Source organism: Macaca fascicularis, chromosome 1 (genome assembly GCF_037993035.2).
Source record: "Macaca fascicularis isolate 582-1 chromosome 1, T2T-MFA8v1.1".
Taxonomy (NCBI): domain Eukaryota; kingdom Metazoa; phylum Chordata; class Mammalia; order Primates; family Cercopithecidae; genus Macaca; species Macaca fascicularis.
The window spans coordinates 95,434,185-95,722,542 of NC_088375.1; positions in this window are offsets into that span (position 1 = coordinate 95,434,185).

Consider the following 288,358-nt stretch of genomic DNA (forward strand, 5'->3'; position numbering starts at 1 on the left):
TTCTTGTGGAATTGGCAAAGTGATATTTGGAAGCCCATAGAGGGCTGTGTTGAGAAAGGAAATATCCTCAGATGAAATCTGGAAAGAAGCTTTCTGAGAAACTGCTTAGTGTTCTGTTAATTCTTCTCACAGAGTTACATCTGTATTTCGTGGATCTCTTTGCTAGCCTTATTTCTGTGGAATCTGAGAACAGATATTTCGGATCCCTTTGAAGACTATAGGGCCAAAGGAAATATCCTCCGATAACAAAGAGAAAGAAGCTTTCTGAGAAACTTCTTTGTGTTCTGTGAAATCATCTCACAGAGTTACAGCTTTCCCCTCAAGAAGCCTTTCGCTAAGACAGTTCTTGTGGAATTGGCAAAGTGATATTTGGAAGCCCATAGAGGGCTATGGTGAAAAAGGAAATATCCTCAGATGAAATCTGGAAAGAAGCTTTCTGAGAAAATGCTTAGTGTTCTGTTAATTGATCTCACAGAGTTACATCTGTATTTCGTGGATCTCTTTGCTAGCCTTATTTCTGTGGAATATGAGAACAGATATTTCGGATCCCTTTGAAGACTATAGGGCCAAAGGAAATATCCTCCGATAACAAAGAGAAAGAAGCTTTCTGAGAAACTTCTTTGTGTTCTGTGAAATCATCTCACAGAGTTACAGCTTTCCCCTCAAGAAGCCTTTCGCTAAGACAGTTCTTGTGGAATTGGCATAGTGATATTTGGAACCCCATAGAGGGCTATGGTTAAAAAGGAAATATCCTCAGATGAAATCTGGAAAGAAGCTTTCTGAGAAACTGCTTAGTGCTCTGTTAATTCATCTCACAGAGTTACATCTGTATTTCGTGGATCTCTTTGCTAGCCTTATTTCTCTGGAATCTGAGAACAGATATTTCGGATCCCTTTGAACACTATAGGGCCAAAGGAAATATCCTCCGATAACAAAGAGAAAGAAGCTTTCTGAGAAACTTCTTTGTGTTCTGTGAAATCATCTCACAGAGTTACAGCTTTCTCCTCAAGAAGCCTTTCGCTAAGACAGTTCTTGTGGAATTGGCAAAGTGATATTTGGAAGCCCATAGAGGGCTATGGTGAAAAAGGAAATATCCTCAGATGAAATCTGGAAAGAAGCTTTCTGAGAAACTGGTTAGTGTTCTGTCAATTCATCTCACAGAGTTACATCTGTATTTCGTGGATCTCTTTGCTAGCCTTATTTCTGTGGAATCTGAGAACAGATATTTCGGATCCCTTTGAAGACTATAGGGCCAAAGGAAATATCCTCCGATAACAAAGAGAAAGAAGCTTTCTGAGAAACTTCTTTGTGTTCTGTGAAATCATCTCACAGAGTTACAGCTTTCCCCTCAAGAAGCCTTTCGCTAAGACAGTTCTTGTGGAATTGGCAAAGTGATATTTGGAAGCCCATAGAGGGCTGTGGTGAGAAAGGAAATATCCTCAGATGAAATCTGGAAAGAAGCTTTCTGAGAAACTGCTTAGTGTTCTGCTAATTCATCTCACAGAGTTACATGTGTATTTCGTGGATCTCTTTGCTAGCCTTACTTCTGTGGAATCTGAGAACAGATATTTCGCATCCCTTTGAAGACTATAGGGCCAAGGAAGTATCCTCCGATAACAAAGAGAAAGAAGCTTTCTGAGAAACTTCTTTGTGTTCTATGAAATCGTCTCACAGAGTTCCAGCTTTCCCCTCAAGAAGCCTTTCGCTAAGACAGTTCTTGTGGAATTGGCAAAGTGATATTTGGAAGCCCATAGAGGGTTGTGGTGAGAAAGGAAATATCCTCAGATGAAATCTGGAAAGAAGCTTTCTGAGAAACTGCTTAGTGTTCTGTTAATTCATCTCACAGAGTTACATCTGTATTTCGTGGATCTCTTTGCTAGCCTTATTTCTGTGGAATCTGAGAACAGATATTTCGGATCCCTTTGAAGACTATAGGGCCAAAGGAAATATCCTCCGATAACAAAGAGAAAGAAGCTTTCTGAGAAACTTCTTTGTGTTCTGTGAAATCATCTCACAGAGTTACAGCTTTCCCCTCAAGAAGCCTTTCGCTAAGACAGTTCTTGTGGAATTGGCAAAGTGATATTTGGAAGCCCATAGAGGGCTGTGGTGAGAAAGGAAATATCCTCAGATGAAATCTGGAAAGAAGCTTTCTGAGAAACTGCTTAGTGTTCTGTTAATTCATCTCACAGAGTTACATGTGTATTTCGTGGATCTCTTTGCTAGCCTTACTTCTGTGGAATCTGAGAACAGATATTTCGCATCCCTTTGAAGACTATAGGGCCAAGGAAGTATCCTCCGATAACAAAGAGAAAGAAGCTTTCTGAGAAACTTCTTTGTGTTCTATGAAATCGTCTCACAGAGTTCCAGCTTTCCCCTCAAGAAGCCTTTCGCTAAGACAGTTCTTGTGGAATTGGCAAAGTGATATTTGGAAGCCCATAGAGGGTTGTGGTGAGAAAGGAAATATCCTCAGATGAAATCTGGAAAGAAGCTTTCTGAGAAACTGCTTAGTGTTCTGTTAATTCATCTCACAGTGTTACATCTGTATTTCGTGGATCTCTTTGCTAGCCTTATTTCTGTGGAATCTGAGAACAGATATTTCGGATCCCTTTGAAGACTATAGGGCCAAAGGAAATATCCTCCGATAACAAAGAGAAAGAAGCTTTCTGAGAAACTTCTTTGTGTTCTGTGAAATCATCTCACAGAGTTACAGCTTTCTCCTCAAGAAGCCTTTCGCTAAGACAGTTATTGTGGAATTGACAAAGTGATATTCGGAACCCAATAGAGGGCTATAGGTAAAAAGGAAATATCCTCAGATGAAATCTGGAAAGAAGCTTTCTGAGAAACTGCTTAGTGCTCTGTTAATTCATCTCACAGAGTTACATCTGTATTTCGTGGATCTCTTTGCTAGCCTTATTTCTGTGGAATCTGAGAACAGATATTTCGCATCCCTTTGAAGACTATAGGGCCAAGGAAGTATCCTCCGATAACAAAGAGAAAGAAGCTTTCTGAGAAACTTCTTTGTGTTCTATGAAATCGTCTCACAGAGTTCCAGCTTTCCCCTCAAGAAGCCTTTCGCTAAGACAGTTCTTGTGGAATTGGCAAAGTGATATTTGGAAGCCCATAGAGGGTTGTGGTGAGAAAGGAAATATCCTCAGATGAAATCTGGAAAGAAGCTTTCTGAGAAACTGCTTAGTGTTCTGTTAATTCATCTCACAGAGTTACATCTGTATTTCGTGGATCTCTTTGCTAGCCTTATTTCTGTGGAATCTGAGAACAGATATTTCGGATCCCTTTGAAGACTATAGGGCCAAAGGAAATATCCTCCGATAACAAAGAGAAAGAAGCTTTCTGAGAAACTTCTTTGTGTTCTGTGAAATCATCTCACAGAGTTACAGCTTTCCCCTCAAGAAGCCTTTCGCTAAGACAGTTCTTGTGGAATTGGCAAAGTGATATTTGGAAGCCCATAGAGGGCTGTGGTGAGAAAGGAAATATCCTCAGATGAAATCTGGAAAGAAGCTTTCTGAGAAACTGCTTAGTGTTCTGTTAATTCATCTCACAGAGTTACATGTGTATTTCGTGGATCTCTTTGCTAGCCTTACTTCTGTGGAATCTGAGAACAGATATTTCGCATCCCTTTGAAGACTATAGGGCCAAGGAAGTATCCTCCGATAACAAAGAGAAAGAAGCTTTCTGAGAAACTTCTTTGTGTTCTATGAAATCGTCTCACAGAGTTCCAGCTTTCCCCTCAAGAAGCCTTTCGCTAAGACAGTTCTTGTGGAATTGGCAAAGTGATATTTGGAAGCCCATAGAGGGTTGTGGTGAGGAAGGAAATATCCTCAGATGAAATCTGGAAAGAAGCTTTCTGAGAAACTGCTTAGTGTTCTGTTAATTCATCTCACAGAGTTACATCTGTATTTCGTGGATCTCTTTGCTAGCCTTATTTCTGTGGAATCTGAGAACAGATATTTCGGATCCCTTTGAAGACTATAGGGCCAAAGGAAATATCCTCCGATAACAAAGAGAAAGAAGCTTTCTGAGAAACTTCTTTGTGTTCTGTGAAATCATCTCACAGAGTTACAGCTTTCTCCTCAAGAAGCCTTTCGCTAAGACAGTTATTGTGGAATTGACAAAGTGATATTCGGAACCCAATAGAGGGCTATAGGTAAAAAGGAAATATCCTCAGATGAAATCTGGAAAGAAGCTTTCTGAGAAACTGCTTAGTGCTCTGTTAATTCATCTCACAGAGTTACATCTGTATTTCGTGGATCTCTTTGCTAGCCTTATTTCTGTGGAATCTGAGAACAGATATTTCGGATCCCTTTGAAGACTATAGGGCCAAAGGACATATCCTCCGATAACAAAGAGAAAGAAGCTTTCGGAGAAACTACTTTGTGTTCTGTGAAATAATCTCACAGAGTTACAGCTTTCCCCTCAAGAAGCCTTTCGCTAAGACAGTTCTTGTGGAATTGGCAAAGTGATATTTGGAAGCCCATAGAGGGCTATGGTGAAAACGGAAATATCCTCAGATGAAATCTGGAAAGAAGCCTTCTGAGAAACTGCTTAGTGTTCTGTCAATTCATCTCAAAGAGTTACATCTGTATTTCGTGGATCTCTTTGCTAGCCTTATTTCTGTGTAATCTGAGAACAGATATTTCGGATCCCTTTGAAGACTGTAGGGCCAAAGGAAATATCCTCCGATAACAAAGAGAAAGAAGCTTTCTGAGAAACTTCTTTGTGTTCTGTGAAATCATCTCACAGAGTTACAGCTTTCCCCTCAAGAAGCCTTTCGCTAAGACAGTTCTTGTGGAATTGGCAAAGTGATATTTGGAAGCCCATAGAGGGCTGTGTTGAGAAAGGAAATATCCTCAGATGAAATCTGGAAAGAAGCTTTCTGAGAAACTGCTTAGTGTTCTGTTAATTCTTCTCACAGAGTTACATCTGTATTTCGTGGATCTCTTTGCTAGCCTTATTTCTGTGGAATCTGAGAACAGATATTTCGGATCCCTTTGAAGACTATAGGGCCAAAGGAAATATCCTCCGATAACAAAGAGAAAGAAGCTTTCTGAGAAACTTCTTTGTGTTCTGTGAAATCATCTCACAGAGTTACAGCTTTCCCCTCAAGAAGCCTTTCGCTAAGACAGTTCTTGTGGAATTGGCAAAGTGATATTTGGAAGCCCATAGAGGGCTATGGTGAAAAAGGAAATATCCTCAGATGAAATCTGGAAAGAAGCTTTCTGAGAAAATGCTTAGTGTTCTGTTAATTCATCTCACAGAGTTACATCTGTATTTCGTGGATCTCTTTGCTAGCCTTATTTCTGTGGAATCTGAGAACAGATATTTCGGATCCCTTTGAAGACTATAGGGCCAAAGGAAATATCCTCCGATAACAAAGAGAAAGAAGCTTTCTGAGAAACTTCTTTGTGTTCTGTGAAATCATCTCACAGAGTTACAGCTTTCCCCTCAAGAAGCCTTTCGCTAAGACAGTTCTTGTGGAATTGGCATAGTGATATTTGGAACCCCATAGAGGGCTATGGTTAAAAAGGAAATATCCTCAGATGAAATCTGCAAAGAAGCTTTCTGAGAAACTGCTTAGTGCTCTGTTAATTCATCTCACAGAGTTACATCTGTATTTCATGGATCTCTTTGCTAGCCTTATTTCTCTGGAAACTGAGAACAGATATTTCGGATCCCTTTGAAGACTATAGGGCCAAAGGAAATATCCTCCGATAACAAAGAGCAAGAAGCTTTCTGAGAAACTTCTTTGTGTTCTGTGAAATCATCTCACAGAGTTACAGCTTTCCCCTCAAGAAGCCTTTCGCTAAGACAGTTCTTGTGGAATTGGCAAAGTGATATTTGGAAGCCCTTAGAGGGCTATGGTGAAAAAGGAAATATCCTCAGATGAAATCTGGAAAGAAGCTTTCTGAGAAACTGGTTAGTGTTCTGTCAATTCATCTCACAGAGTTACATCTGTATTTCGTGGATCTCTTTGCTAGCCTTATTTCTGTGGAATCTGAGAACAGATATTTCGGATCCCTTTGAAGACTATAGGGCCAAAGGAAATATCCTCCGATAACAAAGAGAAAGAAGCTTTCTGAGAAACTTCTTTGTGTTCTGTGAAATCATCTCACAGAGTTACAGCTTTCCCCTCAAGAAGCCTTTCGCTAAGACAGTTCTTGTGGAATTGGCAAAGTGTTATTTGGAAGCCCATAGAGGGCTGTGGTGAGAAAGGAAATATCCTCAGATGAAATCTGGAAAGAAGCTTTCTGAGAAACTGCTTAGTCTTCTGTTAATTCATCTCACAGAGTTACATGTGTATTTCGTGGATCTCTCTGCTAACCTTACTTCTGTGGAATCTGAGAACAGATATTTCGCATCCCTTTGAAGACTATAGGGCCAAGGAAGTATCCTCCGATAACAAAGAGAAAGAAGCTTTCTGAGAAACTTCTTTGTGTTCTATGAAATCGTCTCACAGAGTTCCAGCTTTCCCCTCAAGAAGCCTTTCGCTAAGACAGTTCTTGTGGAATTGGCAAAGTGATATTTGGAAGCCCATAGAGGGTTGTGGTGAGAAAGGAAATATCCTCAGATGAAATCTGGAAAGAAGCTTTCTGAGAAACTGCTTAGTGTTCTGTTAATTCATCTCACAGAGTTACATCTGTATTTCGTGGATCTCTTTGCTAGCCTTATTTCTGTGGAATCTGAGAACAGATATTTCGGATCCCTTTGAAGACTATAGGGCCAAAGGAAATATCCTCCGATAACAAAGAGAAAGAAGCTTTCTGAGAAACTTCTTTGTGTTCTGTGAAATCATCTCACAGAGTTACAGCTTTCCCCTCAAGAAGCCTTTCGCTAAGACAGTTATTGTGGAATTGACAAAGTGATATTTGGAACCCAATAGAGGGCTATAGGTAAAAAGGAAATATCCTCAGATGAAATCTGGAAAGAAGCTTTCTGAGAAACTGCTTAGTGCTCTGTTAATTCATCTCACAGAGTTACATCTGTATTTCGTGGATCTCTTTGCTAGCCTTATTTCTGTGGAATCTGAGAACAGATATTTCGGATCCCTTTGAAGACTATAGGGCCAAAGGACATATCCTCCGATAACAAAGAGAAAGAAACTTTCTGAGAAACTACTTTGTTTTCTGTGAAATCATCTCACAGAGTTACAGCTTTCCCCTCAAGAAGCCTTTCGCTAAGACAGTTCTTGTGGAATTGGCAAAGTGATATTTGGAAGCCCATAGAGGGCTATGGTGAAAACGGAAATATCCTCAGATGAAATCTGGAAAGAAGCCTTCTGAGAAACTGCTTAGTGTTCTGTCAATTCATCTCACAGAGTTACATCTGTATTTCGTGGATCTCTTTGCTAGCCTTATTTCTGTGGAATCTAAGAACAGATATTTCGGATCCCTTTGAAGACTGTAGGGCCAAAGGAAATATCCTCCGATAACAAAGAGAAAGAAGCTTTCTGAGAAACTTCTTTGTGTTCTGTGAAATCATCTCACAGAGTTACAGCTTTCCCCTCAAGAAGCCTTTCGCTAAGACAGTTCTTGTGGAATTGGCAAAGTGATATTTGGAAGCCCATAGAGGGCTATGGTGAAAAAGGAAATATCCTCAAATGAAATCTGGAAAGAAGCTTTCTGAGAAACTGCTTAGTGTCCTGTTAATTCATCTCACAGAGTTACATCTGTATTTCGTGCATCTCTTTGCTAGCCTTATTTCTGTGGAATCTGAGAACAGATATTTCGGATCCCTTTGAAGACTATGGGGCCAAAGGAAATATCCTCCGATAACAAAGAGAAAGAAGATTTCTGAGAAACTTCTTTGTGTTCTGTGAAATCATCTCACAGAGTTACAGCTTTCCCCTCAAGAAGCCTTTCGCTAAGACAGTTCTTGTGGAATTGGCAAAGTGATATTTGGAAGCCCATAGAGGGCTATGGTGAAAAAGGAAATATCCTCAGATGAAATCTGGAAAGAAGCTTTCTGAGAAACTGCTCTGTGATGTGCGACTTCCACTCACAGAGTTACATCTGCATTTCGTGGATCTCTTTGCTAGCCTTATTTCTGTGGAATCTGAGAACAGATATTTCGGATCCCTTTGAAGACTATAGGGCCAAAGGAAATATCCTCCAATAACAAAGAGAAAGAAACTTTCTGAGAAACTTCCTTGTGTTCTGTGAAATCATCTCACAGAGTTACAGGTTTCCCCTCAAGAAGCCATTCGCTAAGACAGTTCTTGTGGAATTGACAAAGTGATATTTGGAAGCCCATAGATGGCTATGGTGAAAAAGGAAATATCCTCAGTTTAAATCTGGAAAGAAGCTTTCTGAGAAACTACTTAGTGTTCTGTTAATTCATTTCACAGAGTTAGATCTGCATTTCGTGGATCTCTTTGCTAGCCTTATTTCTGTGGAATCTGAGAACGGATATTTCGGATCCCTTTGAAGACTATAGGGCCAAAGGAAATCACCTCCGATAACAAAGAGAAAGAAGCTTTCTGAGAAACTTCTTTGTGTTCTGTGAAATCATCTCACAGAGTTACAGCTTTCCCCTCAAGAAGCCTTTCGCTAAGACAGTTCTTGTGGAATTGGCAAAGTGTTATTTGGAAGCCCATAGAGGGCTATGGTGAAAAAGGAAATATCCTCAGATGAAATCTGGAAAGAAGCTTTCTGAGAAAATGCTCTGTGATGTGTGACTTCCACTCACAGAGTTACATCTGTATTTCATGGATCTCTTTGCTAGCCTTATTTCTGTGGAATCTGAGAACAGATATTTCGGATCCCTTTGAAGACTATAGGGCCAAAGGAAATATCCTCCGATAACAAAGAGAAAGAAGCTTTCTGAGAAACTTCTTTGTGTTCTGTGAAATCATCTCACAGAGTTACAGCTTTCCCCTCAAGAAGCCTTTCGCTAAGACAGTTCTTGTGGAATTGGCAAAGTGATATTTGGAACCCCATAGAGGGCTATGGTTAAAAAGGAAATAGCCTCAGATGAAATCTGGAAAGAAGCTTTCTGAGAAACTGCTTAGTGCTCTGTTAATTCATCTCACAGAGTTACATCTGTATTTCGTGGATCTCTTTGCTAGCCTTATTTCTGTGGAATCTGAGAACAGATATTTCGGATCCCTTTGAAGACTATAGGGCCAAAGGACATATCCTCCGATAACGAAGAGAAAGAAGCTTTCTGAGAAACTTCTTTGTGTTCTGTGAAATCATCTCACAGAGTTACAGCTTTCCCCTCAAGAAGCCTTTCGCTAGGACAGTTCTTGTGGAATTGGCAAAGTGATATTTGGAAGCCCATAGAGGGCTGTGTTGAGAAAGGAAATATCCTCAGATGAAATCTGGAAAGAAGCTTTCTGAGAAACTGCTTAGTGTTCTGTTAATTCTTCTCACAGAGTTACATCTGTATTTCGTGGATCTCTTTGCTAGCCTTATTTCTGTGGAATCTGAGAACAGATATTTCGGATCCCTTTGAAGACTATAGGGCCAAAGGAAATATCCTCCGATAACAAAGAGAAAGAAGCTTTCTGAGAAACTTCTTTGTGTTCTGTGAAATCATCTCACAGAGTTACAGCTTTCCCCTCAAGAAGCCTTTCGCTAAGACAGTTCTTGTGGAATTGGCAAAGTGATATTTGGAAGCCCATAGAGGGCTATGGTGAAAAAGGAAATATCCTCAGATGAAATCTGGAAAGAAGCTTTCTGAGAAACTGCTCTGTGATGTGTGACTTCCACTCACAGAGTTACATCTGTATTTCATGGATCTCTTTGGTAGCCTTATTTCTGTGGAATCTGAGAACAGATATTTCGGATCCCTTTGAAGACTACAGGGCCAAAGGCAATATCCTCCGATAACAAAGAGAAAGAAGCTTTCTGAGAAACTTCCTTGTGTTCTGTGAAATCATCTCACAGAGTTACAGCTTTCCCCTCAAGAAGCCTTTCGCTAAGACAGTTCTTGTGGAATTGGCAAAGTGATATTTGGAAGCCCATAGAGGGCTATGGTGAAAAAGGAAATATCCTGAAATGAAATCTGGAAAGAAGCTTTCTGAGAAACTGCTTAGTGTCCTGTTAATTCATCTCACAGAGTTACATCTGTATTTCGTGTATCTCTTTGCTAGCCTTATTTCTGTGGAATCTGAGAACAGATATTTCGGATCCCTTTGAAGACTATGGGGCCAAAGGAAATATCCTCCGATAACAAAGAGAAAGAAGATTTCTGAGAAACTTCTTTGTGTTCTGTGAAATCATCTCACAGAGTTACAGCTTTCCCCTCAAGAAGCCTTTCGCTAAGACAGTTCTTGTGGAATTGGCAAAGTGATATTTGGAAGCCCATAGAGGGCTATGGTGAAAAAGGAAATATCCTCAGATGAAATCTGGAAAGAAGCTTTCTGAGAAACTGCTCTGTGATGTGTGACTTCCACTCACAGAGTTACATCTGTATTTCGTGGATCTCTTTGCTAGCCTTATTTCTGTGGAATCTGAGAATAGATATTTCGGATCCCTTTGAAGGCTATAGGGCCAAAGGAAATATCCTCCAATAACAAAGAGAAAGAAACTTTCTGAGAAACTTCCTTGTGTTCTGTGAAATCATCTCACAGAGTTACAGCTTTCCCCTCAAGAAGCCATTCGCTAAGACAGTTCTTGTGGAATTGACAAAGTGATATTTGGAAGCCCATAGAGGGCTATGGTGAAAAAGGAAATATCCTCAGATTAAATATGGAAAGAAGATTTCTGAGAAACTGCTTAGTGTTCTGTTAATTCATTTCACAGAGTTACATCTGCATTTCGTGGATCTCTTTGCTAGCCTTATTTCTGTGGAATCTGAGAACGGATATTTCGGATCCCTTTGAAGTCTATAGGGCCAAAGGAAATATCCTCCGATAACAAAGAGAAAGAAGCTTTCTGAGAAACTTCTTTGTGTTCTGTGAAATCATCTCACAGAGTTACAGCTTTCCCCTAAAGAAGCCTTTCGCTAAGACAGTTCTTGTGGAATTGGCAAAGTGTTATTTGGAAGCCCATAGAGGGCTATGGTGAAAAAGGAAATATCCTCAGATGAAATCTGGAAAGAAGCTTTCTGAGAAAATGCTCTGTGATGTGTGACTTCCACTCACAGAGTTACATCTGTATTTCATGGATCTCTTTGCTAGCCTTATTTCTGTGGAATCTGAGAACAGATATTTTGGATCCCTTTGAAGACTACAGGTCCAAAGGAAATATCCTCCGATAACAAAGAGAAAGAAGCTTTCTGAGAAACTTCCTTGTGTTCTGTGAAATCATCTCACAGAGTTACAGCTTTCCCCTCAAGAAGCCATTCGCTAAGACAGTTCTTGTGGAATTGGCAAAGTGATATTTGGAAGCCCATAGAGGCTATGGTGAAAAAGGAAATATCCTCAGATGAAATCTGGAAAGAAGCTTTCTGAGAAACTGCTTAGTGTCCTCTTAATTCATCTCACAGAGTTACATCTGTATTTCGTGGATCTCTTTGCTAGCCTTATTTCTGTGGAATCTGAGAACAGATATTTCGCATCCCTTTGAAGGCTATAGGGCCAAGGAAGTATCCTCCGATAACAAAGAGAAAGAAGCTTTCTGAGAAACTTCTTTGTGTTCTGTGAAATCATCTCACAGAGTTACCGCTTTCCCCTCAAGAAGCCTTTCGCTAAGACAGTACTTGTGGAATTGGCAAAGTGATATTTGGAAGCCCATAGAGGGCTATGGTGAAAACGGAAATATCCTCAGATGAAATCTGGAAAGAAGCTTTCTGAGAAACTGCTGAGTGTTCTCTTAATTCAACTCACAGAGTTACATGTGTATTTCGTGGATCTCTTTGCTAGCCTTATTTCTGTGGAATCTGAGAACAGATATTTCGGATCCCTTTGAAGACTATAGGGCCAAAGGAAATATCCTCCGATAACAAAGAGAAAGAAGCTTTCTGAGAAACTTCTTTGTGTTCTGTGAAATCATCTCACAGAGTTACCGCTTTCCCCTCAAGAAGCCTTTCGCTAAGACAGTTCTTGTGGAATTGGCAAAGTGATATTTGGAAGCCCATAGAGGGCTGTGGTGAGAAAGGAAATATCCTCAGATGAAATCTGGAAAGAAGCTTTCTGAGAAACTGCTTAGTGTTCTGTTAATTCATCTCACAGAGTTACATGTGTATTTCGTGGATCTCTTTGCTAGCCTTACTTCTGTGGAATCTGAGAACAGATATTTCGCATCCCTTTGAAGACTATAGGGCCAAGGAAGTATCCTCCGATAACAAAGAGAAAGAAGCTTTCTGAGAAACTTCTTTGTGTTCTATGAAATCGTCTCACAGAGTTCCAGCTTTCCCCTCAAGAAGCCTTTCGCTAAGACAGTTCTTGTGGAATTGGCAAAGTGATATTTGGAAGCCCATAGAGGGTTGTGGTGAGAAAGGAAATATCCTCAGATGAAATCTGGAAAGAAGCTTTCTGAGAAACTGCTTAGTGTTCTGTTAATTCATCTCACAGAGTTACATCTGTATTTCGTGGATCTCTTTGCTAGCCTTATTTCTGTGGAATCTGAGAACAGATATTTCGGATCCCTTTGAAGACTATAGGGCCAAAGGAAATATCCTCCGATAACAAAGAGAAAGAAGCTTTCTGAGAAACTTCTTTGTGTTCTGTGAAATCATCTCACAGAGTTACAGCTTTCCCCTCAAGAAGCCTTTCGCTAAGACAGTTATTGTGGAATTGACAAAGTGATATTTGGAACCCAATAGAGGGCTATAGGTAAAAAGGAAATATCCTCAGATGAAATCTGGAAAGAAGCTTTCTGAGAAACTGCTTAGTGCTCTGTTAATTCATCTCACAGAGTTACATCTGTATTTCGTGGATCTCTTTGCTAGCCTTATTTCTGTGGAATCTGAGAACAGATATTTCGGATCCCTTAGAAGACTATAGGGCCAAAGGACATATCCTCCGATAACAAAGAGAAAGAAACTTTCTGAGAAACTACTTTGTTTTCTGTGAAATCATCTCACAGAGTTACAGCTTTCCCCTCAAGAAGCCTTTCGCTAAGACAGTTCTTGTGGAATTGGCAAAGTGATATTTGGAAGCCCATAGAGGGCTATGGTGAAAACGGAAATATCCTCAGATGAAATCTGGAAAGAAGCTTTCTGAGAAACTGCTCTGTGATGTGCGACTTCCACTCACAGAGTTACATCTGCATTTCGTGGATCTCTTTGCTAGCCTTATTTCTGTGGAATCTGAGAACAGATATTTCGGATCCCTTTGAAGACTATAGGGCCAAAGGAAATATCCTCCAATAACAAAGAGAAAGAAACTTTCTGAGAAACTTCCTTGTGTTCTGTGAAATCATCTCACAGAGTTACAGCTTTCCCCTCAAGAAGCCATTCGCTAAGACAGTTCTTGTGGAATTGACAAAGTGATATTTGGAAGCCCATAGATGGCTATGGTGAAAAAGGAAATATCCTCAGTTTAAATATGGAAAGAAGATTTCTGAGAAACTGCTTAGTGTTCTGTTAATTCATTTCACAGAGTTAGATCTGCATTTCGTGGATCTCTTTGCTAGCCTTATTTCTGTGGAATCTGAGAACGGATATTTCGGATCCCTTTGAAGACTATAGGGCCAAAGGAAATCACCTCCGATAACAAAGAGAAAGAAGCTTTCTGAGAAACTTCTTTGTGTACTGTGAAATCATCTCACAGAGTTACAGCTTTCCCCTCAAGAAGCCTTTCGCTAAGACAGTTCTTGTGGAATTGGCAAAGTGTTATTTGGAAGCCCATAGAGGGCTATGGTGAAAAAGGAAATATCCTCAGATGAAATCTGGAAAGAAGTTTCTGAGAAAATGCTCTGTGATGTGTGACTTCCACTCACAGAGTTACATCTGTATTTCATGGATCTCTTTGCTAGCCTTATTTCTGTGGAATCTGAGAACAGATATTTCGGATCCCTTTGAAGACTATAGGGCCAAAGGAAATATCCTCCGATAACAAAGAGAAAGAAGCTTTCTGAGAAACTTCTTTGTGTTCTGTGAAATCATCTCACAGAGTTACAGCTTTCCCCTCAAGAAGCCTTTCGCTAAGACAGTTCTTGTGGAATTGGCAAAGTGATATTTGGAACCCCATAGAGGGCTATGGTTAAAAAGGAAATAGCCTCAGATGAAATCTGGAAAGAAGCTTTCTGAGAAACTGCTTAGTGCTCTGTTAATTCATCTCACAGAGTTACATCTGTATTTCGTGGATCTCTTTGCTAGCCTTATTTCTGTGGAATCTGAGAACAGATATTTCGGATCCCTTTGAAGACTATAGGGCCAAAGGACATATCCTCCGATAACAAAGAGAAAGAAGCTTTCTGAGAAACTTCTTTGTGTTCTGTGAAATCATCTCACAGAGTTACAGCTTTCCCCTCAAGAAGCCTTTCGCTAGGACAGTTCTTGTGGAATTGGCAAAGTGATATTTGGAAGCCCATAGAGGGCTGTGTTGAGAAAGGAAATATCCTCAGATGAAATCTGGAAAGAAGCTTTCTGAGAAACTGCTTAGTGTTCTGTTAATTCTTCTCACAGAGTTACATCTGTATTTCGTGGATCTCTTTGCTAGCCTTATTTCTGTGGAATCTGAGAACAGATATTTCGGATCCCTTTGAAGACTATAGGGCCAAAGGAAATATCCTCCGATAACAAAGAGAAAGAAGCTTTCTGAGAAACTTCTTTGTGTTCTGTGAAATCATCTCACAGAGTTACAGCTTTCCCCTCAAGAAGCCTTTCGCTAAGACAGTTCTTGTGGAATTGGCAAAGTGATATTTGGAAGCCCATAGAGGGCTATGGTGAAAAAGGAAATATCCTCAGATGAAATCTGGAAAGAAGCTTTCTGAGAAACTGCTCTGTGATGTGTGACTTCCACTCACAGAGTTACATCTGTATTTCATGGATCTCTTTGGTAGCCTTATTTCTGTGGAATCTGAGAACAGATATTTCGGATCCCTTTGAAGACTACAGGGCCAAAGGCAATATCCTCCGATAACAAAGAGAAAGAAGCTTTCTGAGAAACTTCCTTGTGTTCTGTGAAATCATCTCACAGAGTTACAGCTTTCCCCTCAAGAAGCCTTTCGCTAAGACAGTTCTTGTGGAATTGGCAAAGTGATATTTGGAAGCCCATAGAGGGCTATGGTGAAAAAGGAAATATCCTGAAATGAAATCTGGAAAGAAGCTTTCTGAGAAACTGCTTAGTGTCCTGTTAATTCATCTCACAGAGTTACATCTGTATTTCGTGTATCTCTTTGCTAGCCTTATTTCTGTGGAATCTGAGAACAGATATTTCGGATCCCTTTGAAGACTATGGGGCCAAAGGAAATATCCTCCGATAACAAAGAGAAAGAAGATTTCTGAGAAACTTCTTTGTGTTCTGTGAAATCATCTCACAGAGTTACAGCTTTCCCCTCAAGAAGCCTTTCGCTAAGACAGTTCTTGTGGAATTGGCAAAGTGATATTTGGAAGCCCATAGAGGGCTATGGTGAAAAAGGAAATATCCTCAGATGAAATCTGGAAAGAAGCTTTCTGAGAAACTGCTCTGTGATGTGTGACTTCCACTCACAGAGTTACATCTGTATTTCGTGGATCTCTTTGCTAGCCTTATTTCTGTGGAATCTGAGAATAGATATTTCGGATCCCTTTGAAGGCTATAGGGCCAAAGGAAATATCCTCCAATAACAAAGAGAAAGAAACTTTCTGAGAAACTTCCTTGTGTTCTGTGAAATCATCTCACAGAGTTACAGCTTTCCCCTCAAGAAGCCATTCGCTAAGACAGTTCTTGTGGAATTGACAAAGTGATATTTGGAAGCCCATAGAGGGCTATGGTGAAAAAGGAAATATCCTCAGATTAAATATGGAAAGAAGATTTCTGAGAAACTGCTTAGTGTTCTGTTAATTCATTTCACAGAGTTACATCTGCATTTCGTGGATCTCTTTGCTAGCCTTATTTCTGTGGAATCTGAGAACGGATATTTCGGATCCCTTTGAAGTCTATAGGGCCAAAGGAAATATCCTCCGATAACAAAGAGAAAGAAGCTTTCTGAGAAACTTCTTTGTGTTCTGTGAAATCATCTCACAGAGTTACAGCTTTCCCCTAAAGAAGCCTTTCGCTAAGACAGTTCTTGTGGAATTGGCAAAGTGTTATTTGGAAGCCCATAGAGGGCTATGGTGAAAAAGGAAATATCCTCAGATGAAATCTGGAAAGAAGCTTTCTGAGAAAATGCTCTGTGATGTGTGACTTCCACTCACAGAGTTACATCTGTATTTCATGGATCTCTTTGCTAGCCTTATTTCTGTGGAATCTGAGAACAGATATTTTGGATCCCTTTGAAGACTACAGGTCCAAAGGAAATATCCTCCGATAACAAAGAGAAAGAAGCTTTCTGAGAAACTTCCTTGTGTTCTGTGAAATCATCTCACAGAGTTACAGCTTTCCCCTCAAGAAGCCATTCGCTAAGACAGTTCTTGTGGAATTGGCAAAGTGATATTTGGAAGCCCATAGAGGCTATGGTGAAAAAGGAAATATCCTCAGATGAAATCTGGAAAGAAGCTTTCTGAGAAACTGCTTAGTGTCCTCTTAATTCATCTCACAGAGTTACATCTGTATTTCGTGGATCTCTTTGCTAGCCTTATTTCTGTGGAATCTGAGAACAGATATTTCGCATCCCTTTGAAGGCTATAGGGCCAAGGAAGTATCCTCCGATAACAAAGAGAAAGAAGCTTTCTGAGAAACTTCTTTGTGTTCTGTGAAATCATCTCACAGAGTTACCGCTTTCCCCTCAAGAAGCCTTTCGCTAAGACAGTACTTGTGGAATTGGCAAAGTGATATTTGGAAGCCCATAGAGGGCTATGGTGAAAACGGAAATATCCTCAGATGAAATCTGGAAAGAAGCTTTCTGAGAAACTGCTGAGTGTTCTCTTAATTCAACTCACAGAGTTACATGTGTATTTCGTGGATCTCTTTGCTAGCCTTATTTCTGTGGAATCTGAGAACAGATATTTCGGATCCCTTTGAAGACTATAGGGCCAAAGGAAATATCCTCCGATAACAAAGAGAAAGAAGCTTTCTGAGAAACTTCTTTGTGTTCTGTGAAATCATCTCACAGAGTTACCGCTTTCCCCTCAAGAAGCCTTTCGCTAAGACAGTTCTTGTGGAATTGGCAAAGTGATATTTGGAAGCCCATAGAGGGCTGTGGTGAGAAAGGAAATATCCTCAGATGAAATCTGGAAAGAAGCTTTCTGAGAAACTGCTTAGTGTTCTGTTAATTCATCTCACAGAGTTACATGTGTATTTCGTGGATCTCTTTGCTAGCCTTACTTCTGTGGAATCTGAGAACAGATATTTCGCATCCCTTTGAAGACTATAGGGCCAAGGAAGTATCCTCCGATAACAAAGAGAAAGAAGCTTTCTGAGAAACTTCTTTGTGTTCTATGAAATCGTCTCACAGAGTTCCAGCTTTCCCCTCAAGAAGCCTTTCGCTAAGACAGTTCTTGTGGAATTGGCAAAGTGATATTTGGAAGCCCATAGAGGGTTGTGGTGAGAAAGGAAATATCCTCAGATGAAATCTGGAAAGAAGCTTTCTGAGAAACTGCTTAGTGTTCTGTTAATTCATCTCACAGAGTTACATCTGTATTTCGTGGATCTCTTTGCTAGCCTTATTTCTGTGGAATCTGAGAACAGATATTTCGGATCCCTTTGAAGACTATAGGGCCAAAGGAAATATCCTCCGATAACAAAGAGAAAGAAGCTTTCTGAGAAACTTCTTTGTGTTCTGTGAAATCATCTCACAGAGTTACAGCTTTCCCCTCAAGAAGCCTTTCGCTAAGACAGTTATTGTGGAATTGACAAAGTGATATTTGGAACCCAATAGAGGGCTATAGGTAAAAAGGAAATATCCTCAGATGAAATCTGGAAAGAAGCTTTCTGAGAAACTGCTTAGTGCTCTGTTAATTCATCTCACAGAGTTACATCTGTATTTCGTGGATCTCTTTGCTAGCCTTATTTCTGTGGAATCTGAGAACAGATATTTCGGATCCCTTTGAAGACTATAGGGCCAAAGGACATATCCTCCGATAACAAAGAGAAAGAAACTTTCTGAGAAACTACTTTGTTTTCTGTGAAATCATCTCACAGAGTTACAGCTTTCCCCTCAAGAAGCCTTTCGCTAAGACAGTTCTTGTGGAATTGGCAAAGTGATATTTGGAAGCCCATAGAGGGCGATGGTGAAAACGGAAATATCCTCAGATGAAATCTGGAAAGAAGCTTTCTGAGAAACTGCTCTGTGATGTGCGACTTCCACTCACAGAGTTACATCTGCATTTCGTGGATCTCTTTGCTAGCCTTATTTCTGTGGAATCTGAGAACAGATATTTCGGATCCCTTTGAAGACTATAGGGCCAAAGGAAATATCCTCCAATAACAAAGAGAAAGAAACTTTCTGAGAAACTTCCTTGTGTTCTGTGAAATCATCTCACAGAGTTACAGCTTTCCCCTCAAGAAGCCATTCGCTAAGACAGTTCTTGTGGAATTGACAAAGTGATATTTGGAAGCCCATAGATGGCTATGGTGAAAAAGGAAATATCCTCAGTTTAAATATGGAAAGAAGATTTCTGAGAAACTGCTTAGTGTTCTGTTAATTCATTTCACAGAGTTAGATCTGCATTTCGTGGATCTCTTTGCTAGCCTTATTTCTGTGGAATCTGAGAACGGATATTTCGGATCCCTTTGAAGACTATAGGGCCAAAGGAAATCACCTCCGATAACAAAGATAAAGAAGCTTTCTGAGAAACTTCTTTGTGTTCTGTGAAATCATCTCACAGAGTTACAGCTTTCCCCTCAAGAAGCCTTTCGCTAAGACAGTTCTTGTGGAATTGGCAAAGTGATATTTGGAAGCCCATAGAGGGCTGTGTTGAGAAAGGAAATATCCTCAGATGAAATCTGGAAAGAAGCTTTCTGAGAAACTGCTTAGTGTTCTGTTAATTCTTCTCACAGAGTTACATCTGTATTTCGTGGATCTCTTTGCTAGCCTTATTTCTGTGGAATCTGAGAACAGATATTTCGGATCCCTTTGAAGACTATAGGGCCAAAGGAAATATCCTCCGATAACAAAGAGAAAGAAGCTTTCTGAGAAACTTCTTTGTGTTCTGTGAAATCATCTCACAGAGTTACAGCTTTCCCCTCAAGAAGCCTTTCGCTAAGACAGTTCTTGTGGAATTGGCAAAGTGATATTTGGAAGCCCATAGAGGGCTATGGTGAAAAAGGAAATATCCTCAGATGAAATCTGGAAAGAAGCTTTCTGAGAAACTGCTCTGTGATGTGTGACTTCCACTCACAGAGTTACATCTGTATTTCATGGATCTCTTTGGTAGCCTTATTTCTGTGGAATCTGAGAACAGATATTTCGGATCCCTTTGAAGACTACAGGGCCAAAGGCAATATCCTCCGATAACAAAGAGAAAGAAGCTTTCTGAGAAACTTCCTTGTGTTCTGTGAAATCATCTCACAGAGTTACAGCTTTCCCCTCAAGAAGCCTTTCGCTAAGACAGTTCTTGTGGAATTGGCAAAGTGATATTTGGAAGCCCATAGAGGGCTATGGTGAAAAAGGAAATATCCTGAAATGAAATCTGGAAAGAAGCTTTCTGAGAAACTGCTTAGTGTCCTGTTAATTCATCTCACAGAGTTACATCTGTATTTCGTGTATCTCTTTGCTAGCCTTATTTCTGTGGAATCTGAGAACAGATATTTCGGATCCCTTTGAAGACTATGGGGCCAAAGGAAATATCCTCCGATAACAAAGAGAAAGAAGATTTCTGAGAAACTTCTTTGTGTTCTGTGAAATCATCTCACAGAGTTACAGCTTTCCCCTCAAGAAGCCTTTCGCTAAGACAGTTCTTGTGGAATTGGCAAAGTGATATTTGGAAGCCCATAGAGGGCTATGGTGAAAAAGGAAATATCCTCAGATGAAATCTGGAAAGAAGCTTTCTGAGAAACTGCTCTGTGATGTGTGACTTCCACTCACAGAGTTACATCTGTATTTCGTGGATCTCTTTGCTAGCCTTATTTCTGTGGAATCTGAGAATAGATATTTCGGATCCCTTTGAAGGCTATAGGGCCAAAGGAAATATCCTCCAATAACAAAGAGAAAGAAACTTTCTGAGAAACTTCCTTGTGTTCTGTGAAATCATCTCACAGAGTTACAGCTTTCCCCTCAAGAAGCCATTCGCTAAGACAGTTCTTGTGGAATTGACAAAGTGATATTTGGAAGCCCATAGAGGGCTATGGTGAAAAAGGAAATATCCTCAGATTAAATATGGAAAGAAGATTTCTGAGAAACTGCTTAGTGTTCTGTTAATTCATTTCACAGAGTTACATCTGCATTTCGTGGATCTCTTTGCTAGCCTTATTTCTGTGGAATCTGAGAACGGATATTTCGGATCCCTTTGAAGACTATAGGGCCAAAGGAAATATCCTCCGATAACAAAGAGAAAGAAGCTTTCTGAGAAACTTCTTTGTGTTCTGTGAAATCATCTCACAGAGTTACAGCTTTCCCCTAAAGAAGCCTTTCGCTAAGACAGTTCTTGTGGAATTGGCAAAGTGTTATTTGGAAGCCCATAGAGGGCTATGGTGAAAAAGGAAATATCCTCAGATGAAATCTGGAAAGAAGCTTTCTGAGAAAATGCTCTGTGATGTGTGACTTCCACTCACAGAGTTACATCTGTATTTCATGGATCTCTTTGCTAGCCTTATTTCTGTGGAATCTGAGAACAGATATTTTGGATCCCTTTGAAGACTACAGGTCCAAAGGAAATATCCTCCGATAACAAAGAGAAAGAAGCTTTCTGAGAAACTTCCTTGTGTTCTGTGAAATCATCTCACAGAGTTACAGCTTTCCCCTCAAGAAGCCATTCGCTAAGACAGTTCTTGTGGAATTGGCAAAGTGATATTTGGAAGCCCATAGAGGCTATGGTGAAAAAGGAAATATCCTCAGATGAAATCTGGAAAGAAGCTTTCTGAGAAACTGCTTAGTGTCCTCTTAATTCATCTCACAGAGTTACATCTGTATTTCGTGGATCTCTTTGCTAGCCTTATTTCTGTGGAATCTGAGAACAGATATTTCGCATCCCTTTGAAGGCTATAGGGCCAAGGAAGTATCCTCCGATAACAAAGAGAAAGAAGCTTTCTGAGAAACTTCTTTGTGTTCTGTGAAATCATCTCACAGAGTTACCGCTTTCCCCTCAAGAAGCCTTTCGCTAAGACAGTACTTGTGGAATTGGCAAAGTGATATTTGGAAGCCCATAGAGGGCTATGGTGAAAACGGAAATATCCTCAGATGAAATCTGGAAAGAAGCTTTCTGAGAAACTGCTGAGTGTTCTCTTAATTCAACTCACAGAGTTACATGTGTATTTCGTGGATCTCTTTGCTAGCCTTATTTCTGTGGAATCTGAGAACAGATATTTCGGATCCCTTTGAAGACTATAAGGCCAAAGGAAATATCCTGCGATAACAAAGAGAAAGAAGCTTTCTGAGAAACTTCTTTGTGTTCTGTGAAATCATCTCACAGAGTTACCGCTTTCCCCTCAAGAAGCCTTTCGCTAAGACAGTTCTTGTGGAATTGGCAAAGTGATATTTGGAAGCCCATAGAGGGCTATGGTGAAAAAGGAAATATCCTCAGATGAAATCTGGAAAGAAGCTTTCTGAGAAAATGCTTAGTGTTCTGTTAATTCATCTCACAGAGTTACATCTGTATTTCGTGGATCTCTTTGCTAGCCTTATTTCTGTGGAATCTGAGAACAGATATTTCGGATCCCTTTGAAGACTATAGGGCCAAAGGAAATATCCTCCGATAACAAAGAGAAAGAAGCTTTCTGAGAAACTTCTTTGTGTTCTGTGAAATCATCTCACAGAGTTACAGCTTTCCCCTCCAGAAGCCTTTCGCTAAGACAGTTCTTGTGGAATTGGCAAAGTGATATTTGGAACCCCATAGAGGGCTATGGTTAAAAAGGAAATATCCTCAGATGAAATCTGGAAAGAAGCTTTCTGAGAAACTGCTTAGTGCTCTGTTAATTCATCTCACAGAGTTACATCTGTATTTCGTGGATCTCTTTGCTAGCCTTATTTCTGTGGAATCTGAGAACAGATAATTCGGATCCCTTTGAAGACTATAGGGCCAAAGGACATATCCTCCGATAACAAAGAGAAAGAAGCTTTCTGAGAAACTTCTTTGTGTTCTGTGAAATCATCTCACAGAGTTACAGCTTTCTCCTCAAGAAGCCTTTCGCTAAGACAGTTCTTGTGGAATTGGCAAAGTGATATTTGGAAGCCCATAGAGGGCTATGGTGAAAAAGGAAATATCCTCAGATGAAATCTGGAAAGAAGCTTTCTGAGAAACTGGTTAGTGTTCTGTCAATTCATCTCACAGAGTTACATCTGTATTTCGTGGATCTCTTTGCTAGCCTTATTTCTGTGGAATCTGAGAACAGATATTTCGGATCCCTTTGAAGACTATAGGGCCAAAGGAAATATCCTCCGATAACAAAGAGAAAGAAGCTTTCTGAGAAACTTCTTTGTGTTCTGTGAAATCATCTCACAGAGTTACAGCTTTCCCCTCAAGAAGCCTTTCGCTAAGACAGTTCTTGTGGAATTGGCAAAGTGATATTTGGAAGCCCATAGAGGGCTGTGGTGAGAAAGGAAATATCCTCAGATGAAATCTGGAAAGAAGCTTTCTGAGAAACTGCTTAGTGTTCTGTTAATTCATCTCACAGAGTTACATCTGTATTTCATGGAACTCTTTGCTACCCTTATTTCTGTGGAATCTGAGAACAGATATTTCGGATCCCTTTGAAGACTATAGGGCCAAAGGAAATATCCTCCGATAACAAAGAGAAAGAAGCCTACTGAGAAACTTCTTTGTTTTCTGTGAAATCGTCTCACAGAGTTACAGCTTTCCCCTGAAGAAGTCTTTCGCTAAGACAGTTCTTGTGGAATTGGCAAAGTGATATTTGGAAGCCCATAGAGGGCTATGGTGAAAAAGGTAATATCCTCAGATGAAATCTGGAAAGAAGCTTTCTGAGAATCTGCTTAGTGTTCTGTTAATTCATCTCAATGAGTTACATCTGTATTTCGTGGATCTCTTTGCTAGCCTTATTTCTGTGGAATCTAAGAACAGATATTTCGCATCCCTTTGAAGGCTATAGGGCCAAGGAAGTATCCTCCGATAACAAAGAGAAAGAAGCTTTCTGAGAAACTTCTTTGTGTTCTATGAAATCATCTCACAGAGTTACAGCTTTCCCCTCAAGAAGCCTTTCGCTAAGACAGTTGTTGTGGAATTGGCAAAGTGATATTTGGTAGCCCACAGAGGGCTGTGGTGAGAAAGGAAATATCCTCAGATGAAATCTGGAAAGAAGCTTTCTGAGAAACTGCTTAGTGTCCTGTTAATTCATCTCAAAGAGTTACATCTGTATTTCGAGGATCTCTTTGCTAGCCTTATTTCTGTGGAATCTGAGAACAGATATTTCACATCCCTTTGAAGGCTATAGGGCCAAGGAAGTATCCTCCGATAACAAAGAGAAAGAAGCTTTCTGAGAAACTTTTTTGTGTTCTGTGAAATCATCTCACAGAGTTACAGCTTTCCCCTCAAGAAGCCTTTCGCTAAGACAGTTCTTGTGGAATTGGCAAAGTGATATTTGGAAGCCCATAGAGGGCTATGGTGAAAAAGGAAATATCCTCAGATGAAATCTGGAAAGAAGCTTTCTGAGAAAATGCTTAGTGTTCTGTTAATTCATCTCACAGAGTTACATCTGTATTTCGTGGATCTCTTTGCTAGCCTTATTTCTGTGGAATCTGAGAACAGATATTTCGGATCCCTTTGAAGACTATAGGGCCAAAGGAAATATCCTCCGATAACAAAGAGAAAGAAGCTTTCTGAGAAACTTCTTTGTGTTCTGTGAAATCATCTCACAGAGTTACAGCTTTCCCCTCAAGAAGCCTTTCGCTAAGACAGTTCTTGTGGAATTGGCAAAGTGATATTTGGAACCCCATAGAGGGCTATGGTTAAAAAGGAAATATCCTCAGATGAAATCTGGAAAGAAGCTTTCTGAGAAACTGCTTAGTGCTCTGTTAATTCATCTCACAGAGTTACATCTGTATTTCGTGGATCTCTTTGCTAGCCTTATTTCTGTGGAATCTGAGAACAGATAATTCGGATCCCTTTGAAGACTATAGGGCCAAAGGACATATCCTCCGATAACAAAGAGAAACAAGCTTTCTGAGAAACTTCTTTGTGTTCTGTGAAATCATCTCACAGAGTTACAGCTTTCTCCTCAAGAAGCCTTTCGCTAAGACAGTTCTTGTGGAATTGGCAAAGTGATATTTGGAAGCCCATAGAGGGCTATGGTGAAAAAGGAAATATCCTCAGATGAAATCTGGAAAGAAGCTTTCTGAGAAACTGGTTAGTGTTCTGTCAATTCATCTCACAGAGTTACATCTGTATTTCGTGGATCTCTTTGCTAGCCTTATTTCTGTGGAATCTGAGAACAGATATTTCGGATCCCTTTGAAGACTATAGGGCCAAAGGAAATATCCTCCGATAACAAAGAGAAAGAAGCTTTCTGAGAAACTTCTTTGTGTTCTGTGAAATCATCTCACAGAGTTACAGCTTTCCCCTCAAGAAGCCTTTCGCTAAGACAGTTCTTGTGGAATTGGCAAAGTGATATTTGGAAGCCCATAGAGGGCTGTGGTGAGAAAGGAAATATCCTCAGATGAAATCTGGAAAGAAGCTTTCTGAGAAACTGCTTAGTGTTCTGTTAATTCATCTCACAGAGTTACATCTGTATTTCATGGAACTCTTTGCTACCCTTATTTCTGTGGAATCTGAGAACAGATATTTCGGATCCCTTTGAAGACTATAGGGCCAAAGGAAATATCCTCCGATAACAAAGAGAAAGAAGCCTACTGAGAAACTTCTTTGTTTTCTGTGAAATCGTCTCACAGAGTTACAGCTTTCCCCTGAAGAAGTCTTTCGCTAAGACAGTTCTTGTGGAATTGGCAAAGTGATATTTGGAAGCCCATAGAGGGCTATGGTGAAAAAGGTAATATCCTCAGATGAAATCTGGAAAGAAGCTTTCTGAGAATCTGCTTAGTGTTCTGTTAATTCATCTCAATGAGTTACATCTGTATTTCGTGGATCTCTTTGCTAGCCTTATTTCTGTGGAATCTAAGAACAGATATTTCGCATCCCTTTGAAGGCTATAGGGCCAAGGAAGTATCCTCCGATAACAAAGAGAAAGAAGCTTTCTGAGAAACTTCTTTGTGTTCTATGAAATCATCTCACAGAGTTACAGCTTTCCCCTCAAGAAGCCTTTCGCTAAGACAGTTGTTGTGGAATTGGCAAAGTGATATTTGGTAGCCCACAGAGGGCTGTGGTGAGAAAGGAAATATCCTCAGATGAAATCTGGAAAGAAGCTTTCTGAGAAACTGCTTAGTGTCCTGTTAATTCATCTCAAAGAGTTACATCTGTATTTCGAGGATCTCTTTGCTAGCCTTATTTCTGTGGAATCTGAGAACAGATATTTCACATCCCTTTGAAGGCTATAGGGCCAAGGAAGTATCCTCCGATAACAAAGAGAAAGAAGCTTTCTGAGAAACTTTTTTGTGTTCTGTGAAATCATCTCACAGAGTTACAGCTTTCCCCTCAAGAAGCCTTTCGCTAAGACAGTACTTGTGGAATTGGCAAAGTGATATTTGGAAGCCCATAGAGGGCTATGGTGAAAAAGGAAATATCCTCAGATGAAATCTGGAAAGAAGCTTTCTGAGAAACTGCTGAGTGTTCTCTTAATTCATCTCACAGAGTTACATGTGTATTTCGTGGATCTCTTTGCTAGCCTTATTTCTGTGGAATCTGAGAACAGATATTTCGGATCCCTTTGAAGACTATAAGGCCAAAGGAAATATCCTGCGATAACAAAGAGAAAGAAGCTTTCTGAGAAACTTCTTTGTGTTCTGTGAAATCATCTCACAGAGTTACAGCTTTCCCCTCAAGAAGCCTTTCGCTAAGACAGTTCTTGTGGAATTGGCAAAGTGATATATGGAACCCCATAGAGGGCTATGGTTAAAAAGGAAATATCCTCAGATGAAATCTGGAAAGAAGCTTTCTGAGAAACTGCTTAGTGCTCTGTTAATTCATCTCACAGAGTTACATCTGTATTTCGTGGATCTCTTTGCTAGCCTTATTTCTGTGGAATCTGAGAACAGATATTTCGGATCCCTTTGAAGACTGTAGGGCCAAAGGACATATCCTCCGATAACAAAGAGAAAGAAGCTTTCTGAGAAACTTCTTTGTGTTCTGTGAAATCATCTCACAGAGTTACAGCTTTCTCCTCAAGAAGCCTTTCGCTAAGACAGTTCTTGTGGAATTGGCAAAGTGATATTTGGAAGCCCATAGAGGGCTATGGTGAAAAAGGAAATATCCTCAGATGAAATCTGGAAAGAAGCTTTCTGAGAAACTGCTTAGTGCTCTGTTAATTCATCTCACAGAGTTACATCTGTATTTCGTGGATCTCTTTGCTAGCCTTATTTCTGTGGAATCTGAGAACAGATATTTCGGATCCCTTTGAAGACTGTAGGGCCAAAGGACATATCCTCCGATAACAAAGAGAAAGAAGCTTTCTGAGAAACTTCTTTGTGTTCTGTGAAATCATCTCACAGAGTTACAGCTTTCTCCTCAAGAAGCCTTTCGCTAAGACAGTTCTTGTGGAATTGGCAAAGTGATATTTGGAAGCCCATAGAGGGCTATGGTGAAAAAGGAAATATCCTCTGATGAAATCTGGAAAGAAGCTTTCTGAGAAACTGGTTAGTGTTCTGTCAATTCATCTCACAGAGTTACATCTGTATTTCGTGGATCTCTTTGCTAGCCTTATTTCTGTGGAATCTGAGAACAGATATTTCGGATCCCTTTGAAGACTATAGGGCCAAAGGAAATATCCTCCGATAACAAAGAGAAAGAAGCTTTCTGAGAAACTTCTTTGTGTTCTGTGAAATCATCTCACAGAGTTACAGCTTTCTCCTCAAGAAGCCTTTCGCTAAGACAGTTCTTGTGGAATTGGCAAAGTGATATTTGGAAGCCCATAGAGGGCTATGGTGAAAAAGGAAACATCCTCAGATGAAATCTGGAAAGAAGTTTTCTGAGAAACTGGTTAGTGTTCTGTCAATTCATCTCACAGAGTTACATCTGTATTTCGTGGTTCTCTTTGCTAGCCTTATTTCTGTGAAATCTGAGAACAGATATTTCGGATCCCTTTGAAGACTATAGGGCCAAAGGAAATATCCTCCGATAACAAAGAGAAAGAAGCTTTCTGAGAAACTTCTTTGTGTTCTGTGAAATCATCTCACAGAGTTACAGCTTTCCCCTCAAGAAGCCTTTCGCTAAGACAGTTCTTGTGGAATTGGCAAAGTGATATTTGGAAGCCCATAGAGGGCTGTGGTGAGGAAGGAAATATCCTCAGATGAAATCTGGAAAGAAGCTTTCTGAGAAACTGCTTAGTGTTCTGTTAATTCATCTCACAGAGTTACATCTGTATTTCGTGGAACTCTTTGCTACCCTTATTTCTGTGGAATCTGAGAACAGATATTTCGGATCCCTTTGAAGACTATAGGGCCAAAGGAAATGTCCTCTGATAACAAAGAGAAAGAAGCCTACTGAGAAACTTCTTTGTGTTCTGTGAAATCATCTCACAGAGTTACAGCTTTCCCCTCAAGAAGCCTTTCGCTAAGACAGTTCTTGTGGAATTGGCAAAGTGATATTTGGAAGCCCATAGAGGGCAATGGTGAAAAAGGTAATATCCTCAGATGAAATCCGGAAAGAAGCTTTCTGAGAATCTGCTTAGTGTTCTGTTAATTCATCTGAATGAGTTACATCTGTATTTCGTGGATCTCTTTGCTAGCCTTATTTCTGTGGAATCTAAGAACAGATATTTCGCATCCCTTTGAAGGCTATAGGGCCAAGGAAGTATCCTCCGATAACAAAGAGAAAGAAGCTTTCTGAGAAACTTCTTTGTGTTCTGTGAAATCATCTCACAGAGTTACAGCTTTCCCCTCAAGAAGCCTTTCGCTAAGACAGTTGTTGTGGAATTGGCAAAGTGATATTTGGAAGCCCATAGAGGGCTGTGGTGAGAAAGGAAATATCCTCAGATGAAATCTGGAAAGAAGCTTTCTGAGAAACTGCTTAGTGTCCTGTTAATTCATCTCAAAGAGTTACATCTGTATTTCGTGGATCTCTTTGCTAGCCTTATTTCTGTGGAATCTGAGAACAGATATTTCGCATCCCTTTGAAGGCTATAGGGCCAAGGAAGTATCCTCCGATAACAAAGAGAAAGAAGCTTTCTGAGAAACTTCTTTGTGTTCTGTGAAATCATCTCACAGAGTTACAGCTTTCCCCTCAAGAAGCCTTTCGCTAAGACAGTACTTGTGGAATTAGCAAAGTGATATTTGGAAGCCCATAGAGGGCTATGGTGAAAAAGGAAATATCCTCAGATGAAATCTGGAAAGAAGCTTTCTGAGAAACTGCTGAGTGTTCTCTTAATTCATCTCACAGAGTTACATGTGTATTTCGTGGATCTCTTTGCTAGCCTTATTTCTGTGGAATCTGAGAACAGATATTTCGGATCCCTTTGAAGACTATAAGGCCAAAGGAAATATCCTGCGATAACAAAGAGAAAGAAGCTTTCTGAGAAACTTCTTTGTGTTCTGTGAAATCATCTCACAGAGTTACAGCTTTCCCCTCAAGAAGCCTTTCGCTAAGACAGTTCTTGTGGAATTGGCAAAGTGATATTTGGAAGCCCATAGAGGGCTATGGTGAAAAAGGAAATATCCTCAGATGAAATCTGGAAAGAAGCTTTCTGAGAAACTGCTTAGTGTTCTGTTAATTCATCTCACAGAGTTACATCTGTATTTCGTGGATCTCTTTGCTAGCCTTATTTCTGTGGAATCTGAGAACAGATATTTCGGATCCCTTTGAAGACTATAGGGCCAAAGGAAATATCCTCCGATAACAAAGAGAAAGAAGCTTTCTGAGAAACTTCTTTGTGTTCTGTGAAATCATCTCACAGAGTTACAGCTTTCCCCTCAAGAAGCCTTTCGCTAAGACAGTTCTTGTGGAATTGGCAAAGTGATATTTGGAACCCCATAGAGGGCTATGGTGAAAAAGGAAATATCCTCAGATGAAATCTGGAAAGAAGCTTTCTGAGAAAATGCTTAGTGTTCTGTTAATTCATCTCACAGAGTTACATCTGTATTTCTTTTATCTCCTTGCTAGCCTTATTTCTGTGGAATATGAGAACAGATATTTTGGATCTCTTTGAAGACTATAGGGCCAAAGGAAATATCCTCCGATAACAAAGAGAAAGAAGCTTTCTGAGAAACTTCTTTGTGTTCTGTGAAATCATCTCACAGAGTTTCAGCTTTCCCCTCAAGAAGCCTTTCGCTAAGACAGTTCTTGTGGAATTGGCAAAGTGATATTTGGAAGCCCTTAGAGGGCTATGGTGAAAAAGGAAATATCCTCAGATGAAATCTGGAAAGAAGCTTTCTGAGAAACTGCTTAGTGTTCTGTTAATTCTTCTCACAGAGTTACATCTGTATTTCGTGGATCTCTTTGCTAGCCTTATTTCTGTGGAATCTGAGAACAGATATTTCGGATCCCTTTGAAGACTATAGGGCCAAAGGAAATATCCTCCGATAACAAAGAGAAGGAAGCTTTCTGAGAAACTTCTTTGTGTTCTGTGAAATCATCTCACAGAGTTACAGCTTTCCCCTAAAGAAGCCTTTCGCTAAGACAGTTCTTGTGGAATTGGCAAAGTGATATTTGCAAGCCCATAGAGGGCTATGGTGAAAAAGGAAATATCCTCAGATGAAATCTGGAAAGAAGCTTTCTGAGAAACTGCTCTGTGATGTGTGACTTCCACTCACAGAGTTACATCTGTATTTCATGGATCTCTTTGCTAGCCTTATTTCTGTGGAATCTGAGAACAGATATTTCGGATCCCTTTGAAGACTATAGGGCCAAAGGAAATATCCTCCGATAACAAAGAGAAAGAAGCTTTCTGAGAAACTTCCTTGTGTTCTGTGAAATCATCTCACAGAGTTACAGCTTTCCCCTCAAGAAGCCTTTCGCTAAGACAGTTCTTGTGGAATTGGCAAAGTGATATTTGGAAGCCCATAGAGGGCTAAGGTGAAAAAGGAAATATCCTCCGATGAAATCTGGAAAGAAGCTTTCTGAGAAACTGCTTAGTGTTCTGTTAATTCATCTCACAGAGTTACATCTGTATTTCGTGGATCTCTTTGCTAGCCTTGTTTCTGTGGAATCTGAGAACAGATATTTCGGATCCCTTTGAAGACTATGGGGCCAAAGGAAATATCCTCCGATAACAAAGAGAAAGAAGCTTTCTGAGAAACTTCTTTGTGTTCTGTGAAATCATCTCACAGAGTTACAGCTTTCCCTCAAGAAGCCTTTCGCTAAGACAGTTCTTGTGGAATTGGCAAAGTGATATTTGGAAGCCCATAGAGGGCTATGGTTAAAAAGGAAATATCCTCAGATGAAATCTGGAAAGAAGCTTTCTGAGAAACTGCTTAGTGTTCTGTTAATTCATCTCAAAGAGTTACATCTGTAATTCGTGGATCTCTTTGCTAGCCTTATTTCTGTGGAATCTGAGAACAGATATTTCGGATCCCTTTGAAGACTATAGGGCCAAAGGAAATATCCTCCGATAACAAAGAGAAAGAAGCTTTCTGAGAAACTTCTTTGTGTTCTGTGAAATCATCTCACAGAGTTACAGCTTTCTCCTCAAGAAGCCTTTCGCTAAGACAGTTCTTGTGGAATTGGCAAAGTGATATTTGGAAGCCCATAGAGGGCTACGGTGAAAAAGGAAATATCCTCAGATGAAATCTGGAAAGAAGCTTTCTGAGAAACTGCTTAGTGTTCTGTTAATTCATCTCACAGAGTTACATGTGTATTTCGTGGATCTCTTTGCTAGCCTTATATCTGTGGAATCTGAGAACAGATATTTCGGATCCCTTTGAAGACTATAGGGCCAAAGGAAATATCCTCCGATAACAAAGAGAAAGAAGCTTTCTGAGAAACTGCTTAGTGTTCTGTTAATTCATCTCACAGAGTTACATCTGTATTTCCTGGATCTCTTTGCTAGCCTTATTTCTGTGGAATCTGAGAACAGATATTTCGGATCCCTTTGAAGACTATAGGGCCAAAGGAAATATCCTCCGATAACAAAGAGAAAGAAGCCTACTGAGAAACTTCTTTGTTTTCTGTGAAATCGTCTCACAGAGTTACAGCTTTCCCCTGAAGAAGTCTTTCGCTAAGACAGTTCTTGTGGAATTGGCAAAGTGATATTTGGAAGCCCATAGAGGGCTATGGTGAAAAAGGTAATATCCTCAGATGAAATCTGGAAAGAAGCTTTCTGAGAATCTGCTTAGTGTTCTGTTAATTCATCTCAATGAGTTACATCTGTATTTCGTGGATCTCTTTGCTAGCCTTATTTCTGTGGAATCTAAGAACAGATATTTCGCATCCCTTTGAAGGCTATAGGGCCAAGGAAGTATCCTCCGATAACAAAGAGAAAGAAGCTTTCTGAGAAACTTCTTTGTGTTCTATGAAATCATCTCACAGAGTTACAGCTTTCCCCTCAAGAAGCCTTTCGCTAAGACAGTTGTTGTGGAATTGGCAAAGTGATATTTGGTAGCCCACAGAGGGCTGTGGTGAGAAAGGAAATATCCTCAGATGAAATCTGGAAAGAAGCTTTCTGAGAAACTGCTTAGTGTCCTGTTAATTCATCTCAAAGAGTTACATCTGTATTTCGAGGATCTCTTTGCTAGCCTTATTTCTGTGGAATCTGAGAACAGATATTTCACATCCCTTTGAAGGCTATAGGGCCAAGGAAGTATCCTCCGATAACAAAGAGAAAGAAGCTTTCTGAGAAACTTTTTTGTGTTCTGTGAAATCATCTCACAGAGTTACAGCTTTCCCCTCAAGAAGCCTTTCGCTAAGACAGTACTTGTGGAATTGGCAAAGTGATATTTGGAAGCCCATAGAGGGCTATGGTGAAAAAGGAAATATCCTCAGATGAAATCTGGAAAGAAGCTTTCTGAGAAACTGCTGAGTGTTCTCTTAATTCATCTCACAGAGTTACATGTGTATTTCGTGGATCTCTTTGCTAGCCTTATTTCTGTGGAATCTGAGAACAGATATTTCGGATCCCTTTGAAGACTATAAGGCCAAAGGAAATATCCTGCGATAACAAAGAGAAAGAAGCTTTCTGAGAAACTTCTTTGTGTTCTGTGAAATCATCTCACAGAGTTACAGCTTTCCCCTCATGAAGCCTTTCGCTAAGACAGTTCTTGTGGAATTGGCAAAGTGATATATGGAACCCCATAGAGGGCTATGGTTAAAAAGGAAATATCCTCAGATGAAATCTGGAAAGAAGCTTTCTGAGAAACTGCTTAGTGCTCTGTTAATTCATCTCACAGAGTTACATCTGTATTTCGTGGATCTCTTTGCTAGCCTTATTTCTGTGGAATCTGAGAACAGATATTTCGGATCCCTTTGAAGACTGTAGGGCCAAAGGACATATCCTCCGATAACAAAGAGAAAGAAGCTTTCTGAGAAACTTCTTTGTGTTCTGTGAAATCATCTCACAGAGTTACAGCTTTCTCCTCAAGAAGCCTTTCGCTAAGACAGTTCTTGTGGAATTGGCAAAGTGATATTTGGAAGCCCATAGAGGGCTATGGTGAAAAAGGAAATATCCTCAGATGAAATCTGGAAAGAAGCTTTCTGAGAAACTGCTTAGTGCTCTGTTAATTCATCTCACAGAGTTACATCTGTATTTCGTGGATCTCTTTGCTAGCCTTATTTCTGTGGAATCTGAGAACAGATATTTCGGATCCCTTTGAAGACTGTAGGGCCAAAGGAAATATCCTCCGATAACAAAGAGAAAGAAGCTTTCTGAGAAACTTCTTTGTGTTCTGTGAAATCATCTCACAGAGTTACAGCTTTCTCCTCAAGAAGCCTTTCGCTAAGACAGTTCTTGTGGAATTGGCAAAGTGATATTTGGAAGCCCATAGAGGGCTATGGTGAAAAAGGAAATATCCTCTGATGAAATCTGGAAAGAAGCTTTCTGAGAAACTGGTTAGTGTTCTGTCAATTCATCTCACAGAGTTACATCTGTATTTCGTGGATCTCTTTGCTAGCCTTATTTCTGTGGAATCTGAGAACAGATATTTCGGATCCCTTTGAAGACTATAGGGCCAAAGGAAATATCCTCCGACAACAAAGAGAAAGAAGCTTTCTGAGAAACTTCTTTGTGTTCTGTGAAATCATCTCACAGAGTTACAGCTTTCTCCTCAAGAAGCCTTTCGCTAAGACAGTTCTTGTGGAATTGGCAAAGTGATATTTGGAAGCCCATAGAGGGCTATGGTGAAAAAGGAAACATCCTCAGATGAAATCTGGAAAGAAGTTTTCTGAGAAACTGGTTAGTGTTCTGTCAATTCATCTCACAGAGTTACATCTGTATTTCGTGGTTCTCTTTGCTAGCCTTATTTCTGTGAAATCTGAGAACAGATATTTCGGATCCCTTTGAAGACTATAGGGCCAAAGGAAATATCCTCCGATAACAAAGAGAAAGAAGCTTTCTGAGAAACTTCTTTGTGTTCTGTGAAATCATCTCACAGAGTTACAGCTTTCCCCTCAAGAAGCCTTTCGCTAAGACAGTTCTTGTGGAATTGGCAAAGTGATATTTGGAAGCCCATAGAGGGCTGTGGTGAGGAAGGAAATATCCTCAGATGAAATCTGGAAAGAAGCTTTCTGAGAAACTGCTTAGTGTTCTGTTAATTCATCTCACAGAGTTACATCTGTATTTCGTGGAACTCTTTGCTACCCTTATTTCTGTGGAATCTGAGAACAGATATTTCGGATCCCTTTGAAGACTATAGGGCCAAAGGAAATGTCCTCTGATAACAAAGAGAAAGAAGCCTACTGAGAAACTTCTTTGTGTTCTGTGAAATCATCTCACAGAGTTACAGCTTTCCCCTCAAGAAGCCTTTCGCTAAGACAGTTCTTGTGGAATTGGCAAAGTGATATTTGGAAGCCCATAGAGGGCTATGGTGAAAAAGGTAATATCCTCAGATGAAATCCGGAAAGAAGCTTTCTGAGAATCTGCTTAGTGTTCTGTTAATTCATCTGAATGAGTTACATCTGTATTTCGTGGATCTCTTTGCTAGCCTTATTTCTGTGGAATCTAAGAACAGATATTTCGCATCCCTTTGAAGGCTATAGGGCCAAGGAAGTATCCTCCGATAACAAAGAGAAAGAAGCTTTCTGAGAAACTTCTTTGTGTTCTGTGAAATCATCTCACAGAGTTACAGCTTTCCCCTCAAGAAGCCTTTCGCTAAGACAGTTCTTGTGGAATTGGCAAAGTGATATTTGGAAGCCCATAGAGGGCTGTGGTGAGAAAGGAAATATCCTCAGATGAAATCTGGAAAGAAGCTTTCTGAGAAACTGCTTAGTGTCCTGTTAATTCATCTCAAAGAGTTACATCTGTATTTCGTGGATCTCTTTGCTAGCCTTATTTCTGTGGAATCTGAGAACAGATATTTCGCATCCCTTTGAAGGCTATAGGGCCAAGGAAGTATCCTCCGATAACAAAGAGAAAGAAGCTTTCTGAGAAACTTCTTTGTGTTCTGTGAAATCATCTCACAGAGTTACAGCTTTCCCCTCAAGAAGCCTTTCGCTAAGACAGTACTTGTGGAATTAGCAAAGTGATATTTGGAAGCCCATAGAGGGCTATGGTGAAAAAGGAAATATCCTCAGATGAAATCTGGAAAGAAGCTTTCTGAGAAACTGCTGAGTGTTCTCTTCATTCATCTCACAGAGTTACATGTGTATTTCGTGGATCTCTTTGCTAGCCTTATTTCTGTGGAATCTGAGAACAGATATTTCGGATCCCTTTGAAGACTATAAGGCCAAAGGAAATATCCTGCGATAACAAAGAGAAAGAAGCTTTCTGAGAAACTTCTTTGTGTTCTGTGAAATCATCTCACAGAGTTACAGCTTTCCCCTCAAGAAGCCTTTCGCTAAGACAGTTCTTGTGGAATTGGCAAAGTGATATTTGGAAGCCCATAGAGGGCTATGGTGAAAAAGGAAATATCCTCAGATGAAATCTGGAAAGAAGCTTTCTGAGAAACTGCTTAGTGTTCTGTTAATTCATCTCACAGAGGTACATCTGTATTTCGTGGATCTCTTTGCTAGCCTTATTTCTGTGGAATCTGAGAACAGATATTTCGGATCCCTTTGAAGACTATAGGGCCAAAGGAAATATCCTCCGATAACAAAGAGAAAGAAGCTTTCTGAGAAACTTCTTTGTGTTCTGTGAAATCATCTCACAGAGTTACAGCTTTCCCCTCAAGAAGCCTTTCGCTAAGACAGTTCTTGTGGAATTGGCAAAGTGATATTTGGAACCCCATAGAGGGCTATGGTGAAAAAGGAAATATCCTCAGATGAAATCTGGAAAGAAGCTTTCTGAGAAAATGCTTAGTGTTCTGTTAATTCATCTCACAGAGTTACATCTGTATTTCTTTTATCTCCTTGCTAGCCTTATTTCTGTGGAATATGAGAACAGATATTTTGGATCTCTTTGAAGACTATAGGGCCAAAGGAAATATCCTCCGATAACAAAGAGAAAGAAGCTTTCTGAGAAACTTCTTTGTGTTCTGTGAAATCATCTCACAGAGTTTCAGCTTTCCCCTCAAGAAGCCTTTCGCTAAGACAGTTCTTGTGGAATTGGCAAAGTGATATTTGGAAGCCCTTAGAGGGCTATGGTGAAAAAGGAAATATCCTCAGATGAAATCTGGAAAGAAGCTTTCTGAGAAACTGCTTAGTGTTCTGTTAATTCATCTCACAGAGTTACATCTGTATTTCGTGGATCTCTTTGCTAGCCTTATTTCTGTGGAATCTGAGAACAGATATTTCGGATCCCTTTGAAGACTATAGGGCCAAAGGAAATATCCTCCGATAACAAAGAGAAGGAAGCTTTCTGAGAAACTTCTTTGTGTTCTGTGAAATCATCTCACAGAGTTACAGCTTTCCCCTAAAGAAGCCTTTCGCTAAGACAGTTCTTGTGGAATTGGCAAAGTGATATTTGCAAGCCCATAGAGGGCTATGGTGAAAAAGGAAATATCCTCAGATGAAATCTGGAAAGAAGCTTTCTGAGAAACTGCTCTGTGATGTGTGACTTCCACTCACAGAGTTACATCTGTATTTCATGGATCTCTTTGCTAGCCTTATTTCTGTGGAATCTGAGAACAGATATTTCGGATCCCTTTGAAGACTATAGGGCCAAAGGAAATATCCTCCGATAACAAAGAGAAAGAAGCTTTCTGAGAAACTTCCTTGTGTTCTGTGAAATCATCTCACAGAGTTACAGCTTTCCCCTCAAGAAGCCATTCGCGAAGACAGTTCTTGTGGAATTGGCAAAGTGATATTTGGAAGCCCATAGAGGGCTAAGGTGAAAAAGGAAATATCCTCCGATGAAATCTGGAAAGAAGCTTTCTGAGAAACTGCTTAGTGTTCTGTTAATTCATCTCACAGAGTTACATCTGTATTTCGTGGATCTCTTTGCTAGCCTTGTTTCTGTGGAATCTGAGAACAGATATTTCGGATCCCTTTGAAGACTATGGGGCCAAAGGAAATATCCTCCGATAACAAAGAGAAAGAAGCTTTCTGAGAAACTTCTTTGTGTTCTGTGAAATCATCTCACAGAGTTACAGCTTTCCCTCAAGAAGCCTTTCGCTAAGACAGTTCTTGTGGAATTGGCAAAGTGATATTTGGAAGCCCATAGAGGGCTATGGTTAAAAAGGAAATATCCTCAGATGAAATCTGGAAAGAAGCTTTCTGAGAAACTGCTTAGTGTTCTGTTAATTCATCTCAAAGAGTTACATCTGTAATTCGTGGATCTCTTTGCTAGCCTTATTTCTGTGGAATCTGAGAACAGATATTTCGGATCCCTTTGAAGACTATAGGGCCAAAGGAAATATCCTCCGATAACAAAGAGAAAGAAGCTTTCTGAGAAACTTCTTTGTGTTCTGTGAAATCATCTCACAGAGTTACAGCTTTCTCCTCAAGAAGCCTTTCGCTAAGACAGTTCTTGTGGAATTGGCAAAGTGATATTTGGAAGCCCATAGAGGGCTACGGTGAAAAAGGAAATATCCTCAGATGAAATCTGGAAAGAAGCTTTCTGAGAAACTGCTTAGTGTTCTGTTAATTCATCTCACAGAGTTACATGTGTATTTCGTGGATCTCTTTGCTAGCCTTATATCTGTGGAATCTGAGAACAGATATTTCGGATCCCTTTGAAGACTATAGGGCCAAAGGAAATATCCTCCGATAACAAAGAGAAAGAAGCTTTCTGAGAAACTGCTTAGTGTTCTGTTAATTCATCTCACAGAGTTACATCTGTATTTCCTGGATCTCTTTGCTAGCCTTATTTCTGTGGAATCTGAGAACAGATATTTCGGATCCCTTTGAAGACTATAGGGCCAAAGGAAATATCCTCCGATTACGAAGAGAAAGAAGCTTTCTGAGAAACTTCTTTGTGTTCTGTTAAATCATCTCACAGAGTTACAACTTTCTCCTCAAGAAGCCTTTCGCTAAGACAGTTCTTGTGGAATTGGCAAAGTGATATTTGCAACCCCTAGAGGGCTATGGTGAAAAAGGAAATATCCTCAGATGAAATCTGGAAAGAAGCTTTCTGAGAAACTGCTTAGTGTTCTGTTAATTCATCTCACAGAGTTACATCTGTATTTCGTGGATCTCTTTGCTAGCCTTATTTCTGTGGAATCTGAAAACAGATATTTCGGATCCCTTTGAAGACTATAGGGCCAAAGGAAATATCCTCCGATAACAAAGAGAAAGAAGCTTTCTGAGAAACTTCTTTGTGTTCTGTGAAATCATCTCACAGAGTTTCAGCTTTCCCCTCAAGAAGCCTTTCGCTAAGACAGTTCTTGTGGAATTGGCAAAGTGATATTTGGAATCCCTTAGAGGGCTATGGTGAAAAAGGAAATATCCTCAGATGAAATCTGGAAAGAAGCCTTCTGAGAAACTGCTCTGTGATGTGTGACTTGCACTCACAGAGTTACATCTGTATTTCGTGGATCTCTTTGCTAGCCTTATTTCTGTGGAATCTGAGAACAGATATTTCGGATCACTTTGAAGACTATAGGACCAAAGGAAATATCCTCCGATAACGAAGAGAAAGAAACTTTCTGAGAAACTTCCTTGTGTTCTGTGAAATCATCTCACAGAGTTACAGCTTTCCCCTCAAGAAGCTATTCGCTAAGACAGTTCTTGTGGAATTGACAAAGTGATATTTGGAAGCCCATTGAGGGCTGTGGTGAAAAAGGAAATATCCTCAGATGAAATCTGGAAAGAAGATTTCTGAGAAACTGCTTAGTGTTCTGTTAATTCATTTCACAGAGTTACATCTGTATTTCGTGGATCTCTTTGCTAGCCTTATTTCTGTGGAATCTGAGAACGGATATTTCGTATCCCTTTGAAGACTATAAGGCCAAAGGAAATATCCTCCGATAACAAAGAGAAAGAAGCTTTCTGAGAAACTTCTTTGTGTTCTGTGAAATCATCTCACAGAGTTACAGCTTTCCCCTCAAGAAGCCTTTCGCTAAGACAGTTCTTGTGGAATTGGCAAAGTGATATTTGGAACCCCTAGAGGGCTATGGTGAAAAAGGAAATATCCTCAGATGAAATCTGGAAAGAAGCTTTCTGAGAAACTGCTCTGTGATGTGTGACTTCCACTCACAGAGTTACATCTGTATTTCGTGGATCTCTTTGCTAGCCTTATTTCTGTGGAATCTGAGAACAGATATTTCGGATCCCTTTGAAGACTATAGGGCCAAAGGAAATATCCTCCGATAACAAAGAGAAAGAAGCTTTCTGAGAAACTTCCTTGTGTTCTGTGAAATCATCTCACAGAGTTTCAGCTCTCCCCTCAAGAAGCCATTCGCTAAGACAGTTCTTGTGGAATTGGCCAAGTGATATTTGGAAGCCCATAGAGGGCTATGGTGAAAAAGGAAATATCCTCAGATGAAATCTGGAAAGAAGCTTTCTGAGAAACTGCTTAGTGTCCGGTTAATTCATCTCACAGAGTTACATCTGTATTTCGTGGATCTCTTTGCTAGCCTTATTTCTGTGGAATCTGAGAACAGATATTTCGGATCCCTTTGAAGACTATAGGGCCAAAGGAAATATCCTCCGATAACAAAGAGAAAGAAGCTTTCTGAGAAACTTCTTTGTGTTCTGTGAAATCATCTCACAGAGTTACAGCTTTCCCCTCAAGAAGCCTTTCGCTAAGACAGTTCTTGTGGAATTGGCAAAGTGATATTTGGAAGCCCATAGAGGGCTATGGTGAAAAAGGAAATATCCTCAGATGAAATCTGGAAAGAAGCTTTCTGAGAAACTGCTTAGTGTTCTGTTAATTCATCTCACAGAGTTACTTCTGGATTTCGTGAATCTCTTTGCTAGCCTTATTTCTGTGGAATCTGAGAACAGATATTTCGGATCCCTTTGAAGACTATAGGGCCAAAGGAAATATCCTCCGATAACAAAGAGAAAGAAGCTTTCTGAGAAACTTCTTTGTGTTCTGTGAAATCATCTCACAGAGTTACAGCTTTCTCCTCAAGAATCCTTTCGCTAAGACAGTTCTTGTGGAATTGGCAAAGTGATATTTGGAAGCCCATAGAGGGCTATGGTGAAAAAGGAAATATCCTCAGATGAAATCTGGAAAGAATATTTCTGAGAAACTGCTTAGTGTTCTGTTAATTCATCTCACAGAGTTACATCTGTATTTCGTGGATCTCTTTGCTAGCCTTATTTCTGTGGAATCTGAGAACAGATATTTCGGATCCCTTTGAAGACTATAGGGCCAAAGGAAATATCCTCCGATAACAAAGAGAAAGAAGCTTTCTGAGAAACTTCTTTGTGTTCTGTGAAATCATCTCACAGAGTTACAGCTTTCTCCTCAAGAAGCCTTTCGCTAAGACAGTTCTTGTGGAATTGGCAAAGTGATATTTGGAAGCCCATAGAGGGCTATGGTGAAAAAGGAAATATCCTCAGATGAAATCTGGAAAGAAGCTTTCTGAGAAACTGCTTAGTGTTCTGTTAATTCATCTCACAGAGTTACATCAGTATTTCGTGGATCTCTTTGCTAGCCTTATTTCTGTGGAATCTGAGAACAGATATTTCGGATCCCATTGAAGACTATAGGGCCAAAGGAAATATCCTCCGATAACAAAGAGAAAGAAGCTTTCTGAGAAACTGCTTAGTGTTCTGTTAATTCATCTCACAGAGTTACATGTGTATTTCTTGGATCTCTTAGCTAGCCTTATTTCTGTGAATCTGAGAACAGATATTTAGGATCCCTTTGAAGACTATAGGGCCAAAGGAAATATCCTCCGATAACAAAGAGAAAGAAGCTTTCTGAGAAACTTCTTTGTGTTCTGTGAAATCATCTCACAGAGTTACAGCTTTCTCCTCAAGAAGCCTTTCGCTAAGACAGATCTTGTGGAATTGGCAAAGTGATATTTGGAAGCCCATAGAGGGCTATGGGGAAAAAGGAAATATCCTCAGATGAAATCTGGAAAGAAGCTTTCTGAGAAACTGCTTAGTGTTCTGTTAATTCATCTCACAGAGTTACATGTGTATTTCGTGGATCTCTTTGCTAGCCTTATTTCTGTGGAATCTGAGAACAGATATTTCGGATCCCTTTGAAGACTATAGGGCCAAAGGAAATATCCTCCGATAACAAAGAGAAAGAAGCTTTCTGAGAAACTTCTTTGTGTTCTGTGAAATCATCTCACAGAGTTACAGCTTTCCCCTCAAGAAGCCTTTCGCTAAGACAGTTCTTGTGGAATTGGCAAAGTGATATTTGGAAGCCCATAGAGGGCTATGGTGAAAAAGGAAATATCCTCAGATGAAATCTGGAAAGAAGCTTTCTGAGAAACTGCTCTGTGATGTGTGACTTCCACTCACAGAGTTACATCTGTATTTCGTGGATCTCTTTGCTAGCCTTATTTCTGTGGAATCTGAGAACAGATATTTCGGATCCCTTTGAAGACTATAGTGCCAAAGGAAATATCCTCCGATAACAAAGAGAAAATAGCTTTCTGAGAAACTTCCTTGTGTTCTGTGAAATCATCTCACAGAGTTGCAGCTTTCCCCTCGAGAATCCATTCGCTAAGACAGTTCTTGTGGAATTGACAAAGTGATACTTGGAAGCCCATAGAGGGCTACGGTGAAAAAGGAAATATCCTCAGATGAAATCAGGAGAGAAGCTTTCTGAGAAACTGCTTAGTGTTCTGTTAATTCATCTCTCAGAGTTACATCTGTATTTCGTGGATCTCTTTGCTAGCCTTATTTCTGTGGAATCTGAGAACAGATATTTCGGATCCCTTTGAAGACTATAGGGCCAAAGGAAATATCCTCCGATAACAAAGAGAAAGAAGCTTTCTGAGAAAATTCTTTGTGTTCTGTGAAATCATCTCACAGAGTTACAGCTTTCTCCTCAAGAAGCCTTTCGCTAAGACAGTTCTTGTGGAATTGGCAAAGTGATATTTGGAAGCCCATAGAGGGCTATGGTGAAAAAGGAAATATCCTCAGATGAAATCTGGAAAGAAGCTTTCTGAGAAACTGCTTAGTGTTCTGTTAATTCATCTCACAGAGTTACATCTGTATTTCGTGGATCTCTTTGCTAGCCTTATTTCTGTGGAATCTGAGAACAGATATTTCGGATCCCTTTGAAGACTATAGGGCCAAAGGAAATATCCTCCGATAACAAAGAGAAAGAAGCTTTCTGAGAAACTGCTTAGTGTTCTGTTAATTCATCTCACAGAGTTACATGTGTATTTCGTGGATCTCTTTGCTAGCCTTATTTCTGTGAATCTGAGAACAGATATTTAGGATCCCTTTGAAGACTATAGGGCCAAAGGAAATATCCTCCGATAACAAAGAGAAAGAAGCTTTCTGAGAAACTTCTTTGTGTTCTGTGAAATCATCTCACAGAGTTACAGCTTTCCCCTCAAGAAGCCTTTCGCTAAGACAGTTCTTGTGGAATTGGCAAAGTGATATTTGGAAGCCCTTAGAGGGCTATGGTGAAAAAGGAAATATCCTCAGATGAAATCTGGAAAGAAGCTTTCTGAGAAACTGCTTAGTGTTCTGTTAATTCATCTCACAGAGTTACATCTGTATTTCGTGGATCTCTTTGCTAGCCTTATTTCTGTGGAATCTGAGAAGAGATATTTCGGATCCCTTTGAAGACTATAGGGCCAAAGGAATTATCCTCCGATAACAAAGAGAAAGAAGCTTTCTGAGAAACTTCTTTGTGTTCTGTGAAATCATCTCACAGAGTTACAGCTTTCTCCTCAAGAAGCCTTTCGCTAAGACAGTTCTTGTGGAATTGGCAAAGTGATATTTGGAAGCCCGTAGAGGGCTATGGTGAAAAAGGAAATATCCTCAGATGAAATCTGGAAAGAAGCTTTCTGAGAAACTGCTTAGTGTTCTGTTAATTCATCTCACAGAGTTACATGTGTATTTCGTGGATCTCTTTGCTAGCCTTATTTCTGTGGAATCTGAGAACAGATATTTCGGATCCCTTGGAAGACTATGGGGCGAAAGGAAATATCCTCCGATAACAAAGAGAAAGAAGCTTTCTGAGAAACTTCTTTGTGTTCTGTGAAATCATCTCACAGAGTTACAGCTTTCTCCTCAAGAAGCCTTTCGCTAAGACAGTTCTTGTGGAATTGGCAAAGTGATATTTGGAAGCCCATAGAGGGCTATGGTGAAAAAGGAAATATCCTCAGATGAAATCTGGAAAGAAGCTTTCTGAGAAACTGCTTAGTGTTCTGTTAATTCATCTCACAGAGTTACATCTGTATTTCCTGGATCTCTTTGCTAGCCTTATTTCTGTGGAATCTGAGAACAGATATTTCGGATCCCTTTGAAGACTATAGGGCCAAAGGAAATATCCTCCGATAACAAAGAGAAAGAAGCTTTCTGAGAAACTGCTTAGTGTTCTGTTAATTCATCCCACAGAGTTACATGTGTATTTCGTGGATCTCTTTGCTAGCCTTATTTCTGTGAATCTGAGAACAGATATTTATGATCCCTTTGAAGACTATAGGGCCAAAGGAAATATCCTCCGATAACAAAGAGAAAGAAGCTTTCTGAGAAACTTCTTTGTGTTCTGTGAAATCATCTCACAGAGTTACAGCTTTCCCCTCAAGAAGCCTTTCGCTAAGACAGTTCTTGTGGAATTGGCAAAGTGATATTTGGAAGCCCATAGAGGGCTATGGTGAAAAAGGAAATATCCTCAGATGAAATCTGGAAAGAAGCTTTCTGAGAAACTGCTTAGTGTTCTGTTAATTCATCTCACAGAGTTACTTCTGGATTTCGTGAATCTCTTTGCTAGCCTTATTTCTGTGGAATCTGAGAACAGATATTTCGGATCCCTTTGAAGACTATAGGGCCAAAGGAAATATCCTCCGATAACAAAGAGAAAGAAGCTTTCTGAGAAACTTCTTTGTGTTCTGTGAAATCATCTCACAGAGTTACAGCTTTCTCCTCAAGAAGCCTTTCGCTAAGACAGTTCTTGTGGAATTGGCAAAGTGATATTTGGAAGCCCATAGAGGGCTATGGTGAAAAAGGAAATATCCTCAGATGAAATCTGGAAAGAAGATTTCTGAGAAACTGCTTAGTGTTCTGTTAATTCATCTCACAGAGTTACATCTGTATTTCGTGGATCTCTTTGCTAGCCTTATTTCTGTGGAATCTGAGAACAGATATTTCGGATCCCTTTGAAGACTATAGGGCCAAAGGAAATATCCTCCGATAACAAAGAGAAAGAAGCTTTCTGAGAAACTTCTTTGTGTTCTGTGAAATCATCTCACAGAGTTACAGCTTTCTCCTCAAGAAGCCTTTCGCTAAGACAGTTCTTGTGGAATTGGCAAAGTGATATTTGGAAGCCCATAGAGGGCTATGGTGAAAAAGGAAATATCCTCAGATGAAATCTGGAAAGAAGCTTTCTGAGAAACTGCTTAGTGTTCTGTTAATTCATCTCACAGAGTTACATCAGTATTTCGTGGATCTCTTTGCTAGCCTTATTTCTGTGGAATCTGAGAACAGATATTTCGGATCCCATTGAAGACTATAGGGCCAAAGGAAATATCCTCCGATAACAAAGAGAAAGAAGCTTTCTGAGAAACTGCTTAGTGTTCTGTTAATTCATCTCACAGAGTTACATGTGTATTTCTTGGATCTCTTTGCTAGCCTTATTTCTGTGAATCTGAGAACAGATATTTAGAATCCCTTTGAAGACTATAGGGCCAAAGGAAATATCCTCCGATAACAAAGAGAAAGAAGCTTTCTGAGAAACTTCTTTGTGTTCTGTGAAATCATCTCACAGAGTTACAGGTTTCCCCTCAAGAAGCCATTCGCTAAGACAGTTCTTGTGGAATTGGCAAAGTGATATTTGGAAGCCCTTAGAGGGCTATGGTGAAAAAGGAAATATCCTCAGATGAAATCTGGAAAGAAGCTTTCTGAGAAACTGCTTAGTGTCCTGTTAATTCATCTCACAGAGTTACATCTTTATTTCGTGGATCTATTTGCTAGCCTTATTTCTGTGGAATCTGAGAACAGATATTTCGGATCCCTTTGAAGACTATAGGGCCAAAGGAAATATCCTCCGATAACAAAGAGAAAGAAGCTTTCTGAGAAACTTCTTTGTGTTCTGTGAAATCATCTCACAGAGTTACAGCTTTCCCCTCAAGAAGCCTTTCGCTAGGACAGTTCTTGTGGAATTGGCAAAGTGATATTTGGAAGCCCTTAGAGGGCTATGGTGAAAAAGGAAATATCCTCAGATGAAATCTGGAAAGAAGCTTTCTGAGAAACTGCTTAGTGTTCTGTTAATTCATCTCACAGAGTTACATCTGTATTTCGTGGATCTCTTTGCTAGCCTTATTTCTGTGGAATCTGAGAACAGATATTTCAGATCCCTTTGAAGACTATAGGGCCAAAGGAAATATCCTCCGATAACAAAGAGAAAGAAGCTTTCTGAGAAACTTCTTTGTGTTCTGTGAAATCATCTCACAGAGTTACAGCTTTCCCCTCAAGAAGCCTTTCGCTAAGACAGTTCTTGTGGAATAGACAAAGTGATACTTGGAACCCATAGAGGGCTACGGTGAAAAAGGAAATATCCTCAGATGAAATCTGGAAAGAAGCTTTCTGAGAAACTGCTTAGTGTTCTGTTAATTCATCTCTCAGAGTTACATCTGTATTTCGTGGATCTCTTTGCTAGCCTTATTTCTGTGGAATCTGAGAACAGATATTTCGGATCCCTTTGAAGACTATAGGGCCAAAGGAAATATACACCGATAACAAAGAGAAAGAAGCTTTCTGAGAAACTTCTTTGTGTTCTGTGAAATCATCTCACAGAGTTACAGCTTTAACCTCAAGAAGCCTTTCGCTAAGACAGTTCTTGTGGAATTGGCAAAGTGATATTTGGAAGCCCCTACAGGGCTATGGTGAAAAAGGAAATATCCTCAGATGAAATCTGGAAAGAAGCTTTCTGAGAAACTGCTGAGTGTTCTGTTAATTCATCTCACAGAGTTACATCTGTATTTCATGGATCTCTTTGCTAGCCTTATTTCTGTGGAATCTGAGAACAGATAATTCGGATCCCTTTGAAGAATATAGGGCCAAAGGAAACATCCTCCGATAACAAAGAGAAAGAAGCTTTCTGAGAAACTTCTTTGTGTTCTGTGAAATCATCTCACAGAGTTACAGCTTTCCCCTCAAGAAGCCTTACGCTAAGACAGTTCTTGTGGAATTGGCAAAGTGATATTTGGAAGCCCTTAGAGGGCTATGGTGAAAAAGGAAATATCCTCAGATGAAATCTGGAAAGAAGCTTTCTGAGAAACTGCTTAGTGTTCTGTTAATTCATCTCACAGAGTTACATCTGTATTTCGTGGATCTCTTTGCTAGCCTTATTTCTGTGGAATCTGAGAACAGATATTTCGAATCCCTTTGAAGACTATAGGGCCAAAGGAAATATCCTCCGATAACAAAGAGAAAGAAGCTTTCAGAGAAACTTCTTTGTGTTCTGTGAAATCATCTCACAGAGTTACAGCTTTCCCCTCAAGAAGCCTTGCGCTAAGACAGTTCTTGTGGAATTGGCAAAGTGATATTTGGAAGCCCTTAGAGGGCTATGGTGAAAAAGGAAATATCCTCAGATGAATCTGGAAAGAAGCTTTCTGAGAAACTGCTTAGTGTCCTGTTAATTCATCTCACAGAGTTACATCTGTATGTCGTGGATCTCTTTGCTAGCCTTATTTCTGTGGAATCTGAGAACAGATATTTCGGATCCCTTGGAAGACTATAGGGCGAAAGGAAATATCCTCCGATAACAAAGAGAAAGAAGCTTTCTGAGAAACTGCTTAGTGTTCTGTTAATTCATCTCACAGAGTTATATCTGTATTTCTTGGGTCTCTTTGCTAGCCTTATTTCTGTGGAATCTGAGAACAGATATTTCGGATCCCTTTGAAGACTATAGGGCCAAAGGAAATATCCTACGATATCAAAGAGAAAGAAGCTTTCTAAGAAACTTCTTTCTGTTCTGTGAAATCATCTCACAGAGTAACAGCTTTCTCCTCAAGAAGCCTTTCGCTAAGACAGTTCTTGTGGAATTGGCAAAGTGATATTTGGAAGCCCATAGAGGGCTATGGTGAAAAAGGAAATATAATCAGATGAAATCTGGAAAGAAGCTTTCTGAGAAACTGCTCTGTGATGTGTGACTTCCACTCAGAGAGTTACATCTGTATTTCGTGGATCTCTTTGCTAGCCTTATTTCAGTGGAATCTGAGAAGAGATATTTCGGATCCCTTTGAAGACTATAGGGCCAAAGGAAATATCCTCTGATAACAAAGAGAAAGAAGCTTTCTGAGAAACTTCTTTGTGTTCTGTGAAATCATCTCACAGAGTTACAGCTTTCCCCTCAAGAAGCCTTACGCTAAGACAGTTCTTGTGTAATTGGCAAAGTGATATTTGGAAGCCCTTAGAGGGCTATGGTGAAAAAGGAAATATCCTCAGATGAAATCTGGAAAGAAGCTTTCTGAGAAACTGCTTAGTGTTCTGTTAATTCATCTCACAGAGTTACATCTGTATTTCGTGGATATCTTTGCTAGCCTTATTTCTGTGGAATCTGAGAACAGATATTTCGGATCCCTTTGAAGCCTATAGGGCCAAAGGAAATATCCTCCGATAACAAAGAGAAAGAAGCTTTCTTAGAAACTGCTTAGTGTTCTGTTAATTCATCTCACATAGTTACATGTGTATTTCGTGGATCTCTTTGCTAGCCTTATTTCTGTGGAATCTGAGAACAGATATTTCGGATCCCTTTGAAGACTATAGGGCCAAAGGAAATATCCTCCGATAACAAAGAGAAAGAAGCTTTCTGAGAAACTTCCTTGTGTTCTTTGAAATCATCTCCCAGAGTTACAGCTTTCCCCTCAAGAAGCCATTCACTAAGACAGTTCTTGTGGAATTGGCAAAGTTATATTTGGAAGCCCATAGAGGGCTATGGTGAAAAAGGAAATATCCTCAGATGAAATCTGGAAAGAAGCTTTCTGAGAAACTGCTCTGTGAATTGTGACTTCCACTCACAGAGTTACATCTGTATTTCATGGATCTCTTTGCTAGCCTTATTTCTGTGGAATCTGAGTACAGATATTTCGGATCCCTTTGAAGACTATAGGGCCAAAGGAAATATCCTCCGATAGCAAAGAGAAAGAAGCTTTCTGAGAAACTTCTTTGTGTTCTGTGAAATCATCTCACAGAGTTACCGCTTTCCCCTCAAGAAGCCTTTCGCTAAGACAGTACTTGTGGAATTGGCAGAGTGATATTTGGAAGCCCATAGAGGGCTATGGTGAAAAAGGAAATATCCTCAGAAGAAATCTGGAAAGAAGCTTTCTGAGAAACTGCTCTGTGATGTGTGACTTGCACTCACAGAGTTACATCTGTATTTCGTGGATCTCTTTGCTAGCCTTATTTCTGTGGAATCTGAGAACAGATATTTCGGATCCCTTTGAAGACTATAGGGCCAAAGGAAATATCCTCCGATAACAAAGAGAAAGAAGCTTTCTGAGAAACTTCTTTGTGTTCTGTGAAATCATCTCACAGAGTTACAACTTTCCCCTCAAGAAGCCTTTCGCTAAGACAGTTCTTGTGGAATTTGCAAAGTGATATTTGGAAGACCCTAGAGGGCTATGGTGAAAAAGGAAATATCCTCAGATGAAATCTGGAAAGAAGCTTTCTTAGAAACTGCTTAGTGTTCTGTTAATTCATCTCACAGAGTTGCATCTGTATTTCGTGGATCTCTTTGCTAGCCTTATTTCTCTGGAATCTGACAACAGATATTTCGGATCCCTTTGAAGACTATAGGGCCAAAGTAAATATCCTGCGATAACAAAGAGAAAGAAGCTTTCTGAGAAACTTCTTTGTGTTCTGTGAAATCATCTCACAGAGTTACAGCTTTCCCCTCAAGAAGCCTTTCGCTAAGACAGTTCTTGTGGAATTGGCAAAGTGATATTTGGAAGACCCTAGAGGGCTATGGTGAAAAAGGAAATATCCTCAGATGAAATCTGGAAAGAAGCTTTCTGAGAAACTGCTTAGTGTTCTGTTAATTCATCTCACAGAGTTACATCTGTATTTCGTGGATCTCTTTGCTAGCCTTATTTCTGTGGAATCTGAGAACAGATATTTCGGATCCCTTTGAAGACTATAGGGCCAAAGGAAATATCCTAAGATAACAAAGAGAAAGAATCTTTCTGAGAAACATCTTTGTGTTCTGTGAAATCATCTCACAGAGTTACAGCTTTCCCCTCAAGAAGCCTTTCGCTAAGACAGTTCTTGTGGAATTGGCAAAGTGATATTTGGAAGCCCATAGAGGGCTATGGTGAAAAAGGAAATATCCTCAGATGAAATCTGGAAAGAAGCTTTCTGAGAACCTGCTTAGTGTTCTCTTAATTCGTCTCACAGAGTAACATCTGTATTTCGTGGATCTCTTTGCTAGCCTTATTTCAGTGGAATCTGAGAAGAGATATTTCGGATCCCTTTGAAGACTATAGGGCCAAAGGAAATATCCTCTGATAACAAAGAGAAAGAAGCTTTCTGAGAAACTTCTTTGTGTTCTGTGAAATCATCTCACAGAGTTACAGCTTTCCCCTCAAGAAGCCTTACTCTAATACAGTTCTTGTGGAATTGGCAAAGTGATATTTGGAAGCCCTTAGAGGGCTATGGTGAAAAAGGAAATATCCTCAGATGAAATCTGGAAAGAAGCTTTCTGAGAAACTGCTCTGTGATGTGTGACTTCCACTCACAGAGTTACATCTGTATTTCATGGATCTCTTTGCTAGCCTTATTTCTGTGGAATCTGAGAACAGATATTTCGGATCCCTTTGAAGACTACAGGGCCAAAGGAAATATCCTCCGATAACAAAGAGAAAGAAGCTTTCTGAGAAACTTCCTCGTGTTCTGTGAAATCATCTCACAGAGTTACAGCTTTCCCCTCAAGAAGCCATTCGCTAAGACAGTTCTTGTGGAATTGGCAAAGTGATATTTGGAAGCCCTTAGAGGGCTATGGTGAAAAAGGAAATATCCTCAGATGAAATCTGGAAAGAAGCTTTCTGAGAAACTGCTTAGTGTCCTGTTAATTCATCTCACAGAGTTACATCTGTATTTCGTGGATCTCTTTGCTAGCCTTATTTCTGTGGAATCTGAGAACAGATATTTCGGATCCCTCTGAAGACTATAGGGCCAAAGAAATATCCTCCGATAACAAAGAGAAAGAAGCTTTCTGAGAAACTTCTTTGTGTTCTGTGAAATCATCTCACAGAGTTACAGCTTTCACCTCAAGAAGCCTTTCGCTAAGACAGTACTTGTGGAAATGGCAAAGTGATATTTGGAAGCCATTACAGGGCTATGGTGAAAAAGGAAATATCCTCAGATGAAATCTGGAAAGAAGCTTTCTGAGAAACTGCTGAGTGTTCTGTTAATTCATCTCACAGAGTTACATCTGTATTTCATGGATCTCTTTGCTAGCCTTATTTCTGTGGAATCTGAGAACAGATATTTCGGATCCCTTTGAAGACTATAACGCGAAAGGAAATATCCTCCGATAACAAATTCAAAGAAGCTTTCTGAGAAACTTCTTTGTGTTCAGTGAAATCATCTCACAGAGTTACAGCTTTCCCCTCAAGAAGCCTTTCGCTTAGACAGTTCTTGTGGAATTCGCAAAGTGATATTTGGAAGCCCATAGAGGGCTATGGTTAAAATGGAAATATACCCAGATGAAATCTGGAAAGAAGCTTTCTGAGAAACTGCTTAGTGTTCTGTTAATTCATTTCACAGAGTTACATCTGCATTTCGTGGATCTCTTTGCTAGCCTTATTTCTGTGGAATATGAGAACGGATATTTAGGATCCCTTTGAAGACTATAGGGCCAAAGGAAATATCCTCCGATAACAAAGAGAAAGAAGCTTTCTGAGAAACTTCTTTGTGTTCTGTGAAATCATCTCACAGAGTTACAGCTTTCCCCTCAAGAAGCCTTTCGCTAAGACAGTTCTTGTGGAATTGGCAAAGTGATATTTGGAAGCCCATAGAGGGCTATGGTGAAAAAGGAAATATCCTCAGATGAAATCTGGAAAGAAGCTTTCTGAGAAACTGCTCTGTGATGTGTGACTTCCACTCACAGAGTTACATCTGTATTTCATGGATCTCTTTTCTAGCCTTATTTCTGTGGAATCTGAGAACACATATTTCGGATCCCTTTGAAGACTATAGGGCCAAAGGAAATATCCTCCGATAACAAAGAGAAAGAAGCTTTCTGAGAAACTTCTTTGTGTACTGTGAAATCATCTCACAGAGTTACAGCTTTCTCCTCAAGAAGCCTTTCGCTAAGACAGTTCTTGTGGAATTGGCAAAGTGATATTTGGAAGCCCATAGAGGGCTATGGTGAAAAAGGAAATATCCTCAGATGAAATCTCGAAAGAAGCTTTCTGAGAAACTGCTTTGTGTTCTGTTAATTCATCTCACAGAGTTACATCTGTATTTCGTGGATCTCTTTGCTAGCCTTATTTCTGTGGAATCTGAGAACAGATATTTCGGATACCTTTGAAGACTATAGGGCCAAAGGAAATATCCTCCGATAACAAAGAGAAAGAAGCTTTCTGAGAAACTGCTTAGTGTTCTGTTAATTCATCTCACAGAGTTACATCTGTATTTCCTGGATCTCTTTGCTAGCCTTATTTCTGTGGAATCTGAGAACAGATATTTCGGATCCCTTTGAAGACTATAGGGCCAAAGGAAATATCCTCCGATAACAAACAGAAAGAAGCTTTCTGAGAAACTTCTTTGTGTTCTGTGAAATCATCTCACAGAGTTTCAGCTTTCCCCTCAAGAAGCCTTTCGCTAAGACAGTTCTTGTGGAATTGGCAAAGTGATATTTGGAAGCCCTTAGAGGGCTATGGTGAAAAAGGAAATATCCTCAGATGAAATCTGGAAAGAAGCTTTCTGAGAAACTGCTCTGTGATGTGTGACTTCCACTCACAGAGTTACATCTGTATTTCGTGGATCTCTTTGCTAGCTTATTTCTGTGGAATCTGAGAACAGATATTTCGGATCCCTTTGAAGACTATAGGGCCAAAGCAAATATCCTCCGATAACAAAGAGAAAGAAGCTTTCTGAGAAACTTCTTTGTGTTCTGTGAAATCATCTCACAGAGTTACAGCTTTAACCTCAAGAAGCCTTTCGCTAAGACAGTTCTTGTGGAATTGGCAAAGTGATATTTGGAAGCCCATAGAGGGCTATGGTGAAAAAGGAACTATCCTCCGATGAAATCTGGAAAGAAGCTTTCTGAGAAACTGCTAAGTGTTCTGTTAATTCATCTCACAGAGTTACATCTGTATTTCGTGGATCTCTTTGCTAGCCTTATTTCTGTGGAATCTGAGAACAGATATTTCGGATCCCTTTGAAGACTATAGGGCCAAAGGAAATATCCTGCGATAACAAAGAGAAAGAAGCTTTCTGAGAAACTTCTTTGTGTTCTGTGAAATCATCTCACAGAGTTACAGCTTTCCCCTCAAGAAGCCTTTCGCTAAGATAGTTCTTGTGGAATTGGCAAAGTGATATTTGGAAGCCCTTAGAGGGCTATGGTGAAAAAGGAAATATCCTCAGATGAAATCTGGAAAGAAGCTTTCTGAGAAACCGCTCTGTGATGTGTGACTTCCACTCACAGAGTTACATCTGTATTTCGTGGATCTCTTTGCTAGCCTTATTTCTGTGGAATCTGAGAACAGATATTTCGGATCCCTTTGAAGACTATAGGGCCAAAGAAAATATACTCCGATAACAAAGAGAAAGAAGCTTTCTGAGAAACTTCTTTGTGTTCTGTGAAATCATCTCACAGAGTTACAGCTTTCCCCTCAAGAAGCCTTTCGCTAAGACAGTTCTTGGGGAATTGGCAAAGTGATATTTGGAAGCCCATAGAGGGCTATGGTGAAAAAGGAAATATCCTCAGATGAAATCTGGAAAGAAGCTTTCTGAGACACTGCTTAGTGTTCTCTTATTTCATCTCACAGAGTTACATCTGTATTTCGTGGATCTCTTTGCTAGCCTTATTTCTGTGGAATCTGAGAACAGATATTTCGGATCCCTTTGAAGACTATAGGGCCAAAGTAAATATCCTGCGATAACAAAGAGAAAGAAGATTTCTGAGAAACTTCTTTGTGTTCTGTGAAATCATCTCACAGAGTTACAGCTTTCCCCTCAAGAAGCGTTTCGCTAAGACAGTTCTTGTGGAATTGGCAAAGTGATATTTGGAAGCCCATAGAGGGCTATGGTGAAAAAGGAAATATCCTCAGATGAAATCTGGAAAGAAGCTTTCTGAGAAACTGCTTAGTGTTCTCTTAATTCATCTCACAGAGTTACCTCTGTATTTCGTGGATCTCTTTGCTAGCCTTATTTCTGTGGAATCTGAGAACAGATATTTCGGATCCCTTTGAAGACTATAGGGCCAAAGGAAATATCCTCCGATTACAAAGAGAAAGAAGCTTTCTGAGAAACTTCTTTGTGTTCTGTGAAGTCATCTCACAGAGTTACAGCTTTCCCCTCAAGAAGCCTTTCGCTAAGACAGTTCTTGTGGAATTGGCAAAGTGATATTTGGAAGTCCATAGAGGGCTACGGTGAAAAGGAAATATCCTCAGATGAAATCTGTAAAGAAGCTTTCTGAGAAACTGCTTAGTGTTCTGTTAATTCATCTCACAGAGTTACATCTGTATTTTGTGGATCTCTTTGCTAGCCTTATTTCTGTGGAATCTGAGAACAGATATTTCGGATCCCTTTGAAGACTTAGGGACAAAGTAAATATCCTGCGATAACAAAGAGAAAGAAGATTTCTGAGAAACTTCTTTGTGTTCTGTGAAATCATCTCAAAGAGTTACAGCTTTCCCCTCAAGAAGCCTTTCGCTAAGACAGTTCTTGTGGAATTGGCAAACGGATATTTGGAAGCCCATAGAGGGCTATGGTGAAAAAGGAAATATCCTCAGATGAAATCTGGAAAGAAGCTTTCTGAGAAACTGCTTAGCGTTCTGTTAATACACCTCACAGAGTTACATCTGTATTTCATGGATCTCTTTGCTAGCCTTATTTCTGTGGAATCTGAGAACAGATATTTCGGATCTCTTTGAAGACTATAGGGCCAAAGCAAATATCCTCCGATAACAAAGAGAAAGAAGCTTTCTGAGAAACTTCTTTGTGTTCTCTGAAATCATCTCACAGAGTTACAGCTTTCCCCTCAAGAAGCCTTTCGCTAAGAGAGTTCTTGTGGAATTGGCAAAGTGATATTTGCAAGCCCATAGAGGGCTATGGTGAAAAAGGAAATATCCTCAGATGAAATCTGGAAAGAAGCTTTCTGAGAAACTGCTCTGTGATGTGTGACTTCCACTCACAGAGTTACATCTGTATTTCATGGATCTCTTTGCTAGCCTTATTTCTGTGGAATCGGAGTACAGATATTTCGGATCTCTTTGAAGAATATAGGGCCAAAGGAAATATCCTCCGATAACTATGAGAAAGAAGCTTTCTGAGAAACTTCTTTGTGTTCTGTGAAATCATCTCACAGAGTTACCGCTTTCCGCTCAAGAAGCCTTTTGCTAAGACAGTACTTGTGGTATTGGCAAAGTGATATTTGGAAGCCCATAGAGGCCTATGGTGAAAAAGGAATTATCCTCAGATGAAATCTGGAAAGAAGCTTTCTGAGACACTGCTTAGTGTTCTCTTATTTCATCTCACAGAGTTACATCTGTATTTCGTGGATCTCTTTGCTAGCATTATTTCTGTGGAATCTGAGAACAGATATTTCGGATCCCTTTGAAGACTATAGGGCCAAAGGAAATATCCTCCGATAACAAAGAGAAAGAAGCTTTCTGAGAAACTTCTTTGTGTTCGGTGAAATCATCTCACAGAGTTACAGCTTTCCCCTCAAGAAGCCTTTCGCTAAGACAGTTCTTGTGGAATTGGCAAAGTGATATTTGGAGCCCATAGAGGGCTACGGTGAAAAAGGAAATATCCTCAGATGAAATCTGGAAAGAAGCTTTCTGAGAAACTGCTTAGTGTTCTGTCAATTCATCTCACAGAGTTACATCTGTATTTCGTGGATCTCTTTGCTAGTCTTATTTCTGTGGAATCTGAGAACAGATATTTCGGATCCCTTTGAAGACTATAGGGACAAAGGAAATATCCTCCAATAACAAAGAGAAAGAAGCTTTCTGAGAAACTTCTTTGTGTTCTGTGAAATCATCTCACAGAGTTACAGCTTTCCCCTCAAGAAGCCTTTCGCTAAGACAGTTCTTGTGGAATTGGCAAAGTGATATTTGGAAGCCCATACAGGGCTATGGTGAAAAAGGAAATATCCTCAGATGAAATCTGGAAAGAAGCTTTCTGAGAAACTGCTTAGTGTTCTGCGAATTCATCTCACAGAGTTACATCTGTATTTCGTGGATCTCTTTGCTAGCCTTATTTCTGTGGAATCTGAGAACAGATATTTCGGATCCCTTTGAAGACTATAGGGCCAAAGGAAATATCCTCCGATAACAAAGAGAAAGAAGCTTTCTGAGAAACTTCTTTGTGTTCTGTGAAATCATCTCACAGAGTTACAGCTTTCCCCTCAAGAAGCCTTTCGCTAAGACAGTTCTTGTGGAATTGGCAAAGTGATATTTGGAAGCCCATAGAGGGCTACGGTGAAAAAGGATATATCCTGAGATGAAATCTGGAAAGAAGCTTTCTGAGAAACTGCTCTGTGATGTGTGACTTCCACTCAGAGAGTTACATGTGTATTTCACGGATCTCTTTGCTCGCCTTATTTCTGTGGAATCTGAGAACAGATATTTCGGATCCCTTTGAAGACTATAGGGCCAAAGCAAATATCCTCCGATAACAAAGAGAAAGAAGCTTTCTGAGAAACTTCTTTGTGTTCTGTGAAATCATCTCACAGAGTTACAGCTTTCCCCTCAAGAAGCCTTTCGCTAAGACAGTTCTTGTGGAATTGGCAAAGTGATATTTGGAAGCCCATAGAGGGCTATGGTGAAAAAGGAAATATCCTCAGATGAAATCTGGAAAGAAGCTTTGTGAGAAACTGCTCTGTTATGTGTGACTTCCACTCACAGAGTTACATCTGTATTTCTCGGATCTCTGTGCTAGCCTTATTTCTGTGGAATCTGAGAACAGATATTTCGGATCCCTATGAAGACTATAGGGCCAAAGGAAATATCCTCGGATAACTAAGAGAGAGAAGCTTTCTGAGAAACTTCTTTGTGTTCTGTGAAATCATCTCACAGAGTTACAGCTTTCCCCTCAAGAAGCCTTTCGCTAACACAGTTCTTGTGGAATTGGCAAAGTGATATTTGGAAGCCCATACAGGGCTATGGTGAAAAAGGAAATATCCTCAGATGAAATCTGGAAAGAAGCTTTCTGAGAAACTGCTTAGTGTTCTGTCAATTCATCTCTCAGAGTTACATCTGTATTTCGTGGATCTCTTTGCTAGTCTTATTTCTGTGGAATCTGAGAACAGATATTTCGGATCCCTTTGAAGACTATAGGGCCAAAGGAAATATCCTAAGATAACAAAGAGAAAGAATCTTTCTGAGAAACTTCTTTGTGTTCTGTGAAATCATCTCGCAGAGTTACAGCTTTCCCCTCAAGAAGCCTTTCGCTAAGACAGTTCTTGTGGAATTGGCAAAGTCATATTTGGAAGCCCATACAGGGCTATGGTGAAAAAGGAAATATCCTCAGATGAAATCTGGAAAGAAGCTTTCTGAGAAACTGCTTAGAGTTCTGGGAATTCATCTCACAGAGTTACATCTGTATTTCGTGGATCTCTTTGCTAGCCTTATTTCTGTGGAATCTGAGAACAGATATTTCGGATCCCTTTGAAGACTATAGGGCCAAAGGAAATATCCTCCGATAACAAAGAGAAAGAAGCTTTCTGAGAAACTTCTTTGTGTTCTGTGAAATCATCTCACAGAGTTACAGCTTTCCCCTCAAGAAGCCTTTCGCTAAGACAGTTCTTGTGGAATTGGCAAAGTGATATTTGGAAGCCCATAGAGGGCTATGGTGAAAAAGGATATATCCTGAGATGAAATCTGGAAAGAAGCTTTCTGAGAAACTGCTCTGTGATGTGTGACTTACACTCAGAGAGTTACATGTGTATTTCACGATTCTCTTTGCTAGCCTTATTTCTGTGGAATCTGAGAACAGATATTTCGGATCCCTTTGAAGACTATAGGGCCAAAGCAAATATCCTCCGATAACAAAGAGAAAGAAGCTTTCTGAGAAACTTCTTTGTGTTCTGTGAAATCATCTCACAGAGTTACAGCTTTCCCCTCAAGAAGCCTTTCGCTAAGACAGTTCTTGTGGAATTGGCAAAGTGATATTTGGAAGCCCATAGAGGGCTATGGTGAAAAAGGAAATATCCTCAGATGAAATCTGGAAAGAAGCTTTGTGAGAAACTGCTCTGTGATGTGTGACTTGCACTCACAGAGTTACATCTGTATTTCGTGGATCTCTTTGCTAGCCTTATTTCTGTGGAATCTGAGAACAGATATTTCGGATCCCTTTGAAGACTATAGGGCCAAAGGAAATATCCTCCGATAACAAAGAGAAAGAAGCTTTCTGAGAAACTTCTTTGTGTTCTGTGAAATCATCTCACAGAGTTACAGCTTTCCCCTCAAGCAGCCTTTCGCCAAGACAGTTCTTGTGGAATTGGCAAAGTGATATTTGGAAGTCCATAGAGGGCTACGGTGAAAAAGGAAATATCCTCAGATGAAATCTGGAAAGAAGCTTTCTGAGAAACTGCTTAGTGTTCTGTTAATTCATCTCACAGAGTTACATCTGTATTTCGTGGATCTCTTTGCTAGCCTTATTTCTCTGGAATCTGAGAACAGATATTTCGGATCCCTTTGAAGACTATAGGGCCAAAGTAAATATCCTGCGATAACAAAGAGAAAGAAGATTTCTGAGAAACTTCTTTGTGTTCTGTGAAATCATCTCACAGAGTTACCGCTTTCCCCTCAAGGAGCCTTTCGCTAAGACAGTACTTGTGGAATTGGCAGAGTGATATTTGGAAGCCCATAGAGGGCTATGGTGAAAAAGGAAATATCCTCAGAAGAAATCTGGAAAGAAGCTTTCTGAGAAACTGCTCTGTGATGTGTGACTTGCACTCACAGAGTTACATCTGTATTTCGTGGATCTCTTTGCTAGCCTTATTTCTGTGGAATCTGAGAACAGATATTTCGGATCCCTTTGAAGACTATAGGGCCAAAGGAAATATAATCCGATAACAAAGAGAAAGAAGCTTTCTGAGAAACTTGTTTGTGTTCTGTGAAATCATCTCACAGAGTTACAGCTTTCCCCTCAAGAAGCCTTTCGCTAAGACAGTTCTTGTGGAATTGGCAAAGTGATATTTGGAAGCCCATAGAGGGCTATGGTGAAAAAGGAAATATCCTCAGATGAAATCTGGAAAGAAGCTTTCTGAGAAACTGCTTAGTGTTCTGTTAATTCATCTCACAGAGTTACATCTGTATTTCGTGGATCTCTTTGCTAGCCTTATTTCTGTGGATTCTGAGAACAGATATTTCGGATCCCTTTGAAGACTATAGGGCCAAAGTAAATATCCTGCGATAACAAAGAGAAAGAAGATTTCTGAGAAACTTCTTTGTGTTCTGTGAAATCATCTCATAGAGTTACAGCTTTCCCCTCAAGAAGCGTTTCGCTAAGACAGTTCTTGTGGAATTGGCAAAGTGATATTTGGAAGCCCATAGAGGGCTATGGTGAAAAAGGAAATATCCTCAGATGAAATCTGGAAAGAAGCTTTCTGAGAAACTGCTTAGTGTTCTCTTAATTCATCTCACAGACTTACATCTGTATTTCGTGGATCTCTTTGCTAGCCTTATTTCTGTGGAATCTGAGAACAGATATTTCGGATCCCTTTGAAGACTATAGGGCCAAAGGAAATATCCTCCGATAACAAAGAGAAAGAAGCTTTCTGAGAAACTTCTTTGTGTTCTGTGAAATCATCTCACAGAGTTACAGCTTTCCCCTCAAGAATCCTTTCGCTAAGACAGTTATTGTGGAATTGGCAAAGTGATATTTGGAAGTCCATAGAGGGCTATGGTGAAAAAGGAAATATCCTCAGATGAAATCTGTAAAGAAGCTTTCTGAGAAACTGCTTAGTGTTCTGTTAATTCATCTCACAGAGTTACATCTGTATTTTGTGGATCTCTTTGCTAGCCTTATTTCTGTGGAATCTGAGAACAGATATTTCGGATCCCTTTGAAGACTTAGGGCCAAAGTAAGTATCCTGCGATAACAAAGAGAAAGAAGATTTCTGAGAAACTTCTTTGTGTTCTGTGAAATCATCTCAAAGAGTTACAGCTTTCCCCTCAAGAAGCCTTTCGCTAAGACAGTTCTTGTGGAATTGGCAAACGGATATTTGGAAGCCCATAGAGGGCTATGGTGAAAAAGGAAATATCCTCAGATGAAATCTGGAAAGAAGCTTTCTGAGAAACTGCTTAGCGTTCTGTTAATACACCTCACAGAGTTACATCTGTATTTCATGGATCTCTTTGCTAGCCTTATTTCTGTGGAATCTGAGAACAGATATTTCGGATCTCTTTGAAGACTATAGGGCCAAAGCAAATATCCTCCGATAACAAAGAGAAAGAAGCTTTCTGAGAAACTTCTTTGTGTTCTGTGAAATCATCTCACAGAGTTACAGCTTTCCCCTCAAGAAGCCTTTCGCTAAGAGAGTTCTTGTGGAATTGGCAAAGTGATATTTGCAAGCCCATAGAGGGCTATGGTGAAAAAGGAAATATCCTCAGATGAAATCTGGAAAGAAGCTTTCTGAGAAACTGCTCTGTGATGTGTGACTTCCACTCACAGAGTTACATCTGTATTTCATGGATCTCTTTGCTAGCCTTATTTCTGTGGAATCGGAGTATAGATATTTCGGATCTCTTTGAAGACTATAGGGCCAAAGGAAATATCCTCCGATAACTATGAGAAAGAAGCTTTCTGAGAAACTTCTTTGTGTTCTGTGAAATCATCTCACAGAGTTACCGCTTTCCGCTCAAGAAGCCTTTCGCTAAGACAGTACTTGTGGAATTGGCAAAGTGATATTTGGAAGCCCATAGAGGCCTATGGTGAAAAAGGAATTATCCTCAGATGAAATCTGGAAAGAAGCTTTCTGAGACACTGCTTAGTGTTCTCTTATTTCATCTCACAGAGTTACATCTGTATTTCGTGGATCTCTTTGCTAGCATTATTTCTGTGGAATCTGAGAACAGATATTTCGGATTCCTTTGAAGACTATAGGGCCAAAGGAAATATCCTCCGATTACAAAGAGAAAGAAGCTTTCTGAGAAACTTCTTTGTGTTCGGTGAAATCATCTCACAGAGTTACAGCTTTCCCCTCAAGAAGCCTTTCGCTAAGACAGTTCTTGTGGAATAGGCAAAGTGATATTTGGAAGCCCATAGAGGGCTATGGTGAAAAAGGAAATATCCTCAGATGAAATCTGGAAAGAAGCTTTCTGAGAAACTGCTTAGTGTTCTGTCAATTCATCTCACAGAGTTACATCTGCATTTCGTGGATCTCTTTGCTAGTCTTATTTCTGTGGAATCTGAGAACAGATATTTCGGATCCCTTTGAAGACTATAGGGCCAAAGGAAATATCTTCCAATAACAAAGAGAGAGAAGCTTTCTGAGAAACTTCTTTGTGTTCTGTGAAATCATCTCACAGAGTTACAGCTTTCCCCTCAAGAAGCCTTTCGCTAAGACAGTTCTTGTGGAATTGGCAAAGTGATATTTGGAAGCCCATACAGGGCTATGGTGAAAAAGGAAATATCCTCAGATGAAATCTGGAAAGAAGCTTTCTGAGAAACTGCTTAGTGTTCTGCGAATTCATCTCACAGAGTTACATCTGTATTTCGTGGATCTCTTTGCTAGCCTTATTTCTGTGGAATCTGAGAACAGATATTTCGGATCCCTTTGAAGACTATTGGGCCAAAGCAAATATCCTCCGATAACAAAGAGAAAGAAGATTTCTGAGAAACTTCTTTGTGTTCTGTGAAATCATCTCACAGAGTTACAGCTTTCCCCTCAAGAAGCCTTTCGCTAAGACAGTTCTTGTGGAATTGGCAAAGTGATATTTGGAAGCCCATAGAGGGCTATGGTGAAAAAGGAAATATCCTCAGATGAAATCTGGAAAGAAGCTTTCTGAGAAACTGCTTAGTGTTCTGTGAATTCATCTCACAGAGTTACATCTGTATTTCGTGGATCTCTTTGCTAGCCTTATTTCTGTGGAATCTGAGAACAGATATTTCGGATCCCTTTGAAGACTATAGGGCCAAAGGAAATATCCTCCGATAACAAAGAGAAAGAAGCTTTCTGAGAAACTTCTTTGTGTTCTGTGAAATCATCTCACAGAGTTACAGCTTTCCCCTCAAGGAGCCTTTCGCTAAGACAGTTCTTGTGGAATTGGCAAAGTGATATTTGGAAGCCCATAGAGGGCTATGGTGAAAAAGGATATATCCTGAGATGAAATCTGGAAAGAAGCTTTCTCAGAAACTGCTTTGTGATGTGTGACTTCCACTCAGAGAGATACATGTGTATTTCACGGATCTCTTTGCTAGCCTTATTTCTGTGGAATCTGAGAACAGATATTTCGGATCCCTTTGAAGACTATAGGGCCAAAGGAAATATCCTCCGATAAAAAAGAGAAAGAAGCTTTCTGAGAAACTTCTTTGTGTTCTGTGAAATCATCTCACAGAGTTACAGCTTTCCCCTCAAGAAGCCTTTCGCTAAGACAGTTCTTGTGGAATTGGCAAAGTGATATTTGGAAGCCCATAGAGGGCTATGGTGAAAAAGGAACTATCCTCAGATGAAATCAGGAAAGAAGCTTTCTGAGAAACTGCTATGTGTTCTGTTAATTCATCTCACAGTGTTACATCTGTATTTCGTGGATCTCTTTGCTAGCCTTATTTCTGTGGAATCTGAGAACAGATATTTCGGATCCCTTTGAAGACTATAGGGCCAAAGGAAATATCCTGCGATAACAAAGAGAAAGAAGCTTTCTGAGAAACTTCTTTGTGTTCTGTGAAATCATCTCACAGAGTTACAGCTTTCCCCTCAAGAAGCCTTTCGCTAAGACAATTCTTGTGGAATTGGCAAAGTAATATTTGGAAGCCCATAGAGGGCTATGGTTAAAAAGGAAATATCCTCAGATGAAATCTGGAAAGAAGCTTTGTGAGAAACTGCTCTGTGATGTGTGACTTCCACTCACAGAGTTACATCTGTATTTCTCGGATCTCTGTGCTAGCCTTATTTCTGTGGAATCTGAGAACAGATATTTCGGATCCCTATGAAGACTATAGGGCCAAAGGAAATATCCTCGGATAACTAAGAGAAAGAAGCTTTCTGAGAATCTTCTTTGTGTTCTGTGAAATCATCTCACAGAGTTACAGCTTTCCCCTGAAGAAGCCTTTCGCTTAGACAGTTCTTGTGGAATTGGCAAAGTGATATTTGGAAGCCCATAGAGGGCTATGGTGAAAAAGGAAATATCCTCAGATGAAATCTGGAAAGAAGCTTTCTGAGAAACTGCTCTGTGAATTGTGACTTCCACTCACAGAGTTACATCTGTATTTCATGGATCTCTTTGCTAGCCTTATTTCTGTGGAATCTGAGAACAGATATTTCGGATCCCTTTGAAGACTAAAGGGCCAAAGGAAATATCCTCCGATAACAAAGAGAAAGAAGCTTTCTGAGAAACTTCTTTGTGTTCTGTGAAATCATCTCACAGAGTTACAGCATTCCCCTCAAGAAGCCTTTCGCTAAGACATTTATTGTGGAATTGGCAAAGTGATATTTGGAAGCCCATAGATTGCTATGGTGAAAAGGGAAATATCCTCAGATGAAATCTGGAAAGAAGCTTTCTGAGAAACTGCATAGTGTTCTCTTAATTCATCTCACAGAGTTACATCTGTATTTCGTGGATCTCTTTGCTAGCCTTATTTCTGTGGAATCTGAGAACAGATATTTCGGATCCCTTTGAAGACTATAGGGCCAAAGGAAATATCCTAAGGTAACAAAGAGAAAGAATCTTTCTGAGAAACTTCTTTGTGTTCTGTGAAATCATCTCACAGAGTTACAGCTTTCCCCTCAAGAAGCCTTTCGCTAAGACAGTTCTTGTGGAATTGGCAAAGTGATATTTGGAAGCCCATAGAGGGCTATGGTGAAAAAGGAAATATCCTCAGATGAAATCTGGAAAGAAGCTTTCTGAGAAACTGCTTAGTGTTCTCTTAATTCATCTCACAGAGTTACATCTGTATTTCGTGGATCTCTTTGCTAGCCTTATTTCTGTGGAATCTGAGAACAGATATTTCGGATCCCTTTGAAGACTATAGAGCCAAAGGAAATATCCTCCGATAACAAAGAGAAAGAAGCTTTCTGAGAAACTTCTTTGTGTTCTGTGAAATCATCTCACAGAGTTACAGCTTTCCCCTCAAGAAGCCTTTCGCTAAGACAGTTCTTGTGGAATTGGCAAAGTGATATTTGGAAGCCCATAGAGGGCTATGGTGAAAAAGGAAATATCCTTAGATGAAATCTGGAAAGAAACTTTCTGAGAAACTGCTTAGTGTTCTGTCAATTAATCTCACAGAGTTACATCTGTATTTCGTGGATCTCTTTGCTAGCCTTATTTCTGTGGAATCTGAGAACAGATATTTCGGATCCCTTTGAAGACTATAGGGCCAAAGGAAATATCCTAAGATAACAAAGAGAAAGAAGCTTTCTGAGAAATTTCTTTGTGTTCTGTGAAATCATCTCACAGAGTTACAGCTTTCCTCTCAAGAAGCCTTTCGCTAAGACAGTTCTTGTGGAATTGGCAAAGTGATATTTGGAAGCCCTTTGAGGGCTATGGTGAAAAAGGAAATATCCTAGGATGAAATCTGGAAAGAAGCTTTCTGAGAAACTGCTTAGTGTTCTGTTAATTCATGTCACAGAGTTACATCTGTATTTCGTGAATCTCTTTGCTAGCCTTATTTCTGTGGAATCTGAGAACAGATATTTCGGATCCCTTTGAAGACTAAAGGGCCAAAGGAAATATCCTCCGATAACAAAGAGAAAGAAGATTTCTGAGAAACTTCTTTGTGTTCTGTGAAATCATCTCACAGAGTTACAGCTTTCCCCTCAAGAAGCCTTTCGCTAAGACAGTTCTTGTGGAATTGGCAAAGTGATATTTGGAAGCCCATAGAGGGCTATGGTGAAAAAGGAAATATCCTCAGATGAAATCTGGAAAGAAGCTTTCTGAGAAACTGCTAAGTGTTCTGTTAATTCATCTCACAGAGTTACATCTGTATTTCGTGGATCTCTTTGCTAGCCTTCTTTCTGTGGAATCTGAGAACAGACATTTCTGATCCCTTTGAAGACTATAGGGCCAAAGGAAATATCCTGCGATAACAAAGAGAAAGAAGTTTTCTGAGAAACTTCTTTGTGTTCTGTGAAATCATCTCACACAGATACAGCTTTCCCCTCAAGAAGCCTTTCGCTAAGACAGTTCTTGTGGAATTGGCAAAGTGATATTTGGAAGCCCATAGAGGGCTATGGTGAAAAAGGAAATATCCTCAGATGAAATCTGGAAAGAAGCTTTCTGAGAAACTGCTCTGTGAATTGTGACTTCCACTCACAGAGTTACATCTGTATTTCATGAATCTCTTTGCTAGCCTTATTTCTGTGGAATCTGAGAACAGATATTTCGGATCCCTTTGAAGACTATAGGGCCAAAGGAAATATCCTCCGATAACAAAGAGAAAGAAGCTTTCTGAGAAACTTCTTTGTGTCTGTGAAATCATCTCACAGAGTTACCGCTTTCCCCTCAAGAAGCCTTTCGCTAAGATAGTACTTGTGGAATTGGCAAAGTGATATTTGGAAGCCCATAGAGGGGTATGGTGAAAAAGGAAATATCCTCAGATGAAATCTGGAAAGAAGCTTTCTGAGAAACTGCTTAGTGTTCTCTTAATTCATCTCACAGAGTTACATCTGTATTTCGTGGATCTCTTTGCTAGCCTTATTTCTGTGGAATCTGAGAACAGATATTTCGGATCCCTTTGAAGACTATAGGGCCAAAGGAAATATCCTCCGATAACAAAGAGAAAGAAGCTTTCTGAGAAACTTCTTTGTGTTCTGTGAAATCATCTCACAGAGTTACAGCATTCCCCTCAAGAAGCCTTTCGCTAAGACATTTATTGTGGAATTGGCAAAGTGATATTTGGAAGCCCATAGATTGCTATGGTGAAAAGGGAAATATCCTCAGATGAAATCTGGAAAGAAGCTTTCTGAGAAACTGCATAGTGTTTTTTTAATTCATCTCACAGAGTTACATCTGTATTTCGTGGATCTCTTTGCTAGCCTTATTTCTGTGGAATCTGAGAACAGATATTTCGGATCCCTTTGAAGACTATAGGGCCAAAGGAAATATCCTAAGGTAACAAAGAGAAAGAATCTTTCTGAGAAACTTCTTTGTGTTCTGTGAAATCATCTCACAGAGTTACAGCTTTCCCCTCAAGAAGCCTTTCGCTAAGACAGTTCTTGTGGAATTGGCAAAGTGATATTTGGAAGCCCATAGAGGGCTATGGTGAAAAAGGAAATATCCTCAGATGAAATCTGGAAAGAAGCTTTCTGAGAAACTGGTTAGTGTTCTGTCAATTCATCTCACAGAGTTACATCTGTATTTCGTGGATCTCTTTGCTAGCCTTCTTTCTGTGGAATCTGAGAACAGACATTTCGGATCCCTTTGAAGACTATAGGGCCAAAGGAAATATCCTGCGATAACAAAGAGAAAGAAGTTTTCTGAGAAACTTCTTTGTGTTCTGTGAAATCATCTCACAGAGATACAGCTTTCCCCTCAAGAAGCCTTTCGCTAAGACAGTTCTTGTGGAATTGGCAAAGTGATATTTGGAAGCCCATAGAGGGCTATGGTGAAAAAGGAAATATCCTCAGATGAAATCTGGAAAGAAGCTTTCTGAGAAACTGCTCTGTGAATTGTGACTTCCACTCACAGAGTTACATGTGTATTTCGTGGATCTCTTTGCTAGCCTTATTTCTGTGGAATCTGAGAACAGATATTTCGGATCCCTTTGAAGACTATAAGGCCAAAGGAAATATCCTGCGATAACAAAGAGAAAGAAGCTTTCTGAGAAACTTCTTTGTGTTCTGTGAAATCATCTCACAGAGTTACAGCTTTCCCCTCAAGAAGCCTTTCGCTAAGACAGTTCTTGTGGAATTGGCAAAGTGATATTTGGAAGCCCATAGAGGGCTGTGTTGAGAAAGGAAATATCCTCAGATGAAATCTGGAAAGAAGCTTTCTGAGAAACTGCTTAGTGTTCTGTTAATTCTTCTCACAGAGTTACATCTGTATTTCGTGGATCTCTTTGCTAGCCTTATTTCTGTGGAATCTGAGAACAGATATTTCGGATCCCTTTGAAGACTATAGGGCCAAAGCAAATATCCTCCGATAACAAAGAGAAAGAAGCTTTCTGAGAAACTTCTTTGTTTTCTGTGAAATCATCTCACAGAGTTACAGCTTTCCCCTCAAGAAGCCTTTCGCTAAGACAGTTCTTGTGGAATTGGCAAAGTGATATTTGGAAGCCCATAGAGGGCTATGGTGAAAAAGGAAATATCCTCAGATGAAATCTGGAAAGAAGCTTTCTGAGAAAATGCTTAGTGTTCTGTTAATTCATCTCACAGAGTTACATCTGTATTTCGTGGATCTCTTTGCTAGCCTTATTTCTGTGGAATCTGAGAACAGATATTTCGGATCCCTTTGAAGACTATAGGGCCAAAGGAAATATCCTCCGATAACAAAGAGAAAGAAGCTTTCTGAGAAACTTCTTTGTGTTCTGTGAAATCATCTCACAGAGTTACAGCTTTCCCCTCAAGAAGCCTTTCGCTAAGACAGTTCTTGTGGAATTGGCATAGTGATATTTGGAACCCCATAGAGGGCTATGGTTAAAAAGGAAATATCCTCAGATGAAATCTGGAAAGAAGCTTTCTGAGAAACTGCTTAGTGCTCTGTTAATTCATCTCACAGAGTTACATCTGTATTTCGTGGATCTCTTTGCTAGCCTTATTTCTCTGGAATCTGAGAACAGATATTTCGGATCCCTTTGAACACTATAGGGCCAAAGGAAATATCCTCCGATAACAAAGAGAAAGAAGCTTTCTGAGAAACTTCTTTGTGTTCTGTGAAATCATCTCACAGAGTTACAGCTTTCTCCTCAAGAAGCCTTTCGCTAAGACAGTTCTTGTGGAATTGGCAAAGTGATATTTGGAAGCCCATAGAGGGCTATGGTGAAAAAGGAAATATCCTCAGATGAAATCTGGAAAGAAGCTTTCTGAGAAACTGGTTAGTGTTCTGTCAATTCATCTCACAGAGTTACATCTGTATTTCGTGGATCTCTTTGCTAGCCTTATTTCTGTGGAATCTGAGAACAGATATTTCGGATCCCTTTGAAGACTATAGGGCCAAAGGAAATATCCTCCGATAACAAAGAGAAAGAAGCTTTCTGAGAAACTTCTTTGTGTTCTGTGAAATCATCTCACAGAGTTACAGCTTTCCCCTCAAGAAGCCTTTCGCTAAGACAGTTCTTGTGGAATTGGCAAAGTGATATTTGGAAGCCCATAGAGGGCTGTGGTGAGAAAGGAAATATCCTCAGATGAAATCTGGAAAGAAGCTTTCTGAGAAACTGCTTAGTGTTCTGCTAATTCATCTCACAGAGTTACATGTGTATTTCGTGGATCTCTTTGCTAGCCTTACTTCTGTGGAATCTGAGAACAGATATTTCGCATCCCTTTGAAGACTATAGGGCCAAGGAAGTATCCTCCGATAACAAAGAGAAAGAAGCTTTCTGAGAAACTTCTTTGTGTTCTATGAAATCGTCTCACAGAGTTCCAGCTTTCCCCTCAAGAAGCCTTTCGCTAAGACAGTTCTTGTGGAATTGGCAAAGTGATATTTGGAAGCCCATAGAGGGTTGTGGTGAGATAGGAAATATCCTCAGATGAAATCTGGAAAGAAGCTTTCTGAGAAACTGCTTAGTGTTCTGTTAATTCATCTCACAGAGTTACATCTGTATTTCGTGGATCTCTTTGCTAGCCTTATTTCTGTGGAATCTGAGAACAGATATTTCGGATCCCTTTGAAGACTATAGGGCCAAAGGAAATATCCTCCGATAACAAAGAGAAAGAAGCTTTCTGAGAAACTTCTTTGTGTTCTGTGAAATCATCTCACAGAGTTACAGCTTTCCCCTCAAGAAGCCTTTCGCTAAGACAGTTCTTGTGGAATTGGCAAAGTGATATTTGGAAGCCCATAGAGGGCTGTGGTGAGAAAGGAAATATCCTCAGATGAAATCTGGAAAGAAGCTTTCTGAGAAACTGCTTAGTGTTCTGTTAATTCATCTCACAGAGTTACATGTGTATTTTGTGGATCTCTTTGCTAGCCTTACTTCTGTGGAATCTGAGAACAGATATTTCGCATCCCTTTGAGGACTATAGGGCCAAGGAAGTATCCTCCGATAACAAAGAGAAAGAAGCTTTCTGAGAAACTTCTTTGTGTTCTATGAAATCGTCTCACAGAGTTCCAGCTTTCCCCTCAAGAAGCCTTTCGCTAAGACAGTTCTTGTGGAATTGGCAAAGTGATATTTGGAAGCCCATAGAGGGTTGTGGTGAGAAAGGAAATATCCTCAGATGAAATCTGGAAAGAAGCTTTCTGAGAAACTGCTTAGTGTTCTGTTAATTCATCTCACAGAGTTACATCTGTATTTCGTGGATCTCTTTGCTAGCCTTATTTCTGTGGAATCTGAGAACAGATATTTCGGATCCCTTTGAAGACTATAGGGCCAAAGGAAATATCCTCCGATAACAAAGAGAAAGAAGCTTTCTGAGAAACTTCTTTGTGTTCTGTGAAATCATCTCACAGAGTTACAGCTTTCTCCTCAAGAAGCCTTTCGCTAAGACAGTTATTGTGGAATTGACAAAGTGATATTCGGAACCCAATAGAGGGCTATAGGTAAAAAGGAAATATCCTCAGATGAAATCTGGAAAGAAGCTTTCTGAGAAACTGCTTAGTGCTCTGTTAATTCATCTCACAGAGTTACATCTGTATTTCGTGGATCTCTTTGCTAGCCTTATTTCTGTGGAATCTGAGAACAGATATTTCGGATCCCTTTGAAGACTATAGGGCCAAAGGACATATCCTCCGATAACAAAGAGAAAGAAGCTTTCGGAGAAACTACTTTGTGTTCTGTGAAATAATCTCACAGAGTTACAGCTTTCCCCTCAAGAAGCCTTTCGCTAAGACAGTTCTTGTGGAATTGGCAAAGTGATATTTGGAAGCCCATAGAGGGCTATGGTGAAAACGGAAATATCCTCAGATGAAATCTGGAAAGAAGCCTTCTGAGAAACTGCTTAGTGTTCTGTCAATTCATCTCACAGAGTTACATCTGTATTTCGTGGATCTCTTTGCTAGCCTTATTTCTGTGGAATCTGAGAACAGATATTTCGGATCCCTTTGAAGACTGTAGGGCCAAAGGAAATATCCTCCGATAACAAAGAGAAAGAAGCTTTCTGAGAAACTTCTTTGTGTTCTGTGAAATCATCTCACAGAGTTACAACTTTCCCCTCAAGAAGCCTTTCGCTAAGACAGTTCTTGTGGAATTGGCAAAGTGATATTTGGAAGCCCATAGAGGGCTGTGTTGAGAAAGGAAATATCCTCAGATGAAATCTGGAAAGAAGCTTTCTGAGAAACTGCTTAGTGTTCTGTTAATTCTTCTCACAGAGTTACATCTGTATTTCGTGGATCTCTTTGCTAGCCTTATTTCTGTGGAATCTGAGAACAGATATTTCGGATCCCTTTGAAGACTATAGGGCCAAAGGAAATATCCTCCGATAACAAAGAGAAAGAAGCTTTCTGAGAAACTTCTTTGTGTTCTGTGAAATCATCTCACAGAGTTACAGCTTTCCCCTCAAGAAGCCTTTCGCTAAGACAGTTCTTGTGGAATTGGCAAAGTGATATTTGGAAGCCCATAGAGGGCTATGGTGAAAAAGGAAATATCCTCAGATGAAATCTGGAAAGAAGCTTTCTGAGAAAATGCTTAGTGTTCTGTTAATTCATCTCACAGAGTTACATCTGTATTTCGTGGATCTCTTTGCTAGCCTTATTTCTGTGGAATCTGAGAACAGATATTTCGGATCCCTTTGAAGACTATAGGGCCAAAGGAAATATCCTCCGATAACAAAGAGAAAGAAGCTTTCTGAGAAACTTCTTTGTGTTCTGTGAAATCATCTCACAGAGTTACAGCTTTCCTCTCAAGAAGCCTTTCGCTAAGACAGTTCTTGTGGAATTGGCAAAGTGATATTTGGAAGCCCTTTGAGGGCTATGGTGAAAAAGGAAATATCCTAGGATGAAATCTGGAAAGAAGCTTTCTGAGAAACTGCTTAGTGTTCTGTTAATTCATGTCACAGAGTTACATCTGTATTTCGTGAATCTCTTTGCTAGCCTTATTTCTGTGGAATCTGAGAACAGATATTTCGGATCCCTTTGAAGACTAAAGGGCCAAAGGAAATATCCTCCGATAACAAAGAGAAAGAAGATTTCTGAGAAACTTCTTTGTGTTCTGTGAAATCATCTCACAGAGTTACAGCTTTCCCCTCAAGAAGCCTTTCGCTAAGACAGTTCTTGTGGAATTGGCAAAGTGATATTTGGAAGCCCATAGAGGGCTATGGTGAAAAAGGAAATATCCTCAGATGAAATCTGGAAAGAAGCTTTCTGAGAAACTGCTAAGTGTTCTGTTAATTCATCTCACAGAGTTACATCTGTATTTCGTGGATCTCTTTGCTAGCCTTCTTTCTGTGGAATCTGAGAACAGACATTTCGGATCCCTTTGAAGACTATAGGGCCAAAGGAAATATCCTGCGATAACAAAGAGAAAGAAGTTTTCTGAGAAACTTCTTTGTGTTCTGTGAAATCATCTCACACAGATACAGCTTTCCCCTCAAGAAGCCTTTCGCTAAGACAGTTCTTGTGGAATTGGCAAAGTGATATTTGGAAGCCCATAGAGGGCTATGGTGAAAAAGGAAATATCCTCAGATGAAATCTGGAAAGAAGCTTTCTGAGAAACTGCTCTGTGAATTGTGACTTCCACTCACAGAGTTACATCTGTATTTCATGAATCTCTTTGCTAGCCTTATTTCTGTGGAATCTGAGAACAGATATTTCGGATCCCTTTGAAGACTATAGGGCCAAAGGAAATATCCTCCGATAACAAAGAGAAAGAAGCTTTCTGAGAAACTTCTTTGTGTCTGTGAAATAATCTCACAGAGTTACCGCTTTCCCCTCAAGAAGCCTTTCGCTAAGATAGTACTTGTGGAATTGGCAAAGTGATATTTGGAAGCCCATAGAGGGGTATGGTGAAAAAGGAAATATCCTCAGATGAAATCTGGAAAGAAGCTTTCTGAGAAACTGCTTAGTGTTCTGTTAATTCATCTCACAGAGTTACATGTGTATTTCGTGGATCTCTTTGCTAGCCTTATTTCTGTGGAATCTGAGAACAGATATTTCGGATCCCTTTGAAGAGTATAAGGCCAAAGGAAATATCCTGCGATAACAAAGAGAAAGAAGCTTTCTGAGAAACTTCTTTGTGTTCTGTGAAATCATCTCACAGAGTTACAGCTTTCCCCTCAAGAAGTTTTTCGCTAAGACAGTTCTTGTGGAATTGGCAAAGTGATATTTGGAAGCCCATAGAGGGCTATGGTGAAAAAGGAAATATCCTCAGATGAAATCTGGAAAGAAGCTTTCTGAGAAAATGCTTAGTGTTCTGTTAATTCATCTCACAGAGTTACATCTGTATTTCGTGGATCTCTTTGCAAGCCTTATTTCTGTGGAATCTGAGAACAGATATTTCGGATCCCTTTGAAGACTATAGGGCCAAAGGAAATATTCTCCGATAACAAAGAGAAAGAAGCTTTCTGAGAAACTTCTTTGTGTTCTGTGAAATCATCTCTCAGAGTTACAGCTTTCCCCTCAAGAAGCCTTTCGCTAAGACAGTTCTTGTGGAATTGGCATAGTGATATTTGGAAGCCCATAGAGGGCTATGGTGAAAAAGGAAATATCCTCAGATGAAATCTGGAAAGAAGCTTTCTGAGAAACTGCTTAGTGCTCTGTTAATTCATCTCACAGAGTTACATCTGTATTTCGTGGATCTCTTTGCTAGCCTTATTTCTGTGGAATCTGAGAACAGATATTTCGGATCCCTTTGAAGACTATAGGGCCAAAGGAAATATCCTCCGATAACAAAGAGAAAGAAGCTTTCTGAGAAACTTCTTTGTGTTCTGTGAAATCATCTCACAGAGTTACAGCTTTCCCCTCAAGAAGCCTTTCGCTAAGACAGTTCTTGTGGAATTGGCAAAGTGATATTTGGAAGCCCATAGAGGGCTATGGTGAAAAAGGAAATATCCTCAGATGAAATCTGGAAAGAAGCTTTCTGAGAAACTGGTTAGTGTTCTGTCAATTCATCTCACAGAGTTACATCTGTATTTCGTGGATCTCTTTGCTAGCCTTCTTTCTGTGGAATCTGAGAACAGACATTTCGGATCCCTTTGAAGACTATAGGGCCAAAGGAAATATCCTGCGATAACAAAGAGAAAGAAGTTTTCTGAGAAACTTCTTTGTGTTCTGTGAAATCATCTCACAGAGATACAGCTTTCCCCTCAAGAAGCCTTTCGCTAAGACAGTTCTTGTGGAATTGGCAAAGTGATATTTGGAAGCCCATAGAGGGCTATGGTGAAAAAGGAAATATCCTCAGATGAAATCTGGAAAGAAGCTTTCTGAGAAACTGCTCTGTGAATTGTGACTTCCACTCACAGAGTTACATGTGTATTTCGTGGATCTCTTTGCTAGCCTTATTTCTGTGGAATCTGAGAACAGATATTTCGGATCCCTTTGAAGACTATAAGGCCAAAGGAAATATCCTGCGATAACAAAGAGAAAGAAGCTTTCTGAGACACTTCTTTGTGTTCTGTGAAATCATCTCACAGAGTTACAGCTTTCCCCTCAAGAAGCCTTTCGCTAAGACAGTTCTTGTGGAATTGGCAAAGTGATATTTGGAAGCCCATAGAGGGCTGTGTTGAGAAAGGAAATATCCTCAGATGAAATCTGGAAAGAAGCTTTCTGAGAAACTGCTTAGTGTTCTGTTAATTCTTCTCACAGAGTTACATCTGTATTTCGTGGATCTCTTTGCTAGCCTTATTTCTGTGGAATCTGAGAACAGATATTTCGGATCCCTTTGAAGACTATAGGGCCAAAGGAAATATCCTCCGATAACAAAGAGAAAGAAGCTTTCTGAGAAACTTCTTTGTTTTCTGTGAAATCATCTCACAGAGTTACAGCTTTCCCCTCAAGAAGCCTTTCGCTAAGACAGTTCTTGTGGAATTGGCAAAGTGATATTTGGAAGCCCATAGAGGGCTATGGTGAAAAAGGAAATATCCTCAGATGAAATCTGGAAAGAAGCTTTCTGAGAAAATGCTTAGTGTTCTGTTAATTCATCTCACAGAGTTACATCTGTATTTCGTGGATCTCTTTGCTAGCCTTATTTCTGTGGAATCTGAGAACAGATATTTCGGATCCCTTTGAAGACTATAGGGCCAAAGGAAATATCCTCCGATAACAAAGAGAAAGAAGCTTTCTGAGAAACTTCTTTGTGTTCTGTGAAATCATCTCACAGAGTTACAGCTTTCCCCTCAAGAAGCCTTTCGCTAAGACAGTTCTTGTGGAATTGGCATAGTGATATTTGGAACCCCATAGAGGGCTATGGTTAAAAAGGAAATATCCTCAGATGAAATCTGGAAAGAAGCTTTCTGAGAAACTGCTTAGTGCTCTGTTAATTCATCTCACAGAGTTACATCTGTATTTCGTGGATCTCTTTGCTAGCCTTATTTCTCTGGAATCTGAGAACAGATATTTCGGATCCCTTTGAACACTATAGGGCCAAAGGAAATATCCTCCGATAACAAAGAGAAAGAAGCTTTCTGAGAAACTTCTTTGTGTTCTGTGAAATCATCTCACAGAGTTACAGCTTTCTCCTCAAGAAGCCTTTCGCTAAGACAGTTCTTGTGGAATTGGCAAAGTGATATTTGGAAGCCCATAGAGGGCTATGGTGAAAAAGGAAATATCCTCAGATGAAATCTGGAAAGAAGCTTTCTGAGAAACTGGTTAGTGTTCTGTCAATTCATCTCACAGAGTTACATCTGTATTTCGTGGATCTCTTTGCTAGCCTTATTTCTGTGGAATCTGAGAACAGATATTTCGGATCCCTTTGAAGACTATAGGGCCAAAGGAAATATCCTCCGATAACAAAGAGAAAGAAGCTTTCTGAGAAACTTCTTTGTGTTCTGTGAAATCATCTCACAGAGTTACAGCTTTCCCCTCAAGAAGCCTTTCGCTAAGACAGTTCTTGTGGAATTGGCAAAGTGATATTTGGAAGCCCATAGAGGGCTGTGGTGAGAAAGGAAATATCCTCAGATGAAATCTGGAAAGAAGCTTTCTGAGAAACTGCTTAGTGTTCTGCTAATTCATCTCACAGAGTTACATGTGTATTTCGTGGATCTCTTTGCTAGCCTTACTTCTGTGGAATCTGAGAACAGATATTTCGCATCCCTTTGAAGACTATAGGGCCAAGGAAGTATCCTCCGATAACAAAGAGAAAGAAGCTTTCTGAGAAACTTCTTTGTGTTCTATGAAATCGTCTCACAGAGTTCCAGCTTTCCCCTCAAGAAGCCTTTCGCTAAGACAGTTCTTGTGGAATTGGCAAAGTGATATTTGGAAGCCCATAGAGGGTTGTGGTGAGATAGGAAATATCCTCAGATGAAATCTGGAAAGAAGCTTTCTGAGAAACTGCTTAGTGTTCTGTTAATTCATCTCACAGAGTTACATCTGTATTTCGTGGATCTCTTTGCTAGCCTTATTTCTGTGGAATCTGAGAACAGATATTTCGGATCCCTTTGAAGACTATAGGGCCAAAGGAAATATCCTCCGATAACAAAGAGAAAGAAGCTTTCTGAGAAACTTCTTTGTGTTCTGTGAAATCATCTCACAGAGTTACAGCTTTCCCCTCAAGAAGCCTTTCGCTAAGACAGTTCTTGTGGAATTGGCAAAGTGATATTTGGAAGCCCATAGAGGGCTGTGGTGAGAAAGGAAATATCCTCAGATGAAATCTGGAAAGAAGCTTTCTGAGAAACTGCTTAGTGTTCTGTTAATTCATCTCACAGAGTTACATGTGTATTTTGTGGATCTCTTTGCTAGCCTTACTTCTGTGGAATCTGAGAACAGATATTTCGCATCCCTTTGAGGACTATAGGGCCAAGGAAGTATCCTCCGATAACAAAGAGAAAGAAGCTTTCTGAGAAACTTCTTTGTGTTCTATGAAATCGTCTCACAGAGTTCCAGCTTTCCCCTCAAGAAGCCTTTCGCTAAGACAGTTCTTGTGTAATTGGCAAAGTGATATTTGGAAGCCCATAGAGGGTTGTGGTGAGAAAGGAAATATCCTCAGATGAAATCTGGAAAGAAGCTTTCTGAGAAACTGCTTAGTGTTCTGTTAATTCATCTCACAGAGTTACATCTGTATTTCGTGGATCTCTTTGCTAGCCTTATTTCTGTGGAATCTGAGAACAGATATTTCGGATCCCTTTGAAGACTATAGGGCCAAAGGAAATATCCTCCGATAACAAAGAGAAAGAAGCTTTCTGAGAAACTTCTTTGTGTTCTGTGAAATCATCTCACAGAGTTACAGCTTTCTCCTCAAGAAGCCTTTCGCTAAGACAGTTATTGTGGAATTGACAAAGTGATATTCGGAACCCAATAGAGGGCTATAGGTAAAAAGGAAATATCCTCAGATGAAATCTGGAAAGAAGCTTTCTGAGAAACTGCTTAGTGCTCTGTTAATTCATCTCACAGAGTTACATCTGTATTTCGTGGATCTCTTTGCTAGCCTTATTTCTGTGGAATCTGAGAACAGATATTTCGGATCCCTTTGAAGACTATAGGGCCAAAGGACATATCCTCCGATAACAAAGAGAAAGAAGCTTTCGGAGAAACTACTTTGTGTTCTGTGAAATAATCTCACAGAGTTACAGCTTTCCCCTCAAGAAGCCTTTCGCTAAGACAGTTCTTGTGGAATTGGCAAAGTGATATTTGGAAGCCCATAGAGGGCTATGGTGAAAACGGAAATATCCTCAGATGAAATCTGGAAAGAAGCCTTCTGAGAAACTGCTTAGTGTTCTGTCAATTCATCTCACAGAGTTACATCTGTATTTCGTGGATCTCTTTGCTAGCCTTATTTCTGTGGAATCTGAGAACAGATATTTCGGATCCCTTTGAAGACTGTAGGGCCAAAGGAAATATCCTCCGATAACAAAGAGAAAGAAGCTTTCTGAGAAACTTCTTTGTGTTCTGTGAAATCATCTCACAGAGTTACAACTTTCCCCTCAAGAAGCCTTTCGCTAAGACAGTTCTTGTGGAATTGGCAAAGTGATATTTGGAAGCCCATAGAGGGCTGTGTTGAGAAAGGAAATATCCTCAGATGAAATCTGGAAAGAAGCTTTCTGAGAAACTGCTTAGTGTTCTGTTAATTCTTCTCACAGAGTTACATCTGTATTTCGTGGATCTCTTTGCTAGCCTTATTTCTGTGGAATCTGAGAACAGATATTTCGGATCCCTTTGAAGACTATAGGGCCAAAGGAAATATCCTCCGATAACAAAGAGAAAGAAGCTTTCTGAGAAACTTCTTTGTGTTCTGTGAAATCATCTCACAGAGTTACAGCTTTCCCCTCAAGAAGCCTTTCGCTAAGACAGTTCTTGTGGAATTGGCAAAGTGATATTTGGAAGCCCATAGAGGGCTATGGTGAAAAAGGAAATATCCTCAGATGAAATCTGGAAAGAAGCTTTCTGAGAAAATGCTTAGTGTTCTGTTAATTCATCTCACAGAGTTACATCTGTATTTCGTGGATCTCTTTGCTAGCCTTATTTCTGTGGAATCTGAGAACAGATATTTCGGATCCCTTTGAAGACTATAGGGCCAAAGGAAATATCCTCCGATAACAAAGAGAAAGAAGCTTTCTGAGAAACTTCTTTGTGTTCTGTGAAATCATCTCACAGAGTTACAGCTTTCCCCTCAAGAAGCCTTTCGCTAAGACAGTTCTTGTGGAATTGGCATAGTGATATTTGGAACCCCATAGAGGGCTATGGTTAAAAAGGAAATATCCTCAGATGAAATCTGGAAAGAAGCTTTCTGAGAAACTGCTTAGTGCTCTGTTAATTCATCTCACAGAGTTACATCTGTATTTCGTGGATCTCTTTGCTAGCCTTATTTCTCTGGAAACTGAGAACAGATATTTCGGATCCCTTTGAAGACTATAGGGCCAAAGGAAATATCCTCCGATAACAAAGAGCAAGAAGCTTTCTGAGAAACTTCTTTGTGTTCTGTGAAATCATCTCACAGAGTTACAGCTTTCCCCTCAAGAAGCCTTTCGCTAAGACAGTTCTTGTGGAATTGGCAAAGTGATATTTGGAAGCCCTTAGAGGGCTATGGTGAAAAAGGAAATATCCTCAGATGAAATCTGGAAAGAAGCTTTCTGAGAAACTGGTTAGTGTTCTGTCAATTCATCTCACAGAGTTACATCTGTATTTCGTGGATCTCTTTGCTAGCCTTATTTCTGTGGAATCTGAGAACAGATATTTCGGATCCCTTTGAAGACTATAGGGCCAAAGGAAATATCCTCCGATAACAAAGAGAAAGAAGCTTTCTGAGAAACTTCTTTGTGTTCTGTGAAATCATCTCACAGAGTTACAGCTTTCCCCTCAAGAAGCCTTTCGCTAAGACAGTTCTTGTGGAATTGGCAAAGTGATATTTGGAAGCCCATAGAGGGCTGTGGTGAGAAAGGAAATATCCTCAGATGAAATCTGGAAAGAAGCTTTCTGAGAAACTGCTTAGTGTTCTGTTAATTCATCTCACAGAGTTACATGTGTATTTCGTGGATCTCTTTGCTAGCCTTACTTCTGTGGAATCTGAGAACAGATATTTCGCATCCCTTTGAAGACAATAGGGCCAAGGAAGTATCCTCCGATAACAAAGAGAAAGAAGCTTTCTGAGAAACTTCTTTGTGTTCTATGAAATCGTCTCACAGAGTTCCAGCTTTCCCCTCAAGAAGCCTTTCGCTAAGACAGTTCTTGTGGAATTGGCAAAGTGATATTTGGAAGCCCATAGAGGGTTGTGGTGAGAAAGGAAATATCCTCAGATGAAATCTGGAAAGAAGCTTTCTGAGAAACTGCTTAGTGTTCTGTTAATTCATCTCACAGAGTTACATCTGTATTTCGTGGATCTCTTTGCTAGCCTTATTTCTGTGGAATCTGAGAACAGATATTTCGGATCCCTTTGAAGACTATAGGGCCAAAGGAAATATCCTCCGATAACAAAGAGAAAGAAGCTTTCTGAGAAACTTCTTTGTGTCTGTGAAATCATCTCACAGAGTTACCGCTTTCCCCTCAAGAAGCCTTTCGCTAAGATAGTACTTGTGGAATTGGCAAAGTGATATTTGGAAGCCCATAGAGGGGTATGGTGAAAAAGGAAATATCCTCAGATGAAATCTGGAAAGAAGCTTTCTGAGAAACTGCTTAGTGTTCTGTTAATTCATCTCACAGAGTTACATGTGTATTTCGTGGATCTCTTTGCTAGCCTTATTTCTGTGGAATCTGAGAACAGATATTTCGGATCCCTTTGAAGAGTATAAGGCCAAAGGAAATATCCTGCGATAACAAAGAGAAAGAAGCTTTCTGAGAAACTTCTTTGTGTTCTGTGAAATCATCTCACAGAGTTACAGCTTTCCCCTCAAGAAGTTTTTCGCTAAGACAGTTCTTGTGGAATTGGCAAAGTGATATTTGGAAGCCCATAGAGGGCTATGGTGAAAAAGGAAATATCCTCAGATGAAATCTGGAAAGAAGCTTTCTGAGAAAATGCTTAGTGTTCTGTTAATTCATCTCACAGAGTTACATCTGTATTTCGTGGATCTCTTTGCTAGCCTTATTTCTGTGGAATCTGAGAACAGATATTTCGGATCCCTTTGAAGACTATAGGGCCAAAGGAAATATTCTCCGATAACAAAGAGAAAGAAGCTTTCTGAGAAACTTCTTTGTGTTCTGTGAAATCATCTCACAGAGTTACAGCTTTCCCCTCAAGAAGCCTTTCGCTAAGACAGTTCTTGTGGAATTGGCATAGTGATATTTGGAAGCCCATAGAGGGCTATGGTGAAAAAGGAAATATCCTCAGATGAAATCTGGAAAGAAGCTTTCTGAGAAACTGCTTAGTGCTCTGTTAATTCATCTCACAGAGTTACATCTGTATTTCGTGGATCTCTTTGCTAGCCTTATTTCTGTGGAATCTGAGAACAGATATTTCGGATCCCTTTGAAGACTATAGGGCCAAAGGAAATATCCTCCGATAACAAAGAGAAAGAAGCTTTCTGAGAAACTTCTTTGTGTTCTGTGAAATCATCTCACAGAGTTACAGCTTTCCCCTCAAGAAGCCTTTCGCTAAGACAGTTCTTGTGGAATTGGCAAAGTGATATTTGGAAGCCCATAGAGGGCTATGGTGAAAAAGGAAATATCCTCAGATGAAATCTGGAAAGAAGCTTTCTGAGAAACTGGTTAGTGTTCTGTCAATTCATCTCACAGAGTTACATCTGTATTTCGTGGATCTCTTTGCTAGCCTTCTTTCTGTGGAATCTGAGAACAGACATTTCGGATCCCTTTGAAGACTATAGGGCCAAAGGAAATATCCTGCGATAACAAAGAGAAAGAAGTTTTCTGAGAAACTTCTTTGTGTTCTGTGAAATCATCTCACAGAGATACAGCTTTCCCCTCAAGAAGCCTTTCGCTAAGACAGTTCTTGTGGAATTGGCAAAGTGATATTTGGAAGCCCATAGAGGGCTATGGTGAAAAAGGAAATATCCTCAGATGAAATCTGGAAAGAAGCTTTCTGAGAAACTGCTCTGTGAATTGTGACTTCCACTCACAGAGTTACATGTGTATTTCGTGGATCTCTTTGCTAGCCTTATTTCTGTGGAATCTGAGAACAGATATTTCGGATCCCTTTGAAGACTATAAGGCCAAAGGAAATATCCTGCGATAACAAAGAGAAAGAAGCTTTCTGAGAAACTTCTTTGTGTTCTGTGAAATCATCTCACAGAGTTACAGCTTTCCCCTCAAGAAGCCTTTCGCTAAGACAGTTCTTGTGGAATTGGCAAAGTGATATTTGGAAGCCCATAGAGGGCTGTGTTGAGAAAGGAAATATCCTCAGATGAAATCTGGAAAGAAGCTTTCTGAGAAACTGCTTAGTGTTCTGTTAATTCTTCTCACAGAGTTACATCTGTATTTCGTGGATCTCTTTGCTAGCCTTATTTCTGTGGAATCTGAGAACAGATATTTCGGATCCCTTTGAAGACTATAGGGCCAAAGGAAATATCCTCCGATAACAAAGAGAAAGAAGCTTTCTGAGAAACTTCTTTGTTTTCTGTGAAATCATCTCACAGAGTTACAGCTTTCCCCTCAAGAAGCCTTTCGCTAAGACAGTTCTTGTGGAATTGGCAAAGTGATATTTGGAAGCCCATAGAGGGCTATGGTGAAAAAGGAAATATCCTCAGATGAAATCTGGAAAGAAGCTTTCTGAGAAAATGCTTAGTGTTCTGTTAATTCATCTCACAGAGTTACATCTGTATTTCGTGGATCTCTTTGCTAGCCTTATTTCTGTGGAATCTGAGAACAGATATTTCGGATCCCTTTGAAGACTATAGGGCCAAAGGAAATATCCTCCGATAACAAAGAGAAAGAAGCTTTCTGAGAAACTTCTTTGTGTTCTGTGAAATCATCTCACAGAGTTACAGCTTTCCCCTCAAGAAGCCTTTCGCTAAGACAGTTCTTGTGGAATTGGCATAGTGATATTTGGAACCCCATAGAGGGCTATGGTTAAAAAGGAAATATCCTCAGATGAAATCTGGAAAGAAGCTTTCTGAGAAACCGCTTAGTGCTCTGTTAATTCATCTCACAGAGTTACATCTGTATTTCGTGGATCTCTTTGCTAGCCTTATTTCTCTGGAATCTGAGAACAGATATTTCGGATCCCTTTGAACACTATAGGGCCAAAGGAAATATCCTCCGATAACAAAGAGAAAGAAGCTTTCTGAGAAACTTCTTTGTGTTCTGTGAAATCATCTCACAGAGTTACAGCTTTCTCCTCAAGAAGCCTTTCGCTAAGACAGTTCTTGTGGAATTGGCAAAGAGATATTTGGAAGCCCATAGAGGGCTATGGTGAAAAAGGAAATATCCTCAGATGAAATCTGGAAAGAAGCTTTCTGAGAAACTGGTTAGTGTTCTGTCAATTCATCTCACAGAGTTACATCTGTATTTCGTGGATCTCTTTGCTAGCCTTATTTCTGTGGAATCTGAGAACAGATATTTCGGATCCCTTTGAAGACTATAGGGCCAAAGGAAATATCCTCCGATAACAAAGAGAAAGAAGCTTTCTGAGAAACTTCTTTGTGTTCTGTGAAATCATCTCACAGAGTTACAGCTTTCCCCTCAAGAAGCCTTTCGCTAAGACAGTTCTTGTGGAATTGGCAAAGTGATATTTGGAAGCCCATAGAGGGCTGTGGTGAGAAAGGAAATATCCTCAGATGAAATCTGGAAAGAAGCTTTCTGAGAAACTGCTTAGTGTTCTGTTAATTCATCTCACAGAGTTACATGTGTATTTCGTGGATCTCTTTGCTAGCCTTACTTCTGTGGAATCTGAGAACAGATATTTCGCATCCCTTTGAAGACAATAGGGCCAAGGAAGTATCCTCCGATAACAAAGAGAAAGAAGCTTTCTGAGAAACTTCTTTGTGTTCTATGAAATCGTCTCACAGAGTTCCAGCTTTCCCCTCAAGAAGCCTTTCGCTAAGACAGTTCTTGTGGAATTGGCAAAGTGATATTTGGAAGCCCATAGAGGGTTGTGGTGAGAAAGGAAATATCCTCAGATGAAATCTGGAAAGAAGCTTTCTGAGAAACTGCTTAGTGTTCTGTTAATTCATCTCACAGAGTTACATCTGTATTTCGTGGATCTCTTTGCTAGCCTTATTTCTGTGGAATCTGAGAACAGATATTTCGGATCCCTTTGAAGACTATAGGGCCAAAGGAAATATCCTCCGATAACAAAGAGAAAGAAGCTTTCTGAGAAACTTCTTTGTGTCTGTGAAATCATCTCACAGAGTTACCGCTTTCCCCTCAAGAAGCCTTTCGCTAAGATAGTACTTGTGGAATTGGCAAAGTGATATTTGGAAGCCCATAGAGGGGTATGGTGAAAAAGGAAATATCCTCAGATGAAATCTGGAAAGAAGCTTTCTGAGAAACTGCTTAGTGTTCTGTTAATTCATCTCACAGAGTTACATGTGTATTTCGTGGATCTCTTTGCTAGCCTTATTTCTGTGGAATCTGAGAACAGATATTTCGGATCCCTTTGAAGAGTATAAGGCTAAAGGAAATATCCTGCGATAACAAAGAGAAAGAAGCTTTCTGAGAAACTTCTTTGTGTTCTGTGAAATCATCTCACAGAGTTACAGCTTTCCCCTCAAGAAGTTTTTCGCTAAGACAGTTCTTGTGGAATTGGCAAAGTGATATTTGGAAGCCCATAGAGGGCTATGGTGAAAAAGGAAATATCCTCAGATGAAATCTGGAAAGAAGCTTTCTGAGAAAATGCTTAGTGTTCTGTTAATTCATCTCACAGAGTTACATCTGTATTTCGTGGATCTCTTTGCTAGCCTTATTTCTGTGGAATCTGAGAACAGATATTTCGGATCCCTTTGAAGACTATAGGGCCAAAGGAAATATTCTCCGATAACAAAGAGAAAGAAGCTTTCTGAGAAACTTCTTTGTGTTCTGTGAAATCATCTCACAGAGTTACAGCTTTCCCCTCAAGAAGCCTTTCGCTAAGACAGTTCTTGTGGAATTGGCATAGTGATATTTGGAAGCCCATAGAGGGCTATGGTGAAAAAGGAAATATCCTCAGATGAAATCTGGAAAGAAGCTTTCTGAGAAACTGCTTAGTGCTCTGTTAATTCATCTCACAGAGTTACATCTGTATTTCGTGGATCTCTTTGCTAGCCTTATTTCTGTGGAATCTGAGAACAGATATTTCGGATCCCTTTGAAGACTATAGGGCCAAAGGAAATATCCTCCGATAACAAAGAGAAAGAAGCTTTCTGAGAAACTTCTTTGTGTTCTGTGAAATCATCTCACAGAGTTACAGCTTTCCCCTCAAGAAGCCTTTCGCTAAGACAGTTCTTGTGGAATTGGCAAAGTGATATTTGGAAGCCCATAGAGGGCTATGGTGAAAAAGGAAATATCCTCAGATGAAATCTGGAAAGAAGCTTTCTGAGAAACTGGTTAGTGTTCTGTCAATTCATCTCACAGAGTTACATCTGTATTTCGTGGATCTCTTTGCTAGCCTTCTTTCTGTGGAATCTGAGAACAGACATTTCGGATCCCTTTGAAGACTATAGGGCCAAAGGAAATATCCTGCGATAACAAAGAGAAAGAAGTTTTCTGAGAAACTTCTTTGTGTTCTGTGAAATCATCTCACAGAGATACAGCTTTCCCCTCAAGAAGCCTTTCGCTAAGACAGTTCTTGTGGAATTGGCAAAGTGATATTTGGAAGCCCATAGAGGGCTATGGTGAAAAAGGAAATATCCTCAGATGAAATCTGGAAAGAAGCTTTCTGAGAAACTGCTCTGTGAATTGTGACTTCCACTCACAGAGTTACATGTGTATTTCGTGGATCTCTTTGCTAGCCTTATTTCTGTGGAATCTGAGAACAGATATTTCGGATCCCTTTGAAGACTATAAGGCCAAAGGAAATATCCTGCGATAACAAAGAGAAAGAAGCTTTCTGAGAAACTTCTTTGTGTTCTGTGAAATCATCTCACAGAGTTACAGCTTTCCCCTCAAGAAGCCTTTCGCTAAGACAGTTCTTGTGGAATTGGCAAAGTGATATTTGGAAGCCCATAGAGGGCTGTGTTGAGAAAGGAAATATCCTCAGATGAAATCTGGAAAGAAGCTTTCTGAGAAACTGCTTAGTGTTCTGTTAATTCTTCTCACAGAGTTACATCTGTATTTCATGGATCTCTTTGCTAGCCTTATTTCTGTGGAATCTGAGAACAGATATTTCGGATCCCTTTGAAGACTATAGGGCCAAAGGAAATATCCTCCGATAACAAAGAGAAAGAAGCTTTCTGAGAAACTTCTTTGTTTTCTGTGAAATCATCTCACAGAGTTACAGCTTTCCCCTCAAGAAGCCTTTCGCTAAGACAGTTCTTGTGGAATTGGCAAAGTGATATTTGGAAGCCCATAGAGGGCTATGGTGAAAAAGGAAATATCCTCAGATGAAATCTGGAAAGAAGCTTTCTGAGAAACTGCTTAGTGCTCTGTTAATTCATCTCACAGAGTTACATCTGTATTTCGTGGATCTCTTTGCTAGCCTTATTTCTCTGGAATCTGAGAACAGATATTTCGGATCCCTTTGAACACTATAGGGCCAAAGGAAATATCCTCCGATAACAAAGAGAAAGAAGCTTTCTGAGAAACTTCTTTGTGTTCTGTGAAATCATCTCACAGAGTTACAGCTTTCTCCTCAAGAAGCCTTTCGCTAAGACAGTTCTTGTGGAATTGGCAAAGAGATATTTGGAAGCCCATAGAGGGCTATGGTGAAAAAGGAAATATCCTCAGATGAAATCTGGAAAGAAGCTTTCTGAGAAACTGGTTAGTGTTCTGTCAATTCATCTCACAGAGTTACATCTGTATTTCGTGGATCTCTTTGCTAGCCTTATTTCTGTGGAATCTGAGAACAGATATTTCGGATCCCTTTGAAGACTATAGGGCCAAAGGAAATATCCTCCGATAACAAAGAGAAAGAAGCTTTCTGAGAAACTTCTTTGAGTTCTGTGAAATCATCTCACAGAGTTACAGCTTTCCCCTCAAGAAGCCTTTCGCTAAGACAGTTCTTGTGGAATTGGCAAAGTGATATTTGGAAGCCCATAGAGGGCTGTGGTGAGAAAGGAAATATCCTCAGATGAAATCTGGAAAGAAGCTTTCTGAGAAACTGCTTAGTGTTCTGCTAATTCATCTCACTGAGTTACATGTGTATTTCGTGGATCTCTTTGCTAGCCTTACTTCTGTGGAATCTGAGAACAGATATTTCGCATCCCTTTGAAGACTATAGGGCCAAGGAAGTATCCTCCGATAACAAAGAGAAAGAAGCTTTCTGAGAAACTTCTTTGTGTTCTATGAAATCGTCTCACAGAGTTCCAGCTTTCCCCTCAAGAAGCCTTTCGCTAAGACAGTTCTTGTGGAATTGGCAAAGTGATATTTGGAAGCCCATAGAGGGTTGTGGTGAGAAAGGAAATATCCTCAGATGAAATCTGGAAAGAAGCTTTCTGAGAAACTGCTTAGTGTTCTGTTAATTCATCTCACAGAGTTACATCTGTATTTCGTGGATCTCTTTGCTAGCCTTATTTCTGTGGAATCTGAGAACAGATATTTCGGATCCCTTTGAAGACTATAGGGCCAAAGGAAATATCCTCCGATAACAAAGAGAAAGAAGCTTTCTGAGAAACTTCTTTGTGTTCTGTGAAATCATCTCACAGAGTTACAGCTTTCCCCTCAAGAAGCCTTTCGCTAAGACAGTTCTTGTGGAATTGGCAAAGTGATATTTGGAAGCCCATAGAGGGCTGTGGTGAGAAAGGAAATATCCTCAGATGAAATCTGGAAAGAAGCTTTCTGAGAAACTGCTTAGTGTTCTGTTAATTCATCTCACAGAGTTACATGTGTATTTTGTGGATCTCTTTGCTAGCCTTACTTCTGTGGAATCTGAGAACAGATATTTCGCATCCCTTTGAGGACTATAGGGCCAAGGAAGTATCCTCCGATAACAAAGAGAAAGAAGCTTTCTGAGAAACTTCTTTGTGTTCTATGAAATCGTCTCACAGAGTTCCAGCTTTCCCCTCAAGAAGCCTTTCGCTAAGACAGTTCTTGTGGAATTGGCAAAGTGATATTTGGAAGCCCATAGAGGGTTGTGGTGAGAAAGGAAATATCCTCAGATGAAATCTGGAAAGAAGCTTTCTGAGAAACTGCTTAGTGTTCTGTTAATTCATCTCACAGAGTTACATCTGTATTTCGTGGATCTCTTTGCTAGCCTTATTTCTGTGGAATCTGAGAACAGATATTTCGGATCCCTTTGAAGACTATAGGGCCAAAGGAAATATCCTCCGATAACAAAGAGAAAGAAGCTTTCTGAGAAACTTCTTTGTGTTCTGTGAAATCATCTCACAGAGTTACAGCTTTCTCCTCAAGAAGCCTTTCGCTAAGACAGTTATTGTGGAATTGACAAAGTGATATTCGGAACCCAATAGAGGGCTATAGGTAAAAAGGAAATATCCTCAGATGAAATCTGGAAAGAAGCTTTCTGAGAAACTGCTTAGTGTTCTGTTAATTCATCTCACAGAGTTACATCTGTATTTCGTGGATCTCTTTGCTAGCCTTATTTCTGTGGAATCTGAGAACAGATATTTCGGATCCCTTTGAAGACTATAGGGCCAAAGGACATATCCTCCGATAACAAAGAGAAAGAAGCTTTCGGAGAAACTACTTTGTGTTCTGTGAAATAATCTCACAGAGTTACAGCTTTCCCCTCAAGAAGCCTTTCGCTAAGACAGTTCTTGTGGAATTGGCAAAGTGATATTTGGAAGCCCATAGAGGGCTATGGTGAAAACGGAAATATCCTCAGATGAAATCTGGAAAGAAGCCTTCTGAGAAACTGCTTAGTGTTCTGTCAATTCATCTCACAGAGTTACATCTGTATTTCGTGGATCTCTTTGCTAGCCTTATTTCTGTGGAATCTGAGAACAGATATTTCGGATCCCTTTGAAGACTGTAGGGCCAAAGGAAATATCCTCCGATAACAAAGAGAAAGAAGCTTTCTGAGAAACTTCTTTGTGTTCTGTGAAATCATCTCACAGAGTTACAGCTTTCCCCTCAAGAAGCCTTTCGCTAAGACAGTTCTTGTGGAATTGGCAAAGTGATATTTGGAAGCCCATAGAGGGCTGTGTTGAGAAAGGAAATATCCTCAGATGAAATCTGGAAAGAAGCTTTCTGAGAAACTGCTTAGTGTTCTGTTAATTCTTCTCACAGAGTTACATCTGTATTTCGTGGATCTCTTTGCTAGCCTTATTTCTGTGGAATCTGAGAACAGATATTTCGGATCCCTTTGAAGACTATAGGGCCAAAGGAAATATCCTCCGATAACAAAGAGAAAGAAGCTTTCTGAGAAACTTCTTTGTGTTCTGTGAAATCATCTCACAGAGTTACAGCTTTCCCCTCAAGAAGCCTTTCGCTAAGACAGTTCTTGTGGAATTGGCAAAGTGATATTTGGAAGCCCATAGAGGGCTATGGTGAAAAAGGAAATATCCTCAGATGAAATCTGGAAAGAAGCTTTCTGAGAAAATGCTTAGTGTTCTGTTAATTCATCTCACAGAGTTACATCTGTATTTCGTGGATCTCTTTGCTAGCCTTATTTCTGTGGAATCTGAGAACAGATATTTCGGATCCCTTTGAAGACTATAGGGCCAAAGGAAATATCCTCCGATAACAAAGAGAAAGAAGCTTTCTGAGAAACTTCTTTGTGTTCTGTGAAATCATCTCACAGAGTTACAGCTTTCCCCTCAAGAAGCCTTTCGCTAAGACAGTTCTTGTGGAATTGGCATAGTGATATTTGGAACCCCATAGAGGGCTATGGTTAAAAAGGAAATATCCTCAGATGAAATCTGGAAAGAAGCTTTCTGAGAAACTGCTTAGTGCTCTGTTAATTCATCTCACAGAGTTACATCTGTATTTCGTGGATCTCTTTGCTAGCCTTATTTCTCTGGAAACTGAGAACAGATATTTCGGATCCCTTTGAAGACTATAGGGCCAAAGGAAATATCCTCCGATAACAAAGAGCAAGAAGCTTTCTGAGAAACTTCTTTGTGTTCTGTGAAATCATCTCACAGAGTTACAGCTTTCCCCTCAAGAAGCCTTTCGCTAAGACAGTTCTTGTGGAATTGGCAAAGTGATATTTGGAAGCCCTTAGAGGGCTATGGTGAAAAAGGAAATATCCTCAGATGAAATCTGGAAAGAAGCTTTCTGAGAAACTGGTTAGTGTTCTGTCAATTCATCTCACAGAGTTACATCTGTATTTCGTGGATCTCTTTGCTAGCCTTATTTCTGTGGAATCTGAGAACAGATATTTCGGATCCCTTTGAAGACTATAGGGCCAAAGGAAATATCCTCCGATAACAAAGAGAAAGAAGCTTTCTGAGAAACTTCTTTGTGTTCTGTGAAATCATCTCACAGAGTTACAGCTTTCCCCTCAAGAAGCCTTTCGCTAAGACAGTTCTTGTGGAATTGGCAAAGTGATATTTGGAAGCCCATAGAGGGCTGTGGTGAGAAAGGAAATATCCTCAGATGAAATCTGGAAAGAAGCTTTCTGAGAAACTGCTTAGTGTTCTGTTAATTCATCTCACAGAGTTACATGTGTATTTCGTGGATCTCTTTGCTAGCCTTACTTCTGTGGAATCTGAGAACAGATATTTCGCATCCCTTTGAAGACTATAGGGCCAAGGAAGTATCCTCCGATAACAAAGAGAAAGAAGCTTTCTGAGAAACTTCTTTGTGTTCTATGAAATCGTCTCACAGAGTTCCAGCTTTCCCCTCAAGAAGCCTTTCGCTAAGACAGTTCTTGTGGAATTGGCAAAGTGATATTTGGAAGCCCATAGAGGGTTGTGGTGAGAAAGGAAATATCCTCAGATGAAATCTGGAAAGAAGCTTTCTGAGAAACTGCTTAGTGTTCTGTTAATTCATCTCACAGAGTTACATCTGTATTTCGTGGATCTCTTTGCTAGCCTTATTTCTGTGGAATCTGAGAACAGATATTTCGGATCCCTTTGAAGACTATAGGGCCAAAGGAAATATCCTCCGATAACAAAGAGAAAGAAGGTTTCTGAGAAACTTCTTTGTGTTCTGTGAAATCATCTCACAGAGTTACAGCTTTCCCCTCAAGAAGCCTTTCGCTAAGACAGTTATTGTGGAATTGACAAAGTGATATTTGGAACCCAATAGAGGGCTACAGGTAAAAAGGAAATATCCTCAGATGAAATCTAGAAAGAAGCCTTCTGAGAAACTGCTTAGTGCTCTGTTAATTCATCTCACAGAGTTACATCTGTATTTCGTGGATCTCTTTGCTAGCCTTATTTCTGTGGAATCTGAGAACAGATATTTCGGATCCCTTTGAAGACTATAGGGCCAAAGGACATATCCTCCGATAACAAAGAGAAAGAAACTTTCTGAGAAACTACTTTGTTTTCTGTGAAATCATCTCACAGAGTTACAGCTTTCCCCTCAAGAAGCCTTTCGCTAAGACAGTTCTTGTGGAATTGGCAAAGTGATATTTGGAAGCCCATAGAGGGCTATGGTGAAAACGGAAATATCCTCAGATGAAATCTGGAAAGAAGCCTTCTGAGAAACTGCTTAGTGTTCTGTCAATTCATCTCACAGAGTTACATCTGTATTTCGTGGATCTCTTTGCTAGCCTTATTTCTGTGGAATCTAAGAACAGATATTTCGGATCCCTTTGAAGACTGTAGGGCCAAAGGAAATATCCTCCGATAACAAAGAGAAAGAAGCTTTCTGAGAAACTTCTTTGTGTTCTGTGAAATCATCTCACAGAGTTACAGCTTTCCCCTCAAGAAGCCTTTCGCTAAGACAGTTCTTGTGGAATTGGCAAAGTGATATTTGGAAGCCCATAGAGGGCTATGGTGAAAAAGGAAATATCCTCAAATGAAATCTGGAAAGAAGCTTTCTGAGAAACTGCTTAGTGTCCTGTTAATTCATCTCACAGAGTTACATCTGTATTTCGTGCATCTCTTTGCTAGCCTTATTTCTGTGGAATCTGAGAACAGATATTTCGGATCCCTTTGAAGACTACGGGGCCAAAGGAAATATCCTCCGATAACAAAGAGAAAGAAGATTTCTGAGAAACTTCTTTGTGTTCTGTGAAATCATCTCACAGAGTTACAGCTTTCCCCTCAAGAAGCCTTTCGCTAAGACAGTTCTTGTGGAATTGGCAAAGTGATATTTGGAAGCCCATAGAGGGCTATGGTGAAAAAGGAAATATCCTCAGATGAAATCTGGAAAGAAGCTTTCTGAGAAACTGCTCTGTGATGTGCGACTTCCACTCACAGAGTTACATCTGCATTTCGTGGATCTCTTTGCTAGCCTTATTTCTGTGGAATCTGAGAACAGATATTTCGGATCCCTTTGAAGACTATAGGGCCAAAGGAAATATCCTCCAATAACAAAGAGAAAGAAACTTTCTGAGAAACTTCCTTGTGTTCTGTGAAATCATCTCACAGAGTTACAGCTTTCCCCTCAAGAAGCCATTCGCTAAGACAGTTCTTGTGGAATTGACAAAGTGATATTTGGAAGCCCATAGATGGCTATGGTGAAAAAGGAAATATCCTCAGTTCAAATATGGAAAGAAGATTTCTGAGAAACTGCTTAGTGTTCTGTTAATTCATTTCACAGAGTTAGATCTGCATTTCGTGGATCTCTTTGCTAGCCTTATTTCTGTGGAATCTGAGAACGGATATTTCGGATCCCTTTGAAGACTATAGGGCCAAAGGAAATCACCTCCGATAACAAAGAGAAAGAAGCTTTCTGAGAAACTTCTTTGTGTTCTGTGAAATCATCTCACAGAGTTACAGCTTTCCCCTCAAGAAGCCTTTCGCTAAGACAGTTCTTGTGGAATTGGCAAAGTGTTATTTGGAAGCCCATAGAGGGCTATGGTGAAAAAGGAAATATCCTCAGATGAAATCTGGAAAGAAGCTTTCTGAGAAAATGCTCTGTGATGTGTGACTTCCACTCACAGAGTTACATCTGTATTTCATGGATCTCTTTGCTAGCCTTATTTCTGTGGAATCTGAGAACAGATATTTCGGATCCCTTTGAAGACTATAGGGCCAAAGGAAATATCCTCCGATAACAAAGAGAAAGAAGCTTTCTGATAAACTTCTTTGTGTTCTGTGAAATCATCTCACAGAGTTACAGCTTTCCCCTCAAGAAGCCTTTCGCTAAGACAGTTCTTGTGGAATTGGCAAAGTGATATTTGGAACCCCATAGAGGGCTATGGTTAAAAAGGAAATAGCCTCAGATGAAATCTGGAAAGAAGCTTTCTGAGAAACTGCTTAGTGCTCTGTTAATTCATCTCACAGAGCTACATCTGTATTTCGTGGATCTCTTTGCTAGCCTTATTTCTGTGGAATCTGAGAACAGATATTTCGGATCCCTTTGAAGACTATAGGGCCAAAGGACATATCCTCCGATAACAAAGAGAAAGAAGCTTTCTGAGAAACTTCTTTGTGTTCTGTGAAATCATCTCACAGAGTTACAGCTTTCCCCTCAAGAAGCCTTTCGCTAGGACAGTTCTTGTGGAATTGGCAAAGTGATATTTGGAAGCCCATAGAGGGCTGTGTTGAGAAACGAAATATCCTCAGATGAAATCTGGAAAGAAGCTTTCTGAGAAACTGCTTAGTGTTCTGTTAATTCTTCTCACAGAGTTACATCTGTATTTCGTGGATCTCTTTGCTAGCCTTATTTCTGTGGAATCTGAGAACAGATATTTCGGATCCCTTTGAAGACTATAGGGCCAAAGGAAATATCCTCCGATAACAAAGAGAAAGAAGCTTTCTGAGAAACTTCTTTGTGTTCTGTGAAATCATCTCACAGAGTTACAGCTTTCCCCTCAAGAAGCCTTTCGCTAAGACAGTTCTTGTGGAATTGGCAAAGTGATATTTGGAAGCCCATAGAGGGCTATGGTGAAAAAGGAAATATCCTCAGATGAAATCTGGAAAGAAGCTTTCTGAGATACTGCTCTGTGATGTGTGACTTCCACTCACAGAGTTACATCTGTATTTCATGGATCTCTTTGGTAGCCTTATTTCTGTGGAATCTGAGAACAGATATTTCGGATCCCTTTGAAGACTACAGGGCCAAAGGCAATATCCTCCGATAACAAAGAGAAAGAAGCTTTCTGAGAAACTTCCTTGTGTTCTGTGAAATCATCTCACAGAGTTACAGCTTTCCCCTCAAGAAGCCATTCGCTAAGACAGTTCTTGTGGAATTGGCAAAGTGATATTTGGAAGCCCATTGAGGGCTATGGTGAAAAAGGAAATATCCTCAGATGAAATATGGAAAGAAGCTTTCTGAGAAACTGCTTAGTGTTCTGTTAATTCATCTCACAGAGTTACATGTCTATTTCGTGGATCTCTTTGCTAGCCTTATTTCTGTGGAATCTGAGAACAGATATTTCGGATCTCTTTGAAGACTATAGGGCCAAAGGAAATATCCTCCGATAACAAAGAGAAAGAAGCTTTCTGAGAAACTTCTTTGTGTTCTGTGAAATCTACTCACAGAGTTACAGCTTTCCCCTCTAGTAGCTTTTCGCTAAGACAGTTCTTGTGAAATTGGGATAGTGATATTTGGAAGCCCATAGAGGGCTATGGTGAAAAAGGAAATATCCTCAGATGAAATCTGGAAAGAAGCTTTCTGAGAAACTGCTCTGTGATGTGTGACTTCCACTCACAGAGTTACATCTGTATTTCGTGGATCTCTTTGCTAGCCTTATTTCTGTGGAATCTGAGAACAGATATTTCGGATCCCTTTGAAGACTATAGGGCCAAAGGAAATATCCTCCGATAACAAAGAGAAAGAAGCTTTCTGAGAAACTTCCTTGTGTTCTGTGAAGTCATCTCCCAGAGTTACAGCTTTCCCCTCAAGAAGCCATTCACTAAGACAGTTCTTGTGGAATTGGCAAAGTGATACTTGGAAGCCCTTAGAGGGCTATGGTGAAAAAGGAAATATCCTCAGATGAAATCTGGAAAGAAGCTTTCTGAGAAACTGGTTAGTGTTCTGTGAATTCATTTCACAGACTTACATCTGTATTTCGTGGATCTCTTTGCTAGCCTTATTTCTGTGGAATCTGAGAACAGATATTTCGGATCCCTTTGAAGACTATAGGGCCAAAGGAAATATCTTCCGATAACAAAGAGAAAGAAGCTTTCTGAGAAACTTCTTTGTGTTCTGTGAAATCATCTCACAGAGTTACAGCTTTCCCCTCAAGAAGCCTTTCGCTAAGACAGTTCTTGTGGAATTGACAAAGTTTTATTTGGAAGCCCATAGAGGGCTACGGTGAAAAAGGAAATATCCTCAGATGAAATCTGGAAAGAAGCTTTCTGAGAAACTGCTTAGTGTTCTGTTAATTCATCTCTCTGAGTTACATCTGTATTTCGTGGATCTCTTTGCTAGCCTTATTTCTGTGCAATCTGAGAACAGATATTTCGGATCCCTTTGAAGACTATAGGGCCAAAGGAAATATCCACCGATAACAAAGAGAAAGAAGCTTTCTGAGAAACTTCTTTGTGTTCTGTGAAATCATCTCACAGAGTTACAGCTTTCCCCTCAGGAAGCCTTTCGCTAAGACAGTTCTTGTGGAATTGGCAAAGTGATATTTGGAAGCCCATAGAGGGCTATGGTTAAAAAGGAAATATCCTCAGATGAAATCTGGAAAGAAGCTTTCTGAGAAACTGCTTAGTGTTCTCTTAATTCATCTCACAGAGTTACATCTGTATTTCGTGGATCTCTTTGCTAGCCTTATTTCTGTGGAATCTGAGAACAGATATTTCGGATCCCTTTGAAGACTATAGGGCCAAAGGAAATATCCTCCGATAACAAAGAGAAAGAAGCTTTCTGAGAAACTGCTTAGTGTTCTGTTAATTCATCTCACAGAGTTACATCTGTATTTCTGGATCTCTTTGCTAGCCTTATTTCTGTGGAATCTGAGAACAGATATTTCGGATCCCTTTGAAGACTATAGGGCCAAAGGAAATATCCTCCGATAACAAAGAGAAAGTAGCTTTCTGAGAAACTTCTTTGTGCTCTGTGAAATCATCTCACAGAGTTTCAGCTTTCCCCTCAAGAAGCCTTTTGCTAAGACAGTTCTTGTGGAATTGGCAAAGTGATATTTGGAAGCCCTTAGAGGGCTATGGTGAAAAAGGAAACATCCTCAGAAGAAATCTGGAAAGAAGCTTTCTGAGAAACTGCTCTGTGATGTGTGACTTCCACTCACAGAGTTACATGTGTATTTCGTGGATCTCTTTGCTAGCCTTATTTCTGTGGAATCTGACAACAGATATTTCGGATCCCTTTGAAGACTATAGGGCCTAAAGAAATATCCTCCGATAACAAAGAGAAAGAAACTTTCTGAGAAACTTCCTTGTGTTCTGTGAAATCATCTCACAGAGTTACAGCTTTCCCCTCAAGAAGCCATTCGCTAAGACAGTTCTTGTGGAATTGACAAAGTGATATTTGGAAGCCCATAGAGGGCTGTGGTGAAAAAGGAAATATCCTCAGATGAAATCTGGAAAGAAGCTTTCTGAGAAACTGCTTAGTGTTCTGTTAATTCATTTCACAGAGTTAAATCTGTATTTCGTGGATCTCTTTGCTAGCCTTATTTCTGTGGCATCTTAGAACGGATATTTCGGATCCCTTTGAAGACTATAGGGCCAAAGGAAATATCCTCCGATAACAAAGAGAATGAAGCTTTCTGAGAAACTTCTTTGTGTTCTGTGAAATCATCTCACAGAGTTACAGCTTTCCCCTCAAGAAGCCTTTCGCTAAGACAGTTCTTGTGGAATTGGCAAAGTGATATTTGGAAGCCGAAAGAGGGCTACGGTGAAAAAGGAAATATCCTCAGATGAAACCTGAAAGAAGCTTTCTGAGAAACTGCTTAGTGTTCTGTTAATTCATCTCTCAGAGTTACATCTGTATTTCGTGGATCTCTTTGCTTGCCTTATTTCTGTGGAATCTGAGAACAGATATTTCGGATCCCTTTGAAGACCATAGGGCCAAAGGAAATATCCTCCGATAACAAAGAGAAAGAAGCTTTCTGAGAAACTGCTTAGTGTTCTGTTAATTCATCTCACAGAGTTCCATCTGTATTTCCTGGATCTCTTTACTAGCCTTATTTCTGTGGAATCTGAGAACAGATATTTCGGATCCCTTTGAAGAGTATAGGGCCAAAGGAAATATCCTCCGATAACAAAGAGAAAGAAGCTTTCTGAGATACTTCTTTGTGTTCTGTGAAATCGTCTCACAGAGTTACAACTTTCCCCTCAAGAAGCCTTTCTCTAAGACAGTTCTTGTGGAATTGGCAAAGTGATATTTGCAACCCCTAGAGGGCTATGGTGAAAAAGGAAATATCCTCAGATGACATCTGGAAAGAAGCTTTCTGAGAAACTGCTTAGTGTTCTGTTAATTCATCTCACAAAGTTACATCTGTATTTCGTGGATCTCTTTGCTAGCCTTATTTCTGTGGAATCTGAGAACAGATATTTCGGATCCCTTTGAAGACTATAGGGCCAAAGGAAATATCCTCTGATAACAAAGAGAAAGAAGCTTTCTGAGAAACTTCTTTGTGTTCTGTGAAATCATCTCACAGAGTTTCAGCTTTCCCCTCAAGAAGCCTTTCGCTAAGACAGTTCTTGTGGAATTGGCAAAGTGATATTTGGAAGCCCTTAGAGGGCTATGGTGAAAAAGGAAATATCCTCAGATGAAATCTGGAAAGAAGCTTTCTGAGAAACTGCTCTGTGATGTGTGACTTCCACTCACAGAGTTACATGTGTATTTCGTGGATCTCTTTGCTAGCCTTATTTCTGTGGAATCTGAGAACAGATATTTCGGATCCCTATGAAGACTATAGGGCCAAAGGAAATATCCTCCGATAACAAAGACAAAGAAACTTTCTGAGAAACTTCCTTGTGTTCTGTGAAATCATCTCACAGAGTTACAGCTTTCCCCTCAAGAAGCCATTCGCTAAGACAGTTCTTGTGGAATTGACAAAGTGATATTTGGAAGCCCATAGAGGGCTGTGGTGAAATAGGAAATATCCTCAGATGAAATCTGGAAAGAAGATTTCTGAGAAACTGCTTAGTGTTCTGTTAATTCATTTCACAGAGTTACATCTGTATTTCGTGGATCTCTTTGCTAGCCTTATTTCTGTGGAATCTGAGAACAGATATTTCGGATCCCTTTGAAGACTATAGGGCCAAAGGAAATATCCTCCGATAACAAAGAGAAAGAAGCTTTCTGAGAAACTTCTTTGTGTTCTGTGAAATCATCTCACAGAGTTACAGCTTTCCCCTCAATAAGCCTTTCGCTAAGACAGTTCTTGTGGAATTGACAAAGTGATATTTGGAAGCCCAAAGAGGGCTATGGTGAAAAAGGAAATATCCTCAGATGAAATCTGGAAAGAAGCTTTCTGAGAAACTGCTCTGTGATGTGTGACTTCCACTCACAGAGTTACATCTGTATTTCATGGATCTCTTTGCTAGCCTTATTTCTGTGGAATCTGAGAACAGATATTTCGGATCCCTTTGAAGACTACAGGGCCAAAGGAAATATCCTCCGATAACAAAGAGAAAGAAGCTTTCTGAGAAACTTCCTTGTGTTCTGTGAAATCATCTCACAGAGTTACAGCTTTCCCCTCAAGAAGCCTTTCGCTAAGACAGTTCTTGTGGAATTGGCAAAGTGATATTTGGAAGCCCATAGAGGGCTACGGTGAAAAAGGAAATATCCTCAGATGAAATCTGGAAAGAAGCTTTCTGAGAAACTGCTTAGAGTTCTGGGAATTCATCTCACAGAGTTACATCTGTATTTCGTGGATCTGTTTGCTAGCCTTATTTCTGTGGAATCTGAGAACAGATATTTCGGATCCCTTTGAAGACTATAGGGCCAAAGGAAATATCCTCCGATAACAAAGAGAAAGAAACTTTCTGAGAAACTTCTTTGTGTTCTGTGAAATCATCTCACAGAGTACAGCTTTCCCCTCAAGAAGCCTTTCGCTAAGACAGTTCTTGTGGAATTGACAAAGTGATACTTGGAAGCCCATAGAGGGCTACGGTGAAAAAGGAAATATATTCAGATGAAATCTGGAAAGAAGCTTTCTGAGAAACTGCTTAGTGGTCTGTTAATTCATCTCACAGAGTTACATCTGTATTTCGTGGATCTCTTTGCTAGCCTTATTTCTGTGGAATCTGAGAACAGATATTTCGGATCCCTTTGAAGACTATAGGGCCAAAGGAAATATCCTCCGATAACAAAGAGAAAGAAGCTTTCTGAGAAACTTCCTTGTGTTCTGTGAAATCATCTCACAGAGTTACAGCTTTCCCCTCAAGAAGCCTTTCGCTAAGACATTTCTTGTGGAATTGGCAAAGTGATATTTGGAAGCCCCTACAGGGCTATGGTGAAAAAGGAAATATCCTCAGATGAAATCTGGAAAGAAGCTTTCTGAGAAACTGCTTAGTGTTCTGTTAATTCATCTCACAGAGTTACATCTGTATTTCGTGGATCTCTTTGCTAGCCTTATTTCTGTGGAATCTGAGAACAGATATTTCGGATCCCTTTGAAGACTATAGGGCCAAAGGAAATATCCTCCGATAACAAAGAGAAAGAAGCTTTCTGAGAAACTTCTTTGTGTTCTGTGAAATCATCTCACAGAGTTACAGCTTTCCCCTCAAGAAGCCTTTCGCTAAGACAGTTCTTGTGGAATTGGCAAAGTGATATTTGGAAGCCCATAGAGGGCTATGCTGAAAAAGGAAATATCCTCAGATGAAATCTGGAAAGAAGCTTTCTGAGAAACTGCTTTGTGTTCTGTTAATTCATCTCACAGAGTTACATCTGTATTTCGTGGATCTCTTTGCTAGCCTTATTTCTGTGGAATCTGAGAAGAGATATTTCGGATCCCTTTGAAGACTATAGGGCCAAAGGAAATATCCTCCGTTAACAAAGAGAAAGAAGCTTTCTGAGAAACTTCTTTGTGTTCTGTGAAATCATCTCACAGAGTTACAGCTTTCTCCTGAAGAAGCCTTACGCTAAGACAGTTCTTGTGGAATTGGCAAAGTGATATTTGGAAGCCCTTAGAGGGCTATGGTGAAAAAGGAAATATCCTCAGATGAAATCTGGAAAGAAGCTTTCTGAGAAACTGCATAGTGTTCTGTTAATTCATCTCACAGAGTTACATCTGTATTTCGTGGATCTCTTTGCTAGGCTTATTTCTGTGGAATCTGAGAACAGATATTTCGGTTCCCTTTGAAGACTATAGGGCCAACGGAAATATCCTCCGATAACAAAGAGAAAGAAGCTTTCTGAGAAACTTCTTTGTGTTCTGTGAAATCATCTCACAGAGTTACAGCTTTCTCCTCAAGAAGCCTTTCGCTAAGACAATTCTTGTGGAATTGGCAAAGTGATATTTGGAAGCCCAAAGAGGGCTATGGTGAAAAAGGAAATATCCTCAGATGAAATCTGGAAAGAAGCTTTCTGAGAAACTGCTTAGTGTTCTGTTAATTTATCTCACAGAGTTACATGTGTATTTCGTGGATCTCTTTGCTAGCCTTATTTCTGTGGAATCTGAGAACAGATATTTCGGATCCCTTGGAAGACTACAGGGCGAAAGGAAATATCCTCCGATAACAAAGAGAAAGAAGCTTTCTGAGAAACTGCTTAGTGTTCTGTTAATTCATCTCACAGAGTTACATCTGTATTTCGTGAATCTCTTTGCTAGCCTTATTTCTGTGGAATCTGAGAACAGATATTTCGGATCCCATTGAAGACTATAGGGCCAAAGGAAATATCCTCTGATAACAAAGAGAAAGAAGCTTTCTTAGAAACTTCTTTGTGTACTGTGAAATCATCTCACAGAGTTACAGCTTTCCCCTCAAGAAGCCTTCCGCTAAGACAGTTCTTGTGGAATTGGCAAAGTGATATTTGGAAGCCCTTAGAGGGCTATGGTGAAAAAGGAAATATCCTCAGATGAAATCTGGAAAGAAGCTTTCTGAGACACTACTTAGTGTTCTGTTAATTCATCTCACAGAGTTACATCTGTATTTCGTGGATCTCTTTGCTAGCCTTATTTCTGTGGAATCTGAGAAAAGATATTTCGGATCCCTTTGAAGACCATAGGGCCAAAGGAAATATCCTCCGATAACAAAGACAAAGAAGCTTTCTGAGAAACTTCTTTGTGTTCTGTGAAATCATCTCACAGAGTTACAGCATTCCCCTCAAGAAGCCTTTCACTAAGACAGTTCTTGTGGAATTGGCAAAGTGATATTTGGAAGCCCATAGAGGGCTATGGTGAAAAAGGAAATATCCTCAGATGAAATCTGGAAAGAAGCTTTCTGAGAAACTTCTTAGTGTTCTGTTAATTCATCTCACAGTGTTACAGTTGTATTTCGTGGATCTCTTTGCTAGCCTTATTTCTGTGGAATCTGAGAACAGATATTTCGGATCCCTTTGAAGACTATAGGGCCAAAGGAAATATCCTCCGATAACAAAGAGAAAGAAGCTTTCTGAGAAACTTCTTTGTGTTCTGTGAAATCATCTCACAGAGTTACAGCTTTCCCCTCAAGAAGCCTTTCGCTAAGAGAGTTCTTGTGGAATTTGCAAAGTGATATTTGGAAGCCCATAGAGGGCTATGGTGAAAAAGGAAATATCCTCAGATGAAATCTGGAAAGAAGCTTTCTGAGAAACTGCTTAGTGTTCTGTTAATTCATCTCACAGAGTTACAGTTGTATTTCGTGGATCTCTTTGCTAGCCTTATTTCTGTGGAATCTGAGAACAGATATTTCGGATGCCTTTGAAGAATATAGGGCCAAAGGAAATATCCTCCGATAACAAAGAGAAAGAAGCTTTCTGAGAAACTTCTTTGTGTTCTGTGAAATCATCTCACAGAGTTACAGCTTTCCCCTCAAGAAGCCTTTCGCTAAGACAGTTCTTGTGGAATTGGCAAAGTGATATTTGGAAGCCCATAGAGGGCTATGGTGAAAAAGGAAATATCCTCAGATGAAATCTGGAAAGAAGCTTTCTGAGAAACTGCTCTGTGATGTGTGACTTCCACTCACAGAGTTACATCTGTATTTCGTGGATCTCTTTGCTAGCCTTATTTCTGTGGAATCTGAGAACAGATATTTCGGATCCCTTTGAAGACTATAGGGCCAAAGGAAATATCCTCCGATAACAAAGAGAAAGAAGCTTTCTGAGAAACTTCCTTGTGTTCTGTGAAATCATCTCACAGAGTTGCAGCTTTCCCCTCAAGAAGCCATTCGCTAAGACAGTTCTTGTGGAATTGGCAAAGTGATATTTGGAAGCCCATAGAGGGCTATGGTGAAAAAGGAAATATCCTCAGATGAAATCTGGAAAGAAGCTTTCTGAGAAACTGCTTAGTTTTCTGTTAATTCATCTCACAGAGTTATATCTGTATTTCGTGGATCTCTTTGCTAGCCTTATTTCTGTGGAATCTGAGAACAGATATTTCGGATCCCTTTGAAGACTATAGGGCCAAAGGAAATATCCTCCGATAACAAAGAGAAAGAAGCTTTCTGAGAAACTTCTTTGTGTTCTGTCAAATCATCTCACAGAGTTACAGCTTTCCCCTCAAGAAGCCTTTCGCTAAGACAGTTCTTGTGGAATTGGCAAAGTGATATTTGGAAGCCCGTAGAGGGCTATGGTGAAAAAGGAAATATCCTCAGATGAAATCTGAAAAGAAGCTTTCTGAGAAACTGCTTAGTGTTCTCTTTATTCATCTCACAGTGTTACATCTGTATTTCGTGGATCTCTTTGCTAGCCTTATTTCTGTGGAATCTGAGAACAGATATTTCGGATCCCTTTGAAGACTATAGGGACAAAGGAAATATCCTCCGATAACAAAGAGAAAGAAGCTTTCTGAGAAACTTCTTGTGTTCTGTGAAATCATCTCACAGAGTTACAGCTTTCCCCTCAAGAAGCCTTTCGCTAAGACAGTTCTTGTGGAATTGGCAAAGTGATATTTGGAAGCCCACAGAGGGCTTTGGTGAAAAAGGAAATATCCTCAGATGAAATCTGGAAAGAAGCTTTTGAGAAACTGCTTAGTGTTCTGTTAATTCATCTCACAGAGTTACATGTGTATTTCATGGATCTCTTTGCTAGCCTTATTTCTGTGGAATCTGAGAACAGATATTTCGTATCCCCTTGAGGACTATAGGGCCAAAGGAAATATCCTCCGATAACAAAGAGAAAGAAGCTTTCTGAGAAACTGCTTAGTGTTCTGTTAATTCATCTCACAGAGTTACATCGGTATTTCCTGGATCTCTTTGCTAGCCTTATTTCTGTGGAATCTGAGAACAGATATTTCGGATCCCTTTGAAGACTATGGGGCCAAAGGAAATATCCTCCGATAACAAAGAGAAAGAAGCTTTCTGAGAAACTTCTTTGAGTTCTGTGAAATCATCTCACAGAGTTACAACTTTCCCCTCAAGAAGCCTTTCGCTAAGACAGTTCTTGTGGAATTGGCAAAGTGATATTTGCAACCCCTAGAGGGCTATGGTGAAAAATTATGTATCCTCAGATGAAATCTGGAAAGAAGCTTTCTGAGAAACTGCTTAGTGTTCTGTTAATTCATCTCACAGAGTTACATCTGTATTTCGTGGATCTCTTTGCTAGCCTTATTTCTGTGGAATCTGAGAACAGATATTTCGGATCCCTTTGAAGACTATTGGGCCAAAGGAAATATCCTCCGATAACAAAGAGAAAGAAGCTTTCTGAGAAACTTCTTTCTGTTCTGTGAAATCATCTCACAGAGTTTCAGCTTTCCCCTGAAGAATCCTTTCGCTAAGACAGTTCTTGTGGAATTGGCAAAGTGATATTTGGAAGCCCTTAGAGGGCTATGGTGAAAAAGGAAATATCCTCAGAAGAAATCTGGAAAGAAGCTTTCTGAGAAACTGCTCTGTGATGTGTGACTTCCACTCACAGAGTTACATCTGTATTTCGTGGATCTCTTTGCTAGCCTTATTTCTGTGGAATCTGAGAACAGATATTTCGGATACCTTTGAAGACTATAGGGCCAAAGGAAATATCCTCCGATAACAAAGAGAAAGAAGCTTTCTGAGAAACTTCCTTGTGTTCTGTGAAATCATCTCACAGAGATGCAGCTTTCCCCTCAAGAAGCCATTCGCTAAGACAGTTCTTGTGGAATTGGCAAAGTGATATTTGGAAGCCCATAGAGGGCTATGGTGAAAAAGGAAATATCCTCAGATGAAATCTGGAAAGAAGCTTTCTGAGAAACTGCTTAGTTTTCTGTTAATTCATCTCACAGAGTTATATCTGTATTTCGTGGATCTCTTTGCTAGCTTTATTTCTGTGGAATCTGAGAACAGATATTTCGGATCCCTTTGAAGACTATAGGGCCAAAGGAAATATCCTCCGATAACAAAGAGAAAGAAGCTTTCTGAGAAACTTCTTTGTGTTCTGTCAAATCATCTCACAGAGTTACAGCTTTCCCCTCAAGAAGCCTTTCGCTAAGACAGTTCTTGTGGAATTGGCAAAGTGATATTTGGAAGCCGAAAGAGGGCTACGGTGAAAAAGGAAATATCCTCAGATGAAATCTGGAAAGAAGCTTTCTGAGAAACTGCTTAGTGTTCTGTTAATTCATCTCTCAGAGTTACATCTGTATTTCGTGGATCTCTTTGCTAGCCTTATTTCTGTGGAATCTGAGAACAGATATTTCGGATCCCTTTGAAGACTATAGGGCCAAAGGAAATATCCACCGATAACAAAGAGAAAGAGGCTTTCTGAGAAACTTCTTTGTGTTCTGTGAAATCATCTCACAGAGTTACAGCTTTCCCCTCAAGAAGCCTTTCGCTAAGACAGTTCTTGTGGAATTGGCAAAGTGATATTTGGAAGCCCCTACAGGGCTATGGTGAAAAAGGAAATATCCTCAGATGAAATCTGGAAAGAAGCTTTCTGAGAAACTGCTTAGTGTTCTGTTAATTCATCTCACAGAGTTACATGTGAATTTTGTGGATCTCTTTGCTAGCCTTATTTCTGTTGAATCTGAGAACAGATATTTCGGATCCCTTTGAAGACTATAGGGCGAAAGGAAATATCCTCCGATAACAAAGAGAAAGAAGTTTTCTGAGAAACTTCTTTGTGTTCTGTGAAATCATCTCACAGAGTTACAGCTTTCTCCTCAAGAAGCCTTTCGCTAAGACAGTTCTTGTGGAATTGGCAAAGTGATATTTGGAAGCCCATAGAGGGCTATGGTGAAAAAGGAAATATCCTCAGATGAAATCTGGAAAGAAGCTTTCTGATAAACTGCTTAGTGTTCTGTTAATTCATCTCACAGAGTTACATGTGTATTTCGTGGATCTCTTTGCTAGCCTTATTTCTGTGGAATCTGAGAACAGATATTTCGGATCCCTTTGAAGACCATAGGGCCAAAGGAAATATCCTCCGATAACAAAGAGAAAGAAGCTTTCTGAGAAACTGCTTAGTGTTCTGTTAATTCATCTCACAGAGTTACATCTGTATTTCCTGGATCTCTTTGCTAGCCTTATTTCTGTGGAATCTGAGAACAGATATTACGGATCCCTTTGAAGACCATAGGGCCAAAGGAAATATCCTCCGATAACAAAGACAAAGAAGCTTTCTGAGAAACTTCTTTGTGTTCTGTGAAATCATCTCACAGAGTTACAGCTTTCCCCTCAAGAAGCCTTTCGCTAAGACAGTTCTTGTGGAATTGGCAAAGTGATATTTGGAAGCCCATAGAGGGCTATGGTGAAAAAGGAAATATCCTCAGATGAAATCTGGAAAGAAGCTTTCTGAGAAACTGCTTAGTGTTCTGTTAATTCATCTCACAGTGTTACAGTTGTATTTCGTGGATCTCTTTGCTAGCCTTATTTCTGTGAAATCTGAGAACAGATATTTCGGATCCCTTTGAAGACTATAGGGCCAAAGGAAATATCCTCCGATAACAAAGAGAAAGAAGCTTTCTGAGAAACTTCTTTGTGTTCTGTGAAATCATCTCACAGAGTTACAGCTTTCCCCTCAAGAAGCCTTTCGCTAAGAGAGTTCTTGTGGAATTGGCAAAGTGATATTTGGAAGCCCATAGAGGGCTATGGTGAAAAAGGAAATATCCTCAGATGAAATCTGGAAAGAAGCTTTCTGAGAAACTGCTTAGTGTTCTGTTAATTCACCTCACAGAGTTACAGTTGTATTTCGTGGATCTCTTTGCTAGCCTTATTTCTGTGGAATCTGAGAACAGATATTTCGGATGCCTTTGAAGACTATAGGGCCAAGGGAAATATCCTCCGATAACAAAGAGAAAGAAGTTTTCTGATAAACTTATTTGTGTTCTGTGAAATCATCTCACAGAATAACAGCTTTCCCCTCAACAAGCCTTTCGCTAAGACAGTTCTTGTGGAATTGGCAAAGTGATATTTGGAAGCCCATAGAGGGCTGTGGTGAAAAAGGAAATATCCTCAGATGAAATCTGGAAAGAAGCTTTCTGAGAAACTGCTCTGTGATATGTGACTTCCACTCACAGAGTTACATCTGTATTTCGTGGATCTCTTTGCTAGCCTTATTTCTGTGGAATCTGAGAACAGATATTTCGGATTCCTTTGAAGACTATAGGGCCAAAGGAAATATCCTCCGATAACAAAGAGAAAGAAGCTTTCTGAGAAACTTCCTTGTGTTCTGTGAAATCATCTCACAGAGATGCAGCTTTCCCCTCAAGAAGCCATTCGCTAAGACAGTTCTTGTGGAATTGGCAAAGTGACATTTGGAAGCCCATAGAGGGCTATGGTGAAAAAGGAAATATCCTCAGATGAAATCTGGAAAGAAGCTTTCTGAGAAACTGCTTAGTTTTCTGTTAATTCATCTCACAGAGTTATATCTGTATTTCGTGGATCTCTTTGCTAGCCTTATTTCTGTGGAATCTGAGAACAGATATTTCGGATCCCTTTGAAGACTATAGGGCCAAAGGAAATATCCACCGATAACAAAGAGAAAGAAGCTTTCTGAGAAACTTCTTTGTTTTCTGTCAAATCATCTCACAGAGTTACAGCTTTCCCCTCAAGAAGCCTTTCGCTAAGACAGTTCTTGTGGAATTGGCAAAGTGATATTTGGAAGCCCGTAGAGGGCTATGGTGAAAAAGGAAATATCCTCAGATGAAATCTGGAAAGAAGCTTTCTGAGAAACTGCTTAGTGTTCTCTTTATTCATCTCACAGTGTTACATCTGTATTTCGTGGATCTCTTTGCTAGCCTTATTTCAGTGGAATCTGAGAACAGATATTTCGGATCCCTTTGAAGACTACAGGGACAAAGGAAATATCCTCCGATAACAAAGAGAAAGAAGCTTTCTGAGAAACTTCTTTGTGTTCTGTGAAATCATCTCACAGAGTTACAGCTTTCCCCTCAAGAAGCCTTTCGCTAAGACAGTTCTTGTGGAATTGGCAAAGTGATATTTGGAAGCCCACAGAGGGCTTTGGTGAAAAAGGAAATATCCTCAGATGAAATCTGGAAAGAAGCTTTCTGAGAAACTGCTTAGTGTTCTGTTAATTCATCTCACAGTGTTACATGTGTTTTTCGTGGATCTCTTTGCTAGCCTTATTTCTGTGGGATCTGAGAACAGATATTTCGGATCCCTTTGAAGACTATAGGGCCAAGGGAAATATCCTCAGATAACAAAGAGAAAGAAGCTTTCTGAGAAACTTCTTTGTGTTCTGTGAAATCATCTCACAGAGTTACAGCTTTCCCCTCAAGAAGCCTTTCGCTAAGACAGTTCTTGTGGAATTGGCAAAGTGATATTTGCAACCCCTAGAGGGCTATGGTGAAAAAGGAAATATCCTCAGATGAAATCTGGAAAGAAGCTTTCTGAGAAGCTGCTTAGTGTTCTGTTAATTCATCTCACAGAGTTACATCTGTATTTCGTGGATCTCTTTGCTAGGCTTATTTCTGTGGAATCTGAGAACAGATATTTCGGATCCCTTTGAAGACTATAGGGCCAAAGGAAATATCCTCCGATAACAAAGAGAAAGAAGCTTTCTGAGAAACTACTTTGTGTTCTGTGAAATCATCTCACAGAGTTACAGCTTTCCCCTCAAGAAGCCTTTCGCTAAGACAGTTCTTGTGGAATTGGCAAAGTGATATTTGGAAGCCCCTAGAGGGCTATGGTGAAAAATGAAATATCCTCAGATGAAATCTGGAAAGAAGCTTTCTGAGAAACTGCTTAGTGTTCTGTTAATTCATCTCACAGAGTTACATCTGTATTTCGTGGATCTCTTTGCTAGCCTTATTTCTGTGGAATCTGAGAACAGATATTTCGGATCCCTTTGAAGACTATAGGGCCAAAGGAAATATCCTCCGATAACAAAGAGAAAGAAGCTTTCTGAGAAACTTCTTTGTGTTCTGTGAAATCATCTCACAGAGTTTCAGCTTTCCCCTCAAGAAGACTTTCGCTAATACAGTTCTTGTGGAATTGGCAAAGTGATATTTGGAAGCCTATAGAGGGCTATGGTGAAAAAGGAAATATCCTCAGATGAAATCTGGAAAGAAGCTTTCTGAGAAACTGCTCTGTGATGTGTGACTTCCACTCACAGAGTTACATCTGTATTCGTGGATCTCTTTCCTAGCCTTATTTTTGTGGAATCTGAGAACAGATATTTCGGTTCCCTTTGAAGAATATAGGGCCAAAGGAAATATCCACCGATAACAAAGAGAAAGAAGCTTTCTGAGAAACTTCCTTGTGTTCTGTGAAATCATCTCACAGAGTTACAGCTTTCCCCTCAAGAAGCCTTTCGCTAAGACAGTTCTTGTGGAATTGGCAAAGTGATATGTGGAAGCCCATAGAGGGCTATGGTGAAAAAGGAAATATCCTGAGATGAAATCTGGAAAGAAGGTTTCTGAGAAACTGCTCTGTGATGTGTGACTTCCACACACAGAGTTACATCTGTATTTCGTGGATCTCTTTGCTAGCCTTATTTCTGTGGAATCTGAGAACAGATATTTCGGATCCCTTTGAAGACTATAGGGACAAAGGAAATATCCTCCGATAACAAAGAGAAAGAAGCTTTCTGAAAAACTACTTTGTGTTCTGTGAAATCATCTCACAGAGTTACAGCTTTCCCCTCAAGAAGCCTTTCGCTAAGACAGTTCTTGTGGAATTGGCAAAGTGATATTTGGAAGCCCCTAGAGGGCTATGGTGAAAAAGGAAATATCCTCAGATGAAATCTGGAAAGAAGCTTTCTGAGAAACTGCTTAGTGTTCTGTTAATTCATCTCACAGAGTTACATCTGTATTTCGTGGATCTCTTTGCTAGCCTTATTTCTGTGGAATCTGAGAACAGATATTTCGGATCCCTTTGAAGACTATTGGGCCAAAGGAAATATCCTCCGATAACAAAGAGAAAGAAGCTTTCTGAGAAACTTCTTTGTGTTCTGTGAAATCATCTCACAGAGTTTCAGCTTTCCCCTCAAGAAAACTTTCGCTAATACAGTTCTTGTGGAATTGGCAAAGTGATATTTGGAAGCCTATAGAGGGCTATGGTGAAAAAGGAAATATCCTCAGATGAAATCTGGAAAGAAGCTTTCTGAGAAACTGCTCTGTGATGTGTGACTTCCACTCACAGAGTTACATCTGTATTCGTGGATCTCTTTCCTAGCCTTATTTTTGTGGAATCTGAGAACAGATATTTCGGATCCCTTTGAAGACTATAGGGCCAAAGGAAATATCCTCCGATAACAAAGAGAAAGAAGCTTTCTGAGAAACTTCCTTGTGTTCTGTGAAATCATCTCACAGAGTTTCAGCTTTCCCCTCAAGAAGCCTTTTGCTAAGACAGTTCTTGTGGAATTGGCAAAGTGATATTTGGAAGCCCATAGAGGGCTATGGTGAAAAAGGAAATATCCTCAGATGAAATCTGGAAAGAAGGTTTCTGAGAAACTGCTCTGTGATGTGTGACTTCCACTCACAGAGTTACATCTGTATTTCGTGGATCTCTTTGCTAGCCTTATTTCTGTGGAATCTGAGAACAGATATTTCGGATCCCTTTGAAGACTACAGGGCCAAAGGAAATATCCTCCGATAACAAAGAGAAAGAAGCTTTCTGAGAAACTTCTTTGTGTTCTGTGAAATCATCTCACAGAGTTACAGCTTTCTCCTCAAGAAGCCTTTCGCTAAGACAGTTCTTGTGGAATTGACAAAGTGATAATTGGAAGCCCTTAGAGGGCTATGGTGAAAAAGGAAATATCCTCAGATGAAATCTGGAAAGAAGCTTTCTGAGAAACTGCTTAGTGTTCTGTTAATTCATCTCACAGAGTTACATGTGTATTTCGTGGATCTCTTTGCTAGCCTTATTTCTGTGGAATCTGAGAACAGATATTTCGGATCTCTTTGAACCCTGAAGGGCCAAAGGAAATATCCTCCGATAACAAAGAGAAAGAAGCTTTCTGAGAAACTTCTTTGTGCTCTGTGAAATCATCTCACAGAGTTACAGCTTTCCCCTCAAGAAGCCTTTCGCTAAGACAGTTCTTGAGGAATTGACAAAGTGATATTTGGAAGCCCATAGAGGGCTATGGTGAGAAAGGAAATATCCTCAGATGAAAACTGGAAAGAAGCTTTCTGAGAAACTACTTAGTGTTCTGTTAATTCATCTCACAGAGTTACATCTGTATTTCGTGGATCTCTTTGCTAGCCTTATTTCTGTGGAATCTGAGAACAGATATTTCGGATCCCTTTGAAGACTGTAGGGCCAAAGGAAATATCTTCCGATAACAAAGAGAAAGAAGCTTTCTGAGAAACTTCTTTGTGTTCTGTGAAATCATCTCACAGAGTTACAGCTTTCCCCTCAAGAAGCCTTTCGCTAAGACAGTTCTTGTGGAATTGGCAAAGTGATATTTGGAAGCCCATAGAGGGCTATGGTTAAAAAGGAAATATCCTCAGATGAAATCTGGAAAGAAGCTTTCTGAGATATTGCTTAGTGTTCTGTTAATTCATCTCACAGAGTTACATCTGTATTTCGTGGATCTCTTTGATAGCCTTATTTCTGTGAAATCTGAGAACAGATATTTCGGATCCCTTTGAAGACTATAGGGCCAAAGGAAATATCCTCCGATAACAAAGAGAAAGAAGCTTTCTGAGAAACTTCTTTGTGTTCCGTGAAATCATCTCACAGAGTTACAGCTTTCCCCTCAAGAAGCCTTTCGCTAAGACAGTTCTTGTGGAATTGGCAAAGTGATATTTGGAAGCCCATAGAGGGCTATGGTGAAAAAGGAAATATCCTCAGATGAAATCTGGAAAGAAGCTTTCTGAGAAACTGCTTAGTGTTCTGTTAATTCATCTCACGGAGTTACATCTGTATTTCGTGGATCTCTTTCCTAGCCTTATTTCTGTGGAACCTGAGAACAGATATTTCGGATCCCTTTGAAGACTATAGGGCCAAAGGAAATATCCTCCGTTAACAAAGAGAAAGAAGCTTTCTGAGAAACTTCTTTGTGTTCTGTGAAATCATCTCACAGATTTACAGCTTTCACCTCAAGAAGCCTTTCGCTAAGACAGTTCTTGTGGAATTGGCAAGTGATATTTGCAACCTCTAGAGGGCTATGGTGCAAAAGGAAATATCCTGAGATGAAATCTGGAAAGAAGCTTTCTGAGAAACTTCTTTGTGTTCTGTGAAATCATCTCACAGAGTTACAGCTTTCCCCTCAAGAAGCCTTTCGCTAAGACAGTTCTTGTGGAATTGGCAAGGTGATATTTGGAAGCCCCTAGAGGGCTATGGTGAAAAAGGAAATATCTTCTGATGAAATCTAGAAAGAACCTTTCTGAGAAACTGCTCTGTGATGTGTGACTTCCACTCACAGAGTTACATGTGTATTTCGTGGATCTCTTTGCTAGCCTTATTTCTGTGGAATATGAGAACTGATATTTCGGATCTCTTTGAAGACTATAGGGCCAAAGGAAATATCCTCCGATAACAAAGAGAAAGAAGCTTTCTGAGAAACTTCTTTGTGTTCTGTGAAATCATCTCACAGAGTTACAGCTTTCCCCTCAAGAAGCCTTTCAATAAGACTGTTCTTGTGGAATTGGCAAAGTGATATTTGGAACCCCATAGAGGGCTATGGTGAAAAAGGAAATATCCTCAGATGAATTCTGGAAAGAAGCTTTCTGAGAAACTGCTTAGTGTTCTGTTAATTCATCTCCCAGAGTTACATCTGTATTTCGTGGATCTCTTTGCTAGCCTTATTTCTGTGGAATCTGAGAACAGATATTTCGGATCCCTTTGAAGACTATAGGGCCAAAGGAAATATCCTCCGATAACAAAGAGAAAGAAGCTTTCTGAGAAACTTCTTTGTGTTCTGTGAAATCATCTCACAGAGATGCAGCTTTCCCCTCAAGAAGCCATTCGCTAAGACAGTTCTTGTGGAATTGGCAAAGTGATATTTGGAAGCCCATAGAGGGCTATGGTGAAAAAGGAAATATCCTCAGATGAAATCTGGAAAGAAGCTTTCTGAGAAACTGCTTAGTTTTCTGTTAATTCAACTCACAGAGTTATATCTGTATTTCGTGGATCTCTTTGCTAGCCTTATTTCTGTGGAATCTGAGAACAGATATTTCGGATCCCTTTGAAGACTATAGGGCCAAAGGAAATATCCTCCGATAACAAAGAGAAAGAAGCTTTCTGAGAAACTTCTTCGTGTTCTGTGAAATCATCTCACAGAGTTACAGCTTTCCCCTGAAGAAGCCTTTCGCTAAGACAGTTCTTGTGGAATTAGCAAAGTGATATTTGGAAGCCCGTAGAGGGCTACGGTGAAAAAGGAAATATCCTCAGATGAAATCTGGAAAGAAGCTTTCTGAGAAACTGCTTAGTGTTCTCTTTTTTCATCTCACAGAGTTACATCTGTATTTCGTGGATCTCTTTGCTAGCCTTATTTCTGTGGAATCTGAGAACAGATATTTCGGATCCCTTTGAAGAGTATAGGGACAAAGGAAATATCCTCCGATAACAAAGAGAAAGAAGCTTTCTGAGAAACTTCTTTGTGTTCTGTGAAATCATCTCACAGAGTTACAGCTTTCCCCTCAAGAAGCCTTTCGCTAAGAGAGTTCTTGTGGAATTGGCAAAGTGATATTTGGAAGCCCACAGAGGGCTGTGGTGAAAAAGGAAATATCCTCAGATGAAATCTGGAAAGAAGCTTTCTGAGAAACTGCTTAGTGTTCTGTTAATTCATCTCACAGAGTTACAGTTGTATTTCGTGGATCTCTTTGCTAGCCTTATTTCTGTGGAATCTTTGAACAGATATTTCGGATCCCTTTGAAGACTATAGGGCCAAAGGAAATATCCTCCGATAACAAAGAGAAAGAAGCTTTCTGAGAAACTTCTTTGTGTTCTGTGAAATCATCTCACAGAGTTACAGCTTTCCCCTCAAGAAGCCTTTCGCTAAGACGGTTCTTGTGGAATTGGCAAAGTGATATTTGGAAGCCCCTAGAGGGCTATGGTGAAAAAGGAAATATCCTCAGATGAAATCTGGAAAGAAGCTTTCTGAGAAACTGCTTAGTGTTCTGTTAATTCATCTCACAGAGTTACATCTGTATTTCGTGGATCTCTTTGCTAGCCTTATTTCTGTGGAATCTGAGAACAGATATTTCGGATCCCTTTGAAGACTATTGGGCCAAAGGAAATATCCTCCGATAACAAAGAGAAAGAAGCTTTCTGAGAAACTTCTTTCTGTTCTGTGAAATCATCTCACAGAGTTTCAGCTTTCCCCTCAAGAAGCCTTTCGCTAAGACAGTTCTTGGGGAATTGGCAAAGTGATATTTGCAACCCCTAGAGGGCTATGGTGAAAAAGGAAATATCCTCAGATGAAATCTGGAAAGAAGCTTTCTGAGAAACTGCTTAGTGTTCTGTTAATTCATCTCACAGAGTTACATCTGTATTTCGTGGATCTCTTTGGTAGCCTTATTTCTGTGGAATCTGAGAACAGATATTTCTTATTCCTTTGAAGACTATAGGGCCAAAGGAAATATCCTCCGATAACAAAGAGAAAGAAGCTTTCTGAGAAACTTCTTTGTGTTCTGTGAAATCATCTCACAGAGTTACAGCTTTCCCCTCAAGAACCCTTTCGCTAAGACAGTTCTTGTGGAATTGGCAAAGTGATACTTGGAAGCCCCTAGAGGGCTATGGTGAAAAAGGAAATATCCTCAGATGAAATCTGGAAAGAAGCTTTCTGAGAGACTGCTTAGTGTTCTGTTAATTCATCTCACAGAGTTACATGTGTATTTCGTGGATCTCTTTGCTAGCCTTATTTCTGTGGAATCTGAGAACAGATATTTCGGATCCCTTTGAAGACTATTGGGCCAAAGGAAATATCCTCCGATAACAAAGAGAAAGAAGCTTTCTGAGAAACTTCTTTGTGTTCTGTGAAATCATCTCACAGAGTTTCAGCTTTCCCCTCAAGAAGCCTTTCGCTAAGACAGTTCTTGTGGAATTGGCAAAGTGATATTTGGAAGCCTATAGAGGGCTATGGTGAAAAAGGAAATATCCTCAGATGAAATCTGGAAAGAAGCTTTCTGAGAAAATGCTCTATGATGTGTGACTTCCACTCACAGAGTTACATCTGTATTCGTGGATCTCTTTGCTAGCCTTATTTCTGTGGAATCTGAGAACAGATATTTCGGATCCCTTTGAAGACTATAGGGCCAAAGTAAATATCCTGCGATAACAAAGAGAAAGAAGCTTTCTGAGAAACTTCTTTGTATTCTGTGAAATCATCTCACAGAGTTACAGCTTTCCCCTCAAGAAGACTTTCGCTAAGACAGTTCTTGTGGAATTGGCAAAGTGATATTTGGAAGCCCATAGAGGGCTATGGTGAAAAAGGAAATATCCTCAGATGAAATCTGGAAAGAAGCTTTCTGAGAAACTGCTTAGTGTTCTGTTAATTCATCTCACAGAGTTACATCTGTATTTCGTGGATCTCTTTGTTAGCCTTATTTCTTTGAATCTGAGAACAGATATTTCGGATCCCTTTGAAGACTATAGCGCCAAAGGAAATATCCTCTGATAACAAAGAGAAAGAAGCTTTCTGAGAAACTTCTTTGTGTTCTGTGAAATCATCTCACAGAGTTACAGCTTTCCCCTCAAGAAGCCTTTCGCTAAGACTGTTCCTGTGGAATTGGCAAAGTGATATTTGGAAGCCCATAGAGGGCTATGGTGAAAAAGGAAATATCCTCAGAAGAAATCTGGAAAGAAGCTTTCTGAGAAACTGCTCTGTGATGTGTGACTTCCACTCACAGAGTTACATGTGTATTTCGTGGATCTCTTTGCTAGCCTTATTTCTGTGGAATCTGAGAAGAGATATTTCGGATCCCTTTGAAGACTATAGGGCCAAAGGAAATATCCTCCGATAACAAAGAGAAAGAAGCTTTCTGCGAAACTTCTTTGGGTTCTGTGAAATCATCTCACAGAGTTTCAACTTTCCCCTTAAGAAGCCTTTCGCTAAGACAGTTCTTGTGGAATTGGCAAAGTGATATTTGGAAGCCCATAGAGGGCTATGGTGAAAAAGGAAATATCCTCAGATGAAATCTGGAAAGAAGCTTTCTGAGAAACTGCTCTGTGATGTATGACTTCCACTCACAGAGTTACATCTCTATTTCATGGATCTCTTTGCTAGCCTTATTTCTGTGGAATCTGAGAACAGATATTTCGGATCCCTTTGAAGACTATAGGGCCAAAAGAAATATCCTCCGATAACAAAGAGAAAGAAGCTTTCTGAGAAACTTCTTTGTGTTCTGTGAAATCATCGCACAGAGTTACAGCTTTCCCCTCAAGTAGCCTTTCGCTAAGACAGTTCTTGTGGAATTGGCAAAGTGATATTTGGAACCCCTAGAGGGCTATGGTGAAAAAGGAAATATCCTCAGATTAAATTTGGAAAGAAGCTTTCTGAGAAACTGCTTAGTTTCTGTTAATTCATCTCACAGAGTTACATGAGTATTTCGTGGATCTCTTTGCTAGCCTTATTTCTGTGGAATCTGAGAACAGATATTTCGGATCCCTTTGAAGACTATAGGGCCAAAGGAAATATCCTCCGATAACAAAGAGAAAGAAGCTTTCTGAGAAACTTCTTTGTGTTCTGTGAAATCATCTCACAGAGTTTCAGCTTTCCCCTCAAGAAGCCTTTCGCTAAGACAGTTCTTGTGGAATTGGCAAAGTGATATTTGGAAGCCCATAGAGGGCTATGGTGAAAAAGGAAATATCCTCAGATGAAATCTGGAAAGAAGCTTTCTGAGAAACTGCTCTGTGATGTGTGACTTCCACTCACAGAGTTACATCTCTATTTCATGGATCTCTTTGGTAGCCTTATTTCTGTGGAATCTGAGAACAGATATTTCGGATCCCTTTGAAGACTATAGGGCCAAAGGAAATATCCTCCGATAACAAAGAGAAAGAAGCTTTCTGAGAAACTTCTTTGTGTTCTGTGAAATCATCTCACAGAGTTACAGCTTTCCCCTCAAGAAGCCTTTCGCTAAGACAGTACTTGTGGTATTGGCAAAGTGATATTTGGAAGCCCATAGAGGGCTAGGGTGAAAAAGGAAATATCCTCAGATGAAATCTGGAAAGAAGCTTTCTGAGAAACTGCTTAGTGTTCTGTTTAATCATCTCACAGAGTTACATGTGTATTTCGTGGATCTCTTTGCTAGCCTTATTTCTGTGGAATCTGAGAACAGATATTTCGGATCCCTTTGAAGACTATAGGGCCAAAGGAAATATCCTCTGATAACAAACAGAAAGTAGCTTTCTGAGAAACTTCTTTGTGTTCTGTGAAATCATCTCACAGAGTTACAGCTTTCCCCTCAAGAAGAATTTCGCTAAGAGAGTTCTTTTGGAATTGCCATGTGATATTTGGAAGCCCATAGAGGGCTATGATGAAAAAGGAAATATCCTCAGATGAAATCTGATAAGAAGCTTTCTGAGAAACTGCTCTGTGATGTGTGACTTCCAGTCACAGAGTTACATCTGTATTTCGTGGATCTCTTTGCTAGCCTTATTTCTGTGGAATCTGAGAACAGATATTTCGGATCCCTTTGAAGACTGTAGGGCCAAAGGAAATATCCTCTGATAACAAAGAGAAAGAAGCTTTCTGAGAAACTTCTTTGTGTTCTGTGAAATCATCTCACAGAGTTACAGCTTTCCCCTCAAGAAGCCTTTCACTAAGACAGTACTTGTGGTATTGGCAAAGTGATATTTGGAAGCCCATAGAGGGCTAGGGTGAAAAAGGAAATATCCTCAGATGAAATCTGGAAAGAAGCTTTCTGAGAAACTGCTTAGTGTTCTGTTTATTCATCTCACAGAGTTACATGTGTATTTCGTGGATCTCTTTGCTAGCCTTATTTCTGTGGAATCTGAGAACAGATATTTCGGATCCCTTTGAAGACTATAGGGCCAAAGGAAATATCCTCTGATAACAAAGAGAAAGTAGCTTTCTGAGAAACTTCTTTGTGTTCTGTGAAATCATCTCACAGAGTTACAGCTTTCCCCTCAAGAAGAATTTCGCTAAGAGAGTTCTTTTGGAATTGCCATGTGATATTTGGAAGCCCATAGAGGGCTATGATGAAAAAGGAAATATCCTCAGATGAAATCTGCAATGAAGCTTTCTGAGAAACTGCTTAGGGTTCTGTTAATTCATCTCACAGAGTTACATCTGTATTTCGTGGATCTCTTTGCTAGCCTTATTTCTGTGGAATCTGAGAACAGATATTTCGGATCCCTTTGAAGACTGTAGGGCCAAAGGAAATATCCTCTGATAACAAAGAGAAAGAAGCTTTCTGAGAAACTTCTTTGTGTTCTGTGAAATCATCTCACAGAGTTACAGCTTTCCCCTCAAGAAGCCTTTCACTAAGACAGTTCTTGAGGAATTGGCAAAGTGATATTTGGAAGCCCATAGAGGGCTATGGTGAAAAAGGAAATATCCTCAGATGAAATCTGGAAAGAAGCTTTCTGAGAAACTGCTTCGTGTTCTGTTAATTCATCTCACAGAGTTACATCTGTATTTCGTGGATCTCTTTGCTAGCCTTATTTCTGTGGAATCTGAGAACAGATATTTCGGATCCCTTTCAAGACTATAGGGCCAAAGGAAATATCCTCCGATAACAAAGAGAAAGAAGCTTTCTGAGAAACTTCTTTGTGTTCTGTGAAATCATCTCACAGAGTTACAGCTTTCCCCTCAAGAAGCCTTTCGCTAAGACAGTTCTTGTGGAATTGGCAAAGTGATATTTGCAAGCCCATAGAGGGCTATGGTGAAAAAGGAAATATCCTCAGATGAAATGTGGAAAGAAGCTTTCTGAGAAACTGCTCTGTGATGTGTGACTTTCACTCACAGAGTTACATCTGTATTTCGTGGATCTCTTTGCTAGCCTTATTTCTGTGGAATCTGAGAACAGATATTTCGGATCCCTTTGAAGACTATAGGGCCAAAGGAAATATCCTCCGATAACAAAGAGAAAGAAGCTTTCTGAGAAACTTCTTTGTGTTCTGTGAAATCATCTCACAGAGTTACAGCTTTCCCCACGAGAAGCCTTTCGCTAAGACAGTTCTTGTGGAATTGGCAAAGTGATATTGGGAAGCCCATAGAGGGCTATGGTGAAAAAAGAAATATCCTCAGATGAAATCTGATAAGAAGCTTTCTGAGAAACTGCTTAGTGTTCTGTTAATTCATCTCTCAGAGTTACATCTGTATTTCGTGGATCTCTTTGCTAGCCTTATTTGTGTGGAATCTGAGAACAGATATTTCGGATCCCTTTGAAGACTATAGGGCCAAAGGAAATATCCTCCGATAACAAAGAGAAAGAAGCTTTCTGAGAAACTTCTTTGTGTTCTGTGAAATCATCTCACAGAGTTAGAGCTTTCCCCTCAAGAAGCCTTTCGCTAAGACAGTTCTCGTGGAATTGGCAAAGTGATATTTGGAAGCCCATAGAGGGCTATGGTGAAAAAGGAAATATCCTCAGATGAAATCTGGAAAGATGTTTTCTGAGAAACTGCTTCGTGTTCTGTTAATTCATCTCACAGAGTTACATGTGTATTTCGTGGATCTCTTTGCTAGCCTTATTTCTGTGGAATCTGAGAACAGATATTTCGGATCCCTTTGAAGACTATAGGGCCAAAGGAAATATCCTCCGATAACAAAGAGAAAGAAGCTTTCTGAGAAACTTCTTTGTGTTCTGTGAAATCATCTCACAGAGTTACAGCTTTCCCCTCAAGAAGCCTTTCACTAAGACAGTTCTTGTGGAATTGGCAAAGTGATATTTGGAAGCCCATAGAGGGCTACGGTGAAAAAGGAAATATCCTCAGATAAAATCTGGAAAGAAGCTTTCTGAGAAACTGCTTAGTGTTCTGTTAATTCATCTCACAGAGTTACATATGTATTTCGTGGATCTCTTTGCTAGCCTTATTTCTGTGGAATCTGAGAACAGATATTTCGGATCCCTTTGAAGACTATAGGGCCAAACGAAATATCCTCCGATAACAAAGAGAAAGAAGCTTTCTGAGAATCTTCTTTGTGTTCTGTGATATCATCTCACAGAGTTAGAGCTTTCCCCTCAAGAAGCCTTTCGCTAAGACAGTTCTTGTGGAATTGGCAAAGTGATATTTGCAAGCCCATAGAGGGCTATGGTGAAAAAGGAAATATCCTCAGATGAAATCTGGAAAGAAGCTTTCTGAGAAACTGCTCTGTGATGTGTGACTTCCACTCACAGAGTTACATCTGTATTTCGAGGATCTCTTTGCTAGCCTTATTTCTGTGGAATCTGAGAACAGATATTTCGGATCCCTTTGAAGACTATAGGGCCAAAGGAAATATCCTCCGATAACAAAGAGAAAGAAGCTTTCTGAGAAACTTCTTTGTGTTCTGTGAAATCATCTCACAGAGTTTCAGCTTTCCCCTCAAGAAGCCTTTCGCTAAGACAGTTCTTGTGGAATTGGCAAAGTGATATTTGGAAGCCCATAGAGGGCTATGGTGAAAAAGGAAATATCCTCAGATGAAATCTGGAAAGAAGCTTTCTGAGAAACTGCTCTGTGATGTGTGACATCCACTCACAGAGTTACATCTCTATTTCATGGATCTCTTTGGTAGCCTTATTTCTGTGGAATCTGAGAACAGATATTTCGGATCCCTTTGAAGACTATAGGGCCAAAGGAAATATCCTCCGATAACAAAGAGAAAGAAGCTTTCTGAGAAACTTCTTTGTGTTCTGTGAAATCATCTCACAGAGTTACAGCTTTCCCCTCAAGAAGTCTTTCGCTAAGACAGTACTTGTGGTATTGGCAAAGTGATATTTGGAAGCCCATAGAGGGCTATGGTGAAAAAGGAAATATCCTCAGATGAAATCTGGAAAGAAGCTTTCTGAGAAACTGCTTAGTGTTCTGTTAATTCATCTCACAGAGTTACATGTGGATTTCGTGGATCTCTTTGCTAGCCTTATTTCTGTGGAATCTGAGAACAGATATTTCGGATCCCTTTGAAGACTATAGGACCAAAGGAAATATCCTCTGATAACAAAGAGAAAGAAGCTTTCTGAGAAACTTCTTTGTGTTCTGTGAAATCATCTCACAGAGTTACAGCTTTCCCCTCAAGAAGAATTTCGCCAAGAGAGTTCTTTTGGAATTGCCATGTGATATTTGGAAGCCCATAGAGGGCTATGATGAAAAAGGAAATATCCTCAGATGAAATCTGATAAGAAGCTTTCTGAGAAACTGCTCTGTGATGTGTGACTTCCACTCACAGAGTTACATCTGTATTTCGTGGATCTCTTTGCTAGCCTTATTTCTGTGGAATCTGAGAACAGATATTTCGGATCCCTTTGAAGACTATAGGGCCAAAGGAAATATCCTCCGATAACAAAGAGAAAGAAGCTTTCTGAGAAACTTCTTTGTGTTATGTGAAATCATCTCACAGAGTTACAGCTTTCCCCTCAAGAAGCCTTTCGCTAAGAGAGTTCTTTTGGAATCGGCAAAGTGATATTTGGAAGCCCATAGAGGGCTATGGTGAAAAAGGAAATATCCTCAGATGAAATCTGGAAAGAAGTTTTCTGAGAAACTGCTTCGTGTTCTGTTAATTCATCTCACAGAGTTACATCTGTATTTCGTGGATCTCTTTGCTAGCCTTATTTCTGTGGAATCTGAGAACAGATATTTCGGATCCCTTGGAAGACTATAGGGCCAAAGGAAATATCCTCCGATAACAAAGAGAAAGAAGCTTTCTGAGAAACTTCTTTGTGTTCTGTGAAATCATCTCACAGAGTTACAGCTTTCCCCTCAAGAAGCCTTTCGCTAAGACAGTTCTTGTGGAATTGGCAAAGTGATATTTGGAAACCCATAGAGGGCTATGGTGAAAAAGGAAATATCCTCAGAAGAAATCTGGAAAGAAGCTTTCTGAGAAACTACTTAGTGTTCTGTTAATTCATCTCACAGAGTTACATCTGTATTTCGTGTATCTCTTTGATAGCCTTATTTCTGTGGAATCTGAGAACAGACATTTCGGATCCCTTTGAAGACTATAGGGCCATAGGAAATATCCTCCGATAACAAAGAGAAAGAAGCTTTCTGAGAAACTTCTTTGTGTTCTGTGAAATCATCTCACAGAGTTACAGCTTTCCCTTCAAGAAGCCTTTCGCTACGACAGTTCTTGTGGAATTTTCAAAGTGATATTTGGAAGCCCATAGAGGGCTATGGTGAAAAAGGAAATATCCTAAGAAGAAATCTGGAAAGAAGCTTTATGAGAAACTGCTCTGTGATGTGTGACTTCCACTCACGGAGTTACATGTGTATTTCGTGGATCTCTTTGCTAGCCTTATTTCTGTGGAATCTGAGAAGAGATATTTCGGATCCCTTTGAAGACTATAGGGCCAAAGGAAATATCCTCCGATAACAAAGAGAAAGAAGCTTTCTGAGAAACTTCTTTGTGTTCTGTGAAATCATCTCACAGAGTTACAGCTTTCCCCACAAGAAGCCTTTCGCTAAGACAGTTCTTGTGGAATTGGCAAAGTGATATTTGGAAGCCCATAGAGGGCTATGGTGAAAAAGGAAATATCCTCAGATGAAATCTGGAAAGAAGCTTTCTGAGAAACTGCTCTGTGATGTATGACTTCCACTCACAGAGTTACATCTCTATTTCATGGATCTCTTTGCTAGCCTTATTTCTGTGGAATCTGAGAACAGATATTTCGGATCCCTTTGAAGACTATAGGGCCAAAAGAAATATCCTCCGATAACAAAGAGAAAGAAGCTTTCTGAGAAACTTCTTTGTGTTCTGTGAAATCATCTCACAGAGTTACAGCTTTCCCCTCAAGAAGAATTTCGCTAAGACAGTTCTTGAGAATTGGCAAAGTGATATTTGGAAGCCCATAGAGGGCTACGGTGAAAAAGGAAACATCCTCAGAAGAAATCTGGAAAGAAGCTTTCTGAGAAACTGCTCTGTGATGTGTGACTTCCACTCACAGAGTTACATCTGTATTTCGTGGATCTCTTTGCTAGCCTTATTTCTGTGGAATCTGAGAACAGATATTTCGGATCCCTTTGAAGACTATAGGGCCAAAGGAAATATGCTCCGATAACAAAGAGAAAGAAGCTTTCTGAGAAACTTCTTTGTGTTCTGTGAAATCATCTCACGGAGTTACAGCTTTCCCCTCAAGAAGCCTTTCGCTGAGACAGTTCTTGTGGAATTGGAAAAGTGATATTTGGAAGCCCATAGAGGGCTATGGTGAAAAAGGAAATATCCTCAGATGAAATCTGGAAAGAAGCTTTCTGAGAACTGTTTAGTGTTCTGTTAATTCATCTCACAGAGTTACATCTGTATTTCGTGGATCTCTTTGCTAGCCTTATTTCTGTGGAATCTGAGAACAGATATTTCGGATCCCTTTGAAGACTATAGGGCCAAACGAAATATCCTCCGATAACAAAGAGAAAGAAGCTTTCTGAGAAACTTCTTTGTGTTCTGTGAAATCATCTCACAGAGTTACAGCTTTCCCCTCAAGAAGCCTTTCGCTAAGACAGTTCTTGTGGAATTGGCAAAGTGATATTTGCAAGCCCATAGAGGGCTATGGTGAAAAAGGAAATATCCTGAGATGAAATCTGGAAAGAAGCTTTCTGAGAAACTGCTCTGTGATGTGTGACTTCCACTCACAGAGTTACATCTGTATTTCGTGGATCTCTTTGCTAGCCTTATTTCTGTGGAATCTGAGAACAGATATTTCGGATCCCTTTGAAGACTATAGGGCCAAAGGAAATTTCCTCCGATAACAAAGAGAAAGAAGCTTTCTGAGAAACTTCTTTGTGTTCTGTGAAATCATCGCACAGAGTTACAGCTTTCCCCTCAAGAAGCCTTAAGCTAAGACAGTTCTTGTTGAATTGGCAAAGTGATATTTGGAAGCCCATAGAGGGCTATGGTGAAAAAGGAAATATCCTCAGATTAAATTTGGAAAGAAGATTTCTGAGAAACTGCTTAGTTTCTGTTAATTCATCTCACGAAGTTACATCTGTATTTCGTGGATCTCTTTGCTAGCCTTATTTCTGTGGAATCTGGGAACAGATATTTCGGATCCCTTTGAAGACTATAGGGCCAAAGGAAATATCCTCTGATAACAAAGAGAAAGAAGCTTTCTGAGAAACTTCTTTGTGTTCTGTGAAATCATCTCACAGAGTTACAGCTTTCCCCTCAAGAAGAATTTCGCCAAGAGAGTTCTTTTGGAATTGCCATGTGATATTTGGAAGCCCATAGAGGGCTATGATGAAAAAGGAAATATCCTCAGATGAAATCTGATAAGAAGCTTTCTGAGAAACTGCTCTGTGATGTGTGACTTCCAGTCACAGAGTTACATCTGTATTTCGTGGATCTCTTTGCTAGCCTTATTTCTGTGGAATCTGAGAACAGATATTTCGGATCCCTTTGAAGACTATAGGGCCAAAGGAAATATCCTCCGATAACAAAGAGAAAGAAGCTTTCTGAGAAACTTCTTTGTGTTCTGTGAAATCATCTCACAGAGTTACAGCTTTCCCCTCAAGAAGCCTTTCGCTAAGAGAGTTCTTTTGGAATTGGCAAAGTGATATTTGGAAGCCCATAGAGGGCTATGGTGAAAAAGGAAATATCCTCAGATGAAATCTGGAAAGAAGTTTTCTGAGAAACTGCTTCGTGTTCTGTTAATTCAACTCACAGAGTTACATGTGTATTTTGTGGATCTCTTTGCTAGCCTTATTTCTGTGGAATCTGAGAACAGATATTTCGGATCCCTTTGAAGACTATAGGGCCAAAGGAAATATCCTCCGATAACAAAGAGAAAGAAGATTTCTGAGAAACTTCTTTGTGTTCTGTGAAATCATCTCACAGAGTTACAGCTTTCCCCTCAAGAAGCCTTTCGCTAAGACAGTTCTTGTGGAATTGGCAAAGTGATATTTGGAAGCCCATAGAGGGCTATGGTGAAAAAGGAAGTATCCTCAGATGAAATCTGGAAAGAAGCTTTCTGAGAAACTGCTTAGTGTTCTGTTAATTCATCTCACACAGTTACATCTGTATTTCGTGGGTCTCTTTGCTAGCCTTATTTCTGTGGAATCTGAGAACATATATTTCGGATCCCTTTGAAGACTATAGGGCCAAAGGAAATATCCTCCGATAACAAAGAGAAAGAAGCTTTCTGAGAAACTTCTTTGTGTTCTGTGAAATCAACTCACAGAGTTACAGCTTTCCCCTCAAGAAGCCTTACGCTAAGACTGTTCTTGTGGAATTGGCAAAGTGATATTTGGAAGCCCATAGAGGGCTATGGTGAAAAAGGAAATATCCTCAGAAGAAATCTGGAAAGAAGCTTTCTGAGAAACTGCTCTGTGATGTGTGACTTCCACTCACAGAGTTACATCTGTATTTCGTGGATCTCTTTGCTAGCCTTATTTCTGTGGAATCTGAGAACAGATATTTCGGATCCCTTTGAAGACTATAGGGCCAAAGGAAATATCCTCCGATAACAAAGAGAAAGAAGCTTTCTGAGAAACTTCTTTGTGTTCTGTGAAATCATCTCACAGAGTTACAGCTTTCCCCTCAAGAAGCCTTTCGCTAAGACAGTTCTTGGGGAATTGGCAAAGTGATATTTGGAAGCCCATAGAGGGCTACGGTGAAAAAGGAAATATCCTCAGATGAAATCTGGAAAGAAGCTTTCTGAGAAACTGCTTAGTGTTCTGTTAATTCATCTCACAGAGTTACAACTGTATTTCGTGGATGTCTTTGCTAGCCTTATTTCTGTGGAATCTGAGAACAGATATTTCGGATCCCTTTGAAGACTATAGGGCCTAAGGAAATATCCTCCGATAACAAAGAGAAAGAAGCTTTCTGAGAAACATCTTTGTGTTCTGTGAAATCATCTCACAAAGTTACAGCTTTCCCCTCAAGAAGCCTTTCGCTAAGACAGTTCTTGTGGAATTGGCAAAGTGATATTTCCAAGCCCATAGAGGGCTATGGTGAAAAAGGAAATATCCTTCGATGAAATCTGGAAAGAAGCTTTCTGAGAAACTGCTCTGTGATGTGTGACTTCCACTCACAGAGTTACATCTGTATTTCGTGGATCTCTTTGCTAGCCTTATTTCTGTGGAATCTGAGAACAGATATTTCGGATCCCTTTGAAGACTATAGGGCCAAAGGAAATATCCTCCGATAACAAAGAGAAAGAAGCTTTCTGAGAAACTTCTTTGTGTTCTGTGAAATCATCTCACAGAGTTACAGCTTTCCCCTCAAGAAGCCTTTCGCTAAGACAATTCTTGTGGAATTGGCAATGTGATATTTGGAAGCCCGGAGAGGGCTATGGTGAAAAAGGAAATATCCTCAGATGAAATCTGGAAAGAAGCTTTCTGAGAAACTGCTTAGTGTTCTGTTAATTCATCTCACAGAGTTACATCTGTATTTCGTGGATCTCTTTGCTAGCCTTATTTCTGTGGAATCTGAGAACAGATATTTCGGATGCCTTTGAAGACTATAGGGCCAAAGGAAATATCCTCCGATAACAAAGAGAAAGAAGCTTTCTGAGAAACTTCTTTGTGTTCTGTGAAATCATCTCACAGTGTTTCAGCTTTCCCCTCAAGAAGCGTTTCGCTAAGACAGTTCTTGTGGAATTGGCAAAGTGATATTTGGAAGCCCAAAGAGGGCTATGGTGAAAAAGGAAATATCCTCAGATGAAATCTGGAAAGAAGCTTTCTGAGAAACTGCTTAGTGTTCTGTGAATTCATCTCACAGAGTTACATCTGTATTTCGTGGATCTCTTTGCTAGCCTTATTTCTGTGGAATCTGAGAACAGATATTTCGGATCCCTTTGAAGACTATAGGGCCAAAGGAAATATCCTCCGATAACAAAGAGAAAGAAGCTTTCTGAGAAACTTCTTTGTGTTCTGTGAAATCAACTCACAGAGTTACAGCTTTCCCTTCAAGAAGCCTTACGCTAAGACAGTTCTTGTGGAACTGGCAAAGTGATATTTGGAAGCCCATAGAGGGCTATGGTGAAAAAAGAAATATCCTCAGAAGAAATCTGGAAAGAAGCTTTCTGAGAAACTACTTAGTGTTCTGTTAATTCATCTCACAGAGTTACATCTGTATTTCGTGTATCTCTTTGATAGCCTTATTTCTGTGGAATCTGAGAACAGATATTTCGGATCCCTTTGAAGACTATAGGGCCATAGGAAATATCCTCCGATTACAAAGAGAAAGAAGCTTTCTGAGAAACTTCTTTGTGTTCTGTGAAATCATCTCACAGAGTTACAGCTTTCCCCTCAAGAAGCCTTTCACTAAGACAGTTCTTGTGGAATTGGCAAAGTGATATTTGGAAGCCCATAGAGGGCTACGGTGAAAAAGGAAATATCCTCAGATGAAATCTGGAAAGAAGCTTTCTGAGAAACTGCTCTGTGATGTGTGACTTCCACTCATAGAGTTACATCTGTATTTCGTGGATCTCTTTGCTAGCCTTATTTCTGTGGAATCTGAGAACAGATATTTCGGATCCCTTTGAAGACTATAGGTCCGAAGGAAATATCCTCCGATAACAAAGAGAAAGAAGCTTTCTGAGAAACTTCTTTGTGTTCTGTGAAATCCTCTCACAGAGTTACAGCTTTCCCCTCAAGAAGCCTTTCGCTAAGACAGTTCTTGTGGAATTGGCAAAGTGATATTTGGAAGCCCATAGAGGGCTATGGTGAAAAAGGAAATATCCTCAGATGAAATCTGATAAGAAGCTTTCTGAGAAACTGCTTAGTGTTCTGTTAATTCATCTCACAGAGTTACATCTGTATTTCGTGGATCTCTTTGTTAGCCTTATTTCTGTGGAATCTGAGAACAGATATTTCGGATCCCTTTGAAGACTATAGGGCCAAAGGAAATATCCTCCGATAACAAAGAGAAAGAAGCTTTCTGAGAAACTTCTTAGTGTTCTGTGAAATCATCTCACAGAGTTTCAGCTTTCCCCTCAAGAAGCCTTTCGCTAAGACAGTTCTTGTGGAATTGGCAAAGTGATATTTGGAAGCCCATAGAGGGCTATGGTGAAAAAGGAAATATCCTCAGAAGAAATCTGGAAAGAAGCTTTCTGAGAAACTGCTCTGTGATGTGTGACTTCCACTCACAGAGTTACATCTGTATTTCGTGGATCTCTTTGCTAGCCTTATTTCTGTGGAATCTGAGAACAGATATTTCGGATCCCTTTGAAGACTATAGGGCCAAAGGAAATATCCTCCGATAACAAAGAGAAAGAAGCTTTCTGAGAAACTTCTTTGTGTTCTGAGAAATCATCTCACAGAGTTACAGCTTTCCCCTCAAGAAGCCTTTCGCTAAGACAGTAATTGTGGAATTGGCAAAGTGATATTTGGAAGCCCATAGAGGGCTATGGTGAAAAAGGAAATATGCTCAGATGAAATCTGGAAAGAAGCTTTCTGAGAAACTGCTTAGTGTTCTGTTAATTCATCTCACAGAGTTACATCTGTATTTCGTGGATCACTTTGCTAGCCTTATTTCTGTGGAATCTGAGAACAGATATTTCGGATCCCTTTGAAGACTATAGGGCCAAAGGAAATATCCTCCGATAACAAAGAGAAAGAAGCTTTCTGAGAAATTTCTTTGTGTTCTGTGAAATCATCTCACAGAGTTACAGCTTTCCCCTCAAGAAGCCTTTCGCTAAGACAGTTCTTGTGGAATTGGCAAAGTGATATTTGGAAGCCCATAGAGGGCTATGGTGAAAAAGGAAATATCCTGAGATGAAATCTGGAAAGAAGCTTTCTGAGAAACTGCTCAGTGTTCTGTTAATTCATCTCACAGAGTTACATCTGTATTTCGTGGATCTCTTTGCTAGCCTTATTTCTGTGGAATCTGAGAACAGATATTTCGGATCCCATTGAAGACTATAGGGCCAAAGGAAATATCCTCCGATAACAAAGAGAAAGAAGCTTTCTGAGAAACTCCTTTGTGTTCTGTGAAATCATCTCACAGAATTACAGCTTTCCCCTCAAGAAGCCTTTCGCTAAGACAGTTCTTGTGGAATTGGCAAAGTGATATTTGGAAGCCCATAGAGGCTACGGTGAAAAAGGAAATATCCTCAGATGAAATCTCGAAAGAAGCTTTCTGAGAAACTGCTTAGTGTTCTGTTAATTCATCTCACAGAGTTACATCTGTATTTCTTGGATCTCTTTGCTGGACTTATTTCTGTGGAATCTGAGAACAGATATTTCGGATCCCTTTGAAGACTATAGGGCCAAAGGAAATATCCTCCGATAACAAAGAGAAAGAAGCTTTCTGAGAAACATCTTTGTGTTCTGTGAAATCATCTCACAAAGTTACAGCTTTCCCCTCAAGAAGCCTTTCGCTAAGACAGTTCTTGTGGAATTGGCAAAGTGATATTTCCAAGCCCATAGAGGGCTATGGTGAAAAAGGAAATATCCTTCGATGAAATCTGGAAAGAAGCTTTCTGAGAAACTGCTCTGTGATGTGTGACTTCCACTCACAGAGTTACATCTGTATTTCGTGGATCTCTTTGCTAGCCTTATTTCTGTGGAATCTGAGAACAGATATTTCGGATCCCTTTGAAGACTATAGGGCCAAAGGAAATATCCTCCGATAACAAAGAGAAAGAAGCTTTCTGAGAAACTTCTTTGTGTTCTGTGAAATCATCTCACAGAGTTACAGCTTTCCCCTCAAGAAGCCTTTCGCTAAGACAATTCTTGTGGAATTGGCAATGTGATATTTGGAAGCCCGGAGAGGGCTATGGTGAAAAAGGAAATATCCTCAGATGAAATCTGGAAAGAAGCTTTCTGAGAAACTGCTTAGTGTTCTGTGAATTCATCTCACAGAGTTACATCTGTATTTCGTGGATCTCTTTGCTAGCCTTATTTCTGTGGAATCTGAGAACAGATATTTCGGATCCATTTGAAGACTATAGGGCCAAAGGAAATATCCTCCGATAACAAAGAGAAAGAAGCTTTCTGAGAAACTTCTTTGTGTTCTGTGAAATCAACTCACAGAGTTACAGCTTTCCCTTCAAGAAGCCTTACGCTAAGACAGTTCTTGTGGAACTGGCAAAGTGATATTTGGAAGCCCATAGAGGGCTATGGTGAAAAAAGAAATATCCTCAGAAGAAATCTGGAAAGAAGCTTTCTGAGAATCTACTTAGTGTTCTGTTAATTCATCTCACAGAGTTACATCTGTATTTCGTGGATCTCTTTGCTAGCCTTATTTCTGTGGAATCTGAGAACAGATATTTCGGATCCCTTTGAAGACTATAGGGCCATAGGAAATATCCTCCGATTACAAAGAGAAAGAAGCTTTCTGAGAAACTTCTTTGTGTTCTGTGAAATCATCTCACAGAGTTACAGCTTTCCCCTCAAGAAGCCTTTCACTAAGACAGTTCTTGTGGAATTGGCAAAGTGATATTTGGAAGCCCATAGAGGGCTACGGTGAAAAAGGAAATATCCTCAGATGAAATCTGGAAAGAAGCTTTCTGAGAAACTGCTCTGTGATGTGTGACTTCCACTCATAGAGTTACATCTGTATTTCGTGGATCTCTTTGCTAGCCTTATTTCTGTGGAATCTGAGAACAGATATTTCGGATCCCTTTGAAGACTATAGGTCCAAAGGAAATATCCTCCGATAACAAAGAGAAAGAAGCTTTCTGAGAAACTTCTTTGTGTTCTGTGAAATCCTCTCACAGAGTTACAGCTTTCCCCTCAAGAAGCCTTTCGCTAAGACAGTTCTTGTGGAATTGGCAAAGTGATATTTGGAAGCCCATAGAGGGCTATGGTGAAAAAGGAAATATCCTCAGATGAAATCTGATAAGAAGCTTTCTGAGAAACTGCTTAGTGTTCTGTTAATTCATCTCACAGAGTTACATCTGTATTTCGTGGATCTCTTTGCTAGCCTTATTTCTGTGGAATCTGAGAACAGATATTTCGGATCCCTTTGAAGACTATAGGGCCAAAGGAAATATCCTCCGATAACAAAGAGAAAGAAGCTTTCTGAGAAACTTCTTAGTGTTCTGTGAAATCATCTCACAGAGTTTCAGCTTTCCCCTCAAGAAGCCTTTCGCTAAGACAGTTCTTGTGGAATTGGCAAAGTGATATTTGGAAGCCCATAGAGGGCTATGGTGAAAAAGGAAATATCCTCAGAAGAAATCTGGAAAGAAGCTTTCTGAGAAACTGCTCTGTGATGTGTGACTTCCACTCACAGAGTTACATCTGTATTTCGTGGATCTCTTTGCTAGCCTTATTTCTGTGGAATCTGAGAACAGATATTTCGGATCCCTTTGAAGACTATAGGGCCAAAGGAAATATCCTCCGATAACAAAGAGAAAGAAGCTTTCTGAGAAACTTCTTTGTGTTCTGAGAAATCATCTCACAGAGTTACAGCTTTCCCCTCAAGAAGCCTTTCGCTAAGACAGTAATTGTGGAATTGGCAAAGTGATATTTGGAAGCCCATAGAGGGCTATGGTGAAAAAGGAAATATGCTCAGATGAAATCTGGAAAGAAGCTTTCTGAGAAACTGCTTAGTGTTCTGTTAATTCATCTCACAGAGTTACATCTGTATTTCGTGTATCACTTTGCTAGCCTTATTTCTGTGGAATCTGAGAACAGATATTTCGGATCCCTTTGAGGACTATAGGGCCAAAGGAAATATCCTCCGATAACAAAGAGAAAGAAGCTTTCTGAGAAATTTCTTTGTGTTCTGTGAAATCATCTCACAGAGTTACAGCTTTCCCCTCAAGAAGCCTTTCGCTAAGACAGTTCTTGTGGAATTGACAAAGTGATATTTGGAAGCCCATAGAGGGCTATGGTGAAAAAGGAAATATCGTCAGATGAAATCTGATAAGAAGCTTTCTGAGAAACTGCTTAGTGTTCTGTTAATTCATCTCACAGAGTTACATCTGTATTTCGTGGATCTCTTTGCTAGCCTTATTTCTGTGGAATTTGAGAACAGATGTTTCGGATCCCTTTGAAGACTATAGGGCCAAAGGAAATATCCCCCGATAACAAAGAGAAAGAAGCTTTCTGAGAAACGTCTTTGTGTTCTGTGAAATCATCTCACAGAGTTACAGCTTTCCCCTCAAGAAGCCTTTCGCTAAGACAGTTCTTGTGGAATTGGCAAAGTGATATTTGGAAGCCCATAGAGGGCTATGGTGAAAAAGGAAATATCCTGAGATGAAATCTGGAAAGAAGCTTTCTGAGAAACTGCTCAGTGTTCTGTTAATTCATCTCACAGAGTTACATCTGTATTTCGTGGATCTCTTTGCTAGCCTTATTTCTGTGGAATCTGAGAACAGATATTTCGGATCCCTTTGAAGACTATAGGGCCAAAGGAAATATCCTCCGATAACAAAGAGAAAGAAGCTTTCTGAGAAACTCCTTTGTGTTCTGTGAAATCATCTCACAGAATTACAGCTTTCCCCTCAAGAAGCCTTTCGCTAAGACAGTTCTTGTGGAATTGGCAAAGTGATATTTGGAAGCCCATAGAGGCTACGGTGAAAAAGGAAATATCCTCAGATGAAATCTCGAAAGAAGCTTTCTGAGAAACTGCTTAGTGTTCTGTTAATTCATCTCACAGAGTTACATCTGTATTTCTTGGATCTCTTTGCTGGACTTATTTCTGTGGAATCTGAGAACAGATATTTCGGATCCGTTTGAAGACTATAGGGCCAAAGGAAATATCCTCCGATAACAAAGAGAAAGAAGCTTTCTGAGAAACTTCTTTGTGTTCTGTGAAATCATCTCACAGAGTTACAGCTTTCCCCTCAAGAAGCCTTACGCTAAGACAGTTCTTGTGGAATTGGCAAAGTTATATTTGGAAGCCCTTAGAGGGCTATGGTGAAAAAGGAAATATCCTCAGATGAAATCTGGAAAGAAGCTTTCTGAGAAACTGCTTAGTGTTCTGTTAATTCATCTCACAGAGTTACATCTGTATTTCGTGGATCTCTTTGCTAGCCTTATTTCTGTGGAATCTGAGAACAGATATTTCGGATCCCTTTGAAGACTATAGGGCCAAAGGAAATATCCTCCGATAACAAAGAGAAAGAAGCTTTCTGAGAAACTTCTTTGTGTTCTGTGAAATCATCTCACAGAGTTACAGCTTTCCCCTCAAGAAGCCTTTCGCTAAGACAGTTCTTGTGGAATTGGCAAAGTGATATTTGGAAGCCCATAGAGGGCTATGGTGAAAAAGGAAACATCCTTAGAAGAAATCAGGAAAGAAGCTTTCTGAGAAACTGCTCTGTGATGTGTGACTTCCACTCACAGAGTTACATCTGTATTTCGTGGATCTCTTTGCTAGCCTTATTTCTGTGGAATTTGAGAACAGATATTTCGGATCCCTTTGAAGACTATAGGGCCAAAGGAAATATCCTCCGATAACAAAGAGAAAGAAGCTTTCTGAGAAACTTCTTTGTGTTCCGTGAAATCATCTCACAGAGTTACAGCTTTCCCCTCAAGAAGCCTTTCGCTAAGACAGTTCTTGTGGAATTGGCAAAGTGATATTTGGAAGCCCTTAGAGGGCTACGGTGAAAAAGGAAATATCCTCAGATGAAATCTGGAAAGAAGCTTTCTGAGAAACTGCTTAGTGTTCTGTTAATTCATCTCACAGAGTTACATCTGTATTTCGTGGATGTCTTTGCTAGCCTTATTTCTGTGGAATCTGAGAACAGATATTTCGGATCCCTTTGAAGACTATAGGGCCAAAGGAAATATCTCCGATAACAAAGAGAAAGAAGCTTTCTGAGAAACTTCTTTGTGATCTGTGAAATCATCTCACAGAGTTACAGCTTTCCCCTCAAGAAGCCTTTCGCTAAGACAGTTCTTGTGGAATTGGCAAAGTGATATTTGGAAGCCCATAGAGGGCTATGGTGAAAAAGGAAATATCCTCAGATGAAATCTGATAAGAAGCTTTCTGAGAAACTGCTTAGTGTTCTGTTAATTCATCTCACAGAGTTACATCTGTATTTCGTGGATCTCTTTGCTAGCCTTATTTCTGTGGAATCTGAGAACAGATATTTCGGATCCCTTTGAAGACTATAGGGCCAAAGGAAATATCCTCCGATAACAAAGAGAAAGAAGCTTTCTGAGAAACCTCTTAGTGTTCTGTGAAATCATCTCACAGAGTTTCAGCTTTCCCCTCAAGAAGCCTTTCGCTAAGACAGTTCTTGTGGAATTGGCAAAGTGATATTTGGAAGCCCATAGAGGGCTATTGTGAAAAAGGAAATATCCTCAGAAGAAAGTTGGAAAGAAGCATTCTGAGAAACTGCTCTGTGATGTGTGACTTCCACTCACAGAGTTACATCTGTATTTCTTGGATCTCTTTGCTGGACTTATTTCTGTGGAATCTGAGAACAGATATTTCGGATCCCTTTGAAGACTACAGGGCCAAAGGAAATATCCTCCGATAACAAAGAGAAAGAAGCTTTCTGAGAAACTTCTTTGTGTTCTGTGAAATCATCTCACAGAGTTACAGCTTTCCCCTCAAGAAGCCTTACGCTAAGACAGTTCTTGTTTAATTGGCAAAGTTATATTTGGAAGCCCTTAGAGGGCTATGGTGAAAAAGGAAATATCCTCAGATGAAATCTGGAAAGAAGCTTTCTGAGAAACTGCTTAGTGTTCTGTTAATTCATCTCACAGAGTTACATCTGTATTTCGTGGATCTCTTTGCTAGCCTTATTTCTGTGGAATCTGAGAACAGATATTTCGGATCCCTTTGAAGACTATAGGGCCAAAGGAAATATCCTCCGATAACAAAGAGAAAGAAGCTTTCTGAGAAACTTCTTTGTGTTCTTTGAAATCATCTCACAGAGTTACAGCTTTCCCCTCAAGAAGCCTTTCGCTAAGACAGTTCTTGTGGAATTGGCAAAGTGATATTTGGAAGCCCATAGAGGGCTATGGTGAAAAAGGAAACATCCTCGATGAAATCTGGAAAGAAGCATTCTGAGAAACTGCTTAGTGTTCTGTTAATTCATCTCACAGAGTTACATGTGTATTTCGTGGATCTCTTTGCTAGCCTTATTTCTGTGGAATCTGAGAACAGATATTTCGGATCCCTTTGAAGACTATAGGGCCAAAGGAAATATCCTCCGATAACAAAGAGAAAGAAGCTTTCTGAGAAACTTCTTTGTGTTCTGTGAAATCATCTCACAGAGTTACAGCATTCCCCTCAAGAAGCCTTTCGCTAAGACAGTTCTTGTGGAATTGGCAAAGTGATATTTGGAAGCCCATAGAGGGCTATGGTGAAAAAGGAAATATCCTCAGATGAAATCTGGAAAGAAGCTTTCTGAGAAACTGCTTAGTGTTCTGTTAATTCATCTCACACAGTTACATCTGTATTTCGTGGATCTCTTTGTTAGCCTTATTTCTGTGGAATCTGAGAACAGATATTTCGGATCCCTTTGAAGACTATAGGGCCAAAGGAAATATCCTCCGATAACAAAGAGAAAGAAGCTTTCTGAGAAACTTCTTTGTGTTCTGTGAAATCAACTCACAGAGTTACAGCTTTCCCCTCAAGAAGCCTTACGCTAAGACAGTTCTTGTGGAAATGGCAAAGTGATATTTGGAAGCCCATAGAGGGCTATGGTGAAAAAGGAAATATCCTCAGAAGAAATCTGGAAAGAAGCTTTCTGAGAAACTGCTCTGTGATGTGTGACTTCCACTCACAGAGTTACATCTGTATTTCGTGGATCTCTTTGCTAGCCTTATTTCTGTGGAATCTGAGAACAGATATTTCGGATCCCTTTGAAGACTATAGGGCCAAAGGAAATATCCTCCGATAACAAAGAGAAAGAAGCTTTCTGAGAAACTTCTTTGTGTTCTGTGAAATCATCTCACAGAGTTACAGCTTTCCCCTCAAGAAGCCTTTCGCTAAGACAGTTCTGGTGGAATTGGCAAAGTGATATTTGGAAGCCCATAGAGGGCTATGGTGAAAAAGGAAATATCCTCAGATGAAATCTGGAAAGAAGCTTTCTGAGAAACTGCTTAGTGTTCTGTCAATTCATCTCACAGAGTTACATGTGTATTTCGTGGATCTCTTTGCTAGCCTTATTTCTGTGGAATCTGAGAACAGATATTTCGGATCCCTTTGAAGACTATAGGGCCAAAGGAAATATCCTCCGATAACAAAGAGAAAGAAGCTTTCTGAGAAACTTCTTTGTGTTCTGTGAAATCATCTCACAGAGTTACAGCTTTCCCCTCAAGAAGCCTTTCGCTAAGACAGTTCTTGTGGAATTGGCAAAGTGATATTTGGAAGCCCATAGAGGGCTATGGTGAAAAAGGAAATATCCTCAGATGAAATCTGGAAAGAAGCTTTCTGAGAAACTGCTTAGTGTTCTGTTAATTCATCTCACACAGTTACATCTGTATTTCGTGGATCTCTTTGTTAGCCTTATTTCTGTGGAATCTGAGAACAGATATTTCGGATCCCTTTGAAGACTATAGGGCCAAAGGAAATATCCTCCGATAACAAAGAGAAAGAAGCTTTCTGAGAAACTTCTTTGTGTTCTGTGAAATCAACTCACAGAGTTACAGCTTTCCCCTCAAGAAGCCTTACGCTAAGACAGTTCTTGTGGAAATGGCAAAGTGATATTTGGAAGCCCATAGAGGGCTATGGTGAAAAAGGAAATATCCTCAGAAGAAATCTGGAAAGAAGCTTTCTGAGAAACTGCTCTGTGATGTGTGACTTCCACTCACAGAGTTACATCTGTATTTCGTGGATCTCTTTGCTAGCCTTATTTCTGTGGAATCTGAGAACAGATATTTCGGATCCCTTTGAAGACTATAGGGCCAAAGGAAATATCCTCCGATAACAAAGAGAAAGAAGCTTTCTGAGAAACTTCTTTGTGTTCTGTGAAATCATCTCACAGAGTTACAGCTTTCCCCTCAAGAAGCCTTTCGCTAAGACAGTTCTTATGGAATTGGCAAAGTGATATTTGGAACCCCTAGAGGGCTATGGTGAAAAAGGAAATATCCTCAGATGAAATCTGGAAAGAAGCTTTCTGAGAAAATACTTAGTGTTCTGTTAATTCATCTCACAGAGTTACATCTGTATTTCGTGTATCTCTTTGCTAGCCTTATTTCTGTGGAATCTGAGAACAGATATTTCGGATCCCTTTGAAGACTATAGGGCCAAAGGAAATATCCTCCGATAACAAAGAGAAAGAAGCTTTCTGAGAAACTTCTTTGTGTTCTGTGAAATCATCTCACAGAGTTACAGCTTTCCCCTCAAGAAGCCTTTCGCTAAGACAGTTCTTGTGGAATTGGCAAAGTGATATTTGGAAGCCCATAGAGGGCTATGGTGAAAAAGGAACTATCCTCAGAAGAAATCTGGAAAGAAGCTTTCTTAGAAACTGCTCTGTGATGTGTGACTTCCACTCACAGAGTTACATCTGTATTTCGTGGATCTCTTTGCTAGCCTTATTTCTGTGGAATCTGAGAACAGATATTTCGGATCCCTTTGAAGACTATAGGGCCAAAGGAAATATCCTCTGATAACAAAGAGAAAGAAGCTTTCTGAGAAACTTCTTTATGTTCTGTGAAATCATCTCACAGAGTTACAGCTTTCCCTTCGAGAAGCCTTTCGCTAAGACAGTTCTTGTGGAATTGGCAAAGTGATATTTGGAAGCCCATAGACGGCTATGGTGAAAAAGGAAATATCCTCAGATGAAATCTGGAAAGAAGCTTTCTGAGAAACTACTTAGGGTTCTGTTAATTCATCTCACAGATTTACATCTGTATTTCGTGGATCTCTTTGCTAGCCTTATTTCTGTGGAATCTGAGAACAGATATTTCGGATCCCTTTGAAGACTATAGGGCCAAAGGAAATATCCTCCGATAACAAAGAGAAAGAAGCTTTCTGAGAAACTTCTTTGTGTTCTGTGAAATCATCTCACAGAGTTACAGCGTTCCCCTCAAGAAGCCTTTCGCTAAGACAGTTCTTGTGGAATTGGCAAAGTGATATTTGGAAGCCCATAGAGGGCTACGGTGAAAAAGGAAATATCTTCAGATGAAATCTGGAAAGAAGCTTTCTGAGAAACTGCTTAGTGTTCTGTTAATTCATCTCACAGAGTTACATCTGTATTTCGTGGATCTCTTTGCTAGCCTTATTTCTGGGGAATCTGAGAACAGTTATTTCGGATCCCTTTGAAGACTATAGGGCCAAAGGAAATATCCTCCGATAACAAAGAGAAAGAAGCTTTCTGAGAAACTTCTTTGTGTTCTGTGAAATCATCTTACAGAGTTACAGCTTTCCCCTCAAGAAGACTTTCGCTAAGACAGTTCTTGTGGAATTGGCAAAGTGATATTTGCAAGCCCATAGAGGGCTATGGTGAAAAAGGAAATATCCTCAGATGAAATCTGATAAGAAGCTTTATGAGAAACTGCTTAGTGTTCTGTTAATTCATCTCACAGAGTTACATCTGTATTTCGTGGATCTCTTTGCTAGCCTTATTTCTGTGGAATTTGAGAACAGATATTTCGGATCTCTTTGAAGACTATAGGGCCAAAGGAAATATCCCCCGATAACAAAGAGAAAGAAGCTTTCTGAGAAACTTCTTTGTGTTCTGTGAAATCATCTCACAGAGTTACAGCTTTCCCCTCAAGAAGCCTTTCGCTAAGACAGTTCTTGTGGAATTGGCAAAGTGATATTTGGAAGCCCAAAGAGGGCTATGGTGAAAAAGGAAATATCCTCAGATGAAATCTGGAAAGAAGCTTTCTGAGAAACTGCTTAGTGTTCTGTTAATTCATCTCACAGAGTTACATCTGTATTTCGTGGATCTCTTTGCTAGCCTTATTTCTGTGGAATCTGAGAACAGATATTTCGGATCCCTTTGAAGACTATAGGGCCAAAGGAAATATCCTCCGATAACAAAGAGAAAGAAGCTTTCTGAGAAACTCCTTTGTGTTCTGTGAAATCATCTCACAGAATTACAGCTTTCCCCTCAAGAAGCCTTTCGCTAAGACAGTTCTTGTGGAATTGGCAAAGTGATATTTGGAAGCCCATAGAGGGCTACGGTGAAAAAGGAAATATCCTCAGATGAAATCTCGAAAGAAGCTTTCTGAGAAACTGCTTAGTGTTCTGTTAATTCATCTCACAGAGTTACATCTGTATTTCTTGGATCTCTTTGCTGGACTTATTTCTGTGGAATCTGAGAACAGATATTTCGGAACCCTTTGAAGACTACAGGGCCAAAGGAAATATCCTCCGATAACAAAGAGAAAGAAGCTTTCTGAGAAACTTCTTTGTGTTCTGTGAAATCATCTCACAGAGTTACAGCTTTCCCCTCAAGAAGCCTTGCCCTAAGACAGTTCTTGTGGAATTGGCAAAGTTATATTTGGAAGCCCTTAGAGGGCTATGGTGAAAAAGGAAATATCCTCACATGAAATCTGGAAAGAAGCTTTCTGAGAAACTGCTTAGTGTTCTGTTAATTCATCTCACAGAGTTACATCTGCATTTCGTGGATCTCTTTGCTAGCCTTATTTCTGTGGAATCTGAGAACAGATATTTCGGATCCCTTTGAAGACTATAGGGCCAAAGGAAATATCCTCCGATAACAAAGAGAAAGAAGCTTTCTGAGAAACTTCTTAGTGTTCTGTGAAATCATCTCACAGAGTTTCAGCTTTCCCCTCAAGAAGCCTTTCGCTAAGACAGTTCTTGTGGAATTGGCAAAGTGATATTTGGAAGCCCATAGAGGGCTATGGTGAAAAAGGAGATATCCTCAGAAGAAATCTGGAAAGAAGCTTTCTGAGAAACTGCTCTGTGATGTGTGACTTCCACTCACAGAGTTACATCTGTGTTTCGTGGATCTCTTTGCTAGCCTTATTTCTGTGGAATCTGAGAACAGATATTTCGGATCCCTTTGAAGACTATAGGGCCAAAGGAAATATCCTCCGATAACAAAGAGAAAGAAGCTTTCTGAGAAACTTCTTTGTGTTCTGAGAAATCATCTCACAGAGTTACAGCTTTCCCCTCAAGAAGCCTTTCGCTAAGACAGTACTTGTGGAATTGGCAAAGTGATATTTGGAAACCCATAGAGGGCTATGGTGAAAAAGGAAATATACTCAGATGAAATCTGGAAAGAAGCTTTCTGAGAAACTGCTTAGTGTTCTGTTAATTCATCTCACAGAGTTACATCTGTATTTCGTGGATCTCCTTGCTAGCCTTATTTCTGTGGAATCTGAGAACAGATATTTCGGATCCCTTTGAAGACTATAGGGCCAAAGGAAATATCCTCCGATAAGAAAGAGAAAGAAGCTTTCTGAGAAATTTCTTTGTGTTCTGTGAAATCATCTCACAGAGTTACAGCTTTCCCCTCAAGAAGCCTTTCGCTAAGACAGTTCTTGTGGAATTGCATAGTGATATTTGGAAGCCCATAGAGGGCTATGGTGAAAAAGGCAATATCCTCAGATGAAATCTGATAAGAAGCTTTCTGAGAAACTGCTTAGTGTTCTGTTAATTCATCTCACAGAGTTACATCTGTATTTCGTGGATCTCTTTGCTAGCCTTATTTCTGTGGAATTGAGAACAGATACTTCGGATCCCTTTGAAGACTATAGGGCCAAAGGAAATATCCCCCGATAACAAAGAGAAAGAAGCTTTCTGAGAAACTTCTTTGTGTTCTGTGAAATCATCTCACAGAGTTACAGCTTTCCCCTCAAGAAGCCTTTCGCTAAGACAGTTCTTGTGGAATTGGCAAAGTGATATTTGGAAGCCCATAGAGGGCTATGGTGAAAAAGGAAATATCCTCAGATGAAATCTGGAAAAAAGCTTTCTGAGAAACTGCTCTGTGATGTGTGACTTCCACTCACAGAGTTACATCTGTATTTCGTGGATCTCTTTGCTAGCCTTATTTCTGTGGAATCTGAGAACAGATATTTCGGATCCCTTTGAAGACTATAGGGCCAAAGGAAATATCCTCCGATAACAAAGAGAAAGAAGCTTTCTGAGAAACTTCTTTGTGTTCTGTGAAATCATCTCACAGAGTTACAGCTTTCCCCTCAAGAAGCCTTTCGCTAAGACAGTTCTTATGGAATTGGCAAAGTGATATTTGGAACCCCTAGAGGGCTATGGTGAAAAAGGAAATATCCTCAGATGAAATCTGGAAAGAAGCTTTCTGAGAAAATACTTAGTGTTCTGTTAATTCATCTCACAGAGTTACATCTGTATTTCGTGTATCTCTTTGCTAGCCTTATTTCTGTGGAATCTGAGAACAGATATTTCGGATCCCTTTGAAGACTATAGGGCCAAAGGAAATATCCTCCGATAACAAAGAGAAAGAAGCTTTCTGAGAAACTTCTTTGTGTTCTGTGAAATCATCTCACAGAGTTACAGCTTTCCCCTCAAGAAGCCTTTCGCTAAGACAGTTCTTGTGGAATTGGCAAAGTGATATTTGGAAGCCCATAGAGGGCTATGGTGAAAAAGGAACTATCCTCATAAGAAATCTGGAAAGAAGCTTTCTTAGAAACTGCTCTGTGATGTGTGACTTCCACTCACAGAGTTACATCTGTATTTCGTGGATCTCTTTGCTAGCCTTATTTCTGTGGAATCTGAGAACAGATATTTCGGATCCCTTTGAAGACTATAGGGCCAAAGGAAATATCCTCCGATAACAAAGAGAAAGAAGCTTTCTGAGAAACTTCTTCGTGTTCTGTGAAATCATCTCACAGAGTTACAGCTTTCCCCTCAAGAAACCTTTCGCTAAGACAGTTCTTGTGGAATTGACAAAGTTATATTTGGAAGCCCATAGCGGGCTACGGTGAAAAAGGAAATATCCTCAGATGAAATCTGGAAAGAAGCTTTCTGAGAAACTACTTAGGGTTCTGTTAATTCATCTCACAGATTTACATCTGTATTTCGTGGATCTCTTTGCTAGCCTTATTTCTGTGGAATCTGAGAACAGATATTTCGGATCCTTTGAAGACTATAGGGCCAAAGGAAATATCCTCCGATAACAAAGAGAAAGAAGCTTTCTGAGAAACTTCTTGGTGTTCTGTGAAATCATCTCACAGAGTTACAGCGTTCCCCTCAAGAAGCCTTTCGCTAAGACAGTTCTTGTGGAATTGGCAAAGTGATATTTGGAAGCCCATAGAGGGCTACGGTGAAAAAGGAAATATCTTCAGATGAAATCTGGAAAGAAGCTTTCTGAGAAACTGCTTAGTGTTCTGTTAATTCATCTCACAGAGTTACATCTTTATTTCGTGGATCTCTTTGCTAGCCTTATTTCTGTGGATCTGAGAACAGTTATTTCGGATCCCTTTGAAGACTATAGGGCCAAAGGAAATATCCTCCGATAACAAAGAGAAAGAAGCTTTCTGAGAAACTTCTTTGTGTTCTGTGAAATCATCTTACAGAGTTACAGCTTTCCCCTCAAGAAGACTTTCGCTAAGACAGTTCTTGTGGAATTGGCAAAGTGATATTTGCAAGCCCATAGAGGGCTATGGTGAAAAAGGAAATATCCTCAGATGAAATCTGATAAGAAGCTTTCTGAGAAACTGCTTAGTGTTCTGTTAATTCATCTCACAGAGTTACATCTGTATTTCGTGGATCTCTTTGCTAGCCTTATTTCTGTGGAATTTGAGAACAGATATTTCGGATCCCTTTGAAGACTATAGGGCCAAAGGAAATATCCCCCGATAACAAAGAGAAAGAAGCTTTCTGAGAAACTTCTTTGTGTTCTGTGAAATCATCTCACAGAGTTACAGCTTTCCCCTCAAGAAGCCTTTCGCTAAGACAGTTCTTGTGGAATTGGCAAAGTGATATTTGGAAGCCCAAAGAGGGCTATGGTGAAAAAGGAAATATCCTCAGATGAAATCTGGAAAGAAGCTTTCTGAGAAAATACTTAGTGTTCTGTTAATTCATCTCACAGAGTTACATCTGTATTTCGTGTATCTCTTTGCTAGCCTTATTTCTGTGGAATCTGAGAACAGATATTTCGGATCCCTTTGAAGACTATAGGGCCAAAGGAAATTTCCTCCGATAACAAAGAGAAAGAAGCTTTCTGAGAAACTTCTTTGTGTTCTGTGAAATCATCTGACAGAGTTACAGCTTTCCCCTCAAGAAGCCTTTCGCTAAGACAGTTCTTGTGGAATTGGCAAAGTGATATTTGGAAGACCATAGAGGGCTATGGTGAAAAAGGAAATATCCTCAGAAGAAATCTGGAAAGAAGCTTTCTTAGAAACTGCTCTGTGATGTGTGACTTCCACTCACAGAGTTACATCTGTATTTCGTGGATCTCTTTGCTAGCCTTATTTCTGTGGAATCTGAGAACAGATATTTCGGATCCCTTTGAAGACTATAGGGCCAAAGGAAATATCCTCCGATAACAACGAGAAAGAAGCTGTCTGCGAAACTTCTTTGTGTTCTGTGAAATTATCTCACAGAGTTACAGCTTTCCCCTCAAGAAGCCTTTCGCTAAGACAGTTCTTGTGGAATTTGCAAAGTGATATTTGGAAGCCCATAGAGGGCTATGGTGAAGAAGGAAATATCCTCAGATGAAATCTGGAAAGAAGCTTTCTGAGAAACTGCTTAGTGTTCTGTCAATTCATCTCACAGAGTTACATGTGTATTTCGTGGATCTCTTTGCTAGCCTTATTTCTGTGGAATCTGAGAACAGATATTTCGGATCCCTTTGAAGACTATAGGGCCAAAGGAAATATCCTCCGATAACAAAGAGAAAGAAGCTTTCTGAGAAACTTCTTTGTGTTCTGTGAAATCATCTCACAGAGTTACAGCTTTCCCCTCAAGAAGCCTTTCGCTAAGACAGTTCTTGTGGAATTGGCAAAGTGATATTTGGAAGCCCATAGAGGGCTATGGTGAAAAAGGAAATATCCTCAGATGAAATCTGGAAAGAAGCTTTCTGAGAAACTGCTTAGTGTTCTGTTAATTCATCTCACACAGTTACATCTGTATTTCGTGGATCTCTTTGTTAGCCTTATTTCTGTGGAATCTGAGAACAGATATTTCGGATCCCTTTGAAGACTATAGGGCCAAAGGAAATATCCTCCGATAACAAAGAGAAAGAAGCTTTCTGAGAAACTTCTTTGTGTTCTGTGAAATCAACTCACAGAGTTACAGCTTTCCCCTCAAGAAGCCTTACGCTAAGACAGTTCTTGTGGAAATGGCAAAGTGATATTTGGAAGCCCATAGAGGGCTATGGTGAAAAAGGAAATATCCTCAGAAGAAATCTGGAAAGAAGCTTTCTGAGAAACTGCTCTGTGATGTGTGACTTCCACTCACAGAGTTACATCTGTATTTCGTGGATCTCTTTGCTAGCCTTATTTCTGTGGAATCTGAGAACAGATATTTCGGATCCCTTTGAAGACTATAGGGCCAAAGGAAATATCCTCCGATAACAAAGAGAAAGAAGCTTTCTGAGAAACTTCTTTGTGTTCTGTGAAATCATCTCACAGAGTTACAGCTTTCCCCTCAAGAAGCCTTTCGCTAAGACAGTTCTTATGGAATTGGCAAAGTGATATTTGGAACCCCTAGAGGGCTATGGTGAAAAAGGAAATATCCTCAGATGAAATCTGGAAAGAAGCTTTCTGAGAAAATACTTAGTGTTCTGTTAATTCATCTCACAGAGTTACATCTGTATTTCGTGTATCTCTTTGCTAGCCTTATTTCTGTGGAATCTGAGAACAGATATTTCGGATCCCTTTGAAGACTATAGGGCCAAAGGAAATATCCTCCGATAACAAAGAGAAAGAAGCTTTCTGAGAAACTTCTTTGTGTTCTGTGAAATCATCTCACAGAGTTACAGCTTTCCCCTCAAGAAGCCTTTCGCTAAGACAGTTCTTGTGGAATTGGCAAAGTGATATTTGGAAGCCCATAGAGGGCTATGGTGAAAAAGGAACTATCCTCAGAAGAAATCTGGAAAGAAGCTTTCTTAGAAACTGCTCTGTGATGTGTGACTTCCACTCACAGAGTTACATCTGTATTTCGTGGATCTCTTTGCTAGCCTTATTTCTGTGGAATCTGAGAACAGATATTTCGGATCCCTTTGAAGACTATAGGGCCAAAGGAAATATCCTCTGATAACAAAGAGAAAGAAGCTTTCTGAGAAACTTCTTTATGTTCTGTGAAATCATCTCACAGAGTTACAGCTTTCCCTTCGAGAAGCCTTTCGCTAAGACAGTTCTTGTGGAATTGGCAAAGTGATATTTGGAAGCCCATAGACGGCTATGGTGAAAAAGGAAATATCCTCAGATGAAATCTGGAAAGAAGCTTTCTGAGAAACTACTTAGGGTTCTGTTAATTCATCTCACAGATTTACATCTGTATTTCGTGGATCTCTTTGCTAGCCTTATTTCTGTGGAATCTGAGAACAGATATTTCGGATCCCTTTGAAGACTATAGGGCCAAAGGAAATATCCTCCGATAACAAAGAGAAAGAAGCTTTCTGAGAAACTTCTTTGTGTTCTGTGAAATCATCTCACAGAGTTACAGCGTTCCCCTCAAGAAGCCTTTCGCTAAGACAGTTCTTGTGGAATTGGCAAAGTGATATTTGGAAGCCCATAGAGGGCTACGGTGAAAAAGGAAATATCTTCAGATGAAATCTGGAAAGAAGCTTTCTGAGAAACTGCTTAGTGTTCTGTTAATTCATCTCACAGAGTTACATCTGTATTTCGTGGATCTCTTTGCTAGCCTTATTTCTGGGGAATCTGAGAACAGTTATTTCGGATCCCTTTGAAGACTATAGGGCCAAAGGAAATATCCTCCGATAACAAAGAGAAAGAAGCTTTCTGAGAAACTTCTTTGTGTTCTGTGAAATCATCTTACAGAGTTACAGCTTTCCCCTCAAGAAGACTTTCGCTAAGACAGTTCTTGTGGAATTGGCAAAGTGATATTTGCAAGCCCATAGAGGGCTATGGTGAAAAAGGAAATATCCTCAGATGAAATCTGATAAGAAGCTTTATGAGAAACTGCTTAGTGTTCTGTTAATTCATCTCACAGAGTTACATCTGTATTTCGTGGATCTCTTTGCTAGCCTTATTTCTGTGGAATTTGAGAACAGATATTTCGGATCTCTTTGAAGACTATAGGGCCAAAGGAAATATCCCCCGATAACAAAGAGAAAGAAGCTTTCTGAGAAACTTCTTTGTGTTCTGTGAAATCATCTCACAGAGTTACAGCTTTCCCCTCAAGAAGCCTTTCGCTAAGACAGTTCTTGTGGAATTGGCAAAGTGATATTTGGAAGCCCAAAGAGGGCTATGGTGAAAAAGGAAATATCCTCAGATGAAATCTGGAAAGAAGCTTTCTGAGAAACTGCTTAGTGTTCTGTTAATTCATCTCACAGAGTTACATCTGTATTTCGTGGATCTCTTTGCTAGCCTTATTTCTGTGGAATCTGAGAACAGATATTTCGGATCCCTTTGAAGACTATAGGGCCAAAGGAAATATCCTCCGATAACAAAGAGAAAGAAGCTTTCTGAGAAACTCCTTTGTGTTCTGTGAAATCATCTCACAGAATTACAGCTTTCCCCTCAAGAAGCCTTTCGCTAAGACAGTTCTTGTGGAATTGGCAAAGTGATATTTGGAAGCCCATAGAGGGCTACGGTGAAAAAGGAAATATCCTCAGATGAAATCTCGAAAGAAGCTTTCTGAGAAACTGCTTAGTGTTCTGTTAATTCATCTCACAGAGTTACATCTGTATTTCTTGGATCTCTTTGCTGGACTTATTTCTATGGAATCTGAGAACAGATATTTCGGAACCCTTTGAAGACTACAGGGCCAAAGGAAATATCCTCCGATAACAAAGAGAAAGAAGCTTTCTGAGAAACTTCTTTGTGTTCTGTGAAATCATCTCACAGAGTTACAGCTTTCCCCTCAAGAAGCCTTGCCCTAAGACAGTTCTTGTGGAATTGGCAAAGTTATATTTGGAAGCCCTTAGAGGGCTATGGTGAAAAAGGAAATATCCTCACATGAAATCTGGAAAGAAGCTTTCTGAGAAACTGCTTAGTGTTCTGTTAATTCATCTCACAGAGTTACATCTGCATTTCGTGGATCTCTTTGCTAGCCTTATTTCTGTGGAATCTGAGAACAGATATTTCTGATCCCTTTGAAGACTATAGGGCCAAAGGAAATATCCTCCGATAACAAAGAGAAAGAAGCTTTCTGAGAAACTTCTTAGTGTTCTGTGAAATCATCTCACAGAGTTTCAGCTTTCCCCTCAAGAAGCCTTTCGCTAAGACAGTTCTTGTGGAATTGGCAAAGTGATATTTGGAAGCCCATAGAGGGCTATGGTGAAAAAGGAGATATCCTCAGAAGAAATCTGGAAAGAAGCTTTCTGAGAAACTGCTCTGTGATGTGTGACTTCCACTCACAGAGTTACATCTGTGTTTCGTGGATCTCTTTGCTAGCCTTATTTCTGTGGAATCTGAGAACAGATATTTCGGATCCCTTTGAAGACTATAGGGCCAAAGGAAATATCCTCCGATAACAAAGAGAAAGAAGCTTTCTGAGAAACTTCTTTGTGTTCTGAGAAATCATCTCACAGAGTTACAGCTTTCCCCTCAAGAAGCCTTTCGCTAAGACAGTACTTGTGGAATTGGCAAAGTGATATTTGGAAACCCATAGAGGGCTATGGTGAAAAAGGAAATATACTCAGATGAAATCTGGAAAGAAGCTTTCTGAGAAACTGCTTAGTGTTCTGTTAATTCATCTCACTGAGTTACATCTGTATTTCGTGGATCTCCTTGCTACCCTTATTTCTGTGGAATCTGAGAACAGATATTTCGGATCCCTTTGAAGACTATAGGGCCAAAGGAAATATCCTCCGATAAGAAAGAGAAAGAAGCTTTCTGAGAAATTTCTTTGTGTTCTGTGAAATCATCTCACAGAGTTACAGCTTTCCCCTCAAGAAGCCTTTCGCTAAGACAGTTCTTGTGGAATTGCATAGTGATATTTGGAAGCCCATAGAGGGCTATGGTGAAAAAGGAAATATCCTCAGATGAAATCTGATAAGAAGCTTTCTGAGAAACTGCTTAGTGTTCTGTTAATTCATCTCACAGAGTTACATCTGTATTTCGTGGATCTCTTTGCTAGCCTTATTTCTGTGGAATTGAGAACAGATACTTCGGATCCCTTTGAAGACTATAGGGCCAAAGGAAATATCCCCCGATAACAAAGAGAAAGAAGCTTTCTGAGAAACTTCTTTGTGTTCTGTGAAATCATCTCACAGAGTTACAGCTTTCCCCTCAAGAAGCCTTTCGCTAAGACAGTTCTTGTGGAATTGGCAAAGTGATATTTGGAAGCCCATAGAGGGCTATGGTGAAAAAGGAAATATCCTCAGATGAAATCTGGAAAAAAGCTTTCTGAGAAACTGCTCTGTGATGTGTGACTTCCACTCACAGAGTTACATCTGTATTTCGTGGATCTCTTTGCTAGCCTTATTTCTGTGGAATCTGAGAACAGATATTTCGGATCCCTTTGAAGACTATAGGGCCAAAGGAAATATCCTCCGATAACAAAGAGAAAGAAGCTTTCTGAGAAACTTCTTTGTGTTCTGTGAAATCATCTCACAGAGTTACAGCTTTCCCCTCAAGAAGCCTTTCGCTAAGACAGTTCTTATGGAATTGGCAAAGTGATATTTGGAACCCCTAGAGGGCTATGGTGAAAAAGGAAATATCCTCAGATGAAATCTGGAAAGAAGCTTTCTGAGAAAATACTTAGTGTTCTGTTAATTCATCTCACAGAGTTACATCTGTATTTCGTGTATCTCTTTGCTAGCCTTATTTCTGTGGAATCTGAGAACAGATATTTCGGATCCCTTTGAAGACTATAGGGCCAAAGGAAATATCCTCCGATAACAAAGAGAAAGAAGCTTTCTGAGAAACTTCTTTGTGTTCTGTGAAATCATCTCACAGAGTTACAGCTTTCCCCTCAAGAAGCCTTTCGCTAAGACAGTTCTTGTGGAATTGGCAAAGTGATATTTGGAAGCCCATAGAGGGCTATGGTGAAAAAGGAACTATCCTCATAAGAAATCTGGAAAGAAGCTTTCTTAGAAACTGCTCTGTGATGTGTGACTTCCACTCACAGAGTTACATCTGTATTTCGTGGATCTCTTTGCTAGCCTTATTTCTGTGGAATCTGAGAACAGATATTTCGGATCCCTTTGAAGACTATAGGGCCAAAGGAAATATCCTCCGATAACAAAGAGAAAGAAGCTTTCTGAGAAACTTCTTCGTGTTCTGTGAAATCATCTCACAGAGTTACAGCTTTCCCCTCAAGAAACCTTTCGCTAAGACAGTTCTTGTGGAATTGACAAAGTTATATTTGGAAGCCCATAGCGGGCTACGGTGAAAAAGGAAATATCCTCAGATGAAATCTGGAAAGAAGCTTTCTGAGAAACTACTTAGGGTTCTGTTAATTCATCTCACAGATTTACATCTGTATTTCGTGGATCTCTTTGCTAGCCTTATTTCTGTGGAATCTGAGAACAGATATTTCGGATCCTTTGAAGACTATAGGGCCAAAGGAAATATCCTCCGATAACAAAGAGAAAGAAGCTTTCTGAGAAACTTCTTGGTGTTCTGTGAAATCATCTCACAGAGTTACAGCGTTCCCCTCAAGAAGCCTTTCGCTAAGACAGTTCTTGTGGAATTGGCAAAGTGATATTTGGAAGCCCATAGAGGGCTACGGTGAAAAAGGAAATATCTTCAGATGAAATCTGGAAAGAAGCTTTCTGAGAAACTGCTTAGTGTTCTGTTAATTCATCTCACAGAGTTACATCTTTATTTCGTGGATCTCTTTGCTAGCCTTATTTCTGTGGATCTGAGAACAGTTATTTCGGATCCCTTTGAAGACTATAGGGCCAAAGGAAATATCCTCCGATAACAAAGAGAAAGAAGCTTTCTGAGAAACTTCTTTGTGTTCTGTGAAATCATCTTACAGAGTTACAGCTTTCCCCTCAAGAAGACTTTCGCTAAGACAGTTCTTGTGGAATTGGCAAAGTGATATTTGCAAGCCCATAGAGGGCTATGGTGAAAAAGGAAATATCCTCAGATGAAATCTGATAAGAAGCTTTCTGAGAAACTGCTTAGTGTTCTGTTAATTCATCTCACAGAGTTACATCTGTATTTCGTGGATCTCTTTGCTAGCCTTATTTCTGTGGAATTTGAGAACAGATATTTCGGATCCCTTTGAAGACTATAGGGCCAAAGGAAATATCCCCCGATAACAAAGAGAAAGAAGCTTTCTGAGAAACTTCTTTGTGTTCTGTGAAATCATCTCACAGAGTTACAGCTTTCCCCTCAAGAAGCCTTTCGCTAAGATAGTTCTTGTGGAATTGGCAAAGTGATATTTGGAAGCCCAAAGAGGGCTATGGTGAAAAAGGAAATATCCTCAGATGAAATCTGGAAAGAAGCTTTCTGAGAAAATACTTAGTGTTCTGTTAATTCATCTCACAGAGTTACATCTGTATTTCGTGTATCTCTTTGCTAGCCTTATTTCTGTGGAATCTGAGAACAGATATTTCGGATCCCTTTGAAGACTATAGGGCCAAAGGAAATTTCCTCCGATAACAAAGAGAAAGAAGCTTTCTGAGAAACTTCTTTGTGTTCTGTGAAATCATCTGACAGAGTTACAGCTTTCCCCTCAAGAAGCCTTTCGCTAAGACAGTTCTTGTGGAATTGGCAAAGTGATATTTGGAAGCACATAGAGGGCTATGGTGAAAAAGGAACTATCCTCAGAAGAAATCTGGAAAGAAGCTTTCTGAGAAACTGCTCTGTGATGTGTGACTTCCACTCACAGAGTTACATCTGTATTTCGTGGATCTCTTTGCTTGCCTTATTTCTGTGGAATCTGAGAACAGATATTTCGGATCCCTTTGAAGACTATAGGGCCAAAGGAAATATCCTCCGATAACAAAGAGAAAGAAGCTTTCTGAGAAACTTCTTTGTGTTCTGTGAAATCATCTCACAGAGTTACAGCTTTCCCCACAAGAAGCCTTTCGCTAAGACAGTTCTTGTGGAATTGGCAAAGTGATATTGGGAAGCCCATAGAGGGCTATGGTGAAAAAAGAAATATCCTCAGATGAAATCTGATAAGAAGCTTTCTGAGAAACTGCTTAGTGTTCTGTTAATTCATCTCACAGAGTTACATGTGTATTTCGTGGATCTCTTTGCTAGCCTTATTTCTGTGGAATCTGAGAACAGATATTTCGGATCCCTTTGAAGACTATAGGGCCAAAGGAAATATCCTCCGATAACAAAGAGAAAGAAGCTTTCTGAGAAACTTCTTTGTGTTCTGTGAAATCATCTCACAGAGTTACAGCTTTCCCCTCAAGAAGCCTTTCGCTAAGACAGTTCTTGTGGAATTGGCAAAGTGATATTTGGAAGACCATAGAGGGCTATGGTGAAAAAGGAAATATCCTCAGAAGAAATCTGGAAAGAAGCTTTCTTAGAAACTGCTCTGTGATGTGTGACTTCCACTCACAGAGTTACATCTGTATTTCGTGGATCTCTTTGCTAGCCTTATTTCTGTGGAATCTGAGAACAGATATTTCGGATCCCTTTGAAGACTATAGGGCCAAAGGAAATATCCTCCGATAACAACGAGAAAGAAGCTGTCTGCGAAACTTCTTTGTGTTCTGTGAAATTATCTCACAGAGTTACAGCTTTCCCCTCAAGAAGCCTTTCGCTAAGACAGTTCTTGTGGAATTTGCAAAGTGATATTTGGAAGCCCATAGAGGGCTATGGTGAAGAAGGAAATATCCTCAGATGAAATCTGGAAAGAAGCTTTCTGAGAAACTGCTCTGTGATGTGTGACTTCCATTCACAGAGTTACATCTGTATTTCGTGGATCTCTTTGCTAGCCTTATTTCTGTGGAATCTGAGAACAGATATTTCGGATCCCTTTGAAGACTATAGGGCGAAAGGAAATTTCCTCCGATAACAAAGAGAAAGAAGCTTTCTGAGAAACTTCCTTGTGTTCTGTGAAATCATCGCACAGAGTTACAGCTTTCCCTTCAAGAAGCCTTTCGCTAAGACAGTTCTTGTGGAATTGGCAAAGTGATATTTGGAAGCCCATAGAGGGCTATGGTGAAAAAGGAAATATCCTCAGATTAAATTTGGAAAGAAGCTTTCTGAGAAACTGCTTAGTGTTCTGTTAATTCATCTCACAGAGTTACATCTGTATTTCGTGGATCTCTTTGCTAGCCTTATTTCTGTGGAATCTGAGAACAGATATTTCGGATCCCTTTGAAGAATATAGGGCCAAAGGAAATATCCTCCGATAACAAAGAGAAAGAAGCTTTCTGAGAAACCTCTTTGTGTTCTGTGAAATCATCTCACAGAGTTACAGCTTTCCCCTCAAGAAGCCTTTCGCTAAGACAGTACTTGTGGAATTGGCAAAGTGATATTTGGAAGCCCATAGAGGGCTATGGTGAAAAAGGAAATATCCTCAGATGAAATCTGGAAAGAAGCTTTCTGAGAAACTGCTTAGTGTTCTGTTAATTCATCTCACAGAGTTACATGTGTATTTCGAGGATCTCTTTGCTAGCCTTATTTCTGTGGAATCTGAGAACAGATATTTCGGATCCCTTTGAAGACTATAGGGCCAAAGGAAATATCCTCCGATAACAAAGAGAAAGAAGCTTTCTGAGAAACTTCTTTGTGTTCTGTGAAATCAACTCACAGAGTTACAGCTTTCCCCTCAAGAAGCCTTACGCTAAGACAGTTCTTGTGGAAATGGCAAAGTGATATTTGGAAGCCCATAGAGGGCTATGGTGAAAAAGGAAATATCCTCAGAAGAAATCTGGAAAGAAGCTTTCTGAGAAACTGCTCTGTGATGTGTGACTTCCACTCACAGAGTTACATCTGTATTTCGTGGATCTCTTTGCTAGCCTTATTTCTGTGGAATCTGAGAACAGATATTTCGGATCCCTTTGAAGACTATAGGGCCAAAGGAAATATCCTCCGATAACAAAGAGAAAGAAGCTTTCTGAGAAACTTCTTTGTGTTCTGTGAAATCATCTCACAGAGTTACAGCTTTCCCCTCAAGAAGCCTTTCGCTAAGACAGTTCTTGTGGAATTGGCAAAGTGATATTTGGAAGCCCATAGAGGGCTATGGTGAAAAAGGTAATATCCTCAGATGAAATCTGGAAAGAAGCTTTCTGAGAAACTGCTTAGTGTTCTGTTAATTCATCTCACAGAGTTACATGTGTATTTCGTGGATCTCTTTGCTAGCCTTATTTCTGTGGAATCTGAGAGCAGATATTTCGGATCCCTTTGAAGACTATAGGGCCAAAGGAAATATCCTCCGATAACAAAGAGAAAGAAGCTTTCTGAGAAACTTCTTTGTGTTCTGTGAAATCATCTCACAGAGTTACAGCTTTCCCCTCAAGAAGCCTTTCGCTAAGACAGTTCTTGTGGAATTGGCAAAGTGATATTTGGAAGCCCATAGAGGGCTATGGTGAAAAAGGAAATATCCTCAGATGAAATCTGGAAAGAAGCTTTCTGAGAAACTGCTTAGTGTTCTGTTAATTCATCTCACACAGTTACATCTGTATTTCGTAGATCTCTTTGTTAGCCTTATTTCTGTGGAATCTGAGAAGAGATATTTCGGATCCCTTTGAAGACTATAGGGCCAAAGGAAATATCCTCCGATAACAAAGAGAAAGAAGCTTTCTGAGAAACTTCTTTGTGTTCTGTGAAATCAACTCACAGAGTTACAGCTTTCCCCTCAAGAAGCCTTACGCTAAGACAGTTCTTGTGGAAATGGCAAAGTTATATTTGGAAGCCCTTACAGGGCTATGGTGAAAAAGGAAATATCCTCAGATGAAATCTGGAAAGAAGCTTTCTGAGAAACTTCTTAGTGTTCTGTTAATTCATCTCACAGAGTTACATCTGCATTTCGTGGATCTCTTTGCAAGCCTTATTTCTGTGGAATCTGAGAACAGATATTTCGGATCCCTTTGAAGACTATAGGGCCAAAGGAAATATCCTGCGATAACAAAGAGAAAGAAGCTTTCTGAGAAACTTCTTAGTGTTCTGTGAAATCATCTCACAGAGTTTCAGCTTTCCCCTCAAGAAGCCTTTCGCTAAGACAGTTCTTGTGGAATTGGCATAGTGATATTTGGAAGCCCATAGAGGGCTATGGTGAAAAAGGAAATATCCTCAGAAGAAATCTGGAAAGAAGCTTTCTGAGAAACTGCTCTGTGATGTGTGACTTCCACTCACAGAGTTACATCTGTATTTCGTGGATCTCTTTGCTAGCCTTATTTCTGTGGAATCTGAGAACAGATATTTCGGATCCCTTTGAAGACTATAGGGCCAAAGGAAATATCCTCCGATAACAAAGAGAAAGAAGCTTTCTGAGAAACTTCTTTGTGTTCTGAGAAATCATCTCACAGAGTTACAGCTTTCCCCTCAAGAAGCCTTTCGCTAAGACAGTACTTGTGGAATTGGCAAAGTGATATTTGGAAACCCATAGAGGGCTACGGTGAAAAAGGAAATATGCTCAGATGAAATCTGGAAAGAAGCTTTCTGAGAAACTGCTTAGTGTTCTGTTAATTCATCTCACAGAGTTACATCTGTATTTCGTGGATCTCCTTGCTAGCCTTATTTCTGTGGAATCTGAGAACAGATATTTCGGATCCCTTTGAAGACTATAGGGCCAAAGGAAATATCCTCCGATAAGAAAGAGAAAGAAGCTTTCTGAGAAATTTCTTTGTGTTCTGTGAAATCATCTTACAGAGTTACAGCTTTCCCCTCAAGAAGCCTTTCGCTAAGACAGTTCTTGTGGAATTGACATAGTGATATTTGGAAGCCCATAGAGGGCTATGGTGAAAAAGGAAGTATCCTCAGATGAAATCTGATAAGAAGCTTTCTGAGAAACTGCTTAGTGTTCTGTTAATTCATCTCACAGAGTTACATCTGTATTTCGTGGATCTCTTTGCTATCCTTATTTCTATGGAATTTGAGAACAGATACTTCGGATCCCTTTGAAGACTATAGGGCCAAAGGAAATATCCCCCGATAACAAAGAGAAAGAAGCTTTCTGAGAAACTTCTTTGTGTTCTGTGAAATCATCTCACAGAGTTACAGCTTTCCCCTCAAGAAGCCTTTCGCTAAGACAGTTCTTGTGGAATTGGCAAAGTGATATTTGGAAGCCCATAGAGGGCTATGGTGAAAAAGGAAATGTCCTCAGATGAAATCTGGAAAGAAGCTTTCTGAGAAACTGCTCTGTGATGTGTGACTTCCACTCACAGAGTTACATCTGTATTTCGTGGATCTCTTTGCTAGCCTTATTTCTGTGGAATCTGAGAACAGATATTTCGGATCCCTTTGAAGACTATAGGGCCAAAGGAAATATCCTCCGATAACAAAGAGAAAGAAGCGTTCTGAGAAACTCCTTTGTGTTCTGTGAAATCATCTTACAGAATTACAGCTTTCCCCTCAAGAAGCCTTTCGCTAAGAGAGTTCTTGTGGAATTGGCAAAGTGATATTTGGAAGCCCATAGAGGGCTACGGTGAAAAAGGAAATATCCTCAGAAGAAATCTTGAAAGAAGCTTTCTGAGAAACTGCTTAGTGTTCTGTTAATTCATCTCACACAGTTACATCTGTATTTCTTGGATCTCTTTGCTGGACTTATTTCTGTGGAATCTGGGAACAAATATTTCGGATCCCTTTGAAGACTATAGGGCCAAAGGAAATATCCTCCGATAACAAAGAGAAAGAAGCTTTCTGAGAAACTTCTTTGTGTTCTGTGAAATCATCTCACAGAGTTACAGCTTTCCCCTCAAGAAGCCATACGCTAAGACAGTTCTTGTGGAATTGGCAAAGTTATATTTGGAAGCCCTTAGAGGGCTATGGTGAAAAAGGAAATATCCTCAGATGAAATCTGGAAAGAAGCTTTCTGAGAAACTGCTTAGTGTTCTGTTAATTCATCTCACAGAGTTACATCTGTATTTCGTGGATCTCTTTGCTCGCCTTATTTCTGTGGAATCTGAGAACAGATATTTCGGATCCCTTTGAAGACTATAGGGCCAAAGGAAATATCCTCCGATAACAAAGAGAAAGAAGCTTTCTGAGAAATTTCTTAGTGTTCTGTGAAATCATCTCACAGAGTTAAAGCTTTCCCCTCAAGAAGCCTTTCGCTAAGACAGTTCTTGTGGAATTGTCAAAGTGATATTTGGAAGCCCATAGAGGGCTATGGTGTAAAAGGAAACATCCTCAGAAGAAATCAGGAAAGAAGCTTTCTGAGAAACTGCTCTGTGATGTGTGACTTCCACTCACAGAGTTACATCTGTATTTCGTGGATCTCTTTGCTAGCCTTATTTCTGTGGAATCTGAGAACAGATATTTCGGATCCCTTTGAAGACTATAGGGCCAAAGGAAATATCCTCCGATAACAAAGAGAAAGAAGCTTTCTGAGAAACTTCTTTGTGTTCTGTGAAATCATCTCACAGAGTTACAGCTTTCCCCACAAGAAGCCTTTCGCTAAGACAGTTCTTGTGGAATTGGCAAAGTGATATTGGGAAGCCCATAGAGGGCTATGGTGAAAAAAGAAATATCCTCAGATGAAATCTGATAAGAAGCTTTCTGAGAAACTGCTTAGTGTTCTGTTAATTCATCTCACAGAGTTACATGTGTATTTCGTGGATCTCTTTGCTAGCCTTATTTCTGTGGAATCTGAGAACAGATATTTCGGATCCCTTTGAAGACTATAGGGCCAAAGGAAATATCCTCCGATAACAAAGAGAAAGAAGCTTTCTGAGAAACTTCTTTGTGTTCTGTGAAATCATCTCACAGAGTTACAGCTTTCCCCTCAAGAAGCCTTTCGCTAAGACAGTTCTTGTGGAATTGGCAAAGTGATATTTGGAAGCCCATAGAGGGCTATGGTGAAAAAGGAAATATCCTCAGAAGAAATCTGGAAAGAAGCTTTCTTAGAAACTGCTCTGTGATGTGTGACTTCCACTCACAGAGTTACATCTGTATTTCGTGGATCTCTTTGCTAGCCTTATTTCTGTGGAATCTGAGAACAGATATTTCGGATCCCTTTGAAGACTATAGGGCCAAAGGAAATATCCTCCGATAACAACGAGAAAGAAGCTGTCTGAGAAACTTCTTTGTGTTCTGTGAAATCATCTCACAGAGTTACAGCTTTCCCCTCAAGAAGCCTTTCGCTAAGACAGTTCTTGTGGAATTGGCAAAGTGATATTTGGAAGCCCATAGAGGGCTATGGTGAAGAAGGAAATATCCTCAGATTAAATCTGGAAAGAAGCTTTCTGAGAAACTGCTCTGTGATGTGTGACTTCCATTCACAGAGTTACATCTGTATTTCGTGGATCTCTTTGCTAGCCTTATTTCTGTGGAATCTGAGAACAGATATTACGGATCCCTTTGAAGACTATAGTGCCAAAGGAAATTTCCTCCGATAACAAAGAGAAAGAAGCTTTCTGAGAAACTTCCTTGTGTTCTGTGAAATCATCGCACAGAGTTACAGCTTTCCCCTCAAGAAGCCTTTCGCTAAGACAGTTCTTGTGGAATTGGCAAAGTGATATTTGGAAGCCCATAGAGGGCTATGGTGAAAAAGGAAATATCCTCAGATTAAATTTGGAAAGAAGCTTTCTGAGAAACTGCTTAGTGTTCTGTTAATTCATCTCACAGAGTTACATCTGTATTTCGTGGATCTCTTTGCTAGCCTTATTTCTGTGGAATCTGAGAACAGATATTTCGGATCCCTTTGAAGACTATAGGGCCAAAGGAAATATCCTCTGATAACAAAGAGAAAGAAGCTTTCTGAGAAACTTCTTTGTGTTCTGTGAAATCATCTCACCGAGTTACAGCATTCCCCTCAAGAAGCCTTTCGCTAAGAGAGTTCTTTTGGAATTGGCAAAGTGATATTTGGAAGCCCATAGAGGGCTACGATGAAAAAGGAAATATCCTCAGATGAAATCTGATAAGAAGCTTTCTGAGAAACTGCTTAGTGTTCTGTTAATTCATCTCACAGAGTTACATCTTTATTTCGTGGATCTCTTTGCTAGCCTTTTTTCTGTGGAATCTGAGAACAGATATTTCGGATCCCTTTGAAGACTATAGGGCCAAAGGAAATATCCTCCGATAACAAAGAGAAAGAAGCTTTCTGAGAAACTTCTTTGTGTTCTGTGAAATCATCTCACAGAGTTACAGCTTTCCCCTCAAGAAGCCTTTCACTAAGACAGTTCTTGTGGAATTGGCAAAGTGATATTTGGAAGCCCATAGAGGGCTATGGTGAAAAAGGAAATATCCTCAGATGAAATCCGGAAAGAAGCATTCTGAGAAACTGCTTAGTGTTCTGTTAATTCATCTCACAGAGTTACATGTGTATTTCGTGGATCTCTTTGCTAGCCTTATTTCTGTGGAATCTGAGAACAGATATTTCGGATCCCTTTGAAGACTATAGGGCCAAAGGAAATATCCTCCGATAACAAAGAGAAAGAAGCTTTCTGAGAAACTTCTTTGTGTTCTGTGAAATCATCTCACAGAGTTACAGCTTTCCCCTCAAGAAGCCTTTCGCTAAGACAGTTCTTGTGGAATTGGCAAAGTGATATTTGGAAGCCCATAGAGGGCTATGGTGAAAAAGGAAATATCCTCTGATGAAATCTGGAAAGAAGCTTTCTGAGAAACTGCTTAGTGTTCTGTTAATTCATCTCACAGAGTTACATGTGTATTTCGTGGATCTCTTTCCTAGCCTTATTTCTGTGGAATCTGAGAACAGATATTTCGGATCCTTTGAAGACTATAGGGCCAAAGGAAATATCCTCCGATAACAAAGAGAAAGAAGCTTTCTGAGAAACTTCTTTGTGTTCTGTGAAATCATCTCACAGAGTTACAGCTTTCCCCTCAAGAAGCCTTTCGCTAAGACAGTTCTTGTGGAATTGGCAAAGTGATATTTGGAAGCCCATAGAGGGCTATGGTGAAAAAGGAAATATCCTCAGATGAAATCTGGAAAGAAGCTTTCTGAGAAACTGCTTAGGGTTCTGTTAATTCATCTCACACAGTTACATCTGTATTTCGTGGATCTCTTTGTTAGCCTTATTTCTGTGGAATCTGAGAAGAGATATTTCGGATCCCTTTGAAGACTATAGGGCCAAAGGAAATATCCTCCGATAACAAAGAGAAAGAAGCTTTCTGAGAAACTTCTTTGTGTTCTGTGAAATCAACTCACAGAGTTACACCTTTCCCTTCAAGAAGCCTTTCGCTAAGACAGTTCTTGTGGAAATGGCAAAGTGATATTTGGAAGCCCATAGAGGGCTATGGTGAAAAAGGAAATATCCTCAGAAGAAATCTGGAAAGAAGCTTTCTGAGAAACTGCTCTGTGATGTGTGACTTCCACTCACAGAGTTACATCTGTATTTCGTGGATCTCTTTGCTAGCCTTATTTCTGTGGAATCTGAGAACAGATATTTCGGATCCCTTTGAAGACTATAGGGCCAAAGGAAATATCCTCCGATAACAAAGAGAAAGAAGCTTTCTGACAAACTTCTTTGTGTTCTGTGAAATCATCTCACAGAGTTACAGCTTTCCCCTCAAGAAGCCTTTCGCTAAGACAGTTCTTATGGAATTGGCAAAGTGATATTTGGAACCCCTAGAGGGCTATGGTGAAAAAGGAAATATCCTCAGATGAAATCTGGAAAGAAGCTTTCTGAGAAAATACTTAGTGTTCTGTTAATTCATCTCACAGAATTACATCTGTATTTCGTGTATCTCTTTGCTAGCCTTATTTCTGTGGAATCTGAGAAGAGATATTTCGGATCCCTTTGAAGACTATAGGGCCAAAGGAAATATCCTGCGATAACAAAGAGAAAGAAGCTTTCTGAGAAACTTCTTAGTGTTCTGTGAAATCATCTCACAGAGTTTCAGCTTTCCCCTCAAGAAGCCTTTCGCTAAGACAGTTCTTGTGGAATTGGCAAAGTGATATTTGGAAGCCCATAGAGGGCTATGGTGAAAAAGGAAATATCCTCAGAAGAAATCTGGAAAGAAGCTTTCTGAGAAACTGCTCTGTGATGTGTGACTTCCACTCACAGAGTTACATCTGTATTTCGTGGATCTCTTTGCTAGCCTTATTTCTGTGGAATCTGAGAACAGATATTTCGGATCCCTTTGAAGACTATAGGGCCAAAGGAAATATCCTCCGATAACAAAGAGAAAGAAGCTTTCTGAGAAACTTCTTTGTGTTCTGAGAAATCATCTCACAGAGTTACAGCTTTCCCCTCAAGAAGCCTTTCGCTAAGACAGTACTTGTGGAATTGGCAAAGTGATATTTGGAAACCTATAGAGGGCTACGGTGAAAAAGGAAATATGCTCAGATGAAATCTGGAAAGAAGCTTTCTGAGAAACTGCTTAGTGTTCTGTTAATTCATCTCACAGAGTTACATCTGTATTTCGTGGATCTCCTTGCTAGCCTTATTTCTGTGGAATCTGAGAACAGATATTTCGGATCCCTTTGAAGACTATAGGGCCAAAGGAAATATCCTCCGATAAGAAAGAGAAAGAAGCTTTCTGAGAAATTTCTTTGTGTTCTGTGAAATCAACTTACAGAGTTACAGCTTTCCCCTCAAGAAGCCTTTCGCTAAGACAGTTCTTGTGGAATTGACATAGTGATATTTGGAAGCCCATAGAGGGCTATGGTGAAAAAGGAAGTATCCTCAGATGAAATCTGATAAGAAGCTTTTTGAGAAACTGCTTAGTGTTCTTTTAATTCATCTCACAGAGTTACATCTCTATTTCGTGGATCTCTTTGCTAGCCTTATTTCTATGGAATTTGAGAACAGATACTTCGGATCCCTTTGAAGACTATAGGGCCAAAGGAAATATCCCCCGATAACAAAGAGAAAGAAGCTTTCTGAGAAACTTCTTTGTGTTCTGTGAAATCATCTCACAGAGTTACAGCTTTCCCCTCAAGAAGCCTTTCGCTAAGACAGTTCTTGTGGAATTGGCAAAGTGATATTTGGAAGCCCATAGAGGGCTATGGTGAAAAAGGAAATATCCTCAGATGAAATCTGGAAAGAAGCTTTCTGAGAAACTGCTCTGTGATGTGTGACTTCCACTCACAGAGTTACATCTGTATTTCGTGGATCTCTTTGCTAGCGTTATTTCTGTGGAATCTGAGAACAGATATTTCGGATCCCTTTGAAGACTATAGGGCCAAAGGAAATATCCTCCGATAACAAAGAGAAAGAAGCTTTCTGAGAAACTCCTTTGTGTTCTGTGAAATCATCTCACAGAATTACAGCTTTCCCCTCAAGAAGCCTTTCGCTAAGACAGTTCTTGTGGAATTGGCAAAGTGATATTTGGAAGCCCATAGAGGGCTACGGTGAAAAAGGAAATATCCTCAGATGAAATCTCGAAAGAAGCTTTCTGAGAAACTGCTTAGTGTTCTGTTAATTCATCTCACACAGTTACATCTGTATTTCTTGGATCTCCTTGTTTGACTTATTTCTGTGGAATCTGAGAACAAATATTTCGGATCCCTTTGAAGACTATAGGGCCAAAGGAAATATCCTCCGATAACAAAGAGAAAGAAGCTTTCTGAGAAACTTCTTTGTGTTCTGTGAAATCATCTCACAGAGTTACAGCTTTCCCCTCAAGAAGCCTTACGCTAAGACAGTTCTTGTGGAATTGGCAAAGTTATATTTGGAAGCCCTTAGAGGGCTATGGTGAAAAAGGAAATATCCTCAGATGAAATCTGGAAAGAAGCTTTCTGAGAAACTGCTTAGTGTTCTGTTAATTCATCTCACAGAGTTACATCTGTATTTCGTGGATCTCTTTGCTAGCCTTATTTCTGTGGAATCTGAGAACAGATATTTCGGATCCCTTTGAAGACTATAGGGCCAAAGGGAATATCCTCCGATAACAAAGAGAAAGAAGCTTTCTGAGAAATTTCTTAGTGTTCTGTGAAATCATCTCACAGAGTTAAAGCTTTCCCCTCAAGAAGCCTGTCGCTAAGACAGTTCTTGTGGAATTGGCAAAGTGATATTTGGAAGCCCATAGAGGGCTATGGTGAAAAAGGAAACATCCTCAGAAGAAATCAGGAAAGAAGCTTTCTGAGAAACTGCTCTGTGATGTGTGACTTCCACTCACAGAGTTACATCTGTATTTCGTGGATCTCTTTGCTAGCCTTATTTCTGTGGAATCTGAGAACAGATATTTCGGATCCCTTTGAAGACTATAGGGCCAAAGGAAATATCCTCCGATAACAAAGAGAAAGAAGCTTTCTGAGAAACTTCTTTGTGTTCTGTGAAATCATCTCACAGAATTACAGCTTTCCCCACAAGAAGCCTTTCGCTAAGACAGTTCTTGTGGAATTGGCAAAGTGATATTGGGAAGCCCATAGAGGGCTATGGTGAAAAAAGAAATATCCTCAGATGAAATCTGATAAGAAGCTTTCTGAGAAACTGCTTAGTGTTCTGTTAATTCATCTCACAGAGTTACTTGTGTATTTCGTGGATCTCTTTGCTAGCCTTATTTCTGTGGAATCTGAGAACAGATATTTCGGATCCCTTTGAAGACTATAGGGCCAAAGGAAATATCCTCCGATAACAAAGAGAAAGAAGCTTTCTGAGAAACTTCTTTGTGTTCTGTGAAATCATCTCACAGAGTTACAGCTTTCCCCTCAAGAAGCCTTTCGCTAAGACAGTTCTTGTGGAATTGGCAAAGTGATATTTGGAAGCCCATAGAGGGCTATGGTGAAAAAGGAAATATCCTCAGAAGAAATCTGGAAAGAAGCTTTCTGAGAAACTGCTCTGTGATGTGTGACTTCCACTCACAGAGTTACATCTGTATTTCGTGGATCTCTTTGCTAGCCTTATTTCTGTGGAATCTGAGAACAGATATTTCGGATCCCTTTGAAGACTATAGGGCCAAAGGAAATATCCTCCGATAACAACGAGAAAGAAGCTGTCTGAGAAACTTCTTTGTGTTCTGTGAAATCATCTCACAGAGTTACAGCTTTCCCCTCAAGAAGCCTTTCGCTAAGACAGTTCTTGTGGAATTGGCAAAGTGATATTTGGAAGCCCATAGAGGGCTATGGTGAAGAAGGAAATATCCTCAGATTAAATCTGGAAAGAAGCTTTCTGAGAAACTGCTCTGTGATGTGTGACTTCCATTCACAGAGTTACATCTGTATTTCGTGGATCTCTTTGCTAGCCTTATTTCTGTGGAATCTGAGAACAGATATTACGGATCCCTTTGAAGACTATAGTGCCAAAGGAAATTTCCTCCGATAACAAAGAGAAAGAAGCTTTCTGAGAAACTTCCTTGTGTTCTGTGAAATCATCGCACAGAGTTACAGCTTTCCCCTCAAGAAGCCTTTCGCTAAGACAGTTCTTGTGGAATTGGCAAAGTGATATTTGGAAGCCCATAGAGGGCTATGGTGAAAAAGGAAATATCCTCAGATTAAATTTGGAAAGAAGCTTTCTGAGAAACTGCTTAGTGTTCTGTTAATTCATCTCACAGAGTTACATCTGTATTTCGTGGATCTCTTTGCTAGCCTTATTTCTGTGGAATCTGAGAACAGATATTTCGGATCCCTTTGAAGACTATAGGGCCAAAGGAAATATCCTCTGATAACAAAGAGAAAGAAGCTTTCTGAGAAACTTCTTTGTGTTCTGTGAAATCATCTCACCGAGTTACAGCATTCCCCTCAAGAAGCCTTTCGCTAAGAGAGTTCTTTTGGAATTGGCAAAGTGATATTTGGAAGCCCATAGAGGGCTATGATGAAAAAGGAAATATCCTCAGATGAAATCTGATAAGAAGCTTTCTGAGAAACTGCTTAGTGTTCTGTTAATTCATCTCACAGAGTTACATCTTTATTTCGTGGATCTCTTTGCTAGCCTTATTTCTGTGGAATCTGAGAACAGATATTTCGGATCCCTTTGAAGACTACAGGGCCAAAGGAAATATCCTCCGATAACAAAGAGAAAGAAGCTTTCTGAGAAACTTCTTTGTGTTCTGTGAAATCATCTCACAGAGTTACAGCTTTCCCCTCAAGAAGCCTTTCACTAAGACAGTTCTTGTGGAATTGGCAAAGTGATATTTGGAAGCCCATAGAGGGCTATGGTGAAAAAGGAAATATCCTCAGATGAAATCCGGAAAGAAGCATTCTGAGAAACTGCTTAGTGTTCTGTTAATTCATCTCACAGAGTTACATGTGTATTTCGTGGATCTCTTTGCTAGCCTTATTTCTGTGGAATCTGAGAACAGATATTTCGGATCCCTTTGAAGACTATAGGGCCAAAGGAAATATCCTCCGATAACAAAGAGAAAGAAGCTTTCTGAGAAACTTCTTTGTGTTCTGTGAAATCATCTCACAGAGTTACAGCTTTCCCCTCAAGAAGCCTTTCGCTAAGACAGTTCTTGTGGATTGGCAAAGTGATATTCGGAAGCCCATAGAGGGCTATGGTGAAAAAGGAAATATCCTCAGATGAAATCTGGAAAGAAGCTTTCTGAGAAACTGCTTAGTGTTCTGTTAATTCATCTCACACAGTTACATCTGTATTTCGTGGATTTCTTTGTTAGCCTTATTTCTGTGGAATCTCAGAACAGATATTTCGGATCCCTTTGAAGACTATAGGGCCAAAGGAAATATCCTCCGATAACAAAGAGAAAGAAGCTTTCTGAGAAACTTCTTTGTGTTCTGTGAAATCAACTCACAGAGTTACAGCTTTCCCCTCAAGAAGCCTTACGCTAAGACAGTTCTTGTGGAAATGGCAAAGTGATATTTGGAAGCCCATAGAGGGCTATGGTGAAAAAGGAAATATCCTCAGAAGAAATCTGGAAAGAAGCTTTCTGAGAAACTGTTCTGTGATGTGTGACTTCCACTCACAGAGTTACATCTGTATTTCGTGGATCTCTTTGCTAGCCTTATTTCTGTGGAATCTGAGAACAGATATTTCGGATCCCTTTGAAGACTATAGGGCCAAAGGAAATATCCTCCGATAACAAAGAGAAAGAAGCTTTCTGAGAAACTTCTTTGTGTTCTGTGAAATCATCTCACAGAGTTACAGCTTTCCCCTCAAGAAGCCTTTCGCTAAGACAGTTCTTGTGGAATTGGCAAAGTGATATTTGGAAGCCCATAGAGGGCTATGGTGAAAAAGGAAATATCCTCTGATGAAATCTGGAAAGAAGCTTTCTGAGAAACTGCTTAGTGTTCTGTTAATTCATCTCACAGAGTTACATGTGTATTTCGTGGATCTCTTTGCTAGCCTTATTTCTGTGGAATCTGAGAACAGATATTTCGGATCCTTTGAAGACTATAGGGCCAAAGGAAATATCCTCCGATAACAAAGAGAAAGAAGCTTTCTGAGAAACTTCTTTGTGTTCTGTGAAATCATCTCACAGAGTTACAGCTTTCCCCTCAAGAAGCCTTTCGCTAAGACAGTTCTTGTGGAATTGGCAAAGTGATATTTGGAAGCCCATAGAGGGCTATGGTGAAAAAGGAAATATCCTCAGATGAAATCTGGAAAGAAGCTTTCTGAGAAACTGCTTAGTGTTCTATTAATTCATCTCACACAGTTACATCTGTATTTCGTGGATCTCTTTGTTAGCCTTATTTCTGTGGAATCTGAGAAGAGATATTTCGGATCCCTTTGAAGACTATAGGGCCAAAGGAAATATCCTCCGATAACAAAGAGAAAGAAGCTTTCTGAGAAACTTCTTTGTGTTCTGTGAAATCAACTCACAGAGTTACACCTTTCCCCTCAAGAAGCCTTTCGCTAAGACAGTTCTTGTGGAAATGGCAAAGTGATATTTGGAAGCCCATAGAGGGCCATGGTGAAAAAGGAAATATCCTCAGAAGAAATCTGGAAAGAAGCTTTCTGAGAAACTGCTCTGTGATGTGTGACTTCCACTCACCGAGTTACATCTGTGTTTCGTGGATCTCTTTGCTAGCCTTATTTCTGTGGAATCTGAGAACAGATATTTCGGATCCCTTTGAAGACTATAGGGCCAAAGGAAATATCCTCCGATAACAAAGAGAAAGAAGCTTTCTGACAAACTTCTTTGTGTTCTGTGAAATCATCTCACAGAGTTACAGCTTTCCCCTCAAGAAGCCTTTCGCTAAGACAGTTCTTATGGAATTGGCAAAGTGATATTTGGAACCCCTAGAGGGCTATGGTGAAAAAGGAAATATCCTCAGATGAAATCTGGAAAGAAGCTTTCTGAGAAAATACTTAGTGTTCTGTTAATTCATCTCACAGAATTACATCTGTATTTCGTGTATCTCTTTGCTAGCCTTATTTCTGTGGAATCTGAGAACAGATATTTCGGATCCCTTTGAAGACTATAGGGCCAAAGGAAATATTCTCCGATAACAAAGAGAAAGAAGCTTTCTGAGAAACTTCTTTGTGTTCTGTGAAATCATCTCACAGCGTTACAGCTTTCCCCTCAAGAAGCCTTTCGCTAAGACAGTTCTTGTGGAATTGGCAAAGTGATATTTGGAAGCCCATAGAGGGCTATGGTGAAAAAGGAACTATCCTCAGAAGAAATCTGGAAAGAAGCTTTCTTAGAAACTGCTCTGTGATGTGTGACTTCCACTCACAGAGTTACATCTGTATTTCGTGGATCTCTTTGCTAGCCTTATTTCTGTGGAATCTGAGAACAGATATTTCGGATCCCTTTGAAGACTATAGGGCCAAAGGAAATATCCTGCGATAACAAAGAGAAAGAAGCTTTCTGAGAAACTTCTTAGTGTTCTGTGAAATCATCTCACAGAGTTTCAGCTTTCCCCTCAAGAAGCCTTTCGCTAAGACAGTTCTTGTGGAATTGGCAAAGTGATATTTGGAAGCCCATAGAGGGCTATGGTGAAAAAGGAAATATCCTCAGAAGAAATCTGGAAAGAAGCTTTCTGAGAAACTGCTTAGTGTTCTGTTAATTCATCTCACAGAGTTACATGTGTATTTCGTGGATCTCTTTGCTAGCCTTATTTCTGTGGAATCTGAGAACAGATATTTCGGATCCCTTTGAAGACTATAGGGCCAAAGGAAATATCCTCCGATAACAAAGAGAAAGAAGCTTTCTGAGAAACTTCTTTGTGTTCTGAGAAATCATCTCACAGAGTTACAGCTTTCCCCTCAAGAAGCCTTTCGCTAAGACAGTACTTGTGGAATTGGCAAAGTGATATTTGGAAACCCATAGAGGGCTACGGTGAAAAAGGAAATATGCTCAGATGAAATCTGGAAAGAAGCTTTCTGAGAAACTGCTTAGTGTTCTGTTAATTCATCTCACAGAGTTACATCTGTATTTCGTGGATCTCCTTGCTAGCCTTATTTCTGTGGAATCTGAGAACAGATATTTCGGATCCCTTTGAAGACTATAGGGCCAAAGGAAATATCCTCCGATAAGAAAGAGAAAGAAGCTTTCTGAGAAATTTCTTTGTGTTCTGTGAAATCAACTTACAGAGTTACAGCTTTCCCCTCAAGAAGCCTTTCGCTAAGACAGTTCTTGTGGAATTGACATAGTGATATTTGGAAGCCCATAGAGGGCTATGGTGAAAAAGGAAGTATCCTCAGATGAAATCTGATAAGAAGCTTTTTGAGAAACTGCTTAGTGTTCTGTTAATTCATCTCACAGAGTTACATCTGTATTTCGTGGATCTCTTTGCTAGCCTTATTTCTATGAAATTTGAGAACAGATACTTCGGATCCCTTTGAAGACTATAGGGCCAAAGGAAATATCCCCCGATAACAAAGAGAAAGAAGCTTTCTGAGAAACTTCTTTGTGTTCTGTGAAATCATCTCACAGAGTTACAGCTTTCCCCTCAAGAAGCCTTTCGCTAAGACAGTTCTTGTGGAATTGGCAAAGTGATATTTGGAAGCCCATAGAGTTCTATGGTGAAAAAGGAAATATCCTCAGATGAAATCTGGAAAGAAGCTTTCTGAGAAACTGCTCTGTGATGTGTGACTTCCACTCACAGAGTTACATCTGTATTTCGTGGATCTCTTTGCTAGCGTTATTTCTGTGGAATCTGAGAACAGATATTTCGGATCCCTTTGAAGACTATAGGGCCAAAGGAAATATCCTCCGATAACAAAGAGAAAGAAGCTTTCTGAGAAACTCCTTTGTGTTCTGTGAAATCATCTCACAGAATTACAGCTTTCCCCTCAAGAAGCCTTTCGCTAAGACAGTTCTTGTGGAATTGGCAAAGTGATATTTGGAAGCCCATAGAGGGCTACGGTGAAAAAGGAAATATCCTCAGATGAAATCTGGAAAGAAGCTTTCTGAGAAACTGCTTAGTGTTCTGTTAATTCATCTCACACAGTTACATCTGTATTTCTTGGATCTCCTTGCTTGACTTATTTCTGTGGAATCTGAGAACAAATATTTCGGATCCCTTTGAAGACTATAGGGCCAAAGGAAATATCCTCCGATAACAAAGAGAAAGAAGCTTTCTGAGAAACTTCTTTGTGTTCTGTGAAATCATCTCACAGAGTTACAGCTTTCCCCTCAAGAAGTCTTACGCTAAGACAGTTCTTGTGGAATTGGCAAAGTTATATTTGGAAGCCCTTAGAGGGCTATGGTGAAAAAGGAAATATCCTCAGATGAAATCTGGAAAGAAGCTTTCTGAGAAACTGCTTAGTGTTCTGTTAATTCATCTCACAGAGTTACATCTGTATTTCGTGGATCTCTTTGCTAGCCTTATTTCTGTGGAATCTGAGAACAGATATTTCGGATCCCTTTGAAGACTATAGGGCCAAAGGGAATATCCTCCGATAACAAAGAGAAAGAAGCTTTCTGAGAAATTTCTTAGTGTTCTGTGAAATCATCTCACAGAGTTAAAGCTTTCCCCTCAAGAAGCCTGTCGCTAAGACAGTTCTTGTGGAATTGGCAAAGTGATATTTGGAAGCCCATAGAGGGCTATGGTGAAAAAGGAAACATCCTCAGAAGAAATCAGGAAAGAAGCTTTCTGAGAAACTGCTCTGTGATGTGTGACTTCCACTCACAGAGTTACATCTGTATTTCGTGGATCTCTTTGCTAGCCTTATTTCTGTGGAATCTGAGAACAGATATTTCGGATCCCTTTGAAGACTATAGGGCCAAAGGAAATATCCTCCGATAACAAAGAGAAAGAAGCTTTCTGAGAAACTTCTTTGTGTTCTGTGAAATCATCTCACAGAATTACAGCTTTCCCCACAAGAAGCCTTTCGCTAAGACAGTTCTTGTGGAATTGGCAAAGTGATATTGGGAAGCCCATAGAGGGCTATGGTGAAAAAGGAAATATCCTCAGAAGAAATCTGGAAAGAAGCTTTCTTAGAAACTGCTCTGTGATGTGTGACTTCCACTCACAGAGTTACATCTGTATTTCGTGGATCTCTTTGCTAGCCTTATTTCTGTGGAATCTGAGAACAGATATTTCGGATCCCTTTGAAGACTATAGGGCCAAAGGAAATATCCTCCGATAACAACGAGAAAGAAGCTGTCTGAGAAACTTCTTTGTGTTCTGTGAAATCATCTCACAGAGTTACAGCTTTCCCCTCAAGAAGCCTTTCGCTAAGACAGTTCTTGTGGAATTGGCAAAGTGATATTTGGAAGCCCATAGAGGGCTATGGTGAAGAAGGAAATATCCTCAGATTAAATCTGGAAAGAAGCTTTCTGAGAAACTGCTCTGTGATGTGTGACTTCCATTCACAGAGTTACATCTGTATTTCGTGGATCTCTTTGCTAGCCTTATTTCTGTGGAATCTGAGAACAGATATTACGGATCCCTTTGAAGACTATAGTGCCAAAGGAAATTTCCTCCGATAACAAAGAGAAAGAAGCTTTCTGAGAAACTTCCTTGTGTTCTGTGAAATCATCGCACAGAGTTACAGCTTTCCCCTCAAGAAGCCTTTCGCTAAGACAGTTCTTGTGGAATTGGCAAAGTGATATTTGGAAGCCCATAGAGGGCTATGGTGAAAAAGGAAATATCCTCAGATTAAATTTGGAAAGAAGCTTTCTGAGAAACTGCTTAGTGTTCTGTTAATTCATCTCACAGAGTTACATCTGTATTTCGTGGATCTCTTTGCTAGCCTTATTTCTGTGGAATCTGAGAACAGATATTTCGGATCCCTTTGAAGACTATAGGGCCAAAGGAAATATCCTCCGATAACAAAGAGAAAGAAGCTTTCTGAGAAACTTCTTTGTGTTCTGTGAAATCATCTCACAGAGTTACAGCTTTCCCCTCAAGAAGCCTTTCGCTAAGACAGTACTTGTGGAATTGGCAAAGTGATATTTGGAAGCCCATAGAGGGCTATGGTGAAAAAGGAAATATCCTCAGATGAAATCTGGAAAGAAGCTTTCTGAGAAACTGCTTAGTGTTCTGTTAATTCATCTCACAGAGTTACATGTGTATTTCGTGGATCTCTTTGCTAGCCTTATTTCTGTGGAATCTGAGAACAGATATTTCGGATCCCTTTGAAGACTATAGGGCCAAAGGAAATATCCTCTGATAACAAAGAGAAAGAAGCTTTCTGAGAAACTTCTTTGTGTTCTGTGAAATCATCTCACCGAGTTACAGCTTTCCCCTCAAGAAGCCTTTCGCTAAGAGAGTTCTTTTGGAATTGGCAAAGTGATATTTGGAAGCCCATAGAGGGCTATGATGAAAAAGGAAATATCCTCAGATGAAATCTGATAAGAAGCTTTCTGAGAAACTGCTTAGTGTTCTGTTAATTCATCTCACAGAGTTACATCTTTATTTCGTGGATCTCTTTGCTAGCCTTATTTCTGTGGAATCTGAGAACAGATATTTCGGATCCCTTTGAAGACTATAGGGCCAAAGGAAATATCCTCCGATAACAAAGAGAAAGAAGCTTTCTGAGAAACTTCTTTGTGTTCTGTGAAATCATCTCACAGAGTTACAGCTTTCCCCTCAAGAAGCCTTTCACTAAGACAGTTCTTGTGGAATTGGCAAAGTGATATTTGGAAGCCCATAGAGGGCTATGGTGAAAAAGGAAATATCCTCAGATGAAATCTGGAAAGAAGCATTCTGAGAAACTGCTTAGTGTTCTGTTAATTCATCTCACAGAGTTACATGTGTATTTCGTGGATCTCTTTGCTAGCCTTATTTCTGTGGAATCTGAGGACAGATATTTCGGATCCCTTTGAAGACTATAGGGCCAAAGGAAATATCCTCCGATAACAAAGAGAAAGAAGCTTTCTGAGAAACTTCTTTGTGTTCTGTGAAATCATCTCACAGAGTTACAGCTTTCCCCTCAAGAAGCCTTTCGCTAAGACAGTTCTTGTGGAATTGGCAAAGTGATATTTGGAAGCCCATAGAGGGCTATGGTGAAAAAGGAAATATCCTCAGATGAAATCTGGAAAGAAGCTTTCTGAGAAACTGCTTAGTGTTCTGTTAATTCATCTCACACAGTTACATCTGTATTTCGTGGATCTCTTTGTTAGCCTTATTTCTGTGGAATCTGAGAACAGATATTTCGGATCCCTTTGAAGACTATAGGGCCAAAGGAAATATCCTCCGATAACAAAGAGAAAGAAGCTTTCTGAGAAACTTCTTTGTGTTCTGTGAAATCAACTCACAGAGTTACAGCTTTCCCCTCAAGAAGCCTTACGCTAAGACAGTTCTTGTGGAAATGGCAAAGTGATATTTGGAAGCCCATAGAGGGCTATGGTGAAAAAGGAAATATCCTCAGAAGAAATCTGGAAAGAAGCTTTCTGAGAAACTGTTCTGTGATGTGTGACTTCCACTCACAGAGTTACATCTGTATTTCGTGGATCTCTTTGCTAGCCTTATTTCTGTGGAATCTGAGAACAGATATTTCGGATCCCTTTGAAGACTATAGGGCCAAAGGAAATATCCTCCGATAACAAAGAGAAAGAAGCTTTCTGAGAAACTTCTTTGTGTTCTGTGAAATCATCTCACAGAGTTACAGCTTTCCCCTCAAGAAGCCTTTCGCTAAGACAGTTCTTGTGGAATTGGCAAAGTGATATTTGGAAGCCCCTAGAGGGCTATGGTGAAAAAGGAAATATCCTCTGATGAAATCTGGAAAGAAGCTTTCTGAGAAACTGCTTAGTGTTCTGTTAGTTCATCTCACAGAGTTACATGTGTATTTCGTGGATCTCTTTGCTAGCCTTATTTCTGTGGAATCTGAGAACAGATATTTCGGATCCTTTGAAGACTATAGGGCCAAAGGAAATATCCTCCGATAACAAAGAGAAAGAAGCTTTCTGAGAAACTTCTTTGTGTTCTGTGAAATCATCTCACAGAGTTACAGCTTTCCCCTCAAGAAGCCTTTCGCTAAGACAGTTCTTGTGGAATTGGCAAAGTGATATTTGGAAGCCCATAGAGGGCTATGGTGAAAAAGGAAATATCCTCAGATGAAATCTGGAAAGAAGCTTTCTGAGAAACTGCTTAGTGTTCTGTTAATTCATCTCACACAGTTACATCTGTATTTCGTGGATCTCTTTGTTAGCCTTATTTCTGTGGAATCTGAGAAGAGATATTTCGGATCCCTTTGAAGACTATAGGGCCAAAGGAAATATCCTCCGATAACAAAGAGAAAGAAGCTTTCTGAGAAACTTCCTTGTGTTCTGTGAAATCAACTCACAGAGTTACACCTTTCCCCTCAAGAAGCCTTTCGCTAAGACAGTTCTTGTGGAAATGGCAAAGTGATATTTGGAAGCCCATAGAGGGCTATGGTGAAAAAGGAAATATCCTCAGAAGAAATCTGGAAAGAAGCTTTCTGAGAAACTGCTCTGTGATGTGTGACTTCCACTCACAGAGTTACATCTGTATTTCGTGGATCTCTTTGCTAGCCTTATTTCTGTGGAATCTGAGAACAGATATTTCGGATCCCTTTGAAGACTATAGGGCCAAAGGAAATATCCTCCGATAACAAAGAGAAAGAAGCTTTCTGACAAACTTCTTTGTGTTCTGTGAAATCATCTCACAGAGTTACAGCTTTCCCCTCAAGAAGCCTTTCGCTAAGACAGTTCTTATGGAATTGGCAAAGTGATATTTGGAACCCCTAGAGGGCTATGGTGAAAAAGGAAATATCCTCAGATGAAATCTGGAAAGAAGCTTTCTGAGAAAATACTTAGTGTTCTGTTAATTCATCTCACAGAGTTACATCTGTATTTCGTGTATCTCTTTGCTAGCCTTATTTCTGTGGAATCTGAGAACAGATATTTCGGATCCCTTTGAAGACTATAGGGCCAAAGGAAATATTCTCCGATAACAAAGAGAAAGAAGCTTTCTGAGAAACTTCTTTGTGTTCTGTGAAATCATCTCACAGCGTTACAGCTTTCCCCTCAAGAAGCCTTTCGCTAAGACAGTTCTTGTGGAATTGGCAAAGTGATATTTGGAAGCCCATAGAGGGCTATGGTGAAAAAGGAACTATTCTCAGAAGAAATCTGGAAAGAAGCTTTCTTAGAAACTGCTCTGTGATGTGTGACTTCCACTCACAGAGTTACATCTGTATTTCGTGGATCTCTTTGCTAGCCTTGTTTCTGTGGAATCTGAGAACAGATATTTCGGATCCCTTTGAAGACTATAGGGCCAAAGGAAATATCCTCCGATAACAAAGAGAAAGAAGCTTTCTGAGAAACTTCTTCGTGTTCTGTGAAATCATCTCACAGAGTTACAGCTTTCCCTTCGAGAAGCCTTTCGCTAAGACAGTTCTTGTGGAATTGGCAAAGTGATATTTGGAAGCCCATAGAGGGCTATGGTGAAAAAGGAAATATCCTCAGATGAAATCTGGAAAGAAGCTTTCTGAGAAACTGCTTAGGGTTCTGTTAATTCATCTCACAGATTTACATCTGTATTTCGTGGATCTCTTTGCTAGCCTTATTTCTGTGGAATCTGAGAACAGATATTTCGGATCCCTTTGAAGACTATAGGGCCAAAGGAAATATCCTCCGATAACAAAGAGAAAGAAGCTTTCTGAGAAACTTCTTTGTGTTCTGTGAAATCATCTCACAGAGTTACAGCGTTCCCCTCAAGAAGCCTTTCGCTAAGACAGTTCTTGTGGAATTGGCAAAGTGATATTTGGAAGCCCATAGAGGGCTACGGTGAAAAAGGAAATATCTTCAGATGAAATCTGGAAGGAAGCTTTCTGAGAAACTGCTTAGTGTTCTGTTAATTCATCTCACAGAGTTACATCTGTATTTCGTGGATCTCTTTTGCTAGCCTTATTTCTGTGGAATCTGAGAACAGTTATTTCGGATCCCTTTGAAGACTATAGGGCCAAAGGAAATATCCTCCGATAACAAAGAGAAAGAAGCTTTCTGAGAAACTTCTTTGTGTTCTGTGAAATCATCTCACAGAGTTACAGCTTTCCACTAAGGAAGCCTTTCGCTAAGACAGTTCTTGTGGAATTGGCAAAGTGATATTTGCAAGCCCATAGAGGGCTATGGTGAAAAAGGAAATATCCTCCGATGAAATCTGATAAGAAGCTTTCTGAGAAACTGCTTAGTGTTCTGTTAATTCATCTCACAGAGTTACATCTGTATTTCGTGGATCTCTTTGCTAGCCTTATTTCTGTGGAATTTGAGAACAGATATTTCGGATCCCTTTGAAGACTATAGGGCCAAAGGAAATATCCCCCGATAACAAAGAGAAAGAAGCTTTCTGAGAAACTTCTTTGTGTTCTGTGAAATCATCTCACAGAGTTACAGCTTTCCCCTCAAGAAGCCTTTCGCTAAGACAGTTCTTGTGGAATTGGCAAAGTGATATTTGGAAGCCCAAAGAGGGCTATGGTGAAAAAGGAAATATCCTCAGATGAAATCTGGAAAGAAGCTTTCTGAGAAAATACTTAGTGTTCTGTTAATTCATCTCACAGAGTTACATCTGTATTTCGTGTATCTCTTTGCTAGCCTTATTTCTGTGGAATCTGAGAACAGATATTTCGGATCCCTTTGAAGACTATAGGGCCAAAGGAAATATCCTCCGATAACAAAGAGAAAGAAGCTTTCTGAGAAACTTCTTTGTGTTCTGTGAAATCATCTCACAGAGTTACAGCTTTCTCCTCAAGAAGCCTTTCGCTAAGACAGTTCTTGTGGAATTGGCAAAGTGATATTTGGAAGCCCATAGAGGGCTATGGTGAAAAAGGAAATATCCTCTGATGAAATCTGGAAAGAAGCTTTCTTAGAAATTGCTCTGTGATGTGTGACTTCCACTCACAGAGTTACATCTGTATTTCGTGGATCTCTTTGCTAGCCTTATATCTGTGGAATCTGAGAACAGATATTTCGGATCCCTTTGAAGACTATAGGGCCAAAGGAAATATCCTCCGATAACAAAGAGAAAGAAGCTTTCTGAGAAACTTCTTTGTGTTCTGTGAAATCATCTCACAGAGTTACAGCTTTCCATTCGAGAAGCCTTTCGATAAGACAGTTCTTGTGGAATTGGCAAAGTGATATTTGGAAGCCCATAGAGGGCTATGGTGAAAAAGGAAATATCCTCAGATGAAATCTGATAAGAAGCTTTCTGAGAAACTGCTTAGTGTTCTGTTAATTCATTTCACAGAGTTACATCTGTATTTCGTGGATCTCTTTGCTAGCCTTATTTCTGTGGAATTTGAGAACAGATATTTCGGATCCCTTTGAAGACTATAGGGCCAAAGGAAATATCCCCCGATAACAAAGAGAAAGAAGCTTTCTGAGAAACTTCTTTGTGTTCTGTGAAATCATCTCACAGAGTTACAGCTTTCCCCTCAAGAAGCCTTTCGCTAAGTCAGTTCTTGTGGAATTGGCAAAGTGATATTTGGAAGCCCAAAGAGGACTATGGTGAAAAAGGAAATATCCTCAGATGAAATCTGGAAGAAGCTTTCTGAGAAACTGCTTAGTGTTCTGTTAATTCATCTCACTGAGTTACATGTGTATTTCGTGGATCACTTTGCTAGCCTTATTTCTGTGGAATCTGAGAACAGATATTTCGGATCCCTTTGAAGACTATAGGGCCAAAGGAAATATCCTCCGATAACAAAGAGAAAGAAGCTTTCTGAGAATCTCCTTTGTGTTCTGTGAAATCATCTCACAGAATTACAGCTTTCCCCTCAAGAAGCCTTTCGCTAAGACAGTTCTTGTGGAATTGGCAAAGTGATATTTGGAAGCCCATAGAGGGCTACGGTGAAAAAGGAAATATCCTCAGATGAAATCTCGAAAGAAGCTTTCTGAGAAACTGCTTAGTGTTCTGTTAATTCATCTCACAGAGTTACATCTGTATTTCTTGGATCTCTTTGCTGGACTTATTTCTGTGGAATCTGAGAACAGATATTTCGGATCCCTTTGAAGACTACAGGGCCAAAGGAAATATCCTCCGATAACAAAGAGAAAGAAGCTTTCTGAGAAACTTCTTTGTGTTCTGTGAAATCATCTCACAGAGTTACAGCTTTCCCCTAAAGAAGCCTTACGCTAAGACAGTTCTTGTGGAATTGGCAAAGTTATATTTGGAAGCCCTTAGAGGGCTATGGTGAAAAAGGAAATATCCTCAGATGAAATCTGGAAAGAAGCTTTCTGAGAAACTGCTTAGTGTTCTGTTAATTCATCTCACAGAGTTACATCTGCATTTCGTGGATCTCTTTGCTAGCCTTATTTCTGTGGAATCTGAGAACAGATATTTCGGATCCCTTTGAAGACTATAGGGCCAAAGGAAATATCCTCCGATAATAAAGAGAAAGAAGCTTTCTGAGAAACTTCTTTGTGTTCTGTGAAATCATCTCACAGAGTTACAGCTTTCCCCTCAAGAAGCCTTTCGCTAAGACAGTTCTTGTGGAATTGGCAAAGTGATATTTGGAAGCCCATAGAGGGCTATGGTGAAAAAGGAAACATCCTCAGAAGAAATCTGGAAAGAAGCTTTCTGGGAAACTGCTCTCTGATGTGTGACTTCCACTCACAGAGTTACATCTGTATTTCTTGGATCTCTTTGCTAGCCTTATTTCTGTGGAATCTGAGAACAGATATTTCGGATCCCTTTGAAGACTATAGGGCCAAAGGAAATATCCTCCGATAACAATGAGAAAGAAGCTTTCTGAGAAACTTCTTTGTGTTCTGTGAAATCATCTCACAGAGTAACAGCTTTCCCCTCAAGAAGCCTTTCGCTAAGACAGTTATTGTGGAAATGGCAAAGTGATATTTGGAAGCCCATAGAGTGCTATGGTGAAAAAGGAAATATCCTCAGATGAAATCTGGAAAGAAGCTTTCTGAGAAACTACTTAGGGTTCTGTTAATTCATCTCACAGAGTTACATCTGTATTTCGTGGATCTCTTTGCTAGCCTTAATTCTGTGGAATCTGAGAACAGATATTTCGGATCCCTTTGAAGACTATAGGGTCAAAGGAAATATCCTCCGATAACAAAGAGAAAGAAGCTTTCTGAGAAACTTCTTTGTGTTCTGTGAAATCATCTCACAGAGTTACAGCTATCCCCTCAAGAAGCCTTTCGCTAAGACAGTTCTTGTGGAATTGGCAAAGTGATATTTGGAAGCCCATAGAGGGCTACGGTGAAAAAGGAAATATCTTCAGATGAAATCTGGAAACAAGCTGTCTGAGAAACTGCTTAGTGTTCTGTTAATTCATCTCACAGAGTTACATCTGTATTTCGTGGATGTCTTTGCTAGCCTTATTTCTGTGGAATCTGAGAACAGATATTTCGGATCCCTTTGAAGACTATAGGGCCAAAGGAAATATCCTCCGATTACAAAGAGAAAGAAGCTTTCTGAGAAACTTCTTTGTGTTCTGTGAAATCATCTTACAGAGTTACAGCTTTCCCCTCAAGAAGCCTTTCGCTAAGACAGTTCTTGTGGAATTGGCAAAGTGATATTTGCAAGCCCATAGAGGGCTATGGTGAAAAAGGAAATATCCTCAGATGAAATCTGGAAAGAAGCTTTCTGAGAAACTGCTCTGTGATGTGTGACTTCCACTCACAGAGTTACATCTGTATTTCGTGGATCTCTTTGCTAGCCTTATTTCTGTGGAATCTGAGAACAGATATTTCGGATCCCTTTGAAGACTGTAGGGCCAAAGGAAATATCCTCCGATAACAAAGAGAAAGAAGCTTTCTGAGGAACTTCTTTGTGTTCTGTGAAATCATCTCACAGAGTTACAGCTTTCCCCTCAAGAAGCCTTTCACTAAGACAGTTCTTGTGGAATTGGCAAAGTGATATTTGGAAGCCCATAGAGGGCTACGGTGAAAAAGGAAATATCCTCAGATGAAATGTGGAAAGAAGCTTTCTGAGAAACTGCTTAGTGTTCTGTTAATTCATCTCACAGAGTTACATCTGTATTTCGTGGATCTCTTTGCTAGCCTTATTTCTGTGCAATCTGAGAACAGATATTTCGGATCCCTTTGAAGACTATAGGGCCAAAGGAAATATCCTCCGATAACAAAGAGAAAGAAGCTTTCTGAGAAACTTCTTTGTGTTCTGTGAAATCATCTCAGAGAGTTACAGCTTTCCCCTCAAGAAGCCTTTCGCTAAGACAGTTCTTGTGGAATTGGCAAAGTGATATTTGGAAGCCCATAGAGGGCTATGGTGAAAAAGGAAATATCCTCAGATGAAATCTGGAAAGAAGCTTTCTGAGAAACTGCTTAGTGTTCTGTTAATTCATCTCACAGGGTTACATGTGTATTTCGTGGATCTCTTTGCTAGCCTTATTTCTGTGGAATCTGAGAACAGATATTTCGGATCCCTTTGAAGACTATAGGGCCAAAGGAAATATCCTCCGATAACAAAGAGAAAGAAGCTTTCTGAGAAACTTCTTTGTGTTCTGTGAAATCATCTCACTGAGTTACAGCTTTCCCCTCAAGAAGCCTTACGCTAAGACAGTTCTTGTGGAATTGGCAAAGTGATATTTGGAAGCCCATAGAGGGCTATGGTGAAAAAGGAAATATCCTCAGAAGAAATCTGGAAAGAAGCTCTCTGAGAAACTGCTCTGTGATGTGTGACTTCCACTCACAGAGTTACATCTGTATTTCGTGGATCTCTTTGCTAGCCTTATTTCTGTGGAATCTGAGAACAGATATTTCGGATACCTTTGAAGACTGTGGGGCCAAAGGAAATATCCTCCGATAACAAAGAGAAAGAAGCTTTCTGAGAAACTTCTTTGTGTTCTGTGAAATCATCTCACGGAGTTACAGCTTTCCCCTCAAGAAGCCTTTCACAAAGACAGTTCTTGTGGAATTGGAAAAGTGATATTTGGAAGCCCATAGAGGGCTACGGTGAAAAAGGAAATATCCTCAGATGAAATCTGGAAAGAAGCTTTCTGAGAAACTGCTTAGTGTTCTGTTAATTCATCTCACAGAGTTACATCTGTATTTCGTGGATGTCTTTGCTAGCCTTATTTCTGTGCAATCTGAGAACAGATATTTCGGATCCCTTTGAAGACTATAGGGCCAAAGGTAATATCCTCCGATAACAAAGAGAAAGAAGCTTTCTGAGAAACTTCTTTGTGTTCTGTGAAATCATCTCACGGAGTTACAGCTTTCCCCTCAAGAAGCCTTTCGCTAAGACAGTTCTTGTGGAATTGGCAAAGTGATATTTGCAAGCCCATAGAGGGCTATGGTGAAAAAGGAAATATCCTCAGATGAAATCTGGAAAGAAGCTTTCTGAGAAACTGCTCTGTGATGTGTGACTTCCACTCACAGAGTAACATCTGTATTTCGTGGATCTCTTTGCTAGCCTTATTTCTGTGGAATCTGAGAACAGATATTTCGGATCCCTTTGAAGACTATAGGGCCAAAGGAAATATCCTCCGATAACAAAGAGAAAGAAGCTTTCTGAGAAACTTCTTTGTGTTCTGTGAAATAATCTCACAGAGTTACAGCTTTCCCCTCAAGAAGCCTTTCGCTAAGACAGTTCTTGTGGAATTGGCAAAGTGATATTTGCAAGCCCATAGAGGGCTATGGTGAAAAAGGAAATATCCTCAGATGAAATCTGGAAAGAAGCTTTCTGAGAAACTGCTCTGTGATGTGTGACTTCCACTCACAGAGTTACACCTGTATTTCGTGGATCTCTTTGCTAGCCTTATTTCTGTGGAATCTGAGAACAGATATTTCGGATCCCTTTGAAGACTATAGGGCCAAAGGAAATATCCTCCGATAACAAAGAGAAAGAAGCTTTCTGAGAAACTTCTTTGTGTTCCGTGAAATCATCTCACAGAGTTACAGCTTTCCCCACAAGAAGCCTTACGCTAAGACAGTTCTTGTGGAATTGGCAAAGTGATATTGGGAAGCCCATAGAGGGCTATGGTGAAAAAAGAAATATCCTCAGATGAAATCTGATAAGAAGCTTTCTGAGAAACTGCATAGTGTTCTGTTAATTCATCTCACAGAGTTACATGTGTATTTCGTGGATCTCTTTGCTAGCCTTATTTCTGTGGAATCTGAGAACAGATATTTCGGATCCCTTTGAGGACTATAGGGCCAAAGGAAATATCCTCCGATAACAAAGAGAAAGAAGCTTTCTGAGAAACTTCTTTGTGTTCTGTGAAATCATCTCACTGAGTTACAGCTTTCCCCTCAAGAAGCCTTTCGCTAAGACAGTTCTTGTGGAATTGGCAAAGTGATATTTGCAAGCCCATAGAGGGCTATGGTGAAAAAGGAAATATCCTCAGAAGAAATCTGGAAAGAAGCTTCCTGAGAAACTACTTAGGGTTCTGTTAATTCATCTCACAGAGTTACATCTGTATTTCGTGGATCTCTTTGCTAGCCTGATTTCTGTGGAATCTCAGAACAGATATTTCGGATCCCTTTGAAGACTACAGGGCCAAAGGAAATATCCTCCGATAACAAAGAGAAAGAAGCTTTCTGAGAAACTTCTTTGTATTCTGTGAAATCATCTCACAGAGTTACAGCTTTCCTCTCAAGAAGCCTTTCGCTAAGACAGTTCTTGTGGAATTGGCAAAGTGATATTTGGAAGCCCATAGAGGACTACGGTGAAAAAGGAAATATCCTCAGATGAAATCTGGAAAGAAGCTTTCTGAGAAACTGCTTAGTGTTCTGTTAATTCATCTCACAGAGTTACATCTGTATTTCGTGGATTTCTTTGCTAGACTTATTTCTGTGGAATCTGAGAACAGATATTTCGGATTCCTTTGAAGACTATAGGGCCAAAGGAAATATCCTCCGATAACAAAGAGAAAGAAGCTTTCTGAGAAACTTCTTTGTGTTCTGTGAAATCATCTCACAGAGTTACAGCTTTCCCCTCAAGAAGCCTTTCGCTAAGACAGTTCTTGTGGAATTGGCAAAGTGATATTTGGAAGCCCATAGAGGGCTATGGTGAAAAAGGAAATATCCTCAGATGAAATCTGGAAAGAAGCTTTCTGAGAAACTGCTCTGTGATGTGTGACTTCCACTCACAGAGTTACATCTGTATTTCGTGGATCTCTTTGCTAGCCTTATTTCTGTGGAATCTGAGAACAGATATTTCGGATCCCTTTGAAGACTATAGGGCCAAAGGAAATATCCTCCGATAACAAAGAGAAAGAAGCTTTCTGAGAAACTTCTTTGTGTTCTGTGAAATCATCTCACAGAGTTACAGCTTTCCCCTCAAGAAGCCTTTCGCTAAGACAGTTCTTGTGGAACTGGCAAAGTGATATTTGGAAGCCCAAAGAGGGCTATGGTGAAAAAGGAAATATCCTCAGATGAAATCTGGAAAGAAGCTTTCTGAGAAACTGCTTAGTGTTCTGTTAATTCATGTCACAGGGTTACATGTGTATTTCGAGGATCTCTTTGCTAGCCTTATTTCTGTGGAATCTGAGAACAGATATTTCGGATTCCTTTGAAGACTATAGGGCCAAAGGAAATATCCTCCGATAACAAAGAGAAAGAAGCTTTCTGAGAAACTTCTTTGTGTTCTGTGAAATCATCTCACAGAGTTACAGCTTTCCCCTCAAGAAGCCTTACGCTAAGACAGTTCTTGTGAAATTGGCAAAGTGATATTTGGAAGCCCATAGAGGGCTACGGAGAAAAAGGAAATATCCTCAGAAGAAATCTGGAAAGAAGCTTTCTGAGAAACTGCTCTGTGATGTGTGACTTCCACTCACAGAGTTACATCTGTATTTCGTGGATCTCTTTGCTAGCCTTATTTCTGTGGAATCTGAGAACAGATATTTCGGATCCCTTTGAAGAGTATAGGGCCAAAGGAAATATCCTCCGATAACAAAGAGAAAGAAGCTTTCTGAGAAACTTCTTTGTGTTCTGTGAAATCATCTCACAGAGTTACAGCTTTCCCCTCAAGAAGCCTTTCACTAAGACAGTTCTTGTGGAATTGGCAAAGTGATATTTGGAAGCCCATAGAGGGCTACGGTAAAAAAGGAAATATCCTCAGATGAAATCTGGAAAGAAGCTTTCTGAGAAACTGCTTAGTGTTCTGTTAATTCATCTCACAGAGTTACATCTGTATTTCGTGGATCTCTTTGCTAGCCTTATTTCTGTGCAATCTGAGAACAGATATTTCGGATCCCTTTGAAGACTATAGGGCCAAAGGAAATATTCTCCGATAACAAATAGAAAGAAGCTTTCTGAGAAACTTCTTTGTGTTCTGTGAAATCATCTCACGGAGTTACAGCTTTCCACTAAGGAAGCCTTTCGCTAAGACAGTTCTTGTGGAATTGGCAAAGTGATATATGCAAGCCCATAGAGGGCTATGGTGAAAAAGGAAATATCCTCAGATGAAATCTGGAAAGAAGCTTTCTGAGAAACTGCTCTCTGATGTGTGACTTCCACTCACAGAGTTACATCTGTATTTCGTGGATCTCTTTGCTAGCCTTATTTCTGTGGAATCTGAGAACAGATATTTCGGATCCCTTTGAAGACTATAGGGCCAAAGGAAATATCCTGCGATAAAAAAGAGAAAGAAGCTTTCTGAGAAACTTCTTTGTGTTCTGTGAAATCATCTCACAGAGTTTCAGCTTTCCCCTCAAGAAGCCTTTCGCTAAGACAGTTCTTGTGGAATTGGCAAAGTGATATTTGGAAGCCCATAGAGGGCTATGGTGAAAAAGGAAATATCCTCAGATGAAATCTGGAAAGAAGCTTTCTGAGAAACTGCTTAGTGTTCTGTGAATTCATCTCACGGAGTTACATCTGTATTTCGTGGATCTCTTTGCTAGCCTTATTTCTGTGGAATCTGAGAACAGATATTTCGGATCCCTTTGAAGACTATAGGGCCAAAGGAAATATCCTCCGATAACAAAGAGAAAGAAGCTTTCTGAGAAACTTCTTTGTGTTCTGTGAAATCATCTCACAGAGTTACAGCTTTCCCCTCAAGAAGCCTTACGCTAAGACAGTTCTTATGGAATTGGCAAAGTGATATTTGGAAGCCCATAGAGGGCTATGGTGAAAAAGGATTATCCTCAGAAGAAATCTGGAAAGAAGCTTTCTGAGAAACTGCTCTGTGATGTGTGACTTCCACTCACAGAGTTACATCTGTATTTAGTGGATCTCTTTGCTAGCCTTATTTCTGTGGAATCTGAGAACAGATATTTCCGATCCCTTTGAAGACTATAGGGCCAAAGGAAATATCCTCCGAGAACAAAGAGAAAGAAGCTTTCTGAGAAACTTCTTTGTGTTCTGTGAAATCATCTCACAGAGTTACAGCTTTCCCCTCAAGAAGCCTTTCACTAAGACAGTTCTTATGGAATTGGCAAAGTGATATTTGGAAGCCCATAGAGGGCTACGGTGAAAAAGGAAATATCCTCAGATGAAATCTGGAAAGAAGCTTTCTGAGAAACTGCTCTGTGATGTGTGACTTCCACTCACAGAGTTACATCTGTATTTCGTGGATCTCTTTGCTAGCCTTATTTCTGTGGAATCTGAGAACAGATATTTCCGATCCCTTTGTAGACTCTAGGGCCAACGGAAATATCCTCCGATAACATAGAGAAAGAAGCTTTCTGAGAAACTTCTTTGTGTTCTGTGAAATCATCTCACAGAGTTACAGCTTTCCCCTCAAGAAGCCTTTCGCTAAGACAGTTCTTGTGGAATTGGCAAAGTGATATTTGGAAGCCCATAGAGGGCTATGTTGAAAAAGGAAATATCCTCAGATGAAATCTGGAAAGAAGCTTTCTGAGAAACTGCTCTGTGATGTGTGACTTCCACTCACAGAGTTACATCTCTATTTCATGGATCTCTTTGCTAGACTTATTTCTGTGGAATCTGAGAACAGATATTTCGGATCCCTTTGAAGACTATAGGGCCAAAGAAATATCCTCCGATAACAAAGAGAAAGAAGCTTTCTGAGAAACTTCTTTGTGTTCTGTGAAATCATCTCACAGAGTTACAGCTTTCCCCTCAAGAAGCCTATCGCTAAGACAGTACTTGTGGAATTGGCAAAGTGATATTTGGAAGCCCATAGAGGGCTATGGTGAAAAAGGAAATATCCTCAGATGAAATCTGGAAAGAAGCTTTCTGAGAAACTGCTTAGTGTTCTGTTAATTCATCTCACAGAGTTACATGTGTATTTCGTGGATCTCTTTGCTAGCCATATTTCTGTGGAATCTGAGAACAGATATTTCTGATCCCTTTGAAGACTGTAGGGCCAAAGGAAATATCCACCGATAACAAAGAGAAAGAAGCTTTCTGAGAAACTTCTTTGTGTTCTGTGAAATCATCTCACAGAGTTACAGCTTTCCCCTCAAGAAGCCTTTCGCTAAGAGAGTTCTTGTGGAATTGGCAAAGTGATATTTTGAAGCCCATAGAGGGCTATGGTGAAAAAGGAAATATCCTCAGATGATATCTGGAAAGAAGCTTTCTGAGAAACTTCTTAGTGTTCTGTTAATTCATATCACAGAGTTACATCTGTATTTCGTGGATCTCTTTGCTAGCCTTATTTCTGTGGAATCAGAGAACAGATATTTCGGATCCCTTTGAAGACTATAGGGCCAAAGGAAATATCCTCCGATAACAAAGAGAGAGAAGCTTTCTGAGAAACTTCTTTGTGTTCTGTGAAATCATCTCACAGAGTTACAGCTTTCCCCTCAAGAAGCCTTACGCTAAGACAGTTCTTATGGAATTGGCAAAGTGATATTTGGAAGCCCATAGAGGGCTATGGTGAAAAAGGATTATCCTCAGAAGAAATCTGGAAAGAAGCTTTCTGAGAAACTGCTCTGTGATGTGTGACTTCCACTCACAGAGTTACATCTGTATTTAGTGGATCTCTTTGCTAGCCTTATTTCTGTGGAATCTGAGAACAGATATTTCCGATCCCTTTGAAGACTATAGGGCCAAAGGAAATATCCTCCGATAACAAAGAGAAAGAAGCTTTCTGAGAAACTTCTTTGTGTTCTGTGAAATCATCTCACAGAGTTACAGCTTTCCCCTCAAGAAGCCTTTCACTAAGACAGTTCTTGTGGAATTGGCAAAGTGATATTTGGAAGCCCATAGAGGGCTACGGTGAAAAAGGAAATATCCTCAGATGAAATCTGGAAAGAAGCTTTCTGAGACTCTGCTCTGTGATGTGTGACTTCCACTCACAGAGTTACATCTGTATTTCGTGGATCTCTTTGCTAGCCTTATTTCTGTGGAATCTGAGAACAGATATTTCGGATCCCTTTGTAGACTCTAGGGCCAACGGAAATATGCTCCGATAACATAGAGAAAGAAGCTTTCTGAGAAACTTCTTTGTGTTCTGTGAAATCATCTCACAGAGTTACAGCTTTCCCCTCAAGAAGCCTTTCGCTAAGACAGTTCTTGTGGAATTGGCAAAGTGATATTTGGAAGCCCATAGAGGGCTATGGTGAAAAAGGAAATATCCTCAGATGAAATCTGGAAAGAAGCTTTCTGAGAAACTGCTCTGTGATGTGTGACTTCCACTCACAGAGTTACATCTCTATTTCATGGATCTCTTTGCTAGCCTTATTTCTGTGGAATCTGAGAAGAGATATTTCGGATCCCTTTGAAGACTGTAGGGCCAAAGGAAATATCCTCCGATAACAAAGAGAAAGAAGCTTTCTGAGAAACTTCTTTGTGTTCTGTGAAATCATCTCACAGAGTTACAGCTTTCCCCTCAAGAAGCCTTTCGCTAAGACAGTACTTGTGGAATTGGCAAAGTGATATTTGGAAGCCCATAGAAGGCTATGGTGAAAAAGGAAATATCCTCAGATGAAATCTGGAAAGAAGCTTTCTGAGAAACTGCGTAGTGTTCTGTGAATTCATCTCACAGAGTTACATGTGTATTTCGTGGATCTCTTTGCTAGCCATATTTCTGTGGAATCTGAGAACAGATATTTCGGATCCCTTTGAAGACTATAGGGCCAAAGGAAATATCCTCCGATAACAAAGAGAAAGAAGCTTTCTGAGAAACTTCTTTGTGTTCTGTGAAATCATCTCACAGAGTTACAGCTTTCCCCACAAGAAGCCTTTCGCTAAGACAGTTCTTGTGGAATTGGCAAAGTGATATTTGGAAGCCCATAGAGGGCTATGGTGAAAAAGGATTATCCTCAGAAGAAATCTGGAAAGAAGCTTTCTGAGAAACTGCTCTGTGATGTGTGACTTCCACTCACAGAGTTACATCTGTATTTAGTGGATCTCTTTGCTAGCCTTATTTCTGTGGAATCTGAGAACAGATATTTCCGATCCCTTTGAAGACTATAGGGCCAAAGGAAATATCCTCCGAGAACAAAGAGAAAGAAGCTTTCTGAGAAACTTCTTTGTGTTCTGTGAAATCATCTCACAGAGTTACAGCTTTCCCCTCAAGAAGCCTTTCACTAAGACAGTTCTTATGGAATTGGCAAAGTGATATTTGGAAGCCCATAGAGGGCTACGGTGAAAAAGGAAATATCCTCAGATGAAATCTGGAAAGAAGCTTTCTGAGAAACTGCTCTGTGATGTGTGACTTCCACTCACAGAGTTACATCTGTATTTCGTGGATCTCTTTGCTAGCCTTATTTCTGTGGAATCTGAGAACAGATATTTCGGATCCCTTTGTAGACTCTAGGGCCAACGGAAATATCCTCCGATAACATAGAGAAAGAAGCTTTCTGAGAAACTTCTTTGTGTTCTGTGAAATCATCTCACAGAGTTACAGCTTTCCCCTCAAGAAGCCTTTCGCTAAGACAGTTCTTGTGGAATTGGCAAAGTGATATTTGGAAGCCCATAGAGGGCTATGGTGAAAAAGGAAATATCCTCAGATGAAATCTGGAAAGAAGCTTTCTGAGAAACTGCTCTGTGATGTGTGACTTCCACTCACAGAGTTACATCTCTATTTCATGGATCTCTTTGCTAGACTTATTTCTGTGGAATCTGAGAACAGATATTTCGGATCCCTTTGAAGACTATAGGGCCAAAGAAATATCCTCCGATAACAAAGAGAAAGAAGCTTTCTGAGAAACTTCTTTGTGTTCTGTGAAATCATCTCACAGAGTTACTGCTTTCCCCTCAAGAAGCCTATCGCTAAGACAGTACTTGTGGAATTGGCAAAGTGATATTTGGAAGCCCATAGAGGGCTATGGTAAAAAAGGAAATATCCTCAGATGAAATCTGGAAAGAAGCTTTCTGAAAAACTGCTTAGTGTTCTGTTAATTCATCTCACAGAGTTACATGTGTATTTCGTGGATCTCTTTGCTAGCCATATTTCTGTGGAATCTGAGAACAGATATTTCTGATCCCTTTGAAGACTGTAGGGCCAAAGGAAATATCCACCGATAACAAAGAGAAAGAAGCTTTCTGAGAAACTTCTTTGTGTTCTGTGAAATCATCTCACAGAGTTACAGCTTTCCCCTCAAGAAGCCTTTCGCTAAGAGAGTTCTTGTGGAATTGGCAAAGTGATATTTTGAAGCCCATAGAGGGCTATGGTGAAAAAGGAAATATCCTCAGATGATATCTGGAAAGAAGCTTTCTGAGAAACTTCTTAGTGTTCTGTTAATTCATCTCACAGAGTTACATCTGTATTTCGTGGATCTCTTTGCTAGCCTTATTTCTGTGGAATCTGAGAACAGATATTTCGGATCCCTTTGAAGACTATAGGGCCAAAGGAAATATCCTCCGATAACAAAGAGAGAGAAGCTTTCTGAGAAACTTCTTTGTGTTCTGTGAAATCATCTCACAGAGTTACAGCTTTCCCCTCAAGAAGCCTTACGCTAAGACAGTTATTATGAAATTGGCAAAGTGATATTTGGAAGCCCATAGAGGGCTATGGTGAAAAAGGATTATCCTCAGAAGAAATCTGGAAAGAAGCTTTCTGAGAAACTGCTCTGAATGTGTGACTTCCACTCACAGAGTTACATCTGTATTTAGTGGATCTCTTTGCTAGCCTTATTTCTGTGGAATCTGAGAACAGATATTTCCGATCCCTTTGAAGACTATAGGGCCAAAGGAAATATCCTCCGATAACAAAGAGAAAGAAGCTTTCTGAGAAACTTCTTTGTGTTCTATGAAATCATCTCACAGAGTTACAGCTTTCCCCTCAAGAAGCCTTTCACTAAGACAGTTCTTGTGGAATTGGCAAAGTGATATTTGGAAGCCCATAGAGGGCTACGGTGAAAAAGGAAATATCCTCAGATGAAATCTGGAAAGAAGCTTTCTGAGACTCTGCTCTGTGATGTGTGACTTCCACTCACAGAGTTACATCTGTATTTCGTGGATCTCTTTGCTAGTCTTATTTCTGTGGAATCTGAGAACAGATATTTCGGATCCCTTTGTAGACTCTAGGGCCAATGGAAATATCCTCCGATAACATAGAGAAAGAAGCTTTCTGAGAAACTTCTTTGTGTTCTGTGAAATCATCTCACAGAGTTACAGCTTTCCCCTCAAGAAGCCTTTCGCTAAGACAGTTCTTGTGGAATTGGCAAAGTGATATTTGGAAGCCCATAGAGGGCTATGGTGAAAAAGGAAATATCCTCAGATGAAATCTGGAAAGAAGCTTTCTGAGAAACTGCTCTGTGATGTGTGACTTCCACTCACAGAGTTACATCTCTATTTCATGGATCTCTTTGCTAGCCTTATTTCTGTGGAATCTGAGAAGAGATATTTCGGATCCCTTTGAAGACTATAGGGCCAAAGGAAATATCCTCCGATAACAAAGAGAAAGAAGCTTTCTGAGAAACTTCTTTGTGTTCTGTGAAATCATCTCACAGAGTTACAGCTTTCCCCTCAAGAAGCCTTTCGCTAAGACAGTACTTGTGGAATTGGCAAAGTGATATTTGGAAGCCCATAGAGGGCTATGGTGAAAAAGGAAATATCCTCAGATGAAATCTGGAAAGAAGCTTTCTGAGAAACTGCGTAGTGTTCTGTGAATTCATCTCACAGAGTTACATGTGTATTTCGTGGATCTCTTTGCTAGCCATATTTCTGTGGAATCTGAGAACAGATATTTCGGATCCCTTTGAAGACTATAGGGCCAAAGGAAATATCCTCCGATAACAAAGAGAAAGAAGCTTTCTGAGAAACTTCTTTGTGTTCTGTGAAATCATCTCACAGAGTTACAGCTTTCCCCTCAAGAAGCCTTTCGCTAAGACAGTTCTTGTGGAACTGGCAAAGTGATATTTGGAAGCCCAAAGAGGGCTATGGTGAAAAAGGAAATATCCTCAGATGAAATCTGGAAAGAAGCTTTCTGAGAAACTGCTTAGTGTTCTGTTAATTCATGTCACAGGGTTACATGTGTATTTCGAGGATCTCTTTGCTAGCCTTATTTCTGTGGAATCTGAGAACAGATATTTCGGATTCCTTTGAAGACTATAGGGCCAAAGGAAATATCCTCCGATAACAAAGAGAAAGAAGCTTTCTGAGAAACTTCTTTGTGTTCTGTGAAATCATCTCACAGAGTTACAGCTTTCCCCTCAAGAAGCCTTACGCTAAGACAGTTCTTGTGAAATTGGCAAAGTGATATTTGGAAGCCCATAGAGGGCTACGGAGAAAAAGGAAATATCCTCAGAAGAAATCTGGAAAGAAGCTTTCTGAGAAACTGCTCTGTGATGTGTGACTTCCACTCACAGAGTTACATCTGTATTTCGTGGATCTCTTTGCTAGCCTTATTTCTGTGGAATCTGAGAACAGATATTTCGGATCCCTTTGAAGAGTATAGGGCCAAAGGAAATATCCTCCGATAACAAAGAGAAAGAAGCTTTCTGAGAAACTTCTTTGTGTTCTGTGAAATCATCTCACAGAGTTACAGCTTTCCCCTCAAGAAGCCTTTCACTAAGACAGTTCTTGTGGAATTGGCAAAGTGATATTTGGAAGCCCATAGAGGGCTACGGTAAAAAAGGAAATATCCTCAGATGAAATCTGGAAAGAAGCTTTCTGAGAAACTGCTTAGTGTTCTGTTAATTCATCTCACAGAGTTACATCTGTATTTCGTGGATCTCTTTGCTAGCCTTATTTCTGTGCAATCTGAGAACAGATATTTCGGATCCCTTTGAAGACTATAGGGCCAAAGGAAATATTCTCCGATAACAAATAGAAAGAAGCTTTCTGAGAAACTTCTTTGTGTTCTGTGAAATCATCTCACGGAGTTACAGCTTTCCACTAAGGAAGCCTTTCGCTAAGACAGTTCTTGTGGAATTGGCAAAGTGATATATGCAAGCCCATAGAGGGCTATGGTGAAAAAGGAAATATCCTCAGATGAAATCTGGAAAGAAGCTTTCTGAGAAACTGCTCTCTGATGTGTGACTTCCACTCACAGAGTTACATCTGTATTTCGTGGATCTCTTTGCTAGCCTTATTTCTGTGGAATCTGAGAACAGATATTTCGGATCCCTTTGAAGACTATAGGGCCAAAGGAAATATCCTGCGATAAAAAAGAGAAAGAAGCTTTCTGAGAAACTTCTTTGTGTTCTGTGAAATCATCTCACAGAGTTTCAGCTTTCCCCTCAAGAAGCCTTTCGCTAAGACAGTTCTTGTGGAATTGGCAAAGTGATATTTGGAAGCCCATAGAGGGCTATGGTGAAAAAGGAAATATCCTCAGATGAAATCTGGAAAGAAGCTTTCTGAGAAACTGCTTAGTGTTCTGTGAATTCATCTCACGGAGTTACATCTGTATTTCGTGGATCTCTTTGCTAGCCTTATTTCTGTGGAATCTGAGAACAGATATTTCGGATCCCTTTGAAGACTATAGGGCCAAAGGAAATATCCTCCGATAACAAAGAGAAAGAAGCTTTCTGAGAAACTTCTTTGTGTTCTGTGAAATCATCTCACAGAGTTACAGCTTTCCCCTCAAGAAGCCTTACGCTAAGACAGTTCTTATGGAATTGGCAAAGTGATATTTGGAAGCCCATAGAGGGCTATGGTGAAAAAGGATTATCCTCAGAAGAAATCTGGAAAGAAGCTTTCTGAGAAACTGCTCTGTGATGTGTGACTTCCACTCACAGAGTTACATCTGTATTTAGTGGATCTCTTTGCTAGCCTTATTTCTGTGGAATCTGAGAACAGATATTTCCGATCCCTTTGAAGACTATAGGGCCAAAGGAAATATCCTCCGAGAACAAAGAGAAAGAAGCTTTCTGAGAAACTTCTTTGTGTTCTGTGAAATCATCTCACAGAGTTACAGCTTTCCCCTCAAGAAGCCTTTCACTAAGACAGTTCTTATGGAATTGGCAAAGTGATATTTGGAAGCCCATAGAGGGCTACGGTGAAAAAGGAAATATCCTCAGATGAAATCTGGAAAGAAGCTTTCTGAGAAACTGCTCTGTGATGTGTGACTTCCACTCACAGAGTTACATCTGTATTTCGTGGATCTCTTTGCTAGCCTTATTTCTGTGGAATCTGAGAACAGATATTTCCGATCCCTTTGTAGACTCTAGGGCCAACGGAAATATCCTCCGATAACATAGAGAAAGAAGCTTTCTGAGAAACTTCTTTGTGTTCTGTGAAATCATCTCACAGAGTTACAGCTTTCCCCTCAAGAAGCCTTTCGCTAAGACAGTTCTTGTGGAATTGGCAAAGTGATATTTGGAAGCCCATAGAGGGCTATGTTGAAAAAGGAAATATCCTCAGATGAAATCTGGAAAGAAGCTTTCTGAGAAACTGCTCTGTGATGTGTGACTTCCACTCACAGAGTTACATCTCTATTTCATGGATCTCTTTGCTAGACTTATTTCTGTGGAATCTGAGAACAGATATTTCGGATCCCTTTGAAGACTATAGGGCCAAAGAAATATCCTCCGATAACAAAGAGAAAGAAGCTTTCTGAGAAACTTCTTTGTGTTCTGTGAAATCATCTCACAGAGTTACAGCTTTCCCCTCAAGAAGCCTATCGCTAAGACAGTACTTGTGGAATTGGCAAAGTGATATTTGGAAGCCCATAGAGGGCTATGGTGAAAAAGGAAATATCCTCAGATGAAATCTGGAAAGAAGCTTTCTGAGAAACTGCTTAGTGTTCTGTTAATTCATCTCACAGAGTTACATGTGTATTTCGTGGATCTCTTTGCTAGCCATATTTCTGTGGAATCTGAGAACAGATATTTCTGATCCCTTTGAAGACTGTAGGGCCAAAGGAAATATCCACCGATAACAAAGAGAAAGAAGCTTTCTGAGAAACTTCTTTGTGTTCTGTGAAATCATCTCACAGAGTTACAGCTTTCCCCTCAAGAAGCCTTTCGCTAAGAGAGTTCTTGTGGAATTGGCAAAGTGATATTTTGAAGCCCATAGAGGGCTATGGTGAAAAAGGAAATATCCTCAGATGATATCTGGAAAGAAGCTTTCTGAGAAACTTCTTAGTGTTCTGTTAATTCATATCACAGAGTTACATCTGTATTTCGTGGATCTCTTTGCTAGCCTTATTTCTGTGGAATCAGAGAACAGATATTTCGGATCCCTTTGAAGACTATAGGGCCAAAGGAAATATCCTCCGATAACAAAGAGAGAGAAGCTTTCTGAGAAACTTCTTTGTGTTCTGTGAAATCATCTCACAGAGTTACAGCTTTCCCCTCAAGAAGCCTTACGCTAAGACAGTTCTTATGGAATTGGCAAAGTGATATTTGGAAGCCCATAGAGGGCTATGGTGAAAAAGGATTATCCTCAGAAGAAATCTGGAAAGAAGCTTTCTGAGAAACTGCTCTGTGATGTGTGACTTCCACTCACAGAGTTACATCTGTATTTAGTGGATCTCTTTGCTAGCCTTATTTCTGTGGAATCTGAGAACAGATATTTCCGATCCCTTTGAAGACTATAGGGCCAAAGGAAATATCCTCCGATAACAAAGAGAAAGAAGCTTTCTGAGAAACTTCTTTGTGTTCTGTGAAATCATCTCACAGAGTTACAGCTTTCCCCTCAAGAAGCCTTTCACTAAGACAGTTCTTGTGGAATTGGCAAAGTGATATTTGGAAGCCCATAGAGGGCTACGGTGAAAAAGGAAATATCCTCAGATGAAATCTGGAAAGAAGCTTTCTGAGACTCTGCTCTGTGATGTGTGACTTCCACTCACAGAGTTACATCTGTATTTCGTGGATCTCTTTGCTAGCCTTATTTCTGTGGAATCTGAGAACAGATATTTCGGATCCCTTTGTAGACTCTAGGGCCAACGGAAATATGCTCCGATAACATAGAGAAAGAAGCTTTCTGAGAAACTTCTTTGTGTTCTGTGAAATCATCTCACAGAGTTACAGCTTTCCCCTCAAGAAGCCTTTCGCTAAGACAGTTCTTGTGGAATTGGCAAAGTGATATTTGGAAGCCCATAGAGGGCTATGGTGAAAAAGGAAATATCCTCAGATGAAATCTGGAAAGAAGCTTTCTGAGAAACTGCTCTGTGATGTGTGACTTCCACTCACAGAGTTACATCTCTATTTCATGGATCTCTTTGCTAGCCTTATTTCTGTGGAATCTGAGAAGAGATATTTCGGATCCCTTTGAAGACTGTAGGGCCAAAGGAAATATCCTCCGATAACAAAGAGAAAGAAGCTTTCTGAGAAACTTCTTTGTGTTCTGTGAAATCATCTCACAGAGTTACAGCTTTCCCCTCAAGAAGCCTTTCGCTAAGACAGTACTTGTGGAATTGGCAAAGTGATATTTGGAAGCCCATAGAAGGCTATGGTGAAAAAGGAAATATCCTCAGATGAAATCTGGAAAGAAGCTTTCTGAGAAACTGCGTAGTGTTCTGTGAATTCATCTCACAGAGTTACATGTGTATTTCGTGGATCTCTTTGCTAGCCATATTTCTGTGGAATCTGAGAACAGATATTTCGGATCCCTTTGAAGACTATAGGGCCAAAGGAAATATCCTCCGATAACAAAGAGAAAGAAGCTTTCTGAGAAACTTCTTTGTGTTCTGTGAAATCATCTCACAGAGTTACAGCTTTCCCCACAAGAAGCCTTTCGCTAAGACAGTTCTTGTGGAATTGGCAAAGTGATATTTGGAAGCCCATAGAGGGCTATGGTGAAAAAGGATTATCCTCAGAAGAAATCTGGAAAGAAGCTTTCTGAGAAACTGCTCTGTGATGTGTGACTTCCACTCACAGAGTTACATCTGTATTTAGTGGATCTCTTTGCTAGCCTTATTTCTGTGGAATCTGAGAACAGATATTTCCGATCCCTTTGAAGACTATAGGGCCAAAGGAAATATCCTCCGAGAACAAAGAGAAAGAAGCTTTCTGAGAAACTTCTTTGTGTTCTGTGAAATCATCTCACAGAGTTACAGCTTTCCCCTCAAGAAGCCTTTCACTAAGACAGTTCTTATGGAATTGGCAAAGTGATATTTGGAAGCCCATAGAGGGCTACGGTGAAAAAGGAAATATCCTCAGATGAAATCTGGAAAGAAGCTTTCTGAGAAACTGCTCTGTGATGTGTGACTTCCACTCACAGAGTTACATCTGTATTTCGTGGATCTCTTTGCTAGCCTTATTTCTGTGGAATCTGAGAACAGATATTTCGGATCCCTTTGTAGACTCTAGGGCCAACGGAAATATCCTCCGATAACATAGAGAAAGAAGCTTTCTGAGAAACTTCTTTGTGTTCTGTGAAATCATCTCACAGAGTTACAGCTTTCCCCTCAAGAAGCCTTTCGCTAAGACAGTTCTTGTGGAATTGGCAAAGTGATATTTGGAAGCCCATAGAGGGCTATGGTGAAAAAGGAAATATCCTCAGATGAAATCTGGAAAGAAGCTTTCTGAGAAACTGCTCTGTGATGTGTGACTTCCACTCACAGAGTTACATCTCTATTTCATGGATCTCTTTGCTAGACTTATTTCTGTGGAATCTGAGAACAGATATTTCGGATCCCTTTGAAGACTATAGGGCCAAAGAAATATCCTCCGATAACAAAGAGAAAGAAGCTTTCTGAGAAACTTCTTTGTGTTCTGTGAAATCATCTCACAGAGTTACTGCTTTCCCCTCAAGAAGCCTATCGCTAAGACAGTACTTGTGGAATTGGCAAAGTGATATTTGGAAGCCCATAGAGGGCTATGGTAAAAAAGGAAATATCCTCAGATGAAATCTGGAAAGAAGCTTTCTGAAAAACTGCTTAGTGTTCTGTTAATTCATCTCACAGAGTTACATGTGTATTTCGTGGATCTCTTTGCTAGCCATATTTCTGTGGAATCTGAGAACAGATATTTCTGATCCCTTTGAAGACTGTAGGGCCAAAGGAAATATCCACCGATAACAAAGAGAAAGAAGCTTTCTGAGAAACTTCTTTGTGTTCTGTGAAATCATCTCACAGAGTTACAGCTTTCCCCTCAAGAAGCCTTTCGCTAAGAGAGTTCTTGTGGAATTGGCAAAGTGATATTTTGAAGCCCATAGAGGGCTATGGTGAAAAAGGAAATATCCTCAGATGATATCTGGAAAGAAGCTTTCTGAGAAACTTCTTAGTGTTCTGTTAATTCATCTCACAGAGTTACATCTGTATTTCGTGGATCTCTTTGCTAGCCTTATTTCTGTGGAATCTGAGAACAGATATTTCGGATCCCTTTGAAGACTATAGGGCCAAAGGAAATATCCTCCGATAACAAAGAGAGAGAAGCTTTCTGAGAAACTTCTTTGTGTTCTGTGAAATCATCTCACAGAGTTACAGCTTTCCCCTCAAGAAGCCTTACGCTAAGACAGTTATTATGAAATTGGCAAAGTGATATTTGGAAGCCCATAGAGGGCTATGGTGAAAAAGGATTATCCTCAGAAGAAATCTGGAAAGAAGCTTTCTGAGAAACTGCTCTGAATGTGTGACTTCCACTCACAGAGTTACATCTGTATTTAGTGGATCTCTTTGCTAGCCTTATTTCTGTGGAATCTGAGAACAGATATTTCCGATCCCTTTGAAGACTATAGGGCCAAAGGAAATATCCTCCGATAACAAAGAGAAAGAAGCTTTCTGAGAAACTTCTTTGTGTTCTATGAAATCATCTCACAGAGTTACAGCTTTCCCCTCAAGAAGCCTTTCACTAAGACAGTTCTTGTGGAATTGGCAAAGTGATATTTGGAAGCCCATAGAGGGCTACGGTGAAAAAGGAAATATCCTCAGATGAAATCTGGAAAGAAGCTTTCTGAGACTCTGCTCTGTGATGTGTGACTTCCACTCACAGAGTTACATCTGTATTTCGTGGATCTCTTTGCTAGTCTTATTTCTGTGGAATCTGAGAACAGATATTTCGGATCCCTTTGTAGACTCTAGGGCCAATGGAAATATCCTCCGATAACATAGAGAAAGAAGCTTTCTGAGAAACTTCTTTGTGTTCTGTGAAATCATCTCACAGAGTTACAGCTTTCCCCTCAAGAAGCCTTTCGCTAAGACAGTTCTTGTGGAATTGGCAAAGTGATATTTGGAAGCCCATAGAGGGCTATGGTGAAAAAGGAAATATCCTCAGATGAAATCTGGAAAGAAGCTTTCTGAGAAACTGCTCTGTGATGTGTGACTTCCACTCACAGAGTTACATCTCTATTTCATGGATCTCTTTGCTAGCCTTATTTCTGTGGAATCTGAGAAGAGATATTTCGGATCCCTTTGAAGACTATAGGGCCAAAGGAAATATCCTCCGATAACAAAGAGAAAGAAGCTTTCTGAGAAACTTCTTTGTGTTCTGTGAAATCATCTCACAGAGTTACAGCTTTCCCCTCAAGAAGCCTTTCGCTAAGACAGTACTTGTGGAATTGGCAAAGTGATATTTGGAAGCCCATAGAGGGCTATGGTGAAAAAGGAAATATCCTCAGATGAAATCTGGAAAGAAGCTTTCTGAGAAACTGCGTAGTGTTCTGTGAATTCATCTCACAGAGTTACATGTGTATTTCGTGGATCTCTTTGCTAGCCATATTTCTGTGGAATCTGAGAACAGATATTTCGGATCCCTTTGAAGACTATAGGGCCAAAGGAAATATCCTCCGATAACAAAGAGAAAGAAGCTTTCTGAGAAACTTCTTTGTGTTCTGTGAAATCATCTCACAGAGTTACAGCTTTCCCCACAAGAAGCCTTTCGCTAAGACAGTTCTTGTGGAATTGGCAAAGTGATATTTGGAAGCCCATAGAGGGCTATGGTGAAAAAGGAAATATCCTCAGATGAAATCTGATAAGAAGCTTTCTGAGAAACTGCTTAGTGTTCTGTTAATTCATCTCAAAGAGTTACATGTGTATTTCGTGGATCGCTTTGCTAGCCTTATTTCTGTGGAATCTGAGAACAGATATTTCGGATCCCTTTGAAGACTATAGGGCCGAAGGAAATATCCTCCGATAACAAAGAGAAAGAAGGTTTCTGAGAAACTTCTTTGTGTTCTGTGAAATCATCTCACAGAGTTACAGCTTTCACCTCAAGAAGCCTTTCGCTAAGACAGTTCTTGTGGAATTGGCAAAGTGATATTTGGAAGCCCACAGAGGGCTATGGTGTGAAAGGAAATATCCTCAGAAGAAATCTGGAAAGAAGCTTTCTTAGAAACTGCTCTGTGATGTGTGACTTCCACTCACAGAGTTACATCTGTATTTCGTGGATCTCTTTGCTAGCCTTATTTCTGTGGAATCTGAGAACAGTTTTTTCGGATCCCTTTGTAGACTATAGGGCCAAAGGAAATATCCTCCGATAACAAAGAGAAAGAAGCTTTCTGAGAAACTTCTTTGTTTTCTGTGAAATCATCTCACAGAGTTACAGCTTTCCCCTCAAGAAGCCTTTCGCTAAGACAGTTCTTGTGGAATTGGCAAAGTGATATTTGGAAGCCCATAGAGGGCTATGGTGAAAAAGGAAATATCCTCAGATGAAATCTGGAAAGAAGCTTTCTGAGAAAATACTTAGGGTTCTGTTAATTCATCTCACAGAGTTACATCTGTATTTCGTGGATCTCTTTGCTAGCCTTATTTCTGTGGAATCTGAGAACAGATATTTCGGATCCCTTTGAAGACTATAGGACCAAAGGAAATATCCTCCGATAACAAAGAGAAAGAAGCTTTCTGAGAAACTTCTTTGTGTTCTGTGAAATCATCTCACAGAGTTACAGCTTTCCCCTCAAGAAGCCTTTCGCTAAGACAGTTCTTGTGGAATTGGCAAAGTGATATTTGGAAGCCCATAGAGGGCTATGGTGAAAAAGGAAATATCCTCAGATGAAATCTGGAAAGAAGCTTTCTGAGAAACTGCTTAGTGTTCTGTTAATTCATCTCACAGAGTTACATCTGTATTTCGTGGATGTCTTTGCTAGCCTTATTTCTGTGGAAACTGAGAAGAGATATTTCGGATCCCTTTGAAGAATATAGGGCCAAAGGAAATACCCTCCGATAACAAAGACAAAGAAGCTTTCTGAGAAACTTCTTTGTGTTCTGTGAAATCATCTCACAGAGTTACAGCTTTCCCCTCAAGAAGCCTTTCGCTAAGACAGTTCTTGTGGAATTGGCAAAGTGATATTTGCAAGCCCATAGAGGGCTATGGTGAAAAAGGAAATATCCTCAGATGAAATCTGGAAAGAAGCTTTCTGAGAAACTGCTCTGTAATGTGTGACTTCCACTCACAGAGTTACATCTGTATTTCGTGGATCTCTTTGCTAGCCTTATTTCTGTGGAATCTGAGAACAGATATTTCGGATCCCTTTGTAGACTCTAGGGCCAACGGAAATATCCTCCGATAACATAGAGAAAGAAGCTTTCTGAGAAACTTCTTTGTGTTCTGTGAAATCATCTCACAGAGTTACAGCTTTCCCCTCAAGAAGCCTTTCTCAAAGACAGTTCTTGTGGAATTGGCAAAGTGATATTTGGAAGCCCATAGAGGGCTATGGTGAAAAAGGAAATATCCTCAGATGAAATCTGGAAAGAAGCTTTCTGAGAAACTGCTCTGTGATGTGTGACTTCCACTCACAGAGTTACATCTCTATTTCTTGGATCTCTTTGCTAGCCTTATTTCTGTGGAATCTGAGAAGAGATATTTCGGATCACTTTGAAGACTATAGGGCCAAAGGAAATATCCTCCGATAACAAAGAGAAAGAAGCTTTCTGAGAAACTTCTTTGTGTTCTGTGAAATCATCTCACAGAGTTACAGCTTTCCCGTCAAGAAGCCTTTCGCTAAGGCAGTACTTGTGGAATTGGCAAAGTGATATTTGGAAGCCCATAGAGGGCTATGGTGAAAAAGGAAATATCCTCAGATGAAATCTGGAAAGAAGCTTTCTGAGAAACTGCTTAGTGTTCTGTTAATTCATCTCACAGAGTTACATGTGTATTTCGTGGATCTCTTTGCTAGCCATATTTCTGTGGAATCTGAGAACAGATATTTCGGATCCCTTTGAAGACTATAGGGCCAAAGGAAATATCCTCCGATAACAAAGAGAAAGAAGCTTTCTGAGAAACTTCTTTGTGTTCTGTGAAATCATCTCACAGAGTTACAGCTTTCCCCTCAAGAAGCCTTTCGCTAAGAGAGTTCTTGTGAATTGGCAAAGTGATATTTGGAAGCCCATAGAGGGCTATGGTGAAAAAGGAAATATCCTCAGATGAAATCTGGAAAGAAGCTTTCTGAGAAACTTCTTAGTGTTCTGTTAATTCATCTCACAGAGTTACATCTGTATTTCGTGGATCTCTTTGCTAGCCTTATTTCTGTGGAATCTGAGAACAGATATTTCGGATCCCTTTGAAGATTATAATGCCAACGGAAATATCCTCCGATAACATAGAGAAAGAAGCTTTCTGAGAAACTTCTTTGTGTTCTGTGAAATCATCTCACAGAGTTACAGCTTTCCCCTCAAGAAGCCTTTCGCTATGACAGTTCTTGTGGAATTGGCAAAGTGATATTTGGAAGCCCATAGAGGGCTATGGTGAAAAAGGAAATATCCTCAGATGAAATCTGGAAAGAAGCTTTCTGAGAAACTGCTCTGTGATGTGTGACTTCCACTCACAGAGTTACATCTCTGTTTCATGGATCTCTTTGCTAGCCTTATTTCTGTGGAATCTGAGAACAGATATTTCGGATCCCTTTTAAGACTATAGGGCCAAAGGAAATATCCTCCGATAACAAAGAGAAAGAAGCTTTCTGAGAAACTTCTTTGTGTTCTGTGAAATCATCACACAGAGTTACAGCTTTCCCCTCAAGAAGCCTATCGCTAAGACAGTACTTGTGGAAATGGCAAAGTGATATTTGGAAGCCCATAGAGGGCTATGGTGAAAAAGGAAATATCCTCAGATGAAATCTGGAAAGAAGCTTTCTGAGAAACTGCTTAGTGTTCTGTTAATTCATCTCACAGAGTTACATCTGTATTTCGTGGATCTCTTTGCTAGCCATATTTCTGTGGAATCTGAGAACAGATATTTCGGATCCCTTTGAAGACTATAGGGCCAAAGGAAATATCCTCCGATAACAAAGAGAAAGAAGCTTTCTGAGAAACTTCTTTGTGTTCTGTGAAATCATCTCACAGAGTTACAGCTTTCCCCTCAAGAAGCCTTTCGCTAAGAGAGTTCTTGTGGAATTGGCAAAGTGATATTTTGAAGCCCATAGAGGGCTATGGTGAAAAAGGAAATATCCTCAGATGATATCTGGAAAGAAGCTTTCTGAGAAACTTCTTAGTGTTCTGTTAATTCATCTCACAGAGTTACATCTGTATTTCGTGGATCTCTTTGCTAGCCTTATTTCTGTGGAATCTGAGAACAGATATTTCGGATCCCTTTGAAGACTATAGGGCCAAAGGAAATATCCTCCGATAACAAAGAGAAAGAATCTTTCTGAGAAACTTCTTTGTGTTCCGTGAAATCATCTCACAGAGTTACAGCTTTCCCCTCAAGAAGCCTTTCGCTAAGACAGTTCTTGTGGAATTGGCAAAGTGATATTTGGAAGCCCATAGAGGGCTATGGTGAAAAAGGAAATATCCTCAGATGAAATCTGGAAAGAAGCTTTCTGAGAAACAGCTTAGTGTTCTGTTAATTCATCTCACAGAGTTACATGTGTATTTCGTGGATCTCTTTGCTAGCCTTATTTCTGTGGAATCTGCGAACAGATATTTCGGATCCCTTTGAAGACTATAGGGCCAAAGGAAATATCCTCCGATAACAAAGAGAAAGAAGCTTTCTGAGAAACTTCTTTGTGTTCTGTGAAATCATCTCACAGAGTTACAGCTATCCCCTCAAGAAGCCTTTCGCTAAGACAGTTCTTGTGGAATTGGCAAAGTGATATTTGGAAGCCCATAGAGGGCTATGGTGAAAAAGGAAATATCCTCAGATGAAATCTGGAAAGAAGCTTTCTGAGAAAATACTTAGGGTTCTGTTAATTCATCTCACAGAGTTACATCTGTATTTCGTGGATCTCTTTGCTAGCCTTATTTCTGTGGAATCTGAGAACAGATATTTCGGATCCCTTTGAAGACTATAGGACCAAAGGAAATATCCTCCGATAACAAAGAGAAAGAAGCTTTCTGAGAAACTTCTTTGTGTTCTGTGAAATCATCTCACAGAGTTACAGCTTTCCCCTCAAGAAGCCTTTCGCTAAGACAGTTCTTGTGGAATTGGCAAAGTGATATTTGGAAGCCCATAGAGGGCTATGGTGAAAAAGGAAATACCCTCAGATGAAATCTGGAAAGAAGCTTTCTGAGAAACTGCTTAGTGTTCTGTTAATTCATCTCACAGAGTTACATCTGTATTTCGTGGATGTCTTTGCTAGCCTTATTTCTGTGGAAACTGAGAACAGATATTTCGGATCCCTTTGAAGAATATAGGGCCAAAGGAAATACCCTCCGATAACAAAGACAAAGAAGCTTTCTGAGAAACTTCTTTGTGTTCTGTGAAATCATCTCACAGAGTTACAGCTTTCCCCTCAAGAAGCCTTTCGCTAAGACAGTTCTTGTGGAATTGGCAAAGTGATATTTGCAAGCCCATAGAGGGCTATGGTGAAAAAGGAAATATCCTCAGATGAAATCTGGAAAGAAGCTTTCTGAGAAACTGCTCTGTAATGTGTGACTTCCACTCACAGAGTTACATCTGTATTTCGTGGATCTCTTTGCTAGCCTTATTTCTGTGGAATCTGAGAACAGATATTTCGGATCCCTTTGTAGACTCTAGGGTCAACGGAAATATCCTCCGATAACATAGAGAAAGAAGCTTTCTGAGAAACTTCTTTGTGTTCTGTGAAATCATCTCACAGAGTTACAGCTTTCCCCTCAAGAAGCCTTTCGCAAAGACAGTTCTTGTGGAATTGGCAAAGTGATATTTGGAAGCCCATAGAGGGCTATGGTGAAAAAGGAAATATCCTCAGATGAAATCTGGAAAGAAGCTTTCTGAGAAACTGCTCTGTGATGTGTGACTTCCACTCACAGAGTTACATCTCTATTTCATGGATCTCTTTGCTAGCCTTATTTCTGTGGAATCTGAGAAGAGATATTTCGGATCACTTTGAAGACTATAGGGCCAAAGGAAATATCCTCCGATAACAAAGAGAAAGAAGCTTTCTGAGAAACTTCTTTGTGTTCTGTGAAATCATCTCACAGAGTTACAGCTTTCCCCTCAAGAAGCCTTTCGCTAAGGCAGTACTTGTGGAATTGGCAAAGTGATATTTGGAAGCCCATAGAGGGCTATGGTGAAAAAGGAAATATCCTCAGATGAAATCTGGAAAGAAGCTTTCTGAGAAACTGCTTAGTGTTCTGTTAATTCATCTCACAGAGTTACATGTGTATTTCGTGGATCTCTTTGCTAGCCATATTTCTGTGGAATCTGAGAACAGATATTTCGGATCCCTTTGAAGACTATAGGGCCAAAGGAAATATCCTCCGATAACAAAGAGAAAGAAGCTTTCTGAGAAACTTCTTTGTGTTCTGTGAAATCATCTCACAGAGTTACAGCTTTCCCCTCAAGAAGCCTTTCGCTAAGAGAGTTCTTGTGAATTGGCAAAGTGATATTTGGAAGCCCATAGAGGGCTATGGTGAAAAAGGAAATATCCTCAGATGAAATCTGGAAAGAAGCTTTCTGAGAAACTTCTTAGTGTTCTGTTAATTCATCTCACAGAGTTACATCTGTATTTCGTGGATCTCTTTGCTAGCCTTATTTCTGTGGAATCTGAGAACAGATATTTCGGATCCCTTTGAAGACTATAATGCCAACGGAAATATCCTCCGATAACATAGAGAAAGAAGCTTTCTGAGAAACTTCTTTGTGTTCTGTGAAATCATCTCACAGAGTTACAGCTTTCCCCTCAAGAAGCCTTTCGCTATGACAGTTCTTGTGGAATTGGCAAAGTGATATTTGGAAGCCCATAGAGGGCTATGGTGAAAAAGGAAATATCCTCAGATGAAATCTGGAAAGAAGCTTTCTGAGAAACTGCTCTGTGATGTGTGACTTCCACTCACAGAGTTACATCTCTGTTTCATGGATCTCTTTGCTAGCCTTATTTCTGTGGAATCTGAGAACAGATATTTCGGATCCCTTTTAAGACTATAGGGCCAAAGGAAATATCCTCCGATAACAAAGAGAAAGAAGCTTTCTGAGAAACTTCTTTGTGTTCTGTGAAATCATCTCACAGAGTTACAGCTTTCCCCTCAAGAAGCCTATCGCTAAGACAGTACTTGTGGAAATGGCAAAGTGATATTTGGAAGCCCATAGAGGGCTATGGTGAAAAAGGAAATATCCTCAGATGAAATCTGGAAAGAAGCTTTCTGAGAAACTGCTTAGTGTTCTGTTAATTCATCTCACAGAGTTACATGTGTATTTCGTGGATCTCTTTGCTAGCCATATTTCTGTGGAATCTGAGAACAGATATTTCGGATCCCTTTGAAGACTATAGGGCCAAAGGAAATATCCTCCGATAACAAAGAGAAAGAAGCTTTCTGAGAAACTTCTTTGTGTTCTGTGAAATCATCTCACAGAGTTACAGCTTTCCCCTCAAGAAGCCTTTCGCTAAGAGAGTTCTTGTGGAATTGGCAAAGTGATATTTTGAAGCCCATAGAGGGCTATGGTGAAAAAGGAAATATCCTCAGATGATATCTGGAAAGAAGCTTTCTGAGAAACTTCTTAGTGTTCTGTTAATTCATCTCACAGAGTTACATCTGTATTTCGTGGATCTCTTTGCTAGCCTTATTTCTGTGGAATCTGAGAACAGATATTTCGGATCCCTTTGAAGACTATAGGGCCAAAGGAAATATCCTCCGATAACAAAGAGAAAGAATCTTTCTGAGAAACTTCTTTGTGTTCCGTGAAATCATCTCACAGAGTTACAGCTTTCCCCTCAAGAAGCCTTTCGCTAAGAGAGTTCTTGTGGAATTGGCAAAGTGATATTTGGAAGCCCATAGAGGGCTATGGTGAAAAAGGAAATATCCTCAGATGAAATCTGGAAAGAAGCTTTCTGAGAAACAGCTTAGTGTTCTGTTAATTCATCTCACAGAGTTACATGTGTATTTCGTGGATCTCTTTGCTAGCCTTATTTCTGTGGAATCTGCGAACAGATATTTCGGATCCCTTTGAAGACTATAGGGCCAAAGGAAATATCCTCCGATAACAAAGAGAAAGAAGCTTTCTGAGAAACTTCTTTGTGTTCTGTGAAATCATCTCAGAGAGTTACAGCTATCCCCTCAAGAACCCTTTCGCTAAGACAGTTCTTGTGGAATTGGCAAAGTGATATTTGGAAGCCCATAGAGGGCTATGGTGAAAAAGGAAATATCCTCAGATAAAATCTGGAAAGAAGCTTTCTGAGTAACTGCTTAGTGTTCTGTTAATTCATCTCACAGAGTTACATGTGTATTTCGTGGATCTCTTTGCTAGCCTTATTTCTGTGGAATCTGAGAACAGATATTTCGGATCCCTTTGAAGACTATAGGGCCAAAGGAAATATCCTCCGATAACAAAGAGAAAGAAGCTTTCTGAGAAACTTCTTTTTGTTCTGTGAAATCATCTCACAGAGTTACAACTTTCCCCTCAAGAAGCCTTTCGCTAAGACAGTTCTTGTGGAATTGGCAAAGTGATATTTGCAAGCCCATAGAGGGCTATGGTGAAAAAGGAAATATCCTCAGATGAAATCTGGAAAGAAGCTTTCTGAGAAACTGCTTAGTGTTCTGTTAATTCATCTCACAGAGTTACATCTGTATTTCGTGGATCTCTTTGCTAGCCTTATTTCTGTGGAATCTGAGAACAGATATTTCAGATCCCTTTGAAGACTATAGGGCCAAAGGAAATATCCTCTGATAACAAAGAGAAAGAAGCTTTCTGAGAAACTTCTTTCTGTTCTGTGAAATCATCTCACAGAGTTTCAGCTTTCCCCTCAAGAAGCCTTTCGCTAAGACAGTCCTTGTGGAATTGGCAAAGTGATATTTGGAAGCCCATAGAGGGCTATGGTGAAAAAGGAAATATCCTCAGATGAAATCTGGAAAGAAGCTTTCTGAGAAACTGCTTAGTGTTCTGTTAATTCATCTCACAGAGTTACATCTGTATTTCGTGGATCTCTTTGCTAGCCTTATTTCTGTGGAATCTGAGAACAGATATTTCGGATCCCTTTGAAGACTATAGGGCCAAAGGAAATATCCTCCGATAACAAACAGAAAGAAGCTTTCTGAGAAACTTCTTTGTGTCCTGTGAAATCATCTCACAGAGTTACAGCTTTCCCCTCAAGAAGCCTTTCGCTAAGACAGTTCTTGTGGAATTGGCAAACTGATACTTGGAAGCCCATAGAGGGCTATGGTGAAAAAGGAAATATCCTCAGATGAAATCTGGAAAGAAGCTTTCTGAGAAACTGCTTAGTGTTCTGTTAATTCATCTGACAGGGTTTCATGTGTATTTCGTGGATGTCTTTGCTAGCCTTATTTCTGTGGAATCTGAGAACAGATATTTCGGATGCCTTTGAAGACTATAGGGCCAAAGGAAATATCCTCCGATAACAAAGAGAAAGAAGCTTTCTGAGAAACTTCTTTGTGTTCTGTGAAATCATCTCACAGAGTTACAGCTTTCCCCTCAAGAAGCCTTACACTAAGACAGTTCTTGTGGAATTGGCAAAGTGATATTTGGAAGCCCTTAGAGGGCTATGGTGAAAAAGGAAATATCCTCAGAAGAAATCTGGAAAGAAGCTTTCTGAGAAACTGCTCTGTGATGTGTGACTTCCACTCACAGAGTTACATCTGTATTTCGTGGATCTCTTTGCTAGCCTTATTTCTGTGGAATCTGAGAACAGATATTTCGGATCCCTTTGAAGACTATAGGGCCAAAGGAAATATCCTCCGATAACAAAGAGAAAGAAGCTTTCTGAGAGACTTCTTTGTGTTCTGTGAAATCATCTCACAGAGTTTCAGCTTTCCCCTCAAGAAGCCTTTCGCTAAGACAGTTCTTGTGGAATTTGCAAAGTGATATTTGGAAGCCCATAGAGGGCTATGGTGAAAAAGGAAATATCCTCAGATGAAATCTGGAAAGAAGCTTTCTGAGAAACTGCTTAGTGTTCTGTGAATTCATCTCACGGAGTTACATCTGTATTTCGTGGATCTCTTTGCTAGCCTTATTTCTGTGGAATCTGAGAACAGATATTTCGGATCCCTTTGAAGACTATAGGGCCAAAGGAAATATCCTCCGATAACAAAGAGAAAGAAGCTTTCTGAGAAACTTCTTTGTGTTCTGTGAAATCATCTCACAGAGTTACAACTTTCCCCTCAAGAAGCCTTACGCTAAGACAGTTCTTGTGGAATTGGCAAAGTGATATTTGGAAGCCCATAGAGGGCTATGGTGAAAAAGGAAATATCCTCAGAAGAAATCTGGAAAGAAGCTTTCTGAGAAACTTCTCTGTGATGTGTGACTTCCACTCACAGAGTTACATCTGTATTTAGTGGATCTGTTTGCTAGCCTTATTTCTGTGGGATCTGAGAACAGATATTTCGGATCCCTATGAAGACTATAGGGCCAAAGGAAATATCCTCCGATAACAAAGAGAAAGAAGCTTTCTGAGAAACTTCTTTGTGTTCTGTGAAATCATCTCACAGAGTTACAGCTTTCCCCTCAAGAAGCCTTTCACTAAGACAGTTCTTGTGGAATTGGCAAAGTGATATTTGGAAGCCCTTAGAGGGCTATGGTGAAAAAGGAAATATCCTCAGATGAAATCTGGAAAGAAGCTTTCTGAGAAACTGCTTAGTGTTCTGTTAATTCATCTCACAGAGTTACATCTGTATTTCGTGGATCTCTTTGCTAGCCTTATTTCTGTGGAATCTGAGAACAGATATTTCGGATCCCTTTGAAGACTATAGGGCCAAAGGAAATATCCTCCGATAACAAAGAGAAAGAAGCTTTCTGAGAAACTTCTTTATGTTCTGTGAAATCATCTCACCGAGTTACAGCTATTCCCTCAAGAAGCCTTTCGCTGAGACAGTTCTTGTGGAATTGGCAAAGTGATATTTGGAAGCCCATAGAGGGCTATGGTGAAAAAGGAAATATCCTCAGATGAAATCTGGAAAGAAGCTTTCTGAGAAACTGCTCTGTGATGTGTGACTTCCACTCACAGAGTTACATCTGTATTTCGTGGATCTCTTTGCTAGCCTTATTTCTGTGGAATCTGAGAACAGATATTTCGGATCCCTTTGAAGACTATAGGGCAAAAGGAAATATCCTCCGATAACAAAGAGAAAGAAGCTTTCTGAGAAACTTCTTTGTGTTCTGTGAAATCATCACACAGAGTTACAGCTTTCCCCTCAAGAAACCTTTCGCTAAGACAGTTCTTGTGGAATTGGCAAAGTGATATTTGGAAGCCCATAGAGGGCTATGGTGAAAAAGGAAATATCCTCAGATGAAATCTGGAAAGAAGCTTTCTGAGAAACTGCTCTGTGATGTGTGACTTCCACTCACAGAGTTACATCTGTATTTCGTGGATCTCTTTGCTAGCCTTATTTCTGTGGAATCTGAGAACAGATATTTCGTATCCCTTTGAAGACTATAGGGCCAACGGAAATATCCTCCGATAACATAGAGAAAGAAGCTTTCTGAGAAACTTCTTTGTGTTCTGTGAAATCATCTCACAGAGTTACAGCTTTCCCCTCAAGAAGCCTTTCGCTAAGACAGTTCTTGTGGAATTGGCAAAGTGATATTTGGAAGCCCATAGAGGGCTATGGTGAAAAAGGAAATATCCTCAGATGAAATCTGGAAAGAAGCTTTCTGAGAAACTGCTCTGTGAGGTGTGACTTCCACTCACAGAGTTACATCTCTATTTCATGAATCTCTTTGCTAGCCTTATTTCTGTGGAATCTGAGAACAGATATTTCGGATCCCTTTGAAGACTATAGGGCCAAAGGAAATATCCTCCGATAACAAAGAGAAAGAAGCTTTCTGAGAAACTTCTTTGTGTTCTGTGAAATCATCTCACAGAGTTAAAGCTTTCCCCTCAAGAAGCCTATCGCTAAGACAGTACTTGTGGAATTGGCAAAGTGCTATTTGGAAGCCCTTAGAGGGCTATGGTGAAAAAGGAAATATCCTCAGATGAAATCTGGAAAGAAGCTTTCTGAGAAACTGCTTAGTGTTCTGTTAATTCATCTCACAGAGTTACATGTGTATTTCGTGGATCTCTTTGCTAGCCTTATTTCTGTGGAATCTGAGAACAGATATTTCGGATCCCTTTGAAGACTATAGGGCCAAAGGAAATATCCTCCGATAACAAAGAGAAAGAAGCTTTCTGAGAAACTTCTTTGTGTTCTGTGAAATCATCTCACAGAGTTACAGCTTTCCCCTCAAGAAGCCTTTCGCTAAGACAGTTCTTGTGGAATTGGCAAAGTGATATTTGGAAGCCCGCAGAGGGCTATGGTGAAAAAGGAAATATCCTCAGAAGAAATCTGGAAAGAAGCTTTCTGAGAAACTGCTCTGTGATGTGTGACTTCCACTCACAGAGTTACATCTGTATTTAGTGGATCTCTTTGCTAGCCTTATTTCTGTGGAATCTGAGAACAGATATTTCGGATCCCTTTGAAGACTATAGGGCCAAAGGAAATATCCTCCGATAACAAAGAGAAAGAAGCTTTCTGAGAAACTTCTTTGTGTTCTGTGAAATCATCTCACAGAGTTACAGCTTTCCCCTCAAGAAGCCTTTCGCTAAGACAGTTCTTGTGGAATTGGCAAAGTGATATTTGGAAGCCCATAGAGGGCTACGGTGATAAAGGAAATATCCTCAGATGAAATCTGGAAAGAAGCTTTCTGAGAAACTGCTTAGTGTTCTGTTAATTCATCTCACAGAGTTACATCTGTATTTCGTGGATCTCTTTGCTAGCCTTATTTCTGTGGAATGAGAACAGATATTTCGGATCCCTTTGAAGACTATAGGGCCAAAGGAAATATCCTCCGATAACAAAGAGAAAGAAGCTTTCTGAGAAACTTCTTTGTGTTCTGTGAAATCATCTCACAGAGTTACAGCTTTCCCCTCAAGAAGCCTTTCGCTAAGACAGTTCTTGTGGAATTGGCAAAGTGATATTTGGAAGCCCATAGAGGGCTATGGTGAAAAAGGAAATATCCTCAGATGAAATCTGGAAAGAAGCTTTCTGAGAAACTGCTTAGTGTTCTGTTAATTCATCTCACAGAGTTACATCTGTATTTCGTGGATCTCTTTGCTAGCCTTATTTCTGTGGAATCTGAGAACAGATATTTCGGATCCCTTTGAAGACTATAGGGCCAAAGGAAATATCCTCCGATAACAAAGAGAAAGAAGCTTTCTGAGAAACTTCTTTGTGTTGTGTGAAATCATCTCACAGAGTTACAGCTTTCCCCTCAGGAAGCCTTTCGCTAAGACAGTACTTGTGGAATTGGCAAAGTGATATTTGGAAGCCCATAGAGGGCTATGGTGAAAAAGGAAATATCCAAAGATGAAATCTGGAAAGAAGATTTCTGATTAACTGCTTAGTGTTCTGTTAATTCATCTCACAGAGTTGCATGTGTATTTCGTGGATCTCTTTGCTACCCTTATTTCTGTGGAATCTGAGAACAGATATTTCGGATCCCTTTGAACACTATAGGGCCAAAGGAAATATCCTCCGATAACAAAGAGAAAGAAGCTTTCTGAGAAACTTCTTTGTGTTCTGTGAAATCATCTCACAGAGTTTCAGCTTTCCCCTCAAGAAGTCTTTCGCTAAGACAGTTCTTGTGGAATTGGCAAAGTGATATTTGGAAGCCCATAGAGGGCTATGGTGAAAAAGGAAATATCCTCAGATGAAATCTGGAAAGAAGCTTTCTGAGAAACTGCTTAGTGTTCTGTGAATTCATCTCACAGAGTTACATCTGTATTTCGTGGATCTCTTTGCTAGCCTTATTTCTGTGGAATCTGAGAACAGATATTTCGGATCTCTTTGAAGACTATAGGGCCAAAGGAAATATCCTCCGATAAAAAAGAGAAAGAAGCTTTCTGACAAACTTCTTTGTGTTCTGTGAAATCATCTCACAGAGTTACAGCTTTCCCCTCAAGAAGCCTTTCGCTAAGACAGTTCTTGTGGAATTGGCAAAGTGATATTTGGAAGCCCATAGAGGGCTATGGTGAAAAAGGAAATATCCTCAGATGAAATCTGGAAAGAAGCTTTCTGAGAAACTGCTTAGTGTTCTGTGAATTCATCTCACAGGGTTTCATGTGTATTTCGTGGATGTCTTTGCTAGGCTTATTTCTGTGGAATCTGAGAACAGATATTTCGGATCCCTTTGAAGACTATAGGGCCAAAGGAAATATCCTCCGATAACAAAGAGAAAGAAGCTTTCTGAGAAACTTCTTTCTGTTCTGTGAAATCATCTCACAGAGTTACAGCTTTCCCCTCAAGAAGACTTACGCTAAGACAGTTCTTGTGGAATTGGCAAAGTGAGATTTGGAAGCCCATAGAGGGCTATGGTGAAAAAGGAAATATCCTCAGAAGAAATCTGGAAAGAAGCTTTCTGAGAAACTACTCTGTGATGTGTGACTTCCACTCACAGAGTTACATCTGTATTTCGTGGATCTCTTTGCTAGCCTTATTTCTGTGGAATCTGAGAACAGATATTTCGGATCCCTTTGAAGACTATAGGGCCAAAGGAAATATCCTCCGATAACAAAGAGAAAGAAGCTTTCTGAGAGACTTCTTTGTGTTCTGTGAAATCATCTCACAGAGTTTCAGCTTTCCCCTCAAGAAGCCTTTCGCTAAGACAGTTCTTGTGGAATTTGCAAAGTGATATTTGGAAGCCCATAGAGGGCTATGGTGAAAAAGGAAATATCCTCAGATGAAATCTGGAAAGAAGCTTTCTGAGAAACTGCTTAGTGTTCTGTGAATTCATCTCACGGAGTTACATCTGTATTTCGTGGATCTCTTTGCTAGCCTTATTTCTGTGGAATCTGAGAACAGATATTTCGGATCCCTTTGAAGACTATAGGGCCAAAGGAAATATCCTCCGATAACAAAGAGAAAGAAGCTTTCTGAGAAACTTCTTTGTGTTCTGTGAAATCATCTCACAGAGTTACAACTTTCCCCTCAAGAAGCCTTACGCTAAGACAGTTCTTGTGGAATTGGCAAAGTGATATTTGGAAGCCCATAGAGGGCTATGGTGAAAAAGGAAATATCCTCAGAAGAAATCTGGAAAGAAGCTTTCTGAGAAACTTCTCTGTGATGTGTGACTTCCACTCACAGAGTTACATCTGTATTTAGTGGATCTGTTTGCTAGCCTTATTTCTGTGGGATCTGAGAACAGATATTTCGGATCCCTATGAAGACTATAGGGCCAAAGGAAATATCCTCCGATAACAAAGAGAAAGAAGCTTTCTGAGAAACTTCTTTGTGTTCTGTGAAATCATCTCACAGAGTTACAGCTTTCCCCTCAAGAAGCCTTTCACTAAGACAGTTCTTGTGGAATTGGCAAAGTGATATTTGGAAGCCCTTAGAGGGCTATGGTGAAAAAGGAAATATCCTCAGATGAAATCTGGAAAGAAGCTTTCTGAGAAACTGCTTAGTGTTCTGTTAATTCATCTCACAGAGTTACATCTGTATTTCGTGGATCTCTTTGCTAGCCTTATTTCTGTGGAATCTGAGAACAGATATTTCGGATCCCTTTGAAGACTATAGGGCCAAAGGAAATATCCTCCGATAACAAAGAGAAAGAAGCTTTCTGAGAAACTTCTTTATGTTCTGTGAAATCATCTCACCGAGTTACAGCTATTCCCTCAAGAAGCCTTTCGCTGAGACAGTTCTTGTGGAATTGGCAAAGTGATATTTGGAAGCCCATAGAGGGCTATGGTGAAAAAGGAAATATCCTCAGATGAAATCTGGAAAGAAGCTTTCTGAGAAACTGCTCTGTGATGTGTGACTTCCACTCACAGAGTTACATCTGTATTTCGTGGATCTCTTTGCTAGCCTTATTTCTGTGGAATCTGAGAACAGATATTTCGGATCCCTTTGAAGACTATAGGGCAAAAGGAAATATCCTCCGATAACAAAGAGAAAGAAGCTTTCTGAGAAACTTCTTTGTGTTCTGTGAAATCATCACACAGAGTTACAGCTTTCCCCTCAAGAAACCTTTCGCTAAGACAGTTCTTGTGGAATTGGCAAAGTGATATTTGGAAGCCCATAGAGGGCTATGGTGAAAAAGGAAATATCCTCAGATGAAATCTGGAAAGAAGCTTTCTGAGAAACTGCTCTGTGATGTGTGACTTCCACTCACAGAGTTACATCTGTATTTCGTGGATCTCTTTGCTAGCCTTATTTCTGTGGAATCTGAGAACAGATATTTCGGATCCCTTTGAAGACTATAGGGCCAACGGAAATATCCTCCGATAACATAGAGAAAGAAGCTTTCTGAGAAACTTCTTTGTGTTCTGTGAAATCATCTCACAGAGTTACAGCTTTCCCCTCAAGAAGCCTTTCGCTAAGACAGTTCTTGTGGAATTGGCAAAGTGATATTTGGAAGCCCATAGAGGGCTATGGTGAAAAAGGAAATATCCTCAGATGAAATCTGGAAAGAAGCTTTCTGAGAAACTGCTCTGTGATGTGTGACTTCCACTCACAGAGTTACATCTCTATTTCATGGATCTCTTTGCTAGCCTTATTTCTGTGGAATCTGAGAACAGATATTTCGGATCCCTTTGAAGACTATAGGGCCAAAGGAAATATCCTCCGATAACAAAGAGAAAGAAGCTTTCTGAGAAACTTCTTTGTGTTCTGTGAAATCATCTCACAGAGTTAAAGCTTTCCCCTCAAGAAGCCTATCGCTAAGACAGTACTTGTGGAATTGGCAAAGTGCTATTTGGAAGCCCTTAGAGGGCTATGGTGAAAAAGGAAATATCCTCAGATGAAATCTGGAAAGAAGCTTTCTGAGAAACTGCTTAGTGTTCTGTTAATTCATCTCACAGAGTTACATGTGTATTTCGTGGATCTCTTTGCTAGCCTTATTTCTGTGGAATCTGAGAACAGATATTTCGGATCCCTTTGAAGACTATAGGGCCAAAGGAAATATCCTCCGATAACAAAGAGAAAGAAGCTTTCTGAGAAACTTCTTTGTGTTCTGTGAAATCATCTCACAGAGTTACAGCTTTCCCCTCAAGAAGCCTTTCGCTAAGACAGTTCTTGTGGAATTGGCAAAGTGATATTTGGAAGCCCGCAGAGGGCTATGGTGAAAAAGGAAATATCCTCAGAAGAAATCTGGAAAGAAGCTTTCTGAGAAACTGCTCTGTGATGTGTGACTTCCACTCACAGAGTTACATCTGTATTTAGTGGATCTCTTTGCTAGCCTTATTTCTGTGGAATCTGAGAACAGATATTTCGGATCCCTTTGAAGACTATAGGGCCAAAGGAAATATCCTCCGATAACAAAGAGAAAGAAGCTTTCTGAGAAACTTCTTTGTGTTCTGTGAAATCATCTCACAGAGTTACAGCTTTCCCCTCAAGAAGCCTTTCACTAAGACAGTTCTTGTGGAATTGGCAAAGTGATATTTGGAAGCCCATAGAGGGCTACGGTGATAAAGGAAATATCCTCAGATGAAATCTGGAAAGAAGCTTTCTGAGAAACTGCTTAGTGTTCTGTTAATTCATCTCACAGAGTTACATCTGTATTTCGTGGATCTCTTTGCTAGCCTTATTTCTGTGGAATGAGAACAGATATTTCGGATCCCTTTGAAGACTATAGGGCCAAAGGAAATATCCTCCGATAACAAAGAGAAAGAAGCTTTCTGAGAAACTTCTTTGTGTTCTGTGAAATCATCTCACAGAGTTACAGCTTTCCCCTCAAGAAGCCTTTCGCTAAGACAGTTCTTGTGGAATTGGCAAAGTGATATTTGGAAGCCCATAGAGGGCTATGGTGAAAAAGGAAATATCCTCAGATGAAATCTGGAAAGAAGCTTTCTGAGAAACTGCTTAGTGTTCTGTTAATTCATCTCACAGAGTTACATCTGTATTTCGTGGATCTCTTTGCTAGCCTTATTTCTGTGGAATCTGAGAACAGATATTTCGGATCCCTTTGAAGACTATAGGGCCAAAGGAAATATCCTCCGATAACAAAGAGAAAGAAGCTTTCTGAGAAACTTCTTTGTGTTGTGTGAAATCATCTCACAGAGTTACAGCTTTCCCCTCAGGAAGCCTTTCGCTAAGACAGTACTTGTGGAATTGGCAAAGTGATATTTGGAAGCCCATAGAGGGCTATGGTGAAAAAGGAAATATCCTCAGATGAAATCTGGAAAGAAGATTTCTGATTAACTGCTTAGTGTTCTGTTAATTCATCTCACAGAGTTGCATGTGTATTTCGTGGATCTCTTTGCTACCCTTATTTCTGTGGAATCTGAGAACAGATATTTCGGATCCCTTTGAACACTATAGGGCCAAAGGAAATATCCTCCGATAACAAAGAGAAAGAAGCTTTCTGAGAAACTTCTTTGTGTTCTGTGAAATCATCTCACAGAGTTTCAGCTTTCCCCTCAAGAAGTCTTTCGCTAAGACAGTTCTTGTGGAATTGGCAAAGTGATATTTGGAAGCCCATAGAGGGCTATGGTGAAAAAGGAAATATCCTCAGATGAAATCTGGAAAGAAGCTTTCTGAGAAACTGCTTAGTGTTCTGTGAATTCATCTCACAGAGTTACATCTGTATTTCGTGGATCTCTTTGCTAGCCTTATTTCTGTGGAATCTGAGAACAGATATTTCGGATCTCTTTGAAGACTATAGGGCCAAAGGAAATATCCTCCGATAAAAAAGAGAAAGAAGCTTTCTGAGAAACTTCTTTGTGTTCTGTGAAATCATCTCACAGAGTTACAGCTTTCCCCTCAAGAAGCCTTTCGCTAAGACAGTTCTTGTGGAATTGGCAAAGTGATATTTGGAAGCCCATAGAGGGCTATGGTGAAAAAGGAAATATCCTCAGATGAAATCTGGAAAGAAGCTTTCTGAGAAACTGCTTAGTGTTCTGTGAATTCATCTCACAGGGTTTCATGTGTATTTCGTGGATGTCTTTGCTAGCCTTATTTCTGTGGAATCTGAGAACAGATATTTCGGATCCCTTTGAAGACTATAGGGCCAAAGGAAATATCCTCCGATAACAAAGAGAAAGAAGCTTTCTGAGAAACTTCTTTCTGTTCTGTGAAATCATCTCACAGAGTTACAGCTTTCCCCTCAAGAAGACTTACGCTAAGACAGTTCTTGTGGAATTGGCAAAGTGAGATTTGGAAGCCCATAGAGGGCTATGGTGAAAAAGGAAATATCCTCAGAAGAAATCTGGAAAGAAGCTTTCTGAGAAACTACTCTGTGATGTGTGACTTCCACTCACAGAGTTACATCTGTATTTCGTGGATCTCTTTGCTAGCCTTATTTCTGTGGAATCTGAGAACAGATATTTCGGATCCCTTTGAAGACTATAGGGCCAAAGGAAATATCCTCCGATAACAAAGAGAAAGAAGCTTTCTGAGAAACTTCTTTGTGTTCTGTGAAATCATCTCACAGAGTTACAGCTTTCCCCTCAAGAAGCCTTTCGCTAAGAGAGTTCTTGTGGAATTGGCAAAGTGATATTTGGAAGCCCATAGAGGGCTACGGTGAAAAAGGAAATATCCTCAGATGAAATCTGGAAAGCTTTCTGAGAAACTGCTTAGTGTTCTGATAATTCATCTCACAGAGTTACATGTGTATTTCGTGGATCTCTTTGCTAGCCTTATTTCTGTGGAATCTGAGAACAGATATTTCGGATCCCGTTGAAGACTATAGGGCCAAAGGAAATATCCTCCGATAACAAAGAGAAAGAAGCTTTCTGAGAAACTTCTTTGTGTTCTGTGAAATCATCTCACAGATTTACAGCTTTCCCCTCAAGAAGCCTTTCGCTAAGACAGTTCTTGTGGAATTGGCAAAGTGATATTTGCAAGCCCATAGAGGGCTATGGTGAAAAAGGAAATATCCTCAGATGAAATCTGGAAAGAAGCTTTCTGAGAAACTGCTCTGTGATGTGTGACTTCCACTCACAGAGTTACATCTGTATTTCGTGGATCTCTTTGCTAGCCTTATTTCTGTGGAATCTGAGAACAGATATTTCGGATCCCTTTGAAGACTATAGGGCCAAAGGAAATATCCTCCGATAACAAAGAGAAAGAAGCTTTCTGAGAAACTTCTTTGTGTTCTGTGAAATCATCTCACAGAGTTACAGCTTTCCCCTCAAGAAGCCTTTCGCTAAGACAGTTCTTGTGGAATTGGCAAAGTGATATTTGCAAGCCCATAGAGGGCTATGGTGAAAAAGGAAATATCCTCAGATGAAATCTGGAAAGAAGCTTTCTGAGAAACTGCTCTGTGATGTGTGACTTCCACTCACAGAGTTACATCTGTATTTCATGCATCTCTTTGCTAGCCTTATTTCTGTGGAATCTGAGAACAGATATTTCGGATCCCTTTGAAGACTATAGGGCCAAAGGAAGTATCCTGCGATAACAAAGAGAAAGAAGCTTTTTGAGAAACTTCTTTGTGGTCTGTGAAATCATCTCACAGAGATACAGCTTTCCCCTCAAGAAGCCTTTCGCTAAGACAGTACTTGTGGAATTGGCAAAGTGATATTTGGAAGCCCATAGAGGGCTTTGGTGAAAAAGGAAATATCCTCAGATGAAATCTGGAAAGAAGCTTTCTGAGAAACTGCTTAGTGTTCTGTTAATTCATCTCACAGAGTTACATGTGTATTTCGTGGATCTCTTTGCTAGCCTTATTTCTGTGGAATCTGAGAACAGATATTTCGGATCCCTTTGAAGACTATAGGGCCAAAGGAAATATCCTCCGATAACAAAGAGAAAGAAGCTTTCTGAGAAACTTCTTTGTGTTCTGTGAAATCATCTCACAGAGTTACAGCTTTCCCCTCAAGAAGACTTTCGCTAAGAGAGTTCTTGTGGAATTGGCAAAGTGATATTTGGAAGCCCATAGAGGGCTATGGTGAAAAAGGAAATATCCTCAGATGAAATCTGGAAAGAAGCTTTCTGAGAAACTGCTTAGTGTTCTGTTAATTCATCTCACAGAGTTACATGTGTATTTCGTGGTTCTCTTTGCTAGCCTTATTTCTGTGGAATATGAGAACAGATATTTCGGATCCCTTTGAAGACTATAGGGCCAAAGGAAATATCCTCCGATAACAAAGAGAAAGAAGCTTTCTGAGAAACTTCTTTGTGTTCTGTGAAATCATCTCACAGAGTTACAGCTTTGCCCTCAAGAAGCCTTTCGCTAAGATAGTTCTTGTGGAATTGGCAAAGTGATATTTGGAAGCCCATAGAGGGCTATGGTGAAAAAGGAAATATCCTCAGATGAAATCTGGAAAGAAGCTTTCTGAGAAACTGCTTAGTGTTCTGTTAATTCATCTCACAGAGTTACATCTGTATTTCGTGGATCTCTTTGCTAGCCTTATTTCTGTGGAATCTGAGAACAGATATTTCGGATCCCTTTGAAGACTATAGGGCCAAAGGAAATATCCTCCGATAACAAAGAGAAAGAAGCTTTCTGAGAAACTTCTTTGTGTTCTGTGAAATCATCTCACAGAGTTACAGCTTTCCCCTCAAGAAGCCTTTCGCTAAGACAGTTCTTGTGGAATTGGCAAAGTGATATTTGGAAGTCCATAGAGGGCTATGGTGAAAAAGGAAATATCCTCAGATGAAATCTGGAAAGAAGCTTTCTGAGAAACTGCTCTGTGATGTGTGACTTCCACTCACAGAGTTACATCTGTATTTCGTGGATCTCTTTGCTAGCCTTATTTCTGTGGAATCTGAGAACAGATATTTCGGATCCCTTTGAAGACTATAGGGCCAAAGGAAATATCCTCCGATAACAAAGAGAAAGAAGCTTTCTGAGAAACTTCTTTGTGTTCTGTGAAATCATCTCACAGAGTTACAGCTTTCCCCATAAGAAGCCTTTCGCTAAGACAGTTCTTGTGGAATTGGCAAAGTGATATTTGGAAGCCCATAGAGGGCTATGGTGAAAAAGGAAATATCCACAGATGAAATCTGGAAAGAAGCTTTCTGAGAAACTGCTTAGTGTTCTGTTAATTCATCTCACAAAGTTACATGTGTATTTAGTGGATCTCTTTGCTAGCCTTATTTCTGTGGAATCTGAGAACAGATATTTCGGATCCCTTTGAAGACTATAGGGCCAAAGGAAATATCCTCCGATAACAAAGAGAAAGAAGCTTTCTGAGAAACTTCTTTGTGTTCTGTGAAATCACGTCACAGAGTTACAGCTTTCCCCTCAAGAAGCCTTTCGCTAAGACAGTTCTTGTGGAATTGGCAAAGTGCTATTTGGAAGCCCTTAGAGGGCTATGGTGAAAAAGGAAGTATCCTCAGATGAAATCTGGAAAGAAGCTTTCTGAGAAACTGCTTAGTGTTCTGTTAATTCATCTCACAGAGTTACATCTGTATTTCGTGGATCTCTTTACTAGCCATATTTCTCTGGAATCTGAGAACAGATATTTCGGATCCCTTTGAAGACTATATGGCCAAAGGAAATATCCTCCGATAACAAAGAGAAAGAAGCTTTCTGAGAAACTTCTTTGTGTTCTGTGAAATCATCTCACAGAGTTACAGCTTTCCCCTCAAGAAGCCTTTCGCTAAGACAGTTCTTGTGGAATTGGCAAAGTGATATTTGGAAGCGCATAGATGGCTATGGTGAAAAAGGAAATATCCTCAGATGAAATCTGGAAGGAAGCTTTCTGAGAAACTGCTCTGTGATGTGTGACTTCCACTCACAGAGTTACATCTGTATTTCGTGGATCTCTTTGCTAGCCTTATTTCTGTGGAATCTGAGAACAGATATTTCGGATCCCTTTGAAGACTATAGGGCCAAAGGAAATATCCTCCGATAACAAAGAGAAAGAAGCTTTCTGAGAAACTTCTTTGTGTTCTGTGAAATCATCTCACAGAGTTACAGCTTTCCCCTCAAGAAGCCTTACGCTAAGACAGTTCTTGTGAAATTGGCAAAGTGATATTTGGAAGCCCTTAGAGGGCTATGGTGAAAAAGGAAATATCCTCAGATGAAATCTGGAAAGAAGCTTTCTGAGAAACTGCTTAGTGTTCTGTTAATTCCTCTCACAGAGTTACATCTGTATTTCGTGGATCTCTTTACTATCCTTATTTCTCTGGAATCTGAGAACAGATATTTCGGATCCCTTTGAAGACTATAGGGCCAAAGGAAATATCCTCCGATAACAAAGAGAAAGAAGCTTTCTGAGAAACTTCTTTGTGTTCTGTGAAATCATCTCACAGAGTTACAGCTTTCCCCTCAAGAAGCCTTTCGCTAAGACAGTTCTTGTGGAATTGGCAAAGTGATATTTGGAAGCGCATAGAGGGCTATGGTGAAAAAGGAAATATCCTCAGAAGAAATCTGGAAAGAAGGTTTCTGAGAAACTGCTCTGTGATGTGTGACTTCCACTCAAGAGTTACATCTGTATTTCGTGGATCTCTTTGCTAGCCTTATTTCTGTGGAATCTGAGAACAGATATTTCGGATCCCTTTGAAGAATATAGGGCCAAAGGAAATATTCTCCGATAACAAAGAGAAAGAAGCTTTCTGAGAAACTTCTTTGTGTTCTGTGAAATCATCTCACAGAGTTAGAGCTTTCCCCTCAAGAAGCCTTTCGCTAAGACAGTTCTTGCGGAATTGGCAAAGTCATATTACGAAGCCCATAGAGGGCTATGGTGAAAATGGAAATATCCTCAGATTAAATCTGAAAAGAAGCTTTCTGAGAAACTTCTTTGTGTTCTGTGAAATCATCTCACAGAGTTACAGCTTTCCCCTCAAGAAGCCTTTCTCTAAGACAGTTCTTGTGGAATTGGCAAAGTGATATTTGGAAGCCCATAGAGGGCTATGGTGAAAAAGGAAATATCCTCAGATGAAATCTGGAAAGAAGCTTCTGAGAAACTACTTAGTGTTCTGTTAATTCATCTCACAGAGTTACATCTGTATTTCGTGGATCTCTTTGCTAGCCTTATTTCTGTGGAATCTGAGAACAGATATTTCGGATCCCTTTGAAGACTATAGGGCCAAAGGAAATATCCTCCGATAACAAAGAGAAAGAAGCTTTCTGAGAAACTTCTTTGTGTTCTGTGAAATCATCTCACAGAGTTACAGCTTTCCCCTCAAGAAGCCTTACGCTAAGACAGTTCTTGTGGAATTGGCAAAGTGATATTTGGAAGCCCTTAGAGGGCTATGGTGAAAAAGGAAATATCCTCAGATGAAATCTGGAAAGAAGCTTTCTGAGAAACTGCTTAGTGTTCTGTTAATTCCTCTCACAGAGTTACATCTGTATTTCGTGGATCTCTTTACTATCCTTATTTCTCTGGAATCTGAGAACAGATATTTCGGATCCCTTTGAAGACTATAGGGCCAAAGGAAATATCCTCCGATAACAAAGAGAAAGAAGCTTTCTGAGAAACTTCTTTGTGTTCTGTGAAATCATCTCACAGAGTTACAGCTTTCCCCTCAAGAAGCCTTTCGCTAAGACAGTTCTTGTGGAATTGGCAAAGTGATATTTGGAAGCGCATAGAGGGCTATGGTGAAAAAGGAAATATCCTCAGAAGAAATCTGGAAAGAAGGTTTCTGAGAAACTGCTCTGTGATGTGTGACTTCCACTCAAGAGTTACATCTGTATTTCGTGGATCTCTTTGCTAGCCTTATTTCTGTGGAATCTGAGAACAGATATTTCGGATCCCTTTGAAGAATATAGGGCCAAAGGAAATATTCTCCGATAACAAAGAGAAAGAAGCTTTCTGAGAAACTTCTTTGTGTTCTGTGAAATCATCTCACAGAGTTAGAGCTTTCCCCTCAAGAAGCCTTTCGCTAAGACAGTTCTTGCGGAATTGGCAAAGTCATATTTCGAAGCCCATAGAGGGCTATGGTGAAAATGGAAATATCCTCAGATTAAATCTGAAAAGAAGCTTTCTGAGAAACTTCTTTGTGTTCTGTGAAATCATCTCACAGAGTTACAGCTTTCCCCTCAAGAAGCCTTTCTCTAAGACAGTTCTTGTGGAATTGGCAAAGTGATATTTGGAAGCCCATAGAGGGCTATGGTGAAAAAGGAAATATCCTCAGATGAAATCTGGAAAGAAGCTTCTGAGAAACTACTTAGTGTTCTGTTAATTCATCTCACCGAGTTACATCTGTATTTAGTGGATCTCTTTGCTAGCCTTATTTCTGTGGAATCTGCGAATAGATATTTCGGATCCCTTTGAAGACTATAGGGCCAAAGGAAATATCCTCCGATAACAAAGAGAAAGAAGCTTTCTGAGAAACTTCTTTGTGTTCTGTGAAATCATCTCACAGAGTTACAGCTTTCCCCTCAAGAAGCCTTACGCTAAGACAGTTCTTGTGGAATTGGCAAAGTGCTATTTGGAAGCCCTTAGAGGGCTATGGTGAAAAAGGAAATATCCTCAGATGAAATCTGGAAAGAAGCTTTCTGAGAAACTGCTTAGTGTTCTGTTAATTCATCTCACAGAGTTACATCTGTATTTCGTGGATCTCTTTACTAGCCATATTTCTCTGGAATCTGAGAACAGATATTTCGGATCCCTTTGAAGACTATAGGGCCAAAGGAAATATCCTCCGATAACAAAGAGAAAGAAGCTTTCTGAGAAACTTCTTTGTGTTCTGTGAAATCATCTCACAGAGTTACAGCTTTCCCCTCAAGAAGCCTTTCGCTAAGACAGTTCTTGTGGAATTGGCAAAGTGATATTTGGAAGCGCATAGAGGGCTATGGTGAAAAAGGAAATATCCTCAGATGAAATCTGGAAGGAAGCTTTCTGAGAAACTGCTCTGTGATGTGTGACTTCCACTCACAGAGTTACATCTGTATTTCGTGTATCTCTTTGCTAGCCTTATTTCTGTGGAATCTGAGAACAGATATTTCGGATCCCTTTGAAGACTATAGGGACAAAGAAAATATCCTCCGATAACAAAGAGAAAGAAGCTTTCTGAGAAACTTCTTTGTGTTCTGTGAAATCATCTCACAGAGTTACAGCTTTCCCCTCAAAAAGCCTTTCTCTAAGACAGTTCTTGTGGAATTGGCAAAGTGATATTTGGAAGCCCATAGAGGGCTATGGTGAAAAAGGAAATATCCTCAGATGAAATCTGGAAAGAAGATTCTGAGAAACTACTTAGTGTTCTGTTAATTCATCTCACAGAGTTACATCTGTATTTCGTGGATCTCTTTGCTAGCCTTATTTCTGTGGAATCTGAGAACAGATATTTCGGATCCCTTTGAAGACTATAGGGCCAAAGGAAATATCCTCCGATAACAAAGAGAAAGAAGCTTTCTGAGAAACTTCTTTGTGTTCTGTGAAATCATCTCACAGAGTTACAGCTTTCCCCTCAAGAAGCCTTACGCTAAGACAGTTCTTGTGGAATTGGCAAAGTGATATTTGGAAGCCCTTAGAGGGCTATGGTGAAAAAGGAAATATCCTCAGATGAAATCTGGAAAGAAGCTTTCTGAGAAACTGCTTAGTGTTCTGTTAATTCCTCTCACAGAGTTACATCTGTATTTCGTGGATCTCTTTACTATCCTTATTTCTCTGGAATCTGAGAACAGATATTTCGGATCCCTTTGAAGACTATAGGGCCAAAGGAAATATCCTCCGATAACAAAGAGAAAGAAGCTTTCTGAGAAACTTCTTTGTGTTCTGTGAAATCATCTCACAGAGTTACAGCTTTCCCCTCAAGAAGCCTTTCGCTAAGACAGTTCTTGTGGAATTGGCAAAGTGATATTTGGAAGCGCATAGAGGGCTATGGTGAAAAAGGAAATATCCTCAGAAGAAATCTGGAAAGAAGGTTTCTGAGAAACTGCTCTGTGATGTGTGACTTCCACTCAAGAGTTACATCTGTATTTCGTGGATCTCTTTGCTAGCCTTATTTCTGTGGAATCTGAGAACAGATATTTCGGATCCCTTTGAAGAATATAGGGCCAAAGGAAATATTCTCCGATAACAAAGAGAAAGAAGCTTTCTGAGAAACTTCTTTGTGTTCTGTGAAATCATCTCACAGAGTTAGAGCTTTCCCCTCAAGAAGCCTTTCGCTAAGACAGTTCTTGCGGAATTGGCAAAGTCATATTTCGAAGCCCATAGAGGGCTATGGTGAAAATGGAAATATCCTCAGATTAAATCTGAAAAGAAGCTTTCTGAGAAACTTCTTTGTGTTCTGTGAAATCATCTCACAGAGTTACAACTTTCCCCTCAAGAAGCCTTTCGCTAAGACAGTTCTTGTGGAATTGGCAAAGTGATATTTGGAAGCCCATAGAGAGCTATGGTGAAAATGGAAATATCCTCAGATTAAATCTGAAAAGAAGCTTTCTGGGAAACTGCTTAGTGTTCTGTTAATTCATCTCACAGAGTTACATCTGTATTTCGTGGATCTCTTTGCTAGCCTTATTTCTGTGGAATCTGAGAACAGATATTTCTTATTCCTTTGAAGACTATAGGGCCAAAGGAAATATCCTCCGATAACAAAGAGAAAGAAGCTTTCTGAGAAACTTCTCTGTTTTCTGTGAAATCATCTCACAGAGTTACAGTTTTCCCCTCAAGAAGCCTTTCGCTAAGACAGTTCTTGTGGAATTGGCAAACTGATATTTGGAAGCCCATAGAGCGCTATGGTGAAAAAGGAAATATCCTCAGATGAAATCTGTAAAGAAGCTTTCTGAGAAACTGCTTAGTGTTCTGTGAATTCATCTCACAGGGTTTCATGTGTATTTCGTGGATGTCTTTGCTAGCCTTATTTCTGTGGAATCTGAGAACAGATATTTCGGATCCCTTTGAAGACTATAGGGCCAAAGGAAATATCCTCCGATAACAAAGAGAAAGAAGCTTTCTGAGAAAGTTCTTTGTGTTCTGTGAAATCATCTCACAGAGTTACAGCTTTCCCCTCAAGAAGACTTACGCTAAGACAGTTCTTGTGGAATTGGCAAAGTGAGATTTGGAAGCCCATAGAGGGCTATGGTGAAAAAGGAAATATCCTCAGATGAAATCTGGAAGGAAGCTTTCTGAGAAACTGCTCTGTGATGTGTGACTTCCACTCACAGAGTTACATCTGTATTTCGTGTATCTCCTTGCTAGCCTTATTTCTGTGGAATCTGAGAACAGATATTTCGGATCCCTTTGAAGACTATAGGGCCAAAGGAAATATCCTCCGATAACAAAGAGAAAGAAGCTTTCTGAGAAACTTCTTTGTGTTCTGTGAAATCATCTCACAGAGTTACAGCTTTCCCCTCAAGAAGCCTTTCGCTAAGACAGTTCTTGTGGAATTGGAAAAGTGATATTTGGAAGCCCATAGAGGGCTACGGTGAAAAAGGAAATATCCTCAGATGAAATCTGGAAAGAAGCTTTCTGAGAAACTGCTTAGTGTTCTGTTAATTCATCTCACAGAGTTACATGTGTATTTCGTGGATCTCTTTGCTAGCCTTATTTCTGTGGAATCTGAGAACAGATATATCGGATCCATTTGAAGACTATAGGGCCAAAGGAAATATCATCCGATAACAAAGAGAAAGAAGCTTTCTGAGAAACTTCTTTGTGTTCTGTGAAATCATCTCACAGACTTACAGCTTTCCCCTCAAGAAGCCTTTCGCTAAGACAGTTCTTGTGAAATTGGCAAAGTGATATTTGGAAGCCCATAGAGGGCTATGGTGAAAAAGGAAATATCCTCAGAAGAAATCTGGAAAGAAGCTTTCTGAGAAACTGCTCTGTGATGTGTGACTTCCACTCACAGAGTAACATCTGTATTTCGTGGATCTCTTTGCTAGCCTTATTTCTGTGGAATCTGAGAACAGATATTTCGGATCCCTTTGAAGACTATAGGGCCAAAGGAAATATCCTCCGATAACAAAGAGAAAGAAGCTTTCTGAGAAACTTCTTTGTGTTCGGTGAAATCATCTCACAGAGTTACAGCTTTCCCCTCAAGAAGCCTTTCGCTAAGAGAGTTCTTGTGGAATTGGCAAAGTGATATTTGGAAGCCCATAGAGGCCTATGGTGAAAAAGGAAATATCCTCAGATGAAATCTGGAAAGAAGCTTTCTGAGAAACTGCTTAGTGTTCTGTTAATTCATCTCACAGAGTTACATGTGTATTTCGTGGATCTCTTTGCTAGCCTTATTTCTGTGGAATATGAGAACAGATATTTCGGATCCCTTTGAAGACTATAATGTCAAAGGAAATATCCTCCGATAACAAAGAGAAAGAAGCTTTCTGAGAAACTTCTTTGTGTTCTGTGAAATCATCTCACAGAGTTACAGCTTTGCCCTCAAGAAGCCTTTCGCTAAGACAGTTCTTGTGGAATTGGCAAAGTGATATTTGGAAGCCCATAGAGGGCTATGGTGAAAAAGGAAATATCCTCAGAAGAAATCTGGAAAGAAGCTTTCTGAGAAACTGCTCTGTGATGTGTGACTTCCACTCACAGAGTTACATCTGTATTTCGTGGATCTCTTTGCTAGCCTTATTTCTGTGGAATCTGAGAACAGATATTTCGGATCCCTTTGAAGTCTATAGGGCCAAAGGAAATATCCTCCGATAACAAAGAGAAAGAAGCTTTCTGAGAAACTTCTTTGTGTTCTGTGAAATCATCTCACAGAGTTACAGCTTTCCCCTCAAGAAGCCTTTCGCTAAGACAGTTCTTGTGGAATTGGCAAAGTGATATTTGGAAGTCCATAGAGGGCTATGGTGAAAAAGGAAATATCCCCAGATGAAATCTGGAAAGAAGCTTTCTGAGAAACTGCTTAGTGTTCTGTTAATTTATCTCACAGAGTTACATGTGTATTTCGTGGATCTCTTTGCTAGCCTTATTTCTGTGGAATCTGAGAACAGATATTTCGGATCCCTTTGAAGACTATAGGGCCAAAGGAAATATCCTCCGATAACAAAGAGAAAGAAGCTTTCTGAGAAACTTCTTTGTGTTCTGTGAAATCATCTCACAGAGTTACAGCTTTCCCCTCAAGAAGCCTTTCGTTAAGTCAGTTCTTGTGGAATTGGCAAAGTGATATTTGGAAGCCCATAGAGGGCTATGGTGAAAAAGGAAATATCCACAGATGAAATCTGGAAAGAAGCTTTCTGAGAAACTGCTTAGTGTTCTGTTAATTCATCTCACAAAGTTACATGTGTATTTAGTGGATCTCTTTGCTAGCCTTATTTCTGTGGAATCTGAGAACAGATATTTCGGATCCCTTTGAAGACTATAGGGCCAAAGGAAATATCCTCCGATAACAAAGAGAAAGAAGCTTTCTGAGAAACTTCTTTGTGTTCTGTGAAATCATGTCACAGAGTTACAGCTTTCCCCTCAAGAAGCCTTTCGCTAAGACAGTTCTTGTAGAATTGGCAAAGTGATATTTGGAAGCCCATAGAGGGCTACGGTGAAAAAGGAAATATCCTCAGATGAAATCTGGAAAGAAGCTTTCTGAGAAACTGCTTAGTGGTCTGTTAATTCATCTCACAGAGTTACATCGGCATTTCGTGGATCTCTTTGCTAGCCTTATTTCTGTGGAATCTGAAAACAGATATTTCGGATCCCTTTGAAAACTATAGGGCCAAAGGAAATATCCTACGATAACAAAGAGAAAGAAGCTTTCGGAGAAACTTCTTTGTGTTCTGTGAAATCATCTCACAGAGTTACAGCTTTCCCCTCAAGAAGTCTTTCGCTAAGACAGTTCTTGTGGAATTGGCAAAGTGATATTTGGAAGCCCATAGAGGGCTATGGTGAAAAAGGAAATATCCTCAGATGAAATCTGGAAGGAAGCTTTCTGAGAAACTGCTCTGTGATGTGTGACTTCCACTCACAGAGTTACATCTGTATTTCGTGGATCTCTTTGCTAGCCTTATTTCTGTGGAATCTGAGAACAGATATTTCGGATCCCTTTGAAGACTATAGGGCCAAAGGAAATATCCTCCGATAACAAAGAGAAAGAAGCTTTCTGAGAAACTTCTTTGTGTTCTGTGAAATCATCTCACAGAGTTACAGCTTTCCCCTCAAGAAGCCTTACGCTAAGACAGTTCTTGTGGAATTGGCAAAGTGATATTTGGAAGCCCTTAGAGGGCTATGGTGAAAAAGGAAATATCCTCAGATGAAATCTGGAAAGAAGCTTCTGAGAAACTACTTAGTGTTCTGTTAATTCATCTCACAGAATTACATGTGTATTTCGTGGATCTCTTTGCTAGCCTTATTTCTGTGGAATCTGAGAACAGATATTTCGGATCCCTTTGAAGACTATAGGGCCAAAGGAAATATCCTCCGATAACAAAGAGAAAGAAGCTTTCTGAGAAACTTCTTTGTGTTCTGTGAAATCATCTCACAGAGTTATAGCTTTCCCCTCAAGAAGCCTTTCGCTAAGACAGTTCTTGTGGAATTGGCAAAGTGATATTTGGAAGCCCATGGAGGGCTATGGTGAAAAAGGAAATATCCTCAGATGAAATCTGGAAGGAAGCTTTCTGAGAAACTGCTCTGTGATGTGTGACTTCCATTCACAGAGTTACATCTGTATTTCGTGTGTCTCCTTGCTAGCCTTATTTCTGTGGAATCTGAGAACAGATATTTCGGATCCCTTTGAAGACTATAGGGCCATAGGAAATATCCTCCGATAACAAAGAGAAAGAAGCTTTCTGAGAAACTTCTTTGTGTTCTGTGAAATCATCTCACAGAGTTACAGCTTTCCCCTCAAGAAGCCTTTCGCTAAGACAGTTCTTGTGGAATTGGAAAAGTGATATTTGGAAGCCCATAGAGGGCTACGGTGAAAAAGGAAATATCCTCAGATGAAATCTGGAAAGAAGCTTTCTGAGAAACTGCTTAGTGTTCTGTTAATTCATCTCACAGAGTTACATGTGTATTTCGTGGATCTCTTTGCTAGCCTTATTTCTGTGGAATCTGAGAACAGATATTTCGGATCCATTTGAAGACTATAGGGCCAAAGGAAATATCATCCGATAACAAAGAGAAAGAAGCTTTCCGAGAAACTTCTTTGTGTTCTGTGAAATCATCTCACAGACTTACAGCTTTCCCCTCAAGAAGCCTTTCGCTAAGACAGTTCTTGTGAAATTGGCAAAGTGATATTTGGAAGCCCATAGAGGGCTATGGTGAAAAAGGAAATATCCTCAGAAGAAATCTGGAAAGAAGCTTTCTGAGAAACTGCTCTGTGATGTGTGACTTCCACTCACAGAGTAACATCTGTATTTCGTGGATCTCTTTGCTAGCCTTATTTCTGTGGAATCTGAGAACAGATATTTCGGATCCCTTTGAAGACTATAGGGCCAAAGGAAATATCCTCCGATAACAAAGAGAAAGAAGCTTTCTGAGAAACTTCTTTGTGTTCGGTGAAATCATCTCACAGAGTTACAGCTTTCCCCTCAAGAAGCCTTTCGCTAAGACAGTTCTTGTGGAATTGGCAAAGTGATATTTGGAAGCCCATAGAGGGCTATGGTGAAAAAGGAAATATCCTCAGATGAAATCTGGAAAGAAGCTTTCTGAGAAACTGCTTAGTGTTCTGTTAATTCATCTCACAGAGTTACATGTGTATTTCGTGGATCTCTTTACTAGCCTTATTTCTGTGGAATCTGAGAACAGATATTTCGGATCCCTTTGAAGACTATAGGGCCAAAGGAAATATCCTCCGATAACAAAGAGAAAGAAGCTTTCTGAGAAACTTCTTTGTGTTCTGTGAAATCATCTCACAGAGTTACAGCTTTCCCCTCAAGAAGTCTTTCGCTAAGACAGTTCTTGTGGAATTGGCAAAGTGATATTTGGAAGCCCATAGAGGGCTATGGTGAAAAAGGAAATATCCTCAGATGAAATCTGGAAAGAAGCTTTCTGAGAAACTGCTTAGTGTTCTGTTAATTCATCTCACAGAGTTACATCTGTATTTCGTGGATCTCTTTGCTAGCCTTATTTCTGTGGAATCTGAGAACAGATATTTCGGGTCCCTTTGAAGACTATAGGGCCAAAGGAAATATCCTCCGATAACAAAGAGAAAGAAGCTTTCTGAGAAACTTCTTTGTGTTCTGTGAAATCATCTCACAGAGTTACAGCTTTCCCCTCAAGAAGCCTTTCGGTAAGACAGTTCTTGTGGAATTGGCAAAGTGATATTTGGAAGTCCATAGAGGGCTATGGTGAAAAAGGAAATATCCTCAGATGAAATCTGGAAAGAAGCTTTCTGAGAAACTGCTTAGTGTTCTCTTAATTCATCTCACAGAGTTACATCTGTATTTCGTGGATCTCTTTGCTAGCCTTATTTCTGTGGAATCTGAGAACAGATATTTCGGATCCCTTTGAAGACTATAGGGCCAAAGGAAATATCCTCCGATAACAAAGAGAAAGAAGCTTTCTGAGAAACTTCTTTGTGTTCTGTGAAATCATCTCACAGAGTTACAGCTTTCCCCTCAAGAAGCCTTTCGCTAAGACAGTTCTTGTGGAATTGGCAAAGTGATATTTGGAAGCCCATAGAGGGCTATGGTGAAAAAGGAAATATCCACAGATGAAATCTGGAAGGAAGCTTTCTGAGAAACTGCTCTGAGATGTGTGACTTCCACTCACAGAGTTACATCTGTATTTCGTGTATCTCTTTGCTAGCCTTATTTCTGTGGAATCTGAGAACAGATATTTCGGATCCCTTTGAAGACTATAGGGACAAAGAAAATATCCTCCGATAACAAAGAGAAAGAAGTTTTCTGAGAAACTTCTTTGTGTTCTGTGAAATCATCTCACAGAGTTACAGCTTTCCCCTCAAGAAGCCTTTCTCTAAGACAGTTCTTGTGGAATTGGCAAAGTGATATTTGGAAGCCCATAGAGGGCTATGGTGAAAAAGGAAATATCCTCAGATGAAATCTGGAAAGAAGCTTCTGAGAAACTACTTAGTGTTCTGTTAATTCATCTCACAGAGTTATATCTGTATTTCGTGGATCTCTTTGCTAGCCTTATTTCTGTGGAATCTGAGAACAGATATTTCGGATCCCTTTGAAGACTATAGGGCCAAAGGAAATATCCTCCGATAACAAAGAGAAAGAAGCTTTCTGAGAAACTTCTTTGTGTTCTGTGAAATCATCTCACAGAGTTACAGCTTTCCCCTCAAGAAGCCTTACGCTAAGACAGTTCTTGTGGAATTGTCAAAGTGATATTTGGAAGCCCTTAGAGGGCTATGGTGAAAAAGGAAATATCCTCAGATGAAATCTGGAAAGAAGCTTTCTGAGAAACTGCTTAGTGTTCTGTTAATTCATCTCACAGAGTTACATCTGTATTTCGTGGATCTCTTTACTAGCCTTATTTCTCTGGAATCTGAGAACAGATATTTCGGATCCCTTTGAAGACTATAGGGCCAAAGGAAATATCCTCCGATAACAAAGAGAAAGAAGCTTTCTGAGAAACATCTTTGTGTTCTGTGAAATCATCTCACAGAGTTACAGCTTTCCCCTCAAGAAGCCTTTCGCTAAGACAGTTCTTGTGGAATTGGCAATGTGATATTTGGAAGCGCATAGAGGGCTATGGTGAAAAAGGAAATATCCTCAGAAGAAATCTGGAAAGAAGCTTTCTGAGAACCTGCTCTGTGATGTGTGACTTCCACTCAAGAGTTACATCTGTATTTCGAGGATCTCTTTGCTAGCCTTATTTCTGTGGAATCTGAGAACAGATATTTCGGATCCCTTTGAAGACTATAGGGCCAAAGGAAATATCCTCCGATAACAAAGAGAAAGAAGCTTTCTGAGAAACTTCTTTGTGTTCTGTGAAATCATCTCACAGAGTTACAGCTTTCCCCTCAAGAAGCCTTTCGCTAAGACAGTTCTTGTGGAATTGGCAAAGTGATATTTGGAAGCGCATAGAGGGCTATGGTGAAAAAGGAAATATCCTCAGATGAAATCTGGAAAGAAGCTTTCTGAGAAACTGCTTAGTGTTCTGTTAATTCATCTCACAAAGTTACATGTGTATTTAGTGGATCTCTTTGCTAGCCTTATTTCTGTGGAATCTGAGAACAGATATTTCGGATCCCTTTGAAGACTATAGGGCCAAAGGAAATATCCTCCGATAACAAAGAGAAAGAAGCTTTCTGAGAAACTTCTTTGTGTTCTGTGAAATCATCTCACAGAGTTACAGCTTTCCCCTCAAGAAGCCTTTCGCTAAGACAGTTCTTGTGGAATTGGCAAAGTGATATTTGGAAGCGCATAGAGGGCTATGGTGAAAAAGGAAATATCCTCAGATGAAATCTGGAAGGAAGCTTTCTGAGAAACTGCTCTGTGATGTGTGACTTCCACTCACAGAGTTACATCTGTATTTCGTGTATCTCTTTGCTAGCCTTATTTCTGTGGAATCTGAGAACAGATATTTCGGATCCCTTTGAAGACTATAGGGACAAAGAAAATATCCTCCGATAACAAAGAGAAAGAAGCTTTCTGAGAAACTTCTTTGTGTTCTGTGAAATCATCTCACAGAGTTACAGCTTTCCCCTCAAAAAGCCTTTCTCTAAGACAGTTCTTGTGGAATTGGCAAAGTGATATTTGGAAGCCCATAGAGGGCTATGGTGAAAAAGGAAATATCCTCAGATGAAATCTGGAAAGAAGATTCTGAGAAACTACTTAGTGTTCTGTTAATTCATCTCACAGAGTTACATCTGTATTTCGTGGATCTCTTTGCTAGCCTTATTTCTGTGGAATCTGAGAACAGATATTTCGGATCCCTTTGAAGACTATAGGGCCAAAGGAAATATCCTCCGATAACAAAGAGAAAGAAGCTTTCTGAGAAACTTCTTTGTGTTCTGTGAAATCATCTCACAGAGTTACAGCTTTCCCCTCAAGAAGCCTTTCGCTAAGACAGTTCTTGTGGAATTGGCAAAGTGATATTTGGAAGCCCTTAGAGGGCTATGGTGAAAAAGGAAATATCCTCAGATGAAATCTGGAAAGAAGCTTTCTGAGAAACTGCTTAGTGTTCTGTTAATTCCTCTCACAGAGTTACATCTGTATTTCGTGGATCTCTTTACTATCCTTATTTCTCTGGAATCTGAGAACAGATATTTCGGATCCCTTTGAAGACTATAGGGCCAAAGGAAATATCCTCCGATAACAAAGAGAAAGAAGCTTTCTGAGAAACTTCTTTGTGTTCTGTGAAATCATCTCACAGAGTTACAGCTTTCCCCTCAAGAAGCCTTTCGCTAAGACAGTTCTTGTGGAATTGGCAAAGTGATATTTGGAAGCGCATAGAGGGCTATGGTGAAAAAGGAAATATCCTCAGAAGAAATCTGGAAAGAAGGTTTCTGAGAAACTGCTCTGTGATGTGTGACTTCCACTCAAGAGTTACATCTGTATTTCGTGGATCTCTTTGCTAGCCTTATTTCTGTGGAATCTGAGAACAGATATTTCGGATCCCTTTGAAGAATATAGGGCCAAAGGAAATATTCTCCGATAACAAAGAGAAAGAAGCTTTCTGAGAAACTTCTTTGTGTTCTGTGAAATCATCTCACAGAGTTAGAGCTTTCCCCTCAAGAAGCCTTTCGCTAAGACAGTTCTTGCGGAATTGGCAAAGTCATATTTCGAAGCCCATAGAGGGCTATGGTGAAAATGGAAATATCCTCAGATTAAATCTGAAAAGAAGCTTTCTGAGAAACTTCTTTGTGTTCTGTGAAATCATCTCACAGAGTTACAACTTTCCCCTCAAGAAGCCTTTCGCTAAGACAGTTCTTGTGGAATTGGCAAAGTGATATTTGGAAGCCCATAGAGGGCTATGGTGAAAAAGGAAATATCCTCAGATGAAATCTGGAAGGAAGCTTTCTGAGAAACTGCTCTGTGATGTGTGACTTCCATTCACAGAGTTACATCTGTATTTCGTGTGTCTCCTTGCTAGCCTTATTTCTGTGGAATCTGAGAACAGATATTTCGGATCCCTTTGAAGACTATAGGGCCATAGGAAATATCCTCCGATAACAAAGAGAAAGAAGCTTTCTGAGAAACTTCTTTGTGTTCTGTGAAATCATCTCACAGAGTTACAGCTTTCCCCTCAAGAAGCCTTTCGCTAAGACAGTTCTTGTGGAATTGGAAAAGTGATATTTGGAAGCCCATAGAGGGCTACGGTGAAAAAGGAAATATCCTCAGATGAAATCTGGAAAGAAGCTTTCTGAGAAACTGCTTAGTGTTCTGTTAATTCATCTCACAGAGTTACATCTGTATTTCGTGGATCTCTTTGCTAGCCTTATTTCTGTGGAATCTGAGAACAGATATTTCCGATCCATTTGAAGACTATAGGGCCAAAGGAAATATCATCCGATAACAAAGAGAAAGAAGCTTTCTGAGAAACTTCTTTGTGTTCTGTGAAATCATCTCACAGACTTACAGCTTTCCCCTCAAGAAGCCTTTCGCTAAGACAGTTCTTGTGAAATTGGCAAAGTGATATTTGGAAGCCCATAGAGGGCTATGGTGAAAAAGGAAATATCCTCAGAAGAAATCTGGAAAGAAGCTTTCTGAGAAACTGCTCTGTGATGTGTGACTTCCACTCACAGAGTAACATCTGTATTTCGTGGATCTCTTTGCTAGCCTTATTTCTGTGGAATCTGAGAACAGATATTTCGGATCCCTTTGAAGACTATAGGGCCAAAGGAAATATCCTCCGATAACAAAGAGAAAGAAGCTTTCTGAGAAACTTCTTTGTGTTCGGTGAAATCATCTCACAGAGTTACAGCTTTCCCCTCAAGAAGCCTTTCGCTAAGACAGTTCTTGTGGAATTGGCAAAGTGATATTTGGAAGCCCATAGAGGGCTATGGTGAAAAAGGAAATATCCTCAGATGAAATCTGGAAAGAAGCTTTCTGAGAAACTGCTTAGTGTTCTGTTAATTCATCTCACAGAGTTACATGTGTATTTCGTGGATCTCTTTACTAGCCTTATTTCTGTGGAATCTGAGAACAGATATTTCGGATCCCTTTGAAGACTATAGAGCCAAAGGAAATATCCTCCGATAACAAAGAGAAAGAAGCTTTCTGAGAAACTTCTTTGTGTTCTGTGAAATCATCTCACAGAGTTACAGCTTTCCCCTCAAGAAGTCTTTCGCTAAGACAGTTCTTGTGGAATTGGCAAAGTGATATTTGGAAGCCCATAGAGGGCTATGGTGAAAAAGGAAATATCCTCAGATGAAATCTGGAAAGAAGCTTTCTGAGAAACTGCTTAGTGTTCTGTTAATTCATCTCACAGAGTTACATCTGTATTTCGTGGATCTCTTTGCTAGCCTTATTTCTGTGGAATCTGAGAACAGATATTTCGGGTCCCTTTGAAGACTATAGGGCCAAAGGAAATATCCTCCGATAACAAAGAGAAAGAAGCTTTCTGAGAAACTTCTTTGTGTTCTGTGAAATCATCTCACAGAGTTACAACTTTCCCCTCAAGAAGCCTTTCGGTAAGACAGTTCTTGTGGAATTGGCAAAGTGATATTTGGAAGTCCATAGAGGGCTATGGTGAAAAAGGAAATATCCTCAGATGAAATCTGGAAAGAAGCTTTCTGAGAAACTGCTTAGTGTTCTCTTAATTCATCTCACAGAGTTACATCTGTATTTCGTGGATCTCTTTGCTAGCCTTATTTCTGTGGAATCTGAGAACAGATATTTCGGATCCCTTTGAAGACTATAGGGCCAAAGGAAATATCCTCCGATAACAAAGAGAAAGAAGCTTTCTGAGAAACTTCTTTGTGTTCTGTGAAATCATCTCACAGAGTTACAGCTTTCCCCTCAAGAAGCCTTTCGCTAAGACAGTTCTTGTGGAATTGGCAAAGTGATATTTGGAAGCCCATAGAGGGCTATGGTGAAAAAGGAAATATCCACAGATGAAATCTGGAAGGAAGCTTTCTGAGAAACTGCTCTGAGATGTGTGACTTCCACTCACAGAGTTACATCTGTATTTCGTGTATCTCTTTGCTAGCCTTATTTCTGTGGAATCTGAGAACAGATATTTCGGATCCCTTTGAAGACTATAGGGACAAAGAAAATATCCTCCGATAACAAAGAGAAAGAAGTTTTCTGAGAAACTTCTTTGTGTTCTGTGAAATCATCTCACAGAGTTACAGCTTTCCCCTCAAGAAGCCTTTCTCTAAGACAGTTCTTGTGGAATTGGCAAAGTGATATTTGGAAGCCCATAGAGGGCTATGGTGAAAAAGGAAATATCCTCAGATGAAATCTGGAAAGAAGCTTCTGAGAAACTACTTAGTGTTCTGTTAATTCATCTCACAGAGTTATATCTGTATTTCGTGGATCTCTTTGCTAGCCTTATTTCTGTGGAATCTGAGAACAGATATTTCGGATCCCTTTGAAGACTATAGGGCCAAAGGAAATATCCTCCGATAACAAAGAGAAAGAAGCTTTCTGAGAAACTTCTTTGTGTTCTGTGAAATCATCTCACAGAGTTACAGCTTTCCCCTCAAGAAGCCTTACGCTAAGACAGTTCTTGTGGAATTGTCAAAGTGATATTTGGAAGCCCTTAGAGGGCTATGGTGAAAAAGGAAATATCCTCAGATGAAATCTGGAAAGAAGCTTTCTGAGAAACTGCTTAGTGTTCTGTTAATTCATCTCACAGAGTTACATCTGTATTTCGTGGATCTCTTTACTAGCCTTATTTCTCTGGAATCTGAGAACAGATATTTCGGATCCCTTTGAAGACTATAGGGCCAAAGGAAATATCCTCCGATAACAAAGAGAAAGAAGCTTTCTGAGAAACTTCTTTGTGTTCTGTGAAATCATCTCACAGAGTTACAGCTTTCCCCTCAAGAAGCCTTTCGCTAAGACAGTTCTTGTGGAATTGGCAATGTGATATTTGGAAGCGCATAGAGGGCTATGGTGAAAAAGGAAATATCCTCAGAAGAAATCTGGAAAGAAGCTTTCTGAGAACCTGCTCTGTGATGTGTGACTTCCACTCAAGAGTTACATCTGTATTTCGAGGATCTCTTTGCTAGCCTTATTTCTGTGGAATCTGAGAACAGATATTTCGCATCCCTTTGAAGACTATAGGGCCAAAGGAAATATCCTCCGATAACAAAGAGAAAGAAGCTTTCTGAGAAACTTCTTTGTGTTCTGTGAAATCATCTCACAGAGTTACAGCTTTCCCCTCAAGAAGCCTTTCGCTAAGACAGTTCTTGTGGAATTGGCAAAGTGATATTTGGAAGCCCATAGAGGGCTATGGTGAAAAAGGAAATATCCTCAGATGAAATCTGGAAAGAAGCTTTCTGAGAAACTGCTTAGTGTTCTGTTAATTCATCTCACAAAGTTACATGTGTATTTAGTGGATCTCTTTGCTAGCCTTATTTCTGTGGAATCTGAGAACAGATATTTCGGATCCCTTTGAAGACTATAGGGCCAAAGGAAATATCCTCCGATAACAAAGAGAAAGAAGCTTTCTGAGAAACTTCTTTGTGTTCTGTGAAATCATCTCACAGAGTTACAGCTTTCCCCTCAAGAAGCCTTTCGCTAAGACAGTTCTTGTGGAATTGGCAAAGTGATATTTGGAAGCCCATAGAGGGCTATGGTGAAAAAGGAAATATCCTCAGATGAAATCTGGAAAGAAGCTTTCTGAGAAACTGCTTAGTGTTCTGTAAATTCATCTCACAGAGTTGCATCTGCATTTCGTGGATCTCTTTGCTAGCCTTATTTCTGTGGAATCTGAGAACAGATATTTCGGATCCCTTTGAAGACTATAGGGACAAAGAAAATATCCTCCGATAACAAAGAGAAAGAAGCTTTCTGAGAAACTTCTTTGTGTTCTGTGAAATCATTTCACAGAGTTACAGCTTTCCCCTCAAGAAGCCTTTCTCGAAGACAGTTCTTGCGGAATTGGCAAAGTCATATTTGGAAGCCCATAGAGGGCTATGGTGAAAAAGGAAATATCCTCAGATGAAATCTGAAAAGAAGCTTTCTGAGAAACTTCTTTGTGTTCTGTGAAATCATCTCACAGAGTTACAACTTTCCCCTCAAGAAGCCTTTCGCTAAGACAGTTCTTGTGGAATTGGCAAAGTGATATTTGTAAGCCCATAGAGGGCTATGGTGAAAAAGGAAATATCCTCAGATTAAATCTGAAAAGAAGCTTTCTGGGAAACTGCTTAGTGTTCTGTTAATTCATCTCACAGAGTTACATCTGTATTTCGTGGATCTCTTTGCTAGCCTTATTTCTGTGGAATCTGAGAACAGATATTTCGGATCCCTTTGAAGACTATAGGGCCAAAGGAAATATCCTCCGATAACAAAGAGAAAGAAGCTTTCTGAGAAACTTCTTTGTTTTCTGTGAAATCATCTCACAGAGTTACAGCTTTCCCCTCAAGAAGCCTTTCGCTAAGACAGTTCTTGTGGAATTGGCAAACTGATATTTGGAAGCCCATAGAGGGCTATGGTGAAAAAGGAAATATCCTCAGATGAAATCTGTAAAGAAGCTTTCTGAGAAACTGCTTAGTGTTCTGTTTATTCATCTCACAGAGTTACATGTGTATTTCGTGGATCTCTTTGCTAGCCTTATTTCTGTGGAATCTGAGAACAGATATTTCGGATCCCTTTGAAGACTATAGGGCCAAAGGAAATATCCTCCGATAACAAAGAGAAAGAAGCTTTCTGAGAAACTTCTTTGTGTTCTGTGAAATCATCTCACAGAGTTATAGCTTTCCCCTCAAGAAGCCTTTCGCTAAGACAGTTCTTGTGGAATTGGCAATGTGATATTTGGAAGCCCATAGAGGGCTATGGTGAAAAAGGAAATATCCTCAGATGAAATCTGGAAAGAAGCTTTCTGAGAAACTGCTTAGTGTTCTTTTAATTCATCTCACAGAGTTACATCTGTATTTCGTGGATCTCTTTGCTAGCCTTATTTCTGTGGAATCTGCGAACAGATATTTCGGATCCCTTTGAAGACTATAGGGCCAAAGGAAATATCCTCCGATAACAGAGAGAAAGAAGCTTTCTGAGAAACTTCTTTGTGTTCTGTGAAATCAACTCACAGAGTTACAGTTTTCCCCTCAAGAAGCCTTTCGCAAAGACAGTTCTTGTGGAATTGGCAAAGTGATATTTGGAAGCCCATAGAGGGCTATGGTGAAAATGGAAATATCCTCAGATTAAATCTGAAAAGAAGCTTTCAGAGAAACTTCTTTGTGTTCTGTGAAATCATCTCACAGAGTTACAACTTTCCCCTCCAGAAGCCTTTCGCTAAGACAGTTCTTGTGGAATTGGCAAAGTGATATTTGGAAGCCCATAGAGGGCTATGGTGAAAAAGGAAATATCCTCAGATGAAATCTGAAAAGAAGCTTTCTGAGAAACTGCTTAGTGTTCTGTTAATTCATCTCACAGAATTACATCTGTATTTCGTGGACCTCTTTGCTAGCCTTATTTCTGTGGAATCTGAGAACAGATATTTCGGATCCCTTTGAAGACTATAGGGCCAAAGGAAATATCCTCCGATAACAAAGAGAAAGAAGCTTTCTGAGAAACTTCTTTGTGTTCTGTGAAATCATCTCACAGAGTTACAGCTTTCCCCTCAAGAAGCCTTTCGCTAAGACAGTTATTGCGGAATTGGCAAAGTCATATTTGGAAGCCCATAGAGGGCTATGGTGAAAAAGGAAATATCCTCAGATGAAATCTGGAAAGAAGCTTTCTGAGAAACTACTTAGTGTTCTGTTAATTCACCTCACAGAGTTACATCTGTATTTCGTGGATCTCTTTGCTAGCCTTATTTCTGTGGAATCTGAGAACAGATATTTTGGATCCCTTTGAAGAATATAGGGCCAAAGGAAATATCCTCCGATAACAAAGAGAAAGAAGCTTTCTGAGAAACTTCTTTGTGTTCTGTGAAATCATCTCACAGAGTTACAGCTTTCCCCTCAAGAAGCCTTTCGCTAAGACAGTTCTTGTGGAATTGGCAAAGTGATATTTGGAAGCCCATAGAGGGCTATGGTGAAAAAGGAAATATCCTAAGATGAAATCTGGAAAGAAGCTTTCTGAGAAACTGCTTAGTGTTCTGTTAATTCATCTCACAGAGTTACATGTGTATTTCGTGGATCTCTTTGCTAGCCTTATTTCTGTGGAATCTGAGAACAGATATTTCGGATCCCTTTGAAGACTATAGGGCCAAAGGAAATATCCCCCGATAACAAAGAGAAAGAAGCTTACTGAGAAACTTCTTTGTGTTCTGTGAAATCATCTCACAGAGTTACAGCTTTCCCCTCAAGAAGCCTTTCGCTAAGACAGTTCTTGTGGAATTGGCAAAGTGATATTTGGAAGCCCATAGAGGGCTATGGTGAAAATGGAAATATCCTCAGATTAAATCTGAAAAGAAGTTTTCTGAGAAACTTCTTTGTGTTCTGTGAAATCATCTCACAGAGTTACAACTTTCCCCTCAAGAAGCCTTTCGGTAAGACAGTTCTTGTGGAATTGGCAAAGTGATATTTGGAAGCCCATAGAGGGCTATGGTGAAAATGGAAATATCCTCAGATTAAATCTGAAAAGAAGCTTTCTGGGAAGCTGCTTAGTGTTCTGTTAATTCATCTCACAGAGTTACATCTGCATTTCGTGGATCTCTTTGCTAGCCTTATTTCTGTGGAATCTGAGAACAGATATTTCGGATCCCTTTGAAGACTATAGGGCCAAAGGAAATATCCTCCGATAACAAAGAGAAAGAAGCTTTCTGAGAAACTTCTTTGTGTTCTGTGAAATCATCTCACAGAGTTACAGCTTTCCCCTCAAGAAGCCTTTCGCTAAGACAGTTCTTGTGGAATTGGCAAAGTGATATTTGGAAGCCCATAGAGGGCTATGGTGAAAATAGAAATATCCTCAGATTAAATCTGAAAAGAAGCTTTCTGAGAAACTTCTTTGTGTTCTGTGAAATCATCTCACAGAGTTACAACTTTCCCCTCAAGAAGCCTTTCGCTAAGACAGTTCTTGTGGAATTGGCAAAGTGATATTTGGAAGCCCATAGAGGGCTATGGTGAAAATGGAAATATCCTCAGATTAAATCTGAAAAGAAGCTTTCTGGGAAACTGCTTAGTGTTCTGTTAATTCATCTCACAGAGTTACATCTGTATTTCGTGGATCTCTTTGCTAGCCTTATTTCTGTGGAATCTGAGAACAGATATTTCGGATCCCTTTGAAGACTATAGGGCCAAAGGAAATATCCTCCGATAACAAAGAGAAAGAAGCTTTCTGAGAAACTTCTTTGTTTTCTGTGAAATCATCTCACAGAGTTACAGCTTTCCCCTCAAGAAGCCTTTCGCTAAGACAGTTCTTGTGGAATTGGCAAACTGATATTTGGAAGCCCATAGAGGGCTATGGTGAAAAAGGAAATATCCTCAGATGAAATCTGGAAAGAAGCTTTCTGAGAAACTGCTTAGTGTTCTGTTAATTCATCTCACAGAGTTACATCTGTATTTCGTGGATCTCTTTGCTAGCCTTATTTCTGTGGAATCTGCGAACAGATATTTCGGATCCCTTTGAAGACTATAGGGCCAAAGGAAATATCCTCCGATAACAGAGAGAAAGAAGCTTTCTGAGAAACTTCTTTGTGTTCTGTGAAATCATCTCACAGAGTTACAGCTTTCCCCTCAAGAAGCCTTTCGCTAAGACAGTTCTTGTGGAATTGGCAAAGTGATATTTGGAAGCCCATAGAGGGCTATGGTGAAAATGGAAATATCCTCAGATTAAATCTGAAAAGAAGCTTTCTGAGAAACTTCTTTGTGTTCTGTGAAATCATCTCACAGAGTTACAACTTTCCCCTCAAGAAGCCTTTCGCTAAGACAGTTCTTGTGGAATTGGCAAAGTGATATTTGGAAGCCCATAGAGGGCTATGGTGAAAAAGGAAATATCCTCAGATGAAATCTGAAAAGAAGCTTTCTGAGAAACTGCTTAGTGTTCTGTTAATTCATCTCACAGAATTACATCTGTATTTCGTGGACCTCTTTGCTAGCCTTATTTCTGTGGAATCTGAGAACAGATATTTCGGATCCCTTTGAAGACTATAGGGCCAAAGGAAATATCCTCCGATAACAAAGAGAAAGAAGCTTTCTGAGAAACTTCTTTGTGTTCTGTGAAATCATCTCACAGAGTTACAGCTTTCCCCTCAAGAAGCCTTTCGCTAAGACAGTTATTGCGGAATTGGCAAAGTCATATTTGGAAGCCCATAGAGGGCTATGGTGAAAAAGGAAATATCCTCAGATGAAATCTGGAAAGAAGCTTTCTGAGAAACTACTTAGTGTTCTGTTAATTCATCTCACAGAGTTACATCTGTATTTCGTGGATCTCTTTGCTAGCCTTATTTCTGTGGAATCTGAGAACAGATATTTCGGATCCCTTTGAAGACTATAGGGCCAAAGGAAATATCCTCCGATAACAAAGAGAAAGAAGCTTTCTGAGAAACTTCTTTGTGTTCTGTGAAATCATCTCACAGAGTTACAGCTTTTCCTTCAAGAAGCCTTTCGCTAAGACAGTTCTTGTGGAATTGGCAAAGTGATATTTGGAAGCCCATAGAGGGCTATGGTGAAAAAGGAAATATCCTCAGATGAAATCTGGAAAGAAGCTTTCTGAGAAACTGCTTAGTGTTCTGTTAATTCATCTCACAGAGTTACATGTGTATTTCGTGGATCTCTTTGCTGCCTTATTTCTGTGGAATCTGAGAACAGATATTTCGGATCCCATTGAAACTATAGGGGCAAAGGAAATATCCTCTGATAACAAAGAGAAAGAAGCTTTCTGAGAAACTTCTTTGTGTTCTGTGAAATCATCTCACAGAGTTACAGCTTTCCCCTCAAGAAGCCTTTCGCTAAGACAGTTCTTGTGGAATTGGCAAAGTGATATTTGGAAGCCCATAGAGGGCTATGGTGAAAAAGGAAATATCCTCAGATTAAATCTGAAAAGAAGCTTTCTGAGAAACTTCTTTGTGTTCTGTGAAATCATCTCACAGAGTTTCAGCTTTCCCCTCAAGAAGCCTTTCGCTAAGACAGTTCTTGTGGAATTGGCAAAGTGATATTTAGAAGACCATAGAGGGCTATGGTGAAAAAGGAAATATCCTCAGATGAAATCTGGAAAGAAGGTTTCTGAGAAACTGCTTAGTGTTCTGTCAATTCATCTCGCAGAGTTACATCTGTATTTCGTGGATCTCTTTGCTAGCCTTATTCCTGTGGAATCTGAGAACAGATATTTCGGATCCCTGTGAAGACTATAGGGCCAAGGGAAATATCCTCCGATAACAAAGAGAAAGAAGCTTTCTGAGAAACTTCTTTGTGCTCTGTGAAATCATCTCACAGAGTTACAGCTTTCCCCTCAGGGATCCTTTCGCTAAGACAGTTCTTGTGGAATTGGCAAAGTGATATTTGGAAGCCCATAGAGGGCTATGGTGAAAAAGGAAATATCCTCAGATGAAATCTGGAAAGAAGCTTTCTGAGAAACTGCTTAGTGTTCTGTTAATTCATCTCACAGAGTTACATCTGTATTTCGTGGACCTCTTTGCTAGCCTTATTTCTGTGGAATCTGAGAACAGATATTTCGGATCCCTTTGAAGACTATAGGCCCAAAGGAAATATCCTCCAATAACAAAGGGAAAGAAGCTTTCTGAGAAACTTCTTTGTGTTCTGTGAAATCATCTCACAGAGTTACAGCTTTCGCCTCAAGAAGCCTTTCGCTAAGACAGTTCTTGTGGAATTGGCAAAGTGATATTTGAAGCCCATAGAGGGCTATGGTGAAAAAGGAAATATCCTCAGATGAAATCAGGAAAGAAGCTTTCTGAGAAACTGCTTAGTGTTCTGTTAATTCATCTCACAGAGTTACATGTGTATTTCGTGGATCTCTTTGCTAGCCTTATTTCTGTGGAATCTGAGAACAGATATTTCGGATCCCTTTGAAGACTATAGGGCCAAAGGAAATATCCTCCGATAACAAAGAGAAAGAAGCTTTCTGAGAAACTTCTTTGTGTTCTGTGAAATCATCTCACAGAGTTACAGCTTTCCCCTCAAGAAGCCTTTCGCTAAGACAGTTCTTGTGGAATTGGCAAAGTGATATTTGGAAGCCCATAGAGGGCTATGGTGAAAAAGGAAATATCCTCAGAAGAAATCTGGAAAGAAGCTTTCTGAGAAACTGCTTAGTGTTCTGTTAATTCATCTCACAGAGTTACATGTGTATTGCGTGGATCTCTTTGCTAGCCTTATTTCTGTGGAATCTGAGAACAGATATTTGGATCCCTTTGAAGACTATAGGGCCATAGGAAATATCCTCCGATAACAAAGAGAAAGAAGCTTTCTGAGAAACTTCTTTGTGTTCTGTGAAATCATCTCACAGAGTTACAACTTTCCCCTCAAGAAGCCTTTCGCTAAGACAGTTCTTGTGGAATCGGCAAAGTGATGTTTGGAAGGCCATAGAGGGCTATGGTGAAAAAGCAACTATCCTCAGAAGAAATCTGGAAAGAAGCTTTCTGAGAAACTGCTCTGTGATATGTGACTTCCACTAACAGAGTTACATCTGTATTTCGTGGATCTCTTTGCTAGCCTTATTTCTGTGGAATCTGAGAACAGATATTTCGGATCCCTTTGAAGACTATAGGGCCAAAGGAAATATCCTCCGAGAACAAAGAGAAAGACGCTTTCTGAGAAACATTTTTGTGTTCTGTGAAATCATCTCACAGAGTTACAGCTTTCCCCTCAAGAAGCCTTTCGCTAAGACAGTTCTTTTGGAATTGGAAAAGTGATATTTGGAAACCATAGAGGGCTATGGTGAAAAAGGAAATATCCTCAGATTAAATCTGAAAAGAAGCTTTCTGAGAAACTGCTTAGTGTTCTGTTAATTCATCTCACAGAGTTACATCTGTATTTCGTGGATCTCTTTGCTAGCCTTATTTCTGTGGAATCTGAGAACAGATATTTCGGATGCCTTTGAAGACTATAGGGAAAAAGGAAATATCCTCCGATAACAAAGAGAAAGAAGCTTTCTGAGAAACTTCTTTGTGTTCTGTGAAATCATCTCACCGAGCTACAGCTTTCCCCTCAAGAAGCCTTTCCTAAGACAGTTCTTGTGGAATTGGCAAAGTGATATTTGGAAGCCCATAGAGGGCTATGGTGAAAAAGGAAATATCCTCAGAAGAAATCTGGAAAGAAGCTTTCTGAGAAACTGCTCTGTGATGTGTGACTTCCACTCACAGAGTTACATCTGTATTTCGTGGATCTCTTTGCTAGCCTTTTTTCTGTGGAATCTGAGAACAGATATTTCGGATCCCTTTGAAGACTAAAGGGCCAAAGGAAATATCCTCCGATAACAAAGAGAAAGAAGCTTTCTGAGAAACTTCTTTGTGTTCTGTGAAATCATCTCACCGAGCTACAGCTTTCCCCTCAAGAAGCCTTTCCTAAGACAGTTCTTGTGGAATTGGCAAAGTGATATTTGGAAGCCCATAGAGGGCTATGGTGAAAAAGGAAATATCCTCAGAAGAAATCTGGAAAGAAGCTTTCTGAGAAACTGCTCTGTGATGTGTGACTTCCACTCACAGAGTTACATCTGTATTTCGTGGATCTCTTTGCTAGCCTTTTTTCTGTGGAATCTGAGAACAGATATTTCGGATCCCTTTGAAGACTAAAGGGCCAAAGGAAATATCCTCCGATAACAAAGAGAAAGAAGCTTTCTGAGAAACTTCTTTGTGTTCTGTGAAATCATCTCACAGAGTTACAGCTTTCCCCTCAAGAAGCCTTTCGCTAAGACAGTTCTTGTGGAATTGGAAAGGTGATATTTGGAAGCCTTTAGAGGGCTATGGTGAAAAAGGAAATATCCTCAGATGAAATTTGGAAAGAAGCTTTCTTAGAAACTGCTTAGTGTTCTGTTAATTCATCTCACAGAGTTACATCTGTATTTCGTGGATCTCTTTGCTAGCCTTATTTCTGTGGAATCTGAGAACAGATATTTCGGATCCCTTTGAAGATTATAGGGCCAAAGGAAATATCCTCCGATAACAAAGAGAAAGAAGCTTTCTGAGAAACTTCTTTGTGTTCTGTGAAATCATCCCACAGAGTTACAGCTTTCCCCTCAAGAACCCTTTCGCTATGACAGTTCTTGTGGAATTGGCAAAGTGATATTTGGAAGCCCATAGAGGGCTATGGTGAAAAAGGAAATATCCTCAGAAGAAATCTGGAAAGAAGCTTTCTGAGAAACTTCTCTGTGATGTGTGACTTCCACTCACAGAGTTACATCTGTATTTCGTGGATCTCTTTGCTAGCCTTATTTCTGTGGAATCTGAGAACAGATATTTCGGATCCCTTTGAAGACTATAGGGCCTAAGGAAATATCCTCCGAGAACAAAGAGAAAGAAGCTTTCTGAGAAACTTCTTTGTGTTCTGTGAAATCACGTCACAGAGTTACAGCTTTCCCCTCAAGAAGCCTTTCGCTAAGACAGTTCTTGTGGAATTGGCAAAGTGATATTTGGAAGCCCATAGAGGGCTATGGTGAAAAAGGAAATATCCTCAGATGAAATCTGGAAAGAAGCTTTCTGAGAAACTGCTTAGTGTTCTGTCAATTCATCTCACAGAGTTACATCTGTATTTCGTGGATCTCTTTGCTAGCCTTATTTCTGTGGAATCTGAGAACAGATATTTCGGATCCCTTTGAAGACTATAGGGCCAAAGGAAATATCCTGCGATAACAAAGAGAAAGAAGCTTTATGAGAAACTTCTTTTTGTTCGGTGCAATCATCACACAGAGTTACAGCTTTCCCCTCAAGAAGCCTTTCGCTAAGACAGTTCTTGTTTAATTGGCAAAGTGATATTTGGAAGCCCAAAGAGGGCTATGGTGAAAAAGGAAATATCCTCAGATGAAATCTGCAATGAAGCTTTCTGAGAAACTGCTTAGGGTTCTGTTAATTCATCTCACAGAGTTACATCTGTATTTCGTGGATCTCTTTGCTAGCCTTATTTCTGTGGAATCTGAGAACAGATATTTCGGATCCCTTTGAAGACTATAGGGCCAAAGGAAATATCCTCCGATAACAAAGAGAAAGAAGCTTTCTGAGAAACTTCTTTGTGTTCTGTGAAATCATCTCACAGAGTTACAGCTTTCGCCTCAAGAAGCCTTTCGCTAAGACAGTTCTTGTGGAATTGGCAAAGTGATATTTGAAGCCCATAGAGGGCTATGGTGAAAAAGGAAATATCCTCAGATGAAATCAGGAAAGAAGCTTTCTGAGAAACTGCTTAGTGTTCTGTTAATTCATCTCACAGAGTTACATGTGTATTTCGTGGATCTCTTTGCTAGCCTTATTTCTGTGGAATCTGAGAACAGATATTTCGGATCCCTTTGAAGACTATAGGGCCAAAGGAAATATCCTCCGATAACAAAGAGAAAGAAGCTTTCTGAGAAACTTCTTTGTGTTCTGTGAAATCATCTCACAGAGTTACAGCTTTCCCCTCAAGAAGCCTTTCGCTAAGACAGTTCTTGTGGAATTGGCAAAGTGATATTTGGAAGCCCATAGAGGGCTATGGTGAAAAAGGAAATATCCTCAGAAGAAATCTGGAAAGAAGCTTTCTGAGAAACTGCTTAGTGTTCTGTTAATTCATCTCACAGAGTTACATGTGTATTGCGTGGATCTCTTTGCTAGCCTTATTTCTGTGGAATCTGAGAACAGATATTTGGATCCCTTTGAAGACTATAGGGCCATAGGAAATATCCTCCGATAACAAAGAGAAAGAAGCTTTCTGAGAAACTTCTTTGTGTTCTGTGAAATCATCTCACAGAGTTACAACTTTCCCCTCAAGAAGCCTTTCGCTAAGACAGTTCTTGTGGAATCGGCAAAGTGATGTTTGGAAGGCCATAGAGGGCTATGGTGAAAAAGCAACTATCCTCAGAAGAAATCTGGAAAGAAGCTTTCTGAGAAACTGCTCTGTGATATGTGACTTCCACTAACAGAGTTACATCTGTATTTCGTGGATCTCTTTGCTAGCCTTATTTCTGTGGAATCTGAGAACAGATATTTCGGATCCCTTTGAAGACTATAGGGCCAAAGGAAATATCCTCCGAGAACAAAGAGAAAGACGCTTTCTGAGAAACATTTTTGTGTTCTGTGAAATCATCTCACAGAGTTACAGCTTTCCCCTCAAGAAGCCTTTCGCTAAGACAGTTCTTTTGGAATTGGAAAAGTGATATTTGGAAACCATAGAGGGCTATGGTGAAAAAGGAAATATCCTCAGATTAAATCTGAAAAGAAGCTTTCTGAGAAACTGCTTAGTGTTCTGTTAATTCATCTCACAGAGTTACATCTGTATTTCGTGGATCTCTTTGCTAGCCTTATTTCTGTGGAATCTGAGAACAGATATTTCGGATGCCTTTGAAGACTATAGGGAAAAAGGAAATATCCTCCGATAACAAAGAGAAAGAAGCTTTCTGAGAAACTTCTTTGTGTTCTGTGAAATCATCTCACCGAGCTACAGCTTTCCCCTCAAGAAGCCTTTCCTAAGACAGTTCTTGTGGAATTGGCAAAGTGATATTTGGAAGCCCATAGAGGGCTATGGTGAAAAAGGAAATATCCTCAGAAGAAATCTGGAAAGAAGCTTTCTGAGAAACTGCTCTGTGATGTGTGACTTCCACTCACAGAGTTACATCTGTATTTCGTGGATCTCTTTGCTAGCCTTTTTTCTGTGGAATCTGAGAACAGATATTTCGGATCCCTTTGAAGACTAAAGGGCCAAAGGAAATATCCTCCGATAACAAAGAGAAAGAAGCTTTCTGAGAAACTTCTTTGTGTTCTGTGAAATCATCTCACCGAGCTACAGCTTTCCCCTCAAGAAGCCTTTCCTAAGACAGTTCTTGTGGAATTGGCAAAGTGATATTTGGAAGCCCATAGAGGGCTATGGTGAAAAAGGAAATATCCTCAGAAGAAATCTGGAAAGAAGCTTTCTGAGAAACTGCTCTGTGATGTGTGACTTCCACTCACAGAGTTACATCTGTATTTCGTGGATCTCTTTGCTAGCCTTTTTTCTGTGGAATCTGAGAACAGATATTTCGGATCCCTTTGAAGACTAAAGGGCCAAAGGAAATATCCTCCGATAACAAAGAGAAAGAAGCTTTCTGAGAAACTTCTTTGTGTTCTGTGAAATCATCTCACAGAGTTACAGCTTTCCCCTCAAGAAGCCTTTCGCTAAGACAGTTCTTGTGGAATTGGAAAGGTGATATTTGGAAGCCTTTAGAGGGCTATGGTGAAAAAGGAAATATCCTCAGATGAAATTTGGAAAGAAGCTTTCTTAGAAACTGCTTAGTGTTCTGTTAATTCATCTCACAGAGTTACATCTGTATTTCGTGGATCTCTTTGCTAGCCTTATTTCTGTGGAATCTGAGAACAGATATTTCGGATCCCTTTGAAGATTATAGGGCCAAAGGAAATATCCTCCGATAACAAAGAGAAAGAAGCTTTCTGAGAAACTTCTTTGTGTTCTGTGAAATCATCCCACAGAGTTACAGCTTTCCCCTCAAGAACCCTTTCGCTATGACAGTTCTTGTGGAATTGGCAAAGTGATATTTGGAAGCCCATAGAGGGCTATGGTGAAAAAGGAAATATCCTCAGAAGAAATCTGGAAAGAAGCTTTCTGAGAAACTTCTCTGTGATGTGTGACTTCCACTCACAGAGTTACATCTGTATTTCGTGGATCTCTTTGCTAGCCTTATTTCTGTGGAATCTGAGAACAGATATTTCGGATCCCTTTGAAGACTATAGGGCCTAAGGAAATATCCTCCGAGAACAAAGAGAAAGAAGCTTTCTGAGAAACTTCTTTGTGTTCTGTGAAATCACGTCACAGAGTTACAGCTTTCCCCTCAAGAAGCCTTTCGCTAAGACAGTTCTTGTGGAATTGGCAAAGTGATATTTGGAAGCCCATAGAGGGCTATGGTGAAAAAGGAAATATCCTCAGATGAAATCTGGAAAGAAGCTTTCTGAGAAACTGCTTAGTGTTCTGTCAATTCATCTCACAGAGTTACATCTGTATTTCGTGGATCTCTTTGCTAGCCTTATTTCTGTGGAATCTGAGAACAGATATTTCGGATCCCTTTGAAGACTATAGGGCCAAAGGAAATATCCTGCGATAACAAAGAGAAAGAAGCTTTATGAGAAACTTCTTTTTGTTCGGTGCAATCATCACACAGAGTTACAGCTTTCCCCTCAAGAAGCCTTTCGCTAAGACAGTTCTTGTTTAATTGGCAAAGTGATATTTGGAAGCCCAAAGAGGGCTATGGTGAAAAAGGAAATATCCTCAGATGAAATCTGCAATGAAGCTTTCTGAGAAACTGCTTAGGGTTCTGTTAATTCATCTCACAGAGTTACATCTGTATTTCGTGGATCTCTTTGCTAGCCTTATTTCTGTGGAATCTGAGAACAGATATTTCGGATCCCTTTGAAGACTATAGGGCCAAAGGAAATATCCTCCGATAACAAAGAGAAAGAAGCTTTCTGAGAAACTTCTTTGTGTTCTGTGAAATCATCTCACAGAGTTACAGCTTTCCCCTCAAGAAGCCTTTCGCTAAGACAGTTCTTGTGGAAATGGCAAAGTGATATTTGGAAGCCCTTAGAGGGCTATGGTGAAAAAGGAAATATCCTCAGATGAAATCTGGAAAGAAGCTTTCTGAGAAACTGCTTAGGTTCTGTTAATTCATCTCACAGAGTTACATCTGCATTTCGTGGATCTCTTTGCTAGCCTTATTTGTGTGGAATCTGAGAACAGATATTTCGGATCCCTTTGAAGACTATAGGGCCAAAGGAAATATCCTCCGAGAACAAAGAGAAAGAAGCTTTCTGAGAAACTTCTTTGTGTTCTGTGAAATCATGTCACAGAGTTACAGCTTTCCCCTCAAGAAGCCTTTCGCTAAGACAGTTCTTGTGGAATTGGCAAAGTGATATTTGGAAGCCCATAGAGGGCTATGGTGAAAATGGAAATATCCTCAGATTAAATCTGAAAAGAAGATTTCTGAGAAACTTCTTTGTGTTCTGTGAAATCATCTCACAGAGTTACAACTATCCCCTCAAGAAGCCTTTCGCTAAGACAGTTCTTGTGGAATTGGCAAAGTGATATTTGGAAGCCCATAGAGGGCTATGGTGAAAATGGAAATATCCTCAGATTAAATCTGAATAGAAGCTTTCTGGGAAACTGCTTAGTGTTCTGTTAATTCATCTCACAGAGTTACATCTGTATTTCGTGGATCTCTTTGCTAGCCTTATTTCTGTGGAATCTGAGAACAGATATTTCGGATCCCTTTGAAGACTATAGGGCCAAAGGAAATATCCTCCGATAACAAAGAGAAAGAAGCTTTCTGAGAAACTTCTTTGTTTTCTGTGAAATCATCTCACAGAGTTACAGCTTTCCCCTCAAGAAGCCTTTCGCTAAGACAGTTCTTGTGGAATTGGCAAACTGATATTTGGAAGCCCATAGAGGGCTATGGTGAAAAAGGAAATATCCTCAGATGAAATCTGTAAAGAAGCTTTCTGAGAAACTGCTTAGTGTTCTGTTAATTCATCTCACAGAGTTACATGTGTATTTCGTGGATCTCTTTGCTAGCCTTATTTCTGTGGAATCTGAGAACAGATATTTCGGATCCCTTTGAAGACTACAGGGCCAAAGGAAATATCCTCCGATAACAAAGAGAAAGAAGCTTTCTGAGAAACTTCTTTGTGTTCTGTGAAATCATCTCACAGAGTTATAGCTTTCCCCTCAAGAAGCCTTTCGCTAAGACAGTTCTTGTGGAATTGGCAAAGTGATATTTGGAAGCCCATAGAGGGCTATGGTGAAAAAGGAAATATCCTCAGATGAAATCTGGAAAGAAGCTTTCTGAGAAACTGCTTAGTGTTCTGTTAATTCGTCTCACAGAGTTCCATCTGTATTTCGTGGATCTCTTTGCTAGCCTTATTTCTGTGGAATCTGAGAACAGATATTTCGGATCCCTTTGAAGACTATAGGGCCAAAGGAAATATCCTCCGATAACAAAGAGAAAGAAGCTTTCTGAGAAACTTCTTTGTGTTCTGTGAAATCATCTCACAGAGTTACAGCTTTCTCCTCAAGAAGCCTTTCCCTAAGACAGTTCTTGTGGAATTGGCAAAGTGATATTTGAAGCCCTTAGAGGGCTATGGTGAAAAAGGAAATATCCTCAGATGAAATCTGGAAAGAAGCTTTCTGAGAAACTGCTTAGTGTTCTGTTAATTCATCTCACAGAGTTACATCTGTATTTCGTGGATCTCTTTGCTAGCCTTATTTCCTTCGAATCTGAGAACAGATATTTCGGATCCCTTTGAAGACTATAGGGCCAAAGGAAATATCCTCCGATAACAAAGAGAAAGAAGCTTTCTGAGAAACTTCTTTGTGTTCCGTGAAATCATCTCACAGAGTTACAGCTTTCCCCTCAAGAAGCCTTTCGCTAAGACAGTTCTTGTGGAATTGGCAAAGTGATATTTGGAAGCCCATAGAGGGCTATGGTGAAAAAGGAAATATCCTCAGATGAAATCTGGAAAGAAGCTTTCTGAGAAACTGCTTAGTGTTCTGTGAATTCATCTCACAGAGTTACATGTGTATTTCGTGGATCTCTTTGCTAGCCTTATTTCTGTGGAATCTTAGAACAGATATTTCGGATCCCTTTGAAGACTATAGGGCCAAAGGAAATATCCTCCGATAACAAAGAGAAAGAAGCTTTCTGAGAAACTTCTTTGTGTTCTGTGAAATCATCTCACAGAGTTACAGCTTTCTCCTCAAGAAGCCTTTTGCTAAGACAGTTCTTGTGGAATTGGCAAAGTGATATTTGAAGCCCTTACAGGGCTATGGTGAAAAAGGAAATATCCTCAGATGAAATCTGGAAAGAAGCTTTCTGAGAAACTGCTTAGTGTTCTGTTAATTCATCTCACAGAGTTACATCTGTATTTCGTGGATCTCTTTGCTAGCCTTATTTCTGTGGAATCTGAGAACAGATATTACGGATCCCTTTGTAGACTATAGGGCCAAAGGAAATATCCTCCGATAACAAAGAGAAAGAAGCTTTCTGAGAAACTTCTTTGTGTTCTGTGAAATCATCTCACAGAGTTACAGCTTTCCCCTCAAGAAGCCTTTCGCTAAGACAGTTCTTGTGGAATTGGCAAAGTGATATTTGGAAGCCCATAGAAGGCTATGGTGAAAAAGGAAATATCCTCAGAAGAAATCTGGAAAGAAGCTTTCTGAGAAACTGCTTAGTGTTCTGTTAATTCATCTCACAGAGTTACATGTGTATTTCGTGGATCTCTTTGCTAGCCTTATTTCTGTGGAATCTGAGAACACATATTTGGATCCCTTTGAAGACTATAGGGCCTTAGGAAATATCCTCCGATAACAAAGAGAAAGAAGCTTTCTGAGAAACTTCTTTGTGTTCTGTGAAATCATCTCACAGAGTTACAGCTTTCCCCTCAAGAAGCCTTTCGCTAAGACAGTTCTTGTGGAATTGGCAAAGTGATATTTGGAAGGCCATAGAGGGCTACGGTGAAAAAGCAACTATCCTCAGAAGAAATCTGGAAAGAAGCTTTCTGAGAAACTGCTCTGTGATGTGTGACTTCCACTAACAGAGTTACATCTGTATTTCGTGGATCTCTTTGCTAGCCTTATTTCTGTGGAATCTGAGAACAGATATTTCGGATCCCTTTGAAGACTATAGGGCCAAAGGAAATATCCTCCTAGAACAAAGAGAAAGAAGCTTTCTGAGAAACATTTTTGTGTTCTGTGAAATCATCTCACAGAGTTACAGCTTTCCCCTCAAGAAGCCTTTCGCTAAGACAGTTCTTGTGGAATTGGAAAAGTGATATTTGGAAGCCCATAGAGGGCTATGGTGAAAAAGGAAATATCCTCAGATGAAATCTGGAAACAAGCTTTCTGAGAAACTGCTTAGTGTTCTGTTAATTCATCTCACAGAGTTACATGTGTATTTCGTGGATCTCTTTGCTAGCCTTATTTCTGTGGAATCTGAGAACAGATATTTCGGATCCCTTTGAAGACTATACGGCCAAAGGAAATATCCTCCGATAACAAAGAGAAAGAAGCTTTCTGAGCAACTTCTTTGTGTTCTGTGAAATCATCTCACAGAGTTAGAGCTTTCTCCTCCAGAAGCCTTTCGCTAAGACAGTTCTCGTGGAATTGGCAAAGTGATATTTGAATCCCATAGAGGGCTATGGTGAAAAAGGAAATATCCTCAGATTAAATCTGAAAAGAAGCTTTCTGAGAAACTGTTTAGTGTTCTGTTAATTCATCTCACAGAGGTACATGTGTATTTCGTGGATCTCTTTGCTAGCCTTATTTCTGTGGAATCTGAGAACAGATATTTCGGATGCCTTTGAAGACTATAGGGAAAAAGGAAATATCCTTCGATAACAAAGAAAAAGAAGCTTTCTGAGAAACTTCTTTGTGTTCTGTGAAATCATCTCACAGAGTTACAGCTTTCCCCTCAAGAAGCCTTTCGCTAAGACAGTTCTTGTGGAATTGGCAAAGTGATATTTGGAAGCCCATAGAGGGCTATGGTGAAAAAGGAAATATCCTCAGAAGAAATCTGGAAAGAAGCTTTCTGAGAAACTGCTCTGTGATGTGTGACTTCCACTCACAGAATTACATCTGTATATCGTGGATCTCTTTGCTAGCCTTTTTTCTGTGGAATCTGAGAACAGATATTTCGGATCCCTTTGAAGACTAAAGGGCCAAAGGAAATATCCTCCGATAACAAAGAGAAAGAGCCTTTCTGAGAAACTTCTTTGTGTTCTGTGAAATCATCTCACAGAGTTACAGCTTTCCCCTCAAGAAGCCTTTCGCTAAGACAGTTCTTGTGGAATTGGAAAAGTGATATTTGGAAGCCTTTAGAGGTCTATGGTGAAAAAGGAAATATCCTCAGATGAAATCTGGAAAGAAGCTTTCTGAGAAACTGCTTAGTGTTCTGTTAATTCATCTCACAGAGTTACATCCGTATTTCGTGGATCTCTTTGCTAGCCTTATTTCTGTGGAATCTGAAAACAGATATTTCGGATCCCTTTGAAGATTATAGGGCCAAAGGAAATATCCTCCGATAACAAAGAGAAAGAAGCTTTCTGAGAAACTTCTTTGTGTTCTGTGAAATCATCCCACAGAGTTACAGCTTTCCCCTCAAGAACCCTTTCGCTATGACAGTTCTTGTGGAATTGGCAAAGTGATATTTGGAAGCCCATAGAGGGCTATGGTGAAAAAGGAAATATCCTCAGAAGAAATCTGGAAAGAAGCTTTCTGAGAAACTGCTCTGTGATGTGTGACTTCCACTCAGAGAGTTACATCTGTATTTCGTGGATCTCTTTGCTAGCCTTATTTCTGTGGAATCTGAGAACAGATATTTCGGATCCCTTTGAAGACTATAGGGCCAAAGGAAATATCCTCCGAGAACAAAGAGAAAGAAGCTTTCTGAGAAACTTCTTTGTGTTCTGTGAAATCATGTCACAGAGTTACAGCTTTCCCCTCAAGAAGCCTTTCGCTAAGACAGTTCTTGTGGAATTGGCAAAGTGATATTTGGAAGCCCATAGAGGGCTATGGTGAAAAAGGAAATATCCTCAGATGAAATCTGGAAAGAAGCTTTCTGAGAAACTGCTTAGTGTTCTGTTAATTCATCTCACAGAGTTACATCTGTATTTCGTGGATCTCATTGCTAGCCTTATTTCTGTGGAATCTGAGAACAGATATTTCGGATCCCTTTGAAGACTATAGGGCCAAAGGAAATATCCTCCGATAACAAAGAGAAAGAAGCTTTCTGAGAAACTTCTTTGTGTTCTGTGAAATCATCTCACAGAGTTACAGCTTTCCCCTCAAGAAGCCTTTCGCTAAGACAGTTCTTGTGGAAATGGCAAAGTGATATTTGGAAGCCCATAGAGGGCTATGGTGAAAAAGGAAATATCCTCAGATGAAATCTGGAAAGAAGCTTTCTGAGAAACTGCTTAGTGTTCTGTTAATTCATCTCACAGAGTGACATCTGCATTTCGTGGATCTCTTTGCTAGCCTTATTTCTGTGGAATCTGAGAACAGATATTTCGGATCCCTTTGAAGACTAGAGGGCCAAAGGAAATATCCTCCGAGAAAAAAGAGAAAGAAGCTTTCTGAGAAACTTCTTTGTGTTCTGTGAAATCATGTCACAGAGTTACAGCTTTCCCCTCAAGAAGCCTTTCGCCAAGACAGTTCTTGTGGAATTGGCAAAGTGATATTTGGAAGCCCATAGAGGGCTATGGTGAAAATGGAAATATCCTCAGATAAAATCTGAAAAGAAGATTTCTGAGAAACTTCTTTGTGTTCTGTGAAATCATCTCACAGAGTTACAACTTTCCCCTCAAGAAGCCTTTCGCTAAGACAGTTCTTGTGGAATTGGCAAAGTGATATTTGGAAGCCCATAGAGGGCAATGGTGAAAATGGAAATATCCTCAGATTAAATCTGAAAAGAAGCTTTCTGGGAAACTGCTTAGTGTTCTGTTAATTCATCTCACAGAGTTACATCTGTATTTCGTGGATCTCTTTGCTAGCCTTATTTCTGTGGAATCTGAGAACAGATATTTCGGATCCCTTTGAAGACTATAGGGCCAAAGGAAATATCCTCCGATAACAAAGAGAAAGAAGCTTTCTGAGAAACTTCTTTGTTTTCTGTGAAATCATCTCACAGAGTTACAGCTTTCCCCTCAAGAAGCCTCTCGCTAAGACAGTTCTTGTGGAATTGGCAAACTGATATTTGGAAGCCCATAGAGGGCTATGGTGAAAAAGGAAATATCCTCAGAGGAAATCTGTAAAGAAGCTTTCTGAGAAACTGCTTAGTGTTCTGTTAATTCATCTCACAGAGTTACATGTGTATTTCGTGGATCTCTTTGCTAGCTTAATTTCTGTGGAATCTGAGAACAGATATTTCGGATCCCTTTGAAGACTATAGGGCCAAAGGAAATATCCTCCGATAACAAAGAGAAAGAAGCTTTCTGAGAAACTTCTTTGTGTTCTGTGAAATCATCTCACAGAGTTATAGCTTTCCCCTCAAGAAGCCTTTCGCTAAGACAGTTCTTGTGGAATTGGCAAAGTGATATTTGGAAGCCCATAGAGGGCTATGGTGAAAAAGGAAATATCCTCAGATGAAATCTGGAAAGAAGCTTTCTGAGAAACTGCTTAGTGTTCTGTTAATTCATCTCACAGAGTTCCATCTGTATTTCGTGGATCTCTTTGCTAGCCTTATTTCTGTGGAATCTGAGAACAGATATTTCGGATCCCTTTGAAGACTATAGGGCCAAAGGAAATATCCTCCGATAACAAAGAGAAAGAAGCTTTCTGAGAAACTTCTTTGTGTTCTGTGAAATCATCTCACAGAGTTACAGCTTTCTCCTCAAGAAGCCTTTCGCTAAGACAGTTCTTGTGGAATTGGCAAAGTGATATTTGAAGCCCTTAGAGGGCTATGGTGAAAAAGGAAATATCCTCAGATGAAATCTGGAAAGAAGCTTTCTGAGAAACTGCTTAGTGTTCTGTTAATTCATCTCACAGAGTTACATCTGTATTTCGTGGATCTCTTTGCTAGCCTTATTTCCTTGGAATCTGAGAACAGATATTTCGGATCCCTTTGAAGACTATAGGGCCAAAGGAAATATCCTCCGATAACAAAGAGAAAGAAGCTTTCTGAGAAAATTCTTTGTGTTCCGTGAAATCATCTCACAGAGTTACAGCTTTCCCCTCAAGAAGCCTTTCGCTAAGACAGTTCTTGTGGAATTGGCAAAGTGATATTTGGAAGCTTTAGAGGGCTATGGTGAAAAAGGAAATATCCTCAGATGAAATCTGGAAAGAAGCTTTCTGAGAAACTGCTTAGTGTTCTGTTAATTCATCTCACAGAGTTACATCTGTATTTCGTGGATCTCTTTGCTAGCCTTATTTCTGTGGAATCTGAGAACAGATATTACGGATCCCTTTGAAGACTATAGGGCCAAAGGAAATATCCTCCGATAACAAAGAGAAAGAAGCTTTCTGAGAAACTTCTTTGTGTTCTGTGAAATCATCTCACAGAGTTACAGCTTTCCCCTCAAGAAGCCTTTCGCTAAGACAGTTCTTGTGGAATTGGCAAAGTGATATTTGGAAGCCCATAGAGGGCTATGGTGAAAAAGGAAATATCCTCAGAAGAAATCTGGAAAGAAGCTTTCTGAGAAACTGCTTAGTGTTCTGTTAATTCATCTCACAGAGTTACATGTGTATTGCGTGGATCTCTTTGCTAGCCTTATTTCTGTGGAATCTGAGAACAGATATTTGGATCCCTTTGAAGACTATAGGGCCATAGGAAATATCCTCCGATAACAAAGAGAAAGAAGCTTTCTGAGAAACTTCTTTGTGTTCTGTGAAATCATCTCACAGAGTTACAACTTTCCCCTCAAGAAGCCTTTCGCTAAGACAGTTCTTGTGGAATCGGCAAAGTGATGTTTGAAAGGCCATAGAGGGCTATGGTGAAAAAGCAACTATCCTCAGAAGAAATCTGGAAAGAAGCTTTCTGAGAAACTGCTCTGTGATATGTGACCTCCACTAACAGAGTTACATCTGTATTTCGTGGATCTCTTTGCTAGCCTTCTTTCTGTGGAATCTGAGAACAGATATTTCGGATCCCTTTGAAGACTATAGGGCCAAAGGAAATATCCTCCGAGAACAAAGAGAAAGAAGCTTTCTGAGAAACATTTTTGTGTTCTGTGAAATCATCTCACAGAGTTACAGTTTTCCCCTCAAGAAGCCTTTCGCTAAGACAGTTCTTGTGGAATTGGAAAAGTGATATTTGGAAGACCATAGAGGGCTATGGTGAAAAAGGAAATATCCTCAGATGAAATCTGAAAAGAAGCTTTCTGAGAAACTGTTTAGTGTTCTGTTAATTCATCTCACAGAGTTACATCTGTATTTCGTGGATCTCTTTGCTAGCCTTATTTCTGTGGAATCTGAGAACAGATATTTCGGATGCCTTTGAAGATTATAGGGCCAAAGGAAATATCCTCCGATAACAAAGAGAAAGAAGCTTTCTGAGAAACTTCTTTGTGTTCTGTGAAATCATCCCACAGAGTTACAGCTTTCCCCTCAAGAACCCTTTCGCTATGACAGTTCTTGTGGAATTGGCAAAGTGATATTTGGAAGCCCATAGAGGGCTATGGTGAAAAAGGAAATATCCTCAGAAGAAATCTGGAAAGAAGCTTTCTGAGAAACTGCTCTGTGATGTGTGACTTCCACTCACAGAGTTACATCTGTATTTCGTGGATCTCTTTGCTAGCCTTATTTCTGTGGAATCTGAGAACAGATATTTCGGATCCCTTTGAAGACTATAGGGCCAAAGGAAATATCCTCCGAGAACAAAGAGAAAGAAGCTTTCTGAGAAACTTCTTTGTGTTCTGTGAAATCATGTCACAGAGTTACAGCTTTCCCCTCAAGAAGCCTTTCGCTAAGACAGTTCTTGTGGAATTGGCAAAGTGATATTTGGAAGCCCATAGAGGGCTATGGTGAAAAAGGAAATATCCTCAGATGAAATCTGGAAAGAAGCTTTCTGAGAAACTGCTTAGTGTTCTGTTAATTCATCTCACAGAGTTACATCTGTATTTCGTGGATCTCTTTGCTAGCCTTATTTCTGTGGAATCTGAGAACAGATATTTCGGATCCCTTTGAAGACTATAGGGCCAAAGGAAATATCCTCCGATAACAAAGAGAAAGAAGCTTTCTGAGAAACTTCTTTGTGTTCTGTGAAATCATCTCACAGAGTTACAGCTTTCCCCTCAAGAAGCCTTTCGCTAAGACAGTTCTTGTGGAAATGGCAAAGTGATATTTGGAAGCCCATAGAGGGCTATGGTGAAAAAGGAAATATCCTCAGATGAAATCTGGAAAGAAGCTTTCTGAGAAACTGCTTAGTGTTCTGTTAATTCATCTCACAGAGTGACATCTGCATTTCGTGGATCTCTTTGCTAGCCTTATTTCTGTGGAATCTGAGAACAGATATTTCGGATCCCTTTGAAGACTATAGGGCCAAAGGAAATATCCTCCGAGAACAAAGAGAAAGAAGCTTTCTGAGAAACTTCTTCGTGTTCTGTGAAATCATGTCACAGAGTTACAGCTTTCCCCTCAAGAAGCCTTTCGCCAAGACAGTTCTTGTGGAATTGGCAAAGTGATATTTGGAAGCCCATAGAGGGCTATGGTGAAAATGGAAATATCCTCAGATAAAATCTGAAAAGAAGATTTCTGAGAAACTTCTTTGTGTTCTGTGAAATCATCTCACAGAGTTACAACTTTCCCCTCAAGAAGCCTTTCGCTAAGACAGTTCTTGTGGAATTGGCAAAGTGATATTTGGAAGCCCATAGAGGGCAATGGTGAAAATGGAAATATCCTCAGATTAAATCTGAAAAGAAGCTTTCTGGGAAACTGCTTAGTGTTCTGTTAATTCATCTCACAGAGTTACATCTGTATTTCGTGGATCTCTTTGCTAGCCTTATTTCTGTGGAATCTGAGAACAGATATTTCGGATCCCTTTGAAGACTATAGGGCCAAAGGAAATATCCTCCGATAACAAAGAGAAAGAAGCTTTCTGAGAAACTTCTTTGTTTTCTGTGAAATCATCTCACAGAGTTACAGCTTTCCCCTCAAGAAGCCTCTCGCTAAGACAGTTCTTGTGGAATTGGAAAACTGATATTTGGAAGCCCATAGAGGGCTATGGTGAAAAAGGAAATATCCTCAGAGGAAATCTGTAAAGAAGCTTTCTGAGAAACTGCTTAGTGTTCTGTTAATTCATCTCACAGAGTTACATGTGTATTTCGTGGATCTCTTTGCTAGCCTTATTTCTGTGGAATCTGAGAACAGATATTTCGGATCCCTTTGAAGACTATAGGGCCAAAGGAAATATCTTCCGATAACAAAGAGAAAGAAGCTTTCTGAGAAACTTCTTTGTGTTCTGTGAAATCATCTCACAGAGTTATAGCTTTCCCCTCAAGAAGCCTTTCGCTAAGACAGTTCTTGTGGAATTGGCAAAGTGATATTTGGAAGCCCATAGAGGGCTATGGTGAAAAAGGAAATATCCTCAGATGAAATCTGGAAAGAAGCTTTCTGAGAAACTGCTTAGTGTTCTGTTAATTCATCTCACAGAGTTCCATCTGTATTTCGTGGATCTCTTTGCTAGCCTTATTTCTGTGGAATCTGAGAACAGATATTTCGGATCCCTTTGAAGACTATAGGGCCAAAGGAAATATCCTCCGATAACAAAGAGAAAGAAGCTTTCTGAGAAACTTCTTTGTGTTCTGTGAAATCATCTCACAGAGTTACAGCTTTCTCCTCAAGAAGCCTTTCGCTAAGACAGTTCTTGTGGAATTGGCAAAGTGATATTTGAAGCCCTTAGAGGGCTATGGTGAAAAAGGAAATATCCTCAGATGAAATCTGGAAAGAAGCTTTCTGAGAAACTGCTTAGTGTTCTGTTAATTCTTCTCACAGAGTTACATCTGTATTTCGTGGATCTCTTTGCTAGACTTATTTCCTTGGAATCTGAGAACAGATATTTCGGATCCCTTTGAAGACTATAGGGCCAAAGGAAATATCCTCCGATAACAAAGAGAAAGAAGCTTTCTGAGAAAATTCTTTGTGTTCCGTGAAATCATCTCACAGAGTTACAGCTTTCCCCTCAAGAAGCCTTTCGCTAAGACAGTTCTTGTGGAATTGGCAAAGTGATATTTGGAAGCCCATAGAGGGCTATGGTGAAAAAGGAAATATCCTCAGATGAAATCTGGAAAGAAGCTTTCTGAGAAACTGCTTAGTGTTCTGTTAATTCATCTCACAGAGTTACATCTGTATTTCGTGGATCTCTTTGCTAGCCTTATTTCTGTGGAATCTGAGAACAGATATTACGGATCCCTTTGAAGACTATAGGGCCAAAGGAAATATCCTCCGATAACAAAGAGAAAGAAGCTTTCTGAGAAACTTCTTTGTGTTCTGTGAAATCATCTCACAGAGTTACAGCTTTCCCCTCAAGAAGCCTTTCGCTAAGACAGTTCTTGTGGAATTGGCAAAGTGATATTTGGAAGCCCATAGAGGGCTATGGTGAAAAAGGAAATATCCTCAGAAGAAATCTGGAAAGAAGCTTTCTGAGAAACTGCTCTGTGATGTGTGACTTCCACTCACAGAGTTACATCTGTATTTCGTGGATCTCTTTGCTAGCCTTTTTTCTGTGGAATCTGAGAACAGATATTTGGGATCCCTTTGAAGACTAAAGGGCCAAAGGAAATATCCTCCGATAACAAACAGAAAGAAGCTTTCTGAGAAACTTCTTTGTGTTCTGTGAAATCATCTCACAGAGTTACAGCTTTCCCCTCAAGAAGCCTTTCGCTAAGACAGTTCTTGTGGAATTGGAAAGGTGATATTTGGAAGCCTTTAGAGGGCTATGGTGAGAAAGGAAATATCCTCAGATGAAATCTGGAAAGAAGCTTTCTTAGAAACTGCTTAGTGTTCTGTTAATTCATCTCACAAAGTTACATCTGTATTTCGTGGATCTCTTTGCTAGCCTTATTTCTGTGGAATCTGAGAACAGATATTTCGGATCCCTTTGAAGATTATAGGGCCAAAGGAAATATCCTCCGATAACAAAGAGAAAGAAGCTTTCTGAGAAACTTCTTTGTGTTCTGTGAAATCATCCCACAGAGTTACAGCTTTCCCCTCAAGAACCCTTTCGCTATGACAGTTCTTGTGGAATTGGCAAAGTGATATTTGGAAGCCCATAGAGGGCTATGGTGAAAAAGGAAATATCCTCAGAAGAAATCTGGAAAGAAGCTTTCTGAGAAACTGCTCTGTGATGTGTGACTTCCACTCACAGAGTTACATCTGTATTTCGTGGATCTCTTTGCTAGCCTTATTTCTGTGGAATCTGAGAACAGATATTTCGGATCCCTTTGAAGACTATAGGGCCTAAGAAAATATCCTCCGAGAACAAAGAGAAAGAAGCTTTCTGAGAAACTTCTTTGTGTTCTGTGAAATCACGTCACAGAGTTACATCTTTCCCCTCAAGAAGCCTTTCGCTAAGACAGTTCTTGTGGAATTGGCAAAGTGATATTTGGAAGCCCATAGAGGGCTATGGTGAAAAAGGAAATATCCTCAGATGAAATCTGGAAAGAAGCTTTCTGAGAAACTGCTTAGTGTTCTGTCAATTCATCTCACAGAGTTACATCTGTATTTCGTGGATCTCTTTGCTAGCCTTATTTCTGTGGAATCTGAGAACAGATATTTCGGATCCCTTTGAAGACTATAGGGCCAAAGGAAATATCCTGCGATAACAAAGAGAAAGAAGCTTTCTGAGAAACTTCTTTTTGTTCGGTGCAATCATCACACAGAGTTACAGCTTTCCCCTCAAGAAGCCTTTCGCTAAGACAGTTCTTGTTTAATTGGCAAAGTGATATTTGGAAGCCCAAAGAGGGCTATGGTGAAAAAGGAAATATCCTCAGATGAAATCTGCAATGAAGCTTTCTGAGAAACTGCTTAGGGTTCTGTTAATTCATCTCACAGAGTTACATCTGTATTTCGTGGATCTCTTTGCTAGCCTTATTTCTGTGGAATCTGAGAACAGATATTTCGGATCCCTTTGAAGACTATAGGGCCAAAGGAAATATCCTCCGATAACATAGAGAAAGAAGGTTTCTGAGAAACTTCTTTGTGTTCTGTGAAATCATCTCACAGAGTTACAGCTTTCCCCTCAAGAAGCCTTTCGCTAAGACAGTTCTTGTGGAAATGGCAAAGTGATATTTGGAAGCCCATAGAGGGCTATGGTGAAAAAGGAAATATCCTCAGTTGAAATCTGGAAAGAAGCTTTCTGAGAAACTGCTTAGTGTTCTGTTAATTCATCTCACAGAGTTACATCTGCATTTCGTGGATCTCTTTGCTAGCCTTATTTGTGTGGAATCTGAGAACAGATATTTCGGATCCCTTTGAAGACTATAGGGCCAAAGGAAATATCCTCCGAGAACAAAGAGAAAGAAGCTTTCTGAGAAACTTCTTTGTGTTCTGTGAAATCATGTCACAGAGTTACAGCTTTCCCCTCAAGAAGCCTTTCGCTAAGACAGTTCTTGTGGAATTGGCAAAGTGATATTTGGAAGCCCATAGAGGGCTATGGTGAAAATGGAAATATCCTCAGATTAAATCTGAAAAGAAGATTTCTGAGAAACTTCTTTGTGTTCTGTGAAATCATCTCACAGAGTTACAACTTTCCCCTCAAGAAGCCTTTCGCTAAGACAGTTCTTGTGGAATCGGCAAAGTGATGTTTGGAAGGCCATAGAGGGCTATGGTGAAAAAGCAACTATCCTCAGAAGAAATCTGGAAAGAAGCTTTCTGAGAAACTGCTCTGTGATATGTGACCTCCACTAACAGAGTTACATCTGTATTTCGTGGATCTCTTTGCTAGCCTTCTTTCTGTGGAATCTGAGAACAGATATTTCGGATCCCTTTGAAGACTATAGGGCCAAAGGAAATATCCTCCGAGAACAAAGAGAAAGAAGCTTTCTGAGAAACATTTTTGTGTTCTGTGAAATCATCTCACAGAGTTACAGCTTTCCCCTCAAGAAGCCTTTCGCTAAGACAGTTCTTGTGGAATTGGAAAAGTGATATTTGGAAGACCATAGAGGGCTATGGTGAAAAAGGAAATATCCTCAGATGAAATCTGAAAAGAAGCTTTCTGAGAAACTGTTTAGTGTTCTGTTAATTCATCTCACAGAGTTACATCTGTATTTCGTGGATCTCTTTGCTAGCCTTATTTCTGTGGAATCTGAGAACAGATATTTCGGATCCCTTTGAAGACTATAGGGAAAAAGGAAATATCCTCAGATAACAAAGAGAAAGAAGCTTTCTGAGAAACTTCTTTGTGTTCTGTGAAATCATCTCACAGAGTTACAGCTTTCCCCTCAAGAAGCCTTTCGCTAAGACAGTTCTTGTGGAATTGGCAAAGTGATATTTGGAAGCCCATAGAGGGCTATGGTGAAAAAGGAAATATCCTCAGAAGAAATCTGGAAAGAAGCTTTCTGAGAAACTGCTCTGTGATGTGTGACTTCCACTCACAGAGTTACATCTGTATTTCGTGGATCTCTTTGCTAGCCTTTTTTCTGTGGAATCTGAGAACAGATATTTCGGATCCCTTTGAAGACTAAAGGGCCAAAGGAAATATCCTCCGATAACAAAGAGAAAGAGCCTTTCTGAGAAACTTCTTTGTGTTCTGTGAAATCATCTCACAGAGTTACAGCTTTCCCCTCAAGAAGCCTTTCGCTAAGACAGTTCTTGTGGAATTGGAAAAGTGATATTTGGAAGCCTTTAGAGGTCTATGGTGAAAAAGGAAATATCCTCAGATGAAATCTGGAAAGAAGCTTTCTGAGAAACTGCTTAGTGTTCTGTTAATTCATCTCACAGAGTTACATCCGTATTTCGTGGATCTCTTTGCTAGCCTTATTTCTGTGGAATCTGAGAACAGATATTTCGGATCCCTTTGAAGATTATAGGGCCAAAGGAAATATCCTCCGATAACAAAGAGAAAGAAGCTTTCTGAGAAACTTCTTTGTGTTCTGTGAAATCATCCCACAGAGTTACAGCTTTCCCCTCAAGAACCCTTTCGCTATGACAGTTCTTGTGGAATTGGCAAAGTGATATTTGGAAGCCCATAGAGGGCTATGGTGAAAAAGGAAATATCCTCAGAAGAAATCTGGAAAGAAGCTTTCTGAGAAACTGCTCTGTGATGTGTGACTTCCACTCACAGAGTTACATCTGTATTTCGTGGATCTCTTTGCTAGCCTTATTTCTGTGGAATCTGAGAACAGATATTTCGGATTACTTTGAAGACTATAGGGCCAAAGGAAATATCCTCCGAGAACAAAGAGAAAGAAGCTTTCTGAGAAACTTCTTTGTGTTCTGTGAAATCATGTCACAGAGTTACAGCTTTCCCCTCAAGAAGCCTTTCGCTAAGACAGTTCTTGTGGAATTGGCAAAGTGATATTTGGAAGCCCATAGAGGGCTATGGTGAAAAAGGAAATATCCTCAGATGAAATCTGGAAAGAAGCTTTCTGAGAAACTGCTTAGTGTTCTCTCAATTCATCTCACAGAGTTACATCTGTATTTCGTGGATCTCTTTGCTAGCCTTATTTCTGTGGAATCTGAGAACAGATATTTCGGATCCCTTTGAAGACTATAGGGCCAAAGGAAATATCCTCCGATAACAAAGAGAAAGAAGCTTTCTGAGAAACTTCTTTGTGTTCTGTGAAATCATCTCACAGAGTTACAGCTTTCCCCTCAAGAAGCCTTTCGCTAAGACAGTTCTTGTGGAAATGGCAAAGTGATATTTGGAAACCCATAGAGGGCTATGGTGAAAAAGGAAATATCCTCAGATGAAATCTGGAAAGAAGCTTTCTGAGAAACTGCTTAGTGTTCTGTTAATTCATCTCACAGAGTGACATCTGCATTTCGTGGATCTCTTTGCTAGCCTTATTTCTGTGGAATCTGAGAACAGATATTTCGGATCCCTTTGAAGAATATAGGGCCAAAGGAAATATCCTCCGAGAACAAAGAGAAAGAAGCTTTCTGAGAAACTTCTTCGTGTTCTGTGAAATCATGTCACAGAGTTACAGCTTTCCCCTCAAGAAGCCTTTCACCAAGACAGTTCTTGTGGAATTGGCAAAGTGATATTTGGAAGCCCATAGAGGGCTATGGTGAAAAAGGAAATATCCTCAGAAGAAATCTGGAAAGACGCTTTCTGAGAAACTGCTCTGTGATGTGTGACTTCCACTCACAGAGTTACATCTGTATTTCGTGGATCTCTTTGCTAGCCTTATTTCTGTGGAATCTGAGAACAGATATTTCGGATCCCTTTGAAGACTATAGGGCCTAAGGAAATATCCTCCGAGAACAAAGAGAAAGAAGCTTTCTGAGAAACTTCTTTGTGTTCTGTGAAATCACGTCACAGAGTTACAGCTTTCCCCTCAAGAAGCCTTTCGCTAAGACAGTTCTTGTGGAATTGGCAAAGTGATATTTGGAAGCCCATAGAGGGCTATGGTGAAAAAGGAAATATCCTCAGATGAAATCTGGAAAGAAGCTTTCTGAGAAACTGCTTAGTGTTCTGTCAATTCGTCTCACAGAGTTACATCTGTATTTCGTGGATCTCTTTGCTAGCCTTATTTCTGTGGAATCTGAGAACAGATATTTCGGATCCCTTTGAAGACTATAGGGCCAAAGGAAATATCCTGCGATAACAAAGAGAAAGAAGCTTTCTGAGAAACTTCTTTTTGTTCGGTGCAATCATCACACAGAGTTACAGCTTTCCCCTCAAGAAGCCTTTCGCTAAGACAGTTCTTGTTTAATTGGCAAAGTGATATTTGGAAGCCCAAAGAGGGCTATGGTGAAAAAGGAAATATCCTCAGATGAAATCTGCAATGAAGCTTTCTGAGAAACTGCTTAGGGTTCTGTTAATTCATCTCACAGAGTTACATCTGTATTTCGTGGATCTCTTTGCTAGCCTTATTTCTGTGGAATCTGAGAACAGATATTTCGGATCCCTTTGAAGACTATAGGGCCAAAGGAAATATCCTCCGATAACATAGAGAAAGAAGCTTTCTGAGAAACTTCTTTGTGTTCTGTGAAATCATCTCACAGAGTTACAGCTTTCCCCTCAAGAAGCCTTTCGCTAAGACAGTTCTTGTGGAAATGGCAAAGTGATATTTGGAAGCCCATAGAGGGCTATGGTGAAAAAGGAAATATCCTCAGATGAAATCTGGAAACAAGCTTTCTGAGAAACTGCTTAGTGTTCTGTTAATTCATCTCACAGAGTTACATCTGCATTTCGTGGATCTCTTTGCTAGCCTTATTTGTGTGGAATCTGAGAACAGATATTTCGGATCCCTTTGAAGACTATAGGGCCAAAGGAAATATCCTCCGATAACAAAGAGAAAGAAGCTTTCTGAGAAACTTCTTTGTGTTCTGTGAAATCATGTCACAGAGTTACAGCTTTCCCCTCAAGAAGCCTTTCGCTAAGACAGTTCTTGTGGAATTGGCAAAGTGATATTTGGAAGCCCATAGAGGGCTATGGTGAAAATGGAAATATCCTCAAATTAAATCTGAAAAGAAGATTTCTGAGAAACTTCTTTGTGTTCTGTGAAATCATCTCACAGAGTTACAACTTTCCCCTCAAGAAGCCTTTCGCTAAGACAGTTCTTGTGGAATTGGCAAAGTGATATTTGGAAGCCCATAGAGGGCTATGGTGAAAATGGAAATATCCTCAGATTAAATCTGAAAAGAAGCTTTCTGGGAAACTGCTTAGTGTTCTGTTAATTCATCTCACAGAGTTACATCTGTATTTCGTGGATCTCTTTGCTAGCCTTATTTCTGTGGATTCTGAGAACAGATATTTCGGATCCCTTTGAAGACTATAGGGCCAAAGGAAATATCCTCCGATAACAAAGAGAAAGAAGCTTTCTGAGAAACTTCTTTGTTTTCTGTGAAATCATCTCACAGAGTTACAGCTTTCCCCTCAAGAAGCCTTTCGCTAAGACAGTTCTTGTGGAATTGGCAAACTGATATTTGGAAGCCCATAGAGGGCTATGGTGAAAAAGGAAATATCCTCAGATGAAATCTGTAAAGAAGCTTTCTGAGAAACTGCTTAGTGTTCTGTTAATTCATCTCACAGAGTTACATGTGTATTTCGTGGATCTCTTTGCTAGCCTTATTTCTGTGGAATCTGAGAACAGATATTTCGGATCCCTTTGAAGACTACAGGCCCAAAGGAAATATCCTCCGATAACAAAGAGAAAGAAGCTTTCTGAGAAACTTCTTTGTGTTCTGTGAAATCATCTCACAGAGTTATAGCTTTCCCCTCAAGAAGCCTTTCGCTAAGACAGTTCTTGTGGAATTGGCAAAGTGATATTTGGAAGCCCATAGAGGGCTATGGTGAAAAAGGAAATATCCTCAGATGAAATCTGGAAAGAAGCTTTCTGAGAAACTGCTTAGTGTTCTGTTAATTCATCTCACAGAGTTCCATCTGTATTTCGTGGATCTCTTTGCTAGCCTTATTTCTGTGGAATCTGAGAACAGATATTTCGGATAACTTTGAAGCCTATAGGGCCAAAGGAAATATCCTCCGATAACAAAGAGAAAGAAGCTTTCTGAGAAACTTCTTTGTGTTCTGTGAAATCATCTCACAGAGTTACAGCTTTCTCCTCAAGAAGCCTTTCGCTAAGACAGTTCTTGTGGAATTGGCAAAGTGATATTTGAAGCCCTTAGAGGGCTATGGTGAAAAAGGAAATATCCTCAGATGAAATCTGGAAAGAAGCTTTCTGAGAAACTGCTTAGTGTTCTGTTAATTCATCTCACAGAGTTACATCTGTATTTCGTGGATCTCTTTGCTAGCCTTATTTCCTTGGAATCTGAGAACAGATATTTCGGATCCCTTTGAAGACTATAGGGCCAAAGGAAATATCCTCCGATAACAAAGAGAAAGAAGCTTTCTGAGAAACTTCTTTGTGTTCCGTGAAATCATCTCACAGAGTTACAGCTTTCCCCTCAAGAAGCCTTTCGCTAAGACAGTTCTTGTGGAATTGGCAAAGTGATATTTGGAAGCCCATAGAGGGCTATGGTGAAAAAGGAAATATCCTCAGATGATATCTGGAAAGAAGCTTTCTGAGAAACTGCTTAGTGTTCTGTGAATTCATCTCACAGAGTTACATCTGTATTTCGTGGATCTCTTTGCTAGCCTTATTTCTGTGGAATCTGAGAACAGATATTTCGGATCCCTTTGAAGACTATAGGGCCAAAGGAAATATCCTCCGAAAACAAAGAGAAAGAAGCTTTCTGAGAAACTTCTTTGTGTTCTGTGAAATCATCTCACAGAGTTACAGCTTTCTCCTCAAGAAGCCTTTCGCTAAGACAGTTCTTGTGGAATTGGCAAAGTGATATTTGAAGCCCTTAGAGGGCTATGGTGAAAAAGGAAATATCCTCAGATGAAATCTGGAAAGAAGCTTTCTGAGAAACTGCTTAGTGTTCTGTTAATTCATCTCACAGAGTTACATCTGTATTTCGTGGATCTCTTTGCTAGCCTTATTTCTGTGGAATCTGAGAACAGATATTACGGATCCCTTTGAAGACTATAGGGCCAAAGGAAATATCCTCCGATAACAAAGAGAAAGAAGCTTTCTAAGAAACTTCTTTGTGTTCTGTGAAATCATCTCACAGAGTTACAGCTTTCCCCTCAAGAAGCCTTTCGCTAAGACAGTTCTTGTGGAATTGGCAAAGTGATATTTGGAAGCCCATAGAGGGCTATGGTGAAAAAGGAAATATCCTCAGAAGAAATCTGGAAAGAAGCTTTCTGAGAAACTGCTTAGTGTTCTGTTAATTCATCTCACAGAGTTACATGTGTATTTCGTGGATCTCTTTGCTAGCCTTATTTCTGTGGAATCTGAGAACACATATTTGGATCCCTTTGAAGACTATAGGGCCTTAGGAAATATCCTCCGATAACAAAGACAAAGAAACTTTCTGAGAAACTTCTTTGTGTTCTGTGAAATCATCTCACAGAGTTACAGCTTTCCCCTCAAGAAGCCTTTCGCTAAGACAGTTCTTGTGGAATTGGCAAAGTGATATTTGGAAGGCCATAGAGGGCTACGGTGAAAAAGCAACTATACTCAGAAGAAATCTGGAAAGAAGCTTTCTGAGAAACTGCTCTGTGATGTGTGACTTCCACTAACAGAGTTACATCTGTATTTCGTGGATCTCTTTGCTAGCCTTATTTCTGTGGAATCTGAGAACAGATATTTCGGATCCCTTTGAAGACTATAGGGCCAAAGGAAATATCCTCCTAGAACAAATAGAAAGAAGCTTTCTGAGAAACATTTTTGTGTTCTGTGAAATCATCTCACAGAGTTACAGCTTTCCCCTCAAGAAGCCTTTCGCTAAGACAGTTCTTGTGGAATTGGAAAAGTGATATTTGGAAGCCCATAGAGGGCTATGGTGAAAAAGGAAATATCCTCAGATGAAATCTGGAAACAAGCTTTCTGAGAAACTGCTTAGTGTTCTGTTAATTCATCTCACAGAGTTACATGTGTATTTCGTGGATCTCTTTGCTAGCCTTATTTCTGTGGAATCTGAGAACAGATATTTCGGATCCCTTTGAAGACTATAGGGCCAAAGGAAATATCCTCCGATAACAAAGAGAAAGAAGCTTTCTGAGAAACTTCTTTGTGTTCTGTGAAATCATCTCACAGAGTTAGAGCTTTCTCCTCCAGAAGCCTTTCGCTAAGACAGTTCTTGTGGAATTGGCAAAGTGATATTTGAAGCCCATAGAGGGCTATGGTGAAAAAGGAAATATCCTCAGATTAAATCTGAAAAGAAGCTTTCTGAGAAACTGTTTAGTGTTCTGTTAATTCATCTCACAGAAGTACATGTGTATTTCGTGGATCTCTTTGCTAGCCTTATTTCTGTGGAATCTGAGAACAGATATTTCGGATGCCTTTGAAGACTATAGGGAAAAAGGAAATATCCTTCGATAACAAAGAAAAAGAAGCTTTCTGAGAAACTTCTTTGTGTTCTGTGAAATCATCTCACAGAGTTACAGCTTTCCCCTCAAGAAGCCTTTCCTAAGACAGTTCTTGTGGAATTGGCAAAGTGATATTTGGAAGCCCATAGAGGGCTATGGTGAAAAAGGAAATATCCTCAGAAGAAATCTGGAAAGAAGCTTTCTGAGAAACTGCTCTGTGATGTGTGACTTCCACTCACAGAGTTACATCTGTATTTCGTGGATCTCTTTGCTAGCCTTTTTTCTGTGGAGTCTGAGAACAGATATTTCGGATCCCTTTGAAGACTAAAGGGCCAAAGGAAATATCCTCCGATAACAAAGAGAAAGAAGCTTTCTGAGAAACTTCTTTGTGTTCTGTGAAATCATCTCACAGAGTTACAGCTTTCCCCTCAAGAAGCCTTTCGCTAAGACAGTTCTTGTGGAATTGGAAAGGTGATATTTGGAAGCCTTTAGAGGGCTATGTTGAAAAAGGAAATATCCTCAGATGAAATCTGGAAAGAAGCTTTCTGAGAAACTGCTTAGTGTTCTGTTAATTCATCTCACAGAGTTACATCTGTATTTCGTGGATCTCTTTGCTAGCCTTATTTCCTTGGAATCTGAGAACAGATATTTCGGATCCCTTTGAAGATTATAGGGCCAAAGGAAATATCCTCCGATAACAAAGAGAAAGAAGCTTTCTGAGAAACTTCTTTGTGTTCTGTGAAATCATCCCACAGAGTTACAGCTTTCCCCTCAAGAACCCTTTCGCTATGACAGTTCTTGTGGAATTGGCAAAGTGATATTTGGAAGACCATAGAGGGCTATGGTGAAAAAGGAAATATCCTCAGAAGAAATCTGGAAAGAAGCTTTCTGAGAAACTGCTCTGTGATGTGTGACTTCCACTCACAGAGTTACATCTGTATTTCGTGGATCTCTTTGCTAGCCTTATTTCTGTGGAATCTGAGAACAGATATTTCGGATCCCTTTGAAGACTATAGGGCCTAAGGAAATATCCTCCGAGAACAAAGAGAAAGAAGCTTTCTGAGAAACTTCTTTGTGTTCTGTGAAATCACGTCACAGAGTTACAGCTTTCCCCTCAAGAAGCCTTTCGCTAAGACAGTTCTTGTGGAATTGGCAAAGTGATATTTGGAAGCCCATAGAGGGCTATGGTGAAAAAGGAAATATCCTCAGATGAAATCTGGAAAGAAGCTTTCTGAGAAACTGCTTAGTGTTCTGTCAATTCATCTCACAGAGTTACATCTGTATTTCGTGGATCTCTTTGCTAGCCTTATTTCTGTGGAATCTGAGAACAGATATTTCGGATCCCTTTGAAGACTATAGGGCCAAAGGAAATATCCTGCGATAACAAAGAGAAAGAAGCTTTCTGAGAAACTTCTTTTTGTTCGGTGCAATCATCACACAGAGTTACAGCTTTCCCCTCAAGAAGCCTTTCGCTAAGACAGTTCTTGTTTAATTGGCAAAGTGATATTTGGAAGCCCAAAGAGGGCTATGGTGAAAAAGGAAATATCCTCAGATGAAATCTGCAATGAAGCTTTCTGAGAAACTGCTTAGGGTTCTGTTAATTCATCTCACAGAGTTACATCTGTATTTCGTGGATCTCTTTGCTAGCCTTATTTCTGTGGAATCTGAGAACAGATATTTCGGATCCCTTTGAAGACTATAGGGCCAAAGGAAATATCCTCCGATAACAAAGAGAAAGAAGCTTTCTGAGAAACTTCTTTGTGTTCTGTGAAATCATCTCACAGAGTTACAGCTTTCCCCTCAAGAAGCCTTTCGCTAAGACAGTTCTTGTGGAAATGGCAAAGTGATATTTGGAAGCCCATAGAGGGCTATGGTGAAAAAGGAAATATCCTCAGATGAAATCTGGAAAGAAGCTTTCTGAGAAACTGCTTAGTGTTCTGTTAATTCATCTCACAGAGTTACATCTGCATTTCGTGGATCTCTTTGCTAGCCTTATTTGTGTGGAATCTGAGAACAGATATTTCGGATCCCTTTGAAGACTATAGGGCCAAAGGAAATATCCTCCGAGAACAAAGAGAAAGAAGCTTTCTGAGAAACTTCTTTGTGTTCTGTGAAATCATGTCACAGAGTTACAGCTTTCCCCTCAAGAAGCCTTTCGCTAAGACAGTTCTTGTGGAATTGGCAAAGTGATATTTGGAAGCCCATAGAGGGCTATGGTGAAAATGGAAATATCCTCAGATTAAATCTGAAAAGAAGATTTCTGAGAAACTTCTTTCTGTTCTGTGAAATAATCTCACAGAGTTACAACTTTCCCCTCAAGAAGCCTTTCGCTAAGACAGTTCTTGTGGAATTGGCAAAGTGATATTTGGAAGCCCATAGAGGGCTATGGTGAAAATGGAAATATCCTCAGATTAAATCTGAAAAGAAGCTTTCTGGGAAACTGCTTAGTGTTCTGTTAGTTCATCTCACAGAGTTACATCTGTATTTCGTGGATCTCTTTGCTAGCCTTATTTCTGTGGAATCTGAGAACAGATATTTCGGATCCCTTTGAAGACTATAGGGCCAAAGGAAATATCCTCCGATAACAAAGAGAAAGAAGCTTTCTGAGAAACTTCTTTGTTTTCTGTGAAATCATCTCACAGCGTTACAGCTTTCCCCTCAAGAAGCCTTTCGCTAAGACAGTTCTTGTGGAATTGGCAAACTGATATTTGGAAGCCCATAGAGGGCTATGGTGATAAAGGAAATATCCTCAGATGAAATCTGTAAAGAAGCTTTCTGAGAAACTGCTTAGTGTTCTGTTAATTAATCTCACAGAGTTACATGTGTATTTCGTGGATCTCTTTGCTAGCCTTATTTCTGTGGAATCTGAGAACAGATATTTCGGATCCCTTTGAAGACTACAGGGCCAAAGGAAATATCCTCCGATAACAAAGAGAAAGAAGCTTTCTGAGAAACTTCTTTGTGTTCTGTGAAATCATCTCACAGAGTTATAGCTTTCCCCTCAAGAAGCCTTTCGCTAAGACAGTTCTTGTGGAATTGGCAAAGTGATATTTGGAAGCCCATAGAGGGCTATGGTGAAAAAGGAAATATCCTCAGATGAAATCTGGAAAGAAGCTTTCTGAGAAACTGCTTAGTGTACTGTTAATTCATCTCACAGAGTTCCATCTGTATTTCGTGGATCTCTTTGCTAGCCTTATTTCTGTGGAATCTGAGAACAGATATTTCGGATCCCTTTGAAGACAACAGGTCCAAAGGAAATATCCTCCGATAACAAAGAGAAAGAAGCTTTCTGAGAAACTTCTTTGTGTTCTGTGAAATCATCTCCCAGAGTTACAGCTTTCTCCTCAAGAAGCCTTTCGCTAAGACAGTTCTTGTGGAATTGGCAAAGTGATATTTGAAGCCCTTAGAGGGCTATGGTGAAAAAGGAAATATCCTCAGATGAAATCTGCAATGAAGCTTTCTGAGAAACTGCTTAGTGTTCTGTTAATTCATCTCACAGAGTTACATCTGTATTTCGTGGATCTCTTTGCTAGCCTTATTTCCTTGGAATCTGAGAACAGATATTTCGGATCCCTTTGAAGACTATAGGGCCAAAGGAAATATCCTCCGATAACAAAGAGAAAGAAGCTTTCTGAGAAACTTCTTTGTGTTCCGTGAAATCATCTCACAGAGTTACAGCTTTCCCCTCAAGAAGCCTTTCGCTAAGACAGTTCTTGTGGAATTGGCAAAGTGATATTTGGAAGCCCATAGAGGGCTATGGTGAAAAAGGAAATATCCTCAGAAGAAATCTGGAAAGAAGCTTTCTGAGAAACTGCTTAGTGTTCTGTTAATTCATCTCACGGAGTTACATGTGTATTTCGTGGATCTCTTTGCTAGCCTTATTTCTGTGGAATCTGAGAACAGATATTACGGATCCCGTTGAAGACTATAGGGCCTTAGGAAATATCCTCCGATAACAAAGAGAAAGAAGCTTTCTGAGAAACTTCTTTGTGTTCTGTGAAATCATCTCACAGAGTTACAGCTTTCCCCTCAAGAAGCCTTTCGCTAAGACAGTTCTTGTGGAATTGGCAAAGTGATATTTGGAAGGCCATAGAGGGCTACGGTGAAAAAGCAACTATCCTCAGAAGAAATCTGGAAAGAAGCTTTCTGAGAAACTGCTCTGTGATGTGTGACTTCCACTAACAGAGTTACATCTGTATTTCGTGGATCTCTTTGCTAGCCTTATTTCTGTGGAATCTGAGAACATATATTTCGGATCCCTTTGAAGACTATAGGGCCAAAGGAAATATCCTCCGAGAACAAAGAGAAAGAAGCTTTCTGAGAAACATTTTTGTGTTCTGTGAAATCATCTCACAGAGTTACAGCTTTCCCCTCAAGAAGCCTTTCGCTAAGACAGTTCTTGTGGAATTGGAAAAGTGATATTTGGAACCCATAGAGGGCTATGGTGAAAAAGGAAATATCCTCAGATGAAATCTGGAAACAAGCTTTCTGAGAAACTGCTTAGTGTTCTGTTAATTCATCTCACAGAGTTACATGTGTATTTCGTGGATCTTTTGCTAGCCTTATTTCTGTGGAATCTGAGAACAGATATTTCGGATCCCTTTGAAGACTATAGGGCCAAAGGAAATATCCTCAGATAACAAAGAGAAAGAAGCTTTCTGAGAAACTTCTTTGTGTTCTGTGAAATCATCTCACAGAGTTAGAGCTTTCTCCTCCAGAAGCCTTTCGCTAAGACAGTTCTTGTGTAATTGGCAAAGTGATATTTGAAGCCCATAGAGGGCTATGGTGAAAAAGGAAATATCCTCAGATTAAATCTGAAAAGAAGCTTTCTGAGAAACTGTTTAGTGTTCTGTTAATTCATCTCACAGAGTTACATGTGTATTTCGTGGATCTCTTTGCTAGCCTTATTTCTGTGGAATCTGAGAACAGATATTTCGGATGCCTTTGAAGACTATAGGGAAAAAGGAAATATCCTCCGATAACAAAGAGAAAGAAGCTTTCTGAGAAACTTCTTTGTGTTCTGTGAAATCATCTCACAGAGTTACAGCTTTCCCCTCAAGAAGCCTTTCCTAAGACAGTTCTTGTGGAATTGGCAAAGTAATATTTGGAAGCCCTTAGAGGGCTCTGGTGAAAAAGGAAATATCCTCAGAAGAAATCTGGAAAGAAGCTTTCTGAGAAACTGCTTAGTGTTCTGTCAATTCATCTCACAGAGTTACATCTGTATTTCGTGGATCTCTTTGCTAGCCTTATTTCTGTGGAATCTGAGAACAGATATTTCGGATCCCTTTGAAGACTATAGGGCCAAAGGAAATATCCTCCGATAACAAAGAGAAAGAAGCTTTCTGAGAAACTTCTTTGTGTTCTGTGAAATCATCTCACAGAGTTACAGCTTTCCCCTCAAGAAGCCTTTCGCTAAGACAGTTCTTGTGGAATTGGAAAGGTGATATTTGGAAGCCTTTAGAGGGCTATGGTGAAAAAGGAAATATCCTCAGATGAAATCTGGAAAGAAGCTTTCTGAGAAACTGCTTAGTGTTCTGTTAATTCATCTCACAGAGTTACATCTGTATTTCGTGGATCTCTTTGCTAGCCTAATTTTGTGGAATCTGAGAAGAGATATTTCGGATCCCTTTGAAGATTATAGGGCCAAAGGAAATATCCTCCGATAACAAAGAGAAAGAAGCTTTCTGAGAAACTTCTTTGTGTTCTGTGAAATCATCCCACAGAGTTACAGCTTTCCCCTCAAGAACCCTTTCGCTCTCACAGTTCTTGTGGAATTGGCAAAGTGATATTTGGAAGCCCATAGAGGGCTATGGTGAAAAAGGAAATATCCTCAGAAGAAATCTGGAAAGAAGCTTTCTGAGAAACTGCTCTGTGATGTGTGACTTCCACTCACAGAGTTACATCTGTATTTCGTGGATCTCTTTGCTAGCCTTATTTCTGTGGAATCTGAGAACAGATATTTCGGATCCCTTTGAAGACTATAGGGCCTAAGGAAATATCCTCCGAGAACAAAGAGAAAGAAGCTTTCTGAGAAACTTCTTTGTGTTCTGTGAAATCATGTCACAGAGTTACAGCTTTCCCCTCAAGAAGCCTTTCGCTAAGACAGTTCTTGTGGAATTGGCAAAGTGATATTTGGAAGCCCATAGAGGGCTATGGTGAAAAAGGAAGTATCCTCAGATGAAATCTGGAAAGAAGCATTCTGAGAAACTGCTTAGTGTTCTGTCAATTCATCTCACAGAGTTACATCTGTATTTCGTGGATCTCTTTGCTAGCCTTATTTCTGTGGAATCTGAGAACAGATATTTCGGATCCCTTTGAAGACTATAGGGCCAAAGGAAATATCCTGCGATAACAAAGAGAAAGAAGCTTTCTGAGAAACTTCTTTTTGTTCTGTGCAATCATCACACAGAGTTACAGCTTTCCCCTCAAGAAGCCTTTCGCTAAGACAGTTCTTGTGGAATTGGCAAAGTGATATTTGGAAGCCCATAGAGGGCTATGGTGAAAAAGGAAATATCCTCAGATGAAATCTGGAAAGAAGCTTTCTGAGAAACTGCTTAGTGTTCTGTGAATTCATCTCACAGAGTTACATGTGTATTTCGTGGATCTCTTTGCTAGCCTTATTTCTGTGGAATCTGAGAACAGATATTACGGATCCCTTTGAAGACTATAGGGCCAAAGGAAATATCCTCCGATAACAAAGAGAAAGAAGCTTTCTGAGAAACTTCTTTGTGTTCTGTGAAATCATGTCACAGAGTTACAGCTTTCCCCTCAAGAAGCCTTTCGCTAAGACAGTTCTTGTGGAATTGGCAAAGTGATATTTGGAAGCCCATAGAGGGCTATGGTGAAAAAGGAAATATCCTCAGAAGAAATATGGAAAGAAGCTTTCTGAGAAACTGCTTAGTGTTCTGTTAATTCATCTCACAGAGTTACATGTGTATTTCGTGGATCTCTTTGCTAGCCTTATTTCTGTGGAATCTGAGAACAGATATTTCGGATCCCTTTGAAGACTATAGGGCTAAAGGAAATATCCTCCGATAACAAAGAGAAAGAAGCTTTCTGAGAAACTTCTTTGTGTTCTGTGAAATCATCTCACAGAGTTACAGCTTTCCCCTCAAGAAGCCTTTCGCTAAGACAGTTCTTGTGGAATTGGCAAAGTGATATTTGGAAGCCCATAGATGGCTATAGTGAAAAAGGAAATATCTACAGATGAAATCTGGAAAGAAACTTTCTGAGAAACTGCTTAGTGTTCAGTTAATTCATCTCACAGAGTTACATCTGTATTTCGTGGATCTCTTTGCTAGCCTTATTTCTGTGGAATCTGAGAACAGATATTTAGAATCCCTTTGAAGACTATAGGGCCAAAGGAAATATCCTCCGATAACAAAGAGAAAGAAGCTTTCTCAGAGACTTCTTTGTGTTCTGTGAAATCATCTCACAGAGTTACAGCTTTCCCCTCAAGAAGCCTTTCGCTAAGACAGTTCTTGTGGAATTGGCAAACTGATATTTGGAAGCCCATAGAGGGCTATGGTGAAAAAGGAAATATCCTCAGATGAAATCTGGAAAGAAGCTCTCTGAGAAACTGCTTAGTGTTCTGTTAATTCATCTCACAGAGTTACATCTGTATTTCGTGGATCTCTTTGCTAGCCTTATTTCTGTGGAATCTGAGAACAGATATTTCGGATCCCTTTGAAGACTATAGGGCCAAAGGAAATATCCTCCGATAACAAGGAGAAAGAAGCTTTCTGAGAAACTTCTTTGTGTTCTGTGAAATCATCTCACAGAGTTACAGCTTTCTCCTCAGGAAGCCTTTCGCTAAGACAGTTCTTGTGGAATTGGCAAAGTGATATTTGAAGCCCATAGAGGGCTATGGTAAAAAAGGAAATATCCTCAGATGAAATCTGGAAAGAAGCTTTCTGAGAAACTGCTTAGTGTTCTGTTAATTCATCTCACAGAGTTACATCTGTATTTCGTGGATCTCTTTGCTAGCCTTATTTCTGTTCAATCTGAGAACAGATATTTCGGATCCCTTTGAAGACTATAGGGCCAAAGGAAATATCCTCCGATAACAAAGAGAAAGAAGCTTTCTGAGAAACTTCTTTGTGTTCTGTGAAATCATCTCACAGAGTTACAGCTTTCCCCTCAAGAAGCCTTTCGCTAAGACAGTTCTTGTGGAATTGGCAAAGTGATATTTGGAAGCCCATAGAGGGCTATGGTGAAAAAGGAAATATCCTCAGATGAATTCTGGAAAGAAGCTTTCTGAGAAACTGCTTAGTGTTCTGTTAATTCATCTCACAGAGTTACATCTGTATTTCGTGGATCTCTTTGCTAGCCTTATTTCTGTGGAATCTGAGAACAGATATTTCGGATCCCTTTGAAGACTATAGGGCCAAAGGAAATATCCTCCGATAACAAAGAGAAAGAAGATTTCTGAGAAACTTCTTTGTGTTCTGTGAAATCATCTCACAGAGTTACAGCTTTCCCCTCAAGAAGTCTTTCGCTAAGACAGTTCTTGTGGAATTGGAGAAGTGACATTTGGAAGCCCAAAGAGGGCTATGGTGAAAAAGGAAATATCCTCAGATGAAATCTGAAAAGAAGCTTTCTGAGAAACTTCTTTGTGTTCTGTGAAATCATCTCACAGAGTTACAGCTTTCCCCTCAAGAAGCCTTTCGCTAAGACAGTTCTTGTGGAATTGGCAAAGAGATATTTGGAAGCCCATAGTGGGCTATGGTGAAAAAGGAAATATCCTCAGATGAAATCTGGAAAGAAGCTTTCTGAGAAACTGCTTAGTGTTCTGTTAATTCATCTCACAGAGTTACATCTGTATTTCGTGGATCTCTTTGCTAGCCTTATTTCTGTGGAATCTGAGAACAGATATTTCGGATCCCTTTGAAGACTGTAGGGCCAAAGGAAATATCCTCCGATAACAAAGAGAAAGAAGCTTTCTGAAAAACTTCTTTGTGTTCTGTGAAATCATCTCACAGAGTTACAGCTTTCCCCTCAAGAAGCCTTTCGCTAAGACAGTTCTTGTGGAATTGGCAAAGTGATATTTGGAAGCCCATAGAGGGCTATGGTGAAAAAGGAAATATCCTCAGATGAAATCTGGAAAGAAGCTTTCTGAGAAACTGCTTAGTGTTCTGTTAATTCATCTCACAGAGTTACATCTGTATTTCGTGGATCTCTTTGCTAGCCTTATTTCTGTGGAATCTGCGAACAGATATTTCGGATCCCTTTGAAGACTACAGGGCCAAAGGAAATATCCTCCGATAACAAAGAGAAAGAAGCTTTCTCAGAAACTTCTTTGTGTTCTGTGAAATCATCTCACAGAGTTACAGCTTTCCCCTCAAGAAGCCTTTCGCTAAGACAGTTCTTGTGGAATTGGCAAAGTGATATTTGGAAGCCCATAGAGGGCTATGGTGAAAAAGGAAATATCCTCAGATGAAATCTGGAAAGGAGCTTTCTGAGAAACTGCTTAGTGTTCTGTGAATTCATCTCACAGAGTTACATGTGTATTTCGTGGATCTCTTTGCTAGCCTTATTTCTGTGGAATCTGAGAACAGATATTTCGGATCCCTTTGAAGACTATAGGGCCAAAGGAAATATCCTCCGATAACAAAGAGAAAGAAGCTTTCTGAGAAACTTCTTTGTGTTCTGTGAAATCATCTCACAGAGTTACAGCTTTCCCCTCAAGAAGCCTTTCGCTAAGACAGTTCTTGTGGAATTGGCAAAGTGATATTTGAAGCCAATAGAGTTCTATGGTGAAAAAGGAAATATCCTCAGATGAAATCTGCAAAGAAGCTTTCTGAGAAACTGCTTAGTGTTCTTTTAATTCATCTCACAGAGTTACATCTGTATTTCTTGGATGTCTTTGCTAGCCTTATTTCTGTGGAATCTGAGAACAGATATTTCGGATCCCTTTGAAGACTATAGGGCCAAAGGAAATATCCTCCGATAACAAAGAGAAAGAAGCTTTCTGAGAAACTTCTTTGTGTTCTGTGAAATCATCTCACAGAGTTACAGCTTTCCCCTCAAGAAGCCTTTCGCCAAGACATTTCTTGTGGAATTGGCAAAGTGATATTTGGAAGCCCCTAGAGGGCTATGGTGAAAAAGGAAATATCCTCAGATGAAATCTGGAAAGAAGCTTTCTGAGAAACTGCTTAGTGTTCTGTTAATTCATCTCACAGAGTTACATCTGTATTTCGTGGATCTCTTTGCTAGCCTTATTTCCTTGGAATCTGAGAACAGATATTTCGGATCCCTTTGAAGACTATAGGGCCAAAGGAAATATCCTCTGATAACAAAGAGAAAGAAGCTTTCTGAAAAACTCCTTTGTGTTCTGTGAAATCATCTCACAGAGTTACAGCTTTCCCCTCAAGAAGCCTTTCGCTAAGACAGTTCTTGTGGAATTGGCAAAGTGATATTTGAAGCCCATAGAGGGCTATGGTGAAAAAGGAAATATCCTCAGATGAAATCTGGAAAGAAGCTTTCTGAGAAACTGCTTAGTGTTCTGTTAATTCATCTCACAGAGTTACATCTGTAGTTCGTGGATCTCTTTGCTAGCCTTATTTCTGTGGAATCTGAGAACAGATATTTCGGATCCCTTCGAAGACTATAGGGCCAAAGGAAATATCCTCCGATAACAAAGAGAAAGAAGCTTTCTGAGAAACTTCTTTGTGTTCTGTGAAATCATCTCACAGAGTTACAGCTTTCCCCTCAAGAAGCCTTTCGCTAAGACAGTTCTTGTGGAATTGGCAAAGTGATATTTGGAAGCCCATAGAGGGCTATGGTGAAAAAGGAAATATCCTCAGATGAAATCTGGAAAGAAGCTTTCTGAGAAACTGCTTAGTGTTCTGTTAATTCATCTCACAGAGTTACATCTGTATTTCGTGGATCTCTTTGCTAGCCTTATTTCTGTGGAATCTGAGAACAGATATTTCGGATCCCTTTGAAGACTATAGGGTCAAAGGAATTATCCACCGATAACAAAGAGAAAGAAGCTTTCTGAGAAACTTCTTTGTGTTCTGTGAAATCATCTCACAGAGTTACAGCTTTCCCCTCAAGAAGCCTTTCGCTAAGACAGTTCTTGTGGAATTGGCAAAGTGATATTTGGAAGCCCATAGAGGGCTTTGGTGAAAAAGGAAATATCCTCAGATGAAATCTGGATAGAAGCTTTCTTGGAAACTGCTTAGTGTTCTGTTAATTCATCTCACAGAGTTACATGTGTATTTCGTGGATCTCTTTGCTAGCCTTATTTCTGTGGAATCTGAGAACAGATATTTCGGATCCCTTTGAAGACTATAGGGCCAAAGGAAATATCCTCCGATAACAAAGAGAAAGAAGCTTTCTGAGAAACTTCTTTTTGTTCTGTGAAATCATCTCACAGAGTTACAGCTTTCCCCTCAAGAAGCCTTTCGATAAGACAGTTCTTGTGGAATTGGCAAAGTGATATTTGGAAGCCCATAGAGGGCTATGGTGAAAAAGGAAATATCCTCAGATGAAATCTGGAAAGAAGCTTTCTTAGAAACTGCTTAGTGTTCTGTTAATTCATCTCACAGAGTTACATCTGTATTTCGTGGTTCTCTTTGCTAGCCTTATTTCTGTGGAATCTGAGAACAGATATTTCGGATCCCTTTTAAGACTAGGGCCAAAGGAAATATCCTCCGATAACAGAGAGAAAGAAGCTTTCTGAGAAACTTCTTTGTGTTCTGTGAAATCATCTCACAGAGTTACAGCTTTCCCCTCAAGAATCCTTTCGCTAAGACAGTTCTTGTGGAATTGGCAAAGTGATATTTGGAAGCCCATAGAGGGCTATGGTGAAAAAGGAAATATCCTCAGATGAAATCTGGAAAGAAGCTTTCTGAGAAACTGCTTAGTGTTCTGTGAATTCATCTCACAGAGTTACATCTGTATTTCGTGGATCTCTTTGCTAGCCTTATTTCTGTGGAATCTGAGAACAGATATTTCGGATCCCTTTGAAGACTATAGGGCCAAAGGAAATATCCTCCGATAACAAAGAGAAAGAAGCTTTCTGAGAAACTACTTTGTGTTCTGTGAAATCATCTCACAGAGTTACAGCTTTCCCCTCAAGAAGCCTTTCGCTAAGACAGTTCTTGTGGAATTGGCAAAGTGATAATGGAAGCCCATAGAGGGCTAGGGTGAAAAAGGAAATATCCTCAGATGAAATCTGGAAAGAAGCTTTCTGAGAAACTGCTTAGTGTTCTGTTAATTCATCTCACAGAGTTACATCTGTATTTCGTGGATCTCTTTGCTAGCCTTATTTCTGTGGAATCTGAGAACAGATATTTCGGATCCCTTTGAAGACTATAGGGTCAAAGGAAATATCCTCCGATAACAAAGAGAAAGAAGCTTTCTGAGAAACTTCTTTGTGTTCTGTGAAATCATCTCACAGAGTTACAGCTTTCCCCTCAAGAAGCCTTTCGCTAAGACAGTTCTTGTGGAATTGGCAAAGTGATATTTGGAAGCCCATAGAGGGCTATGGTGAAAAAGGAAATATCCTCAGATGAAATCTGGAAAGAAGCTTTCTGAGAAACTGCTTAGTGTTCTGTTAATTCATCTCACAGTGTTACATCTGTATTTCGTGGATCTCTTTGCTAGCCTTATTTCTGTGGAATCTGAGAACAGATATTTCGGATCCCTTTGAAGACTATAGGGCCAAAGGAAATATCCTCCGATAACAAAGAGAAAGAAGCTTTCTGAGAAACTTCTTTGTGTTCTGTGAAATCATCTCACAGAGTTACAGCTTTCCCCTCAAGAAGCCTTTCGCTAAGACAGTTCTTGTGGAATTGGCAAAGTGATATTTGGAAGCCCATAGAGGGCTATGGTGAAAAAGGAAATATCCACAGATGAAATCTGGAAAGAAGCTTTCTGAGAAACTGCTTAGTGTTCTGTTAGTTCATCTCACAGAGTAACATCTGTATTTCGTGGATATCTTTGCTAGCCTTATTTCTGTGGAATCTGAGAACAGATATTTCGGATCCCTTTGAAGACTATTGGGCCAAAGGAAATATCCTCCGATAACAAAGAGAAAGAAGCTTTCTGAGAAACTTCTTTGTGTTCTTTGAAATCATCTCACAGAGTTACAGCTTTCCCCTCAAGAAGCCTTTCGCTAAGACAGTTCTTGTGGAATTGGCAAAGTGATATTTGGAAGCCCATAGAGGGCTATGGTGAAAAAGGAAATATCCTCAGATGAAATCTGGAAAGAAGCTTTCTGAGAAACTGCTTAGTGTTCTGTTAATTCATCTCACAGAGTTACATCTGTATTTCGTGGATCTCTTTGCTAGCCTTATTTCTGTGTAATCTGAGAACAGATATTTCGGATCCCTTTGAAGACTATAGGGCCAAAGGAAATATCCTCCGATAACAAAGAGAAAGAAGCTTTCTGAAAAACTTCTTTGTGTTCTGTGAAATCATCTCACAGAGTTACAGCTTTCCCTTGAAGAAGCCTTTCGCTAAGACAGTTCTTGTGGAATTGGCAAAGTGATATTTGGAAGCCCATAGAGGGCTATGGTGAAAAAGGAAATATCCTCAGATGAAATCTGGGAAGAAGCTTTCTGAGAAAATGCTTAGTGTTCTGTTAATTCATCTCACAGAGTTACATCTGTATTTCGTGGATCTCTTTGCTAGCCTTATTTCTGTGGAATCTGAGAACAGATATTTCGGATCCCTTTGAAGACTATAGGGCCAAAGGAAATATCCTCCGATAACAAAGAGAAAGAAGCTTTCTGAGAAACTTCTTTGTGTTCTGTGAAATCATCTCACAGAGTTACAGCTTTCCCCTCAATAAGCCTTTCGCTAAGACAGTTCTTGTGGATTTGGCAAAGTGATATTTGGAAGCCCATAGAGGGCTACGGTGAAAAAGGGAATATCCTCAGATGAAATCTGGAAAGAAGCTTTCTGAGAAACTGCTTAGTGTTCTGTTAGTTCATCTCACAGAGTTACATCTGTATTTCGTGGATCTCTTTGCTAGCCTTATTTCTGTGGAATCTGAGAACAGATATTTCGGATCCCTTTGAAGACTATAGGGCCAAAGGAAATATCCTCCGATAACAAAGAGAAAGAGGCTTTCTGAGAAACTTCTTTGTGTTCTGTGAAATCATCTCACAGAGTTACAGCTTTCCCCTCAAGAAGCCTTTCGCTAAGACAGTTCTTGTGGAATTGGCAAAGTGATATTTGGAAGCCCATAGAGGGCTATGGTGAAAAAGGAAATATCCTCAGATGAAATCTGGAAAGAAGCTTTCTGAGAAACTGCTTAGTGTTCTGTTAATTCATCTCACAGAGTTACATCTGTATTTCGTGGATCTCTTTGCTAGCCTTATTTCTGTGGAATCTGAGAACAGATATTTCGGATCCCTTTGAAGACTATAGTGCCAAAGGAAATATCCTCCGATAACAAAGAGAAAGAAGCTTTCTGAGAAACTTCTTTGTGTTCTGTGAAATCATCTCACAGAGTTACAGCGTTCACCTCAAGAAGCCTTTCGCTAAGACAGTTCTTGTGGAATTGGCAAAGTGATATTTGGAAGCCCATAGAGGGCTGTGGTGAAAAAGGAAATATCCTCAGATGAAATCTGGAAAGAAGCTTTCTGAGAAACTGCTTAGTGTTCTGTTAATTCATCTCACAGAGTTACATCTGTATTTCGTGGATCTCTTTGCTAGCCTTATTTCTGTGGAATCTGAGAACAGATATTTCGGATCCCTTTGAAGACTATAGGGCCAAAGGAAATATCCTCCGATAACAAAGAGAAAGAAGCTTTCTGAAAAACTTCTTTGTGTTCTGTGAAATCATCTCACAGAGTTACAGCTTTCCCCTCAAGAAGCCTTTCGCTAAAACAGTTCTTGTGGAATTGGCAAAGTGATATTTAGAAGCCCATAGAGGGCTATAGTGAAAAAGGAAATATCCTCAGATGAAATCTGGAAAGAAGCTTTCTGAGAAACTGCTTAGTGTTCTGTTAATTTTTCTCACAGAGTTACATCTGTATTTCGTGGATCTCTTTGCTAGCCTTATTTCTGTGGAATCTGAGAACAGATATTTCGGATCCCTTTGAAGACTATAGGGCCAAAGGAAATATCCTCCGATAACAAAGAGAAAGAAGCTTTCTGAGAAACTTCTTTGTGTTCTGTGAAATCATCTCACAGAGTTACAGCTTTCCCCTCAAGAAGCCTTTCGCTAAGACAGTTCTTGTGGAATTGGCAAAGTGATATTTGGAAGCCCATAGAAGGCTATGGTGAAAAAGGAAATATCATCAGACGAAATCTGGAAAGAAGTTTTCTGAGAAACTGCTCTGTGATGTGTGACTTCCACTCACAGAGTTACATCTGTATTTCGTGGATCTCTTTGCTAGCCTTATTTCTGTGGAATCTGAGAACAGAGATTTCGGATCCCTTTGAAGACTATAGGGCCAAAGGAAATATCCTCCGATAACAAAGAGAAAGAAGCTTTCTGAGAAACTTCTTTGTGTTCTGTGAAATCATCTCACAGAGTTACAGCTTTCCCCTCAAGAAGCCTCTCGCTACGACGGTTCTTGTGGAATTGGCAAAGTAATATTTGGAAGCCCAAAGAGGGCTATGGTGAAAAAGGAAATATCCTCAGATGAAATCTGGAAAGAAGCTTTCTGAGAAACTGCTTAGTGTTCTGTTAATTCATCTCACAGAGTTACATCTGTATTTCGTGGATCTCTTTGCTAGCCTTATTTCTGTGGAATCTGAGAACAGATATTTCGGATCCCTTTGAAGAGTATTGGGCCAAAGGAAATATCTTCCGATAACAAAGAGAAAGAAGCTTTCTGAGAAACTTCTTTGTGTTCTGTGAAATCGTCTCCCAGAGTTACAGCTTTCCCCTCAAGAAGCCTTTCGCTAAGACAGTTCTTGTGGAATTGGCAAAGTGATATTTGGAAGCCCTTAGAGGGCTATGGTGAAAAAGGAAATATCCTCAGATGAAATCTGCAAAGAAGCTTTCTGAGAAACTGCTTAGTGTTCTGTGAATTCATCTCACAGAGTTACATCTGTATTTCGTGGATCTCTTTGCTAGCCTTATTTCTGTGGAATCTGAGAACAGATATTTCGGATCCCTTTGAAGACTATAGGGCCAAAGGAAATATCCTCCGATAACAAAGAGAAAGAAGCTTTCTGAGAAACTTCTTTGTGTTCTGTAAAATCATCTCACAGAGTTACAGCTTTCCCCTCAAGAAGCCTTTCGCTAAGACAGTTCTTGTGGAATTGGCAAAGTGATATTTGGAAGCCCATAGAGGGCTATGGTGAAAAGGGAAATATCCTCAGATGAAATCTGGAAAGAAGCTTTCTGAGAAACTGCTTAGTGTTCTGTTAATTCATCTCACAGAGTTACATCTGTATTTCGTGGTTCTCTTTGCTAGCCTTATTTCTGTGGAATCTGAGAACAGATATTTCGGATCCCTTTTAAGACTAGGGCCAAAGGAAATATCCTCCGATAACAGAGAGAAAGAAGCTTTCTGAGAAACTTCTTTGTGTTCTGTGAAATCATCTCACAGAGTTACAGCTTTCCCCTCAAGAATCCTTTCGCTAAGACAGTTCTTGTGGAATTGGCAAAGTGATATTTGGAAGCCCATAGAGGGCTATGGTGAAAAAGGAACTATCCTCAGATGAAATCTGGAAAGAAGCTTTCTGAGAAACTGCTTAGTGTTCTGTGAATTCATCTCACAGAGTTACATCTGTATTTCGTGGATCTCTTTGCTAGCCTTATTTCTGTGGAATCTGAGAACAGATATTTCGGATCCCTTTGAAGACTATAGGGCCAAAGGAAATATCCTCCGATAACAAAGAGAAAGAAGCTTTCTGAGAAACTACTTTGTGTTCTGTGAAATCGTCTCACAGAGTTACAGCTTTCCCCTCAAGAAGCCTTTCGCTAAGACAGTTCTTGTGGAATTGGCAAAGTGATAATGGAAGCCCATAGAGGGCTAGGGTGAAAAAGGAAATATCCTCAGATGAAATCTGGAAAGAAGCTTTCTGAGAAACTGCTTAGTGTTCTGTTAATTCATCTCACAGAGTTACATCTGTATTTCGTGGATCTCTTTGCTAGCCTTATTTCTGTGGAATCTGAGAACAGATATTTCGGATCCCTTTGAAGACTATAGGGCCAAAGGAAATATCCTCCGATAACAAAGAGAAAGAAGCTTTCTGAGAAACTTCTTTGTGTTCTGTGAAATCATCTCACAGAGTTACAGCTTTCCCCTCAAGAAGCCTTTCGCTAAGACAGTTCTTGTGGAATTGGCAAAGTGATATTTGGAAGCCCATAGAGGGCTATGGTGAAAAAGGAAATATCCTCAGATGAAATCTGGAAAGAAGCTTTCTGAGAAACTGCTTAGTGTTCTGTTAATTCATCTCACAGTGTTACATCTGTATTTCGTGGATCTCTTTGCTAGCCTTATTTCTGTGGAATCTGAGAACAGATATTTCGGATCCCTTTGAAGACTACAGGGCCAAAGGAAATATCCTCCGATAACAAAGAGAAAGAAGCTTTCTGAGAAACTTCTTTGTGTTCTGTGAAATCATCTCACAGAGTTACAGCTTTCCCCTCAAGAAGCCTTTCGCTAAGACAGTTCTTGTGGAATTGGCAAAGTGATATTTGGAAGCCCATAGAGGGCTATGGTGAAAAAGGAAATATCCACAGATGAAATCTGGAAAGAAGCTTTCTGAGAAACTGCTTAGTGTTCTGTTAGTTCATCTCACAGAGTAACATCTGTATTTCGTGGATATCTTTGCTAGCCTTATTTCTGTGGAATCTGAGAACAGATATTTCGGATCCCTTTGAAGACTATTGGGCCAAAGGAAATATCCTCCGATAACATAGAGAAAGAAGCTTTCTGAGAAACTTCTTTGTGTTCTGTGAAATCATCTCACAGAGTTACAGCTTTCCCCTCAAGAAGCCTTTCGCTAAGACAGTTCTTGTGGAATTGGCAAAGTGATATTTGGAAGCCCATAGAGGGCTATGGTGAAAAAGGAAATATCCTCAGATGAAATCTGGAAAGAAGCTTTCTGAGAAACTGCTTAGTGTTCTGTTAATTCATCTCACAGAGTTACATCTGTATTTCGTGGATCTCTTTGCTAGCCTTATTTCTGTGTAATCTGAGAACAGATATTTCGGATCCCTTTGAAGACTATAGGGCCAAAGGAAATATCCTCCGATAACAAAGAGAAAGAAGCTTTCTGAAAAACTTCTTTGTGTTCTGTGAAATCATCTCACAGAGTTACAGCTTTCCCCTCAAGAAGCCTTTCGCTAAGACAGTTCTTGTGGAATTGGCAAAGTGATATTTGGAAGCCCATAGAGGGCTATGGTGAAAAAGGAAATATCCTCAGATGAAATCTGGAAAGAAGCTTTCTGAGAAAATGCTTAGTGTTCTGTTAATTCATCTCACAGAGTTACATCTGTATTTCGTGGATCTCTTTGCTAGCCTTATTTCTGTGGAATCTGAGAACAGATATTTCGGATCCCTTTGAAGACTATAGGGCCAAAGGAAATATCCTCCGATAACAAAGAGAAAGAAGCTTTCTGAGAAACTTCTTTGTGTTCTGTGAAATCATCTCACAGAGTTACAGCTTTCCCCTCAATAAGCCTTTCGCTAAGACAGTTCTTGTGGATTTGGCAAAGTGATATTTGGAAGCCCATAGAGGGCTACGGTGAAAAAGGGAATATCCTCAGATGAAATCTGGAAAGAAGCTTTCTGAGAAACTGCTTAGTGTTCTGTTAGTTCATCTCACAGAGTTACATCTGTATTTCGTGGATCTCTTTGCTAGCCTTATTTCTGTGGAATCTGAGAACAGATATTTCGGATCCCTTTGAAGACTATAGGGCCAAAGGAAATATCCTCCGATAACAAAGAGAAAGAGGCTTTCTGAGAAACTTCTTTGTGTTCTGTGAAATCATCTCACAGAGTTACAGCTTTCCCCTCAAGAAGCCTTTCGCTAAGACAGTTCTTGTGGAATTGGCAAAGTGATATTTGGAAGCCCATAGAGGGCTATGGTGAAAAAGGAAATATCCTCAGATGAAATCTGGAAAGAAGCTTTCTGAGAAACTGCTTAGTGTTCTGTTAATTCATCTCACAGAGTTACATCTGTATTTCGTGGATCTCTTTGCTAGCCTTATTTCTGTGGAATCTGAGAACAGATATTTCGGATCCCTTTGAAGACTATAGTGCCAAAGGAAATATCCTCCGATAACAAAGAGAAAGAAGCTTTCTGAGAAACTTCTTTGTGTTCTGTGAAATCATCTCACAGAGTTACAGCTTTCACCTCAAGAAGCCTTTCGCTAAGACAGTTCTTGTGGAATTGGCAAAGTGATATTTGGAAGCCCATAGAGGGCTGTGGTGAAAAAGGAAATATCCTCAGATGAAATCTGGAAAGAAGCTTTCTGAGAAACTGCTTAGTGTTCTGTTAATTCATCTCACAGAGTTACATCTGTATTTCGTGGATCTCTTTGCTAGCCTTATTTCTGTGGAATCTGAGAACAGATATTTCGGATCCCTTTGAAGACTATAGGGCCAAAGGAAATATCCTCCGATAACAAAGAGAAAGAAGCTTTCTGAAAAACTTCTTTGTGTTCTGTGAAATCATCTCACAGACTTACAGCTTTCCCCTCAAGAAGCCTTTCGCTAAAACAGTTCTTGTGGAATTGGCAAAGTGATATTTAGAAGCCCATAGAGGGCTATAGTGAAAAAGGAAATATCCTCAGATGAAATCTGGAAAGAAGCTTTCTGAGAAACTGCTTAGTGTTCTGTTAATTTTTCTCACAGAGTTACATCTGTATTTCGTGGATCTCTTTGCTAGCCTTATTTCTGTGGAATCTGAGAACAGATATTTCGGATCCCTTTGAAGACTATAGGGCCAAAGGAAATATCCTCCGATAACAAAGAGAAAGAAGCTTTCTGAGAAACTTCTTTGTGTTCTGTGAAATCATCTCACAGAGTTACAGCTTTCCCCTCAAGAAGCCTTTCGCTAAGACAGTTCTTGTGGAATTGGCAAAGTGATATTTGGAAGCCCATAGAAGGCTATGGTGAAAAAGGAAATATCATCA